The sequence below is a fragment of the Colias croceus genome, chromosome 2 (assembly GCF_905220415.1).
Source record: "Colias croceus chromosome 2, ilColCroc2.1".
Lineage (NCBI taxonomy): Eukaryota > Metazoa > Arthropoda > Insecta > Lepidoptera > Pieridae > Colias > Colias croceus.
The window spans coordinates 2,911,506-3,155,298 of NC_059538.1; the positions used below are offsets into that span (position 1 = coordinate 2,911,506).

Consider the following 243,793-nt stretch of genomic DNA (forward strand, 5'->3'; position numbering starts at 1 on the left):
ATGTTACAAAGATAGACATAATATATAATTTAATAATTTTTTGTACTTGTTTCGTTACTTTGCAATTACTTTTTAAAAATTTATATAATAATATATAAGTAGCTATTATTATTTAGCGGGTTTTTATAAATTGATACAAATCGAAACAAGATAATAAGATAAATCAAAGTCACAGAACAGAAGTGATGAATAGTGTAGTATTTGTTATTATATTTTATCGCCATTTTGAAGTCGACAAGCGCGCGTCCTTCATCCGTGACTGCACAACACTACTGGCGGCTCAACGCGTACGCATCTGCACAGTGCGGCAACAGGTCGCTACCGGTCACCCACCGAAACAGGCCCGCTCCCGCACTGTGGTAACATTTTTAAAGTCCTGTGCGGCGGAGGTCGAAAACGACCTGTCGCGTAAGTAAACTGCCTATATTACTACATTTTTTGTCACAATTCGAAAACTATATTTGTCTCTATCATGCTCGTAAAAATGCCCAGAAAACCTGTTCCGCACAAGCGAGAAAGACCTGTTTTTTCCGCGCGCACAGTTATTTGGCACAGCACCAGGCCGGTTGTGAGTGACCCAGAGTGTTAAAAGATGTTAATCAACTTGTTATTTTGTGTCTAATTACATTTTCGTCAAATATATATGCGTTATTATCTCATAGTCTCACTTTTTTTTCTGTTCCGCTAATTGTGCCGGTGTGTATATTTCAGTGTGAGTGATTCAAGAGGAGTATATAATTTAATAGGCTTTAGACTATGCGGGCGAAGCCGCGGGCGGTAAGCTAATTATAAATAAGAATGAATCGTCAAATTTGTTGCTATACTCGAGAATGAATAAGGAGTAATAGCCACCTTTTGACCGCGACATTTCATTTATGAGAAAAAATAAATGTAAATAATTCAGGACATTTTTTCACAGACGGCACGTTCCGATCCCACTAAGCTTTTCGCTTGTTTTATGGCAGCCAGATGGCTGATAAACATACATAATATATAATTGTAATTAGATACTTATAATAATAGATAATTAACACCCAGCCAAGCATCCCAGAGCAAACATCGATGTTCATCACACAAATATTTGCCCTGGGTGGGAATCGAACCCTCGACCTTAGGTTTCGAGGATGATATTTTTTTATTGTACAGATTGTAAGACAACAATTACTTTGTACCTGAGTGAGGCGAAATTTACACCTGCGTCTCTCGCTTTATACAATAGAGTATAGACAATAGATATTTTTAACAATTTAACCTTTTTAGATATTATTTTGAATGATAACAATAAAATATACATATGTATTTCAAAAGACTTAATTTCTTCAAAAAATATAATATAAACTATTATGTAGTAGTCAGTAGGTACATATGAAAATATAGAAGTAGGTACATATCTTATGAGTAATTACCGTACCGTAATTGTATACCTACCCAAAAAAATAGTACCTATGACAACGTTCTGATTTATAATTATTAATAGGTAGTTATAAATTGTTGAATAAAATAAAGATTAAAGGATGAAGTTTTAATAAACATAATTAGAATTAATAATTAAGTATCTTATTCATTTGCATAATGTTAATAAAAATTCCAAAATTAATTAAAATACACCGTTTATATAATATATTATTGCCCCGTGATTGCCCCAGACACGAACGTTACAAAAACATTTTTAATAAAATTATACAATAATATAATATAATATATAATATAATTTTTAATAAAATTAGACAATAGTCAATATAATCTTCATTTAAATAATTTCATAATTTTATTATTAATTTATAGCGTAACAACATCAATTCAATGCCGTCTGCATTTAGAAATAGATCACTGCTACTTATGACGAAGATTTATTTAATTCATATGAACAATTATTACTCAATACAATAAAATAACTTATTTAAATTGAATAAATTAACATTTTACACATAAATTAAAAGTTTTTTTCATTCTATATCTATGCAGCGCCTTGAAAATGTAGGGAAAGAGATATTTTTTAGCATTTCTTCCCCATATAAAGTCAACGTGATTCATTTTCTGATACGGTAGCACGACAAACTCTACTACATTTGGCAGCTTACTCCTCAATACTTCCACATCATCCAGTGACGACAGATAATCGTTCCTACCAGCTAACAGTACTATCGGCATTGTAACCTTTGACAAATCGTATACTGGCGGTTCCGGTGATTTATACTTTGCCATGTTTCCTATTCTACCATAATCAAATTTTGCAAACTTCTGACTCGTCCCCACTTGCTCATAATGTACGAAAGACCTACTTGATGCTCCAGCAGGATAATAATAGAAGTGTCTCACGTGATAGCCTTCTTCGAACTCATCAATATCTGCACCGGTTATGAAGGACATTCCGAGGACTATACATATTTCGTACCCTATATTAGGCAGAGAACATATCTTTCGTAATATCCAGACGACCAAACTGTTGTACCCAAAAAATTCATTTATGTTAAACAGTTTCAGAAGCGAGTCTGTTAATGGATAATACTGTAGAAACAACGACATCGGAGACGATGACTTGTGAAAGAAGCACACAGGCGATAGAGCGATGGCTAAATTAACTTTGCCATTATATTCTGGTCTAGTGGAACCTAGGACGTAGAACACTGTATTGCCCTGGGAGTGTCCTATAAGATTTAATTTTTTCACTTGCGTTTTATTCAGAACTGTATCAATTAGAGCAGGCACATCATAGTAACCCATTTCATGGAAACTGAATTCCCAAAAAGAAACGTCCCTATCAGGGTTAAGTCGGAGGTGTTTTCTGGAATAATGATTGCCTCTGCAGTTGGCAAACCATAGGTCGTGGCCCTTTCGCGCCAGAGTGATACCAAGGGAATTTTCGCCTCGAATAACCCAGGTGTCTGCTGAATCTACATATCCATGTATGAGTAGTATCGGTGGTTTAATTGATCCGGGAATGTGGAATAGCTGCAGAATATACGCATCTTCTGTAATGACTTCATAAGTTTCCGCCTTAAATCCATAACTCTGTGTTAATTCGGTGAAATTCTTCCAGGTCTCGGGTAACTTATACGGTTCCTGGGACATCGCTACACAGAATTTTGTACAATAACATAATATAATGAATAACTTCTTCATCGTGTTTCGATTTTGTTTTTTTATATAACACTAATTCTGATGATATTTTTTACATGTTTGCGACTCGAGAAGAGGATTCAAGGACTCAAATCCTCTCAATCAATATTTTCTTTGACAAAATTAATTTAAATTTTCACTGTGCGTTTTAGGATTAATTCTTTAAGTGTAGTTTTCCTAGACAAATCTATTTTTGTCTACTCTATAAAATATTTTTAATTGGTTCACTTTAAATTAAAGTGATTACTATCTTCAAGATTTAACTTCACACATCTGATAAGTTACTTATATAATCGCGTACTGAAATAATTATAACAGATTGTAAACTATTTTTAACTAACAAACGATAGATTAGGATGACTATAAATTTAAATTCTAAGATCCTGCAAAATAATTTTCATTTATCTATACATATAATAAATCTGTAGAAGGGTCAATTCTGTACATTGAAAATATTGAAAAAATAAATAGCAGGGGGTGTTACTGGATCGATACCAAACCCAAATATGTGATTAAAAAAATTTTTGTCTGTCTGTCTGTCTGTCTGTCTGTCTGTCTGTCTGTATGTGAAGGCATCACGTGAAAACTAGCGGTTCGATTTCGATGAAACTTGGTATAATTATACCTTATTATCCTGGGCGTAAAATAGGATACTTTTTATCCTGGAAAAATACGTAGAAAAAAAATAATCTTAATTTTTCAGTTTTATCCATAGACGTTGTTCCGTAGAACCGCGAACACACGTTGCGTATTATTATAGGCCTAGCCGTATTTGGGAATTGGGTCCAATAGATATTTATAAGATGTTATTGTCAGAGGTACTCAAAATGGATAAATAAACCATCCACGCGAAGACCGAAATCCGCGCGGACGGAGTCGCGGGCGGAAGCTAGTATTAAATAAAGTCTTCTAAATAATTTTTCATATTTTTTTTTCATAGATACATAGATTTTTTTGGTACCTTCTATATATCCAGTATGACCGAATCAACGATATAATTTTTAACAATTTGTAAGTTGTTAAAATTTTGTCTCTTTAGAGAGTGAAACACGAAAACAGTACCTAGTCGATAAATTTTAAAAGTAATAATTATTTTTTGATTTTCAACAAGTAAGATGGCTTTGATCAAATTATTTGTAGACAGAATATTTCTGTATTACTAACATAAATAATGGTAATTTAATACCTACTTAACTTCAAAGAAACACAACGCTCAATTTTAAAAAACATACATACTTACATAATTTTTACCACATTCTGTTTTCAGAATTATTGTATTTAATTATTTATTTATTTTATTTATTTATTTATTTAAATTAAATTAAATTTGATTTCCTAAGGACTCTGTTCTTAATTGTCTTATACTTTCCCACCTACGTTTAGCTTTATTTCTTTTTAATTAAGGTGAAATGAGACCCAAAACAGACGTTTTGAGCTCACGAAGAATTAATTTTTTTCTTCAAAAACTACCAATTTGATTTTTTTTATTTATGGATTTATTTAATTGAAGAGTTTGTCTAGTGACGTGCGGGAACCGAAACACGATTGAAAAAATTTGCCTCGATAGAAAAACGTTGTGAAGTTTCCTAAAAATTAAACGGTCAATCAATTTCATTTGGACAATGGTAAAGTAATATCAATGAAACTTTATCCACATCCATTTCCATTCAATTCTTGAGAGACGTGCGGGATTAGATTTTACATTTAATACATCAGTAATTTAAAAAAAATATATTTATAAATTATGAGCACAAAATTGCGCGTAGGCCGGTCGCTTCCGCCGTTCCGCCTCCTGTTAGTCGACGCTAACGCGTCTTAGAGAGCAGTCCTGTACAACTTTTTCGCGCGGTGCCGTTGTCTACTCGCATACGTGATTTAGTGTTAGTGATACTAAAGTTTTTCATAAACATGGTGAATTTTGGTGGCCAAAACATTGATGGTGAGAACATTAGGAAGAAAATGTTGCGAAAGCAGATAAAAAAACTACAGTTATTGAACCCAAATAGGTAAGTTTGATGTTTATCATGCTTATTTATATTTATTATGTCTTTCGGCCGCTACAAGTCTAAAGATTTCAACTTCCAATATATTGATTACTAGGTATATTTACAAGTCTAATTTGAGAAACGCATAAATCAAAATTTGAAAGTTATTTTTACTTGTAATAATTAGTAATAAATATTATTTTAATTTTTTGGAGTATTATATGTTTACTAAGTCTGAATTGAGCAACGCACAAATCAAGATTTTATAATTTTATGCACTCCGTCTTTATTTTTATTTATAACTAGAGGTCCGCCCCGGCTTCGCCCGTGGTACATATTTCGCAATAAAAGGTAGCCTATGTCCTTTCTCGGGTATCAAAATATCTCCATACCAAATTTCATGCAAATTGGTTCAGTAGTTTAGGCGTGATTGAGTAACAGACAGACAGACAGACAGAGTTACTTTCGCATTTATAATATTAGTATGGAAGTATGGATTTTATTATTGGTATAGAATAGATAAGTAATGTTTTAGTTTTTTTTTGAGATTTCATCTTCCAATAAATATACTACTGATTTGTGTATGTATGTTTATTTCTAACAGCGAAGCGCGACCACGAAAAATCCGATGAGCAGCCTGCAAGCCAGGACGCAATAAAAGACAAACCATGATTACCAGAAACTGATGTGGATCTTCAGACAGTTTCATATAGTACTTTTTTGTGTAAGTTTATCTTATGTTATTTGTTTATAAGTCATAAGATTGAAGATAGTAAAATATTTCAGACTAGTGTAAGTTATCACTGACTGGTTACCACTTACCAAAATTTGTTTTTATGCATATTATGCATAAGCATAATTACTTGTAAATTTTATATAAAAAAAATATTTGAAAAATTTGTATGACGATGCCGACAGTCGACTTTTTTTACGAGCTCGGACAATAGAGCGATAAATGAACGGACACAGCTGCGAAATTTTACTAATTTTTATAAAAGCACTTGTTATACTAATTGCGGTCAACCGTAAAATTTTGCAAACAAAAGAACGATTTTCTCAGAAAGTTTGCTGTGTATGACGCCGACAATCGAGTTTATTACGGGCTAGGATAATAAAGCGACAAAGGAACGTACACAGCTGCGTAATTTTTTCTAGTTTTGTGATGAAAGTATCTTTATAATAATCGTGGTATTATAATTGGTTTATCAATGAATTTTTCTATAAATCTTTTTTTGTTATACAGAATTTTCGTTTCATTCATTCTCTCCTATTATAACTTATTGTGGTTGTTTCAGCAGCACAATGTACAAGGACAGCTCAAAATGACGAGCAAGAAACATATTTATTTTCGGAACAAGGTGAAGAAGAAAAAATGAAAGTCTTATCAAGAAGATAAACATTGGAACAATAAAATAGTACCAAAACCATCATTCGAAAATATCTGTTATGTTATGTTATATTATATATCAAATGTCAAAATTCTATCTTATTATCTATACTAATATTATAAATCTAAAGAGTTTGTTTGTTTGTTTGAACGCGCTAATCTCGGGAACTACTGGTCCGATTTGAAAAATTCTTTCGGTGTTAGATAGCCCATTTATCGAGGAAGGCTATAGGCTATATATCATCACGCTAAGACCAACAGGAACGGAGCAATGCGGGTGAAACCGCGGGGAACAGCTAGTATATCATATGTCTGATATTAAATATATCAAAATGTCGGATATATTTATTAAAAAAAAATCAAAATTGTAAATAATATTTTTTTGTTATTGATTTTTTCAATAAATATGATATATATTATGTAAAAAAAAACCAAACGTAAATAGCATAAGTCTATTATGTATTTTTATTATCATATTGTACGTAAAGTCCCCATGACGAAAAACTATAAAATATTTTGTTTACAAAGATGTTCAAATAACTTATATAGGTAGCGACAATTCTAACAATAACAAATCATTTCATCATAAAATAAATTAGTCGCAAGCTCACTTTTTGTAACCAGTCTTGTACCAATTAAAAATCGACCTTCGTGCAAAGGAACAAAGGTCGTTTTTCTAGTCCGATGGGTCCGGCAACGAAAAGACGTTGCCGGATCGCTTTACTCGGCTTTAACCGCGCGAATATAAGAATTTAAGTAAAGTTCATTGAACCTCCGTTAGTTCCGTATGTTTCCGTCATCTATTCAGTTGTGTGGCATGGCGAGGGGATTTTCGTGAAGCGTCCCGCGCGCTCTTATGCTCCACCCAGGGGGCGTAGCCCAAAAGGTGCACAAACACGATTGTATTTCGTCTTAAGGCGCGGAATAGAGTAAAACCCAGCTCTAGCCGTTTTTTGTACTGTTTTCTGGAGCTATCTCCTTCTTATCCAAAAGATATATCAACTAAATAAAAATACATTAAATTTCTACATATTCTTGGCTCAAAAATGGTAAAAGTATTTTGTTATTTTATTGACTTAAAGTTTAATTAATCTCCTCCCAAAGAAATCCCAGAAATTAGAAATAATTATGTTTACCGTGTATCTCCTCTTAAACTAATGATTCTTTTGATTTGGTATTTACACTATTGGATAGGCAATTTCATTACGAAAATTATGGTAAAAATTTTTTTTTGATAAGACCTATACTAGATTTTATAAACATTTTATTCAAAATTTTGGGCGTATTCGCAACTATATCTCTTGCGCTTGTATGGGAGGTTCAGTCGGCCGCTAGGTCTCGAGGGTGAAGCTTGTGTCGTTTGTCGCCGTGAGCGTCACATGACAATCACGTGACCCATGTTTATTCGAATAGTACGAATATCAAACAATGAGCGAGGAATTATAGACGCTACTACTATTAATTTATAGTGAGATTTTAGAAATCATCAATAATATAATAACTGGTCAATGAGCTTTAGTTATTTATATTAAAGTGAAACTTTTATTACATCGTCTCAAACTTTTTGGTCTGTGTAGCGCATGTCGCGTGACGCACGATATGTACGATAATTATCGTACAAATACGATAATTTTTAGTTAAATGTCTATAGTGTGAAAAAAGTTTCACTTTTACCGTGGTTTCATAAAACCACACAACATTTTTTTTTATATAATTATGATATTTAGTTTTTAAAACATTCAAATGCTTTATAAATATAATTTTTTTAATAATCGAAAATATTTTATAAAAATTATTATAAATTTATTAATTTATGCAATAAATCACATTTTACTTTTTAAGTTTTTAGTGAATAAGTATTAGGATTAGACAAACAACATTTGAAGTTTTAAGTATGTATACTACTTTTTGTCATGGGTGTCATTTTCATGGTTTTTGCGGTAGCTAAATTACCCAATATGAGGTCAAAACTAAAATCCAAGATGGCGCCGAGAAAATTTTTACATCTTTTTGTCATGGGTGTTATTTCCATGGTTTTTGGGGTACCTATTAACCAATATGAGGTCAACATTAAAATTCAAGATGGCGCCGATGATAATTTTACATCTCTTTGTCATGGGTGTCATTTTCATGGTTTTTGGGGTAGGTATAAACCAATATGAGGTCAAAACTAAAATTCAAGATGGCGCCGACGAAAATTTTACATATTTTTGTCATGGGTGTCATTTTCATGGTTTTTGGGGTACCTATTAACCAATATGAGGTCAAAACTAAAATCCAAGATGGCGCCGAGAAAAATTTTACATCTTTTTGTCATGGGTGTCATTTTCATGGTTTTTGGGGTACCTATTAACCAATATGAGGTCAAAATTAAAATTCAAGCTGGCGCCGACGAAAATTTAACATCTTTTTGTCATGGGTGTCATTTTCATGGTTTTCGGGGTAGGTATAAACCAATATGATGTCAAAACTAAAATTCAAGATGGCGCCGATGAAAATTTTACATATTTTTGTCATGGGTATCATTTTCATGGTTTTTGGGTTAGCTATTAAGTTATTAACCAATATGAGGTCAAAACTAAAATCCAACGACGAAAATTTTACATCTTTTTGGTATGGGTGTCATTTTCATTGTTTTTGTGGTAGCTTATATGAGGTCAAATCTAAAAAAATCAAAAATCGCGCTGACAAAATTTTGATATTTTTTCGAAATGGATGTCATTTATGTGGTTTTTCTTACAATCGTTTACATATTAATCGAACAGAATTCAAATTCTGTAGTTTAGGTGTAGCTTTTTGAAGTGAAAGTTCTATAGGCGCGTTGAGAGTAAAATTACAAGGTCGCGTAATGGTAAAACCGTCACGTCATTGAGTAAGGCGGCGATTTTCGTATCTATAAATCTTACCAAAGAAGTTTCACTTCTGACATGTGTTCTCGGCTCACGCGCTCTTTTTTATTTTATTCTCTTCGTTTTAGTATATTAGATGAACTCTATTTTAAACAATTAACAAAGTTGAGCGAATACAGTGAAAAAGCGAATATCTGTCGGAATATTGACACAGAGTTTCGTTTTACATTACATTTCTAAATATGTATTTCAATAATCAATGCTCTTTTAAATTGATTTCTCCCGTAATATATAGGATTCGACTAGATAGCAAATTTGAGTATTTACGCCGTGGCTCAAATAATATCACAAAATTCGCTTTCGTGATAGATCTTGTTTTTGATACATAAAACAAGGCCTTTGAAGCGAAATTTTCTCCTTTAAAGTAAACTAAAACAAAATAACAAATACAAGCTATATAGTCGAATTCTTGAAAATGACACCCATGACGAAAAGATGTAAAATTTTCATCGGCGCTATCTTACATTTTAATTTTGACCTCATATTGGTAAATAGCTACCCCAAAAACCATGAAAATGACACCCATGACAAAAAGATGTAAAATTTTCGTCGGCGCCATCTTGAATTTTAATTTTGACCTCATATTGGTTTATACCTACCCCCAAAACCATGAAAATGACACCCATGACAAAAGGATGTAAAATTTTCGTCGGCGCCATCTTGAATTTTAATTTTGACCTCATATTGGTTAATAGGTACCCCAAAAACCATGAAAATGACACCCATGACGAAAAGATGTAAAATTTTCATCGGCGCTATCTTACATTTTAATTTTGACCTCATATTGGTTAATAGCTACCCCAAAAACCATGAAAATGACACCCATGACAAAAAGATGTAAAATTTTCGTCGGCGCCATCTTGAATTTTAATTTTGACCTCATATTGGTTTATACCTACCCCCAAAACCATGAAAATGACACCCATGACAAAAGGATGTAAAATTTTCGTCGGCGCCATCTTGAATTTTAATTTTGACCTCATATTGGTTAATAGGTACTTACCCCAAAAACCATGAAAATGACACCCATGACGAAAAGATGTAAAATTTTCATCGCCGCTATCTTACATTTTAATATTGACCTCATATTGGTTAATAGCTATTAGCTACCCCAAAAACCATGAAAATGACACCCATGACAAAAAGATGTAAAATTTTCGTCGACGCCATCTTGAATTTTAGTTTTGACCTCATATTGGTTAAAACCTATCTCAAAAACCATGAAAATGACACCCATGACAAAAAGGTGTAAATTATCGTCGGCGCAATCTTGAATTTTAATTTTGACCTCATATTGGTTAATAGGTACCCCAAAAACCATGAAAATGACACCAATGACAAAAAGTTATTTCAACTAGAAACCATTTGGCGACAGTTTTTGGATAACATTTGAATGGGATTATCTAGTTTAAAAGAAATATAAAAATATCACCGAATGATGATCATTACAGAGTACCATCAATTTTGATTCATTTTAAAAATTTAATATAAAATTCATCCATATATGACTATAATTTAACTCTGAATTGGTAAAGACCAAAATTATGTGTTAGCACCAATATAATGTTTTTCTATAAAAAATATTTTAAATGCCATGTCTGTTACTTCTGAGCTCTGTGAATTTTACTTGTATTTGAAACAGTTCACGCGGATGCGCGTTAGGTGGCGCAAGAATTATTTGCGAAGTATTTTAGAAGCGGCGGATAGCTGTGGTTCGGGAAAGAAGTGTGAATGCTCAAGGTCACTCGCTCAGGGAACGACCTGGTTGCCTGGTAGAGATCGTTACCAAGCGATAAGGCCGCTTTTTTATTTTAATTTTAACTGTAATAAAAATATTCATTTCATTAACTTTGTTTCATAAAAACGTGTAATTAATCCCATGAATAAATTTAATTTATGTCCCAAATTAAATTAAAACGTAGACACCGAATAAAAATGAATCAAAATTAAAATATATATAATATATTCCAATTTTCATAATGTTCTATCGTTCTCAAGGTTGCTTTATGAGGAAGGAATTTTTTATTTATTACAGCTATGCAAAAAATATTAATCGAACGATATTCGTAATAAAAAGTACGCAAATTGTTAAATAAGACAACTAAAAAAATAACTTTGAATAAAATATCGTCTATTCATGAAAATATGAAGTAAGGGTTTTATATAGATTATAGAAGGTCAAAATTCAGCGGATTGCTTAATTTTAAGAATGAATAACTATGCCCTGCAGTTCTACCCGCATTACATGATAGGTATAACTAGTATATAGCCTTCCTCGATAAAAGGACTATCTAACAATGATATATGAAATATTTTTTCAAATCGGACCCGTCAAATGTGTGTTTACGAGAAGTAAAGTACCCTGTAGATTTTGATTCCCTTTCCGAACGTAGAAATTTGCAGCATAAACGACTAAATCCTTTGATTGCGTTGGCTTATAAGTTTGATTTTAACGCAGCTTCTAGGGGCGGTTGACAATTGAAATTTCACCTTGATACCTTTTGATACGCGTTCCTGAGAAAATGGGTCTTGACAAACAGATGGACGGACAGACGGACAACAAAGTGATCCTATAAGGGTTTTGTTTTTTTCCTTTTAAGATTCAGAACCCTAAAAAATATAAAAAACACTTCATTTAAATTCTAATGGTCTTACTCTTAACATACCCACCTACCTACTCATAATATAAGGGTCAAAATATGTATGAATGTATGGATGTTCGTTATAATTTCATGCAAAAAAAGCTGAATCTATATGAAATTTCGTATAGAGATAGATTATAGTCGGGACTAGCACCGAAAATCATGCACGTGAATCCGCGGGCTCAAAATAGTACTGTCATTAGTATTGTCATTATTTAGGTAACTAGCTGCTCCGCGCGGTTTCACCCCCGTGGCTCCACTCCTGTTGGTCGTAGCGTGATGATACATAGCCTATAGCCTTCCTCGATAAATGAGCTATCTAACACCGAAAGAATTTTTCAAATCGGACCAGTAGTTCCCGAGATTAGCACGTTCAAACAAACAAACAAACAAACTCTTCAGCTTTATAATATTAGTATAGATAAGTATTTAATTAAGTAGGTAATAAGTTGTAAACTTGTAATGACGTCTGCTTTTCGTATAAAATGAACAAGGAAAAACAATAAAGCACGATGTTTCTCATATTTTGCCGGTAGTGGGTATTCGAGCCCAAGTAGCGGAATAGTCATGGTCAGCAGCCACGAAGATAATGAACTTGTCGAAATTATTTCACTACATAAAATAATTCATCTGTTCATTACGTAACTATAATAGCAAAAAAAATTGTACAACTGAAGTAAGTATTACTATACGTAGTATATTATTATTAGTCTGTGGTATTACTCAATTAAATAATTAACAAGAATAAAAAACACGTTATAAAAGATGTTTTAAAACCAAAATGAAATATATAACTAGTCTGGCTCACGCCTAATCACGGGTGTGATGCATCGTACTTCCTTTTTTTTCTTAAAAGCACCATTATATTAGATAATATTATGAGTCTAAAACAGACACTTCACATACCTACCTATACGAAGCCTATACGTATACGTTAAGTATTTCATGAACTTTCCAATATACTGAATGTACACAAAATGTTCAGATGAAAATAGTTTAGGCGATCTAGGTTATGTATCAACGCGAGAGCTAAAAAGGATAATTATTTATTCTTATTTTCATACATTACAAAATAGGTTTTCAATAAAAAAGTGATGCGTTATAAATTAATGTAGGTACAACATGATAACAGAATTCGTTTTCTATGTTCGTGTGTTTACAGCTGCAGTCGTGTTAGTTGCCGTGTTAGTTCGACATCATTAGACAACACGGATAAATGCTATTTTGGAATATGTACATATACCGTATAGCGAGTCTTCATCGATATGCATATATTAGTTAGCATTTAGTGAATAGTTTTTTTTATATATTTTAACTTTTAAGCAGATACTCTCAATGTAATAAGTTATAAGTCTATGTGGTTTTATTGATATTCAGCATAGTACACCCACTCAGTGAAGGTCTGTTTTCGATAGATATGTTACAGTCAAAACCCTGAACCAGTCAATAACGTTATTGACCGGTAAAATCAGTTAATAAGGATATTGACTAAGGGCGTCGGTTAATATCCTTATTAACTGATTTTATCTGATTAAACCAGTTAATAACGTTATTGACTAAGGGCATCGGTCAATATCCTTATTAACTGATTTTAAGTCGAGACATCTAGTCAATATAGGTTTTAACCGACGTGCCCAGTCAAAACTCATAAAAAGTTAAGGACGTTAGTGAAATTATACTAGAAAATCATTTAAAAAGGTTCATAAAACTTTTTAAAGTGCAATATTTAAGAGTTTTAGGTATGTTTTATTAATTAATTCGGGGTATTGTTTGTAAACTGCAACCACGCGAGAATACGTGCCCCAAAATATTTTTGAAGATGGCAATTGTGTTTTGATAACAACTAGGTTTCCACCCGCAGCTTCGCCCGCGCAGTCAAAGACAAACCGCATAGTTCCCGTTCCCGTGGGATTTCCGGGATTGCGTTAGTTTCTGACTTGATGGAGTGACCTGCAGGTGTACTTCGAAGACTGCTACTGGAACTAATAGACGAGTAGAGCTAGGTGTGCCGAGTTTGGGCTCGTTTTGTTAGTTACGTTGAGACCTTACCTCCTGACTTGATGGAGTGACCTGCAGGTGTACTTCGAAGACTGCTACTGGAACTAATAGACGAGTAGAGCAAGGTGTGCCGAGTTTGGGCTCGTTTTGTTAGTTACGTTGAGACCTTACCTCCGGACTTGTTGGAGTGACCTGCAGGTTTACTTCGAAGACTGTAACTGGAACTAATAGACGAGTAGAGCTATGTGTGCTGAGTTTGGGCTCGTTTTGTTAGTTACGTTGAGACCTTACCTCTGGAATTGATGGAATGACCTGCAGGTGTACTTCGAAGACTGCTACTGGAACTATTATACGAGTAAAGCTAGGTGTGCCGAGTTTGGGCTCGTTTTGTTAGTTATGTTGAGACCTTACCTCCGGACTTGATGGAGTGACCAGCAGGTACTAACAAAACGAGCCTAAACTCGGCACACCTAGCTCTACTCGTATAATAGTTCCAGTAGCAGTCTTCGAAGTACACCTGCAGGTCACTCCATCAAGTCTAGTAAGGTCTCAACATTACTAACAAAACGAGCCCAAACTCGGCACACCTTTCTCTACTCGTCTATTTGTCCCAGTAGCAGTCTTCGAAGTACACCTGCAAGTCACTCCATCAAGTCAGGAGGTAAGGTTTCAACGTAACTAACAAAACAAGCCCAAACTCGGCACACCTAGCTCTACTCGTCTATTAGTTCCAGTAGCAGTCTTCGAAGTACACCTGCAGGTCATTCCATCAAGTCCGGAGGTAAGGACTCGACATAACTAACAAAACGAGCCCAAACTCGGCACACCTAGCTCTACTCGTCTATTAGTTCCAGTAGCAGTCTTCGAAGTACACCTGCAGGTCACTCCATCAAGTCCGGAGGTAAGGTCTCAACATAACTAACAAAACGAGCCCAAACTCGTCACACCTAGCTCTACTCATATAATAGTTCCAGTAGCAGTCTTCGAAGTACACCTGCAGGTCACTCCATCAAGTCCGGAGGTAAGGTCTCGACATAACTAACAAAACGAGCCCAAACTCGGCATTTCTAGCTCTACTCGTCTATTAGATCCAGTAGCAGTCTTCGAAGTACACCTGCAGGTCACTCCATCAAATCAGAAACTAACGCAATCCCGGAAATCCCACGGGAACGGGAACTATGCGGTTTTTCTTTGACTGCGCGGGCGAAGCTGCGGGCGGAAACCTAGTTGTTATTAAAACACAATTGCCATCTTCAAAAATATTTTGGGGCACGTATTCTCGCGCGGTTGCAGTTTACAAACAATACCCCGAATTTATAATAAAACATAAAACTCTTAAATATTGCACTTTAAAAAGTTTTATGAACCTTTTTAAATGATTTTCTAGTATAATTTCACTAACGTCCTTAACTTTTTATGAGTTTTGACTGGGCACGTCGGTTAAAACCTATATTGACTAGATGTCTCGACTTAAAATCAGTTAATAAGGATATTGACCGATGCTCTTAGTCAATAACGTTATTAACTGGTTTAATGAAATAAAATCAGTTAATAAGGATATTAACCGACGCCCTTAGTCAATATCCTTATTAACTGATTTTACCGGTCAATAACGTTATTGACTGGTTCAGGGTTTTGACTGTAACAGATATATTATAATCACAGAACAGTATAGAACATAATAGAAGTGCGATGTGGGCGTGGCCCACGTGTCAGTAAGGTAAGATCACCTAACTCGCTCTCAGTTGTGCGCAGAAAAATATTCGAGTCGGTTGTCAGCTGTCAAACCTTATTTCCATATTTATTCATTATTTAGAGCGTGTTGTTCGGTATTAGAGTGGAAAAATGATAGCAGACGAAATAATTTCAGCAATCGAGGCATTTCATACCATCGGCAAGTCTTATTTTAATTTATTTTAAGTAATATATTTTATGTTACAACTTCGCTTGTCGTAATTTGTCAAAAAATTATAAAAATATTAAGTCAAAATGAACCTTAAGCAATAAGAAATAAGTACTAATATAGATTGAACAGCAAACAAGACTTTCTGGAATATTATTGCAATAAACAAACGAATGTCGGATTAGTGATGCATGTGGCGCATATCGACAGTATCGATACTTTAGAAAAGACAAACATTATAAATATTAAATTTTATTCTATTTTTCCTTAGCTTTCATTTGCCCCTTTTTCTTTATAGATTCGAAAGAGCCTAATTTAAAAGAGAAATGGATAATAAATGCAACGTGACGAGTTAACTGGATGCCGAACAGCAATAAGCAGTCTAACAAAGGCCACCGATACATCAAACCTACGGCAGTTCCAAGATTTAAAATAATGCATATTTTCTGTTTGTTTTGTAAATATAGATTTATACTATTCTATTCCGTTTTTTATTTAAATATAATAATATGAAAAGACGTACTTAGTAGTAATAAACATACTCCAAAATGTGACACATTATCCTATACTCATATAATAGAAAGAAAAAAAAATGCACAAAAATATATTTATTTGTGAATTATCGATAACAAGGCTGACATCCCTTAGAGCATAGCATCAGGTTAATGTCAAGTTAATGTCATTAATTTAGAGTGACACAAATTTCAACCTTATCTTTATGTGTAGAGGTTCAAAGTTATATGTATTGAAAACCAACGCCCTCTGTTGTGGAATAGCTGAATGTTTTCGAATTTGGAATTTCTGAGCAAAGAGAAACAAAACAGCTAATATACCTAGGGATGTTTTACTAAAATAAACCGTAACTTGGTTCGTTAAGGTACATATTAAATGCTGAATTTATAACCTAAGTCAGTTTTTACTCAAATTAAGCTGTCCAATCAAAGGCATAGTTTACTTGTAGTGTACTGTATAACTATCGGTTTAAATGTGTGGGTTTGGCGACACTGGTTTTCATACTAATTATGACATTATAGCACTTCTATTATGTTCTTACTGTTCTGTGATTATTATAATATTGTATTGTACAAACCTTAGCTGTTTTGGTAATGTATCTTCTGAAAGTATAAATTTTTAGTTCCTGAACGAAAATCACAAATGACATTTAAAATGGCATTTGAGTTTTGACATATTTTGTCAATTTCCTGTCGGCTGTCACCGTTGATACACTAGAAAATAGAAATTATAGACTATCGCACATGTTCATATTTTTATTTATAAAGCTAATGTAGTTTTTACAACGTTGTACGTAAATATTTAGGACAAGGCATAATGGATTTTATTGTGGATACCGTGGGCGATGAAGACCTTCAAGACAAATCGGAGTTACTGAAAAAAGATGAAATACTTTTCATAGGTTACATATTTTTATTTACTTTGAAATTACTATCTTTTGCGGGATTATTTAACAAAATCAATATATTTCAGATAAAGAAAAGAAGACTGAAGCCATTTTAGATTTATTTGATAAGAAGAAAGCAGAATTAGACGAGCAAGTTGCAAGAGAAGAAGCTATCGAAATAAAGCTTAAAAATTTGAAAATTGATCAATTATTTGATGATTTCTTCAATGACATGATGTGGACAAATTCTCTACTAGCGGTAAAAAAGACAAAACCGGTTTTATTTCAATTCGATCAATTGGACAAAGAGACAGGAAAGCTTAAGTCAAAAATTGGTTCTGTAGATGTTGAAAAAGAGATGAAGAAGTCGGTTCTTCAGCCTGGTATTGAAAAAGAACATTCACTACCAAAGTATAATGTTAGTGAAAAGAAGTTGAGGTCACTTAGGAAGGTATGTAAAATAATCTATCAAATCCATACTAATATTATAAATGCGAAAGTAACTCTGTCTGTCTGTCTGTTACTGAATCACGCCTAAACTACTGAACGAATTTGCATGAAATTTGGTATGGAGATATTTTGATACCCGAGAAAGGACATAGGCTACCTTTTATTGCGAAATATGTACAACGGGCGAAGCCGGGGCGGACCACTAGTTCAATATAAATATTCCAATGTATATAGCATTATTATCCAGGCTCTTAGACTTTCCCAAATTTGAATATGTAATCCTATATAATAAGTAAATAAAAATTGTATACTAACTTGTTTGTAACATCCTTCTGAAATCAACTTCATCATTGTTAGTTTTAGCTTATATTCTGTTCATAGCAATAAGTATGTGTTTTTAATTTAACAGCAAGAAAGATTGAAGACCAAGGGTCCAGGCTGGTTTAACATGCCCGCTCCTGAGATAACAACAGAACTGAAGAATGACCTCAGATTATTGAAGATGAGGTCTGCGTTGGATCCAAAACGTTTCTACAAGAAGAATGATATGGAAGTCCTGCCTAAATACTTCCAGGTGAGATATGTAGACTCTTTGGTCATATTTTTCACAATTGACTTTCTTTTATAAATAAATTAATAAAGCTTTTTATACTAGAGACATAATAAAAGTCTGGTTATTTTATACTAGCTGTGCATGTGTGGTTTTACCCGCATTGCTTCGCTCCTGTTGGTCTTAGCGTGATGATATAGCCTTCCTCGATAAATGGGCTATTTAACGCCAAAATAATTATTTAAAATTGGACCAGTAGTTCCTGAGATTAGTGCGTTCAAACAAACAAACTCTTCAGCTTTATAACATTAATATAGATTGTACAATTTGTTATTAGTTTAATATTTAAGTATCAACTGAATAAATTTTTGACTAAGAAAAACTAAAACAAAAAAAATAACAATGTGACAAGCCACATACCAAGATACTGAATGTCTAAAAAATACAAATTTAATAATTAAAAACAAAACAGCATGATTATTTACATTTTTAATTTTTTAGGTTGGTCGTATCATGGACTCACCTTTAGATCACGTCAATGAAAGGTTAACCAGAAAAGAAAGGAAGAGAACAATGGTCGACGAGCTTCTAGCAGACGCACAGATTCAGAAGTATAATAAGAAGAAATATAAAGAAATAATAGACGAAAAGAGAAAGACACAATACAAGACATTCATGAAGGATAAGAGAAAGAAGAATAAAGCGGAACTTAAAAAGAGTAAAGCTAAAGTTAAGAAGAGTAAATAAATTGTGTTGATGTATTTGTTTGTTTTATTTATTTATTCTAGTAGTTGACATAATATGGATTTATTTAAACGTTTTGAAATTTGTCATGTAAAGAACCCAGTAACTATTATTTTCAGAAAATAATTTAGTCTTATTTATATGTCTCATCGTCACATGATGGTGTTATAGCATATAATAAAATATTGTTTTTTGGTAATGTATAAAAAAACATCTTTAATGCCTCAGCCCCCGGAATCATAGACAAAATAGAAAATCTATTGTGTCGTGGTCTCATTAGGCCGCTCGGTGGTCAATGGGTTAATTTAAGGATTGGCTAATACTTACCTTAAAGTAGAGATTTAGCTGAAAAGTTCAACTTTCTGTGATTATCTTATAATAATTGAAATAAAAAATATATTTGTAACAAAACAAGTTTAATATAATTTCATACAAAATAAATAAAAAATATCCATAAAAAATATCCATTTATGAAACTAGCACCATTTACAAGTTACCCAAATATTCATTAAACATTTCAATTATGTTTCTATTACACCATTTCCTGTGATTTCCGTGATTTCCTTATTTTAGAATAATTATAAATAATTTAATATCCCCCAGTGACGTCAATGGAAGCACCAGTTACAAACGAACTTTTATCCGAACTTAAAAACATTATAACTTCGGCAATTTCTGAAACAAAAAGTAACATTCAAAAAATCATTTTTTTCAAAAGTTTGCGGACATTTTTTTTTCTTATCAATCAGATAAAAAGTATTTTAAAGAATCACGGGTGGCCTAGTGAACAGGCGTCGCGTCCCGGTAAGGAGGAAGATTCGGGTTCGAATTCCGCCTCGTGATCTAATTTTTTCTATTCTTTAAAATTTTATATTTAAAAGCATATGAATGCTTTATAACTCAAATATCAAATTCAATTGCATAGTGCCTAGTTTGCACTATAAATAATAAACTATAAACTTACCTTTTTTTTTTTTGTAAGGTGTTTCTCAATGTTAGCCAGAAGGGCTTCTACATTTTAACGCGGACGCGGGGGTGAACTGAAGGTTCACCCTGGTAGCGACATGCACAAGGGCGTCCCCCCTTGACGGGGATCTCGAACCTCGGCTTGGGCTGTCGCTTGAGTGGAGGAGGCCAGGAGGGCCCTAATCGGACGGGAAACTTACCTTCTGGTTGTCCCAATCTTCCCAAAGGCATCATTTTCAATAATGATTCCTTTACTTTATCTGGTACAGAATCTATTATTGGAGTGTTCACAAAGCCGGGCAGTATAACATTGACTCTGGGAATTATGAATTAAAAATATTATTTCATGTATAAAATTAAATGCAAAATGAAAAATTTATGAAGATAAGTACATTGAATTTTCTAAGTAGGTATTCATGTATCTTAAAAAATTATAAGTATTATATAATATTAATCACAAACTCTACACCTTAGTCAAAATAATATGTGGCTTGGCCGTTCGTTTCTACAAGAACTATTGTATAACACAAAAGTAATGAACAGTGAATTAATTTTTCACCTTACGCCGATGTGAATGTAGCGAAATGGCCAAGCCACATATTTTGACTAAGGTGTAGAGTTTGTGAAGTTAGGCCTTGTAGAGTTAGGGCGTGTAGTGTTAGAAGCTTGGCTCTACATGAGATCTGATAACTTTTTGACAGTGCGAGTCATATGGGCTCGTCTTAGCAACATTTTACATGAAAATGTTTTTCGTGGGATTATGCTTTCACAGCTAAATTACAGTACCAATTTTAATTTATTAGGAATAAATCAATTGACAATCAAAGGTCAAAAAATCAATATTTTTTGTTGAAAAAAGTTTATAATATAATAAATTTTAATAAATAAATTGTTTATTGTTCTTCATAAACCTACCTTATATTAAATTTGCCTAATTCCTTAGAAGCAGTCTTTGTCATCCCAATCAGACCAGATTTGCTGGCTGAATAATTTGCTTGACCTAAAAAATAAGCTCTTGATTACTAACTATTACTAATTATAATTTATTATACATCCCAAAAGAAAGGAAAAAATTATATTTTTGAATTGACGATAATTGAATATTATAACAAAGCAAAATCTATTTTTTTCACAGATTTTTTTTAATTTATTTTTTTTTTTCGCTTCCCTTATTCTTCTCACATTCCTTTCCTACCAGATTGCCTGGCAGAAATTGCTGTGTAGCAATAAGGCCGCCTATTGTGCACAATTTTTGTACCTTATTAGATTGTACTACATTTCCTACATTGTTTTTTACAATTAAGTATTATAAATAAACAAATAATATCCAAAAGAAATCTAAAATAATTATAATGTAATCATTTTGTAATGTAACAAAAAAGAAAATTAATTTTGACAGAGGTAAATATTAAAACAACAATTCTAAAAGGAAAACATTCTTAATTAAGTAAAAATCCTTACCCATATTACCATATTTTCCCACTATACTAGAGATATTAACTATAGACCCTGGCAGTGAAGCATCTATCATTAGCTTTGCAAATTCCTGCATTATTAGAAAAGACCCCTGAAATAAAATAGATATTTATGTTACAACTAGATTTCCGCCCGCGGCTTCGCCCGCGTTTGCAAAGGAAAACCCGCATAGTTCCCGTTCCCGTGGGATTTTCGGGATAAAAACTATCCTATGTGTTAATCCAAGTTACCCTCTATATGTGTGCAAAATTTCATTGTAATCGGTTCAGTAGTTTTTACGTGAAAGGGTAACAAACATCCATACATCCATACATCCATACTTACAAACTTTCGCCTTTATAATATATATTGAGATATTAAGATAATATATTAAGATAAATTACTGTAGGTACAGTACGCGTCACGTAAAAAGAACGCTGGATGAAAGTGATGGGGTGTGTTTGCGCATGGATCGAGTTTTACACGTAAGCTATGTGCCGATTATTTTATTTTTGATCTAGGCTCGCGAATCGTGGCTTCGCAACTACCTATTTGTTATTCTTATACCACTTCATAACACCAAATAGACCGATAAATCGCCAATGCAGCTTAACCATCAGCGTTCCTTTTACTTGACGTGACCAATAGTAAATATTTAATTAAGTCATAACCATTACATAACTACCTATAATGAACTGATAATAATCTGTAGGGGCATTTAAGAAGATTAATAAACAAATACCTAATACATTATTTAAAGTCCTTAAAAGTATACTGAAAACTCAAAATCACTACATAGTATAAAACAAAGTCGCTGTAGCTGTCTGTCCGTTCCTATGTATGTTTAAATATTTAAACCCATGCACAATTTTTATTATTTTCTGATGAGGTTTTTTGTATCTAGATAAAGTGGCTCTTGAGGAAGGTTGTAGTATATAATTTGTTAAGTTTATGAAAGGGGGCAAATCTGCGCCAGAAAGCTATTAAAAAAAACAAAATTTGTCATACCTTCAGATTAACATTAAGTACGCTATCATAGTCCTCTTCTGACAGTTTGAGCATCCAATTATCCCTAGTGATGCCTGCCGAGTTAACAACTATACTCGGTGGCACTTTGAATTGCTTTGAAAGTGTTTGGACTAGATTTTTTACAGATTTCGAGTCTGATACATCAACTTCTGCCGCACAGTGGTCACCAATAGCTGTAATGATATTTTAACATTTAATTTTGCACGCCTCATAAGCGAAGCGTTGAGGTGGGTACTACTGTCACTTCGCGCAAAACATCTGATTTTTCAAATTTAAAATGTCTTTATGTATCATACATTGCACTTGTAAGATAATACATACACACACATATTAAGAAAAAACACTATTTTTAACATTCATGATATTTTTGATGTCATTTTTGTTATTTAAACTAGTTAAAAAACAGTTTAAAAAAGTTCTGTCTTGGACGTCCGTGTGTCTGTATGTGCGGAGGATTTTCTTGTTAACACGATAGCGACCGAAATACTTAACTAATCGAGTCTTTTTTTTTCTCTTACGCTTGAGTATGCTCAGGAATAGAACCCTTTCATTTTTCAGGGTCTGATTCGATGTGGTTTAATTGTTATTAAATAAACAAAAAAAATATCGACTGTTCTCCATAATTTTAGTATATCTATATATATTCTTTATTTACACCATATACATAAATATCTACATACTTATATTATATACACCTTTATAAATAATCAATTTTATTGTAAAGGATGAGATTATGAGGCGTGCACTTTTGGATTTTCCAAACTTTTGATGAATTGTTTTCATTTACACAAATGTTTATAGGCCTACTTGTCATAAACATCATTTTTTTTGTTCTCTGCTCATTTCTTTCGGAAATTGGATGGATAAAATATTTGAAAATAGTATTGTTTAGAAAACTTTGCACTCATGAATGACTGATTCTTGAATCTTATTGATTCTTAGTAACATTACAGTATAGCTATTCATTAGGTACATTACCTTATAGTTTTTTTTTTTTATTCAAGTTATCAGCATATGTCTGTCACTTTTGTAACTGCATGTTAAATTTTTGTATATTATCATTTTAAATACCATGTTTACAAAAAAAGGGTTTATTATTTATGAAAAACTCACCACTAGAACCAGATGCAAGAGCTGTATGGGCTTTAATAGTTTCCAATGCTGCATCATAATTCCTATCTGCAGCTATCACTGTAGCCCCTTCCCTGGCTAAAACTTGACATGCCGCTCTGCCAATTCCTGAACCCGCACCTGAAATTAAAAAAGTTTTAAAAATAAAAAATTTAACCCAAGTTTAACACTACTCATGCTTTGACTTTCAAGACTCAGTAATAATGTCAGTTATATAAACTCAATAACAAATAAATTCCTTGACTGATAAATAGGTATTAAAACAGCAAAACTAATAATCAGGAAAATATATAACTAAAATCTTATCTTCGTCATCTAATTTATTATTTAAAAATAAAGAAATCAGCATGACAACATGATTTTTTAAATTTAGAATTTTTATTTAATTTAACAACTATTTTTTTTTTATTAATAATTGAAAAAGGCTGCTTACCTGTGACAAGTGCAAGTCTTCCTGCTACTAAACCAGACACCATAGTTATTATTAAAATATTATTTTGTTTCACGATCGAATAATATGTAACATAGAACTTTGACTTTGATATCTGTTATCACCCAAGCTCATAACTTGACACAAGACGATTACAGCTGATATAAATCTTGATAAGACTCAAACACTTGCTCTGCGGACTCAAAGACTGTTTAGTTTAATATTAATATGAGTTTTATGACAAAAAAATAATCAAATTCACAAATTATTGTGAAAATATGTGATAAAGTTGATGAATTGAAGACACAGAGTAGGTAGGTACTTTTTTATTTAAGATTGAAGAGACCGTTCACGGTTCAGCTTTAAATTTGGAACAATTGGAATGACAGTTGACACTGACATTAGAATAAACGCGTTCAGAATTTTCGTTAACGAATGCTTTATTTTAATATTTTAAGTATGGTTTTCAAAATTAAATGTATGGATAAATGTATAAATGTATGGATATGTATGGATAAATAATTTATACAGTTTAAAAAAAAAAAAATTATACTCATTATTAACGCGAATATTTATAGATCATGCATGAGTGGGTGAACGGTTAAATTAATCTGGATTATCAAAATGTAGAAAATTTTTGTTAGAATCTTAGTGCCCTTACGCACTAGCGGTTAACCGCGGGTTAGCCGCTTTCCCATTTTAATATGCAACCGCTTTAGGGTGATGCTATACGAGCGGTTTTCCCGCCGCGGGAATCCGCTTCTGAACCGCACTAGTCACAATTTAATATGAAAGTAATTGTATGCTGCATACTTGGCGTATTCAGAAAGAAAGCTTGAAACTTATAAGCGCTTATCGACACTTGTCAGCGCTGGTAACCCGCGCAGGAAAATATATGAACATGACAAGTGCCGATAAGCGCTTATAAGTTTCAAGCTTTCTTTCTGAATACGCCCTATGGCTGCATACTACACTGCGCGGTTTCCCGTCGCGGTTCACAGGCGGGACAAATTCGACCGCCGCATTCAGTGTCAAACCGCCGCTGATAACCGGCGCTTTAAACTACACGGGTGGTTTCCCGCTACGTACATCATTCGGCGCGGGATCTTGGCGCTCGCTCGTGATGTTCAAATGAACAGAAAACAGCGATAAACCGCGTCCCGTGTGGTTTGATGGGCTGCGGCAGCATTGGCGAGCGGTTTCCCCCGGGCGGGAAAACCGCTCGTATAGTATCACCCTATAGTGCGTGCAATCATTAGCGGTTGCATATTAATGGGAAAGCGGCTAACCGCGCGGTTAACCGCTAGTGCGTAAGGGCACTTAGTACTATGTATTCTTATAATAATATTATGTACCATAGTCCATAATCTCAATCAACTAAAAAGGTAAATGCAAAAAGTAGATTCGTTTTTTATTACACACGAAAATTTAAATTAAATTACTCTCTGCGTTCATCTTACGGTATACCTATATTATTTACTAACGGTGCCCCGCGGTTTGGCCCGCATTGCAAAGTCCTATTGGACTAACTGTGATTAGCCTATAATTTATGTTGACCCACCCTGTTAGTAATATTGATACAAAGTTTTAAAAGTAAGTACCTAAATCCATGCAGTACTTTTTGAGTTTACATAAAGACTAAAATTCGAAAGCTATATCAAAGGCGAATTAATATTTCGAAGGCTTTGATATCGATTTTTAATGATGCACCAAGTAGTCTTTAAAAAAATATGTAATATATACTTTCCTACAATTTTATTATAATATAATAATAAATTACATTAATAAATTAGTTTAGTGTTTACCATATTATTATGTATGTAAATATGTAATTGATTTTGTACAACAAAATTCAAAGGAATCAATTAAAAACTAAAGTTATAAAAAGCAATAAAGTTTTATTAAACAATCTCAGAAATATGTTTATATTTATTAGAACTACAGTTTTAAACATTTTTTTCTTAGATCTTTTATTAATCTCAATTTCAATGTAATTAACAATTTTTTTAATTGTTATATCACAATTCATATTGCTTATTAATTATTAACAAAAAAAATTTAGAATTTAGAGAAAAGTTTTACATATTTAAATTATTATTTTTTTACACACAAAACCAAATATGGATAAGCAATTTTATAGATGCAATTTGCCTTTTATTACAAGATCAAAAATAAAAACTGATAAAATATCTTAAAAATCAATAATTTGTGTCTCTATTTATCTAATATTTTACTTATCATTAATCACTTAAGTATGATAATAAGACAATTGTGCACATACTTATAGATAAGTGCAATACTATTTTCCAATCCTAACGATTGGCCTGAATTCCTGCCAGAGCCTCTCAAATTCTTTACTATATTGCTCCACAATGTCTCTCTGTGACGTGATCAACAGATTTTCCCAATTCCTGTATAGCGCTTGTGTAGTCCAATTTAAAGAACCTGTCATTACAAATGGAGTAAGTTCCTCGCCTCCAAGAGCATCAATAATACAGAATTTATTGTGCATTATATCTGTTGATTTCATCCAGCGCACGGGTACACCTTGCTTCTCTAGCCGCTTCACTGTAGATCCAGATGTAAAGGCCATATCAGGATCGACAATAACACGAACTTTAACGCCTCTATAATGTTGCTTTAGCACTGCATTGGTAATATCTGTATTAGTCAACACATACATGCAAATATCCAAGCTCTGCCTAGGCTGGTTCAAGTAGTGAAGTAATCTCTCTATGTTTTCGGTTGTTTGATGTTTAAGATACTTACTAGGCTTGAGATCGCTACATTTATTAGAGAACATTATAACGTCATTGATTTCCTTTCGTTTCTTTGGTTTCCTTTTATATAAATATTTAAAGACAGCGTGAGAGGCGAGTACGAGAGATAATGTTATTATCAATGTTTTGGTTACACTCATTGTATTGTTTTATTATTAAAATTGTAATATTTTAAACTAAAATTCTACCGCTACGGATGTATTTACATAATATGAGAAAATTACTTCATTTTAGTTTATATTCCACTCACACATTCTATGTTTTCACATGTTATGAAGTTATCAACAGCTCTTCGTCTTAAACATTACTTTTCTTTAACTGTTTGTGTTATGAATTTAATTTTATTTATCAATACCTCCACTGATACCACACATTTTTATATCAGCGAGTTCAGTGACAGACAGTCTGACACTTGACAGATCACAGACCTTTCACTTTTTTTTTTTTTTTTTTTTTTTTTCATGGCAAGAAGATGTGACTATTTGCCAGTGGACCTTTCACTTCGCGGACTTTGATGTTTGACACTTGACATTGACACTAAAACTTTTTTTTTACTTTTTCATTATTGTTGACCACGGAAATAATTTGCGAAAGGACGTTCGAACCAAGTTCGAACAGAAAATTATAAAAACAGAAGATTTTATTTACTGTGGGAAAAGTAGCGGAAAACTATATTATGCAGATACAACTGAAAAAAGAAACTGGGTGAAAGATTAGAAAAAAGGATCGTGTGTGCCGATCACACGTGTCAGAAGTGAAACTTCTTTGGCAGGATACTAAAATTATTATCGCTTTACTCCATTACGTGACGGTAATGCCATGACGCAACCTTGTGCCTAAAGAATTTTCAAAAACTAAGTTCAAAAACGTTACCTAACGTATTTTTAAGAAATTATATTCCGTTGGAGTTGCAAGGTACAATAAAAAAAAACTAAATTGGTCTCTAGAGCATTTAATGTAAAACTTCTCTACAAACTATAAAGTTATGTTATTTATACTAAAATCGTGCGGACGAAGCCGTAAGTTTAGATTATATGAACTATGATGCGGCTGAAGTGATCCACCATAGCCCATAAGCGCACAAGACCCATAATTATTTTCCGTCGCATTACCATAATTACTCATACTCTGACCCATAAGCGTGTTATTAGGCACATATTGTCTGTTATTAACATTTTGCATCATCAATGAATAGTCGTTCTGGTATATCCCAGAGTTTGTTATAGGGAGACCTAAATTAAAATTAAGATTGTTTGTTTGAAAGTGGTGCAGCCAAGGTTCTTTTGTACGAGTGATGCTATCCTGCCTGTTATCGGATTGAGGTATTCCAATGGGTACAGGTAGAGGCTCGGGGGAACTCTGACTTGTTGAACTCCTGTGGGTTGAAAGAGCCGATCTTTCGTTGCGCCTGAACTTTGCTCGTCTATTTTGAAACCAAACCTGTGGATAAATATTGTAAATTTAATACGGATGTTAATTAAGCGACTTTAATACATCTCCAATCATAGGAGAAACCTTTTGAAAAATTATCTACAAAAAAAAATTAAAACAATAACGGATACTTGAAATAAGCTTGGAATAGTCCCGGCACATATACCGTTAAGTAATAATAATAATTTATCACGAAATTTATTTTTAAGAGAAGTGAATGCAACAAACCTGCACTCTAGCTTCAGTTAAATTGACCCTAGACGCCAAGTCCTCCCGCACAAAAGCATCAGGATAGTGAGTCTTCTCAAACACCTTTTCAAGGGCTGCCAATTGCTGGCTTGTAAACGTAGTTCTGTTCCTTCTGGGCTTCTTTCTCTCATCTTTCGAGTCTTTTTCTTCTTCCGATTCTTTATGTTCTTTTGTGTTCTTGGCTTCATCGAACTTTCTCCTCATATCCTCGTAGGTCACGTAATCCATTGGCTTTATGTATTGACGTTGTAAATCTTTCTGGTACCATGATAAATCGTATTGATTTGGTGCTTCGTAGTTATTTAACTGTCTGCCCGCTGTAAGGTGGTGAAGGCGCAGTAAGCTATCCTCATGACATTTTATCATATGTAGCAAATTGTTGTTTTCTGGATGTGTGTTTGTGTTATAGTTTATCTGTGTAATTTTTGGTTCGCAGTGCTTTGCGGGTAAGTTTTGGCGGCTACCATGGTGCGTGTCTGAAAAGATAATGTTTTATCAATTTAATGTTGGTAATTTAAATTTTCTTGTCATCAATCGATCGTTTCAGCGTTATCTACATAGTTATCTGGATTATTTTTCGCCTATATATTATTTTCATTATTGCGCGACGATGATAACTAGGTATGCCCGTAATGTTTTATTTTTTATAAAAAAAGATAACCCAATTTTTCTTAGTTTCTATCAATCGACCGTCGACGGTATAATTCATGAAAATAAGTAAATCCTGCGTAGTGCGTAGTAAGCTCCGTATCTTGTTATACATATTAATTATTATAATAATAGGGATGTGACGACCCCATCGCCCACGGTTGGAATATCTATTGTCTATGTGACAATAGATATTCCACCCGTGCAATCAGTCAACCCGCAGGACACCTTGTGGCGGGGTGTCGGGGAGTAGCGACCCCGCGGGAACCGAGTGCTCCCGGGGGAGGCCCCTGTCTTCATCTCCGACTTGCCTTCACCGGCCGGTCGGAGTGAAGTCTGACGAGGACAGGACCCCCACCTCTGGCTTGCCTTAACCGGCCGGCCAGAGTGGAGTCGCGAGAGCTTTTAGCTCGAAGGGTGGATGCGAAGCGTAAGTGGCGAGTGGGCACGTGATGCTGGACCCTCAGGGAGCGCGTGATCGTAGTTTAAAGTCCAGGGACGCCTCTCCACCTTTAGCTGCTCACAATATGTTGCCCCCTTGTCGCACTATTGCAGCGACTTATTTCGGGGGCCCATACAGTGAGAGGGCGAGTCACCACCTGCCAACAATTTTTTTGCTATATTTTAGTAGAAAGGCAGGTGCCATAGTCTTCCATAGTCCTTAATTCCGGTCCATTAACATCCCTTTCCATAGCCCAGTTTATTTTGTTTCCTTATCTTGCAATAGTCCTACATCGGCCGCGGACTGCCCAGGGCTGTATCTCTATAGTGCAGCCATGGGCAGGCTGCGGCTGGTGTCCCACAACACAGTAAAGTTCTCGAAAGGGCCTCTGCGTGTTGGATCCGTGTCCCCACGTAAGCCTTCCAAAGGACCGGGCACCTTCCTTATGATGGTACCCGTGTATTATGGAATAAAGGCGTAGGGATGTGACGACCCCATCGCCCACGGTTGGGATATCTATTGTTTACGTGATAATAGATATTCCACCCGTGCAATCAGTCACCCGCAGGACACCTTGTGGCGGGGTGTCGGGGAGTAGCGACCCCGCGGGAACCGAGTGCTCCCGGGGGAGGCCCCTGTCTTCATCTCCGGCTTGCCTTCACCGGCCGGTCGGAGTGAAGCCTGACGAGGACAGGACCCCCACCTCTGGCTTGCCTTAACCGGCCGGCCAGAGTGGAGTCGCGAGAGCTTTTAGCTCGAAGGGTGGATGCGAAGCGTAAGTGGCGAGTGGGCACGTGATGCTGGACCCTCAGGGAGCGCGTGATCGTCGTTTAAAGTCCAGGGACGCCTCTCCACCCTTAGCTGCTCACAATATGTTGCCCCCTTGTCGCACTATTGCAGCGGCTTATTTCGGGGGCCCATACAGTGAGAGGGCGAGTCACCACCTGCCAACATATTTTTACTTTCTTTTAGTAGAAAGGCAGGTGCCATAGTTTCCAATAGTCCCCAAATACCGGCCCATTTAACATCCCTCTCCATAGCCCAGTTTATTTTGTTTTCCATATCTCGAAATAGTCCTACATCGGCCGCGGACTGCCTAGGATTGTATCTCTATAGTGCAGTCATGGGCAGGCTGCGGCTGGTGTCCCACAACACAGTAAAGTTCTCTAAAGGGCCTCTGCGTGTTGGATCCGTGTCCCCACGTAAGCCTTCCAAAGGACCGGGTACCTTCCTTATGATGGTACCCGAGTATTATGGAATGAGATACACATAATAATAAGGGCGTAGGGATGTGACGACCCCATCGCCCACGGTTGAAATATCTATGGTCTACGTGACAATAGATATTTCACCCGTGCAGTCAGTCAACCCGCAGGACACCTTGTGGCGGGGTGTCGGGGAGTAGCGACCCCGCGGGAACCGAGCGCTCCCGGGGGAGGCCCCTGTCTTCATCTCCGGCTTGCCTTCACCGGCCGGTCGGAGTGAAGCCTGACGAGGACAGGACCCCCACCTCTGGCTTGCCTTAACCGGCCGGCCAGAGTGGAGTCGCGAGAGCTTTTAGCTCGAAGGGTGGATGCGAAGCGTAAGTGGCGAGTGGGCACGTGATGCTGGACCCTCAGGGAGCGCGTGATCGTAGTTTAAAGTCCAGGGACGCCTCTCCACCCTTAGCTGCTCACAATATGTTGCCCCCTTGTCGCACTATTGCAGCGACTTATTTCGGGGGCCCATACAGTGAGAGGGCGAGTCACCACCTGCCAACAATTTTTTGCTATATCTTAGTAGAAAGGCAGGTGCCATAGTCTTCCATAGTCCTTAATTCCGGTCCATTAACATCCCATTCCATAGCCCAGTTTATTTTGTTTCCTTATCTTGCAATAGTCCTACATCGGCCGCGGACTGCCCAGGGCTGTATCTCTATAGTGCAGTCATGGGCAGGCTGCGGCTGGTGTCCCACAACACAGTAAAGTTCTCGAAAGGGCCTCTGCGTGTTGGATCCGTGTCCCCACGTAAGCCTTCCAAAGGACCGGGTACTTTCCTTATGATGGTACCCGTGTATTATGGAACTGAGATACATAATAATAATAATAATAATTTATTTCAGATTCATCCTAAGATTACATCCATATAGTGTTAGTACAATTGCGAGCTTACATACTAGTGTTAGTAATAAAGAATGTTTTTTTTTTTTTTTTTTAACCTAAAATAAACATAAAGTGGCAGGTCCGGGTGGGCTTCCCGATGATGGCGGCAAATCACTAAACGACTGCGTGCAGCCGTATCCAGCGCGCCAGCATCGGAGAGTCCCACCGGTCCGCCAGCGCGCGCAGGATGGTGTTGGGACTGTCGCGCGTGCGGCGCATGATAGATGCGCACCGTTTACGCATGATGGCCGCAAAGCCGTCTGAGTCAGCCGCCGCGAACATCGCGGAGGCGCTGCAGTGGCGCGGCAGCCCCATCAGCACCCGGAACGCGTTATTGTATTGAACGCGCAGATCGCTGTATGTCCGCTGTGTATAGTTAACCCACAGGCTGCAGGTGTAAAAGGACTGACAGTACGCTTTAAAAAGTGCAACTTTGACAGTCCCCGTGCACCGTGAAAACCTGCGGGCCAACATGTTGCATCGGACAGACAGCGCTCTGCGCTCCCTTTCAATGTCCACACTATCCTTAAGGTCTTCGGTGACCCAGTGGCCCAAATACTTAAATTGCTCGACTTTGTTTAGAGCTGTACCACTCAGAGTGAAATTCGGAACAAATGTGTATCGCTTGTTGTCCGGCCTGAAAATCATTATTTCACTCTTTTTCGCGTTGTATTTGAGCCCATGAGCCACTGCGTAGGATTCACAAATTTTTAAGAGCCTTCGTAAGGCACCAATCGACGGGCTCAGCAGCACCATATCGTCTGCGTAGCTGATGTTATTCATGCAGACTCCATCTATATCGATGCTTTACAGCCAATAAAGGATAACCGCCACCTATAAAATTGTTCATGAGAGTGGTTTAAAGTGAAAAATATTAAAAAAAAATTCATAAAAAAAATTGTATAGACCCCAAAAAGCTGGAGATGTATACAATATAGCATTGAATTTAGAACTTATTAAATGACGTTTTTATTTTTCCATTATATAGCGCAAAATACAATTTACTGTCGCTTATCCTCAAATGGTTTTTATTTTGTAAGCAGGAAAAATGGCATAAGTGTAAATACTTGAATTTTTTGCTTGAGCATAAATGACGTAATTCTAATTTAAATGTTATATACATCGAAGAAAAATGTCACAAGCAAAAGTTTTAGGGAAAAAATATAGGTAAATACTGTGTAAGGAGCTACCGAATAAAAATTAACAGTATGCAAAACTGTATAAAGTTAAATTTTTTAACGGAAATATTTTGCATAAGATACTGAAACTTGCTTTGCCCCAAATTTTGCTTTAGGGATGTAAATAATTAGAAGACATCAATATTTATCAAATCAGTCTTTATTTGACGTATTAATAGCACATAACATAAGCATCACAAAATCAAAAACAAAATAAAAAAGCATCTCCGACGAATGGCTCTTACATTTTTTTTTTATGTCAGAGCAAGCAAAGGAGCAGGTGGGCCACCTGATGTTAAGTGGTCACCACCGCCCATAAACACTTGTAACACAAGGAGTGTTACAGGTGCTTTGCCGGCCTTTAATGTACAAATAAGCTCTTTTCTTGAAGGCCCCAATGTCGTAGTTGTTCGGGAACACCGCAGGTGGCAGATCGTTCCACAGTTTCACCGTACGCGGAAGGAAGTTACGGGTAAAGCGGACAGTGGTGGAGCGCCAACCATCCAGATGGTGCGGATGGAACTGGTTTTTACGGCGTGTGGTCCGGTGGTGGAACTGTGCGGCTGGTATGAGGTGGAACAATTCCTCAGAGCACTCCCCGTAGTAGATTCTGTACAGTATACAGAGAGACGCAACGTCTCTCCCCACTGACAGTGGATCGAGCCTATCGGAAAGCCTACGGTCATCGACAATTCGAGCTGCTCGACGTTGGATGCGGTCAAGTGGAAGGAGTTGATACTGTGGGGCTCCGGCCCAGAGAGGAGAACAGTACTCCATATGCGGTCGCACCTGAGCCTTGTACAGCTGAAGTCGGTGGGCCGGCTTGAAGTACTGTCTTTAGTTTTTTCGAGGCTAATTTAGCTTTCGCTTCCAAATGACTGCGGAATTGAACGTCACTCGAGATTTCAACTCCGAGGATTCCGATTTTCGGCGATATACTAAGGGGAGTACTCTTAAACCGAGGTTCTACGACAAATGGGGGTCTTTTTAGCGGTAAACGCGCAAACCTGTGTCTTTAGGGGATTGAACTCGACAAGATTAAGTTCGCCCCACTCCGAGACTTCTTGGAGAGAAGACTCGACTTCAGACACAAGTTTGTTTCGACTCTCATTGAGGCTTTCCTTTGAGGTGTTTGCACGGCCGGGATAAAGAGCATCCCCCGTACTGTCGTCTGCATAGCAATGAATGTTACTGATTTGTAACAAATCATTGATATGCAGAAGGAACAGACGCAGCCTTGTGGGACACCAGCGTTCACATGAAGAGGCTTAGAGCAAGAATCGTCGATAACGACCTTAATGCTCCTCTCTTCCAGGAAGCTGGCAACCCAATCGCATAACCTTGCAGGAAGTCCGAAAGATGGTAATTTCGCTAGAAGTGCCTTGTGCCAGACCCGATCGAAGGCTTTCGCTACATCCAAACTTACAGCCAATGCCTCCCCTTTACTCTCAACCGCCTCCGCCCATCTGTGAGTGAGATACACCACAAGATCACCAGTCGAGCGACCACTACGGAAACCGTATTGCCGGTCGCTTAACAACTGGTTCTCTTAACAGCTGGCAGTTAATAATGGATTCCATTATTTTGGAGAGTAAAGAAGTGATGGCGATCGGTCTGTAGTTAGATGGATTTGAGCGATCGCCTTTTTTAGGGATTGGGTGGACAAGAGCAGTCTTCCACGAATTCGGGATAATGCCTTTGGCGTAAGAGAGCCGAAAAAGACGCGTTACAACCGGTGCCAACTCAGGAGCACATGTCCTAAGCACAATAGGGGAGACTCCATCCGGCCCAGTCGACTTATGGATGTCAAGGGAAAAGAGAGCGTTTCGAACGGCACGTTGTGCGAAGCGTATATCCGCCATTGAATGGTTGCACTGCGGGATGGTCGGCGGTGTCATTCCCCTGTCATCAAGAGTCGAGTTCCTAGCAAAGAGAGCGCCCAAGAGTTTGGCTTTCTCTTTAGCGGAATGGGCCAGAGAGTCTTTGTCCTTGTGCAAAGGTGGAAAGGATGAACGACAAAAGTTACCTTGGATGGCCTTGGCGAGGGACCAAAACGCCCTTGTTCCCGAAGGAAGTCGCGCTAGTCTATCGCCAAGTGCACCAATATAACTAGATTTTTTAAATAGAATTCAACGTTTTGTAATTTTTATGTGTATTAAATTTTGTTCTGTGTAGGTATTTCTCATAGAAAACATTACAAAAATTTAAAAAAAAGAACTGCAACTTTAACAAACAAAGTGTTCTTAACATTAATTAAGATTAATGAAATCAGTCTTCTCATCGCGAAGCCGCTTGGGCTCGTAGGTTTGGGGAAACGATACCGATAACCACCATTCCAAACTGTTTTAGACAGATAACGACAAATAGGATGAAAACAAATTAGCATAAACGTATTTTTCATTTCTGCTATTTTATCCTAAGCGTCAAAATTTCTTCTGTTTCGGGAGGGAAAAAAAGTATAAGCGACAAACTATTATTAAATATTTATAGGGACAAATGTAGTATCCGCCATTTAAGTGTTTAAAGACTAACCGGAAAAAAACTGCTAAACACCAAATTAATTCTCAAAAATGTTGCCTTTCTATATCAAACGACAATTTTGTTTTTTGAAGGCACGAGCGTAAAGTACTAAATGAAATTTAACAAAAAATTACAGCGAAGCAAATTATCTTAAACGCATATTTTTTTATACTTGCCTTCAGGCAAAATGGTTTAACGTTAAAATATTAAAAATTTACAGAAAGCCCAAAAAGTATAAAGGTTGTTTGTATTGAAATATTTTTGATTAACTACCAAAATGCATTCCACACAAAAAAATCTGTCGTTTAAGACGAAGAAATTTGGCCTTAGTCTTTGATTTTACTACCGCCTAACCGACTTAAAGTTTAACCTAGAGATGTGTGAACTAGACCAAACGACGCAGAAAAAAAAGAGCAATTCAGCGGTATATATAAGTCCGTTCTCCAAAAAATGGCGCTTATCCCTTTTTGGCTGTAAGTCATCGATATGACACCCTATGCCGGTGCTGCTGAGCTCATCGATCAGTCGGTTGACGTACAGGCTGAAAAGCATGGGGGAGGTCAACCCCCCCTGCCTCACCCCGCATTCCAGCCCATACTCCCCCGAAAGAGAGCCTGCCCATCTTACAAAATTCTTTTGATTGTTATACCAATGCATAAACAATTTCACAATTTCCCTAGGTAGACAAGTTTCATTCCTTAATTTACCCCAAAGAATATCGTACGATACAAGATCGAATGCTTTGGATAAATCGAGGTAACATGCATAGACTGGAGTCTTTCTACTCGTGTAATACTGTACAGTCTGCTTGAGACACAGGATAGCACTCTCGGTGGAAAGCCCGGGCCTGAAACCAAACTGAGCGTCGTTTAACGAGACGTGTTTATCCAGGTGCTGACCAAGCAGACTGTCCAGTACTTTGGCGACCACTGTAGCTAGTGAGATCGGTCTATAGTTGTTTACATCCGATGTATCACCAGTTTTATTTTTGATGATTGGTACAACTATAGTACGCATTAGATTATCGGGCAGATGGGAGTGGCCTAAACACATGGTAAAAAACATAGCAAGCACTCTGGGTAGGTGTACACCTGCGTGCTGCAGGTGCTCGATGCTAAGGCTGTCGTGACCCGGGGATTTACCCCTCACCATGCCTTTGATCACCGCACGCACTTCCTTCGTAGTAAAATAAACACTACGCTCACCACCTTCCTCAGCATCGGGCCCCTGCCGCGCTGGCCCCAGAGGCGAGTCCACCCTGAAATGGTGGGAGAACAAGGTGGCGATCTCACTTGGCTCGTGCACTCCCGCCACGCTGACGGGGAGGCCCGGCTTATGATTCATTTTATTGGTGTTTTTCCAGAACTGACCAAATTTCTTGTTTGAGTGAAGTTCAGCAATAATATCCATTTTTATTTGTTGTTGGTTATTCTGACACCACTTTAATTTTGATTTAAAAGTGCGCCTTGTTTCACACATATCATCATAAAGACGGCCGGCCCCGGGCTTACCCCCATACAACCAAGCCTGAAAACATAGCCGAGCCTTCTCGTGAGCGCCGCGGACGTGCCTATTCCACCCGGTAATGTATTTACATCTACGCTTTTCGGTAACATTATAACTACTAATAGCGGCCTCCGACAGAATAGAAATAATCTCGTCATACATGTTATCTAATAGGATTTTATGATTTTGGTTACGACACATATCATCTGAGCAGCTTCTTAATTCTGAAGGAAAATTAATCTCACGAAGTCTAGAGTGACATACAGTTTTAAATTTCGTTATCTGAGTTGAGTCACGTTCGCCCCAGACTACCCTATTTATACAAGTAGTAGGTATAGAAATCTTAGGTTTAAGCAAATTAAAGTTACATCGTATAGATACAGGGTAATGATCAGACCAATAAGTATTATACAACACACAGGCCGCGGACACGGATTGCCGCGCGGCACTTGTCACAAGACAGTGGTCGAGCCAGCGCCGACAGCCGTGCGCATCACTTACAAATGTATGACTGTCCGCCGGCATAAGTTCCAGGTCTACACAGGACCACGATTGTTCCGCACAAAAAGTTAAAAGTTCGGTAGCAAAAGACTCACCGGGGTGCGCATTGTAGTCCCCTAACATAAACACTGACTGCACATTGTGACTGTCAATTATGGCTGTCATTTCACTGAGACACTCTGTGAATTCCACTAAGTTTTCATTGGATTCAGTAGGCATATACACAGAAAATATCAAGATGGAACGATCACTGAGCTCGATTTTTATCGCGGCGAGCCGCACACTATTGCACTTCACTACGGTCACCGTCGGAAACGCAACCTTTCTCCACAGTAGGGCAACTCCGCCGTAGGGCCTACCGCGTAAGACCCCTGCCGAGGTATCCACTGCAGAGGTACCCGTGCAGGCGAAGTCGTCGTCAATCGCGGCCAGGAAACCGAGGTCGTGCGGCATTAGCCACGTCCCCTGCAGCGCCACAACATCCGCCGAGCGACAAAGCTGCCGCACACATTCCACTGATCTCGTCACGTTTTTGCAGTTAAAACTTATCAAGTTGATGTTATTCATAAATTAGACTTGTCAATATTCTCGCTCGTCACACGGACATTTCCCTTATCACGTCTGATAATGTTGATAAATCGACGATAGGCTACCCCCTTTGGCCAGAAGTCATCATTCAGGAAAATTATTAACGAATGTTTAGGTACGAATATTTTGTATGATTCGTAATCCTTCGCTAACTTCATGCCCATTTTTTCAATTGTAACATCAATGTTAGTCTTCTTCCTTATGTAGGTATGGATGTCACACACGGACACGCCCTTCGCCACATTATAAATGTACATGGGAACCTTAGTTTCCGCTGCCTTAAAATTACTTCCAGGCTCAGACTCCGCTTTTCCTCGCTTCCCAACGAAACGGTTTCGTGATCTTTTGTTTTGGACACGAACCCACTGGTCACTCGGGGCCTGTGTCTTCCATTGGCCTTCTCGAACAATCTCCGCCAGCGATTTAGGAGCGACAGGGCCGGATCCAATTTTTTCGACTGGTGGTGGTAGCGGCTCAGTACATGCGGCCGGACTAGGTAGCATCAGCAGCGGGGCGGGGGACAGGGGAACGCGGCCACCGGCCTGCGCGGGGGACAGCGGCGGCGGCGGCGGCGAAGCTCCGTCGGCCACACCGTGCACCGGCGGGGGAACGGGTGCGGACTGCGCGTGAGGAGTCGCAAGCGACTCGATCAGCTGACCCGCGATGTGCGTCATCGTAGCCGTTTCTCGAAGTTCGACGGTCGAATCGTATTGCATACCTTGCGGCAAAGCTTCACTGCTACCCTCCGCTATTTGATTATTAATAACGGATTTTAGAGGAGATTCTAACGCAGATTTTTGTTGAAAATATTCACTACTGCGTTCATTGCACTCTAACGGCAATCCCATGGGACCACTATCGCACTCATAACTTGTGAGTCTTGCGACATATGCACCTCTTTTGGTGTTTACATTGCGCCATCCTGATGAAAGATATTGCACCTCACTTCTCAACTGGTCCATCTGCTTAACTGTAGCATAGTCTTCTTTCATCATGTCGAGATCCTGCCGTAGCTTAACAATGTCTTTCAGTAGCCTCGTCACGTCGACATGATCGAACAGAACCGGGGGTAACTTCTCAAGATCGCGGGCCACGAAGACTGGGATATCCTCGGAGTCGGTATCGCGAATAAGACAGATGATGTCGTCTATATCACGAATATTTTTCCCCGCCTTCTTCCTCGTTATCTTACGTTTCGTTGTCGACAAGGATTCGAACAACAACTTCTTCGCCGCTACAATTTCACTTTCAGAGAAAGCGCTTGCACAGATTCTGCTAATACTTTCATCGTCCATTACAGATATTTTATTATGGACGAAGGCCAGCACTTCGTTGATCACTACATTGCAATTTGCACATTTTACCACGGAGGACATTTTCAAATCCCGAATACCACACCGTCACGCACAATAACCAACCGTTCGCATGCGCGCGCGCGGCGTGACTCAGGCTTTACTCTCGGCGTGATTATAGCTTATAATAATTATATTATACTTTTTAGAGTTCCTATCCGAACCACACGATAAAAAAACGTAACCCCTATACGATAACTGTGTTGTCCGTAAGTTGTCCGTTTAAGTTTCATAAATGTTAATTATTTAATTTTTTTTTGTTTGAAATAACCGGACCGAATAAGAAAAGTTTCTTAATAATAGCTGAAGACCTTGGTACAATAGACATTCGAGCTGAAACTGCAGCGAAAATTCAGCTATTCGCTCCATAAGTGTGGGGTGAGGGGGTCCACGTTTAGTATGGAATCAACGTGCTTGAAACTAAAAATCGTAAGCGCCATTCACATTTTTATCAAAAAGTGAATGAAAATATTTAGTACTAGCTTTCCGCCCGCGGCTTCGCTCGCCTTTTTAAAGAAAAACCCGTTCCCGTAGGATTTCCGGGATAAAACCTATTCTATGTCCTTTCTCGGGTATCAAAATATCTCTATACCAAATTTCATGCAAATTGGTTCAGTAGATATGGCGTGATTGAGTAACAGACAGACAGGCAGAGTTACTTTCGCATTTATAATATTATAGTGTGGATTTTCTAAATCTAAAACAGTCACGAAATCGAAAGGTATGTATTTGTGATTTTATACGAGTTATTAGGCTCCATGCAGACAGAGAGCGTTCTGCGTTCCGCGTTCTGCGTTCTGCGTTTCGCGTTCTTTGTGATGCGAAGGATCTATAGCGCTGGCGCACACAGAACGCTGTCGCTGAAGCTCTGTCTGCACGGAGCCTTATCGTAAAATACGGTTGTAATGATCATTTATATTTTAGAGGTAACTTCAGGATTTTTATATCGCGCAAAATTTTTCCAATCGTGTTTTGGAAACAGCTTTCCCATCACATACGTTCTGTAATACATATTAGAAATTTCAGTTCGAAAAACCTTCAATATTTTCAATTATACTTAGCTCATAGATAACAGGCCATTTTGCCATTTTCACCTAATAAGGGTAAGGGCCCTTAAGTATTTTTTTTTTCATTAAATAGGAAATAGGGATACCTATAGGTACGTTGTAACTTAGTGCATCATAATTGCACATCAATACCAAAAATAAAACACCTAGATCTTTTAAAAACAAATAACACAAAGCTCCATTAAAAGTTGTTTATGGTCCGTCTGCGATACTCTGTGGTTCATTGTTGCGGCCCGCGCAGGCCTATCAGTTTCACAACACATGCGATTGATTTTAGCGATCTTTGATACTTTAAGATATCTGCGGTTTGCTGAAAGAGTAGGTATTTTTAACCGACTTAAAAAAAGAGGAGTTTATTTTGGCCGGTATATATAATATTATTATATATTTATTTTTTATTTTATAGTGATCCTGTATAAATTTGAATGCAGAAGTATTATGCTGCAATTTTTTTGTTATTATGGAAGTGCTCTGCGCTTGACTACGATCTCGCCATATAGAAGAGGGCTTTGTAGAGCGCAATAATTGGTAGAGTTATAACAAAGTTGCGCCTGATTAGAGTTTACATTATAACGATAAATTTGTATTTTTTTACCATTAGTTAATCATGATAGTATAGTTACATAAAAAAATAAGAGAATAGAGATGAACGGAACACAAAATATAAGTATCTTCGAGGTTTAATTTCCATTAAAAATAATTTACCTAAATATTTTTTTTTTTTTTTATAATCAATAGGCAGACCACCTGATGGATGGGAAGCGGCGATTTACTATTATTATTTCTACTTGAAGCACGCCTGCCTAGGAGCTTTGAAGAGACCCAGGAGAGAGATCCATTCTTTAGCCGTTTTTAGTTAAAAATTGAAATTAGTTATGTGAATATTTAGACATACTTATGTTTTAATAATATTGACAACGACATAATGGTACGAAGATAAAATATGTACTTTACTACGCTTTTGTTTATTTTAATTTAATTACCTGAATAAAGTCAAAAATAAAAATTATTACCCATTGGTTATTTCACGTGTTATATTTTTCTTCTCTCTTTCACTCAAAAACAGAGATAGAATAGAATCTAGCTTAGCACATAGGTACTGGTTGAGCTTCTTTTTATTTTTTTACCAAGTAAAAAGAAGCTCCACCAAAGTAGGCCACGAGCTATTGTGGCCTACTTTTGTAACAATAAAAGAAAATTGGTAATTCCTACTAAATTGATAACTACTGTGGATTACCTACGTCTTATGATACCTAATGATGTCGAAAGAAAATACCTACTAGGCTTGTAACAAAAGTCTCGCTAGAAGATCATTTCCATAATATATTATATAATATTATGCTCATTACAATGCTGAAATATTATGGTAATATTTAGAAGAAATTTTTATCGACTTGAGTTAATTTTATTATATTACCGATGTAAAAATAGAATAAATAAAATATCTACGGAAACGAACGAAAATTTTGTATATAAATGTACCAAGTACATAGGTAGGTAAATACCTAAGTATAAACCTTCTCTTTATGTCCTACAGAATTAAATCTTTTGGCTATTTAAGTACCCTATGCAATTTCTAGGGTTCTTAACTTTAAAAGGCATAAACGGAACCCTTATAGGATTACTTCGTTCTGTCTGTCCTTCTGTCTGTCTGTCTTCCCTTTTTCTCAAGAACGCGTCGAGATATCAAGCTGCAATTATATTGAATACTCAAGTCTAGGTATACGCGGCCTGAAGCTGTGGAAAATGAAACTTATAAGCAAACACAATCAAAAGATAGGTTAAAATAAGTACCTAGGTACCTAACCTATACAGCCGTCTATGCTGCAAATTTTCGCAATCAACATTCGCAAAGGAATCAAACCCGCCCGCCGTGCAAATAGCGTAACCATATTTAATAAGATAAGTATAGATCAATTATTATAAGATATGGAGCAATAACTGATATAGAAATGGAGGATCCAAATTTTATAAAATATATAAGAAAGAGTTTTTGTTTTTCTATCATCTCATCATGTCTCATCACAGTAAAGCATGATTTTTTTATGCCGAAATAGGCTGCACGCTGCAGTTTGCCACGGTAAAACATCACATATTATTTTATGTGACGGGGGCGTAGCCTGTTCTTAAAAATTTAAACGTAAATTCCGTAGTAAATTCATTTAAATCAATCTAGTACCTATCAAATTACAGATTTTTTTTATTTATTTTTCATTAAAACTTATTTCATAACGTAAAGAGGATGGTTGAGGCAATCTCATTTTTTTAACTAGATGCGTGGGTCACCCAATTATCTAAATTTAAGCACAGATTTTATATTATTACTACCTATCTAGGTACTATATACTATTAGCGAGGACAAGTTGGTTCAATAAGTAAAAAAATCTATCATAGAATAAAATATCAAGTGAATCACATAGGTACCTACTAGGTAAAACCGTAGGTAAATTCCTATTTTTCTCTTTCTAAATCCATTGGATTGGTCAAACAATAAGTATAATATATTACTCACCTTTATTTTCGTCCATTGTAGTGTAAAAATATTACACCCACTCAAAACTCAAATATCACAAAATCAAATGAAAAGTGTTTTTCGTTTTTCCAATCAACGTCTAGTACAATTTGGATAAATGTTAACGTCCAGTTCAACTTCGATTGAATCTAATCATTGTTATTAATTCACCAACTTATTGAATTACCATAATTAAATAATTCGACTAACTCATTCTAATGTGCGAACTAATGAAGTTTGTGCCGAGATCTGGCTTGCACGATACGCAATCCTCAAGACAACATGTGTGTTTTAAAAAATAACGTTTTAATTTTTTGAAAACGCCCACTTCGTCTCTGATTTACTAATCCTTATTTCTAGAACACTAGAAGTCATTTTAACAGCATTTAAATCAAACTGGTTGAAGAAAAATAAACTCTAACAAGCATGGAGGTTGGATATGTTTTAGAACGAAAGCCCCAATGTGGGTGTTGCTGTATGTTAATTTGAAATTGAATTCAGGCGTGGTTTTCCTGCGCCCGCCTTCGAATAAAAGAAAATTAAAAAAGCGGGAAAAAATTTGGAGACGCAAACAATATGTCGCGTCATCTTTTATTATTTATAACCGTCAGTAGTAAATTAAAATAAAGTTTCTTCGTAATTGGTTCTGATTGCTTTATATTGAAAATGTCGGAAGTAGAAAGATTTTTTTAACTTAAAAAATATGAAATCTGTCAACGGAATAATTGGCGGCAAATTGTATTTATGAATTATTGTATGTTATTCAAGCTTCTGTTCAAAAAATCTAAAAAAAATGTAATATAAAAATTATTTATGGGATCACATCTTTTCTTTGGTAAGTTCATATCATAATTTTCATAAATTTTCATATAAAATTGATTTTACATTTTAGGGCTTAGGTATATGTTAACATAACATTGAAATAGAATATTATCTTACTAAGTACCTACCTATAGATCTTTATCTTAATTAATTACCACACACCTATGTAGGTTTTTGCAAGAAAAGTTTATCGACAACAGTAATTATTATAAAGTATATCTATTATCTACGTTTGCAACGAGGTATGGCATTTTCTTGCATAAGTAGACTAAAGACAGACAGTAAAAGATTTTTTTCGCGAAGAGTCTACTCTTGTAAACTGTAATTAGTAATTACCTAACCTGCGTATGTTTATTTAGTAGATAGCATTTTATACTTATGTACATAATTAACTATAACATTCGCTTATATTAACCCTTTATTTTTAGTTTTCATATCCTTTTTTAATTTGTATTTTTTATACAAATTTCGTCTCATTTCACATCCTTTCTCATAATATAACATTATGTTAAAATACTTCATACAGCAAAACAAACAAGTGAATAAATATTTATTTAAAATAATCGATAGATAGTAAAGATATTCTCGAAGTTACAACGCATGCCCGTTCCAAGCCGGGAATAGAACGGAGACCCGTCGGTTTGAATTAGTGTAAAACCGTGAAAAACGTTTGTACATGCCAGACACCGTACTAACATTTAACTATACGAATAAATTATTTAATAATTGCCATCTTATGCGATATAATATTTTGAGTAAGTATTCGTATTTTTTTTGTGTATTAAAATAATGTTATGATGTTCGTTGTGTGTATTTTCAAAACCTTTAGTATCTTTCAGATATTGGAAAGGTATTGTGTTAGTAAATAGGACATAAAAATGATATTTAAATCATGTAGTAGATAGAGGTATACCTTCTGCATTAGTAAGTAGGTAATATTACTGTGGTAATATTATGTAGGTACCTACCTAATTATTAATAACATAGTATGGATTTTATCCTATAGATTATAGAGAGAATATGCACTTTGCACTTTATTTCATGTCATATCGGTTGCACTGATCAATAATTACATATTATGTTTTTGTAAAGTATCTGAAATATTCATCTATCTGAAATACCTATATTTTATCAAATTCATATCTCATCAAACGTCCCAATTAACAATTTAAGCTTTCTCCATTTAAAGCCCCTTAAAAAAATTGGAATTGAAATTACAATGTTTCTTAACCAGCTATTCACATTAGGTATATTATCTGTTTAAATTCAAAGATAGAAATGCAACGAAATTTAAATGTTCTCGGATTCCGAAGCAAGCGCGCAATAGTGTCATGGCGGCCATAATTGAGTTTGACAGTTGTTGGCGGCGTCCGGGCGCGCGCTTTTCAGTCGTTTGCGCTTGTGCGTTACAAACTACGGATTTCATTTTATTTTTTGTATGTATAGATAGAATTTGGTGCTGGATATACGTTTTGGTATAGATAGGTAAGAATTAATCAATGTTTAAATATTTTAATTTTTAGGAGCTTTAGGTTGACTTATTTGGTGATGTGAGTACAATTTTTTGGTGTTTTATTGGTAATTTTTGTACTACTAATTTTAACTATATTGATAATTTACGTCTTCGCCGGATAAGTTACGTCGTCTTCGTCAACTTAGTGACAGAATAAGAAGTCTTCTCATTAATATTACCTACCTAATTGAGATTCATTGTATGATTTTTGCAAGTTTAGACAACATACACAGCCAAAGATTAAAATATGTATTCTCTACTTAATTTCAAATCATACATCTATTATTAAATTAATGAGTAATAATAAATAATTTTAATAATATATATCGAAGCAATTCGTTAACATTGTACCTATTATTATTTATCGAGGGAACCGCAATAGCAAAATTATATTTCAATAGTCTAATTTGAAAGGGTTTAATTTCCTTAATAACCATAATATTATGTAGTAAGTACCTACCTACCTTATAAATTAAGCAAAAAGAAATGTTACTCCAATAAATCAAAAGCGATGCGATTTTGCTACAAATGGAGCATGTGAGGTATTCGCCGTGTGGTCCGTGTTGGCGTGGTACGTGTTCATTCTTAGGATGTAGCAATAATCCGTGAACATATTCATTTGTCAAAATTTCGTCCGGTATTGTGTCCACAATTTTGAATTTTTTTGGATTTACTATTTCTGATAAAATTATAGCAATGAAGCTAAATTTTACAAAACAACAAAATATACGATATGCTTTTAATTATCGAACTTTTTCTACCGTAAGGTAATTTTTTGGACTTAATATGTAGTATCAAAGTATTGTTGAAATTTGACCTTCTTTTTAAGGATTTAATACAACTCTCAGTGATACATCGTGGCACTAAAATAATATAATATTCGCGGTATGACTTAAGCCAACCAAAATAAAAATAACTTCAACAAAATTGTTTTATATTTGTCTCTCAAAACCCCCAAAACATGTGCAATACAACCGCGCCCTACAATTACCTCCACTCAATACAGCCATAAGTCACGTCACATTCACGCATCGCTTCCTACTGACGATTAATTAACTTTTATTTTGGCGAAGGAAAATCTTAAAATATAACAATTGGGTCTTATAATCGGGTGAGCTTTAATCAGTGTTAAAAGGTGTTTTTTTAAGGGTGTCTTAGTGTCTTAGGTGTATTTAATTATCGTATCTATGTGTTGTGATATCTTGGGAAGCTTGATAATTATCTTACTACTTATAATAACTTTTATTAGGTACATTGCACTATTGTTGACGATATTACGAAAACTTTTATTTCAATAAATAGTAAATAATTGGCTTAAAATCCCAGCCATAAAAAAGCATTTAAAAGATTTTACAAGGGATTATTCCTCTTAAATCATCTTGAAAAAAATATCAAAATAGTCGTTAATTTGTGAATATATAATTTAAAAAAATAAGTATTTGAAATTAAAAATATGACACGTAAAAAAGCACAAAAATAATACCAAACGATATGCATCTGTATAATGCTAGGTAGTGCATTTAAATCAATCAACTTTTCAAATAAACCACCAGGACCTCAAACCAACCAAAATTAATTTAACTGCCCAATTAAACCGACCTCCATGTTAAGCGTAGCAAAAACGTCAATTATGCTAAATATTTATCATACTATCGTTACGGCACATTGGCTAGCACTTCAGTGATGACATTCGGTTAATTAATGGCTTTTGTTCGCGATGGGTCGTGCGAATATTGGATCGTGTATCCGGAGCTTAATGTTGGGGTGCCTTGGCGCCACTTAAATAAAAAAAAATAGTATGCACGGTTAGAATCCACAATCCCAGTTACAGAAAAGCCCAGTTAAATGGGCTTTTAACGAAGTGAAAGTACTAAATGCTATAATAATAGTTATGAAAATATTATCTAGTTTTAATAAAAGTATAAATGGCAAAAAAAACCTGAGTATGCGCAATGTGCATATAGGTTTCAGTAAAGGCAACATATTCACCAACAATAAAAAAAATACACTTACAAAATTCTCAAATGCTTTTTTATTTATTTCTTAAACTCGTAACCTAAAAAAGTCATATTATACGCATCCGTTGATCCTTCTAATAAATAAAATCTTATCTCACCAACTTATTTGTAAGACTAATAATTCATTAGCTAATTTTCTAATCAGATATTTCCTGAGGAAACCTATAACTAGTGAGTGCTGTGAAAATAATTGAAAACACACCACTTGAAAGGCGGTCGGTAGCAGAAATAGATTTAAATTTTTTATGAGCTAATGTGTTACTTCGACGCTTTATGATCTTTATCTATAAGCGGTTTTAGGTTAAGTGCGTGTCAATGTTGAACTGTGAGGGTTTTTTTGTTTTTTTACTGTGTTTTGTCAATAGCTGATGTCTCTTGGGAGCTGACTGGTGAGGTTTAGAAGTGACATGTCCTTTGACACTAAAAAAATCCATCCCGTTAATAGGTGCAATGATGAGACGATTTTTTCAACATTTTTTTTTTGTAAAACGAAATCTTAAAGAATTATGTTTAAATTCTTCAATGAATAGGTAGTAGCTGTAATAGTAAAAAAACTCACTAGTTTAGAAGTTAAAGTAAAAACGTAAGAAAATAACATAAATATTATGTAGGTACTAACAAACAATACTTAGTGAATTAATACGAGTGAAATAAATAATTCAAATAATCCTTACTAAAACTCATTTTTAAGAAAAAAAATTAGCCTAATTTTGATCCTGTTTACTAATCAAATTCATTTCTAATTTAGAAACAAACTATACAAATCGATGACTGAAATATTAATAAAAAAGTTCAAAACTCTACATTAAAACAAAAATATGAACCAATACCTAACCGTATTGATCGTTCATACATCGAATCTGAATAACTGTATAAAATATAAATATTACACCATTCCTGGAATTCAATACTCCAAAGGCCCAGTTCCCGGAATTCCCGACCACCCTCAATTGAAGTATGTATTAATTTCACTGTCGGTAGTTGTCAAGCACCTTAAATGTCGTTAGACCATGAGCTGTCAGTCAAACATCTTGATAGACTACTGTTCTATTAGTGTGTATCATTTTGTGTGTTTGATCTTTAATATTATTATGATTATCAAGTTACTTCGATTTAGTGTGTGGATTAGAAGTAATTATTTCATTCTTTAGAGTTGCAGCGTAGCATTCTCTTTGTTTATTCCTACTGCACTTTTCCAATACTTGTTTTAATTCTCTCTCCAAAATTTATCTTTACCAATGCATAAAGTTTTTAAAACGATGAGACTTAAATGTTAATTGATATTTAAATTCAGTCAGCAGTAGTTATCATATCACCAATCAATAATATATAAACATACAAAATAAAGCATATCTAGTTAAAAACATTATAATTTAAACATTCAGATGAAACTATAAAAATAACCACCACGCTGCTAATTCATCGTACTTGTACAGCTGTAAATCTGATTAAATTGCCGCCTCATCGCATATAGGTAGTTCAGTAATTTCAAAGAGTCGAAATTTGTCCTGACAATATTTATGGCGACAGAGCCGGGCTGCGCAAGCGCATGATACGTCGAGATCAAAGGCGCGTAGTGTTCGTAATTTTGATATTTTTCGGATAAACTGAATTAGTAGGTACGAAATTTTGCATGATGTTTAATAGGTATATTTTTGATTTGATATGCCGATCTGTAGCAAAAATTATGAGTTTTATGGCTTTTTCTTTTTATAAGCTGTGCGCCGTGCCATCATCGATTATTTTATTATTAAAAGCAAATTGTATTAAATACTTCTAATAGGCAACATCCGTATAAAGATGTTCAGTCTACCCATGATCATGTGCCTACTCATTTAAAAGTCATAAACCTCTAATTGCATCATTCATCTTTACATTAAACCTCAAAAATATTATTTTTACAACTATAATTTTTCGGACATTTTTTTATATATTTATTTTATAAATTTAAAAATGGTCACCCTACTCGTCATCACGTGTGCACCCAACACGAAGGTCGCATTGCTCCTTTGGGACATCTTAAAAAACATCTACATGTATGTTTTGTAAATAATATCTTAATATACTTTCGCTTTTAAATGCCGACTGCAAAAACTTGTAAAAATCCCAAATTACTTAGATAAGATATCGATACAAAAACGTTTAGGAACAAATTGCGAAATTAGCTTGTCAATCTATGAAACTAAATAATATTTGTCTGTTTGTGGTGTCGAAATATTTTTTTTTAAGCTATTGCATAGCTTCTATCGCGGGTCTTGAGCGCGGGGACCGAATCCAGAAATTCCGTAACGGAAAAACCTCACGCTTCCCACTCTGACGGGCACGGAGGTGTGGCTTGAAGGCATGCTATGCAATAGTTTTACCGCGGCAGTCCCCGAGTGCCACACGTCTTTTTTTTAACTTCATATAAATAGTACCTCGATAATTCGATAGTACGAAATATCTTTTATACCAATAAGATATAAAGCTAGGCATAAGAAAAATATTATCATTTGTCAGAATAAAAATGTTTGTTTTTGCCGTTTATAACATAATTTATTGTATGTAATTTTATCATTATTTCCTAAGTTATAATTATTTTAATCATTGAATTAGTATCATTTAACTTCTTTATTAATTTAGCTCACATAAAAAGAAAACATTATCTTAATATTATTTTAATTTTCACATGCGCGATATCTGAGAGAAAAAAAAACATGTACTTCAAAATGAGTATATTATTTAATAAATTACATAGGTATTAAAATAAATATCAGTATTCAGTGGTTCAATCCCATGCGCCTTCACAGTCGTAGTGCCTGTTGATTCTCAGCCAGTCCTTCTCTGTGATGAATTCACGCTGACCCATGACACCTTCGAATTCCTGTAAAAATGAAAATGAATTCCGGTAAATGTGAGTCTGATTGTAAATAATAAACAAACGGGACGAAGATATTAAAATGGAATAACGTAAATATTATAAAAAGTAAGTTTCGTCTAACCATCCCGATCATCCAAGTAGGTAAGGGAATACTCGAAAAAGTCTCCCTATTGAAACAGATGTGAACTGCATCTTATTAGATAAGATTGACATTTGACATTTTACTAGGGTAGGCTGGCACTCAATGGTGATGAGATGGATAATCATGATACTTAGATGTTTCGACCAACGCCAAAACGAAAAGCTATATTATGGAGTTGAGAGATTTATATTATATCTATAGGTTTAGAACTTTAGAGACATTTATTTCAAAGAATTTTACAATTCTATATTATACATTTTATAATTACTTTGGTCTTGTTTCAAAAAACAAAAAACATACAAACTTTGTTTTTGTAATTATGTAGAGAATTTTAGTTTGCACTGTAGAACATACTTACACATTAATGTTATTGTAATAATATTTCTTTTATATGCATTCTAAACAATTTATATTAAAAAATGAAACTTGAATAAGTACAAAAGATCGTCTGTGCCGAGCACACGTGTCAGAAGTGAAACTTTGAATATCATCATACCAAAATCGTCGCCTTTCTCCATGACGAGACATTGAAATTTTACGTACTCTCAATGCGTTGAAAGAAGTTTCACTTTAAAACAAAACTTGCATACAAAAATATATTGCTAATGTATAATGATTTACTCACTTTGAGTGGGACAATAGTAGCTTCTCCATTAGAAGAGAAGGCATATGGACCATAGTGCAAGCAGCTCACGTAGTCATATTCTACACCAAGGTTGCTCACTAGGTCGGGACCGTAAATGTCGAAATTATGTTCAGTGCCTGGAATAAAAAGAATAAGTATGTAATTGCTATGCAGCTATAGCATTCAAATGATTTATAAATAATATTTTTAAAGATAAAAACACAGTACATAACTAATCAGCAGTAGGTATTAATTCTAATAAAATAGAAATAAAAAGTTCTAAATCTGCAGTTTGTGTAAGCAATTTGTAATTATTTTTCTTGAATTAAAGTCTACAAAGCAATATAACACGAGATAAGCTATACAGTGAAGAGGTTAGTTTTGTTTCTGAAGAGCTATTAATATCTATAACGAAACAATTTAATTGACCTAAATTAAATATCTATCGGTAACTAGTAACTACTAACTCATCTATGATATATATACTACTTGGTTTCCGCCCGCGGCTTCTCCCGCGCAGTGAAAGAAAAACCCACATAGTTCCCGTTCCCGTGGGATTTCCGCGATTGCGTCATTTTCTCGAGATAAAAAGTAGCCTATGTCCTTTCTCGGGTATCAAAATATCTCCATACCAAATTTCATGAAAATTGGTTCAGTATTTAAGGCGTGATTGAGTAACAGACAGACAGACAGACAGAGTTACTTTCGCATTTATAATATTAGTATGGATAATAATATATATTCATAAAGTATCATGGGCGTAGCCACGGTGGGGCAGGGTGGGGCGCTTGCCCCACTCTAGCTTTGACCTGGAAGGTAGATAGATACCTAACCAAATCTATATAAAAATCGAAGTACCTACTAACTACTAATATCCGTAAGAAATTTCACACTCGATTCTCGAAAGTCGACAGGCGACACAGAAAATGCGACCTTTATAATTAGTATTATTTACCTCTAAATTGACTGACTAACAACTAACAAGTGTCATACGCCCAGCGACCAAACGGCTGAAGATTTTTGGATCTATTTCGTGGTGTGGTAGGTGAACAATAAGGTGGTTTTGAATAAGAATAATTCGAATAACGAATTACACACGAAAAAAGAAAATAGCTGAGGCTTCTATGTTACATGAAATGTAAGAAAAATGAGTATAGTACCCCAATTAGTTACCCCACTAACTTACAATTTCACTTTTGTTGTGTTACACGTTCTACAACTCACTGATACTTTTTACTTTACACTTTTTTTTTCTAGTGCCTACACTAGAAAAAATGCATTCGCGAATGCCTTCGCAAATGCCTTCGCGAATGCCATCGCGAATGTCTTCGCAAATGCCTTCGCGAATGCCTTCGCAAATGCCTTCGCGAATGCCTTCGCGAATGCCTTCGCAAATGCCTTCGCAAATGCCTTCGCAAATACCTTCGCGAGTGCCTTCGCGAATGCCTTCGCGAATGCCATCGCGAATGCCTTCACAAATGCCTTCGCACGTACGGCCGTACCGCCGCCACCTGGATATAACTTTGGGTACATACTTGGTACATACAGTTGCTAGTTACATATTATTTTTTATTGTTGCCCCACCTTGAGCCCATGGCTAGCTACGCCCATGTAAAGTATGGCTTTGGAAGATGTATTTACTCTTGACATAGTATGAAAATACTTTCTTCAATTTACTCTTTATATAGTAGGACAATAATTTTTTCAGACTCATGTTTACTTGCAAATATACATTATAACCAATTTCAGACCTTCACAATGACAAAAACTTTCAACTCTCACCAGATATCAAGTTCTCTTCAACAATCTTAACATAATCGTCTCTATTGTAAGTGGACTGCATGTGCAGGAAGCCGAGGATGTGCATCCACTCGTGGACGATGGTGGCGTGGCGGAAACAGCCGACTCCTGGGAAGTTCCTGGCAAGGTTGAGGGTGTGGACACCGCGTTCTTCCCAGTAGCCTACGTGCGCATAGCAACCGCCGTCACCTCCCTATTTATTGAATATTTATATCAATTTTATGTAATTTTCTGGTTTCTGCATCTCTATATGTGATGATAGGTTTTGCTCAGCTTTGAAGTCGATTTTTTATTTATTATTTATTCAAATGGGAAATTAAATTAAATTTATTATATAATATAGTATCTACTATCTATATTGAAGGAATTTATTATTTGCCATCGGAGCGGAAATTGATGGGATCGAATGCTGTTTCATCCATGTTGTATAATGTCTAACTTAAAATGTAGAGTCAAGGTAGAGTCCATATAGCGTCCAATAGCTATGCATAAAACAATTTCGCTTTCCGCCGTCTGTGTTTCTGTATATGCATAGATATTTTTAAATACCGCAACGAATTTAGAAGCGGTATTTTTAATAGATAGAGTAATTCTCGAGAAAAAGTTTTAAACAAAGCGGGCAAAGTTGCGGACGGAAAGCTAGTAATACATTGAATGCGAGTTTACCTAAGTACACGGAAGAAATTACAGACGGCAACTTTTCTTTCAAAAACTAGTTATACATATATATAATAAATAAATAAGATAATGCTTACGGTAACTTTAACGTAGACTTCGTCTTCGGGTTCACGGTAGCGGAACTTAACGCATGTGTTGTTTTCGATGTCTTGGATGGCATCCTTAATAGCTGCTTGCTGCAGGGGACCTAGAAAGCAAATTCTAGATAGAAGTAACATACTTATTATGGTTTTGGGAAAAACTCCTTTATTTAATATACGTATATTTTTTGATTGACTTTCCGGTTGGCTTGGTTGGTAGTGACCCTGCCTTCCTAGCCACTGGTCGATTCCCACCCGGGGCAAATATTTGTGTAATGAACATAGATGTTTGGATATCTGGGTGTTAATTGTCTATGTAAGTATTTGTTTAAAATATTAATTACTTACTTATGTATGTTTATCAGCCATTTGGTTTCCATAACACAAGCGAAAGCTTAGTATGGGATCAAATCGTGCCGTGTGTGAAAATTATCTCGAAAATACTATTTATATTTATATATTTTATATATTATGCTTACTGCATAAAGATTTACGTATATTCTATATCTCTACACAACAATTCATAAAGAGCTGTACAATTTATTTAACATTATTTATTTTTAACATAATGTTTAATTTTATTTGTATTTAAATTACAGATATGATTGCATCGTAGATTATTTTTACTGTGTTATAAGTACCTGATTCAGCTTTTCAAATTTGTGTTTTTTAATCATCGTTGGGAAATACCACAAATCCCTCTTGTTTCAATTTAATTCGTTTAACTAATTATTATTATCGTTATAAACAAATAAATGATATAATCTCAATACATGATTGATGACTTAAAATAATAATGAGTAGGTATTTACTATTTATCATGAATTTGGAAAAAATATTTGAAATATCTAATTAATTGTGATAAAATAGTTAATTAAACTTGGCCTATTTACAATTATTTTCTTATCATTTCATTATGCCATAATATTATTACACGCACCTACACTAAGAATTTCATTAGCCATTATCTAAACAAACGTGTCTTAATCTGTACTAATCCATACTAATAAATAATAATATGTAAATGCGATAGTATGGCCTATGTATTATAGAGTCTTTTACAAATTTTATGTAACTAGTAATAGATAAATTATAGGTTACGTTAAAGAAACTAATTTAATGAAATGGATCTGGTAAATTAAATTATATATATAAAGTACTAGATGCGCTCTGCGGTTTCACCCGCGTGGCTCCGCTCCTGTTGGTCTTCCGAGACGGGCCGCGGACCGCAAACTGCAACAGCAAACTGCAAGCGACAACACTTGTTTCTATGAACATCTATGAATCGCTGCGCGTCGCGTCTGCAGGCAGCAGTGTCGCTGCGCTTAGAATCAATTTCATACATGTTCATAGAAACAAGTGGTGTCGCTTGCAGTTTGCTGTTGCAGTTTGCGGTCTGCGGCCCGTCTCGGACTTGTACCTTTAGCGTGATGATATTATATAGCCTATAACTATAGAAAGGAAGGAGGCTATAGGCTCTATAGCCTTCCTCGCTGAATGGGCTATGTAACACCGAAAAAAATTTTCAAATCGAACCAGTAGTTCCTGCGATTAGCGTGTTCAAACAAACAAACTTTTCTGCCTTATAATCTTAATATTTATAAATCTCGTGTCACAATGTTTGTCTTCAATGGACTCCTAAACCACATAACCGATTATAATAAAATTCGCACACCATGTGCAGTTCGATCCAACTTGAGAGATAGGATAGTTTAAATTTCATATCGTTTTAGAGAAAGCGGGCGAAGCCACGGGCGGTAAGCTAGTATTAGTATAGATGATAAATTTATAATGTACAGGAAGTCTATGAGTTTTTATGTTTGTAAGGGGATAGTCCCTTATAAGTATATTTTCTTCCTAAAATTATTTTTCTTTTCACTATACTTACTACTAATAAAAAAGCTCACCAAACTCATCCTCTCCAAATTCCCATACAACGGTGTTTTCAGGCCACTTAGTGTCAGGCCAGATATAAGCATTACGACCGGTAGCATAGTCCTGCAGCATGGCTTCAATCATGAAGTCATCCAGGATAATATCACCCTGGAACTTTCCATTCTCCTCTGGGTTGGCAGATATTCTGTTGCGTGACAGAATCCTGGCTCCATCGTCTAGGAAAGGAAAGCAATGGTTTAAGAAATAAGTAAACTATACTAAAAAGTAAAACTGTATCTAAAGAATAACGTATCAGACTGTTTTGTTATTGAAAAAAATTCGGAATCAAAAATAGTTCACAAGTTGTTTTGCATAAGACATAGGTCAATCCGTGTGCCAATTAAGCTAAGCTTAGTGGGCCAACGTTACGAATTGCCAGACGAAACAGGTCATCCAATTACATATAATTTTAGGATGTATAAGCATGGAAACTAATAACTTATTTTAATAGGAAGTCACTCATATTGTACTCATTTGTAATCACACATCACATCTACATTTTCTAAAAGAAATCTTTTGGAACATGAATCTAATAAGTTCTACCTCTACATGTACAATTTCAATTGTTGGTTCAATTGTTGGATCTCTATAGGTACTACAAACTCAATACTTACTGGTCTTTGTGCTTTCCAAGAAATGCCTAAAGGCTTCGATCTCCTCTCGACTCCTAGCAAGTGACGGGGACGCCACTGCCAGCCCCAAGATACACAAAAGCACAGCTGCACGCAACATTTTGATGTGTAATTAATCATACAAATCAACTATTTTTATATCAATAATTATCTATTGATAATACAAGTGCCAGGCGTTAGACTCTTGTACAACGTTATGTTGAAACTCAATTGGTTCTTCTGTTTGTCAACACATAGTCATGTGTTTAAAATTTCAGATTTTATCGTGTTGTGGCGCATAAGGAATAAAATATATATGGAAAATATTTGAATGAATCACGTAAGTATATTAATTTGTATTGAAGATATAATAAATACAAAGAAGATAGAGTATAGTGTCATATATTTTAATTGTGTTTGATAAAAATTAATGAATGTGAGTGAAATCGCATTCCCTTACTAGTTGACCATGTTTCATTTAGTTGTTGTGTGTGTGATAACATTAATTCTGTCATGAGGTAAACGTAAGGACGCTTATAGCGCTAATCCTTTGAAAATTTGCAATATTGCTGATATTGATAATTTTGACTTATTTATTGAGGCAATTATTACAAACCGCGAATAGTCACGATTATTGATATAATATAGTGAGTTATCAAGGGATTTAGATCTTTTAACGGTTAAGAAATGAAAATATAGGTATGTGGTGGGTCACGCCTCACCAGGATGGGAATTTAAGACGTAATCTACGAATATGTATTATAAAGCTGAAGAGTTTGTTTGTTTGTTTATTTGAACGCGCTAATCTCAAGAAGTAGGTCCGATTGAAAAATTCTTTCAGTGTTGGATAGCCCATTTATCGACGAAGGCTAGGCTATATATCATCATACTAAGACCAACAGAAGCGGAGCCACGCGGCTGAAACCGCGGGGCACAGCTAGTGTATTATAAAGCTGAAGAGTTTGTTTATTTGAACGCGCTAATCTCAAGAAGTAGGTCCGATTGAAAAACTCTTTCGGTGCTGGATAGCCCATTTATCGAGGAAGTCTATAGGCTATAATATTATATATCATCATGCTAACTACTAAGACCAACAGAAGCGGAACCATGCGGGTGAAACCGCGGAGCACGGCTAGTTTAAGATAATAGGTACTATGTAATATCATTATTTAGTAAAACAGAAGCTTTGTGTGAACACTGATTATAAGATTAAGTATTGTTGATCGCATATCCAACACTCGTGTTTTAATTGCTGATTTGATACACGAATTTTCTTAATGTACCGTGATAATTCTGAATGCGTTTATAATTATAAGATTTGTATATTGCTACTAGTATTAAGTATAGAAGATATTGTCCATTTTTTGCGTTGATCTCTGAATATCTTGATGTTATGTTTTAACCGGCGTCCAAAGTATGGACGTCTTTTATAAATTTTTGTGAAAATTATTTTTACGTTATAAAAATTATATTTTGATCGATGATACTTTTAGCATGAACAATGATACCCGTAGTATCATTTGCTCTAGAATGTTCGTATTTTATAGCTAGGAACAAAATATAAATAGCAATATTAGAGATGTAAATCCATAAATGCGAAAGTAACTCTGTCTGTCTGTCTGTTACTCAATCACGCCTTAACTACTGAACCAATTTGCATGAAATTTGGTATTGAGTTATTTTGATACCCGAGAAAGGACATAGGCTACTTTTTACCCCGGAAATAGGATAGGTTTTATCGTGGAAATCCCACGGTAACTATGCGGGTTTTTCTTCGACTGCGCGGGCGAAGCTGCGGGTGGAAAGCTAGTTTTAAAATATAACAAATATTCAACTGGATTGTTCGAGGTTAGTCTGTATACTTAATTGGTGAATTATAGAGCAATAGAACACAATGTGGGAATTTTATCGAATACTACGGTTCCGCCAAGTACCAGCTGGAGGCGCTTGAGGCGATAGAGAGGCGTGCCAAGAGGCTCATAAACGACGATGACCTAGTAGGCAAAAAGCTCCAGAGCCTCGGTCACCGCCGCAGAGTGGCCAGCTTATCGGTTTTCTATCGGATACACTTTGGAGAGTGCGCTGCGGAACTGCACGATCTTGTTCCGCCATCCCCGTTCTTCCATCGATCGTCGAGGCGCACAGATTCTAGGCATCGCCATATGGTGGACGTTCCATGTACCCGGACTAAGCGGTTCGGTTCCACATTCTTTATCCGAACCGCGAGGGACTGGAACATGCTTCCTGAGTCTGTGTTCCCCGACGAGTACAATATGGGGGTCTTCAAGCGTAGAGTGAACAGGTACCTTCTAGGGAAGCGCGCTCCATCTTAGACCACATCTCAGCTTAACATCAGGCGAGATTGTGGTCAAGCGCTTCCCTATAACCAATAAAAAAAAAAATACTAGCGGTCCGCCCCGGGCTCGCCCGTGGTACATATTTACGTTTTCTCTACATAAGGAGCATCCTCGTACTTCAAGGAATATAATTAAAAAAAATTATCGAAATCGGTACAGCCGTTCACACGTGATGCCGTTACAATGCTAAACGGGTTTCATTTTTATATATATAGATTTGCTCTCATCACAAATTTTCATGCAAATAATACTTACATTTCTAAAATTATTATAAATGAAAACACCAAAAGTCAATTGATTTAACGATATTTTAATTTCAATAAATAATTACATAAATAAAATTTTTCATACAAAAAATTGTAGTGTTAAGAGTTTTCAATATAAATCAGTTGACAATAAATAGCTTTCAGTCAATTTTCTCCATATTGTCTTGATCTTGAGTTTGCTCTTGAGTTGGATTTTGCTGTTCCATCAATGCCTTGGTCTTCTCAACCTCCTGTTGCAGGTAGTCGATGTGGTCCGCGCTCCAGGCTCCAGGGCAGTTGTAGTGGCGGCTGAGACGCACCCAATCCCAGTGGGTCACGAAGTTCTGTTGTCCCATTATGCCTTCGTAGCTCTGTGGAATGATAATCATCATCAGGTATTGGGTACTCAATTACAATAGTACTATAGTATTATCATTTAGACACCTAATTAAGTAGCTCATGAAAAAGTTTCCTTTACTTTATAGAACAGTTAAAGATGAATATGGAAGAAATCGCTTTTAAGCGATGAGGCCGCCAAATTGTACATTTATTTTAAGTTAGATAATATCGTTTATGTAAATTTTGTTTTTGTGTGCATTACACACTTAGATTATACAATATAGTGTTTTCTATTATATTCTATTCTATGAATATTCTCCATAAGATTCTCCAGATATAAGGTATCAAGTTATCAACTCATCTCTGCAGAATCAATTTTCGAAACGGTGATTAATAATTTCTATGTACTATGACCACTAGGCACTATAACGATATTACTTACTTGAACAAATATGTATATGTTTTAGTTTGGTTTGACATTTTATTAAATAGCAAAAAAGCAAGAGGAATACAGTTTATAATAAAAGCTCCATTTCTATTTATTTTATTATATGTACAAATGATTATAATCTATACTTTAATATTATAAAGCTGAAGAGTTTGTTTGTTTGTTTGAACGCGCTAATCTCAGCAACTACTAGTCCGATTTGAAAATTTCTTTCAGTGTTAGATAGCCCATTTATCGAGGAAGGCTATAGAATATATATCATCACGCTAAGACCAACAGGAGCGGAGCAACGCGGGTGAAACCGCGGGGCACACCTAGTGATATCATATACTTACTCTCAAAGCGACGATGGTGGGTCTACCAGTGACGGAGAAAGCGTGGGTGCTGTAGTGCATACAACTCTGGAATTCATACGGAAGCCCTAAGTTGCTCACAAGGTTCGACTCGTATTTGTCAAAGTTGTACTCCATACCTAAAATTAAAAACAGGTCATAGTTATGTTAAATAAGGCATAATATTATTTTATCAACAAATGTTCGTAGTGATTTTAATAGCAACAGAACAAATTCACCCATTCAACACAAAATGTTGGCACTTCAGCGAAAATAATCAACTAAAATTCACATTAGTTTATACAATGGTTTCATTAAAAGGCATTATTTAACATTCTATATCATTTTAGTAAAGAGCAAAAATATATGAGTGAATAGTGTTCGTTATGTCCACAGGTTATGTCCTAGTACAAATCTTTGCGTCTGCGATCTATTTCTGATTAAATAATGTCTGTCATTACTTACCACGCTGAATATTCTCCCACGCGATCCTGACATAGTTGTCCCTAGTGTAAGTGGACTGCATGTGGAAGAAGCCGAGCACGTGCAGCCACTCGTGGATGATGGTCACGACGTTGAAGCAGCCGTGGCCAGGGGTAGCGGGGGTCAGGTTCATGGTGTGGATGCCACGGTCGTGCCAGAACCCGACGCTGGCATAGCAACCGTTGTTGTACCCCTGGAAATATTTAATTCTAAATTAGAGTAGAGTAGAGTAGTGTAGAGAGTCCCTAGATTCGCCCATGTACATACATAGCCATTAATTATGATACATTACAACGTTGAAATATTTCTTTATTCGAGTCTGTAGTAGCATCAGGCTCTAAATATTATAACTTATAGCGAAGTATAATTAATGTTATAGAAAAGTTTAAAAAGGCTCTCTATTATAGTTAACTATGTATGCTACAGCACTAATATTATATTGATTGAGTTCATACAAGGCAGACTTGAAGAAAAGTAAAATTTTCATCGCGATGTAGTTAATCCGATAAAAGATGTAAGAATCGGTCGAATCGTCCAGCAATTCCATATACAGCCAGAAAAATATCTGAACAATATAAATGATTAAATTTTTACCGTAAGAAGAACGTAGTTCCTGTCGGATGCGGTTCTCCTTCGGAATCTGACGCAGGTGAAGTGCTCGATCCATCCAATTGATAGAAGAATGTGGTCAATTTGTGCTTGATCTAAAAGAATTTATTAATTTTGTTAGAACCCACATCAATTACGAACTCAAAAGCAACAATTTATAATTTTTATACGAGTAAGGACGTATCATTCAAAGTTCTTAAATTTTGACCTGCAAATTAAGATTCAGTCCCTTATTATCATTTTTTTATATTCTCGCTGTATAAAATTACAACAATAGCTGCACTTACGCTTTTATACCAAGCAGAATACGGGACAGTTGGCCTCTTTAGTCAATACTATCTTATTTAAAAAGAACTCCTACACAAAGGAGAACTTACTAAAGTGTCCACCCGCGAAGTCATACACAACAACGTTGCTAGGCCACTTGGTATTAGGCCATATGTAAGCAGCCCGACCAGCTGCATAGTCTGTCACCAGGGCTTCAATCTGCCAGTCGTCCAGTACGATGTCCCCCTCGAATTTACCGCTCTGCTCCCATATGTTGCTCAAGGGGTTGATCGCGCTTGAAGAGACGAGGTAGCCGTTACCTGGAAGAGAGAATATAACCAATCGATTGGAAAAGAATCACCAAATATTGCTAACCGTAACTTGAATAAGGCTCGACCAATTCGACTTAAACGAGTAGACCGACTGCAGGGGCAGCTATTTATATGTATTTATTAAAATTATTAAAATTGTTGTTTGAAATTACTAATATTTTGAAGTGAAACTTCTTTATCGGGGTTGGAAAAAAATTTAGTGTAACATTTTTTCGTTACGCGCGACATTTTTCCGTTACGCGCCATCTTTTTCTAATGACGCCTACCACGCGTGATTCGACGTATTTCTGTAAAGTTGCATATAGTAAATTATTTTTTGAAAAATTAAGGTCCTAAAGAAGTTTCACTTCTTACGTGTGTACACTAGTACTCGAACACATTTTTATATTTACAGCGCTATAGCTTGTGATATAGAAATTTATGAAAGGCGCAAGAATTCTGGATTACAGGACAAATGCTAAAATCTAAAATGAGCTGAGCTTCGAGAAACTATTTACTAAAATATGCTTGTATTATTACTTGATGTTTCTCTTTCATTAACTTGGGTATGAATTTAATGCACGTCTTTATTTTAAGACTTATTATATCTAATTATTATACCTTCTCATATACATATTGAGATTAACTTCTGTGTTGTCTTTATCTATTTTCTTTTCTTAATTAATTTTCTTTTCTGTTCTCCTTATCGGATATTTGCATGCATTTTAATATCTGCATTTCAGTAGTCAATTGCATTGTTATAACAATTCTATGTATACTTCAATCGATTGAAAAGATATAATAAAATGTAAACTAATCAAGCGATAACGTTCTGAAATTGTATTTATCAGATAATTAATCATTCTATCGATAATCTAATAATAATCGTCACGCTATGAAATACATAATCTATACATCTATACATAGGTACATAATTATATATCTATATACATATAATATATCTGTAGAAGGGTCAATTCTGTACATTGAAAATATTGAAAAAATAAATAGCAGGGGGTGTTACTGGATCGGTACCAAGCCCAAATATGTGATTAAAAAAATTTTTGTCTGTCTGTCTGTCTGTCTGTCTGTCTGTATGTTCAGGCATCACGTGAAAACTAATGGTTCGATTTCGATGAAACATGGTATAATTATACCTTATTATCCTGGGCATAAAATAGGATACTTTTTATCCCAGAAAAATACGTAGAAAAAAATAAATCTTAATTTTTCTTAATTTTCCGCGCGGACGGAGTCGCGGGCGGAAGCTAGTGTATAATAAATCTGTAGAAGGGTAAATTCTGTACATTGAAAATATTGATAAAATAAATAGCAGGGGGTGTTACTGGATCGATACCAAGCCCAAATATGTGATTAAAAAAAATTTTGTCTGTCTGTCTGTATGTTCAGGCATCACGTGAAAACTAAAGGTTCGATTTCGATGAAACTTGGTATAATTATACCTTATTATCCTGGGCATAAAATAGGATATTTTTTATCCCGGAAAAATACGTAGAAAAAAAATAAATCGTAATTTTTCTTAGTTTTTCCGCGCGGACGGAGTCGCGGGCGGAAGCTAGTAATAATATAAAACTGAAGAGTTTGTTTGTTTGTTTGAACGCGCTGTACTCAGGAACTACTGGTCCGATTTGCAAAATTCTTTCGTTGTTAGATAGCCCATTTATCGAGGACTAGCTTTCCGCCTGCGGCTTCGCCCGCGTTTTCAAAGAAAAACCCGCAAAGTTCCCGTTCCCGTGGGATTTCCGGGATAAAACCTAGCTTATGACTCGTAGATAATGTAGCTTTCGAATGGTGAAAGAATTTTTAAAATCGGTCCAGTAGTTTATGAGCCTATTCATTACAATCAAACAAACAAACAAAGTTTACCTCTTTATAATATTAGTGTAGATAGGAGGCTATAGGCTATAAATATCATTACGCTAAGACCAACAGGAGCGGAGCCATACGGGTGAAACCGCGAAGCGCAGCTTGTTAAATATATTTTTATTATCATACTAGCTTCCGCCCTCGACTCCGTCCGCGCGGAAAAATTGAAATTTATTTTTTTCTACGTATTTTTCCGGGATAAAAAGTATCCTATTTTATGCCCAGGATAATAAGGTATATATACCAAGTTTCATCGAAATCGAACCATTAGTGATGCCTGAACATACAGAACAGACAGACAGACAGACAAAATTTTTTTTAATCACATATTTGGGTTTGGTATCGATCCAGTAACACCCCCTGCTATTTATTTTTTCAATATTTTCAATGTACAGAATTGACCCTTCTACAGATTTATTATATGTATAGATACTATAGATGAAATGAAATGAAATGAAATGAATGAATGAAATGAATGCTCTGTCCCCGATTTCTTCGTCCCTATTTAAGAACGGACATTATTTTTACATACTAATTAATATCGATGTAAGGAAAAACAAACGAAAACTATCTCACAGGGAGCCTGGAGAAACTGAAAACATATTTTTAATGTTACAACTAACAGTTCCAAAAGTGACCAGAATGACGCTAGTATCGGAAAAGTATCTTCCATAGGAAGTTTAAAATTGACATATGGCACTATCTTAATTTGGCTCTTTTTGAAATACACTATAAAACTAAGCTGGTTACGTTATTGACTAGTTACGTCAGTTATTTATTTCTAGCTAATTCCCCTTTTTCCCCCTTAAAAAGTTACTAGTTACAACCTACCATTTTTGGTGCTTTGCAGAAATTTCCTGTATTCCTCTACATCCTCTTTACTCTTCAGTGGCGAAGGTACTGCTACCACTAGCCCTATAACACACAACAACACACCAAGTTTCAACATTTTAATGTTTACCAAGCGCGTTGCATCACAAGCTTATATACCATCGTTTGGCTGATTGCAATCAAAGTCTTTAATTATCGAAAATATTTAACATCTAATAGGATTATCTAGATATGATGGCTGTATCGGTGGACTTCAAGCAATGCCGACGAGTATTTTTCCTTTAGGGAGTGCATTTTCAAAATTATTTTTTGTAACTGTTACTGTTTAGAAACCAATTTATAGTTAGTCTCCTAATTTTTGTCAAAATCGCCCGCTTTGACAAAAATCTAATAAATTATATACCTACTAAAACCATTCTCGAGAATCACTCTATCTATTAAAAAAAACCGCATCAAAATCCGTTGCGTAGTTGTCAAGATTAAACATACATAGGTATATAGGGACAGAGGAAGCGACTTCGTTTTATATACTACTAGCTTACCGCCCGCGGCTTCGCCCGCTTTGTCTAAAACCTAATAAATTATATACTAAAACCTTCCTCTTGAATCACTCTATCTTTTAAAAAAAACCGCATCAAAAACCCGTTGCGTAGTTTTAAGGATTTAAGCATACAAAGGGACATAGGGACCGAGAAAGCGACTTTGTTTTATACTATGTAGTGATGATGGTCCATCCGTGGCATTTCCAGGGTTGTTAAACCCTGGAAATGAATATAATGGAACTACATATGGAATTAAATATGATTTTATATGCTTTGTTTTTTGCTGTGCCAATTTTAAATTTAAAGTTAAGGCTTTTTCGTTCAATCTTCGTTTACAAGATGACCCTGGTCAACGAAAACACGTTTATTTGAAACGATCTAAGATATACTGATCATACTTTCTCAATTCCTTTATTTCTAGCACGCTTTTATTAGCTTCATTTTCAAGTCGTAGACATATCCGTGCATCATGTATGTTTGTCTACAACCAACTGTTAGACTTGATTTACCATTTTAAACATCGAGATTGAATTTAAACTTTGTACAATACAATAATACATTCCTTGACTCAAAAGCGTGTATTCTTTTTTTATATAGGTATATTTTATTTATTACAATCATAACGAGGTTTTAATAATAAATCAATCACAATGAGACATAATGAGTAATGTAATTTAATATGATATGTATGCCTGATATTAAATATCGCAAAAGATTGACATATTTTTAAATCGATAATTTTCAAAGATAATTTCCAGACTAGGGCCTTGTAAAATTATGAATATACTTATATGTATAGAATATTAGCTGCTCCGCGCGGTTTCACCCCTGTGACGTAGTATATTATTATTAGTCTGTGCTTATAGCCTTCCTCGATAAATGAGCTATCTAACACCGAAAGATTTTTTTATTAGCGCGTTCAAACAAACAAACAAACAAACTCTTCAGCTTTATAATATTAGTAAGTATAGCTTAGTAGTATAGATTTTAAGTCCTTTTATAATAGAAATACATTTATCTCTATTAGTCTTTAGTTATTTTTTTGGATAAAAAGAATTTAGTCGGACTTGTTATTCTGTATTAACATTATAAAGAGGCACAGTTTATAAGTTTGTGATATTGTACCTGGATCTGCATCTACTGGACCGATTTTACGACGATTGGCTAGTGTATTTATTTAAAACTACTTTTCCATGCTAGAAGTAGGCCGTAGAAGTCGAAAATAATAATCAATATCGCCGTCGGGCCTCGGGGGAGGTTTTTATAAGGCTTAGACACAGAACATATAAAAGAGGTTTTTTATATGCTCTGTGGGCTTAGAATTACTTTGAAGTGATACAAAGAAGAAAAAAAATGTGTGCGTGTACTTTTCGAAAAATAATTAAATAAATGCAACTTTACAGAAATACGTCGAACCACGCGTGGTAGGACGTCATATGAAAAAGATGGCGCGTAACGGAAAAATGTCACGCGTAACGAAAAAATGTTACACTAATTTTTTTTCAACCCCGATAAAGTAGTTTCACTTCAATAACAGAACATATGATTCAGTTTTAAAATTTAAAGATAACAAACACTGAATAGCTATCTAGTAGGTAATACCACAGACTAATAATAATATACTACGTATACAAGTAATACTGTCTAATTTTAACTAGCTTTCGACCGAGTCAGAGGAAAAACCACACAGCACTGTGCGTAAAGAAGAGACAGACAGACAGCGATACTTTCGCATTCATAATAAATTGGGATTATATCTAGATTATAATTAAGCAGGGGATAATTATTTAATCCGGCTTATCTAATCCATGCAGTTTTTGACTTGAAATCAATGAGATTTAACTCAATTATTTTCAATCAATCACTCGTATAAATTAAGATTTCTATCTTTTTGTACGTCATTATGTTTACTTTTAACCTATAGCATAATAATGTCATTGAGTTACTATGTACTACTGTGGTACTACCTACGTACTAGAGAGGACATCGCTATTACACTATTTGTAAGACGAGTTAGAGTCAATCGTCTCTTCTCAATTGAAATTCATATTATTATCTATTTATTTTAACTGTAACTAACTCTGATGTAGGATAATAATTGATTGAAACATAATAAGTGTTGTGTACGTAGTATTTGACCGATAATATGTTTAAATGAAACCTATAGTTGGGAAGTCCCCTTTACCTAACACTAATTTCATTCATTTCTTTTAAACAATATCGATACGACGATAACTACATTTCACAACATTGCGATTACAACGCAACGTGGTCGGAAGAATGTGAGACCACAACGTATATGTTAACGGCTCTTCCCTTTCTTCTTAATTTTTTTTACATAAAGCAGTAGGAATCGAAAATGACAGTTCTTAAAAATTTGGAAATTTAAAGATACTTGTTGAAGTATCAGCAATTGAAAAAAAAACAGAGAATATGTCATAGTGTCCTAACTCCTAACTAATAAATTTATACTTTGTAAATTAAATTCTACTTACAACAACATATCCCCATCCTGATACAATTCCTTTTTCTCTGCCGTTAACATAACTACTATCTACTTCTATTGGCCATATTCTATCTCTTCTTGAAGTTTCAATAAACTAATATGATCAGTAAGTAAAGTCGCGTTATAGTCCTTGTGAATAATGACTGATTCTACTTTAAACCTCGTCCCACAGGACAGTTTATTTGATCCAACAACAAATTCATAAGAATCGAGGTTGCGGCTAAAAAATAATTTGAGGGAAATCAGGGATTATTAATAAGACTTTCTTCAAATTGTTATTAATATAAAATTAGGTCAGGGCCTGTAAAAACTTCAATCAAAGCTAAATTTTTATAAGGAAAATGCCAAATTCGAGAACGGCTGAATCGATTTCATTAGTTATTTTTATAATATTCCTTGTAGTACCTACGAAAATGGATCTTATTGAGAGAAAACGTAAACATGTTCCAAGGGCGAAACCAGGGCGGACCGTAAATATTTAATATCTATAAATTAGGTTGGATATTAAAATCAGAAGAGAAAAAGTGATTATTTAAAAAAATGCAATTACTTTGACGAAATGTCTGGTATAGAAATTTGGATCTTATATTACCTACGCTACGTAAACATGTTCCACGGGCGGAGCCGGGGCGGACCGTTAATATTTAATACAAATTAGGTTGGATAATAGACCCCCCCATCGTTCCAAGCCTTGTCGTGGCGGGGGGGCTCAGTACCTGTGTTGCAATCCAGCATCTTGGGGAAGCTAATATGGAATAAACACGTGCCACTCCCGATTCGTTTTTAATTTAAACCATACGGGAAGTGGCCCTGGAGTAGGCATATAAAACAGGTGGGTGGAGGTGTATCGCCGTATCCGCCCCTGTGTAAATATGCGAGAAGAAAGCACACGGTGCACCTTGGGAGAGGGTCTCGAGAAGACCAGTGGCTGCAATGCAGCGGTGGATGGCGGTCAGCGAACCGCGGCGCGACGGACTTAGCGTGAGGATATCTCTAGCTGGGTTACGGGGCTTTGGCCCCCCTTCGGGCAAACTGTTACCTCTAGCGTGTGACGTTGTCATGTCTAGCGGCACGTTAGAGACCAGGGGGCTTGCCTTAACCGGCCGGCCTGAGAGGAAGGTGACCTCAATAAAAAACCCCTCTATTTCGGCGTTGGGGCGCCCCACAGGGCCTAAGCGCGACGTCGGATTCCTGCTTTCTCATAGGAGGTAGGTGGCTTGGCGAGAGGACCAAGTCGGAGCGGCCAACCCCCGGATACCGCCCGCCCTCCGGGGTGTAATAGGGTTACCCGGGTACAGGGGGCACCACCCGGATGGACCATATATTTCCCCCATACTCGTGGGACTAAAAACACAGTCAAAATGAAACCCCAATTCGAAGAAAGAGGAGATTTGCCGAGAGAATCGGCAACTGGAAAATGCAGTGTGGTATTGGAGCGTATGTCAGGCGCTACCCCTACACCAACTGAAGTTGGAGGAATTGTCAATCGTTCGTATATGACGACGGACGTAGCCGCGGAGTCAGACTCGTCTATGGCGAGTATAAACTCACGGGTTACTATGAGCCCCCTTGCCTGCCGAGAGGCTCTGTGTACCCCGAGCAAGGAATCGCGTTTCTGGCGCACCCGTAAGCGCTCGCGATTGGAAGATGGAAGTTCGAGCGATACCACCATCCCATCTTCCTCTGGAAGACCTCGCACTGGCCTTCGCAAGGCACACAGAATGGAGAAAGCGGCCCAAGCTGAAACGGAAACCGGAGCAGCCGCATCCGCTTCGGCAGAACCAAAAACAAAAGCTATGCGGTCGCCATCGATAGCAATTGGTGCCAACACAGCGACAGAAGAGGCGAGAAAGAGAATCGAGGCAAATCTCGCAATTGTCGAAAAGATTGCCAAAGCTTCCAACCATCTCAAGACCACGTTTGTAGCTGACTTGAGAAGTGCCGCCAGGGCGATTAGGGAGGACGCTGATTCCCTCGCCTTGAGAACTTTATCTGAGGAAACAAACACGCTCCGCGCCGAGAATGAACGTCTGCGTATAAGGCTGGATGTTATTCAAAGCGAAATGCGGGAGCTGCGGCTGCTTATACATCGGGGCTCTGTTGGCTCTGTGCAACCGGCCGAGATGCCACAGGATTTCGAGGCTAGGATGATGCGCCAGTTAGGAAAGCTCATTGATACGCGGCTAAGGAACTTGGAGCCACGACCGACTCCGCAGCAGCGACGCCTCTCCAATGCTACGGATGGAGGAAGAAGCCGGGCCGTCGACCTCCGACAGGACAGTTGTCCTGAGGTCTTAAAGGATACGGGACCAAGGCCAAAGAAAACCAAGGCGCTGTCCATGCCGGCGCAGAACGTGGCGCAGGACAGGCAGGAGACTAATATAAAGGAGGGAGGCAAAAAGAAGAAGAAGAAGGGGAAAGGATCTGGGAGTGAAAACCGAGCGATGGAATTACGAGGTGGGGGATCTACTCCTGCCTTATCTCCCGCAACGGTGGCTCCTTTATGTAACGACGCGGAAACCCCAACGGTGCCTACAGCCGATCCTTCTGACGAAGGCTGGTCAGTTGTGACTAAGAAAGGCAGATCAGGTGCGAATAAGGCAGAACACGCTGGATCCGGAAAAACCGCGGTTGATAAACGGAAGATATCCCACCAACCCAAGCTATCCCAACCTTCGCTGAAGGCCCCACGATCTGCTGCAATCGTCCTAACAATTTCATCGGATGCACAGGCTAACGGCGTAACTTACGCCACAGCTATCAAGGAGGCGAAAGCTAAAGTTGACCTCAAGGAGGCCGGAATAGACTGCGTAAAGTTTCGCCAGGCGATCACAGGAGCCACAATTATCCAGATTCCTGGGCCCGGTAGCGGAGAAAAGGCTGACTTATTAGCAAGTAAATTGAAGACAATATTTAAAGACAAGAACATCAAAGTCTCAAGACCAGTGAAAATGGCGGACCTACGCGTTTCAGGCCTAGACGCGTCCGTTACTGCGGACGATTTAAAGGACGCCATAGTAACAAGGGGAGAATGCCTAGTTGACCAAATACGTGTCAGCCAAATACGCCAAGATAGAACTGGGCTTTATGGAGCGTGGGTAAACTGCCCTGTAACAGTGGCCAAAAAACTTACCGAGACACGCTTTCTCGTCGGATGGGTGGTGGCAAGAGTAAGAGTACAGGAGCCACGAGAGTTGCGTTGCTTTCGATGCCTGGAACTGGGGCACGTGGCCAACCGATGCGCTGTGGAGTGCGATCGCAGTCATTTGTGTTACCGCTGCGGGCAGCCAGACCACAAAGCTGCCAACTGTACCGCCAAGCCTAACTGTGCAGTATGCATAGCAGCAGGCAGAAAAGCAGACCATCGCTTGGGCGGTAATGGCTGCGCTGCTCCTAACGTTAAAGCGCCAAAAGCACGGCCTAAGAGACACGTTGGAGACTCCCAGGCTGACGGAGCGACTATGGAGGTAGTAGAAACCACCGCAGCATAGGATGGCGCTACGGATTCTGCAATCCAACCTGAACCACTGTGCCAGGGCTCAGGATCTACTGATGCAGAGCCTGGCACAGTGGTCCATACACATCGGAATCCTATCGGAACCTTATGTAGTTCCATCTCAGCGGGACAACTGGGTCGGGGATATCGACGAGGTTGCTGCCCTTATCATAATGCAATCGGAAGGATCACCTCAAATCTGTGCATACAAGAAGGGTCATGGATGTGTAGCCGCGAAACTGACCGATATGGTTGTAATTGGAGTTTACTTCTCACCAAACAAAACGCTCGCTGAGTTCGAAGCTTTCTTGGGGGAAGTAAACTCTATGATTCAATGGGGTCGCCCTCACCAAATTGTCATTGCAGGGGACCTTAACGCCAAATCTGCCTTGTGGGGTTCCGCTACCACGGATGCTCGCGGAGACATTCTTGTCGAATGGCTCGCAGCTCAGAATCTGGTCCCACTCAACCAGGGCACCGAGAATACTTGTGTGCGCATGCGGGGAGGGTCAGTCGTGGATGTTACGTTTGCGAGCCCCACCCTTGCTTATCGGGTTCGTGGTTGGAAGGTTTTGTCGGAGGTGGAAACTTTGTCGGACCACAAATACATCCGATTTGATGTTGTGCAAACTACATCAAATCTATATGGGCACAGGTCTGCGCCTGTCGAATCTGGCCCGAGATGGTCCCTCAAAACCCTGGACAGACAACTACTTGAACTGGCGTCTATAGTTGGTGCGTGGTGTCCGAAACCGGACTCCATAAACGTGGACACAGAGGCGGAATGGTTTGCGGTAACAATGACCCACATATCAGACGCCGCAATGTCTAGAGTTAAACCATCTCCGCCACATAATAAAGTTTATTGGTGGTCACCTGAACTTGCGCGGCTTCGCTCAGCCTGCGTTACCGCCAGACGCCGTTACACTAAATACAGACGAAAGAGGAGGCGGGCAGACTACTCCATTGTTGAGGAATCTGAGCGGTATGCCGTATACCAAGATGCTAAAAAGGCCCTTAGAGAGTCCATAGCGACCGCGAAGGAGAGGGCATGGGCCGAATTGCTGGAGACACTGAGCCTTGACCCCTGGGGGCGCCCCTATAGGCTGGTTATGAATAAATTAAGACCTTTTGCTCCACCAATAACAACTAGGTTGGAACCAGCACTTCTTAAAAAGGTTGTGTCTTCCCTCTTCCCAGGTCGAAATGCAGCGGAGCACTTGGACCGAGGCATTGATCAAGGAGATCTAGCCTGCACGAGACCTATCCCGGACGTAACCCTTACCGAATTGGATGCGGCGGTGCAACGCCTGAAAAGGAAAACTACCGCCCCGGGGCCCGATGGCGTGCATGGAAGAGTGTGGTCACTTGCCCTCTCACATGGACTGGCCCAACGATTCTGCCAACTAATGACAGAATGTTTTAAGAACGGGAGGTTCCCAGAACGATGGAAGGTGGGTCGCCTTGTTCTACTTAAAAAGAGTGGCAAACCGGCCGATTCGCCATCAGCCTATAGGCCAATTGTCCTGTTAGACGAAGCTGGCAAGCTCTTCGAGCGCATCATTTCCAGTCGTATACAAAAGCATCTTGCGCTAACAGGACCGGACCTCGATGAAGCCCAATATGGCTTTAGGCGTAGGAGGAGCACAGTAGACGCCATAGCCCGTTTACGAGATATTAGTGAAGAGTGTGTTTCCCAGGGCGGGGTCGCATTGGCAGTATCTTTGGATATTTCCAATGCGTTTAACACCTTGCCTTGGGACAAAATTTTAGACGGCCTTGCTCAACACCATCTTCCATTCTATCTCCGACGCATTATTCGTTCGTATCTTGGTGGACGCAAAATTATCTTTCCAGAGCGATGTGGCTGGGGTAGCCATAGGGTTGCATGCGGTGTTCCACAGGGTTCTGTTCTGGGACCTCTCCTGTGGAACATCGGATACAACCATGTGCTACGAGGCGTGTTGCCGCTAGGCGTTAGCGCCATCTGTTACGCCGATGACACTTTGGTCGTGTCTACTGGGCGTGACTTCAGAGAGGCACGACTCCGGGCTACGGCCGGGGTGGCACAGGTGGTTGCTAAAATAAAAAGTCTGGGGCTTAAAGTAGCACTTGAGAAGTCGGAAGCCATATGGTTCCACGGCCATCGGAGGGCTCCACCAACTGGGGAAGAGATTGTGGTGAGCGGAGTGCCCATCCGAATTGGGCCCAGGCTGAAATATCTCGGCCTGGTGCTTGATCCGAGATGGACATTCCAAGCTCACTTCGCGGCACTGGCTACAAAGCTCAACAACACGGCAGCGGCTCTCTGCCGCATCATGCCGAATATTGGAGGGCCGAGAGGAGCATGTCGCCGACTCTTTGCTGGAGTTGTTCGCTCACAGGCGTTGTACGGATGCCCAATATGGGCTGACAAGCTTTTAACGCGCAACACTATTGTGCTGAGGCGGTCGCAGCGAGTGATAGCCATAAGGGTTGCAAGGGCGTACCGCACCGTTTTCGTACGATGCGGTGTGCGTTATAGCCGGGACTGCACCCTGGCACCTCGAAGCGGCCGCCTTGGCGGAAGTCTACTGGCGCAGAGCGGAGGCAAGAGGGAGAGACTTAGATCTGCCTCCTGAAACACTCGAAGGCTGGAAGCGGGAAGCTCGAGACGCGGTGTTCAGAAAATGGGCTCACGAACTCAGTTCATCATGCGTGGGGGCCTGGACCCTTAGCGCGATTAGTCCAGTGCTTAAAGAGTGGGTAGAAAGAGGATGGGGGTCACTCAGCTACCGACTGGTGCAGGTGCTGTCGGGGCATGGATGCTTTGGCAGCTACCTGCATAGGATAGGGCGTGAACCGGCCCCCTCCTGCCACCACTGCAGCAGCCAACTTGACACGGCTCAACACACGTTGGTCGAGTGTCCAGCATGGACAGCCGAAAGGAGGCCTCTCGAGGGCTTGCTGGGTACAAACAACGAGTTGAACCTGCAAACCCTCGTGAACATGATGGTCGCTGATGACGCGAAATGGAGTATTGTCGCAGCCTTCTGCGAAACAATAATGAAGGCGAAGGAAGACGCAGAGAGGGCCCGGGAAAATGACCCAGCGGCGGATCCTCTGCGTCGGCATAGACCGGGCAGACGCAAACGTTTGTACGTCCAGCGTCAGCCCTGATACAAGAGCCAAACAAGCACAGGGGGGAGGTTTACGTAGAGACGAGCATACTATAGTTATGCTCGCTGCAAGTAAACCGGCCCCCCCCTGCGACAGAAGGCGGATAGCCCGATAATAGGGCGACGTTATCGTTAAACGATACCGTTGCCTATTGTCATGTATGGGCCTGAACGAGTCGCCAAGTTGCGGCAATCACCATGTAGGCGGTGGGGGTACAAGGCCTAGCTGTTAACCCCTGCCGCCGAAGGCGAACGGTGGCCACCGTTGGGTTTTAGTGGGTATGGCTTTTGCGAGTCCCACATACCCCCTCACACAGAAAAACTGTAGAGGGGGATGCGTAAGTGCATTTCCCAACGTAAAAAAAAAAAAAAAAAAAAAAAAAAAAAGGTTGGATAATAGAAAAAGTGATTATTTAAAAAAATGCAATTACTTTGACGAAATGCCTGGTAGGTATAGAAATTTGAATAAAAGATTAAAATTACGTGCTGTTTTATCTGCATCGATAATCTGTTTGTAAAAATTCGTATATAAATATTTAATATACTTACTCTTGTACACAATGTGCGGCTGTCAATATCCACGTTTTACCAATGATATAACCGCCACAGAAATGATAATATAATGATTGATCTGTGCCTTCAATATTCCTCATAGAAACCTGCCAGGGTATTGACGCTTCAGGTGCCTCCTTGCCGCCTACTATATACCTACGATTGCCAGGCTCTGATGCCCTAGTTTCTGTAAGGTTATTTTTGTCGAAATAAGGTAAAGCAAAGCACTTAATATCTTTTTGGATATATGCATTTATTGTATAGGTTTAAACCGGTGCAGTATTATAGCAGGGTACAAATAAATGCAATGAAGTTAGATAAATACATAAGTATAAGAAAACAATCTTAGCAATACTCTGTCAAAATTTGAGTCAACGGTTGCAAAACTTTTTTACATCTTAAATTTATTTTTGTCATTGATTGAAAACATGATTTATTTCAGACTAGATTTCCGCCCGCGGCTTCGCCCGCGTTTGCAAAAGAAAACCCGCATAATTCCCGTTCCCGTGGGATTTCCGGGATAAAAACTATCCTATGTGTTAATCCATCTATATGTGTGCTAAATTTCATTGTAATCGGTTCAGTAGTTTTTACGTGAAAGAGTAACAAACATCCATACATCCATACAAACTTTCGCCTTTATAATATAATATTAGATTAGATAGATAATAATACTTATAATAATTACTTAATAATTACTAATTATTAAGTAATTAATAATTACTATAAATAATTACTTACGGTTAAGAAACCATACTAGAAGAAAAAGCAAACGCACCGTCATATTTGTTTCTTTCTTAGAGGAAATAAGTTTCAATGATGTTGAATACGTAATACGTTACGTATAAGTTCCTAGTTATATAGAAGTTAAAATAAAATTTATTACAATATTCATAGGTAAAACAATCCATACTTAGTTACCTATATTATAAATGCGAAAGTAACTGTGTCTGTCTGTCTGTTACTCAATCACGCCTTAACTACTGAACCAATTTGCATTAAATTTGGTAAAGAGATATTTTGATACCCGAGAAAGGACATAGACATATTTTTACCCCGGGAAATAGGATAGGTTTTATCCCGGAAATCCCACGGGAACGGGAATTATGCGGGTTTTTCTTTAACTGCGCGGGCGAAGCTGCGGGTGGAAAGCTAGTATTTTATATGCTGTAGCAAGATCAGAGAAATAGCCGCATCGCGATAAGTCTGATTATTTCGTTAAACAGTCATTGAGATCAATATCTTTGTGTCCTGCTACCTGATAATTTAATTACTGATCAAGCACACAAAACGGAAAAATAATTATATCTAATCTCTTTAGATTATCAATTTCGTCAAATAATCAAGATAAAACTTCTACGCAAAAATTTAAAAAGTCACCGTTGTGACTCTCCAATACATACTTAAAACGATACAATTTTCACAAATATTAATAACTCAGCCCCCGGAATCACAGACACAATAGAGTATTGTGTCGTGGTCTGATCGGGCCGCTCGGGGCTCAATGGGGTAAATCATTGTTGAATCCGCAATAAAATATTTTTGCTATAAACTGAGATGTAACCGGTATCTTTTAAGCTAGATAAAACTGCAAACTAGGTGAAAATAAAATTAAAAATCAGTTCAGTAGTTTTGGACAAATAATATGTGACGCGTACTTTTTAGGTATGTTAACGGACATGTATGTAATCCGTCATTGAATAAAATTCCTAGGAAATGTAGTTATGTAATTCCTAAAATCGCACGGAAATGTGTGTATTAAATTATTTTATACTTATACATTTCCTAGGAAATCTATACATTTCCTAAATAGCAATCGGAAATGTAAAACATTTAAGATATGATAATGGATAAGAAGTACCTTTGCAAGAAAAACTATGCTACAGCAAGATGAATGTGTTTCAATTTTACCTATGTATTAATAATAGGTCTACCAGAATCTGATGGCATATTTATATTTAAGAAATATAAGATTTTCATGTGGCAACTTATTTGACAACTATCAAATTGGTTGTCAAATTATTTGTCTTTTTTCCAGTTGATGAATAATTTTTAGGATTTTGTCTAAAAAATCTTCGAAAATGTTGAAAAAGCCGCTGCGATCACAAGCAAGAGGTGTTGTTTAAAATGTGTATAGAAAAACATTCGATGAAGAAGGGTCAAACACATCACAATTTTCAATTTTGAAGATTTTATTGGTAAATTGGACTTACCCGTTTTAATACTTTAAATAATTAAAAAATGTTTTATGTAGGTAATTATAATATTGTTTGTTGATTAGTATATAATTTTATGAAAACTTATTTACAGGAGTTTCCAATACGGCTATTCGTCAAGTCCAAGCTGTCCAAGTCAATTTTATAATGTGTGTATCTGATAATACTTACGAAAATAAATATAGTTAAAAATAGACGGTTGCCTGGAAGAAATGGCTTATGGCCATAAGGCCGCCCACTGTATGCCGATTGTATCTTTTATTTTGTGTCGTCTTCATTTTGTATTTCCTATACAGTGAAGAATAAAAAAATAGTTTGATTTTATTTTATAAAAAATTATAAGCAGTTTTGATCTACATTATCATTATATTGATATTTTCAGATGGCATACTGGTAATGAATATACAAATATAGGTATGTGTAAATAATAATATGTATTACCTGTATAAAAGTAATATTATGTATAATTGTATATTATACATGTAAGTATGTAGGTACCTACATAATATTAAGTGGATATATCATTATTAAGAACAGTATTGTCCACTTATGTAATTTGACTAATGATATTGAGATCAAAATAAAAAATAAGCAGTATCAAATTCGTTCAGTCCATTTTCCCCAGGGTTGCACACTCTAAATTTTGATTTCCCTAATTGCCATCAGATTCTGGTTTACCTAAATAAAAAGCTATATGAACTGACAAAGACGTATTACTTAATTATCAGACTGATTACTTGCCAAATGAAAATTTGATTTTATACGAATAAAATATATAAGTCGATTTTGTGATAATTACGTTAAAAATGAATAGATAGTTGATCTTAGAAATGCTAATTGGTAAGATAATAATAAAATAATTAATATGTTCATATGAACATATTATTATTTTACTGTATGACTGTAACCCGATCGTCACAATAAGTGTTATCTTTAAAAGAAATAACGGCGTGTTTTATTACAGAAAGCATTTACTTTATACATTTCCTTATGCGATATTGGAATTACCTATATACAATTCCGAGGAAAATTATACATTTCCTAGGATATCTATGCATTTAATAGTTTTTTAAACATTATTTTATACCTACATTTCCTAAATAGTTACTTAGTATCGGCATTGTACACATTCCCTAGGATTTGTATACACTTCCCTGATTTGATACATTTCCTGCTTATACATTGTAAACAACGTAAAGATTATAATATTCTTATTATATTATATCTACTAGGTGTGTCTAATTTGTATACTAATTCTACTAAATCTGTTGAGTAGTCTAATTAGAGTAATGATCGGGTTACACCGGGCTACTTTTTTCTGGTGTTAGTTACAAGCTTACCTCTATCTATTTTCGTATATAGACAGAACTAATTTTTTTTATAAAAATAATACAAGCAGAGAAGTCACCAAGAAATCATTCACCCGCTGGCAACTTTAATGCCAGGGGTATGACGAGTGTTTCTTTTTCTAAGCCGTAAGCTAGATTACAAATCGGGATAGTTGTAATCTGTAAGTTGAAGTTCATCAGACGTTTGTTCACCAGTCACTTTACGACGAGTGTTTCTTTAGATAGTGATATACTGTTGACATATACGTGTAGACAGAACTATTTATTTTGTAAAAATAAAGCAAGCAGACGAGTCACCAAGAAATCATTCACCCGCTGGCAACTTTAATGCCAGGGGTATGACGAGTGTTTCTTTTTCTAAGCCGTAAGCTAGATTACAAATCGGGATAGTTGTAATCTGTAAGTTGGAGTTCATCAGACGTTTGTTCACCAGTCACTTTAAAATATACTAACAGAACTACTTTAAAATATACTAACTTCGCGTAAACAGTAGAAGCAACTAGCCTAGCTTCAAAATGCCTAATGTATCCCGGGCATAATACTTGGACGACATTAGCTTCTGCGTCATTTCTACGTGACAATAATATTATCATTTGCGAATTACCATCACAATAAACCAATAACGCATAAAGATTATCGTGCGTTACCAATATTATTACAATCTATGGTCGTTTCAGCCTTGGGACGTCTAATATAAAGAGACGGCCACGAACGTTAGTTCAAATCCTTGAAAATGTGTTCGTTTATTTATTTTCGTTTAACATAGAGCTAGAGCAAGAGGCAAGAGCAATCTTTCGTGATCTTTTAATGTAAACGAAAACTCGTATTCAGTGTTGTTCAGTATTATAACATTGCACAAAATTAAAGCAACGAAAGTATGCTCTACGCCTATTTACACTTAAAGAATTTGACATAGTGGCGAGAATGAGCATTCGCTTGTTTGTTTGCACCGGTTCACGTCGTAACGTAGGTAGCAATTTTATAATATGATTATTTGACCATTTGTATCATGATGATCATCACTCAAAGTATGATGTGCGTTTGAACTCGAAATAAAGCCTGATAGGTTGCTCTATATTACGAGATTGCGAAGAAATAAAGGTTCTAAGGCAAGGAGACAATAAAAACGACAAACATCAAAAAAATTGCATTTATTATTTTCTTCTATATATAAAAATATTTCCATAGTTTTATAAAATAAAGAATATAATACTTATATTTATAGAATATAACAAACGTAAAGTTACAAAATATTGGACGTTATACCACTCTCGCGTTCCTTCTAATTTTTAATATAAAAATTATACGGACTCTGTCACTCCTGATCCGTTTCGTTCACACAGCTTTACTCGATACAAAAATATAATTACACCTAATTACTTACAATATTATCAGTTCAATATAACGCTTGCCGATTGGTTAAAGCGACATCTATTGGCTTTTGGATGCGAACCTCCATCACATAACAAATCTCAAATAAATTTTACGTTCTCGTGGCACATTGTTTTTAACATAATTAAAATAAAAACTTAACCTAGGTGAGCTCCATCACTATAATAATTATAAGAAGTACTTGTGCCCTTATCTTATAATATATTTATAAATAACCTACAAATTTTAGAATTAAGCTGCTACATGGAGGCTTTATGATCGTTACTTCATACAAGGAACGTATAGATTTTGCAAGAAATAAATAAATAAAAATTGTATAAACATGACATTTAATTCATAAATAATTCGCATCTTTGAGCTAATTGTCCAGAAAAAAAAAACAGCATAATGTTTTTAATCCAAATATTGTATAAGTCATTTTTCAGTTTCTAAAAACAAATCACAGAAATACATAACTATTTTCAAATTGAACTAAGACGTAATTATGTAGCGAATATAATTTGTATTGTATAAATTAATCTTACTATGTGTACTATACGGATTGCATTGAAATTATAATATTCTAGATTTACAAAAATATAACTAAACAACATCTACTTATGTAAGTATAACAAAAACTATATAAAGGCATACACTGGTCTTCTTTTAAAAGTACCAAAAAAGATGAAAACTTTCCTTGTACGTTTAACACGTATTAAATATGAAAAAATATAAATATGTTTGTATTGCAACAATACACAGGCGTTGCTTGAAGCAACTATTTTCTTATTTTACACTCGGCAGTGAAGACTGGTTGACAGCTCTTGAATAGAGCGATATTATACATACATACAAACTAATTTAAAATGAGTATAACTATACAATATTCTATAAATGGGACACAAAATGTATGAGTAAGTGTTGCTAATAAAAATATTGAGGTTTGATAAAATATTTTTATAATCTGTGTTTTTGAATTTATAGTCTGTATGTACTCTATTTATAGTATATCTCTGCTTTGTAAATATATAAGTATTTATTGCCCATATATAGAATACTATACAAGTAAGGTGCCCCGGGGCTAAAGCAACTACGGGGCTATTGTAACTAAATTAAATATCTCCGCTAATTATTGGATTTTAAATATAACGGCATCTATAAGATTTTTGAGCAAACCAAATTGTTACATGAAAATAATAGGTGGCAGCGCTGCAGCTAAAAATGATGGTAAAACAGGTTGATCTGTCAAACCACTATTTTGAAGCAATTTTTAACGAACGCACGTGGTGACACTAATTTATTAAAAAAATGTTTTAGAGTGTTTTATTGCTGGTGTTTCATGTGGAGTACATTGTTGACAACCGTAAGTAGCTATTAATATATTTTGCATAAGGATTCGTTAAAGCTACAACAAGATATGTGTTTAGTTACATTTTCCCTGATAATAACACAAACTGGGGTAATTGTAACTTTGAGATTAGTTGCATTTCCCCCGTGTCGGTTTGTATGAAACCATGAAACAATAGTGATGTGCCATGTCGATGTTTTATTTCTGCGAAAATTTTTTTTATTGATATTGTGTACATTTACTTTCGTTTTGTTTATTTTTATTTTGTATGTTTTATTAGTATTTTTAGTTTGTCATATTCCTGTGCGAGTCCTAATTTACTTTCTATAACTTTTACTTTCTTTCTGGTTCTTTTATCTTCAATATTTTTAAAGGTGTATTTTTAACTGTATGTTAAGTACCTATGCTTTCACAACTTAACTGCTGCACTGATCTTTGTTTTAGATGGTCCGGAATTATAAACGAAAAACTGAAATAAAATATTCTCAGGACAATTTGTTAAAAGCATTGGAAGATGTTAGAAACAATAAATTAAACACCTATCAAGCGGCTGACGTCTACGGAATTCCGAGATCTACTTTAGTTCACCGATTACGCGGATCACGAGGAGTGAAAAAATCATGTCGCGGTAGGCCTACTGTTTTCACCAAAGACACGGAAACAAAAATAGCCGGCTATATCCACGTAATGGAAAAAACTGGTTTTCCTTTAACGGTGCAAGAAGTCAAAGTTTTGATATCCGAATTGACATCAAAAGAAATGGTTTTATTACGCCGTTTAAAAATGACATCCCTGGTGATGATATTTATAAGATGTCATTGTCAGAGTTACTCAAAAATATACCATCAACGCGAAGACCGACATCCGCGCGGACGGAGTCGCGGGCGGAAGCTAGTACTTAATATTAACTAAAATGTTACTTAATTTTCTAGGAACAAGAAATTCTTATGTTATGTGTGATTTTTTACTTTGATCTTTCCTATTAAAACACTGTGCCATATATTCTGCTTTTATTTTATTTTCCTCGTATCAAACATTCAATAAAATTCGTTATCGACTAAATTTAAAGTAAATTCACAACACTAACTATTAACGAAATAGTTGCAATTGCCCCTGAAGTGAGGAAATATTTATTTCACTCCGAACTGAGCTTAGATACGTGAACTTAAGTTTCAAATTCGCCTACGTTATCACATTGCGTTGAAAAACTCGGTTTTATAATAATTTTTAGACCTACAGATACAATGCGAATTGTCATTAGTTGCATTTGCCCCTTGTCGGGGGTAAATGCAACTTTTTCTATCACTAGTAGAAAATCGTTTCATTATTTCGATTCCTTAAGAACTTTCTTTTTAGAACTAGGTTCTATGTATTATTAATGAAATTGTTAATCGTGTAGATAAATCAAATTAAGAAAATTTACAGTAAAAATTAAACTGTGCAAAATCAAAGTTGGAATCTTATTTTTTCTAGTTACATTTGCCCCGGGGCACCTTATAATATTAATATATCGTTATAAAATTTTAAACTAAAATTATAAAACTACTAAGAATCTACGTTCTCATATATAAAGAAAACTTAAAATATGAAGAAACATATGATAATATGTCGTTTGGAATATGTATGGAATTGTTCCATGGAACAGTGTAAATAACTATGCATTTTATATTACAAATTATACAACAATAAATCTGAAAGTTTTACCTTCAGACACTAACCTATGCACAACTATAAACAATATCATTAAGTAAATTATCATGGCAAATTATACAGAGCGAATTGGCGCCAAACGCCATTTTTTAAGTATAAATGTCAGTGACAAACTATGACAGCTTGCCAAGGAATTCCGCGCAGCGGGAAATATTCGTTCTGAAATTCTGTGCTTAAAAATCATTCGTTTGAAAAAACTCGATGTAATGATAAATTGTCTATGAAGTATATCCAGTCGTTATTATTATTAAGTTGTTTATTAAGTAAAATATATATTTTCTTAGTACTATTAAGTCATTGAATAAGCTTTAATAGTATCACTTTCATAGTCATTTACGCTTAGATTACAAAATAAAGTACAGATGGAGCATGACAACCGCCCGTCGCCCTTGTCAAAGAAAATACGAAATCAAAAACAAATACGTCGCTGCACCAGTGCTATAGCGCATATAGTGTCATGAAATACGTCAAAAAGGGTTTGCAATTTTAGTAAAAAAATGCTGTCTTGTGATAATAAAACGCTGTAAAATTTGTTCCCGAAAACAAAAAAAAAGATGAAACATCGTTTCACAGGTTTTCTGTAGATTATTTGGCTGATTTATTTCTATAAGCGAATAATAATTTTACAGATATGAAGGAATACAAAACTTCAACGTATGTTGCCAGTATTTTGAAAATGAATTTGCCATTTTTATTGGTAAAACGGTAAAATGGTTAAAAGATCTTCAGGGTAATGCTGTTGGATTTTTCGATCGTGAATGTGATTATTTGTATAGTGCACTAAAGGTTCATGATCATTATTAGATTATTTTAATAAGCATAATACATTATTTTGTTACTTTTATAAAGCTTAAAAACGTCATAGTCATTTTCGCTAGCGATTTAATTTATGTGAACTCCATGATGAAAATAAAATGTCCCGTATTCTCGACTAAAAACTACCGCTATTCGCATTCATATATTTGAAAAATAAAAAATAATTTAATTATTATAGTTAATATTGAAACTTTTTTTTATGTGATTTATTTAATTAAAAATTGAATATAATTATTTTGTCCATATAATATAACTTTAGTAGGCAGGTACTTTATATAATAAAAGAATTTTTACAATATTATAAAAAAAAATATCATAAACCCGAAATTATATTAAAATAAAAATTAAAACTTGACTGCTAATTTATGTGTATAGCCTACGTCAATATCGCCACTAACATAATAATTCAGATGATTGCAATGAAACCTCACATCTCAAAATCGGTCCAACGGTTTATACTGCAGTGCGTGTCAAAGAAATATCATACATACATACATAAACTCGAAAAACATAACCCTCTTTTTTCCGTAGTCGGGGAAAAATTTGGGAAATTTTTCAATATCCAGTAACATTACACGCACACAGAAGCACCGTGTATGTACAGTGCAGCGGCGAAATGACAGCACACATAGCTTTATTGAAAATGACGATAAATCATTCGGTTTAGTTCGGCAACGCTCCATCTGTCTTTTATTTTGTAATCTAAGCATTTACGTAAAAAAATTAAGAGAGCGATGGCAAGACTGGATTTAAATTATTGTCTATTATTGATTTTTTTTAAATTGATTATCTGTTTTATCTATAGCTAACTGTTTGTAAGTTATATGTATAAAAATATTAGCGTCGTTTTGTACAATGTATAGCAAAATATTATGTAATAAAATTCGACATGTTATTGTTTAAATTACAATCAAGTACGGGAACTATTTTATATAATAGCTTTAGCTTAATACATTTTGGTTTGCATTTTCATCGCAATCGATCTTATTTTTATATCAAGGCATTAAGGATTTTAAATATTCTTATACATACGCATATAATTATTGTTCCCTTTGCCTATATACTATTTACTATGGTGTATAAAAGCGCATGGCAGTGTAAGTTCTATTTATTTAGATAATGTCACGGTAATCCGTATGCAAAACTATAATTGAAAATAATTACAAAAAATAAAAAAAATCATTTATTTTAAATACCTTTAAATATTAAGGAAATCATCCTTAAAATTTTTATCAAAATAAAAGTTAATTGAACATTTTACCTATTGTAAAACGGAAAAAAGATTCGGGTAGAATATGACTAAAAAACCTAGACACCTTTTGTACGAACTTGTCCGTGACATAAAAAAAATAAAAATAAGTGACATTAAGAGCATCGTAAGCTGTTATAAATACATCGATTAATCTAGAGCAGAACCTATACAATATATTCATATTATTGCGAATTCATACATTCCATAAAAATACAAAACTATTGGCACCGTAACCTTTAGGCTTGCAGTCTTATTATCAAGGCGAGAAGCTACAACGGCAGTTATCACTCGATGAAATTCCAAATTATCCATAACTATATACACATTTCATACTTGAGCAATATCTTTTTAATTTGGGACTGTCCCAATTCGTACTAGAATTCGAAATTAATGGTCACCTCTCAGAAGTTCCATTAGCAGGTTGAAACTCGGCGACTCACCGTCTTTCTTGTTCGTTGGATTCATCATTTCTTTGCCGACTTGCATGAAGAACTGGAAATAAGAATATTCATTATTATGTATAATGAAGCATAGCGCGTAACGAAAAGAGAATTGATATTTAGTTGAAATTACAATGTCTCGTTTATAAAATGCAACTTTTTTCATGTCAAAGTCTAGTTCAGTGGCACTTGACGCTGCTCGCCAAACTTATGACGTTTTCCTCTAGAGCGGTAGAGCTGCTGTTAACTTAAATTCAATCTTATTCCTACATCATAAAGATGACGATGCTTTGCACCGACGGTATGCATAGCCACTGCAATTAGACAACTTTCTCCTTTAGACTTAATTAAACAAAATAAACCTTATCACTATAACATAAAGTACACATTCACTTAGCGGTCGTGTCGGGCGAGTTTGTCGAGGTGTATGTAGGCCGCCCTCTCACACTCGCAGGCAACAAGTGACCCTATCCCCACAGTATAGAGACCACATTCACCTGGCAGGTCCGCTACAGCTTTCCGAACTGTTGTCTACACTCGCAGGCAACAAGCGACCCTATCTCAACAACATAGAGCGCACATTCACCTGGCAGGTCCTCAGCGTAGGCCGCAGTGTAAGCCGCTCTCTCACACTCGCAGGCCATAAGCGACCCTATCTCGATACTATAGAGTGCACATTCATTTGGCAGGCGTGTCAAGCGAGTGCATTGCAGTGTATCCTGCAGCGCTGTTTCACACTCGCATGCGAAAAGCGACCCTATCTCTATACCATAGAGTGCACATTCACCTGGCATGTCCACTGCAGCTTTCCGAACTTGGCGCTCTCTACACTCACAGGCAACAAGCGACCCTATCACCATGATAATATAAAGTACATATTCACCTGGCAGGTCCTCAGCGTATGCCGCAGTGTAAGCCGCTCTCTCACCGCAGGCCAGAAGCAACCCTATCCCCACACTTTAGAGTGCACATTCACTTGGCAGGCGTGTCAAGCGAGTGCATTGCAGTGTATCGTGCAGCACTGTTTCACACTCACAAGCGAAAAGCGACCCTATCCCAATACTATAGAGTGCACATTCACTTGGCAGGTCCACTGCAGCTTTCCGAACTTGGCGCTCTCTACACTCGCAGACAACAAGCGACCCTATCTCCATACTATAGAGTACATATTCACCTGGCAGGTCCTTTGCAGCTCAGGAATGCGCAGCAGCAGCTCGCCGAACTTAGCAGGCGTGTCGGGCGAGTGTGTTGCTGTGTAGGCTTGTAGCGCAGCTAAAGCTTTCTCTTGGGATGCTCGCACTTTCTCCGCTTCACGCAGTTCTGGCGCATCTAGAAGGGAAATATTAATTTAAACATAATTATAAATCATTCAATAAATAATACATGAGATATCTGTTGGCCATGAAAATCATAAAGCCCAACGCAATCAAATTTTAGTGGAAAAATTGTAGCATGAGAATATTTTCTCAAACACTATTGTATTAGATGGGAAAATAAATTATTGAAATGCTGTCAGTTAAAATTTATTTACAAAATTAAGTTGTATTAAATTTACCTGAAGTGAGTAGTACGATGACTTTAAGCGCGACATATTCGTATCGATCTACCCGCAATCTTCTCAAGTGGTCGGTGAAACTGAGCATTCGTTCGATACATGGCGTTAAACCGTACCTGAAATAATACAAATTAAATCTGAAATGTGTTTCAGATAATAAACATTAGCCATACTTAAGCACTTTTTTTTTATCAGAAAAAAATGTTAATTAATACATTGCGTTAAACCGTACCTGAAATAATACAAATTAAATCTGAAATGTGTTTCAGATAATAAACATTAGCCATACTTAAGCACTTTTTTTTTATCAGAAAAAAATGTTAATTAAAGTGAAAAGTAGTACTTGGGTAAAAAGTGTATTTTTTTGATCAGAGGTAGTCTTTGTGACAAGTATTTATTTAGTGCTTTAATTCATATTCTTCTAAAGTAATAAGTACACACTCCTCAACACCAAGTAGTATAACTTCTAAAATTGGAATTATTTATTTATTTATTTATTACACTTTATTGTAATACAATCATGAAATAACAAGAAACAATAGAAATAAAATATGGTACTAGAAAGATGTAGTACAATAATTGGCGGCCTTATCACTAAGCAGTGATCTCTGCCAGACAAAAAAAGCGAAATATTTGGTAATATTTTTTTAATTGAGCTGAAATTAGAAAAATAACATAAAAAAAACGACGTGTCTCACTCGGGGACTGCCGCGGTAAAGCTATTGCATGCTATAACTTCAAGCCACACCTCCGCCCGTCGGAGTGGGGAGCGTGAGGTTTTTTCGTTACGGAATTTCTCGATTCGGTCCCCGCGCTCAAGGCCCGCGATAGAAGCTTTGCAATAGCTTAAAAAAACCGCATCAAAATCCGTTGCGTAGTTTTAAAAATTTAAGCATACAAAAGGGACATAGGGACAGAGAAAGCGACTTTGTTATAATATGTACTATGTACAGTGTACACCGCTTCCTAATTCACGGTTAGCTCCACCTTTCTCCATATGACCGTTTTTATCCCATTCCATTTCCCTCTATAGGCAACACCCACAACGTATGTTGTGGACGTCTATGGGCAACGCACTCTGCCTACAACATCCGCCATTGCGTCTGCTCGTTTGCCTTCCAATTCTATAAAAAAAAGACGGGTTGCACTCCGGGAGTGCCGGCAGAAGTGAAAACGAGCGTAGTAGAGAGGAGATAGCTGTCTACTCTCCATCCGTCTTACACTTTTTCGATCAGGTCACGTGTCCTGACGCGAGTTTAAGATTTTATACCCATTACAGAAAAAGGTGTTCAACGCCGATAAAGAAGTTTTCACTTCAAAAAAAAATGTATTGACAGTGAAGCTATCACAAAGCAAGTGAGCACACTAACTTGGCGCTCTGTTGCAGCGTGATCCCACGGCCGCCGCCCACGCGCACCTCGCCCGGCGTGCTCACCCCGCGGTAGCAGCACGACAGCACCAGTAGTTCGCACCAGCTGTTGATCAGCAGGCAGATCTGGTCGTCGATCTGTGGGGAAAACACATCTTTTAATATGGTCGTTGGGATGTGGAATTAGGGCATAGAAGAAGTGAATAATTTTCCGAAAAAATCATCCAGGAAAAAAAGCAGGCAAAACATTTGAATGGAGAAAATTCAGACCGCGTTTTCTCTTGCATTCAAGGTAGTGTTTAAAAAGGGGAAAAAATGGTTGTTTGTAAAGTAGGTTTACGATCGAGATGTTTACGTGATAACATAATGCAGTGGCAGCGCTCGAGATGAGACGGGAGATCGGTCCGTCTCTCTCTCGTTATACTTGTGATCGCGCTCGTGAGGTGTGTGAAACACAAGTTTCTGAATATGTCACCCGACTAAAACGATTTTAAAGAGGTTATCACGTCAAAAATATTATCATAAAAGAACATGCAAAACTATAATCAATCAACATACTTAAATCTGCTTATTCCATCAAATTGACAGCCAAAAACAACTCACCGAAATATTCTTAAACAGCGGCAAGCTCTTGCACCACTTTACAATCTTGTACAGTCTATGGTCCGCTATATTACACAGGTCAGCTAGGAAATCTGCACTAGAGTTCTGTGCAGTGATACCGCTGGCCGTTTATTAATGTTAACATTGGAGATTCAAATAACCTGTCAATTCCTTAAAAAAAATCAAAAACTCACCGAAATATTCTTAAACAGCGGCAAGCTCTTGCACCACTTTACAATCTTGTACAGTCTATGGTCCGCTATATTACACAGGTCAGCTAGGAAATCTGCACTAGAGTTCTGTGCAGTGATACCGCTGGCCGCTAGCAGCGGGTTGGCGGACGGACTGCCGCTCGACTTGCCGAGACGGTTCAGTTCTGACTCGTTGTACTGCCAGAGGTGTTCGACGTCCATTATTTCCTGGAAATGATAAGAGATTATTGCTTTTGTTCCTCAATTGTTCACTAAACAAATTATCACTTCTTCTGTAGGTCTTTGATGTACATTATTTGGACTGGCAAACTGGAATTGTTTGGTTTTACGAGATGCTTATAATATGCCATAATAATTGACAGATGTGTTCTACGTCCATTATTGCCTAAAAGTTTTAATTTTGTGCCTCTATCATTATTGATTCAATAAAGATAGAGGAGAAAGATAAAGTATCTACAAAAATATATTACAATAAAATAATTGCTGTAGTTCCCTGGAAATTTTGATTTTTGGAAATGCTTAGTTCCAAAAATCGGGACACTTATAAGGACACTGAGGAATATGCAAGACTAATTAACAGAGCTGTTCTACGTCCATTTTATCCCTGAATGGTTTGATTATTAAAATAAGAGCCAATTTTGCAGACGTACTGACTAGACTAATAATTTCTGTAATTTATTTCGGTCTTACTATAGAATAACTGCAAAATCTCCAAGGCTATTTTTTCTACAATGGTTCGTTTTTTAATTAGGTACTATAAAAGAGAAGCTTACGATTATCCTTTTTTCTGTTCACTTGGTGACAAAAAGATGTAAAAATTTGCCTACAAACATGATAATTATACTAACTGGTCAGTGATTATGTTAAAGAATATCTTACCTGTAATAATGGCGGTATATCAGGCGTGAGTCGACTGCTACTGGACTCCCCTCGACTGCTGTATGATGCTGGACCATTTACCTGTATTGCGAAATAGATGCATTATTATACATTATTATAATTATAGCATTGTATCAATAATCAACCGATGGGTAAGTAAACTCTTAGGGTCAACTCACACCAAAAGAGCGTCGAAGCGCAGCGAAGCGGAGCACAGTTTCCGTGTCATATGAATTTTAACTTTATTGTCATTACTATAAAACTTATTATCGCCTGAGAAACTCGAGCCCGCGGCGCCGCTGGAATTCCGCGGAATTCCAGCGGCGCCGCGGGCATCCGCGCGACTCGTTCGAGTTTCTCATGCGATAATAAGTATTATAGTAATGAAAATAAAGTTAAAATTCATATGGCACTGAAACTGCGCTCCGCTTCGCTGCGCTTCGACGCTCTTTTGGTGTGAGTTCACCCTTATAATAACTATTTTTGTAACTATTATTTCCTTGCGAATATTTTCATGAGTCTGTTCGTTCAAAAGGAACAAAATTATCATTTGTAAAATGTCAGATATTAGTAAGCCATAGTGAGTCGAAGAATAATTACTGTACGTGCGGTGAATGCGTGTGTGCGTAAGTTTGTGTGCGTATAGGTGAATGCGTGCGTGAGCGTGTGTTAAATATGTGCATGCGTATGTATGTGTGCGTGTGCATGTACTTATATGTATGTAATTGTAACATACACAATGTGTGTTTGTACTCACGCAAGTGAGGCTAGACGCGTGACGCAGTGTAGCTGGCGCGTGCGCAGAGAGCAGCGAGCCGGTAGACGCGGCACCGGATAGAGAGTATGAACACTGGTATGTAGAGCGGCCACCACGAGTTCGGTCTTCGCGGATCGCTATAAATAAAATCACATTTGATATAACATAATTACTGCGATAATACACTTGAGGACTACGAATAATTTCGTACAATGAACTAGTAACTTAGCGACTACTGTAGTCACAAACATTTAAAAAAAGCTAAGTTTGAAATTCTCCTTGTAATTTTTCAGCAGATTAATTTTTATTTTTTTAGTATTTGCTTTCATTTTGTTTAATTTCATTTAATAATCTAATTAATTAATCTTTACACGTGCAATACGAGTTTTTTTTCAATCTAGTATTTTATATAATGATTTATATTTTTCTTTTTTGAAGTACTAACCTTCCAATTTCATTCCACATCCGAGGCACTTATCAAACCGGCAGGCTGGGCACTTCTTCCTCGTGGCCACAGTGACGGGGCAGTTGCCCCCGCGCAGGCACATGTAGTTCTTGCGGTTCTGTACCGTGCGCTTGAAGAAACCCTTGCACGATTCGCACGAGAAGATCCCGTAGTGGAACCCGCTGATCTTGTCCCCGCATATTGGACAGGGGCTGGAAAAATATTTTTTTTTTTATTTATAAGATGTGTAATACTTGATTTTGTAGATCGATTTTTTTTAACTATTACTCACAGTAAACGATTAGGTTTGTCATTTTATTCATAGATATGTAATTAGAATAATGTGCAGTCTAACTGATTCTCCCTATTCTTTGACATAAGATGGAAATTAAACAGATAACAAATAAATAGGTAGCCACTAACATAGAGCTTTCCAATTACGATCCCTTACCACGACTCATCACCATTCCCCATTTGAATTCGAATTATCTTCTATACTTTTAATAATAAAACGCTGACGCACTAATCTCCGGAACTTTTGGGGTGCTTTCTAAAATTCTTTCACCGTTGGATTTGTATGTGATTTCGCAGTGCTATAAGCTGTGTATGTACCACGGACGACGACGGTGCGGATCGCTGGTCTACAATAAGAACTTACCTGTTAATCAGCTGCTGCCTGCTGATCCCCTGGTGGTGATGCAGTCGCTCATCAGTCTGCTCCGTGTCTTCATCGTGTGCTGGTGAAGCTGGGTACACTGCTGCTTCGCGGTATACCACGTGTGGGTGACGGCTCTGGAAGAAAAAGTATTTTAGGAAAGAGTAAGAGTGGAAAGTTCTAGAAAAATATTTGGAGAAGACAAGATTTAACTTTATTTTTGAATGCTTTTTAAAAGTTTTGCAGTATCTTTGTAACACATATTTCAGAACCGACAACATGTAAAAAGGAACAGTTACAAACATCTGGGGCCGTATTATGACCTCTTATTTCCAGACAGTTTACGTCCTGAATTGAACTGACTGGCAAATTCGTATTATGATCGCAATAGCCAGTCATGATTAATAGGTAATGGTATAATAAGAATTTGCCAGTCAGTTCAATTCACGGCGTAAACTGCCAGTGAATAAGAGGTCATAATACGGTCCCTGAACATTTAATTACTTATAACTTTTCCGCGGTAAGTATCCTTTTTCGATAGAAAATTGCCTCTTATGGAAAAAGAAGAGACGATGAAGTCACTTACAAAACTCTTAAATTTAATAAATGTAGTTAATTTCACTGTATCTGTCAATTTATATAAAAAATAGTACCTGTACTGGCGAATGTGTAGGCGAAAACTCCGAGCTATAAGAGTAGCAGGAGGAATGTGACGCGTCACTATTGTTGCGAGAAAGGGACGGCGTGTAGTGACGGGACGGACGCGGGCTCGCTGACGGACTGCTGTATACACTGTAATTATATTTGTTTTAGGATTTTCGACCTTAATGTTAGGTACGAGAGTCGAGGTTTGAATTGTAACAATGTTTGGAGGTTGTTATAGGATTTACAGTCTTATTGAAATAAAGTATAAGGTGGAATTTTGAACGCGAAACGTGACGGAAAATAATTTGATGCATAATATATAACATTTCGCGTCGCATACAATTTCATACAACTTCTCATTATTAGCAGTATTTATAGCTTAAATTCGTAAATTATGAAATAAAGATTTTTGTACTTAAATGTAATTTTTTAAGTCATCAAAATAAATATATTTGCAAATTTCAGACACATTCATCATAATAAATTATTAAAATAAAAACTCCATAAATCCACAATACTAAAACTCGACCAAAGTACCAGGAGCGCATCAAACGCAAGAGCCATACCTATGCGTGTACATGGAATGTACGGCGGAGTCAGTACTGGCGCTGGACTGCACTCTCGGCAGGCGGCCGAGCAGCGGCGACCCGTGAGCTCCTAGCAGCTTCTCCATGCCTAGTGGCTCGCATTTTAATTCTGTAAAAAATACATTAAAAATAATATATTTATGGGGAAATTACAAGGAATACGTTAGTTAAACGGACCTAAATTTGTGTAACAAACATTGAGATAATATTAATATGGAGCAGACACCACGAACAAAATCTGTGCGCCAAGCGCTGCGGCGCGGGGCGCGCGAATGACGGCTAGACAGTCATAGATTATGCGATGTCACTGACTCACCGCTATAGAGGCGACACTTTGTTTTATTCTGTCTATTTTATTGGGTGCCACTCCTTACATGCACGTTGACTTGAAATTTTCTTTGTACTTACTTAATATTTATTTTAGGTATACTTAGGACTTTACTACGCGGGGCTAACAATATCTGGCATATAATATAGGATGATGTAAATAGTGACGTTTTAGGTTCAGTCAGGGCTATGGGAAGTTTTATTCCTTACAAATTGAGCCTTTTTTAGAAAAAAAATAATTTTTCCCTTTCTTCACGGCCCAGACATGGAAACCTTGAATAGAAAAAATATTAATTACTTATCTCTGAACTAGCGGTCCGCCCCGGCTTCGCCCGTGGCACATATTTCGCAATAAAAAGTAGCCTATGTTCTTTCTCAGGGTCTTAAGATTGTCTGTGCCAAAGAAGAATGCCCATGAAAGTATGGACCACAGTACAGTGTTGCGTCAATGCCAGAGTGGTTTTGGAGGGTTCTTCGATATTCAAAAGATTTTTACCAATTGATTTTTTTGTGATAAAAACAGGGGTTTTCAAGATATTGAGAAAAATGTGAAATAACCTCAAAACTTAAATAACCCCGATTTAGTTAGGTTTATGTGTGATTTAGGTAACATTTTATCGTCCAAAGGTTATTTTTCGATTAACATATATTTTAATCTATGCGTAGAGCTTATGCTTTCAGACAAAGTCTATCTGTTCATCGGCTAGTGTAGGTAGGCACCAGAAATCTTCCGGGACGGATTTCAAGAAAACCTAAATATATACTTAAAAAATGCCAATTGAGTTTTTATTCGGTTTACATGTTGTTGTTGTTGTTTGAATCATTTTTTCACTACATATTCGAAGAAAGAAACAAATAAGAAATAACTGGTTACCTACCAAGCTATGTCATAATAATATTTTTTTTTATATATACATATTTATATTATTTTACTTCACTATCTTTGTTAAAACAACCTACAGTGTATAAACAATACCTTAAAGAGTGATTTTATGTTAATTGTTTTTTTTTGTAATTCAATGAAAACAATAATCGATATTAATACATTTAGCTATTTACCATAGTAAATGTAATAAGTTACCGCTTGGTTACCGTGGTAACCGGTAATGGACACTAAATCTATAATAACGGATCTAAACAATTACATCATGTCTTATTAGATTTTACAAAACATTCCCTGTTCAAAATATATTTTCCGATGGTAAGAAGGCCTCTAAATTGCCGAGATTTTTTTTAATAGTATTTTTGTCTTGATGCATGAGAAAAACCAGTACCAAAAATGGGCATTCTCCTTTCATCAAAATCGGTCCAGTAGTTTATGAGCCTATTAATTACAATCAAACAAACAAACAAAGTTTTCCTCTTTATAATATTAGTGCAGATAAATAAATAATAATTCAATTATACGTTCAAGTCAGTAGCTTATACAATATCAATTAAAAACTTGATTAAAATCAATTAACAATGAAAAATTGGTGATTGAGTAATTGATTTTCATATTTCATGATTTCACCTGTTTTCAATTAACAACCAGTCTATGCTTTTCTAAATATGTAAAATTATTATTTTATACTATAAAAATATACGCCAGCAATTATTACTAACAACACTTATTTCATGCCCAATGTCATATCTTAAATTTTTAATCTATGACAAAATTTCGCCCGCCAAAAATTTTGCTCTAACTAAGTTTTAAAAATTATTATCTAGTTACTAAACTGATGAAAAGTTATTCCTTTGCACTTTTCCGTATTCTTTGTATTATTTGTGCAATATCGTAACACACACGTAGGCATATTTGATGCGTTTCACTTTAAAACAAATAAAAAATGAGCGTGACGTTCGCGCCAATGAGCGAGCAAGCGACTGAGTGCAGTTACGCCACATGACGTATGTTGAGTGGAACATAAGTGATGTAGGCGGTATCGTCTCCATATTAATATTATCTCAATGGTAACAAATTAAAAAAAAAAATTCGTTCACTGCGTAATGTTACCAATCCTGTTTAACATAGGATAAGATATATGCATACTTAACAGCATTAATACAGGACTACTTTTGGTAACATCCTTCTCCTAAAGATAAATATAGGTCTTTTCGCAATCACGCCTTAACTACTGAACCAATTTGCATGAAATTTGGTGTAGAGATTAGAGATATTTTGATACCCGAGAAAGGACATAGGATAGGTATTAGGTTTTATCCCGGAAATCCCACGGGAACGGGAACTATGCGGATTTTTCTTTGGCTGCGCGGGTGATGCCGCGGGTGGAAAGCTAGTATCCCATAAAAGTGAGCCCACCTTATTTATAGAAACTTCTTTTAAGCTTATGTCTATTTCCTTACTCACCATTCAATTGAGTTTCCTTCTTTATAGTCAAGTTCTGGACCTCAGTCATTCCACTGGCCATGTGCGACATGTGTTCATACTGGTCGGACAGGGCCAGGGACTTTGCACTGCTCGTCGGTGAAGATGGCCGCCGGGCAAGGGATAGAGATGTACTGTCTGTTAGGACTGATATCTGTGGAATAATAGTGGTAAATAAAGCCATAGAATAAATAGCTCTATATTTGTATGGGAATTTAATTTTATGACAGGGACTGTTATAATTTTTGATATGATTGACAATTAACCTCCATGTGTTTAGTATTGTAACTCTGTAGGTTATTTAATAACGCATTCTAGCTGGTAAAGCCATAAGTTTCTGGAACTTGTACACGATACAGAATTTTGGAAACAAAATAGGGGATAAAAATGTATAAAATATTATGAAAAATCCGATGTCTTTAAAAAACTGCAACTTTAGTAATTCTATAAAATGGTATTTTTACATGATACCTAATTAATACATTGAACGATTTTTCGAATAAAAATATATAATTAAGAAGTTTTAAAAAGTAATACGAAATTAGTCAAATTGCAATAAAAAATTTACAGAAACTCATTTATTTTATATCTTATTTCATTCAATTTTATCGAAAACCGTTAAGTGCTACAAAAAACACGCATAATTTTGAGTTCAATTTATTTTTATTAAAAAAAATAATTCTCTTTATTGCGCTTATGTATTTTACAATTTTGCCTTGTGAAACATTTTTCGATACTATCAATACTCATTGATATTAAGATATCTTTTTAAACAAACTAATTTCAAATAAACCAATAGTTATCTTTATATAAAATGGTACTCTTGAACATAAATCAGAAAATAATAAGTATTTTTCAATTATACTTCCACAATAAGCTAGAAAAATAAACCTTGTTTAGCTTGCAGTAACGCATCGCACTTTATGCTAATGCTAATTTCTAAGCTCAAACGAGTTTAAAACTAGTTCCCTTTAACGATCTATAAAATCAACGACTAGATCTAGCCGTATATAGGTATTATATTGACTTTCTACAACCTAAGCACGCTAGCCTTATCTATGACATAGGATAAATTATTGTAAATCGATTTTGTACTAAATTAACGATTGCGATACAAATTGCGATATTGTTTATCTATTTTACTGTATAAATAATATTTAACACAAAGAGATAGTTTGTTAGTAACCCTGAACGTAACTCTTTGGGCAATAGAAAGTTGCATTGCATTTATTTACGTAGGCGTGTAATGGCGCCAAAAATATTATCTCTGCAAAACACGGAAATAGGAATAGGGAATAGGATGGGTTCAATGGACTTGTGTGTAGTATTCATACAATATATTACTTGCAAAAATATTATATTTGTTTTAGAGTTGTATAATTTTAATTACCATACAAGTTTAACTTATATGATACAAGATGGCGCTACGTGTACTATCAAGATATATGTACGTAGTAGCGATGCCCCGCGGTTTCACACAAAAAAAATTAAAAATTTTGTGCATTCCAAATTTTATTCAAATCAGTGTTTTTTGAGCCATAAAAATGGATAAAATCGTAACATTAATTTGTATGAATCTTTGAAGCTCGTCGCTTGTCGCTTAAATAATAGACCTTAATTACAAGATAGTTTTTGATAGTACATATTTATATTCAAAACTATCGTATATAAAAAGTTTTAACTTATAAAACTCACTCTATTCATACTGAGGCTTCTCTGATGCGGTTGCAATGGCGCATACTTCAGGTCCAGCACTCGATCATCATCCAGACTTTGGAACGGTTCGGTCTTGACCGTTTCCGATTTTATCGTCACATTGCGCAGTGTGTCTATGGAATCTCGAGAGGACTGGAGGTCTAAGTTGCTTGTCTCGTCTGAAAAAAAATATAGTAAAAAATAAATGTATAGATACAGATTTTTGTAGTCACCCTTATAATATGAACGATAAATGCAAACAAATATACATTAACAAAATTATACTACTTATCAAAGAAGCATATAAAGAGGAAAAATATAGTGATCAAATTTAGGAATTAGATTATTCTTTAAATTGAGTTTAAAAACCGTTAAAATTTATTATTTTCTAAAAACATAATGCTACCAGCGACATATTTGCTTCGACAATGATCTTAAAAAGTACCTAACAAGAGTACATTTACAGTTGATCAAATTAAAACAAAGTAAAAAATGAAACTGGGAAAGTAACTAACCATTATTAACACTGGTGTCTATGACCATTTCATGGTCAGAAAGCTCGCCCTCCCAGGACATCGGTCTCTCCTGCTCAAGGGGACCATCGCAACCTGACGATCGCTTTTTCTTGTTACGCATGTTCACCTGAAATTATAAGCCAAGTTTTATAACTAATATACAATGTGGCCCTGGACTACTGGAGATAGCAAATTTTGCTGAAAGGAAACATTCCTTTATTTTTTAAAAGAAATAGAACTGCATTCAAAGATTTTCGAAAATTCGCTTGATTCGACCGGGAATAGAACGAACTAAAATTGAAATGTGAAAGATATTCCTTTGAGTAAATTTCGACCAATAGGCCTAATCTATTGTTCTTTATTACTAGCTGCGCTCCGCGGTTTCACCCGCGTAGCTCCGCTTCTGTTGGTCTTAGCGTGATGATATTATATAGCCTATACTCTATAGCCTTCCTCGATATGCTATGCAACACTAAAATATTTTTCAAATCGGACAAGTAGTTCTTGAGATTAGCGCGTTCAAACAAACAAACTCTTCCGCTTTATATTATTAGTATAGATAACTTACGTTTATAGATACTAATTCTTCTTTTGCCTAAGGCCCTGACACTGCAAGGTAGATTTAAAACAACAATATTATATTATACATGAATTACCTCAGATGGATGTTGCGTGAAGTCAATTTTGGAGATCTCAGCATCAGTCGAGTCTTCATCGTGAGGGTCTGAAGACACGCTGATCCGGATCCCGCTCGAACTGTACGAGAATTGGCCTGCAAAATATTATATTTTAATATATTTGTAGTATGTGGGATGGAGTTTCTATGTAATCTTATTTCTGATGCGGTGTTGACTTACTGGAAAATATCTTGATAGATTTCGAATGTTCGTTATGGTTTGTAAATTGAAATATTAGAATGAATTGAAAACAGAGCTTTAACATTTAAGGTAGGTTCCTACCACAGGTTCCTACTTATATTCCTTTTATATATTATCACAAGGCTAGAAAATGTCATGAGCTCAAGGATCAACCGCAAAAAATAAGCAAAAAGTTACTAAAAATACATTTAAGTAATATATTTTTAGTTAGTAACTAGTAATGGTTAAAATAGAGTTTATTAAACTTCACCGTACCAAAAATATAACAAGTTCACAGTTATATAAGTTCAGGGGTCAAGGTGTAGTATGACGTGCTGTTACCAGTCAATTGAAGATATATTTGGACTATGCCAGAAATAGAATTATTATTATATAATGTGTATCCTTTTATATGACGTAAAAAAAAGTGTAGGAAGAAATATGCAATAACTTAACCTATACATTTATTATAATTTTATATTATTTGAATTTTCAGTATTGATTTTTGATAGGAAATGCGTATTTAGAGCGTTGTTTTTTACAGCATATACGCGTACTCTCACGTAAATCCCAACAAAGTCGGTTCAGACGTTTCGAAGATTGATTAGAGCAGAGAGACAGACTGAATAAAATTGTAGGTATGTCCTTTTAGCTGTTATTTCGTACTTCCAAACAAATACCAAAACCGATCACAACATATACGATAAGGAAATATCTTTGTAAAATAATACATATCAAAATATTTATATCGAAGGCAGTTCTAATCTGAATGACCTTGATAACGATAAAAACAATAATAATAATTTATACAATGATCTCGTCAAATTTCAAATTTTTTTTAATTAGAATAAGGAAGAAATACGAGATAAGCCTTTGCACGAGTTTTCCATTGAATTAATTTGAACTTTAAACCTATTTATGAATATACATTATATACAAATATAAAAGATTAGGGGAGAATATTGAATTTTACAATAATCCCCAATGAAAGTGACGTAGAAGTCATTAAATCTACACCAATTAGTCTAGAAAACATTATTCCTTGAAAGATAAAAAGGATGCTCACCACTACTCGTATTTGGTCCAGGCATGCTGATAGTTGTCACGGAAATGCGACCTCCTTCCACCTTCACCGCCTCACCCTCGCTGTTCATTGCGTTCATCGTACAACTACTGACATCACCCACTTATCGATAGTTCACTGCACTACACTAGCACTGCATTAATATATATGCTATAAAATAACATCCAAAAATATCGATATATCTCCCAAAAAGTCGCTACAAAAATATTGAAACGATCATCTTGCGTCTCTAGTCGATAAGGCATCCGAGTGAATCAGTCTTTTTGTAGCCCAGTGGAACACGGTGTATTCACATGTTCTCAAACCCGCCGCGGTTCCAAGGTGCCTTGCTATGTTACCTGACGCACGCGGGAAACTCGAAATCATCTTGTTTATCTGGAAAAAAAGAAAAAATATGTTATTGTTGTGTTCTTTCGCAAGTATATCATAAATACCTACTATTATTTTTATATTGTTTGTATGCATTAAAAACTGGTTGATCACCTTTAAAATTTAAATTCCATTCTTTGTTATGAAAAGAAATAAAAACAAAATTCTAATTTAAAAAACCGCGTGGAAAAGTTCACGCGCCCGTTTTCAAAATTGGAATAAAGCTGTCGTTCGGAAACGGTGTTTGTGTACACACGACGACACGCGTAGGGCGTCGCGGCGCGGCCTTGCCGGCCGCGGCGTACCCAGTGTTGTGCGATAGCGCTGCGCATTATCGATACCGCGACGCCGCGACCTCCATGTCATTGGCATTATGTTTATAATGCACGGGCGACGCACTGACGCGATAATGTGAATGAGTCGTATTAATTGTAATTGAAATAATGTTAATTGCGTCTTGAATTAACCGTATAACGTTGAATTACAATTTAAAATAAATAATTATTTTCATTGTTTTTACTTACTGTAATAAATGTTTAGCAATGTATTATTTGAAGAAAGCGATTACCTCAAGCACTTGGAATTTACATTTGATAAGATAATGGTAACTTATCGACAGCAAAACAATCACTAGCTGTACAAAATGTAGGAGTGGGGGGAGTAAAGCGGCCTTCACAGAGCCGGTTGTAGCGGCCGGTCGGTCGCGATCATTTCGCCTTTCGCGTAGACTGGTCCGCCGCTCCCAATATACCATTTGCTTATTTTATATTAGCTATTGAGTTTACATTTTAGTATCGAAACAAATCTAACAGTTTAAAAATATATTGAAAGCGTGATAGGAACGACATTTAATTACAGAGATATGAAAAAGCTGAGATCGTCTGGCAAACCAATTAATGTCCAATGGTCCTTTGCTCCCCAGACATTTCTTGGCTATCGCTAACAGACTGCCGCGGCCGTTGCCTTGGCAACTCCAGTAATTGCCAATTACACAATGCATCGCTTACATTACACGTTGCAGGAGCTTGCTATTAGGAAATCTTGGCAGTGCTTGTACTCCTAAAATCGCAATGTAACAAAACAATATTGTTAAATAAACATTTTGGAACATTTTGTGAATTACAAATTGCATTCCAAGAATGCAAGATCAAACGCTATTGTTTTCCTTGTTTTATTTGTTACCGGTTGTCGTATGTTAGTATATCGTATATTATGAGAATATGTATATTATGAGAATCGAAAAGCCGGAGTCTTGATAAAAGGAGCAAAACTACACGCAAGATGGCGTCATCGTGGCCTAGACAAGGCCGAGCGGTCATTTGAACGATACGTCAGACTAGCGCCTTTGTCTGCAAATTGTTGATAAACAGTTTTAAAACCCTCTTTCACACATATTATACGAATAAAATATGTTGAATTTTAACACATTATTCAATACAGTTTATTGTATGCAAATAATAATTTGTTGATTAATGATCCGAGGTCAATAAATGAATTGTGCCACATAAAATACATAATTAATAATACGTAATGCAATACCTATGTTTAAATTGTTATCAGGTATAAAGAACAAGCGTAGGAATTGTATTCGTTTTTATATTTTGTTTAAAACCTTCATATGTTTAATCCACAAGGATATAATATACCTATTTCAATTGCAGGGAATTGAAAAAAAATGCGCAATCATAGGTTGTAAAATATTACCACGTATTTAATGTGTACTTAAATCTTGTGTATGCTCAACTCAGTACTGCCCATTTATCGTTGATTCATTGATCGAGACGAGGCGACGACCGATTATTATCTTAAGGTCGCAGTACTATCTCTACGTGACGTAAGCATCATACCATGTACTGTGATAATGAATTCGTTACGGCAGGTGCTCTGCAAAAATACATTAATTAAAACGAGTATCTTTAATTCTTTGCAAAAAATTGTAATCCTCGATTGCACCATTCATTAATTCACCAATCTTGTAATAATTTTCCAGATTACTACAAGTCAATAAACTTCGATAACTATTGTATATAAATTAAAAATAGTCGGACACTGTGAAAACTACCAATCATTAGTGACAATTTATGTCGCAATTACGATCATTGACTTCTGTACGTCACGACCAGTGCTTTCGGTAATTGGCGTTGTTGACGTGTCTAACACTTAAAATTTTCCCATGTCCTTGACCCTGATGATTAGAGGCCGTTCAAGAGTACAACGCACCCTATCACCCACGCACTAACTAAAATAGATGAGGTGAACACTCGCCACTAGCCATTTCACTCCTGTAATTTACGGGACAAAGAACTTCATTCCATTCAACTCTTATCAACGTATTGCACAAAGTACCTACGCGATAAAAGTCACGGCTTGCGGTATAAAAGCTAATCATTGAGAGTTTAAATGAAAATACTCACAGCATTAGAACCACAAGGTTTAAAAGAACCAAGAGGTGAACGACATTTCTAATGAAAGTATTGCTAACTAACTCATATCTCATAGGTGCATCCACGGTCATGCACCTCTCATAAATAAATTACTGGATATAGCGTCGGGATTAGCTTTCCGATATAACAGTTATTTGTAATTCCAATTCAATATAATCCAATGTCCATTACTTTCATAAAAAATAACACAATGATAAATGGTTTTATTTTTGCCTTTTAACAATGTGCGATTTTTAATACGATTAACTTAACTAAGAAGCCTTTGAATCAAAAACTACATACTGTAATATAATATCTGTTAATTTTATTTTTCAATTAAACACCCAGACGACAGCTGTCCAAATGTTCCGAGCAAATAAAGTGAAACTGAAACGCTAAATGTAATGTTGAACATTTACTTTAAGCTGGCATTTATTTGTTTAAATGTCGCATGAGGACTAAGGTCGTAAGTACCTAACTGTGTCTTATGTCGACAAGGTTTTACGATAAAATCTACGATTCGATTATCGATGTTGTAATTAACCCCGTCACCGCACTAGTTACACCTAGACCGGTAATTTTGAATTTGCAGTGAGTTTCTTTGAATTTTAGCTGAGTTATAGAATGGTGATTCGAATAGCGTAGCCAAGGTTGATAAAGTTTGGATTTTCCACGAGTAGTTGAATGTGTGCCTTTCCATATGTATTTAATTTATTACAAAATAAAACTAATTATATTTCCTTTCAGCGAACATTTTGAAGGACTTTAAAAAAGATTGCGTAAGCGTCGATACATTCATTTTTGTAATAGAAATAATATTCGAGACAAAAAGGAGCTTACTTGAAAAATCTTACGATTTTGATGATAAAGAATTGACATTGATTTTGAAAAGAATAAACAAATCGTTCATTAAAATTATAAACAGTACTAAAATTAAAAACAAACAATTTTTGATAACCCTTGTATTTATTTCTGTATACAGGGTGTCCCACTATCGGTATACTAAGCGCGAAGGAACTTGTAGTCTTGCATACACTGATCACAAAAAAAATACTTAAACAACAAAATTACGTCAACAAATTTTTGCTAAATTTTTCATGAAAATCCATGTTTTCTTCTCAAGCTTCGCGCAGCCGCATATACCGCTTCTCTAATGTGAGCTTTTTTCTATGAATACATAATCTTAAACGATAGCTCACGTCACACGTGCTGGTGGCAAAGTTGGGCGGGTTGCTTGTTTTGGGTGTACACATAGTTTTAAGAATTCATCTATTAAAAAAAAAAATGGAATTTTATAAGTATTTTTTGCGTAGGTACTCAGCGTATGCAAAACTATAACCTCCTTTGAGCTTAGTATACCAACAGTGGGACACCCTGTATATACAGTAAAGTATGGACACACTTTTTTACAATAAAATCGTTTTAAATTCAAGTTAATTGAAAACATTTAGTTTTTGGTTACTAATTTTCTACCCACAACTTTACAAGACACACTCCGTGCCCGTACTTGTTCCCAAAATTCCCTTGGCCCTTACCCCAGTCAAACATCACCCATAAATCAAGCGCATATAGCCTATAATTGAATAGCTAATACGTATATAATGTCCCCAAGTAAATGTTGAACACCTTGATCACAGTAACTGCAACGGAACGGTTGCCCAACGCTGACCCGTTGGAACTCATCGTAATTCGCATTAATTACATCGAGCGAATGGATATTGTAATTTTCCTTGAACGTGTCTATTATAATTTATAGAAATGTGTCGAAATTGTAAGAGAATTTTGTTAGAACATTTTTTGGGAAGGTATATATAGCGTGATAGATTAAGTATCTGCTCAAAACGCTGGCTATAAAGTGTCATATTATATAAACATCATATTGAAACCTTAAGCCCATTAATAAAAAATCTGTTAAAGGCAGTTTATTATTCAATGACCTTCGAATGAAAATTTAACTGAAACATTGAAGGAAGAATCATAACACCCATATTTCAATATGGGTAATGGGTATGCTTTATCCAATAAGAGAGAGGTATTAGGTTTTTCAAGGGTGTTGTAGTGTGGTTATACTAAAGTAGATGATACTTGTATACGTAGTATATTATTATTAGTCTGTGATGATACAGTTATTTCCTAATACTGCTAAAAATTACAGACTATACGTAAAAAATATGAGGTAGTATAATAAAGCTCCCATTCACTGCTCGAAACACGGAACACCATTAAAATTATTGCTATTTGGCCTCGATTCTGTAACGCAAAAATTGTACAATATTCTACTATTATTTTAAAACCTCTTACTTTTATTACTCACTCACAATCGGTTTCTATATCCGTAGGCTAATTATTAATACTGTATTAAAAAAAATAATTTCTTCACATCCTACCTATCTATACTTCTATACTAATATTAAAAAAAGGAAAGGTTTGTAATTATGTATGTATGCATGGTTTTCACGCATAAACTACTGGACCGATTTTAATGAACTTTGGCACAGACAATCTTTAGACCCTGAGAAAGAACATACGCTACCTTTTATTGCGAAATATGTACCACGGGCGAAGCCGGGGCGGACCGCTAGTTATTCATAAAAACAATGGTATATTTTACACTTGTTGTATCTATCCTAATACTAACGTTTGTTTGTAATGAATATTTCAATAGATAGTGGTGCCAAAACTCTTTCGCCAACAGAAAACAACTCGACCAATGTATTGACCCTACTACCTCGGCCATAATATCCATAATTCCAAAATCTATCTTACGTACTATCCATCTATTCATATCCATATTTTTGCGTACAAACTATGCAAAATCCTACTTACCTAATCTATACTAATATTATAAAGAGGAAAAGTTTGTAATTATGTATGTATGTATGTATGGTTTTCATGCATAAACCTCTCAACCGATTTTGATGAAATTAGGCACAGACAATCTTTAGACCCTGGGAAAGAACATAGGCTACCTTTTATTGCGAAATATGTACCACGGGCGAAGCCGGGGCGAGCCGCTAGTCTGCTATAAACCAGCATCTGTATCATACATCGCTACAACTAAATTCTGCCAACTGTAACATGATATTACGACCTCGACATTCTGTAACGTGATCCAAATATTGCTCTGTCATTTGGCAAAATGTTTTGATTAGATCGTGAATGTTACAGGTGTACAACGCCTTGAGGTTTGTACGGTTGATACGAATTGGTACTCTCTGTTACGTACGTACATGTACGTATATGTACGTACTGTTTTTTACCATACATAACATGTAATTGTTGATTTTTAAAGGTTATATGAATTTTACTAAAGATTTTGTGAGTGAGTTTAAAAAGTATTGAATTAAAAGGATTCGTTTCCATAAACCTGTACCTATATGTATGTTGTATGGTCAAAATTTTATAATTATTATTACCTACAAAATCGGTAGATATTGACCGTTAAAAAATTTAATTTTGTACAACAAAATAAAAACCAAACTACCAGCGCATAAAAAGTAAAACAAACATTACATAATTAAGAACCACTTACATGTGACATTTCAACATATTATAAACGAATATTTTTTTCCTCAATTCCAATGATATTGAATTAATATAATTAAAGACAAGTGGAATGTGATTTCGATTATATCCGTTTGATTGCATCACGACATGTTTAATTAAATGCAATATGCGTTTATCTCTGTCAATGATTCACGTGTAGCCGTTTTGTACCTACAAAAACTCCTACATCGTAATTTCAGTAAGCTTGTTACCTTTTGCTCAGGTTGCCTGGAAGAGATCACTTCTAAGTGATAAGGCCGCCTAATAAACTATACTGTTTTTTTTTTGTTTTGTATAAATTAGCAATAAGTTTCCCATGTATAATTTTACTAAAGAGTAATAAATAAAATAAAAACTGGGGAAAGGAAATTCCTCAGCATCTATGAGAATAATATTGCAGACTATCTAATCTATTATCATCTGAGGCCCGACAGCCAAAAGCTTTCTTTAAGCAATACATATCTTTACTAACACTAGCTGTTCCCGGCAAACGTTGTTCTAACGTACTCGACGACTTATCACTTATATGTAAAATTTATTTATTTATTTATTTATTGTTATGTATAAAATATATGTTGGCCGATTCTCAGATCCACCCAACGGGTACATAATATTTCATGATTACAAAATTTCATGAGAATCGTTCCAGCCATTTCAGAGGAGTATCGTTACTAAAATTTTGTCACGAGAATTTTATAATTATAATATAGAGATTACTAATAGCCACTTAAGTGTGAATCAGCCGAATTGACCGATATTGGCTAGGGTCAATACATTTAGATATCTTAGTCAAAACTAATCGGTTGTTATTAATAATGCTAATGTACGTGACATTAAATACGTACGTAAATTGGCTATAAAGTATTTACAAAAATATTTTATTGATAATAAAGTATTTTTAATAATTATCATCGTAATAAAATAAGATCTTATTTAAAAGGAACAATTCTTTAGTTTTTATGTTCTCTTTACAATGCCATCATTGTCTTAGGTCAAGTCACAGTTCCAAATTGGAAAGTAAATATTCCACAGAAGTAATTTAAACAGGATTCTAACTGACCCGAGCTTAACTAATTAATTCAAACCAAACCAAAGACCAAATATTCCATATTTTCCTGCCCAAATACCAAAATCATCAAGGAAACCTTTATTTTCTTATCAAAAACTTACTATAAGTACTTTTTCTTTACATCGTAATTAGTCAAAACATTTAGCAACACGGAAACACAGCAGGCCCAAGTGCACTAAGCGGGAGTGCGAGGGGGAGGGGGAGCAGAAAAGTGGGGGGACGGTAAATGGGTCGAAACAACCGCATTCCGCGGAGCCGACACTTCAAGGTATGCAACTTAGCTGAGCTTGATATAAAAACATTACTAAGTTATGAAAATACCAGAGGCGAACAAAAAATGTGTGGATTGGAGATCCTTGTTTAAGCTTATGTGATGAACGGAACGCACCTTTGAAACTGGTTTGTACCACAGATAAATTTAAACAAAATACCAAATACCCAAATGAATAAATGAATGAATAATAGCACTTTATTTAGACCAATATAAAGGGAACAATATTAAAGGACACAGCAAAAAATAACTTCGATCACCATATAAAGATCAAAATTCATCATAAATCTATAGTCCCAAGACTATAATTATGAAGGTATTGTGTAAATTATATTTATTTCTTACACAATGCTTAACATCATCAATTGCAGCTATATGACTAATAGCAATCATCATCTCAGTTGCATAACACTCACTATTATCCTTCAAAACATAATATGCAATATGCCAGTATAATATATTCATTGTAAGAGAAAGGTCGTGCAAGCGTGACCAAACAAAATTTAAAGTTTAAAATCAGAAACAGAAAGCTTAATACAATCCAATTGCAGATTGCTTCTGTCCTGAAAACAACTTTAAGTGCAAACAAAACTTAACAAAACTGTGGCAAGAAATAACCCAAACAAAAAATCAACGCATGCTAAGAAGACTATGATAAAAACTATTTTGATAAAAACATGGGAGCAGAAATTGGAAAAGCGTCACGGACACTTGGACCTTCCAATATTCAAATATATATGTATTATATTCCCTTCACTGTTCATAAAATATAATAGTTATTCACAGACTAAAAATAGGCGCGGACCTATCCTTGTTAACATTCCTCAATGAGTCAGTGAAAAGAATGTCTTTGCAAATTTGATCCGCTCTCCAGACCCTCTCAATAATAATTAATGTTGTTGATCCCGTGTATCTTCAGTTAATATAAAATTGTATTAAATATACCAACCATCTACTGATAATAATTTTCTAAAGTGCGTGATCTTAACTTTTCGGATATCTACCCCAGTTAAACCTTGATTACCTTGATATCGATGTTTTGTTTCCTTTTCTTTCTTTTCTCAAATACTTCAAAAAGGAATTGGACAATGTTGCCATGCAGTCTACCGCAAAAATGTATTACATATTTGTATGATACAAATTAAATTGTATAGAAAATCATTGCAGGAAAGATCAGAAGAACAGAACATCCAAGAACATTATAATCAAAATTATTTTGAGGTTCACTCAATTCTAACGAAAGAACGAGCCGAAACTATCTACCCCTCCAATAATCTTCTTATTAATATTATTATACACATACATTATGACGAATAAAACTTTTTGATTTAATTCCAAATATAGGACAGTAACAGATTATCACATTAATGTCCATCTGTGGTCCCGCCCGTCTTGCTTTATAATTATAATTTGTATGATGACGAATCGGAAATTCTTATCCAGTTAATCACAATACTACGAAATTGTATGTTAAATTTGTATGAAATTTATATACAGTACAGACGAAGATAAAAATTGCACGAAATACAGACGAAGCTAAATAAGCATGAAATAGTAGGTAGGTACCTACTCTATGAAATAAATAATGATTAAGTGTTGCCTACATCTCAAAGGCTACTACAAAGGAACCTACATGAAATGTAATTATGGAACATTTTAAAATTTCATAAGTATAAAAAAGTTATTGGCGCCTGATGAAGGCCAGTATCCTATCCTGTACCTACCAGTACTAGTACCTACAGTACCTACCAGTATCCTATCCTATAAAAAAGAAACACAAAATCTAACTAACAAACGAAACATGGCTCGCTCCCTTATTGTGATTTGTCAATAATTTTATTACTTTTACACTATGTGCTTTTACGACTACTATTGATCGACTTCTATTAAACACGCAGTTTCAAAATCTACACAATGATTAATAAATAAAATCCGAATTCGGTGACTCAAAACGAGTACCTAATACCTATTGTAAAGGTCTCTTCATAACGGACAACTACCGGGTATTAATTTCGTGTATCTAATAAACCTGTCAACGGGCCTGTCATGTCAATCTCGTTCAGTTAATTAATATAACCAACAAGTGTATAAAAAGTTGTATTGAATTATTAACATTCGTGTGTAATTATATAGCTAATTATAGTTATATAGGGGCTTAGTTTGTTGTTATATTTTCGCTACCGATATGCTTGCAAAGCTTAACTTGCTTTCTAAACACATGTGTACTGAAAAAGCCTACTATATGTTTTTTCAATCCATTATCTTACCTATTGATGTGTTAAATTCTTGTGTAACCTATTTATGTAATTCATAGGAGAATTCTTTTAGCATAAGCCACTTTAATTTTAGGTATAGACGTAGTTCTTGATAATAGCGCGTTCTAACTTTTCAGCTTTATATTACAGTAAAAGATCCATATTCGTGCTTCCTTCATTCACGGTTTATCTATTCGGGGCACATTTACGAAACCTATTACCCGTGAATAAATAGCTTTTACTGTACTAGTACACATCTTCTACGTTATGTTACCCGGGTAAGCCAACCCGGTCAATCCGGATACCATTAGGAACGGGCCCTTACCGGCGCCACTGTCAAGACCAGTTTCCGACTGACTCACTGAATGTTTTCGCGGAATTACGCTCCGACACCGTTGTAAAACCTTCGGAGACTGTCTTGCCCAATTCCCAGCCTCCCGATACAATTATTGTGTTAAATTTAGCTTGTATTGGTTAATAATGTGAGGAATAAGGTTTTTATTACAAGAAGAACCTGACTGTGTGGAAGCTTTATAGATATAATTTGGCCCGGATTTTTTTTTATATTTTAAAACAGGTACGTACACCTTTTATGCAATATTTTTCGCACAGTGAAAGCATAATAAAGGAGTAGCGTTTCAGCGTCAACCTAAAAATGCCTAATTAATAAATAAATTGTATCTTAGGTATTTATTATAATGGTAGGTACCTAATATAGGTATAATCTATATTGAATCTCTTACTAACTTTAAGATACAATTTCAGTGAACATGGATTTAATATGCACTTCAACTGTAAATTATATGCTTAAATTAAAAAGCTTGTCGCAAAAATACTTTTTCCCACGATATAAACAAATACTTAAAAAAGCTCCATCAAGTGACGTCTTCAATAAATCCAGAAAAGAGAATATATTACTATGTGATAATTGAAACAGGTTTATATTAATTATTCATTTATCAGCTATAAATAAGATATACATAGTACTGTAATGATTTTAAATTATGTCTTCCTCTTGAGTTTTCAAAGCGGATCTGAAACTTGTTATAGGTAGATGCTATAAATATAATATTAATTTAGCGACGATAAACTTAATATTTACCAATAAAATGCAGTTTTGCATTTAAAATTTACATGTAAACATTGGCCTAAAAGCTACATAAACATTCGAACAAGACTTAAATTTATTAACACAATTTTGATTTACACCCACAAAAGTTTTAAAGGTATTTCTCACAGAACATATACGTAAATTCTGTAACGAAAAATCTTTCCAAAACTTCCATTATTCTATCACACTTTCAAACCAACATGCCAAAAACCCACCAAACCTTTTCGCAGTTGGTAAAAACTAAAAACACACGCTAATGACTTATGGGCACATAGGCTTTGGACATCAATTTCCACATTGCAACACTAAGGAACAAAAGAGTGCTTCGATGCGGTCTGCGAGACGGTGCATTTTGTAACGCGTTACGTAATCATGCAGTTTGAGCTTCGAGTTTTTATGGACGCAAGTATGGTTTTTATGGGATGTGAAGAAGTGCTGTTTAATTAGGGTGAATGCTGGAAATACTCGTGATGCTGCTGCAATATGTTTCGGGCATTTAATTGTTAGTCGAAAGACTAGATCATTTTTATATTTCAAAATAGTAGAGAGGTATTTGACGTATTTTTTTTTTTTTGGTATGTCGGTATCCATACAACATCCATACATCTAGCTTCAGGATCTAGAATATTCATCGTTAACGGCTATATATCCGCAACAAATTCGTTATATAATAAATTCCCTTACAATTTACAAGACTGTAGTACACATGTATTAAACTACTATATATTTTATACATAAGCATAATCGATCCATAAATCCCCTAATTGGCTGATCGTTATTAGCTCAGATTACCATAATATATCGCGTAACGGTACACGACAGATCGTGTCGTATCTGTGCCGTCGGAGAACTGTGTCGCCGACTACCGCTAGGGTCACTGCAAGGAAATGTCAATTTACGTATTAGCTTTGTTTTTAATTAACATCACACGACACGATGTGTGTGCACATTTGGAGTACCTATATCACGATAAATAGAGAAAGATTATAAAATGTTATAAAAGTAAATTGAATACGAATAAAAACGTTAGGATTAGATTAATTGTATTATCAATATTATCCTCGTCCTAGAATACATCTTAGAGCATGCGCAATTACTTTCAAGTTTCCTTCAAGTTTTCAGAGTGCCTTTGTTCCTTGTAGTATCTACAGGCAGCAAACCTTTGTATTTGGTATTATGGATTGTCAATTCAAATCGTACAAATGATCGAATTCTAAACTAATAACTGAAATATATAGAAATAAGATATCTTTGACTACAAAATTAATGCAATCTTATAAATTGGTAAAAATTGCTAGAATATAATATCTTAGAGGTAGACCTATGGTATCGCAAAGACTAAACCACATTAAAGATTTACAGACGTTCTTATGGTTGACGTACCGTTATGTTAGTCTCTAAGTAATCCATAATAACTACATAAAACAATTATATTATAAAGGTAGCTAAGTTTGTTACAAAAACACAAAGGAACAAAAAAAATTTAAAGTATTTTCAACAGTTAAGTATTAAATTGCCAGTTTGCGATAGCGAAAGACTATCGCACTACAGGTTGTTTGTTGAATACAAATTTGATTTGCATAATATGATAATATATTCTAAAAATGCGTGCATTACGTACTAATAGAAAATAAGACAAAGCACATTCGACATGGCTATATAATATATATATCATTTACTTCCTACTATTAGATATTATAAAACATGATTATAAGAATATGAATGTAACGTGGTTATGTGTTAATGGTTTTTATGAAAAACACATACAGAATATGTATTGTAAATGTAAGTTCTCTACAGACCGCGATATAATATAAAATAATAATACATATACCACATTGGACTCATTAATTCATCACTGACCGGTTGGCTTGGTTGGTAGTGAACTAGGTAGTGCCCTGCCTTCCAGAGATCGTGGGTTCGATTCCCACCCGGGGCAAATATTTGTGTGATGCACATAGATATTTGCTCTGTTTCTGGGTGTTGATTATCTATTATCTATATAAGTATTTATTTAAAATTATATATGTATGTTTATCAGCCATCTGGTTTCCATAACACAAGCGAAAGCTTAGTATGGGATCAGATCGTGCCGTGTGTGAAAATGTCCTGAAATATTTATTTATATTTATATTTAATATTTATTAATTACTATCTATATTATATACTATATATATTACATAAGTATGTACAGCAGCTGTTGTATTAGTGTTTAAAATTATTTCAAGCCTAGAACATGACTCAACATTTCAAGGATATTTCGCTAACGCACCTTTAATTCTTTGAACGTCCCTCACCTTTTCCTCTAATGTATTAAAAAAAGAGTTTATATACCTATTTATATTACCTATACACGTTTAAAAATCCACGATAATTTGGCACAAAGCTTCATTTCCATAACACGTCACGCTTCCTGCCGTTGAAGGTCAAATTAAAAAGTTAACCGTCGAACAATCGAAATCCTTTGTACAATTAAAAAAAACACGGCCTCGATGACGTCATCATACTTCATGAAGAGAAAACGGGGCGTTTGGGAGCTTTATCAGTTTTTAAAGGTTTTTAACTTAGAGCATTAGTTTTTAATGTACTTACTTCGAAATTTTAATAAGGAATATTAAAGTGCGTGATGTAATTATATAATATGATTACCAATATTTTGGCTACTATTACCAGCTCGGTATAAACTATAAATCATAAAACATAAACAAATAAACAGTGTAGGTACCTAACACTTTATGAAATATTTTTGTGATCTCAAACTTTAAATATTACGAGCATTTTACGACCGTGAGATTTGAACTTTTGTGTGTCATAAGCATATATGTACATAAATTATACATTATTAATATAAATTATAATTATTTCGTCATGAGAAAATTGTGTCAGAATATTTTAGTAATTCAAAACCTAAGTTCAAAACTTTTGAGTGAGCAACAATGAACGTGCAGTTTTTTACATTTTCACAGAAAAAAGATACTGAAAGTGTTATTTTGTATGTAACTACGAAGAATTTAATTCCACAATCACAATATTAACAACTAAATATGAATTAAATTGAGACCCCTAATCTTATCTATCAGAACAACTTTAGAGAACATAACCCAATCGAATGGACTTTGAACTACCATTGTATACTCTATAGTCTATTATAGTACACTATGGTTTGGGAATTTAAAAATGGAACAAACATGAGAATAGACAATATGAAGGTCCCTGCTCCCTCCGTACTAAGCAGACGCGGTCTGAGTCACGCGGCCGCGCGCTTCCGCCTGATAGCAAGGTCACCGGCCGAGACGCACACACACAAACAAACGCACACCGGCATACGTGAAAGCAGTGAGAGTACACTCGTGCACACAAGCTCTTACGCCCTATAACGTTTTTGCAGGGCAGACCGCAGCCTTTTATTGCTAATGGATGTACTTGTGTTTTACAAGGTATATATCGATGCGAATTTTATTAAAAGGGTAAGATATAAAAATTGTAGGGATGTTTTTATTGTGTTACAACTTACAACGTTGTGTTGCATGTGTGCTAAATTAATTAATGTTTTATGTATATTTAGTTTGATGTAAAACGAATGAATGCGAAAGTAATCAATTTTGTCCGTTTGTCTGTTCATAACGTCCTTTCGTTGTCGATAAATAAAACTTGAAATAACGACAGTTGAAGCAATTGTCAATTTTTAAACCGATATGCAACATAAATAAAAAAAATTGTTGCTAACAAAAACACAAAGAAAAGATTTACACAAGCGAGTGAAGACGCGGGCGACACACTAGTTTTATTATAACAGCATCACTGCTCATATCCGCATAAATAGCATAGCGACAAAATGCCAAGAGACTGTCAAAACAAGTCTATTTCTGTTGAAATAAAATTCGAGGTCGTGAACGCAATCTACAATTAAACAGCTCTAAATTTTAATACCACCTATTCTTTATTCGTGTGCAACTTTGCTAGAAGCATTTCACATGAAGAGCATTACATTTTATCAAAGTATCAAACACTATATTATCAACACAAGAAATAATCAATCAAAGGATATTTTCACGCTCGATAAGATAAAGTACAATTATTGCAATGTAATAAAGATTTCACCGTAAACAAAATTAAAATTATCACACATTGATAGAATTTTTTTGCTTTATCTTCATTTCAAGTTCAACAAATTCAATTTTTACCTCGTAATACGCAAACGTCATAACTGCATGCAAAACCTGATTATTTTATTAGCTTTGTCAATGCTAAAAGTTATCAACACATTAAAAAAACACCTAATCATCGCTTCTGCATTAAAAAACTGAACGACATTGTGGAAAACCCACGACACTGAAACAAACACCAACAACCAACCAGACGCACCCATACTGTCATTTGCATGGCGCTTCCGCTACTCAAATTTTACAGTTATTATGTGAATATCTAATTATTACAGTTGTTCAGCAGTTAATCAATCTCATCCGGCGGTAAACAATGAGCCCAGATCCTATTTCAACATTCATTTTGCAATTAAACCGCTTGCCGGAGAACGGTTCGAGATACATGCGCGATAACGAATGTTGCTTCCCCTGCTTGGATTTTGTGTAAATTACGTGTAATACATACTTGTTTATGACACATTGCAAATCGGGCTGAAACTATACCTTTCCCGTATTACGAACTAAACGCTATTGAACTAATTTCAAGCGTGAAATCTGATACGCATTAGATGTTGTCTTGAAAGAACATAATATAGGATTAGGGTAAAGCGCCCGGCAAACTTCTTGGACAAAAAGTGGTGAAGTTTTAGTACGCGCAAGCTTCCACCACTATAAGCTAAAAAAAAAGTAGCCAAGTTATATGCCGGCAACTATATTAATCTGGATACTAAAATATGAGCAAAGCAAAATTACTAGTGGAATCTAATAAGTGATATATTGGAATAATCGTATCATTAGAAGTTAAATAAGTTAGACGCAATTGTCGTAGCTAAAGGTCACTATTTAACACTCCACAACAATTAACAGCATAATTAGTTTCGCGACTGTTCTATTTATAACTTCCAGATTAACGCAAAAAAACATTCGTAAAACGCCTATGCGTTTTAAGTAGGTATAAGACACTGCAAATTTTATTCTTAATTAGTCTATAGTCTATACTAATTAAGAATAAAATTTGCAGTGTCTTATTGTAATTTTAACTATTATTGAAACAGAATAGAATGACGCTCCTAGTCACTATAACCACAGACATAGCACTAAGCATTCCAAGTGCAACAATGCTTCCTTATTTTGCATATATGCAAAATCTTGGCTGATTGAATGAAAACCGTTAGAATTTATATACATGTGTGTATGTATGTGTATAGAACGTGACAGGCCGTTTTATTATATTCGTTTCTGCAATACTATCACTGCCTACACTAGATTTGTCTGTCGAAACCATTAGCATATGCGAGGGAGTGTCTGTACTCGCTCGTGGACTAACATGGTTCAATATTTGAACTATTAGAACGCACACATTAGTCATTATAGACTAAATACAATGGCTGAGAATTTGAATTATTTTATAGACAGATCTAGGATCTTAGATTAATATGTATAAAAGCGAAAGGACACTCATTAACTGACTAATCGAAAGCGAAGGAAACCTCGAAAACTACTGGACCTATGAATATAAGATTTGTAGATAGGGAGGCGAGGTAGCTAAATGGCGTAATTAAACGGCGCCGTCGAGACTTATCAAAATCGATAGATAAAATAATTTCGAAAAGAAAAGCTTCTATGGTAAAAACCATTTTAGCGGTGGGTTTGGCGTGTACGGATTTACAAAAATGTAAAAAAAAATAGTTACTTGGGCATTCTCGAGCGCGTCAGATATTCATACTACGTATGCCCCAAGTGCCTCTGATAACAACGGTATACTAATCTGCCGGTTTGCGTGGTGGGGCTAGGCATATTAATTCGTCAAAAATGCACAAAAAAAAATTTACTCGAGCGCGTCAGATTTTCGGATGGGGTGTTAAGTAGGCCCCAAGGAAGCTCCCCTTAAAAAAACTGACGATTTCGGCGTGACGATAAGTTACGATGAATTTTTGAAAATGCAGAAAAAAAAAGTCCTTTTGAAATACTCGAGCGCGTCAGATTTTCATAGGGGAGGTTTATCTCGGTCTCCTGAAAGCATATTTTCTTAATCTGACAAAAATGTTGGTGGGTTCTCTTAATCTGACCGAAAAAGGTTTGAGAGTTTCTTTTTTTTAATCATCGTTATTTCATATCAATTTTTCATAACACCCTCAGTTTTCGAGATATACTCAAAAAACCGGGAGTTTGAGTTTTTATGATGCTTCAAGTCAAAAAGTTTTAACTTTGGACAAAAATTTAAAGAGACCTTTTTTGTGTAAAATAAAATTACCTTTTTTGTTTATTCAAACTTTTTTTTTGTAAAATGTATCGTTCGCGACTTATATACTGCAACGCGTTTTTCGGAAGACGAAATGGCTCCTCCAGACTTCCGGTCACGCGGAAACCGGCAGATTTTGTATTTTTAGTAAGTTTTAGATTATATTCTTCAAAATAAAAATAAAAACAATCGCGCTCGAGAATGCCGGATTAACGTTTTTTTTTTACAAGTTCGCGACCCTATAACTTGGCGGCGTCAAGGACTTATCGTCAGATTAGTTAAATTTAGTCTTAAAACACTAAAATCAACCCCCAATATCTTAATCTGACGCGCTCGAGTATTTCAGACTATCGATTTTTTTTTACTAATCTGATCGTCTATCCTGGGCGCGCGTCACTACTTAAAGAGCTAAATAGTTAACAAGGTTGTTCTATTAGGTCTAAGGTATCTCTCATATCTTAAACTGCCACGCTCGAGTATTGCAGAAAATTCCCCTCTTCGCCTCCCTATCTATTGACAATGAGGTTGAGTGTGGGAGATGATAGCTAAGCTAAGAGGAGATTAAAAGTGATCTTTGAAGGGGGCTGATATTCGCATGTTTTAAACAATTAACTGGAGTGAAGGCGAATTTGAGGTTTGAAGTTTAGAAACGGTTTTTTTTAATATTTGGCAGATTGTTTTTCACGTAAAACTTATAAATCGACAGAAATCTGGAATGTAGATAAACTACAGCGTGCAAAACCACGCCCTAAAGCTTGTAGGTATATTATGTATTATATTTTATCTGTATTTATAGTCTCAATTCTTGTAAGACTTGTCCTTTATAACAACAAAAAAAAAGTAACAGATAAGTTAAGAGAAAAAACATGAGCGGATCTCTACCTTAGTAGTTTTTATCAAGGTACCTACCTATAACATTTATTAATATTCAAATCCAATCAATACGCAGTATATAATTGATAAATCAAAAGGAGAAGACCTTGATATGCAACTTTTTATTAAGAACGTGTCTGGTTGAGCTTGCGAGGCCCGCTTTGGCGATATCATATTTTGTTTATAAATTATATCTAAAGCTTGTTTCATACGTGATGTTTTGTGTTTATTAACCGACTTCAAAAAAAGGAGGAGGTTATCAATTCGACCGGTATGTTTTTTTTATGTATGTACACCGATTACTCCGAGGTTTCTGAACCGATTTACGTGATTTTTTTTTGTTCGATGCGGTATGGTGTCGAATTGGTCCCATAAAAATTTTATTCGGATAGGCCCAGTAGTTTTTATTTTATAATCATTTTTGTCTGTATTTGTAAATGTTGCAAGTGCAAGTTTGAAGTCGGTTGTTTTTAACGCAGTTTTCACTTGTTTCTATTATTTTTGAAGGACTTTCATATAATATAAATAACCTATAAGGTACTTGATGTATTTATCCAATTGGAACTGAAAATTGTATGTACATAGTCACAAATAATAAATATGTGTATAAGTAGTTATATTTCTCCTATAATAATAATTTATCTAATTTCTAATCGATACTTATTACTTACTATAAGTCCATAGCAAAAAATTTAGCATATTATAAAAATACAATCCAATACGATTATTGTTTGTTCAATTTGTTTACATACACAAACGTAACTGTTTTACCAAACAAAAGTATAAGAAAATCAACGAACAAAACTAAAGAAAAATTAAATTAAATTATTTATTCGATCCTCGACACTTTAGTGCGCGAATGTCACTCGGCACGGCTGAAGGACGCGACTGACATGGGGCGGGCGGGGGTGAGCACCCTCCGCGTCACGTGACGAGCGACCTTCAGGCGGCGCACCGACCTTGAGTGCCGTTCGCCCCGCGCGGGTCAGAGGTGAATGCACGCACCCCGCCCCGCGCGCGCTCCCGCCGACCCGTTGCCTTGCCGCGGCCCCGAAGAACGAACGCCTGTCGCCTAATTCCACTCACCTCACTTCTACCATCGCACCACGCTCAGGCGCCGACCGCCTCCGCCAATGCTCCGACCTCATGCACCCTGTCGCCGCGAACAGGTATTAGCGACGCGGCACACCTTTCCCATAAAATATCACCGACAAGTTTATTGACATCGAATCGCTTAAACAATTGCGCAAATGTTTCTATTTTTCAATTACTGAACACGTGCACTGATTTTGTTCCAATTATAAAACACTTGTTTAGTTTAATTTATTGTCAATTCACTCACGAAATGCTATCAACAAGAAAAACATTGAAAACAATGATCGCAAACTATATCGACACTATGTCCTCTCACCTCCGCAAAACAAAGCGGAATAAACCACACTCCACAGAGACAGATATCCAGTGCAATAGCAAATATACTTTTTGTATAAAGTGCCATCTAGAGGATGACATTGAAATAAACAGTTGATTAAAGAGACATCTACCTACCGGTTAACTATAACATAAATGTCACTCGTATTTAAAATGTATATAATTATCAATCTTTCACAGATGTCACTACTGAGAGTATTAAAAATTAATATAACATTATTTGTTTTAATTTAAAGGCTTTTTTATAACTACCTATATATTGCAAAGTAAACACGATAAATTTTACATTCTGGGATTTTACAAAATTATGTTGAATATCAATATTTAAATTAAACTGTCACAAAATGACATCATTGTCAATTTTGCTGTCTGTAAATTGCTCCTATTTGTCATGTTTGTCATCTAACAGCTGTGTTTGCTTGTGAACGTGTATTTTGTTGTAGTTTCTGTGAATTGTGAAGTTGTAGTTTATAAGTAATACTCCAACTAAACCTGGTTTTCGCAAGGAAACATCCCGTTTTACATAAAAGTTCGAATATATTCCAAAACAAAATTATTTAGAACCAGTGTAAAAATATATCCTTGAGAAGGCGACTTGATTAATTAAACAAACATATTTTACTGTAACACTCAAGGCTGTAGTAATAAAAGCAAAGTTTGTGACTATTATGACAATAACAAAGGCATAATGGGTGAGGAAAATGACCACTTCGGCAGAACGGCTAATAAAAATGTACTCTTGAAGATTGTTATACTGGGTGATGGAGGAGTAGGGAAATCATGTTTAATGAGCAGATTCATATCGAATCACTTCGACGATCACAACTTTCACACGATAGGAGTTGAATTTATGAATAAAGTTGTGGAAGTCAATGGCAAACCATACACATTGCAGGTAATTGTTGTATTTATTTCATAGTTTCATATTGTATTGTTATAATTGACTCAGAATTTGTTTAGATAACTGTTTTTTATATTATTAAATGCATTGTACGCACTATCATTGTAGTAATGAATATACGTCATTAGATTTATGTAACAGTCATGTAGTAAAATATTATAATTATTTCAGAATTAATTGTATAGTTTTATAAAAATTTTGTTCTGCTTCTTGACATTTACTTTTTGTCCTTGAATTTATGTTATATGTCAGATTATGTTGTGCTAAATAATGATGATACAAGTTTTTCAAACAAAACCAAGGTTCTATAATCAAGTTTTATCTTAAATACTCAAATATTTGTGTTGTAAGTTTTAACAAAAACTCATATAATAAAAAGAAGTTTAACTGCCAAGCATCATTGCGAACAAAATTGTGATAAGTTTATTTTAAGTTATAGTGCGTTTAAAGGAAATTTAGTTACTTCAATTAATAAATGTTCATTTTGAAATAATGTCAAATAATATTTACATGAATTTCAAAATTATCAATGTTAACAGCATTAATTAACAATTTGGTGAATATTAAGTTTAGTTGCCATGATAAAATTCAATGATACACATAATTTATTGGTTACCTATGAGAACAAGGTCTAATGCCGGGTCCAGACTGGTGAAACGTAACATGCAATGTAACATGCAATGAAAGAATTCACCGTCCACATTGCTGCAATGTATCATGAAAGGTAACACACTTTGTAACAATTTCTCATAGTTTGGACGTCTTGCGCGCGCGAATTGTGCATTACACGCGCATGCTACGAGCATTACAAGCCGCGCGCGGAGCGATCCGAAATTTGTCGGTTTTTCGACGAACACAAAGGGGCGCGTAGTGTGCGCAGAGCAGCCAATGTGGACGGTCGTTTGAGAACGCAACGAACATGGAGGACGAGACTGCGTGGAATTTTTGTTTGGTATATTTTGGTTGGTTAATTTATGTTTGGTATTATTAATAATGAAGTACTGATAATCGTCATAGCAAGAACGTGGTCTTCGGACTCCATGCTTCGTGTGATCTACCGGTTTGACGCGCACGAAAAAAACGTGTATGTTCGCGGCAGAATGGCGGAAACAGACGAACGCGGGATGTTCGTAGTGAATGCGCGTTATGAGCGCGCTATGCGTCCACACCAGCAGCGAACATGCAATGAAAGGCAGAATGTTACATTGCATGTTACGTTTCACCAGTCTGGACCCGGCATAATGATCAATTAATTAGTTATCATTTTGTGGTTTTCTTGCAAATATGCCATTTATTTTAAGTATACAAGGTGAAAGGTAAGACGTTTGACAAATTTTTACAGTCCAATTTTTTTTATACGAATTCAGCAAAGTTGTAGAACAAAAGTTGTTCAGTTTCATGAGTAGAAGCTCGTGTCTAAATTTGTCAAACGTCTTACCTTTCACCTTGTATATCAAATTACTTTTTAATAATGATAATAAACTGGATACATAAATAATTTATTTTAGTGAATGTGGTATTTGTATTACTTATCCTGGGCTCCTTGCATGATCTCTGTGTAATAGAAATATCTATAATATATTATATCTAACATAAAGGTACTTTAAGATTCTGTCCTATAAACATTACAATATTACTAATAGCTTGATCAAATTCCATGATGCATTGTGAAGATATCTATACTTAATATTATAAAGCTGAAGAGTTTGTTTGTATGTTTGAACGCGCTAATCTCGGGAACTACTTGTCGATTTGAAACAATTCTTTCGGTGTTAGATAGCCCATTTATCGAGGAAGGCTATAGGCTATACATCATCTCACTAGGGCAAACAGAAGTGGAGCACTGCGGGTAAAACCGTGGAGCACAGCTAGTGTTGAATATAGACGAAAAGTAGGGCGATTGCTGGGCGATGGCTAGTTGGTTAAAAGTCTTGTCCTGCTAACCTTAAATATTTTATTAGTCTTAAGCGAAAGTCATATACCTTGCAGATATATGAACTTATGATATAAACTGAGTAGCTAGTAACAAAGATAGTTTAAATGAAGCCTTATTCTGTACCTTTTTAAAACACGGTTTTGGAATATTCCTTTATAGTTTATAAGCTCAGAAATACAATATAAGGATACGAAGTATGAACCCTTGTGTTACCAACTTGAATTTGTATTAAATTGCTAAAGTAGAATAATAACAACAGACGACCTTTCATGGTAGTTAGGTTGCTTTGTAAAATGTCTTTTTCATATGTATAGTTACAAGGTTTTTCCTCATGCACAGCCAGATTAAAATTGCATTGCCCTGGGCACTTTTAAAAAACGCAACCTTGATCTTGGATTTCTTTTTCTTTTTATTTACTTTCAAATAATATTTTGTATATTTTTCCTCTTCATCCAAATTCCGCTGTCCTGAATCAAAAAGCAGTCAGATCCATATGTATGTACCTGTAAACTTTTTTAGTTCAACTAATTTTAAAAACTGTTTAGGTTTCAAGTTCAAATCATTAATTGACAGTAGGTACATTAACTTTAAGGAAGTACTAAATTATAGCTTTCAATTAATTAACAATGGCCTTTCAACAAATGGTATAGTTAATTGAGAAATTTTCCTTTCTATATAGATATAATCATTTAATATTAATATGTACAGTAATTTAAATTCTAGGTAAAAAGTACAAACTTGTTTTATTGACATTTTACATTGAATACCTTACAGGTTATTTTACTCAAATTGCATTGATATTCATGATACATATTATCATATATAAGTCTGTAATTCTTTAAATTCCATTCATTTTTTATGTAGTTTTATCAATATGTTTTCATCCTGAATATATTTATGCACCAGCTGTTCCCCGCGGTTTTACCCGCATTGCTCCGCTCCTATTGGTCTTAGCGTGATGATAGCCTATACTAAGCCTATAGGCTTCCTCGATAAGTGGGCTATCTAACACCCAAAGAATATTTTAAATCGGACCAGTAGTTCCCGAGATTAGCGCATTCAAACAAACAAACTTTTCGGCTTTATAATATTAGTATAGATTAGTATAGAATTATAGATTGTAAGAAATATGAGAATGTAAATAAAAAGTATATTATGTGAACTTGCCTCCACCGCAGAAAACTTAATAGTATATTATTTATTATCTGTGGACTGTGGTAGTATTAACACATATCTACTTACTCATCACTAACACATAATGGTGGAATTACATCAAACGAACATTATTTCATGATCTTTTAGTGTAAACTGTAAACAAAAACTCGTCAACTTTTTCGAAAAATAAAGGTTTTATTACTTTATACGACTTTTTTGGTTAATATTAAATTGCATGGTCAGATATCATTTACAAACTTAATGATATATCTTTTACAGATCTGGGATACAGCTGGCCAAGAAAGATTCAAGTCCCTCAGGACACCTTTCTACAGGGGCACAGATATATGCATATTGGCATATGCAATAGATGATAGAAGTTCGTTTAACAATATAAAAACTTGGTTGAACGAATTCTTGCACTATGCTGGAGTTAAGAATGGCATTGAGAAATTCCCTTTTGTTGTGGTTGGTAATAAGGTAAGCCATTTGATTTTTGATATAACATAATTCATGCAAAATTTAACCCACATAGAAGTGATAGTTTTCAGTTAGTAACAGTCCTTTAAACCTTGTTTTTTTTTTAATTCATATTCACTGACTTTTTTGTTCTTTAATTTGGATTAAACAATTGGCTAAGTGTGAGTTGACAGTTTTTTTTTAAGTTATACTTCTTTTGGCGCGATGGAGAAAAATGATGAGAGTGAATTTTTACGATGCGCACGCACACCGAAACCTAAATTTAACAGCATGAAGTTAGTTCTAGGTGGTATGAAAATTTATAACTATGTTCAAGTTGTATATTCTAGTATTTTTTCCATACGTCAAAGAAGTATAACTTCTAACGCGTGTACAAATTAAAAAAAAGAGTGTGTGTACTCATGTAACACACTCTTTACACTGTACTGTACACACACTCCTTTTATTAACTTTTTGTTTATTGTTGCCTTGCCAGTTATGATGTTTTGTTTCACCAAATAATCATATTTTATAATAATTACAGTCAGATGTATCGTCAAAAGACAGGGAGGTATCGTACGAACAGTTGAAGCAGTGGTGTGAACAAAACAAAATTGGAACCTACATAGAGACTTCGGCGAAAACTGACAATAATGTTGTGGAAGCATTCTCTTTGGCTGTTCAAAGGTAAATAGTGCTTTAAGTTATTCATATGCGGTACTCATAGTATATTTAGTAGGTATGCTGCTGTATTCATAAAAATGTGTTCAAATTTAACTTATGTACAATTATACAATAACAAATATTTAATATAATATTTCATAAATTTTTCAGAAAATCAAGTCTTGCAGTTGCAGTATCAAAATTATATCAGACTCCAAGCGCTTAATTCAATAAAAAACATATTTTTTACATCTTATTACTTATACTAAAATAAGTAGGTAATAGCTGTGGTAATAGTCAACATCTTTTAATATTTCAGATGGGCTAATTTAGAAGAGAAAGCGGAGAAAGAACTACGCATGTTACACCATCCCGATACGGTGACACTACACGGTTCGAACACGAACAGCGGCTTCCGAGCGACTTGCTGCTCTCGGTTCATGGACGTATGAACCATTTTCCCATAGCACATATTGTACCATAAAGTTGAAACAGATTACATATCATGAGGTATTGACGTACAACCATAGAGAAACCATAGTTTTGTAATATGTCAAAGTGACATTGACAGCTTTTGCAAAAAAAACAATAAGAAAAACAAAAAAATGTAATGCAATAATATTCTTAATTTTAATTTAAACTTTAAAGTATTGAGATTTTCAGTGACGTCTAAAATTTCGAAATTACTAAAACATGTATGTTGGCGAAATGAAATGGTAAGTTAAAAAAATCTGTTCAAATATAAATTTTCTGTGCATATGAAATAATGGAGACAACAGCATCAGCATTTCAGCTGATAAGATAAGAAAATTATCACTGGAATATTTTTATTCATTTAATCTCTTAGCAAATGCATTTACTGCAATGAAAATCTAAGTCTTATGAATATCTTTGTATTGCAAATATAACTTGTAGTGTTCACAGATTACTTCATTTTATTGTATTTTATTGTTATTTACGTTTGCAAAGGTTTTATAGGTAGGTATTTTACGTCGCACATTCCAGAATGTATTTCTATAGTTTATGAAATTACTTATAAAGTAAATTGAAACTCTTATTTCTATGTATTGTAATTATGGATTTCTCCAATTATATCGGAGTCAAAGGGTTTTAAATCTTTTTAGTATTTATTTTCACATTGTAACAAATATTTTAAAACATTTTAAACGTCGTATATTTGATCACATCTTGTAATGGTTAGTGGTAATGAAAAATTGTAAATTTAAACTAAGTGCCTAGTTTCATCTTTTTTTGTATGTTTGTTTGGACGCGATTAACAAAATCATTTCACTGTTGGATATGTAATATGTATGTGATCCCTAAGTGATATATATGTATGTAACACCGGGGAAAGCCGGGACGAACCTGCTAGTATTAAATAAATAGTTACCACAAGAAATGAGGTGTGCAACAGTGCACAAAAATATATAATTTGCACAAATGAATGCAGGATTTGTTAATGGCCTTATACTTGCTTCAAATCTACCTCTGTGATGTGGTATATTGCTCAATTTTTAGCACGCATCATATTTTTTACATAAAATAATAAAAACAGGATATGCTGGTCGAAGTAAGTAAGGTTTTATAAAATTGAGAACGGTAAGAAAGGAAATTTTTGTAAGAAAGTGTCTAAGTGTATAGTTTTGTTAAAGTTATAGGCATTTAAATTTCATTTTAAATTATATTTTATTTTATTGTATTTTTTTTAACTTCCTTTGTATGATTTAAATGGCTGTATTCTTGAATTTTTGTTTCATTGAATAATCGATGTGTACTAAAAATTAAGTAATAAGTTTATTTTAATATTCAATTACATACTAATTAACTAAATGTTTTTACTTATTGCAATGTAGTTGATAGTTATTTGCGATCTGTATATAATGGTATTATAACTTTGTACCGGTTATTCTATTGTTTTGGTACTTAGTCTCGAAATATATGCATTTATATGTGTATACCAAGAAGGTGTATACGAAAATAATTTTACAGTACTGAATAAGTTTTTGTATATCTATCTCTTTCTAACGCATAAATGACTTTTAGAGTGAGCAGGATATTATATGTGTGCGCACTATTTTGTTAGTTCTATGGCAGTACGGATAAATAAGAATGCTATCTTTCTCGCTCGAATGTAAGGTATTTGACTTGGTAGAAAGAGACAGACTGCTTTTAATCTCTTTCTAACGCATAAATGGCCTTTAGAGTAAACAGGATAGTATACTATGTGCACGTACAAGCAGTTTTGTTAGTTCGATGGCAGAACGGAAAAATAAGAATGCTATCTTTCTCGCTCGAATGGAAGGTATTTTAACGTGGTAGAAAGAGACAGACTCCTTTTTTATGAATATGAAGAATTGATTGAAATTATCTTGAAATAATTGACTAATCGTGTAACTTCCGAGAGAAAATTATTGGATAATTGAGTCTACACCATAATTATTAACGTAATAATCTCCCTTTCATATAAGATCAGAATAAAATTAATTCTTGAAAATTTGGTTGTTATAATGATAAAAACTAGAATTTAAGGAAATTATTGTAATCTTGCACATGGGCTTTAATGTAATGTAGTACATCACTCAGTATTTATAATGAATTCATGTTTAGTAAAATTATATTTGCTTATTATTTGTTGGCAACTGCTTAAATTTTATCGCATAATATATTTATGATAGCGTATGTTTGTAGTTTATTATTGACTTAATTTTTTACTTGTGTGTTATTTCGCATTTTAGTCGCACCTTTATAGTGCATTTACATCAAGAGTAACATAGTACATCATTTCGTGATCTTTCAGTCGAAACGAAAACTCGTATGCAGTATTAGTAAATTGCATAGAATCTTTTTGAACGCACTTAGAACAAGAATGCTCTACGCCCGCGCCTGTTTACAATAAAGAATTTGACATAGTGGGGTTAGAATGGACATTCGCTCGCTTGATGTAAATGCACCTTTAGATTTTACGAAGTTGTTGAAAATTTATATAATTGTTTTAATGTTAAATATGTTTGATTTGTTCGAAGGTTAGTGTTGCACATGTTTAGGCTATAATTATTCTTTAAATTGGTTGTGGCAGTTTCTTAATTGTAAGAGAAAATCATGTATTGTTCATTAAAAGGAAATTTTTGTTTGTTTACTTAATACTAGTGCACTGTAGGTTTACGTGGAAAAAAAGTCATTCCATGTAATACAAGTATATAATATGGACCAAACATATAGGAAAATAATATTCCAATTATTATAAACCCATAAATCAATTATTCCAAAAATAATACATTTTTAGAACTGTGTACAGGTAGAACCAATCTTTAAGGCAGTTCAGAAGTTAGAAGAATAAGTTTGTGCAATGTGACACATTATAGTTTACGGCTCTATAAAGGTCGGTGCTATCTGTATTCTGTACCTAGATTTTTTAAGGTTCAAAAACGTGTATTTCTGTCCATCCCAAACATCTAGCTCTCATAATCTCACGCACAATATTCTGTTTTTATTGTATGTACAGTTTTCATACTCTTGTCGTAACTTCCTGCCAATTTCCTACCGTCATCACGCGTGATTGACATACGTCCACTGACCTCTATAACTATACTACCCGTATATATTATATTACTCTATGAACTATACGCTGGACTGGCTATCCCATACAAAATGACAGCTATTTGCTGTGCCGATTCAAAGCGCCCCCGGTGAAAGTTCTGAGAACTAATAAGATTACAAATTTCGTCGCTTCATTTTGTTTACACAGGTTTAACCTCTGGATAATCTGAGTCTGAATCAAAAATAGTGTCGGTAATATTTCTATCATTGTAGTCGATATCAGAAAAGTTTTTATCGATAATAAACCATTTGTTTTACATCACAAGTATTAGTTCCATTCCCCTTCACTGGCCTCACTGTTGCCGTCAGCGCCAAAATGGCGATTTTCAAATAGGCACAAAAAATGACAGCAGTAGCCTGTCCAGCTTAGCTGTCCAGCGTATAGTTATAGAGGTCAGTGCATACGTCACACATAAACCGGCTACTCACCTACCTGCAGCAGGGGCAATTTTAGAATTGGACCCTTAATTGACTCCTTAATAATTGTGATGTGTATAGGCAAGCAGGGGCAATTAAGAGAACGTGAGTAGCCGGCCATACATCATATAGCCGAACTTATTATAAACACTGTTGTAGGTATAATTTTTATGTTTTATCACTTCTAGCGAACATGTAGAATATAAAATATATTTATTTGGCCGCGTAGCAGCACATAATGCACTTATCTCTTAAGTTTGAAGTTTAAGCTGTGATGTTTATAACCTGTAATGAGGATCAGAATAAAAAATATTTAATTTATTTTTGTTTTGTTCATTGCCCCCTTGATAGTCGTGTGAGGGCATTTTCGCCAAAATGTCTACAATCCAATTCACGGGATGTCCCACACATAAAAATTGCAATAAACTCAGGATTTTATGATTTAGAAGTGTTGAATTAATTTTAAATTGTTTAGGATGACTTAAGATTTCTTGTTTTAATTTTACTATATGAGAAAATTAAACCAAAGTTCCAAAATTTAATCCTGAAAACTGACATCTTAAGGATTGCAGTACTGTCCCCTTTTCGAAATGTGATCTTTATTTAACAATTTCTCAGCAATTTCGCTATTTATTACTTACTGCAAACGTTTAAATTATTGTAATTTTGTTGTAGTTTTCAAGTGTAATAAACTCATAATACATTTTAATACAATTATATTATTTTAAATTAGTTTTAATCGTGTCCCCTTGGTATCTGTTAACTGGACATGTCCTGCACCGTTACCGTAAATGCTCAATAATTTCGTTCAGTTTTTGTTCTACCTTCCACAATTTTTTTATACAAATAGCAACACCAAATCGAACACGAGCTATGTCATAAGCAATTTGAAGTGTCAGACATTTTAGCGTTCATTTATGACAGTGTTGTGAGCGGTAACGGTCATTTTGCAAAGTTTTCACCTCATACTGAGGGGTAAATGTTTCACGATTCTAGAACGATTTTGTAATGTTAATGTTAAAACAAAGGTAGTTTCACATGGTGACATTATTTGTGGTTTTATATAGATTAAAGATATTCAATTATCTTAACATATATTCAGTTAATGATTAAAAATCTAAGAAAAGATGTGCGACCGTTACGTCCTTTTCGTTACCAAATGGCTGGTAACGTATTAGCTGGACCAAAAAAGTAACGAATAGGACAGCGTAAACATATGGATACACTGAGAGAATTTTTAGTACTATAAAATTGCTCTGCTTATTAGCCACCTGCCAAATTTAACTTGAGGTTTATAAATTTGCTTTTGTTCTGAATTTAAATTTAAAACAAATTGCATGTCAACTTTGAGATAAATATGCTAGCTACAAAACTACATCAAGTAAGAGCTTTAAGTAGTCATTCTTAATTAGTCCCAGTATGTCCTCAACTTTACTATGTCAGGACCGTTACTGATTGGTCAGATATACGTGACTGTCCCCTGAAATATTGAAGAGTTTTGATAGTTTTTCTTTATTTTGTGAAAAAAAAATAATATTTTTTTATATAATTTAGAAACAAATGCACTCTCAAGTACTGATTGGTATTGTAATTCTAGATTTGCCCCTAGTTATTTCATTAATAAAATAAAAGTTAAGTATTGCAATTTCGTAAAAGTAACGGTCATGACAATTTGTTACAAGTTACAATAAGTAATTATTTCGTTTTTAACTAGAGTTTATGTTCATTTGCTAGACAAGACAATTATTAAGCTACTACATGCCAAAAAAACCCAATTCTAACTTTAGTTTTATTTCAAAAGCAAAATATTCTTAGGTAACATTCTGGACCAAAAAACGTGCCTAAGTTACTATTTTTCACTATTTCATATAAAATCGGGGTTTAAAATAAAATTCAAAAACATTCTTAGTAAAATTTAATAAATCTATTACTCTAATAAACCAACAATTACCCAAAATACTTAAAACAATATTCTGTAGCATATTTTGAGAGGTGGTACCAATTGAAAAAAAAATGCCCGTGAACGATAAATTACATGAAAATTATTTTGAAAATTATAGCTATAAAGGTTATAAAACCTGCGTGACTCATTCGTAAGCTATTACACAAGTGCTACCTGCGTTAAAAACAACCGACTTCAAACTTGCACTTGCAACATTTAGGGTCAACTCACACCAAAAGAGCGGCGAAGCGCGGCGAAGCGGAGCGCAGTTTCCGTGTCATATGAATTTTAACTTTATTTTCATTACTATAATACTTATTATCGCACTAGCTTCCGCCCGCGACTCCGTCCGCGCAGATGTCGGTCTTCGCGTGGATGGTTTATTTCTCCATTTTGAGTAACTCTGACAATGATATCTTATAAATATCTATTGGACGCAAATACGGCTAGGCCTATATTAATACGCAACGTGTGTTCGCGGTTCTACAGAACAACGTCTATGGATAAAACTGAAAAATTAAGATTAATTTTTTTCTACGTATTTTTTCAGGATAAAAAGTATCCTATTTTACGCCCAGGATAATAAGGTATAATTATACCAAGTTTCATCGAAATCGAACCGTTAGTTTTAACGTGATGCCTGAACATACAGACAGACAGACAGACAAAAATTTTTTTAAACACATATTTGGGTTTGGTATCGATCCAGTAACACCCACTGGTATTTATTTTTTCAATATTTTCAATGTACAGAATTGACCCTTCTACAGATTTATTATATGTATAGATGAGAAGCTCGAACGAGTCGCGCTGATGCCCGCGGCGTTTTGGTGTGAGTTGACCCTTACAAATACAGATAAAAATGCTCATAAAATAAAAACTACTGGGCCTATCCGAATAAAATTTTTATGGGACCAATTCGACACCTTCCCGCATCGAACAAAAAAAGAATCACGTAAATCGGTTCAGAAACCTCGGGGTAATCGGTGTACATACATAAAAAAAACATACCGGCCGAATTGATAACCTCCTCCTTTTTTTTGAAGTCGGTTAATAATAATATGCTCGAGAAATTGCTCTAGTCCTAGAGTACACCCACCCTTTAAAAAAAACCTTATAAAATGGTTGGTTTATCAACAGTTATTTATAACGGCGTAGTTGCGCTTCGCAGTTTCACCCGCGTAGCTCCGCTCCTGTTGGTCTTAGCGTAATGATATAATATAGCCTATAGCCTTCCTCGACAGATTAATGGGCTATCTAACACCGAAAGAATTTTTCAAATCGGACCAGTAGATATTGAGATTAGCGCGTTCAAACAAACAAACTCTTCAGCTTTATAATATGAGTATAGACTATCGTCTATCTATAGATTCGTACTTCGTTTGTAAATCAATTGTAAATCAACTATGCCCATTCTGAATCATTTTAATACTTATATTATGAGAGAATTATTAGTGCGGTGAATCTAAGTTATATTCAAGTATCTAATAATATTCTGACCATGAAGTAAGTAGAAACCACATGAGTGTCACGGATAAATTCGATACCTCTACAAGATTTTCATCTGGAATAGGTTACTAGTCTAAAGAAAATATAGACTGGGTCTTCGCATAGCTATTGTTCCCAGATTCCTGCGATAAAAACTATATAATACGACCTATATTTACGGGTCTTAGAGCCGGCGCAGATAAGGCGAAGCGCAGCGCGACACATTTTTCATTGTTAAACTATTATCGACAGACGACATTGTCCTCATTGAAATAACATTAAAAAAAACGACAGCGCGCTACTTTTCGCGTGTGACGCTTCGATGCTCCCCGAAATAAATTGTTGTTATTTTATTCTAATGAGATCAATTTCGATAATAGTTTAACAATGAAAAATGCGCCGCGCTGTTCTTCGCCTTATCTGCGCCGGCCCTCATACTATTTTTGTACCTTTATCCAAATCGATTTAGTAAATAAAGTACACGAAGAGACAGACAGCGTTACTTTCGCATTTATAATGTAAGTAGTTCTCCTACTGGTAGTTTCAGTATAAAAAATAAAACAAAATAATTACCCAGAACAATTTTTAATAAATATAATATTTACTTACAATACGCATACATCTTTGGAATTTATCACTATAATGAATTTTAATACAAGATAGGTTACATTTTTCTTTACAATCTTGTTACAAATTACAATCATAAACACTAAAAATATAATAAACATTTAACTGACGTTTAAACCAATCCACTGTTTTTTTACAACAAATAAGTTACAGAAATATAATAACTACTAAAATTATGTAAACTCTTACAGAATTCTTGGAATATTGGTCTCGTATTGCTTTTTAAATGTACAACATCAAAAGTTTTATTTTGTTATTAAGTTAAGTATTGAATAAAAAACAGGAACAGAATTACTGAGCGTATTGCTTTACCATGTAAACTAATATAATATTTCGATGATTCACCTAAAACTAATGATTAAAGATATGTCAGTACCTATTTATAACTAAAAGTGTCTTCAGAAATTAAAAACCTTGGGCCTGCATTACCTTTATTTTATAGAAAATAGAAATATGAACAAATATAAAATATACCATCAAAACACTATTTTAAATGGGTGCTAATTAAACAGGCTTCTTTTAAATATCATTATTCGCCCCCAAAAATGTATGTTGCCTTCTAAATTACTAAGTCAGCCACAATTAACGAGCATCTAAATAATATTATCTTAGCCACTAGTTATCTTCTATGTAAACCACTCTAAATACAACTCAGCATAATGATTATTTTTTAGCATCTAAATTTGGAGCATGCATTCTAACAGTAAACTTCTAAAATACTATTAAATGACATCGAAAATTATATTTATTTAGCTTCTAACTTTTTAACTCAGTACGTTTAAAATGTAACTCATCCCTTATTAATTGATCGTCAAAATTTTGCTAAAAATGTCATCAAATAGTCGGTATATTGGCCACTAATATTATCTGAAGCTATTGGGGAAGAGACAAAATAAAAGACTTTATTTTTGAAAAATCAATTGTTTATTGAAAAACCATCATTTTACTTATAGTAAATAATAGAAACATATTATGAAAAGAATGTAGATAGGTAAACAAAAACCATTATTGGATAATTAACGCAGCTCGCGCTTTAGTTGGCCTTCCACGCTTTCGTTTTAATCCAAGTGGTTGTGACTTTGCCTCTAGTGGTGGCGTCACATATTTCAGTCTGATTGCAAGGCCTATTAGATGTTTGCAGCTGTACTTGCGATAAAAGTCTGGACAATCACAGCAACCAGTAATCCACTCGGTCTGATTGTTTGGTAGTACTACGTTCCAAGATGAAAAAAACACTTTTTTGTATTCGTCAAAACACCTGAATTTCTTCTCAGCTTGATTAATTTTGAATGAGTTGTTGCCTGGAATTAAATATGTGGTGCTGTCCGGTGTAGAATGTACAACTCTAATTTTGGTATCAGTTTTAGCCCATTGATATCCTGTTGTCCAATCTGATAACTGCAATTCAGGTTGTGTCGCAATTTTTTCTTCTGTTGCTTGTAGTGACCAGCTATTAACCATTTCCTCTGCTACCACGAGAAAACGGGCCAACGGTATACGCTCGCGGAGGGTGTTGTGGTCTTTTATAACTCTATTAAAGGACTCGAGTGCGTTGTTCGTCGCTGGTGATATTGGTGCTGCACCTAAATACCAATTTGGGTTTTTTATTAGCCATTCTTTTTTAAAATATTTTACGAATGCTTTTTGGTCTTTCCATTTCTTCAAGAACAACTTCGAAGCAGCAGAAAATACTTCAACAGATGTAGCTGATTGCAATGCATCAATGTCTTCCAATAAATATTTTCGAAAATTCTTCTCTGTCGTTTGGTCCAATTTAGTACAAATCTTCTTCTTAGCGTGGGCCCAACACATTTTCACAATGGCTTCTTTTCCAAACACATCACGAAATGCATTCTGTATATTTTTTGCCGCGTCGCAAACTAGGATCTTCGGTTCAAAGGTATGAGAAAAAATTGACAAAAGATTGCTCTTTACTCCTTGAAACATTGTTTTAAAATCAGCTTTACATTCATTTGTAGATACTGTCAAGCAAATGGGGTGAAATTTTCTGTTTTTATCGGTTGTTCCTACTATCAATACAGGATACCCTTGCCAAATCAATTTATATGTTGCATCTGCATGCAGAATGTCCGCAGAAATACATTGTTTCAACAAATTCTTAGTAGATAATACGATACGAAAACTAGGTGGATCACTTTCTAAAATATAATAGGCTATCACAAAGACTTCGTTCTCGTTGTCAGGGACATTTGTATGATTAAAAATCCATTTTTCTAGCTCTCCTAAAGAAATTGTGGATGGTCCATATTTGATACGCCGGCGATCTGCTAAATAGTTATAAAGCTGCCGTTTTGTAGGTATTTTAAGTTCAGGATTTTTCTTCAAATTCTCCAAGATAGATTTCGGCTTTAGGTGGAGGTCATACAGTTTATTAATTTCAGATTTTGTTTCATCGCAAATACCATAACGGTAGCTATTCTTAACAAAATCGTGATTATGCTCGCGATCTGTGCTATAAAGTAACACTGCCTCTGTATCCGCCTCAAATAGCAAATATATTTCTGCAGCACACTGTACTCCTTTACGTGGTACTTTGTTGCATCTATAAAAACGTTTTTTTCCTTCTATGGAATAATGTGTAGTGCGTACTGCCCACGTCTTTTCTGCACTGACGGTTTCTTCGGCAAAACTTACACACGAAAATTTGTTTACAAATATCCAGTTCTTAGATTCACCTCGCTTTTTTTTCGACAGCTGACCTTCTTCTTGTGATTCCTCGTCAGAACAGTACAGTGGTACTTCATTTTCACTTTTAGACGTCATAACTAATTAATACTCATCGAAAACTTTAATTTAACTTCAGCGAAAACAATTGCAATACGAACGCACGAGCCACGAACGACAATAAACAATAATTACACGTGAAAAACTCAACTCGTCGTCACATGAATCGAATGGCGCTCTCTGATTGGTGCAAATGGCCGGTCGCAGTCGTTTCGCGTACTCGCGCCAAATCATGCAGTGGCTATTTTCACGATAAAAGAATATGATGTATTATTTTACATGCTAAGTTATAATAAATGATGCTTTCTGTAGAAGCTTGAATTATATTTTTTTGAGGACATTGTGTTGAAGCTGTAAAACGTAAAATGGTGACGAGATGTAAAATCCGTGGCCGAGTTAGTAAATTAGGTGGCAATGCATAAATAAGAAGGACAGTCACAATAATTGATGATCTTTACTTGACGCTTTCTATAGAATATTTAGTGGGCGTTGTAAAAAAGACGAATTAGTTTATTAGAGGCAATGTCATTATCCCGTTGCTTAGTTATAAAATTAGAAGTTTAATCACGTGTGCGATAAATAATTTTGTGGCTAGACTTATAATTTCCCATTTTAAATTATTATGCACTTTTATAAGACCCTTCCCAAACACCACTTTCCAAGTTCCAAATGAAACAAAAAAAAAAACACTTGAATTATTGTCATTCAAACCATTCCAAATCTAAATTTCCCGCTAATATATTTTGTTCTGTCACTTTTTTTTTGTTCCATCTCACAAAACCAAAAAAACACTGCTTATGATTAAAATGGCACATGCAGACCACAAAGTAAATTATGCTTAATATTTTATAAAATATTTTAATGATGAACAATTATTAATAAGAAAACATGAGCGTACACACAAGTGGAGACTATTGGAATTAGATTATTTTTTCTAAATATCCCTTATACTTAGATAGCTATATACGCCCATGTATGAAACTCTCCAATCTTTTTGACCCGGCTGAAGTTAGGCGCGATTCGATGTGGCAACGTAAAATATCCACTACCCCCTTAGATTATACACCTATTTAGGTGTATAATCTAAGACTACCCCATAGTAACAAGAACTACCAACATGAGCAAGATGACAGTACTGCCAACATTCAGCCCGGCCAAACTTCTGTATAAACTATATCTTCTACAGAGGTCTCCTTGCTTTAACCATCTCTTCGCTGACTTCCCATAGCTTTTCTTCTTCCTCTTTCGTGAAGGGATACTTGGAGGTAAATTCAGCGCAGTCGCGGAAGAATTTACCAGTTTGTCCCTCAATGCTGTAGTCGGACGCCGCGTATACTACCGTTTCTGAACCCTGGAATATTTATGAATGAATAAATAGGTTGGTTATGTTACCGTAAAACTGTGAACATCGTTAGATTATTTATTTAGTTAGATTATATTATAATCTTAACAAACAAATTATAATCCCGAGAGTAATTTTAAATTATTATAATCGAACGGTTTTTATAATCTTATGTAGTCAGTTTATAATCAATAAATATGATATTATTTGTATTAATATAATTGATAGAAATGCCCATTGTATTATTTCATTATATTAATGACATTTTTAAATTATTGAAACCGTGGGGTGCCGGTTTAAGAATAGCACTCCCCCATCTCCTCCCGTGGGTGTCGTAAGAGGCGACTAAGGGATACCTGATACCGGAACGGGCAGCAGCGTTCCGTGACTTACATGCACATCTACTGCGCTCGCCAACCCGCCTGCCAAGCGTGGCGAGTATTGGCATTAAATCCCCTCATGGATCGTACACCTTTAACCAGGCCCCTAGTACCCGGCAGCCCCGCTATTCCTGGCTACGGTAGCGGCTATGGTAACGGCGGGGCAAGGGGTGCTAAGAATCACCGGATGCGATCCGGCTACCACTCCCGACGACCCCTGGCCCTGGTAACATACAATGCACGCACATTGAGGACGGATGAAAAGATTGTTGAGCTGGAAGAAGAATTGAGCAAATTACGCTGGGATGTCATAGGGTTATCAGAAGTCCGAAGAGAGGGGGAGGACATGGTAACGTTGACGTCCGGTAATTTGTTCTTCTACCGGGAGGGCGACCAACAGTCCCAAGGTGGAATCGGGTTTATCGTCCACAAATCTCTCGTCAACAACATCGTAAGCATTGAGAGTGTGTCGAGCAGGGTTGCGTGCCTTATACTCAGAATATCTCAAAGATATTCGCTGAAGGTCATACAGGTTTACGCACCGACCTCGGCTCACTCCGATGAAGAAGTGGAGGTTATGTATGAGGACATAAGTAAGGCCATACATACCTCGAAAACACACTTCAATGTTGTGATGGGAGATTTCAACGCAAAGTTGGGCAAGAGAGGCGATGATGAGTTGAGAGTGGGACAATTTGGATTTGGACAACGCAATCCGAGGGGCCAGAGACTAGCAGACTTTCTGGAGAAGGAGGGTCTTTTTATGATGAATTCCTTCTTCCAGAAACCGATCCACAGGAAGTGGACCTGGCTCAGCCCCGACGGGAAGACAAAAAATGAGATAGACTTCATTATGACCACGAAAAGACAAATATTCAAAGATGTCTCCGTGATCCACAGGGTGAAAACCGGAAGCGATCACCGAATGGTACGAGGCATCTTGAATATCGATGTCAAACGTGAGAGATCTCGTCTGATGAAGTCTACGCTCCGTCCTTGCCATGAACAAATCCAAAATCCCGAAAGCTTTCAACTGGAACTGCAAAATCGCTTCGATTGCCTCGACAGTAGCGTTTCAGTGGACGATCTAAATAACAGGCTGGTAGAAACTATCCGCGCGGTTGGGTCCCACTTTAAAACCCGTAAAGTAAACCCGCAAAAACTCTCTGACCTCACTCTGAAACTTATGGCAGACCGGCGCTCTATGCCACTGCGCACATCTGAAGATGCTAAGTCATATAGGCAGCTCAATAGACGGATATCTAAATCTCTGCGACACGACATTCGCTCCTTTAATGCTTCAAGCATTGAGGAAGCGATTAAGCGAAACCAAGGCTCGAAAGTGTTTGCAAGAGATATGTCTATTGGGCAGAGCCAGCTGACGAAGCTGAAGACAGACCGTGGCATAGTAGTGTCGGCCAAGTCAGAGGTATTAGGAGAGGTCGAGAGGTTCTACCGGCAGCTTTACACCTCAGTTGCCAAGCCTGTTAATAGTCCGGCGAAAGACCCAAGAGCCCGACTAACCCGACATTTCACCGAAGATATCCCGGACATCAGCCTGTACGAGATTAGGATAGCTCTGAAACAGCTTAAGAACAACAAGGCGCCGGGTGAGGACGGAATTACCTCTGAGCTACTGAGAGCGGGTGGAAAACCAATCCTCAGAATGCTCCAGAGGCTATTTAGTTCCGCCTTGCTCGAGGGCACAACGCCTGAAGCATGGAGCAGGAGTGTGGTTGTTCTGTTCTTCAAAAAGGGAGATAAGACCCTATTGAAGAACTACAGACCGATATCACTCTTGAGTCATGTTTATAAGCTGTTTTCAAGGGTTATCACGAATCGTCTCGAACGCAGGTTAGATGACTTCCAGCCTCCCGAACAAGCCGGTTTCCGTAAAGGCTTTAGCACCATAGACCACATCCACACGCTGCGGCAAATTATACAGAAAACCGAGGAGTATAATTTGCCACTATGCTTAGCGTTCGTGGACTATGAAAAAGCCTTCGATTCGATCGAGACCTGGGCCGTATTAAGGTCTCTCCAGCGGTGCCGTATTGACTATCGGTACATCGAAGTATTGAGAAGCTTGTACGAACACGCCACAATGTCAGTCCGAGTACAAGATCAGTGCACAAAGGCAATCCCATTGCAGCGCGGTGTTAGGCAAGGCGACGTGATCTCGCCCAAACTTTTTACCGCTGCTTTGGAAGATGCCTTCAAACTGTTGGAATGGAAAGGACTTGGCATCAATATTAACGGCGAGTACATATCTCATCTTCGTTTTGCCGATGATATCGTAGTCATGGCAGAATCCCTGGAAGACCTTAATGCAATGCTCGATGACCTCTACAGAGTTTCACAACAAGTGGGCCTTAGCATGAACATGGACAAGACGAAAATCATGTCGAATGTCCATGTTGTGCCCTCTCCAGTCTCTGTTGGAAACTCTACTCTCGAAGTTGTTGACGAATATGTCTACCTAGGACAAACCGTCCAATTAGGCAGGTCCAATTTCGGGAAAGAGGTCAATCGTCGAATCCGACTCGGATGGGCAGCGTTCGGGAAGTTACATAACATCTTTTCATCCAAAATCCCTCAGTGCCTGAAGACAAAAGTCTTCGAGCAATGTGTGTTGCCAGTGATGACATACGGTACAGAAACGTGGTCTCTAACCCAGGGCCTTGTGCACAAGCTCAGCGTCGCTCAACGTGCTATGGAAAGGGCTATGCTCGGAGTTTCCCTACGTGATCGAATCAGAAATGAGGAGATCCGTAGGAGAACCGGTGTCACCGACATAGCTCGCCGGATTAGCACGCTGAAGTGGCAATGGGCTGGGCACATAGCCCGCAGAACCGATGGCCGTTGGGGCAGAAAGGTTCTCGAATGGAGACCACGTACTGGGCGACGAAGCGTGGGACGACCACCCACAAGATGGACAGACGACCTGGTCCGAGTGGCAGGGAGCCGCTGGATGCAGGCCGCCGGTGACCGGTCGTGGTGGAAAACCCTGAGGGAGGCCTTTGTCCAGCAGTGGACGTCCCACGGCTGAAACGACGACGACGACGACGATTAATGACATTTTTAATATTATAAAACATAAATGTATACTATTTGCAGATGACATCTCAATTATTGTGACATCTAATAAAATTAATTGCACTATGAAATTGACATTAATTCCACAATTGACAAAATGATACGATGGCTTGAAAATAAAAATTTATTTATTAACCTTAAAAAATCAAAATTCATACAATTTAATAAATCTTCCAATAAAAAATTTAACATTGCTTTAGACATAAACAAAATTGACGCATTACAAAATATTAAATATTTAGGTATTACAATAGATGATAATTTGGACTGGAAGGCTCATGTAGGTGATATAAGTAATAAAATTAATAGATTCGTTTACGCGCTTAGACGGGTTAAAGTTACCACAAATTTAGAGACTGCCGTGACAGCATACCGTGCCTACGTAGAATCACACCTTCGCTATGGATTAGTATTATGGGGTAACAGTACTGCTAGGGATAGGGCATTCATTGCGCAAAAACGATGCATGAGAGCCATCTGTGGAATAGCACCCACTGAATCATGTCGACCCTTATTTAAAAAGCTTGGTTTATTACCCCTACCTTGTTTATATATTTTTGAACTGTGTATGTTTGTTTTTAGAAATAGCAGTTTGTTTAAAACATCCTCTCAACTAAACTCGAGATCACGAAGGGATCCGAATAAATTAATTTTACGAGAGAACCCTCGTATCGTCAAATACAGGGATAGTTGCGTGGGGATGGCCGTTAAAATATTCAATCATCTGCCAAATAACTTAAAGACGTGTAATGATTATAAATTTAGAAAACATCTTCTTAATTGGCTTAATGAAAAAAACTTCTATACCATAAAGGAGTTCATGGAAAGTTCAACCCGAACAGACCATTAACTCCTTTATGGTACCTAATTATTTTTGCATGCTTGTATTGGCTGAACATGTTTGTGCTTTATTAATATAATTGTATCACCATTGAATACCATGTTTAAAGCAAAATAAAGATTTTATTTATTTATTTATTTATAATACAAATGTAATTAATAAATTTTAGTTAACTTTATCAATTATTAATTTAGTTTACACTAATCATCCATGTAAACAGGAAGTCATTTATCAATGTTTTCATCTTTATTGACCGATAATAATTAAAACAATTAATCAGAAAGGATTTAGTTCTCTACAAATTATAAGCCTTTTTTATTTCAATTGCCTACTAAGCTTAATAAATACGTACAATCTTATCAGAATTACAAATCTTTAGAGATACGTATTATTATTATTGCTTTATTGGGCATTATAAATCTATTTATATTAAAGGACGAAATGTAATCGAATGATATATTAAAACTTTAACTACTTATTTTACTCAATTCCAAGAAATATTTTTTCTGGATATTATTTTAACTGCCAAACTTGTCTTGGAGATTAACTGGGCAAAGTACACATTACACCTACAACTTTAATAAATAAATATCTGACTGAGACCACGTATTTTTTTTAAATTAAAACTAAAATAAATGTTCAAAAGTGTGAAAAGTTTTATCAAATATAGCTCACCTGTTTCGCTGACCTCATAAACAGCAGCGCCACTGGAGCCATCAGTATGTAATGGTACCATCTAACGAAGTTTCTGTAAAGGAAGTAAGTATTTAGCGTATTGTTAATTCGTACGGTAGCTTTGGTTACAATGATTTCTTGTGTACGTAGTTAGTATGTAAATGTGTTGTTTAACTAGGTTTTTCATTGATTTTGTATTATCTCCATAAACGTATTTTATTGTATCTGTGTGTATGCGGGTTCTTCTATTCTTTATTTTTATTTTCTTTATCATTGTATTCTTTTGTCATTAGTCACTAAAATTTATTTTGTTAACTTGCTAAAATATATAATGTAATATGGAATTTGTAAGGGAAGGCACTGCCTTCTGAGATACAGGTAATTATCTAGTTCAGAAGGCAGAGCAATATTGTAATGATTATATTTGAAGTTGCTAATAAATTTTATTTTATTTTTTTATTTTTATTTTTTTTTATACCTATAAGTATATAATGTATATATGTTACCGGAAATGTATATAATTCCTAAAATCGTACGGAAATGTGTGATATAAATTATTTTATACACATTTCCTAGGAAATCTATACATTTCCTAAATAGCTATCGGAAATGTAAAACATTTAAGATATTGATATGTCGCAGGCAAGTTGTATATAATCTGGCCGTTTACAAACGGTCGGCATTTTGTAGTAACTATGCCGATAGTTCGTAATCAGAAATTTTTGGTTTGGATAAGGGGGTGGGTTAGGTTAGGTTCGTGTTATTTAATACTACACAGAAATAGGAGCCCCACGAAGTGGGGCTCCGTCGGCTCGCGACCGTCTTTTTGTAGAATTTTGGAAAAAGACGAATTTTCGGCATATTAAAACAGCTAGCCGTAATGTAATACGGCGGATTGTACAATCCGACTGCGCCAAATATACGCGAGGACAGCGGGACGAGGGGACTGATTACTTGCAAAATGAAAATTTGATTTTATAAGAATAAGCGAACGGGCGAAGCGGACCTTCTTTATAAATTTACTTAAACTTTTTTTTTTAAACGTCCTTCAGAAACTCTAAATTCGTATCGTAATTTTTTACGTCCTCATGTCATACCTACATAATTTCAATACAAAAATAATACTTTTAATTCACACATTACAATAATTACAACTCATCATACGAACATAACATTGTTTCATTTATTTCTCATTGTTAAAGACGTAGCTATAATACGGAAGCCAAAACTATACAATGTTTTGCCAACACGAGATCATAGCGTTACAAATATGTTCATTCAAATGTATTTTTAGTACAGCAGTCATCTTTAATATGGTTAAATATAAACTAAAAACTTATCAATCTGTACAAAGTCTATGATAGTATTTTTTATAGCGCAGATGGTCGACGGATGCGTGAATTTATGATTTCGGGCTTGTAGGCAAGCTTACATAAAGTGAACAATTTTTGCGACTTACGGATATTATTACCTATATTATCTACTTTTGTGTTATGTATTAGGTACATATTTGTTAAAGTTATATTTTTAAATATGTAATTAAAAGGTAAAAAGAAGAATTTTTTTTTGAGAATAAAATATGATATTTGAAGAATTTTTGTCATATCGAATAGTTTTTAATCTGTATTGATAATATAATATAATATAATAATTATATTAATCCATATTAATTATAATAAATACCTGAATAAATTAGTGTAACAGAATCCAGGACAACAGGCATTAACATCTACACCACTATCCTTCAATTTCAGAGCCAAAGCTCTTGTGAAATAAACATTCATGAGTTTAGAGTTACAATAGCCAGGGTTACGTCTGCCCTTTTTGCCCTTTTTCGCAGCTTCAATTTCCTCCCGTAAGTTCAAGTCTTTAAAGTCTAATTTGCCGCTCTCATGTAGTGACGACGAAACTACGACAACCCTGTTGAAGAAATGAGATAAAAATCAGTAGTAGGAAAAACGATTTTTTTATCAAAATGAAAGATTTTTTGCTATCTAAAGATATATACATCTTAGATATAGATAGGTACATCTTAGATAGAAAATGATTTTGCTTTCGTCATTTACATATTTGATATAAAAAGTAATATTTTAGAAAGAAAAATTGAACAAGAAAATACAGTGTTATCAAAATAAGAAACTTTCTAGGGCATAGTTTAATTTTAAACTTTCAAAAGGTTTGTGTTGAAAAAATCTAATTTTACTATTATTCTTTTACTATCATAATTATTCATGTTATCTCATTACTAAAAGTTGTATTCTAAAAAGATAATATTAATTAGTGAATGACCAAAAGATAATTACTATCTTGCTATAATTTTATCTGTCTGGATCTTTTTGAATGAACAAAATTTATTAATTTGGGTACAAATCTAAAATTAGATATTTGTCAGAGTAACCAGGAAAAAAAAGAAAAATAATTAAGCGAGTGGTATAGTATTAAGAATTCTCTCTCAAAGAAAATTTCATTCTGTAAGGTACCTACTGCTCATATGAAAACTCTGCCCATAAACACATAGGCAGAGTTTTGCATCAGACAACATTTTAAATTTATATTTTTTTTGGTTTTTATGGCATTCAAATGCTTTATAAATATAAATTTATAAAGAATAGAAAAAATTCGATCACGAGGCGGGACTCGAACCCGCATCCTTCGCGCCATTCCGGGGCGGATGCCTAACCAACTCAGCCACTCGTGACCCGCCCGAGTAATCGAATTTATTCTATCCTTTCAGTTTTATGTGTCTTAAGGGACACACCGCGCGCCATCTATTGAGATGATTTAACAACCATCTCAACCAATATGAAGCACTTTTCAGTGAATACAATATTGTAACGATGGAACACGACCTTTTCTTGAATTTATATTTTTTTGGTTTTTATGGCATTCAAATGCTTTATAAATATAAATTTATAAAGAATAGAAAAAATTCGATCACGAGGCGGGACTCGAACCCGCATCCTTCGCGCCATTCCGGGGCGGATGCCTAACCAACTCAGCCACTCGTGACCCGCCCGAGTAATCGAATTTATTCTATCCTTTCAGTTTTATGTGTCTTAAGGGACACACCGCGCGCCATCTATTGAGATGATTTAACAACCATCTCAACCAATATGAAGCACTTTTCAGTGAATACAATATTGTAACGATGGAACACGACCTTTTCTTGAATTTATATTTTTTTGGTTTTTATGGCATTCAAATGCTTTATAAATATAAATTTATAAAGAATAGAAAAAATTCGATCACGAGGCGGGACTCGAACCCGCATCCTTCGCGCCATTCCGGGGCGGATGCCTAACCAACTCAGCCACTCGTGACCCGCCCGAGTAATCGAATTTATTCTATCCTTTCAGTTTTATGTGTCTTAAGGGACACACCGCGCGCCATCTATTGAGATGATTTAACAACCATCTCAACCAATATGAAGCACTTTTCAGTGAATACAATATTGTAACGATGGAACACGACCTTTTCTTGAATTTATATTTTTTTGGTTTTTATGGCATTCAAATGCTTTATAAATATAAATTTATAAAGAATAGAAAAAATTCGATCACGAGGCGGGACTCGAACCCGCATCCTTCGCGCCATTCCGGGGCGGATGCCTAACCAACTCAGCCACTCGTGACCCGCCCGAGTAATCGAATTTATTCTATCCTTTCAGTTTTATGTGTCTTAAGGGACACACCGCGCGCCATCTATTGAGATGATTTAACAACCATCTCAACCAATATGAAGCACTTTTCAGTGAATACAATATTGTAACGATGGAACACGACCTTTTCTTGAATTTATATTTTTTTGGTTTTTATGGCATTCAAATGCTTTATAAATATAAATTTATAAAGAATAGAAAAAAAAAAAATTCGATCACGAGGCGGGACTCGAACCCGCATCCTTCGCGCCATTCCGGGGCGGATGCCTAACCAACTCAGCCACTCGTGACCCGCCCGAGTAATCGAATTTATTCTATCCTTTCAGTTTTATGTGTCTTAAGGGACACACCGCGCGCCATCTATTGAGATGATTTAACAACCATCTCAACCAATATGAAGCACTTTTCAGTGAATACAATATTGTAACGATGGAACACGACCTTTTCTTGAATTTATATTTTTTTGGTTTTTATGGCATTCAAATGCTTTATAAATATAAATTTATAAAGAATAGAAAAAATTCGATCACGAGGCGGGACTCGAACCCGCATCCTTCGCGCCATTCCGGGGCGGATGCCTAACCAACTCAGCCACTCGTGACCCGCCCGAGTAATCGAATTTATTCTATCCTTTCAGTTTTATGTGTCTTAAGGGACACACCGCGCGCCATCTATTGAGATGATTTAACAACCATCTCAACCAATATGAAGCACTTTTCAGTGAATACAATATTGTAACGATGGAACACGACCTTTTCTTGAATTTATATTTTTTTGGTTTTTATGGCATTCAAATGCTTTATAAATATAAATTTATAAAGAATAGAAAAAATTCGATCACGAGGCGGGACTCGAACCCGCATCCTTCGCGCCATTCCGGGGCGGATGCCTAACCAACTCAGCCACTCGTGACCCGCCCGAGTAATCGAATTTATTCTATCCTTTCAGTTTTATGTGTCTTAAGGGACACACCGCGCGCCATCTATTGAGATGATTTAACAACCATCTCAACCAATATGAAGCACTTTTCAGTGAATACAATATTGTAACGATGGAACACGACCTTTTCTTGAATTTATATTTTTTTGGTTTTTATGGCATTCAAATGCTTTATAAATATAAATTTATAAAGAATAGAAAAAATTCGATCACGAGGCGGGACTCGAACCCGCATCCTTCGCGCCATTCCGGGGCGGATGCCTAACCAACTCAGCCACTCGTGACCCGCCCGAGTAATCGAATTTATTCTATCCTTTCAGTTTTATGTGTCTTAAGGGACACACCGCGCGCCATCTATTGAGATGATTTAACAACCATCTCAACCAATATGAAGCACTTTTCAGTGAATACAATATTGTAACGATGGAACACGACCTTTTCTTGAATTTATATTTTTTTGGTTTTTATGGCATTCAAATGCTTTATAAATATAAATTTATAAAGAATAGAAAAAATTCGATCACGAGGCGGGACTCGAACCCGCATCCTTCGCGCCATTCCGGGGCGGATGCCTAACCAACTCAGCCACTCGTGACCCGCCCGAGTAATCGAATTTATTCTATCCTTTCAGTTTTATGTGTCTTAAGGGACACACCGCGCGCCATCTATTGAGATGATTTAACAACCATCTCAACCAATATGAAGCACTTTTCAGTGAATACAATATTGTAACGATGGAACACGACCTTTTCTTGAATTTATATTTTTTTGGTTTTTATGGCATTCAAATGCTTTATAAATATAAATTTATAAAGAATAGAAAAAATTCGATCACGAGGCGGGACTCGAACCCGCATCCTTCGCGCCATTCCAAAAATCCAAAAAATATAAATTCAAGAAAAGGTCGTGTTCCATCGTTACAATATTGTATTCACTGAAAAGTGCTTCATATTGGTTGAGATGGTTGTTAAATCATCTCAATAGATGGCGCGCGGTGTGTCCCTTAAGACACATAAAACTGAAAGGATAGAATAAATTCGATTACTCGGGCGGGTCACGAGTGGCTGAGTTGGTTAGGCATCCGCCCCGGAATGGCGCGAAGGATGCGGGTTCGAGTCCCGCCTCGTGATCGAATTTTTTCTATTCTTTATAAATTTATATTTATAAAGCATTTGAATGCCATAAAAACCAAAAAAAATATAAATTCAAGAAAAGGTCGTGTTCCATCGTTACAATATTGTATTCACTGAAAAGTGCTTCATATTGGTTGAGATGGTTGTTAAATCATCTCAATAGATGGCGCGCGGTGTGTCCCTTAAGACACATAAAACTGAAAGGATAGAATAAATTCGATTACTCGGGCGGGTCACGAGTGGCTGAGTTGGTTAGGCATCCGCCCCGGAATGGCGCGAAGGATGCGGGTTCGAGTCCCGCCTCGTGATCGAATTTTTTCTATTCTTTATAAATTTATATTTATAAAGCATTTGAATGCCATAAAAACCAAAAAAATATAAATTCAAGAAAAGGTCGTGTTCCATCGTTACAATATTGTATTCACTGAAAAGTGCTTCATATTGGTTGAGATGGTTGTTAAATCATCTCAATAGATGGCGCGCGGTGTGTCCCTTAAGACACATAAAACTGAAAGGATAGAATAAATTCGATTACTCGGGCGGGTCACGAGTGGCTGAGTTGGTTAGGCATCCGCCCCGGAATGGCGCGAAGGATGCGGGTTCGAGTCCCGCCTCGTGATCGAATTTTTTCTATTCTTTATAAATTTATATTTATAAAGCATTTGAATGCCATAAAAACCAAAAAAATATAAATTCAAGAAAAGGTCGTGTTCCATCGTTACAATATTGTATTCACTGAAAAGTGCTTCATATTGGTTGAGATGGTTGTTAAATCATCTCAATAGATGGCGCGCGGTGTGTCCCTTAAGACACATAAAACTGAAAGGATAGAATAAATTCGATTACTCGGGCGGGTCACGAGTGGCTGAGTTGGTTAGGCATCCGCCCCGGAATGGCGCGAAGGATGCGGGTTCGAGTCCCGCCTCGTGATCGAATTTTTTCTATTCTTTATAAATTTATATTTATAAAGCATTTGAATGCCATAAAAACCAAAAAAATATAAATTCAAGAAAAGGTCGTGTTCCATCGTTACAATATTGTATTCACTGAAAAGTGCTTCATATTGGTTGAGATGGTTGTTAAATCATCTCAATAGATGGCGCGCGGTGTGTCCCTTAAGACACATAAAACTGAAAGGATAGAATAAATTCGATTACTCGGGCGGGTCACGAGTGGCTGAGTTGGTTAGGCATCCGCCCCGGAATGGCGCGAAGGATGCGGGTTCGAGTCCCGCCTCGTGATCGAATTTTTTCTATTCTTTATAAATTTATATTTATAAAGCATTTGAATGCCATAAAAACCAAAAAAATATAAATTCAAGAAAAGGTCGTGTTCCATCGTTACAATATTGTATTCACTGAAAAGTGCTTCATATTGGTTGAGATGGTTGTTAAATCATCTCAATAGATGGCGCGCGGTGTGTCCCTTAAGACACATAAAACTGAAAGGATAGAATAAATTCGATTACTCGGGCGGGTCACGAGTGGCTGAGTTGGTTAGGCATCCGCCCCGGAATGGCGCGAAGGATGCGGGTTCGAGTCCCGCCTCGTGATCGAATTTTTTCTATTCTTTATAAATTTATATTTATAAAGCATTTGAATGCCATAAAAACCAAAAAAATATAAATTCAAGAAAAGGTCGTGTTCCATCGTTACAATATTGTATTCACTGAAAAGTGCTTCATATTGGTTGAGATGGTTGTTAAATCATCTCAATAGATGGCGCGCGGTGTGTCCCTTAAGACACATAAAACTGAAAGGATAGAATAAATTCGATTACTCGGGCGGGTCACGAGTGGCTGAGTTGGTTAGGCATCCGCCCCGGAATGGCGCGAAGGATGCGGGTTCGAGTCCCGCCTCGTGATCGAATTTTTTCTATTCTTTATAAATTTATATTTATAAAGCATTTGAATGCCATAAAAACCAAAAAAATATAAATTCAAGAAAAGGTCGTGTTCCATCGTTACAATATTGTATTCACTGAAAAGTGCTTCATATTGGTTGAGATGGTTGTTAAATCATCTCAATAGATGGCGCGCGGTGTGTCCCTTAAGACACATAAAACTGAAAGGATAGAATAAATTCGATTACTCGGGCGGGTCACGAGTGGCTGAGTTGGTTAGGCATCCGCCCCGGAATGGCGCGAAGGATGCGGGTTCGAGTCCCGCCTCGTGATCGAATTTTTTCTATTCTTTATAAATAAATTTATAACATTTTAAATGTGATTGGGAGTCTTATTGCTTATTTTATATCCTATATTGGTAAATGATTTGAAGTATTTTATTCCTTACCTGCTCGGAGAGGCCTTCTTCAGCAGGTCTACCAATAGATTTGTAAGATAGAAATGACCAAGATGATTAACACCTAGGTGAATTTCGAAACCCTCTTTTGTCTTTTCATCCCTATCCAATGGGACTACCACTCCAGCGTTGTTGATGAGGACATCAATTTTGTTGAATCCCGCTTTTATTACCTCAACAAACTTTTCTATAGATTCAAATGACGCTAGGTCAAGCTGCATGGGAATCTAAAATTATTTTTTAAATATATAATACTAGTTCAATTAATTAAAAACTTACTGAGTAAAGTGAAAATAAAATAAACAGCCAGAAATTTACTTTAAAATCAAAAGGAAAAGTGTTGTAAACAACTTATATGAATTATCTTTAGCACGAGCAATCATAATGATAAGAAGTTCATGGTTCATCTTAAAAATACAGTAAATTAATACTTAGTATGAAAGCTCTTCTTAAAATCATAACTTGGACCAATGATCATGTCCATAAATTATAAAGAATTAATAAAGCATCAAATGAATTAACATTAATATCATATAAATTTTATTGCATTGTTGCAGAGGACAATACACTAGTTCAAGGATGTAAAGTGACTTGCTATATACCTAGCAAAACAATCACTTATACATATAAATATAACACAACCAATAAGCAATCATTATTCATATCATGTTCTTTAATTATAATATTGTTTGTGTAACACAAAGGAATATTTTTGCATTTATTGTTTTTATAGCTAATATTAAGCAAGCTATAGATTAATTGAATATTTTATTATAAAACAGTACGTACAAGTTCTCCGGCGTTTTCCTCTTTCCTCACAATAGAGACCACTTCTTTTGCTTTCGCAAGATCGCGGCAAGCAAATATAACACGGGCTTTTCTTCTCACCAAAGCTCTAGCCGTTTCTAGGCCAATACCGCTATTAGCACCGGTAATAATGAACGTTTTTCCTCTTAAACATGTATTGCTAACACATTTACCCCAATTCCGTGATCTCCATCTTCGTATTAAGCCCAACGCTACAGCAAGGGACACTGGTATTGCAGCGTATAACACCGGTGTAGGCACCTGCATTGTATTGTTTTTTCACGGGGTCAAACACCAATGTCGTAACAAAATTTCCGATATGCACAAGCGTGAAGCGCGTCTGCTGATAGATATTATTACGGTTATGATTACGTCTTGCGTTCCCTGATAATCTGACCAAACTTCAATTTTCAGTAACCTTGCTCTAACTTTTGACTTCTGAATCTGAGTAATTCTGTGATCTGTCAGCTGAGATATGAGTTATGACTTTTAAAACTTCAAATATTGACATGCGTCAAATGTCAGTGTCAAATATTTCTTTTCCGTTTTACGGTGATTCTCTGCTAATATTAATTTATGGAATTAATAAAAAAAAAAATTCAATGCTGTTTATTCGTAAATATGAAAAAAATCCCTAGAGAAACGCACTTCAATAGCATTCAACCATGACTACACGCGCCCGCGGCGGGAACGTCGTGTTGCTCCCACCTGTGCCTACTGTTCCCACTTTGTTGTTCGCACTCTATAGGTAGTATAAATACTCTAAGATCTGAATAGATCTAATGTTCATGAATAAAAAGACATTTTATTAGCTGGGCCATTTATTCTGAATACATTAACGGGACAACTAGATAAAAATTATTATTCAGATCATGAAAAACAACTGATATGGTAACATTATGCATATAAATGTACGAAACATTATTTAAATAGCAATAATATGACGACAAATAAGAATCATTACACATTATCGTATAAGTAGGTACATTTAATACTTTAATTATAGGTAGGTATTTAATACAGGAATGTAAACGTTCTAATAAGTATATTTTGCTATATTTTTTTATCTAAGAGCATAGGTTGACACTTTTTCGTGCCACATTAACAAAAAACAGCTCACTATAAAATTGAATAAAATTTGAACACATTTTATTATTTTTCACCTCGTATTTTTAAAAGCGAACAAATTCATTTATTTCGAAAGTTATAATATTCTAAGTCATAACAAGGGTAGCTCTTTCTTTGGAATGTTTAACAACTTTAACAGTAACATTAAATAATTCATATTAAAATTAACACAATACAAATCATCAATTTTAAAAATAAGACATGTAGATTCGTATATTTATTAAAACATGAATAAATACATAACATTGTTTTAAACTTACCCAAACAATACCTTTATACAATAATTTTTTGAATACAAAACTTCAATAATTTCAGGAGGAATAAGGATTTCAGAATTTCAACAATAATAAATCATACACTTTGAAAGGTACGTACCTACTTCATTGGAAGAAAATAATGAAATTGTATTGCATTTTTCAAGTTAATACACATATGAAATTAAAATAGATTTATTAATTTAAGTTTAATATGCGAGTATCCTTTTTACATCTGGACACAATCAACGACCAAAAACGTCATCACTAAAACTCCACATATAGAAGGAGTTATGCTATTTTTTTGTAAATACATAATTAAATACATAATTAAATCTCTTTTGGTACATTTTGTGAGTACGACACTTTAAATAAATAAATAAATATCTTTATTTAAATGAATGAACTAATACACGTCTATATGTTGCTGAAATCTATGTTTCTTTCGACTAGAATTTTTATCACACTCAATCACAACCAAACACACACACACACACACACACACAGTTTTAATTTCGCTTTAGCATGGGATCGCTTTTCAAGTTGTTTTGTATGATCGAAACAACGTAGTTATCGATGAGAAGTAATTTTAAAATGCACGTGAAAGGTATGTTTGGGCATGTTTAAAAATATACGATACTAAAAATTTTCTTAAAAGCATTGCCTTTTTGGCTCTAGCCAAATGCTTTAAATATAATATTCTCGTTTCTATAAATATTAATGTAAATAAGAAAAACTTACTTGTAAAATATTTAAAAAAACATTGAAAATGATACGGAGCTGAAAAATCATTTACAAAAATTTGTGTATATTTATATGTTTATGAAATTAAGTACTGATTTTTCTAAACTAGCAATAACTAGTAGGTATCTACCTACCTAGTAAACATTATTTAATTTTAATCCGAGGTAAGCACCTAATAAAAATTATTAAATTTTATATTATCGTAAAATACATCGGTATGTACTTATTATTATTTGATCAATTGGCACCATAATTATTTAAAAAGTTATAAAAATGTAATTTATTTTGTGCCAAAGTACAACCACATGGAATATGGTGAATTAACATTTAAATTATTTCACTTGAAGTAATTTTTATTTTCTGTGGCAATTTTAAAATTTAAGTGACTTTTCTGGCAACACAGTTAATAACCCAGTGCGCCTCAAAATACAACAGCTCTGCGATCTTAATACTACGTCATAGAGGAATAAATATTGAAAGGCGAAGAGAAATTACAATGAATAAGCAATTATGTTATTACGACAATTTTCTCACATTTATTATCTACATTGTAATCTCATATATAAAAAAGTACTCTGTGATTGTAATCAAATTAAAGGTACTCTGTGTAAGTATGAGTAGTAATATTTGTAAGTAATTATTGTAATTTTGCTTGCCTCTTTGTAGATTTCAAATATCTTAAATATATTATTTTGCAAGCAATTTAAATAATATTATATTTTAATATAATTAACACTGTTCCCATAAAATAATAAATTTTATTATGGTGTGTATAAAAATACATTAAATTAATCACTTGCATAAGGGCACATTTAACATCAATCTAAATAATAGCGATATTCATTATCTAAATACGAAGGGATAAGAATTATTCATTATTCCACAGACATTATTCAAATAGGTTATCGATAATCTATCATAAGAATAGAAATTTGCGCGCATACAAATTTTATTATTTTTATAAATTTTCCTACCAAAAATTCAATTAGCATCGCTAAGGGCAAGTCCCATCTCACTTATGTACTGCTGAAGCTTTTTACATTGGTGTGGATAATTGGTGTTTCGAACGATCTAAACCGACATCTATAGTCATTACTTTTCCGTCCACTGGTGTTCCACTATCCACATCACTATCTGGCATAATCACACACACGAAAGACTTTCCACTATTCACATCTTTAGGATAAATAGTCATTGGAATGAATCTATCACTCGTCCCATCAACGTACGCCGCTAATCTCGAATACACTTCTGGAAAGTGTTTCTTCAACAATACTCCCCTATTTTCCAACTCACTACATATATTTCTAAAGCAGATTTCCCTAAATTTGTGTGCTGTTGCTGCGTTCTTTTCGCCCGCGTTGCATAATCTTGATGTTAATATTAAAGTTTCTCTGTCCTCAGGTGTGCCTTTACTGTCCCGTCTTTGCCTTCTTCTATTCTGTTCTTGTATTACAGAAGATACTGTTTTACTAAGTCTCAATTTGGCACATCTCGATACCATTTGCCTTTCCCATTTAACGGCGCCTTTCGTCGGTACTTCACTTATAATACACACTGCAACGTATAAAATAACCCTGGTCTCTGGATTATAACTTTTGCATAATTTAACTACTTCTGTGTATAATTCTACACCCATTTCATTAGGTTGGAGCGCAGTCCATTTTACGAATTCAGGTTCACTCAAGTATTGGTACCCGTGAGTTGTAAACTTTTCAGCTGCCTCTGGACTCGTGAAGAATATTTTCACTACACCTCTGCCTTGCGCTTGATATCCTTGATGAGCGATTGTACTCACTCGATGTAAAGAATCTGCATCTTCTTTTGCTGCGGAAATAATCTGTCTGCAAAGAGCACTGGCACGAGAATGTAAGCAGACTTTTCTATGTTTCTCCCAGTGGGCTCTACGGCATTCTTTGGAACAGTACATAGTGGTGCAATTGTGGCATGTCTTGTAATGCCGTTTAGCTTCAGCGAAGGGAGTGCGAGAGGTGCATTTGGGGAATTTACACTTAACGAATGCGTCGTCAGTGCTATTTTCGGTTTGTAAAGAAGCGAGGGAGGTTTTGGATTCGTGACGGGTGAGTTGTTCAGATCGCAGGGCTGTAGAGTCGAGGCTGGTTCGGCGATCCAGGGATATGCTGTGGTGTGTGAAGGGCTCACTTCTCCGCCGCGAGTTGTCCCCCTGTGCTGATCGCGGCCGTCTCGATTCCGACATCGTGGCCGGTGTATCAACTGAATCCTTGCCTGTAAATGACAAATATATAAATAAACAACGAAAAGATGACGTTGACCCAGGACCACTGGTGCGAGTTGAAGAAAAATAAACATAAAACATTGTAACGTCGACACGTGACAAACATGCTGTGGGCATCTAGGCTAGCGGAGACATGCATCGGTGATTATGACGAGTGAAGTATTAAGTATTGCCAAGAAGTTTGTACATTGTGGTTCGATCAGAAAATAATGAATGATATTAACTTTTAATGTTTCAAAAAGAAATTGTTAACAATAAAGTTTGTGATCTAGTAGAATATTAAGGCGAAGAGCGTTAGCATAATAGGTAAATAGAAAAAATTGGAACGGCTCGGACTTACATATCGTTCCTACCTGGTCGGTCCTGTTCCGGGCTGTCCGTGAACGAGCTCGGCGCATCGCTGGGAGTGTTCATAAAACGGGAAGCTGCGGAGGCACTGCTATGCCCACTACTGGCTAACTGTTCATATCGTGGGCTCTAAAGAGAAAATTCGAAGTGGATTGAATCTATCTTGGACTTCAGCCATATATTTATTCAATTACAGAGAGATTCTTAAATATACGAGTATACAAGTCTCTTCTGTAGGACCTTGTGAAAATACTCCTTGTATATTTTTAGTATAATGAACGGCAATTGTAAAGCATGACTTTAAAAAAAAATCAATTCTGTTAATAGACTGATATCAAAAACGCCTTTAAATGCGTTTAAGTTGTGGCTTTTTTGTAGATATCTTGTCATTTATCCCTGTAGGAAATTGTGTAGTTCCTTGGCTTATAGGATAATATGAATGATATGGTAGTAATGACCTCCCAATATAATATAGATACAAATTAGATTGCCTACCTTCCCACCTAGCATGTAGTAGGGACTCGAAGATTTCCTAGGACTTGGTTGAGGTGTAGGTATCCTAGCGGATTGCGAGGGGAGTCCTAAAAGCGAATCCAATACATCCTCCAATGTAGTAGACCCCGGGGAAGGTTTTGTTATACCCACATTCAAAGAACGCTGAGAATCTTGCCAGTCTGAAAAATTGTGGCAATTGTAATAAGTTTTTGTTAAAATTTTCTACTGTAGCCTTTTGAAATTCTTATGTTTTGACATAATTTGAAAATGTATTCAATATAATTTGGATTCAATATATTTTAAGGATTGAGACAGATCATTTTTATATTTTTGATGTGAAAAATTTTCAATTTTGTCTGTATAGTATTAGAATAAGAGAAGTATAGAATGTAGATAAGTATAAACATAGAAGGTCAATTGAGTGAATATAGTGAAGTGAAAAGTGAAAAAGTGTTTGTATTATATTCCGACGAATATATATACTTTCGCAAAGTCAGTTTACTAATTACTCAATCATTCTAATAACTTACCTTACAATTATTAATGTGACAAAATCTAATGAAAATGTTAAAAAACAAAACAAAAAAGACGGCACTTAAATAAAAAATAAAACAAAATATAAAATAAAACTGAATATATTCAATAATAATCATTATAAGTAAAATGAACTAAAAGTACATACAATGATTAAAGTCAAAGACAATTATAATTATAATATGATTTATAACCAACCATCTATAAAAAGGTACCGAGATTCTTTAAAAATACATAATAGCTATATGTATAATAAGATACATCATTTACGTTACATTTTCTTTGTTTCTATTATTACCTATCCGTCAACAACTATAGTATTTCATTAGAGAGCTTCCTCTATTTTAAAATAGTTTCAACAATTTCAACACTGGCAATACAAAAATGTCAACTGTCAGAAGGTAAAATAAAATTTCATTCAGAATTCAAATAATTATCGAAATTTAAAGCGTTAAATTAAATTTTGTACATAATTAGTTTGACTTGGTAGTATTATCGGAAAGTAGATGAATTCGAAGCTTCGACTACGCAGTCGTTGACTAACATCGGGCGCTCTTTCGATTTTAGCTCGGCGGTGCGAAACATCCAACGCAGAACGGGAATTCTAACCTAATCAGAACCTGTATAATTTACTTAGGGGCGGGCCCCAACATAAATTACGAGGTGATTTAAGTAGAAGGAACTTGAATTATGAGACACTAGTCTTTACGTCACTTCTCACCACCACTCTTGTTATGGTTCTGATAACTTTCGCCATGTCTACCTTACTATATAGCCATAACATATTTTTATACTGATTTGTGACCTTTATGGACTAACATACAATAGTTTAGAAATATAAGTAGGTAACAGCAAATAGCACCTAAATTAAATATTATAGCAACGTGATAATATTATGTACAAAACTAATAACTATGTTAACTAGCTTTAATACTAAATCTACAGGTTTGCATAAAATAATAAACACACAAAACAAAATAATTTATATGTACAATGAATGATAAACTGGTTTCATGTCAAATTGTCTCTTGAAATAAAATTATGGCAATAATTCCTCTATAACTTATCTATGACTAATTATATGTATGTTCATACTTGGGTTGTTACAATTAAATCTGATATGTTTAAGACAAAGTGTGTCAAATGCAAATAAAAAAGGAATTTTAATACAAATGCAATAATATTGTGCTTGCAGTATTTTCCGCTGTACTTAAAAAATCTTAGTTTAATAAACAAAAAAATGTAAAAAAAGAAAACAAAGTATTGGCAACACTTAACTCTATATTTTTTATCTGTGAACAATTTTCTGTCAAAATATAGTGATATAGTGAAGCTACATGAAATGACGCCATAAAGCCACTACAAGCCGGTGCTCATAAGCAAAATATCACTTGTACAAAGTATAATAGTTCAATTGTGCATTAACAAACAATAATAACACAGGTGAATGGTCCTGAGTCTTAAAAACAGTTTATATAAAGCTCTATTACATCTCACAAAATAAAATACGAATCACGACTCGAATCCACATAGACTAACACAAAACGGTACATAGACATTGCAGGTTCAAGAAATTGTTCAGGTACTGTATGGGGGTAGTGGTCAAAGTAATACGTTTTGGAGTACATGTCGGTTTTTGCTTAGAATACATAATATATAAACTTAGGTAGAAGCGACATACGCATATCAACACGTTCCGTTTTAAGTCGGCTAATTCAGCCGAGTTGCGTTGCGTAGTTGTTTAAATGTATATTCTATCTCTGTCTGACTTCGGAGTACTTGAATGCGTACGTTACTATGCTTGTGTGCATAAATGTTTATGTAGATTACGCGGAACAAGTTTAACTGCTAGTTTGCATAGACCACTTCTACGTCAGTTTTTACGTATTCTACGTGTTTTGAAGTGAAACTTCGCGTTGAGAGTAAAATTTTCGTCATGGCAATACCGTCACTTCAGTAACGATTTTGGCATTTGCAAAAGTTTCACTTCTGACACGTGTGCTTGACACGCATTTGTATAGGAATGTGTGAAGCCTGCAATGTATAGTGTAGTGGTCACGCTCGCTCACCGGGCGCCGCGCGGTGGTCGAGGCGGAGGGAGGAGGGCGGCCGCGGGTGGGGGGGCGGTAACGCTTCCGTTACCACCAGGGGCGTTTGCGGAGATTCTAGCGGCTTCGTTCCTGGGGATAACATTTAAATATAAACACTTATTTATTAAATTACTGTCCACTTACCTGTTCAAAGTACAAATTTATTTTCGTAAAAACAGTTTTATATATTCTTTTTACTCTTTTAATTTTATATTTTATAACTAGCTGTCCTGAATCATTGTTCTGCCTTATTCTTATCATTTGAGGGATGATAAATAGACGTCCGATTCTCAGCTCATCACAAAATATGCACACAACATCTCATGAGAATTGGTAAACCGTTTCGGAGGAGTTTAACTACAAACACTGCGACACAAGAATTTTATATATTAGATTTTAGAAGTATGTCATACATGCTACAGTCTACCAGAGACATTTACCGAACAGATATACCTGCGCAGGTCAACCGAACATAGGTAGGTTCAATTGCACAGGTCTATTCTCACACATGTTCCGGTATACCTGTACAGGTATACCTACACAGGAATATCTGTACAGGTATACCGTAGCGTATGTGGCAACCATTAGATTTCTAGAAGAACTTTCCAATCGTCATAACATATTTTTACCATTTACCATTATAGTAATACAATTTGCAGGACACTTGTTAATTGGCTTGTGCTAATAGGTTATGCAATAACGCACGGGATTTTAGAATAGTTATGGCTAATGAGATTGCACTAAGAAACGAGAACTATAATTATAGCGAACGTCTTGACATTGATCTTTGACATTGAACAAAAACAACACGAATATAATGACCAAACACTAATGAACATGCGTTCTTAGGATCGATTAAACTAATTGATGTTTTTCCGGCAATTAATTGAAGAACCTACGCTACGTCCTCTAACATCAGATAATATGAAATCAATTAGTGATTGGAAATATTCAATACAATCAATATATTTTGCTTTAAAAAATGTACTTGTATTTATAAGGAGGAACGCTGGCTCTTGAGACACAGAGTTACTATAGTTCAAGAGTCAGCGTACATATTTTTGTAAAGTTAATGTTTTTGGCAAAATAAGGATTTTTTTTATATATATAAATAGCTAGAGGAACATTTTCGAAACCCAACACAATCAAATTAGCACTATACACCTACAGTACGCACAGGTTTAACATAACGTCTTAAATGGTTCCCCTGGTTTGAGGGTAGCTACTGGACTTGTCCTACAAAGCATGGGGGCCACTGAAAATCAGTGCTGTGTTGTTGAAGGCATGATATAGTTGATTCTATTTATGCCAAAATAAACAATGTCATTTTTGCCACACTATTGATTTTCGTACTTATTTTTTGACCAATTTTTTTGAACTTTAAATATCTGAATACTGCTTTATGACATGGCAGTACAGGAGCTATATTGTACACTAACATTATAAAGAAGAAAACTTTCGTTTGTTTGTTTGATTGTAATGAATAGGCTAGGAATAATCGGTCCAGTAGTTTATGACTACTGGACCGATTTTAAAAATTCTTTCACCATTCTAAAGCTCCATTATCCACGAGTAATATAGGCTATATATTATCACGCTAAGACCAACTGGACCGGAGCCACGCGGGTGAAACCGCGCGGCACAGCTAGTATTAACTATAGTCGCTTGTACTCTATAGACTATACTCACCAACAAACGAGCTCTCCAACCAGTACAGCTTCTGACTGGAGCGCGGCGAGACATCCGGATCTGCGTCGCCATTGGCCGGCTCCAGACCCGACACGTAGTGAACTATTGCTGACGTCACTTCCTTGATCGATGTTTGGATCTCTTCTGACGCTTTGCTTGACGCGGACTGTTGGAGGAGCGATGATGCTAGCCTGGAATGAAATGGAAGTCATGATTATGGGTAGAGTAGCTTATTTTTACACTGTTTTTGTCTATCTGTAGTCATGAATTTTGATGATAATCCGAAGTTCTCAGGTATTGCATATATTTCGTAGGTCAACGTCTGTTATGACTTATTACTTATCTAATTCATTACATTTGTGATAAATGTTTTCTGCAAAATAATTTTTATTCACACCAACGTAGCATAAATTCATGACCGACGTCATCCTACACATACAATAACATAAAAAGTCCAGTCAAATCTATGGGTTACTATTTTCAAAATAATTCACCTTTCACGCGGCATTTTTTGTCCTGTACTTTGGAATAATTATGCCCACAATAACAATAGTAAATCATCTGGCATTAACTCCTTTACTATTACCATTTAACACTCCTTCAAACACAAATGAATCACACTAAAAACCAACCTTTCCTACAGCATATATACAATAATAACAAACAAATCACCTTTCATGCGGTGTCCTAGGTGTAGAATTCAGTCGCTCCTGGCTCCTCCAGCCCAAGTAGGGCTGTCGCGCGCTGAAGGAAGACCGCGTGGAGGGCGAGCACAGCGGGCTGGTCCCGCGGATGCTGCTACGGGTGGAAGAGCATGGTGACGTCTGGAAGTGGTTATAGATATTACTATATTGTTTTATTTATTTATTCAAACTCTTTATTGTGCTGCCAAAATACAAACAAAACTAATTCTAAAAGAAAAACAGCACATAAAGCGGCCTTATCACTTAAGAGTGTTCACTTCCAGCCAACTTTTTTATGTTACTGGGGTAAGAATTGGATATTTAATAGACTGTAATAAATAAGTTTTGTTTAACATAACTGGGATAAAATACTGCCTGCAAGTGTTAATTATGCTGTTTGCGAAGCAACACTAAAAAACGCAGTTTGAGAAATGCAGTTTGCGAGCAAAAATGTAGGTTTTTCAACGTTATCCTTGTGGTATAAAGTAAAATAAAATATATTACTAAATAGTCATAATATAATACTGAGAAGTTTTATAGACACTACAATACGGATACTAAAACGTATGGGAGAACCAGGGAGACATGATTATATTCTGTTTTGTCACTACCCTAATAGGATAAGAAGAGGCTAGAGACCGACAGAATAAGCCGCTATTTCACTATCATGGAAAAACATTATATATCTTGTGTTTTATTTAAAAATATCACTAAATTTAACTTCAAAATCACTGTTTAATCAGACTGGAATATAAACTAAACTAACCATGACTGTTACTTTTGGCAAAGAAAAGAGAACTGAAACTGTAAGAAGCTACCGTGCATAACAATACATGGTAATAGTTTGTTAATTTGTACATAATTTGTTTTGAATATTCATTATCAAGGCCACTCTTGTTTACGATCTGGTGAAAACATCGTTAATTATGGTTTATAAGCTAATCACTATTCAAAACAGCTGACGATGATTTCTTTCTATATACTTATTATTATAATTGCGCATCGTTATTAATTGTAATATGAAATATTATAGTACATATTGTGAAATTTTTATATAACGTAACAACACGCTATTATTATAGTTAGGTGTTAGACTATTCACAATAATTTACTTGTAATTCCTGCCTACCATATAGCAATTAGCAAGCACGAATAATATCTAAATCACTGTTATAGATACTGTAGTCTGTATCACATGAAAAAAAACATATAAATAAATACATCACAAATAGCTAAAAGTTTTAGGTACCAATACAAACTGGTATAGTACGATTCAAACTTAATGGCGGCTCAGAAGATAGGTGCAAGGGCGATTGCGGGTGCGCACAGGTCCCCCTAAAAATTTTTTCTGCGCATCGGATCGTTCGATGATCCGAGCCATACAGTAAGCTATGTTAGCTTAGCTAGCAATTTAAATCTTACCTGATTGGAGTTAAGCCGACTCGTGGACCACCTCCCAAAGCTGGTAGTATGCGGGGACAGCTGCGGCGGCGGGGGCTGAGCGTTCGCCCCCAGGCTGCCCAGCGAGGTGGTCTTCGAGTTGAGCCCGCTCCACCGCGCTGCTGAGGAGGCGTCAGAGAGCCGCTTGCGCAGGAGGAACCCCTCGCGGGGGGCTGGCGCGTTTTTGTACCTTTAATTGTAAATGGTTCTTTTGTTGGCGAAGTCGTAATAAATCTATTAATTAGTTTAAATAAGTTGTTGATTATTGAAGTAAATATTAAAAAGATGCTGTAAAAACGAAAGTTTAATGTCTACCGAGAGTATTTTAATGAAAAGCTACGTAACTAATATACGTAGTATATTTTGTACAAACGAAGATGAAAGATAGTTGACCAACAGCCTTATCTTTATAATATTTTTTTCAGATTATGGCTGCATATAATATTAAAATTAATACCAACTCTATCTTTCGACCTTTTCAATGTGTTATATAATTGTAATCTCACATAAATAAAGGATATTCGAGGCACGTGTTTAATTTGTTTCGTATCAAAATACTCAACTCCCACTTACTCACCCACGTATTCTAAATAAAATATACGGCCAATTTTATCTGTTCCCACACAGAATATTTATAGAATTCAAAGTAATCCTATAAAGCTACCCTTTTCCGGTGCATATTTCTGATATATTTCTATGATTAAAATAACACCATTGTTATGTAGGAACGCAATGTTAAGTAACTTTCATTGTATAGAATTTGAAGAAACATTGTTTTAGATTGAAAATTTATGAATTACTAGATTTCCGCCCGCGGCTTCGCCCGCGTTTGCAAAGGAAAACCCGCATAGTTCCCGATGCCGTGGGATTTCCGGGATAAAAACTATCCTATGTGTTAATCCAAGTTACCCTCTATATGTGTGCTAAATTTCATTGTAATCGGTTCAGTAGTTTTTACGTGAAAGAGTAACAAATATCCATACATCCATACATCCATACAAACTTTCGCCTTTATAATATACATATATTAGATTGCGGTTAGAGGGTGGTCAACAGGTGCAATAAAATCTATTTTGGTTCGAGTAATGCATTCACATATTGTATGAAAAGCACGTGTTTATTATTGCACTTAAGCACCTTTATGTTTTAAGAAATTTATGAATATCACTTATTTTAAAATAACTCTCAGATATTTCAACGATAATTATAAGGAAAATATATATAGAAAAAAGAGATAAACTCACCATTCTGGAACATTGAGTTTCTGCAACGATCTCTGGACCCTCAACTCGTGCTCTGATAACACACGATCCGAATTCTTTTGCAATTCGTTCTCAGGAGGCTAAAACAAAAATATTGTCATCAGAAAAGCCCAATAATAATTAGATTTATATGGAAAAGGATAACTACTTACTACGAAATCATAGAAGATAGATAAAACAAATATAGATAGAAAGAAACAAAGAAACAAGATAGATTCTTTTAAATTAAAAATTTATTTAGCGTCACATGATTTGTACAGTGAATAAAATGAATTAGACCATCCAATTTCAAGCCGCATTTACCGAATCTTCTTCGTTTGGAGTTAAGCGGTAAAACGTTCCAAATATTAAACCATTTGGCGTGGTTAAAGTAACACAGTTATTGTAATCGTCAAAGTAATCTAAAGGAGAAGAATCAGGCACAGATGCTTTTAGAGTTTTGTTTAATTTATCTATAACAAATTTATCATAAGCAATGTCTTCATTTTCTTGGGATATACTTGAAATGTGATCATTTTCACGTCGATATTGACTTATAAGTTTCTCAGAAATCAGTGATTCTCTACTTATCAACAAATTGTCACTAAATTCACAGATATTGATAACATCAGACCACGACATTCGGTCTGACTCATTAGTTATCGCATGCATGCCATCAGAAGGACCATCTATTATGTCTGACACGCCGTATATGCTTTCATACCATGAATCGCAACAATCTGAATTCGTTTTTAATGAATTCGTGCTACTCATAAAGTTCACGTTGTGACTGGATCTTTTAATTGTAGATGTGAAAGGTCCTTGTGTTGAATTGTTATTCATTCGAGTCATATTGTCGTCGACAAATTCACTGTAGTCTGGTAATTCAAAATCATTCAATTCACTATCTGTAACTGGAGGTTTTAAAATTGATTTGTCAACTTCACTTGTATCTTCTAAAGGTGGAGGCGGAATGCTTTCAATCAATCGATTGAAGAAATCGCGGATCCTATCTTCACTATTCGTTGAAATGTTTGCAGAAATTTTAACATCATTTGCATATACCAGTGACGTAACTCTCCTAGAAACATCGACAGCTGAAGAATTCCTTGATTTCATGCAATACATGGATTGGCTAGAAAATCTTCTCGAATCTATTTTACGAATTCGTATTTTGGATTTCCATTCGTGATGTTTTCTTTTAAAACCATTAACACTTAATGAGTTTTCGTCTTCAGATTCGCTTCTCGGTATATCAGGATACTTTGCATAGTACACGTCTCTCGGAAGTGGCTTTGAGAAAACGAATTCCGGCTTAACTTCTTCAAACGGTTCCAAGTCTTCAGTTATCCACACTGTGTCCAAACATAACCAAAATCTATTACTTTGTAAGACTTCTTCTGTGGTCAGCAACACTATCGATACCATCTTGGTTCGATCAAGAACTCAACTGAACTGATATGAAAACAATACCCCTATTAATATATCATTAGGGAATGCAAATATTTACGCGATATTTGTTTAATGGAACTTGGGTCATTCATTAAGAATAATAATTGACGTGTTTTGAAAACATTCATTGTCTCTTTGGGTATTTAAATAATATCTTAACACGGAAGTAATTATTTAAAACATCGTTAAAAGGACACAAAATTAATCTTTAATTATCAACGATGGAATGATGTGTATAAAAAAGCTCGATAGTTTAATCACGCAATGCTTAGTGTAAAGCGCCCTTAACGGAATAGTACGAATATATTTTATCGTAACGTGAACGCGACCTTGAACTTAGTTATGTACTTATCAAAACTCACCCTGATAGTAGATGACGCGAGAAGCGCGCAAGGACCTAGAAATCCTACACTTTCCCAACACGTCATTATCACTATTTCCGATTGTCTTTTAATTCATAAGCCCACACTGTACTAGGACGATGCAACAACCATTTCATAATGTATTACGTAAGAAGATCATTTTTTTTTTGGAAACATTAAAAGCATCTACACAAAGCGAAACTTTGATAAGCAAGCGATATCGAAGCGAAAAGCGCTCGCCAATCAAATCAGCACAGTTAACGTTAGCTTATTGAACGTCAAAATCCAATTACAAGGCTGAATCGCAGCGCCCGTGGGGCTTCCGTGCTTAGGGTCGCTCTGCGGCCTGGTGCTGCGGTCGACGGACCTGGCATGCGGTCCTCGGGTCGGTCTTACGAGTCGATCTATGCGGCACTCCGCATCGTAATCCATGGAGAGTATGGATTAGTGACCAGGCATCCGCGGCGATGCCTCCCGACCGACTGAGCCACTGTCAGTGTCCTTGGACTGCGCGCATGCGTCCACACACCCTCACGACCAGCTCTCGTGCCTCCGACAATACTAACGTAGAAATGTCCTATCGCAATGTGTACATCTATCAAAAGTCTTTCAGTCGCAAATAAAGACTGGCTCATAGTAAATATTCCTCCTGTCATTGTTCCTTTGTGCTGCGTCGTTCACTGAGCAAAACTCGCAACAGAAAGCACAAAGCTAAAAGCTTTGCATATAACGTTTTATATGTCGAAGGTGAGATCAGGAAAAGTGATCGAAGTTGACATTTACAATAGGACCTTTGTAGAGGGCGTGGCTAAGTTTCGAACAGATTCTAAATATAAATACTTTATTTATCACCCACTTTCTTAATACAAATAATCGATTTTATGAAATCCACCTTTGATTATCACGCTAAACGAAATATGATAACATGGCCCAAGTTAAATTTTCGTATAATAGAATGTTAGGTAACGCCTGGAGTGCTTATTTTCAGTAAAATGTTGAGCGTATAGAGCGCTGTCTCATGACAACAATACCGACCTAATTTGAGCCTGCGAGGAGGGCGAGCTAATTAGATGTTACAACAACGCTTCTAAGACGTGTGGGACTCTAATTGCCATCATTAGCATGGTCTCCGTAATATGCGTTATATAACTTTTTGGATACGCGTGCGGTTTTAATGGTTTTCTTCCGTGAAGAACTAAATGAACCAGAATAAGGGTCAAATGATACTTTTAAGAATTTCTCGGTTGAATTTTTTGTATGTGTATAATTCAAAATTCGTTGCTATTAGACGATTGTTTAACGTTGGTTCTGATGTTTATTTTTCAATGCATTTAGTTTACTTTCCACCGACGATAACAGACATAAAGGTTATACAACACAAATATAATCAGAAATGCATGGACTTTTTCTTGTTTATGTTTTTATGACTAAAATAAATATTTATTCGATCATAGATATAAAGCATTTGGACATTGGATTCGATTTAATTGGCATGAGCCCAAATCGACCTGCACTTTTCTACAGTTTTACATATAATAAATCGTGAATTCTTACGTGATATTTGTTTGATTCATAGATTTACGAATTTATTTATCGCCAGTAACATAATACAATAACAAGTTAGTACGAAAGCGGAAATCAATTAATTTCATTTAAAAATAATTGTGCCATTTATCATGCATACAACATGATGATATAAGTATAACTCAATTATTTCATCATATTAATTAAATAAAATTTGTAGAACATCAATTAGTATGCTCTTATTATATAGAGCTCTCCAAATTCACGAAGGTCGTGATAGTGATTATTTTTGTTCCGATAGATACTTATAAAAAATGTTATAGGTTTTGAAAATATGTATTTTGATCACAAATAAACTATTAATTTTGTTGATGTATATTTGAATAAAGTTTTATTTATTTTTTTGCCTAAATCATATGATGTCTTGTTTTTTAGAGTACATTTTTGGTAACAATGTGAGGCATTATTGTCATAACGTACTATAGTCTCTATGGTGCTTTCATCTAATAATAAAGGTTTCTTTCTGTTTCTCTTCCAATAGCTTGCATGGCAACATTATGGGATGAATTCTAAAAGAGGATGAGTCAGGGCTTCTAAAAGACTAGCTGTGCCCCGCGGTTTAAGGTCTTAGCGTGATGATCTACAGCCTATATATATATAGCCTGAACAAATGGGCTATCTAACACCGAAAAATTTTTCCTTCGGTGAATTCCTGAGATTAGCGCGTTCAAACAAACAAATTCTTCAGCATTACAATATTAGTATAGATACCTAATGTAATGAAGTTTGAACTATTTTCAGTACAAAATCTAGTGCATTTCATTTCCGTGTATTTCTCAATATATTAGTGTTTAATTCTGGCTGTGCCGTAAATATCCTGTAACCCACATACAGCTAGATAACTAACACGCGTTGTAACTTTCCTTATCTAGCCACATTTCCCTAGGAAATAACTCCTGAAGTTTACTTTTAGGGCCGCGTGTTCAATATTATTAAAATATGAATAAATTAAAAAAAAATATATAACATTGTATGGCGAACCTTGAAGTAATTTATTCCCGAACGTATAATCATACTAGCTTTGCGCCCGCGGCTTCGCCCGCTTTCTCTAAAACAATTTGAGATTTAAACTATCCTATCTCTCAAGTTGGATCGAATTGCACATGGTGTGCGAATTTTATTATAAGTAATCGGTTAAGTGGTTTAAGAGTCCATTGAGGACAAACATTGTGACACGAGATTTATATATATTAAGATTTTAAAGTAATGCTTCTTCATCGTTGTGAAATGTTATTGCAAGCGAAATTTATTATGACACAACGCACAAAATTCGTAGTTGCAAATATCAATGAAAAATAAAACCAACAAATGTCGGAATTTAATTCGGCATTAACATAAACGCGTAACTGCTTATACAAAAGTTTATCAAAAAAGAGTAGGCTCTCTAAAAGTGGCAACCCTAATATTACAGTACATTGCCTCTTATCGTACGGTTACCAGTTACCACAAAAGGACGGCAAGGAATTCATTAAGTCAAGTACACCGTGTATTGTATAGGGGCAAAATAGGGCTGAGTGCAAACGTTCCCATGGTTTAAATACCTTTTATACGGTTGAACTCGTTGTATCTTAAAAGGATTAAGTGTTTACAGCTTTATTGCAATACAGATATGGAATTTGTGTGTGGCAGCCCTACGCCCCATGGAACTTAGGGTGAATTTATTTGTGCGTTTGTTTCATTGTATTGTGCTCTATGAGGCCTATTTTTAGCTCGAGCATTAAGTTTATTTTAGGAAAATTTGTCACATTCTTACACCATTTCCGAGGAATAATAATTATAAACAGCAATAGGTACATTTTTAAATAAATGTACATTGTTAACTGCTTGTTTTTTTTTTGTAATATTTCGAATTTATTTTATTATTTACTATAATTAAGGGGCATCATATTATTATAAGTCATAAGTAAATTAAAATTAAAGGTAAATTTATTGTACTCATCTTCTAATGATTGTGTACCTACTCATCTTCTAATTATTAAAAAATTTGGAAAATCCAAAAGTGCACGACTCATAATGCTCATTTAATTATGAAATATAAAAAAAAATATATAGATATACAGTCTTGTAGTTTTCGTTTTTTATTAATTGCAATTAAACGACACTGAATTAATTAATCATTCGCATTCAGTGACCTACAATCGTCGATTAGAATATTTAAAAAAAAAATTAACTCAAATGATGGATTTTTTCACAAGTTATAGTGTTTTCAGGTTTCACACATGACGGACAGGAAAATTTTTTGACCTATTTCGGTGTTTTTTTCCAATTCTATTGAAGTAAATCAATTTTTAAAAAGTATGGGATTAATCTCCATTAAATTATCTCGACAATAGTATGCAAAATATCTTGATTCCGTGAACTAACAAGGCTATAATAATAAGAATAGCTGCAAAAATGAGGCGAAAAAAATTTTTCGATCGTAAAGCACTCTCTGATGCTTCGCATCGTCGTGCAATTATTTTCACTGTCATTAATGTAGTAGGTAATTTCGTCCATACGACCCTATATTTCAATTTATTCAACTCCAAACACCCTACAGTATAGTAGAAGTATAACTTTATTAAAATCTATTGTTCACCGAGATGGAGATACCAACTGAAGCGTAGTTGGCCGCAATCGCTGATATTATAATAAAATAACGTAAATAGGCCACTTTTCATTGTTATGTATTATTTATAAGAAATAAGATGCTGTATTATCGCAACATACCATAAAACAAAGTCATTCGTTGCATCTTTTTTTTGTGATAAACTCAAAAACTACTGATTCGAGTTTCATTCTGTTTTCTCTCATAGATAGCGTGGCTCTCGAGGAAGGTTTAGTATATAATTAGTATTATTTTAGAACACGCGGGCGCAGCTGCGGGCGGTAAGCTAGTTTATTTTTTAGTGTATGTTGCTGCTGTTGTTTCTAGAGATTTATGTCATGCCTTGTATTACGTCTCGCATATCATAATCTCATCTAAATCCCATTTTATGTTGGTTAAACGTGTTGTGATTTGGTCATAGGGAAGCATAAAATATAACGTTTTCATATTATTTCGTTTAAATATATAATGTGTATTCCAATATCCACGATTAAAAGAGAATCAAACAAGATTTATACCTATGTCATTTTTAGTTTATACTTTATACCTAATTGTTTTTGATTATTCACGCGATGTTAATACAAAAATAATATAATAAGTAGATATATGTAGGTACTTGTGTTTCTTCTTGCTATTATGATAATATATTTTAAAAGTACTAGGTTATTATCGCCTTTCTTTTAACCACTTGTTTTATCTATTGCCTCAGGTAGTTTGTTGTTCCATTATGCATGACCTATATTTGTATTGTTTTTATTTTAATTCCGTATAAAATATGTGCTACACATTTATATATCTTAAGTAGCTTTTCTAAGTCAAGATTACCTAACCCACTATTAAAGAGAATAAATAAGCAAGAGAAACGTTTATTACAAAAAAAAAAACATACCGGCCGAATTGATAACCTCCTCCTTTTTTTGAAGTTGGTTAAAAAGACCTTCCAATTAAATAATGATCAGTCAACCGTTTTCCACTAATTGTTAAGTAATTAACAACCTTGGATTTAAACAATTAACTAAATAGGTACAATACTAAATATTATTTACAATTAGAGACTTAGACGATAAATTGAAAGAAATTCTGCAACAATAAGTACGTACATGCTACGATAAAATAACTTGGCGAACTTAATAATAATTCAAGCAATACCTACAATGAAAAACATTAACAACGTCAAGCAATGAATGTAAAATCTTACTAATTTATGAATAACATAATTTATTTTGTAATATCATAAGAAATATATTATAAGAATGTCAAGATCTTAAAATATAAAATAAATAAAGTTTACGTCACATCGTGTGAATTTTCAAGTGCCCTTAATGTAAGGTTAAAGTGACCCCAAGCAAATATTGGGTAACACTTATGTGAACTCGATGTATGTATTGTTTTTTGTTTGCGAGTTTGTATTTCTATTTATTTGGTTTCTATTTGTTTTTGCATTCGCGTGATATCGCGCACGGTTTTTGTATAGTGTTTACATATAAAATTACTTATATGTGTAAGCACAGAATACTTAATACATAGTAGGTAACGCTATAGTCTTAGTGTGTGTAAACAATTGAAATGTAAAAACGTATCTAAATCTAAAACATAGCTCAAGGCATTATTATTACTTGGATGGGACCATCAAATTATTACCTGCCACATTCGAATTATAGAGCAGATCAGAGAAAGTAGGTACCTAAGACATGTATGTTCATATTTGATGATCATAAGAATTGTTTTAACTTCACAATACATTACTAATTTCTCTCGTTTCAAACCACGAAAGCATAACTATTCAAGTGTAGATAACAACACAATATTAATTTTAAAAGAACTCAATCGATTCAACAATTAGGAGGTCACCTTTCGTCTAGTGACACCTAACCCATATCCTGTCGGCTATATAAAGTGGTGGAATAGCCAATTGGATAAATTGACCGCTTACGACTATCCGGTTAATAGTCCCGTATGAGCTAACGATGAATGATGTTTATTGGCCACGAATGGACAAGGAATGACAAATTGTATGGATGTGGGAACTGCACGCGTGTTGAGTTGTTATGATCTTTTTTTCTTCTAGAATAATCCATCTAGATTGTATTGTTAATAAAGCTATCATACAACTATCATATCTGCTTATGGAAGAAATAACGCTTATGAAGCTAGGCGCGCGCTGTTTTGATAATAGACAAGTTTCTAGACCGTAATCTCAATACACATAAAATTATGATATTTGAAATTTTTGGACCAATACCTAGTCCTACTAACTCTATTTTTTTTCTTGCTTATATCATATTAGTGAGTTTAAAGTAAAGTCTTGAAAATGTTATTAGAATATTTAGTGAAATTTTCATGAATATCGACACGCAAGCTTTAATTTTAATATTTACTAAGTGTTAAAGACATCTCAATGTCTTAGAACGAGTACCAAGACTTAAAGAGTCCTTTCATAACATGAATGAAAGCCGAAATGAGTGCTTCTGAATACCTAATACCTCCTGAATGGAGCGTGAAGCGCAGGATTACTGGCCGCTTTACAATTTTACGCATCTCTCTGCTCATGACAGCCTGGTACTTTTGGATTCATATTTTTTAATTTGTTTAATTAAATTATGATGTGTCTATGGAATTTTATCTATTCAAACTAGAAGTGTATTTTTGCAGTATTAAGGTCTCAGCACACATATGGGATCGGAAAGGGATCGTAACCGTAACGCCTTTCGCCTCGCTGTCAACCAGGCGTCAACCTACCGTATGCACGTGACGAAAGCGTATCAGCAGCGCCTGCACGTCAACTCGGCTACGGCTAGGCGACACCGGCGTTACGCCTAAAAACGGTAAGTACGGCAAGTCGTAGCAGGCAGACACGTAAGCGCGTGGACGGAGAGACGTAAGAGCGGGGACGGAGAGACGTAAGCGCGGGGACGATGAGCCGTTAGCGTTGGAATTGCAAGTTCGGAGCCTGTTCCGAGGGGAGGCGATTACGTTACTATTCCGATTAGTGTGCGTTGCAGTAGGGAGTTTAATACAAACCATTCTGAACGGCTCGAGGCGATACGGTTACGATCCCTTTCCGATCCCATATGTGTGCTGAGACCCTTATTTAATTTTTTAGGTAGCTCTACAATCTACATGTCCTATTATAGTGACTTCGAAACGATATTATCATTATAACGGTTGTTATAATGATAGCCAAAAATAATAAAAATGTAATCGTAAGCTCTACTAAAATAATAATCTTGATTTTAATTATGTCTGTTTCTAGTCTATCAATTCATAAAACTTACTCACTTCTTTCGGCTATGCCCATATCATCCTTTTGATAATAGTTAAAAGTATAAATTTCGATTAAGCAATAAAGATCATCAAATAAAGTGGGCTATCAAATGCCGGGCAACTCATCGAAAAGTTCACGCGTAGGGCATGTTGGGTTCATGGGCTCATGGCACTTACGAAAATCTGAGGTCTGATAAAAATGTAGGTTTACCTGTAACAAAAGAATTTATCATGAAAATAGAGTGAATAAAATATAAATTTGTTGTTATTATTTGAATAGTTCATAATTAAAATATTCAGACATAGGTAGGTACCTAATGAAAATAAAATAATGTTAAACCTAAAAAAATTATGCTCGTAATGAAGACTTTCTTCGGCGACTTATTTCAGCATTAAAGTATTACGGATTTGTAAACAAAATTGTTAAATGAATGAATATAATTATATTCATCAATTATTAGGATATGAGGGTAATGCTCTACAAACTTTTATTAACGTTTCACCAAATAATGAAACTTTATAGTGTAATTACTATTATTTCTACCAGTACCTTCCGGTAGTTTCTAGCCATAAACCTTGCCTAACCTCGGCCTAACTTTCTTTGCGAGCCCATAAAATAATAAATATACGTTTCTTTATGTTAATACGTGTAACGATTTAATAACGAGCATAACTTTTAATTGCTATTAAAATTATTTGTACATGTACATGTACATGCACATAAGTCCTGAATATTTTTTATGAAGATTTTTAGGAGGTCCTACTATGAAATGCCATCGGTGGTAAATATAGTCCTTCTAGATTAAATTACCAAATTGAATCGGGGACTATAACAAAAATGGCGCCGAGAAAACAATAACAGTAACAAAAACTTTGTAGTTACAGAACTGTTCGTAGGTTTTGTGCCATATGGCGTTGCAAGTTATAATGAAATCTATACTAAATAATCCAGTCTAGGGGAAAATGAACTTTATTTTAGATACATAAAGTCCAAATCCATAAGGAATAGGTCATAAAATTTTGCAATAATTGCGCCTACATGTGCTAAACAATTACGCCTCTATGAATTTATCTATGGGAAACAGATAGGTATTTCTTAAATTTAATTGCTACAATAAATCCAATTAATAAGTTATTTCAATCGTTTAGAATTAAACTCCAGTTCCAGGTAATGACATCTTAAATCTTCACTAGAAAGCCTTGCATAGTTTGAACCTCCCAAAGTCCAAATATAAATGCCTTTGCCTAACTATCAAGTAACGTCAAAGTTATGCAATCTATGTTCGTTATCTGTGACGAAACAGGGACTTTATTGCTAAAGGCGCGATAATCTGTGGTGCATGATGCATTCCTCCCGCCACCCACGATATCAACGCATTCCAAAGGATTAAACTCCGTGCGGTGACGTCACAAAATGGCTGCTTCCTCCCGCCTTTTTGAACTATTTTAGAATTCGAGAGGAAGAAATACGAATTTTAAATGTTTATAAAATTTGCAATTGCAATACATTTTTAAACTACATATTTCTACTAAGTATATTTATTGTTAAATGTTATGATAATATCAATTCTTGTAATTGTTTTGTTTTTGTCACACACTGGACAGGTTAGTCATTAAATTAGTCATAATTGTATTAATTGACCCTACTTACTCTATCATATTCATGAAATACAATACTCTGAGCTTTAAGTGTCATAGAAATTGGCTAATTCCTGTCCATAAATTCATGAAACTAGGATCGCTGTATGAGTTCTTATTTTCTCGCAAATTGTCTTGATAATGGAATACTGTATGGGTTTACAAATTATAATACTGTATGGGTTCACGATTTTGGCATCGATCGAATATGGAGTTTGATCATAGCTTGTGTACAAATTCTTTCTAAAAATAGCATCAATGAAAGCAACACAAAGCGGCCACATTTTTAATCATTCGCCGTTTGCAAAACAAAGCGATCTAATTAAAATTTGAAATGAAATCGCTTTGTTTACAAAATACCGTACTGGTGTTTGGATTTGAAAATGATTTATGACTTTTTTAGTACTTTTATCAAATATTTACATTATATATTTTGGTATTAAATAAATTATGAAAAGTACCTATTTTTCTTAGTGTTTATAACTATCTGCTTACTCCTGTTTCGCTCAGGTCGACTTGAGAAATAAATAGCCTATGTTTCTTGATAAACTCAAATATAACACATATTTATGCTTAGATTACAAAATAAAGTACAGATGGAGCATGACAACCGCCCGTCGCCCTTGTCAAAGAAAATACGAAATCAAAAACAAATACGTCGCTCAAGAAGCTTATATCTAATACACGATATAAGCTTCTTGACGTCGCTGCACCATTGCTATAGCGCATATAATGTCATGCAATACGTCAAAAAGGGTTTGCAATTTTAGTAAAAAAATGCCGTCTTGTGATAATAAAACGCTGTAAAATTTGTTCCCGAAAACAAAAAAAAAGATAAAACATCGTTTCACAGGTTTTCTGTAGATTATTTGGCTGATTTATTTCTTTAATACGAATAATAATTTTACAGATATGAAGGAATACAAAACTTCAACGTATGTTGCCAGTATTTTGAAAATGAATTTGCCATTTTTATTGGTAAAACGGTAAAATGGTTAAAAGATCTTCATGGTAATGCTGTTGGATTTTTCGATCGTGAATGTGATTATTTGTATAGTGCACTAAAGGTTCATGATCATTATTAGATTATTTTAATACTTGCATAATACATTATTTTGTTACTTTTATAAAGCTTAAAAACGTCATAGTCGTTTTCGCTAGCGATTTAATTTATGTGAACTCCATGATGGATATGATGAAAATAAAATGTCCGGTATTCTCGACTAAAAACTACCGCTATTCGTATTTCGTATTCATATATTATGAAAAATAAAAAATAATATAATTATTATAGTTAATATTGAAACTTTTTTTATGTAATTTATTTAATAAAAAATTGAATACAATTATTTTGTCCATATATAACTTTAGTAGGCAGGTACTTTATGTAATAAAAGAATTTAAATAAAAATTAAAACTTGACTTCTCATTTATGTATATAGCCTACGTCACTACCGCCACTAACATAATAATTCAGATCATTGCAATGAAACCTCACCACTCAAAATCGGTCCAACGGTTTATACTGCAGGGCGTGTCAAAGAAATATTATACATACATACATAAACTCGAAAAACATAACCCTCTTTTTTCCGTAGTCGGGGAAAAAATTGGGAAATTTTTCAATATCTGGCAACATTACACGCACACAGAAGCACCGTGTACGTACAGTGCAGCGGTGAAATGACAGCACACATAGCTTTATTGAAAATGACGATAAATTATTCGGTTTAGTTCGGCAACGCTCCATCTGTCTTTTATTATGTAATCTAAGTATTTATGTATATTATTAGTGTTGATAAACGATCTTTAACGATGCTCTTATGTTTACGTATGTGGCAAATGACTGAACTTTTTTTTATTTTTTTATTAATGACAGCTCTAGGCAAAGGAAGCCACAAATGAGCGGTGTCGCCAGCATCTATAAATAATATGCAGTGCGCACATGTGAGCTTGTAAAACTTTACAGTTTTATCCTATAAGAACTTACCGAACCAAGTTTTAGACTAAGGAAAATTTGTCGTGAAATTTAATACAGTATTAAGGCGTAAAGCGCTTCTTGGCAATTCTAATTCTTTATACAATATTTTATGTATGAGTAAACGTAATAGAAAAAATAAAACTTAAATTTAGTGTACGCTTTGATGTTCTTATGTACACCAGGTGGTGTTATGAAAAAAAAAATCAACTAGGTAAAAAAAAGCTAATGCTATTTTTCAAGTGGGTATTTTTATTCTTTCTTGTTCATTCTTTCGCCAATATCAAACTCGCAATTGAATCAATTTTCTCTTAGACCATATTTTGTACATACGTATTTTGTATTATTTAGTATCAGTCAAGCGAATACCACTAAACGATAAAAAATTTAAGTAGTGACTAATACCGTAATTTGTATAGGGAGTTTTATATGCTAAATTTTTCGATATCGACTTCTGTGCGCTCTTGATTTTTGGTATGAGTAAGACTGATTTAAATGTTATTAAATGTTATATAAAATTACATTCGGAGAAATTAAAAGCGGAAATTGGGTAAAAGCTGTGTTTGTCTTGTAACTTAATAATTTATTCATGTCTTAAATTTTAATGATAATAAAATATGCCGCCAACTTCAAGTGAAAGCGGTAACAGATAACACAAATTATGTATAGCGACTGGCGACACTAAACAATGAAATATTATCAACACAATACCCTCTTTATTATCAGACCATAAACATAGCAAGTTATTATATAAGGATAATCAACCAGCATAGGTAATTATTAAACAGTGTTATTAAAGCTAAACCAGCTTGATTACTATAACAAATGAATAAGTTTTTCAGGTCATTACGTAATAAGATGATCAGACGATGACGCTATAAAATGTAAACATTAATTTACTTTGTTTTTGTTACTGGCTGCACAGATTAAGTTATGCTGGCTGTTTGTACGTCTCGCATAAAAAAAAATGAAACTGGCGGTATAACACGAGCATTCCATTTTTACCCGACTACGGCAAAGCAAAAGGAGGGTTATGATTTTGACAGGCTATGTATGTATGTATGTATGTATGTATGTATGTATGTATGTATGTTCATCTGTTCCCTCGTAACGTCTAAACTACTTATCAGAATTTGACAAATGACATATCATTAGAAGCGTCTTAATTGTCCGCTGGTTATAGGCTATATGGGGTTTCACAAAATCTAATGTGGCGTCCTCTATTGGACAAAACATACAGAGTAAAAAAATAAAGTTAAGATAAATATCCCGTGTTTGGTATCATTTGAAAGCGCTTTCCTTGTACATTTTGAATATATATATATTACTAGCATTTGCTCGTGACTTTACCTGTATTCATGGGCTGATTGCATATAATTCACATCTTTTCGTCCATAGCTTCTTTATTAGTTCATCAGTTTAACTTTTGTTAATATTATGCCCCACAAATACACTTTAACACCAAAATAGTACAAATAATATAAAGTGAAAAAACTAAAACCCAACTACGACAATAACCGGCGCTGAAAAAGTATAAAACAAGATTTCAGAATACTGAACTGAACAAAGTTGCTAATGTAGTTGCAAGTAAATGGACACAGTAGACTCTACCAAGATGCCTTCGTTGTAAATTGACAATAATGTCATACAATACTATTCTGAAGTATGCAATATTCCACTATGTAAAGATAAATTTTCATGTTTGGAAAGGCGTAGTCACACGTTACATAATATGTACCTATCTACCGTAGCACTTCAACAACGTGTGACTACGCCTTTCCAAACATGAAATTTTATCTTTACATAGTGGAATATTGCATACTTCAGAATAGTATTGTATGACATTATTGTCAATTTACAACGAAGGCATCTTGGTAGAGTCTACTGTGTCCATTTACTTGCAACTACATTAGCAACTTTGTTCAGTTCAGTATTCTGAAATCTTGTTTTATACTTTTTCAGCGCCGGTTATTGTCGTAGTTGGGTTTTAGTTTTTTCACTTTATATTATTAAGATTTGAAATTGATGTTGTCATTGAAAAATTGATGGCGGGAATTTGTAAATTATTATTTTGTATCATAATGATAACTGCACATCTGTAAAAGATAAATGAAATGTATAATGAAAATATCGTTGTTCTCAGACTCCGTGTGAAATATCGAAACATCGATGATGAATATGAGATGCGATGTTTGTGTGGGTGTTCATGAAAGGTGTATTTACAAAATGCATATTTGTAAATTATAATCAAGAATAAGTATATTTCATAATAATATGATTCTTTTTCGTATCACCGTACATTTCAGAACGTAATTTTTAAACTTTAAAAATTATTAGGTCATGGTACCTGACCTCAAATAAACGAAAAAACTCAATCAATACGCACTCCACGACTCAACTGAAACTTGATTTTCGCTCGTCTCAACAAAACCTTGATTTACAAACAAATGTCGAGTTTTGCAATAATATGCAATGATGACAGTTCACCTTGAATTACAGTCTTTGTAGTGACTTATATAAACACTGTGATAGATTTCACACATAGTATTTTGAACGCACGACAAGAATATTAATTTGTTTATTTTATGTCGTTTTTCCTTGTTTCCATTGATACTTAGCTGCATTGTAACATCACTTGCATATTGTGTATTGAAATTATATTATGATCAACAAGAGGCCGCGGATTCATAATATTTCATTCATAGTATATCCTATGTGATAATTAATACTATAATCGATCTTTATAGTTACCAAATGTGAAAGAAAACCAACCGATAAAGAAAAGCATCTTCACAAACTCTATTTCAAAAGAGTAAAAAATGTATTTGTTTATTAAATTGGGATGTTTATCTCATATATTTACCTAAAAAAGTATGTTAATTAAATGTAACCGTGTTTACATATGGCAGACATAGGTTATATAATATCTGACCTACTGTTCCATGGAACTTAACCGGCTTACGAGAATTTATCTTATAGTGAATTTTTATAGTTATTCTGCTTATCAGGGCGGAATGGAATCCAACAAATCGAAGATCATAAAGTTTACTCTAAACGTAGAACGAATAAAATATTTTATTCGTAGTTCCATAGTTATAAATGGCACATTATATGGACTTAACTTAATCTATACTAATATTATAAAGCTGAAGAGTTTGTTTCTTTGTTTGAACGCGCTAATCTCAGGAACTACTGGTCCGATTTGAAAAAAAATTTCGGTGTTAGATAGCCTATTTATCGAGGAAGGCTATATAATATAATCACGATAAGACCAACCGTGAAACCACGCGGCATAGCTGTTAATAATAAGCTTTAACCCATTGAGCCCCCATAGCGGCCCGATCGGTCCACGACACAATAGATTTTCTATTGTGTCTGTGATTCCGGGGGCTGAGTTATTAAATAATCGTTTGTTATAGAAAACATCTAGTATAAAAACTGAAAGTATTTCATTTTCATAGATGGATTAGAATCTAGTAATATATGCATAGGACTAAACACGAATAGTAAGATATTATTAAATGTAAAGTTATACATCGTCCAATAAATAAACTTCGATACTGTATAATCGTATCCGTCATAAATTAACAAATAATTTTCCAGCAAGTTATCGGATGCAATAATTCAATTTCCCATAAAATAAATAGCTTCGTTCTGATTTAATCGAGAAATAAATTAGATAGTTACTGCCATTAGGCTCAAGGTTGTATAATAATGGAGATTTTGGCATCTTAAATAAACAAACGTGGGTTTGGAGTCATACACAATATTGTAGAAATGTTAACTAAGAGAACGTTTTATGATTAGTAAAATATGCAGGTGAAGATAAAACAATGGTAATGTCAGGAAATTGGCAACATTAAGTCAACATAAATCTTCTTTACATTACCGGCCTAAAATATTATTTTACATTTACAGCTTCCAGTCTGTCAGCAGAATTTTCTAATAAACAAGAATAAAATTTTCATAAATAACAGTATGATATCTTACTCCTTACAACAGTAGTTATCTAGAAGACTACAAAAAGTATTGCTCACGTAGTCTACGTCACATTATAGTACAAGAGTTGCTTTCCATACAGGCTTACATAACCTATTTAATTTCCTTCCCGTTTAGCATCGTAAGAAGTAGCCCATCAACTTCCCATCTATTTCCATACCAATGCTGACGACAATACAAAGGTTAAGACAAAGGAGGATATTTAAAATTGTAAACTTCCTTTGCTACATTTACAATTTTGTTACTGGAGTTATTTTTTATTAGCCTATTTGCTTCATTATAATGCAAATGTGAACATCATTAAAATAACTGTAAGAAATCTGCAATAAATAGGTTACTTCGGCATGTCTATTTGACTTCTTTTTCTATTTTTAATGCAAGCTTTGCAAAGAACAAAGGTACAAACACAAAGACCATAAACCTCAATAAAGGCACAATAAAGGCAACTGTAAACAGACAATTTAGTAATTCGATGCGATCGGCCATTTTCCGCTAAGTATGTAGTACAAAGCTGCCGCCAAACGCGGTAAAGCGGTGGCCGCTTTCTATCATCGCAAATGCAAAGATAAACAAATACCTACTGGAATAAACGTATGTATTTGTATTTTCTCTACTGTACACAACTTGCGATGAAGGATATCATATTTCAAATCATTTTATTAAATTAGATAAAGATAGTTCTTTTTGTCGTTTTTATAATTTATCGTGATAATATTCTTATGTCTTGTTTTTCATAATTATGAAAACTGTTCTTAAAGAATTAATTGTTATAGGTATTGCGAGTTGAATACAATGTAGACTTCTAGATAGCATTTAAAGTTACGTTGCAATCAACCAAAAAACATACTAACACTACCCTATACAAGTTGCATCTCTCTCAATAAAACGCAAAAATATATTTCAAAATAAATTATCCTTGATTATACGCAAAATAAAAGCGCTTTGGGTGATCCAGTTATCTATATCCGCGTAACATCAAAGGGTTCACGCATCTACGAGTATCTGCTACGAAGTGCAGCGAACTGCTCACTGAGAAGCCGTAAGTTATTTTTAATTAAATCACAGGGCGGACATTGTCTCCATTGATATATAGTATCATGTGACACGATGGTGCAAATAGGATTGAGAGGATTTTGATTAATCTGTGTTGCATTTTTTATTCCTTTTCCGGTAAAGTTATTGGAATAAGTATTCGCCTTTTCCTGAGTTTAATTGCCATTGTATAGATGCAAAAAATGAATCAAAAGTCTAATCTCCCCTACAATATAATAAACAGAATATTTGTTAATCCAAATGTTATATGAACAGAAGTACGTACATATCTACAAAACCTTAATATTAAAATGTTTAACAACAAAAAACAAATCGATGATGAATTTGATAGAAAAATTTCACGACATTATCAACACAAAGAATAGAAACCCAACTCTCAAACTAATAAAACGCTTGACTAAAAAGTCAACAGCAATTTTCGCGTTATTTATTTTGCTTTCACCGATAGAATACCTTTGGAGCTCTCTCTTGCGTCATATTTGATGGCCATCTTGCCTCTTGAGACAGTCGAATCGCGGATTATAGCATATAGCCGATATCGTTACGTCATGTATGACGTCATAGCTCTATTATCTAGATTAATGTAGGCTTATCGTCTGATGTAGTAAGTGATCCTCTAATACCTACATCGGTATATGAATATCATGTAAAACATCTGATATTGTTTTTATGTTTTTCTACCAGAAATTCAGTTTGTGATATAGGATTACTCACCTGTATAATATGTACTAGTTACTTAAAAAAATGTTTTTCGAATCAACTCATTCAAAATTTTTATTCAATATTTTAGAAGAAACAATGTTTGAACACTTCAACGATCATTGCTCATGTCCAGACCAAATATTAAAACACCAAAATCATGTAAATGCAAACACAAAAAAAAAATGATTTCATCATTTATTGTCAGTACACGGCATATTTCACGAATCAATCAGAAACCACCGATTTAAATTTCCGAACGCTATCCGCAATTCGGCTAATCTCATTGAAATGCCGGAACGTGCGGCGAGCGGAATGCGCTGGAACTATTTGTGGAACACGGAACTAAAACGCATTCCAACGCACCGCTCTTGGGATTATTCCTTTTTGTTAGTGGAATACGCGCCCAAACATAGCGCGGCACGTACGTTTTACAGTATTGTCACAGATATGTGTGATATGTATTGTTTAGCTGTGATCGCTTGTGTGTAGAAGGTTCTTCGTTATACAAACCCTAGGGAATACATCAAGGCCTAAGTAATTCATTAGGTTATAAGGACATCGATTTTAATAGGTCGTAAGACTGATTGTAACTATCCACTTATGTTCTTTTAAAATATGTACCATATTTATACACGATATAAGCGTACGCAATGAATTATGAAATAAGCTGTAAAGTATTTACAAATTCAATGCATTTGACCAATCATTTGTATTTCTCTGTCTGTTTTTTTTTTGTATTTGCTTTCTGTTAATGTATCTTTTTTGTGTTCTTCAAATAAACTTTTTATCTATCTTTCAATATTTCCGCATAAACCAAAAGCACATTGCGAATCAGTAATACGATATAAATAAACAAAAAGGTCGCATAACATCTGAGTGATCCTTTTGCGAGTAGCGAAGTGTATCGATATCTCCATCATTCAAAATATTCATTGGCTTCGTTCCAACCAGATAAATAACCAACTCAAATAAATATTGAAAGTATTTAATGTTGTGATTGACCAAGTACGGTGATTATGTGAAATATAAAATGAGCATAAAATGTATTCCTACAAGAAAATTCTGTAGCTGTAACTTTCATATTCAATGCAACCAATTAAATAATTAGTATAGTCAGTAATCTGTATCTCACCAAATTTTAAACATGAATAGATCGCATTTATAGGTAAAGAGGTATTAATGTCGAAAGTTTCTATGATAACTTTTAAGATCTTATCATATACTAAATAAAAATCGAATAATGCCCCTTATTTACTAATTTATTACCTAATTATATACGGTCTCCTATAAGGTAGTTCCCTGATATCCAAAAAATGACAAAATCAAACTTAGCAACTGCATAAAATATGTTAAAAAATCACAGCCGCAAATACGAACATGTTAATTAGGTTCGTTATTCCACAACCTTTTAAACATATTATATTTAAATGCTACCATATAAAATTGAAATAATTTTAAAGCGGCAGTGCACTGGGAGGGAAATCCTCTGAAGCGTTTTGCTTGACATCTGGTGATGTGCCAAGCGCCTTTCATCATAACTTATTTAAATTGCTTCTTATAATTTTGTGAGTATTATTATTATACTCTTTGGATTATTGAGTAACTTTAACTGTATCAAAGTTTCTATTGAATGTAAACCGAACCGAATTAAAAAAAAATTTGCTATTGAATTAAAGAGATAATTTGAAAATATAATAATATATAATTTTGTTATAATTTGATTTGCCTTTCATAAATATAGATTGAAAATGAAAGAGAGAAAGCGATTCAAAGGCAAACGGTAAGATGCACTGTTTATTATTAAGGTTTATAACACTTCATTGAGTTTACTGGATGAACATTTTTATGAATAATGCATGTCATATGCTCTGACATTTACGTAACCTAATCCTAGTTTAAACAAAATACTAGGAATATCCTGAAATACGTGTAACCTTTAATATTCCCGTTGGGCGTTTGGCAAACGGCCAGAATGTATCCCGTAGGCACTTGCATGTTTTACAGTCAATTTTATACCTGCATGTTCCTGACGCAGACTGTAAAATTTAATGAGCTGTCTATATTTGCCAAGCTCTACTTGAAAAATTGTTATGTAAAACATAGTTTTAGGTAAATATAAATGTAAACACAGAGGACTTTAGTAATGGAGGTGGAAGACGCATTTTTAATTTTTTAGGCAAGAGTAGTTGAGAGTTTAATCTGTTCCTGATATGATGAGATATAAATTGGTTAAATATTGTAATTAGATATCTATACATTATCAGCGAATTATTATAATATACTGAAGATATATGAATAGGGAGGTTGAAAGAAAGAAAGAAAGATTCTAACAATATAATACGTAAAATACTACAGATTGTTATTATTTTCCTAAATTTCAATCTAAAGCATTTCTATTTACTATAGTTTAAGTTATAATAAATAAAAATAGAATGTAATATTCCTACTGGAAAAGGAAGCGAGAAATGCGGGTCGAGATTGCAACGTGTATCATAAATCTTATTTTATCGGTTTTCATCAGACTCGATTGACTTTAGAAAAGCAATATCAAGTCGATATCAAAATAATGTAGATCACTAGCTTAAGGTGTGATTTCACTATCTGGAATGTGTTTCTAGATAGATTTTAACTATTTTTCTGGAAATATGTAGGTATATTGGAAAAAAAAAACTTACCCGCTCTTTTGTAAAAAAACTAATCGTAGGTTATCTTTTCATTCATTAGTTTAGAACCTTTTTTTTATAGTGGGGAAATCTTTCAAAGATACCCACGGCCCCCGGGGAAGGAGCAATGGGTTATGTCGGATTCTTACCGACTAAAAGCCCACTATGTTCCGTCGAGCCGCTTTAATGACGCGGGTATTGGTTGGAATTCTTCCGCGACATTAGTTTAGAACCTAGTTAAAACCAATATCAATAAGTTTTAAAACCACTTGGGGTCACAAAGATCACGAAGTCACGACAAAGGTCATGTTAAATTCCATTGTGACAAAGCTCAAACAAAGATTTTTCTAAAACAAAAAGTTATCCAGTTAAAGTTTCACACTGAAGCCGCGAGGTGACCTAAAACATTTTATCTTTCTAACTTAGAACAGTGCTTCTCAAAGTGGACGATAGCACCCCCTTATAAACCCTGCACACAACACACGCAAGGACTCAAAAGAAAAAGGTTTTAAAGGAGTGTATATTTTTGATGTTTGTATTTTTATAAATGTATTTCTTGTACTTTTATTTAGCTTAAAATAAAACCTGATATATTTCAATTCTATATTGATTTTCAACCTTTCTTTAAGTCACATTTGAACAAAAATAACCACAAAATTTCAGTGTGGCAGCGTTTAGAATTTTCCAAGAGGGACGACCGAGAAAAAGGTTTGAAAATCTCTAGTGTACAGTATAAATAACATAGATATACTCTGAAATAGATAGCTCGAAGCGCCTTTGTTATATAATACTATTCACTTTTCCAAGCCGGAGTAGACGTTTGTTCGAAAAAAGATCGGGTTACACGGGTGAATTATCCCGTCATAGAGCTGCATTATATCAAATACTGTTGCGTGTGTTAATACTTTGGATGACAATATAATTATAGCTGTTGCTTTTAAGCTTATTTTGTATTGGGAAATGCAGTTCTATGAGATATTTTTATATACCTACTCTCTGATATGTTTATTTTTTGGTTTGTCAGATTTTTTCGTAGTTTCATTTCCGTTATGTAGCAAAAATAATCTTTTTGCTATTAGCAAAAACAATGTATGAATTCGAATACTGTTATTTATTTATAAAACACGAAATGTATTATTATATTTACAAATATAACAAACAAAAGTTGAATCATCTATATCTTTAATCAGTCTGGTTAATAAAAAATTGATCCAATTCTATTCATATAAATTCCAATACGCAAAGAATGGCAAAGATAAGACAACTCGGTCAACCCGATATATCCAATTACCCTGAAAGCATTTCTTCGTATTCCTTTCAGCATAAACATTGGGATTTCTTGGTAAACGCAATACGGCTTAATAAACGTAATACGATACTCTTGCAATGTGTTGAACTTTAGAATGACCAGCATTTCTGAACGCAGCGGATCGTCTGATGGACGGATGATTATGCTGCCCGAGGGCAATATAAGCAATCTCTCGTAAACTGATTTAAAAATATGTACATTTTAATAATTGAACAGGGTTAATATTTATCTAAGACGCGGTACTGATATTTACATTTGATTATTACATTCCGGTAGAATAGGTAGAATACGGTAGACGTTTTCCTTCTTAATTGAGTTTCTATATCTTGATATTTGATCAGCTATCCATTGTTGAATGAGGACGCTTTATATTTTGAATTGAATAATGATACTTCATTCTATTTAAGACATACATTCGATATATTTTGACCGAAGCTGTTTGCTTAGTTTCATCAATATCTGTAATAGAGTTTACTGAGTGATCTACATAAACATCCGAACATGTTAGATTAAATATTTCCATACGATAAGCGTTGATTTGTTATTGGCATCTGTTTTACCACGAGTAAAAGCGTGTTTACATTTGAAAGTTTTTTTAGCATTTATACGCAAAATGAAAAGATTTTCCATAAATTTTCAAATTATGGTAAATTATCATGTTACATCACTTCATTATCTGTAATTAAGTACTTATACCTTGACTTACTTACCTATTGACACCTATTGACATAAACTTTTTATTTAATCGTTAGTCGTAAATGTTAGGGAATTGGTCATAAAAATTATTGACTAACCAAAATGTCAATTAAATAAACATAAGAATAAACTATAGCCACTACTATGATCTATGTTATTCGTTCAAGTTACTCTCAAATGGTTACATAATTTATCAAATCGGTAACAGATAAACACAAAATCTTTATTAAGACAGATTAAAAAAAAGTCACAGATAACATAATTCCCATACAAAGTCTAGCAAGCGTTTAACATTCCTACACAGTGAACTAAGCTAGTCACCCGAGTAGTTGTAAATTGGATAATAGATACAGAGACATGTGCTAGCATATTATTTAAGCCGCAATGCGGACGTTCCCGTTCAAATGAGTACAGCGGGTTTACGAGACTGTTTATTTTACATTTTTAAATTTAGTTAGCGCCTGCCAGTAGGTACTAGAGTGTAGAAGAGGCATATGATTTCAATGCATGTATCTTAATTCTTATTGATGAATTATCGAAAGACGAAGGTTCGTTCTTTAACAAATGCATAGAGGTTACTTTTAAACTTTTGGTTCCTAAATAAGTTTTTCTAGGTTTTAAAATGTATGAGAATTGAATCTAATTTCAAACTTCGGGGTTACTTCATTCACTAATTTAGTAGGTCAATGAAAACCGAAATGGATATACTCTAACCTAATCTGTGGTAATATAATATTAAGTTTCTAGACACAATTATGGACACCGAGAACTCAATTACTAATATGCAAGAAAAATATTAATTAGCTTTAAGATACTGTATTTTGGAGCTATATTATGATTTCACATTATTACATGGCTATGTTACGTAACGAAAAATAAACAATTGAACATCGTCTCTATTGCCGTGTGAATTTACTTTGTACATAACCTCTATGTCAATTCTGATCACGTAATATTTTTTACAGTAGCTAAATTTCCGTTCCAACATATATGGGTAGTTCCGTTATGTTTTGAATATTAAATAGGTATATAAACGACTCGCTTTCCGCGCGGGTTCGCTCGATTTGTAGAAAACTTATCAAATTATATACTAACTAGATTTCCGCCCGCGGCTTCGCCCGCGTTTGCATAGGAAAACCCACATAGTTCCCGTTCCCGTGGGATTTCCGGGATAAAAACTATCCTATGTGTTAATCCAAGTTACCCTCTATATGTGTGCTAAATTTCATTGTAATCGGTTCAGTAGTTTTTACGTGAAAGAGTAACAAACATCCATACATCCATACATCCATACAAACTTTCGCCTTTATAATATATATACTAATATACTAAATAAACCTTTTTTAAGAACCGCTCTATCATTACAAAAAAATAATCAAAATACGTTGCGTAGTTTAAGAGATTTAAGCATACAAAGGGACGGACAGACAACGAAAGTTACTATGTAATATTGATAAGGAATCAATCGTTATTTAACCATAGAAGAAAGTTATAAAAATATAGGGAAGGATATCTTTGAACTTATAGCTTCCGAGTTTTGAAGTTAATGAGGAATTTCCGATACTTTCCTCCCTCGTATCTGCTTTAAAGGCTTGGCTTCAAAAGATATTCTTCATAACTTTACTGTAATCTTATAAAGTTCAAATAAACTGGATATCGTATGAAAATTGACTACGAGTGTATTAAAAAAATGAAAGGTCCTTTTTAAATAATAACAGAATAAATTACCAATATTTACGCTAAAGACTTAAGACTTGTGATAGACAAATCTACACAGGCGCAAATGCGAAAGAAATATAGAGCAATCTCTTCCAGAGAAATCTCTTTATTAAAAAAGCTTCTTACAATAGAAAACTAATGAAAAATATACGTTTGAAATCAGTGAGAATGAAATTTTCCAACACCCAAAATGTATAGATATTCATACTCCATCCAAATAATAACCAGATGAAGTGCAAATTTCCAATATGTTTATTTATTGTACTTTAGAAATAGCGTGGTGTACGATACCGACCTTGACACAGAATTGTTGAGCAAATAAAAATGGTTTCTATCTTTCTTATTGATGCTGATGGCGTGCGAACCGCTATATTGTCAATATTGGTAAATAATTTACTGCAAATGTTTTGAAATCAGGTCTATCTAGGTCGATTTTTGTTAGATTGAAATAGATGAAGCAGACGTGTTCGTGTTCGTGTGTGTGTTGTTCCTTTTTGCTTTTAATACTAATCGTTTGTCGTTTTACATTAATTGCGGATTTAAATTTTACTATATTATCTTTATATCCCTTTACAAAGACTTAATTAAAAGAGTGATGGAGCGATAAAACAAATAAATTTTTGGTGTTTTCTTTGGATCCTCAAAGCTTACTAACGCAATCTATATTATGAATACTTATATTAGTTTTAAATTATACCTACCTGCATGCTAAGCAAAAACAACAAGCCACTATGGAGACTTGCCATGAAAGGATTGTATAGTATTATTAGGTTTAATCATTATCTATATATAAATATATATATTTAATTTGCTAAAAAAATATATCAACCCGATCTTAAAATTTCATGTCAATATTTATCTGAAGAAAAAATCATCCCTATTTTCCTCTTAAAATAAAGCTTAATTCAAAAGATTAAACATTCTACAATGTTGCCTTATCCTTTTCAAAGAAAGATTGTAAGAAAAATCTTTTATAAATTTTCTATAAAATTCTCCCGACTAAAAAACACAAATAAGGTAACATATAATTGGACAAGACCCTTTGTAAGTTAATTAGGAAAGGTAGCTTTTATGTGTTAAATGAATTAGAACACGAGTAACAATGGAATTACAATAAAAGGATAAAAACTGTCAGGGAAGCCGGATAGGATCCATGTCCAGTCGACAAGTGGGTCGACGGCAGTGACGTCACTCGGTTGACGTGGGCTTCCTTTCAAAAACTAGAATTTATTCTCCTACTATTATTAAAAATTAAACTTAAGTTTACCTTTTTTATGTCAGAGCAAGCAAAGGAGCAGGTGCAGGGCCGTACCTGATGGTAAGTGGTCACCACCGCCCATAAACACTAGTAACACTAGGAGTGATACGGGTGCTTTGCCGGCCTTTTATGGACAAATAAGCTCCTTAGCCATGTACCAACTTAAATTTTGGTTTAAACTTTGTTCGTAGTATCTTGTCTTAAAGAAAAAGACATCTTTAAATGTTGCAATAGTTTAAGTGTATACATCAGAGACGAGTTAATCCACGGTAACAGTTTTATATAGATATCGCAGTTTAAACTACAATAAATATTATATGACGGACTTATTCCAATTTATGTTAAGAATTTATTATATTTGCCTTTTTAATCTTCTACAAAACTAAATTATTCAAAGGACGGTAGAAAACAAAACACATAATATGTAGAGCTAATTATTTCAACTAAGGGCTGATGCATTTAACAAAATATTATGTCCATATTCCTAAATATTAAGAAAATTAACAATATTAATCACACTAATGACGTTACAAACCACAACATAAATAACACTTGATTAATAGTAAAGTTTAATTTACTGGGTTAATACTGAACAGTAAAATAATAATAGCGCCATGAATTTCGTAAGCAGTGGTATATTGTGCTCCAATTTATTAGTTATTCTCGTAAACATAACATGCGAAGACACGTGTTTGTAGTGGAGAACAAATATACAAGCTGATGGTACATTTATAGTGAATTTTAGTGATATTAACGGAAGGTTTAATAATTTTCCCTAAACATTATTTTTAGGTAATTAAACAATGAATGTGTTTTGCATTTTTGTTCAAAATGTGATTTGGACTTAGATCAAGGATTTCGAATTTAACTAAATTGTAATTATCCAGCTTCTTTTAAGCTGGCTATAATAACAATTTAATTTGACTCAGATATTATGCATTAATAATTATTATTTATACATTTTTATATCATCATTAGTTATTTTAATACTGTGAATAGATAATGATTTTATGAGCATTTGTTTGCGTAGAAGATAAATTTTAAATTCTTTTCACGTGTTATGCTCGCATTATAAGATTGTACTTCTTTATTTTATTGTTTGCTTTTAAGAAAATCTGGTTCTTTGTTTATAAATAAACGGAAAAAATGTATCTTGACAATTACTTGCCACTTATCGCTTTACAGTAATCTCTTCCAGACTCTCAGGTAAAAGTTATGTAACAATAACTGTTACGCTTTTTACAAAAATGTGACTAATTACGATGTTGTTTCGATTCAGAAACTAATACTACTGCAAATAGAGTGAAAACAATATTATTCCAACGCCTCATCTTTAATTCTGCCGGTTAGAGATAATTTTTCGTAAATTCTAAAAAACAACATACCTACTCAAAAGGTTTAAAAGAACATGACTGTATGTAATTCAAGAACACATTTAAATTTTAAATTGATTTCCATGATCGTTAATTTGACTCTTAAAATCCCTGAATTAAAGAAAATAAAACATAAGTAGAAATTGGCAGTAGTTAAGTTAGCTAAAGTTAGTAACTGTTACATACAAACTATAAACTAATATATCTGGTATATAAGATTCACTACGGAAGATGCCTCAAACCGGGTACGACGGACACCCGGATATCCTATTTCGCCCGGCTTCCTGTTACTCTACGTTACCTATGTAGGTATAATTTGATTAAAATGGACTGTCAAATACTTATAGCTATAATAGTATACACATACTGGAACCCTTAAGAAAGTGTGGTAACAAAGGCTTATTTGTTTTTAAATGGCAACTAACTGAAAAAATACCGAACCAAAATTGTAGACAGACTTTACTGAAAAACTTCTATATGGATTTGAGATTTGTCATGTAGATAGATTATATTCTCGATAACGATATAGATTTTTTTTCAGAAAGCTTCGCTTTGCATCTATACAATGTTGTTGTTTGAACGCGCTAATCTCGGAAACTACTGGTCCGATTTGAAAAATTATTTCTGTGTTAGATAGCCCATCTATCGAAGAAGGCTATAACATCACGCTAAGACCAACAGGAGCTGAGCAATGCGGGTGAAACCGCGCGGCACAGCTAGTTAAACATATTTTCAAACAAAACATCGACATCATGCGACATTGTTTACACGCGAAGTGATTTTAGATTCTATTTACGCAGCAGTGTTCAAACTTCAAGGTGCAAATGGTAATAATTGTATTTATTATTCACAGACTGGTTCGACACATTACGGTGACGATGCAGGGACAATAATAGTCATATTTTAACATGACAAAGCGCTCTTTTGTATATTCCTTACCCCTCAAAGGCAGGTGATAATGGAGTTAGCTTACTGGAATTATGCAACTTTATACATGCATGTTGAATGAAGCTGGATAATTAACATTTATGTCTTATTTATGTACTTTTCTAGAGAGAGGCCAATGAAAATCAATAATAAATCATATTATTGAGGCTGTTGGTTGATGAATAAATAATATTGTAGATTGTAAAGGCATGTGAGTCATGAAGGTGTAATATGTTTATATTTATTGTTATTTAATCTTTTGAGTGATGATATTTTCTAGACGTTTTAGTTTTTTACTGAAGCTTATACGCTTTAGAGAACATTCTATTACTTATGAATTCTTCTATGGTCAGTCAGCGCAAATATTTATTTAGATTTGACTAGCCATCTGTTTCACCGGAGGATAAGGAGATAAAAGTACCACGTGTGTTAATAAATAAACCATATTTTATTTAATTCACATATTTTTTCTGTTTGTACAACAAACAAGTAAAATATACGTAATGTGATATTACAAGGAAGAATGTATATTTAAAGCACAGCTAATATCTTCGATTTATTTGCTTTAACGTTAAACTACAGATTACCTGCAGTTACTACGTTTTAACTAACAATCAATTTAACAATTTTAGGATATATATTTTATGTTCTTAAGGGTCTATTACCTGATCGGATTTGCAGGTCCCTTTCTTATCTTTATATTCTCAGAAAGCTTAGTTTTAACTATAGCTTTAATATTAGATTGAGTCGAGTTACACATCTGATACAACAATACCGCCTACCTTTTGTTATGTATAATATGTTATGTAGTGCGTTGTTTGATGCGCACTTTCTCTATGTTGCAATATTGATTATAATTAAATGTCACTGTGGCTGATGGGTAATGTGTAGTGGAATTTAAATAGTTTATTTTCAATTTACGTGATATAGAACATTTACTAACTATTAACGATTTTATATCAGCAATGTATATCTATTAAGACATCATATTGTTTTGTCTCTATATTGATGTAGAGCAGATTATTTAGTTTTACATACGACCATTGCATGTTTTTGTTTTTATTTATAGTTATTGCATGACAAATAAAGTTTGCTATCTTAAATTACTTTATGTGTTATGTGATGTTTTAACAATTCTTTTCGTAGCAAAGGTAAATGTTGGGTTGGATTCGTAATTACGCGGACGTCAAGATGGCAAATGGCCTAATGTCATCGCGAGGTCATCGCCCTCCATTGATCGGTCTGTTTGTAAACATTGCGAGATATTTTAATTTTGTGAATAGTATTTGCAAGCGCGTCAAAGGCTACAAGAGATGCAGTTACATATATCTTGAGTTAATGTTGCTTACAGCTATAAAATGTCGATTTGCAGTTATTAGGTAGGTACATATTATAGCAGTTTCTTACATTGTCTTAGAGCGAATTTTATGTTTAGTTTTTCATTATGACTATGATATTGTTTGCCGATTTCCTTGCAGATGCAGATGCACTATTCGTAAAAAAATACTTGCAGACGCTAAGTACTTTTTTACGAATAGTGAATAAGTTTGTGTACGAATGTGGGGCTTACCTGTACGATCTGGGCGCTGTCCTTGTCGAGCAGGAACTCCATGGACTTGTGCGGGCGGGGCGCGCGCTGGTCGGGCGGCGCCAGGGCCAGCAGCGAGCGCGCGTGCAGCACCGTGCGCTGCGTGTCCACGTCCGTCTCCAGCACGCCGGGCGCGGGTGCGGGCGGCGGGCGCGGCCGCGGCGGCTTGTGCGCCACGCCGCCCGGGACGACCGCCGGCGGCCGCGACACACCTTCGTCCTTCAGTGGGATGCGCACATACTGCGGCCCGCCAGCCGGCCGCGCTGCCTGCGCCGCGTCTGCCGCGCTCGCCGTCGCGCCGCCCGCCCGCCCGTTCGCGCCTGCGCGCTTCTTGCGCGCCGAGAAACGGAAGTTCGCGAACCGCGAGAGGAAGCCCGCGATGCGGCTGCGCGGTGCGCGCGCGCCCGCTTCCGACATCGCCGCGGGAAGGTCTGCGGCCGGCGCGCACTCCCCGCTCCCCACCACCACGACCTCCGCGTCGGCCGCGTCGTCGCTCGCGCTCGAGCTCTCGCTCGGCGTGCTCTCCGCGCTCTCTGTGCTCGCGCTCGTTTCGCGCCAACTCACTTCAGCCACGATCGGCGAGAACGTCACTCCTTTGGAGCCCGTCGACACGGACCGCATCGGCGGGACGCTGTCTGGCGGCGCGACCGTTTGCAAGGATGCGCGTAATTCCTCAGGTGTTTCGCGATTTGGAGTAGGCCGTGATCTTAATTCAGGCGTTGAACGAACTCGGCCATCGCCGGATCGCAAAGGTGTCGAGGTAAATGCTGGTTCACGTATAGGTTCCGGCGACGGCGAACGCGGCGGGGAGGGGGTCGGGGAGGAAGGTTCTATTCGCCGGCGTAATTCGTCTAACACATCATCCCAAGCCCCCCACGAGTCTCTGAGTCGTTTTGCGGTTAACACTGATATCTCACGATCGTAATTTCCGGCGTCGGCTAAAGCTCTTTTTGCATTTTCGTCCAGTCTGCGGGCTGTCGCTTCCATTTCACGCGTGAAAGCTCTTTCTGATTCTGTAGTGGAGTCGCTGCCGGCACTCGGTTCCCTTGCAGGGGTCGAGCGGACGGGACTCGCTACCACTTCAACGGGAGGCGGGGGCGGAGGTGGGGGATGGTGCGCGGGGCGCGGGGGAGGCGGCGGCGGCAGGCGCGGCCGCCGGGGCCCGCCGCGGTAATCCAGGGCTGTGAGGTCGGCCACACTGACTGTAAAGCTATCACACACTTCGAAAGTTTGACGGAACCGCGCGTTGTGAGTCGCGTGGCGGCGCGGTTCGGCGCACACGTCCAGCTCGGCGGGCAGGGACAGCGCGCGCGCAGCTCGCGGCGGCCGGCGGCCTGCACTAGGCGAGGCGAGGCACGGCACGCTGCCGCTCGGCCCGTGCGCTATTTCGGGCTCGCGCCGCGCCGGCGGGGGCGGCCGCCGCGCGCGTTCGCTGTAGCCGCTGTCTTCGCTGAGGTTCTCGGCGGAGAGGTGTGCGCGAGGAGCGGGCCGGGACGGTGGCGGCGATGACGGCGGTGACTCCAGAGAGTCTGGAGACAGGCTGGGAGACGCGGGCGCAGCACAGGACCGTTCGAGCGATTCGAACTGGGCCAGGCTGGAGGAACGGGACAGGGAGCCGGTGCTGGTGGGCGAGGTGGCGCGCTCCCGTCTGCGCCGCTTCGCCGGACAGGCCCACTCGCGCTCCGACTCGCTGTCGCACTCTGATCCTAGAGGACAAAATGAACCACTGAAAAACGTGCGTTTCAGAATAGAAATAAAGTTGGACGACACGCGTCGTAACGAACTGGGACCGGTAATGACAATGACACCAAATTGTGATACGAGAATGAACGATCCTTGGAAGTACGCCAAAAAAGCAAAAGCGTTTTGATATTATCTATCCTTGAGAAAAAAATATACAATTGTCTCATTGTTTCTAATGAGTAATTTACATACAAATTCTCCCATAGATCATGTGTTTAAAAAAAACCTACGTTAATACCACGTTCTAAAATTTAATAAACGCGCCATCTACATTTTATTCTCATAACTACGTGACTTACCTCGAATATCACTTCGGTATGAAAATGCTATTCGACGATAGATGGCGCTTTTATCAAAACTTGTTTTATACAGTCTGTCTTACCTCCATTTCCACGGACGTGTATAACCGAGTCCGCATCAGAATCGGATAGCCATGTGGCCGCTGAGGAGCGTTCGGAACGTAAGTCATCGCTTGTCTCCTCTACTATCGTTTCGAGATATAGAGCGTGAGTGCTGCCATTGTCTCCTGCGGACAAAGAAATTTCAATGTTATTAATTTTAATGTTATTTCAATGTCAATCATTTGCTATTCACCACTAGGTGGCGCTACATACTATAAAGTAAAAAACTATCGGACTTGTAGCACATAAAACATAATAATATTGCATAGATATTTTTGGTTATTCTTATTTCTTACTATCAATGATGTAGGTAAATTGTTTGAATAACGCATGCAAAAATAATAAATTAATTAATCAACTTAAATAATAAATAACCTATGTTTTAGTAGGTATAATAGAAATGTGTGATTATAACAACATTCTTATGCAAATTTTTGTTACAGATATTACATAATTTACATTAAAACAAAAAAATACGATCTATATTTTACTTTTTAAGCTTACTCCCACTCATGATTTCTAAATTATGTAACGATAATGTTATTCTTGTTCGTCGCAAAATAATTCATTGTTTTATTAAAAAATGCACCTTGTAAGAGAAAATACAGAGTGTATAATTGAATGATAATGAAAAACCTCGAGTTCACTGACATTCTGGATTTATGCGACAAGAATAATTTATTAAAACATCGTCGTCAAAGTAATCGAATGTACATTAAAACGTATTTATTCTAAATACATATTAAATTATTTGTAACACATGGTTTTACATCAGTCATCGTATTATCCAAAAAAGGGCTATTTCCTCTGATGTTTTTCTTCAATAACAAATTTAAAATTATACAAAATACCTATTTATTTATCTAATAGTGTGTTAAGGTTATGAATAATTTTGAAAAGTACAATAGAAATTTAAAAATGAATAAATGAATTGGCAAAAAAATACAAATCATACATTCTAAAGAGCATATATTTAATGTGATAATATATCGATATCCTAACAGAATTTACAGTTAAATTTGCGCAAACAGTTTGTACAAGCTTGTGCGTGTGCATGTCTAATCGCTAATCCACTTATGCCAAGTTGATGCCAAGTAGATCATATTGCCAAGTAAATGCGGTAAATGTTTCAAAGAGAGTAGGGCAGTGATAAAAATTCATTCCATTACAAGGTCAAACGTGATACGGACCTTATGCCCGATTTCACCAGTAACCCCTAAACAGTCTCCTAAGTAAGGGTTCCTTATTTTAAGGGACCCTTCAAATCACTACCTAACCTAAATTCTGTTTCACCATCCTAAGGGTCACCTAAATAAGAGAACCCTAGTTAAGTGACGTTTAGTGTGGGGATGCTACGCAATGTTAGTCGAAAAGTGTATCGACTATAGGATTCTATTGATATTTAGTTGAAAAATGACTTGATTTTACTTAGTTTATGTGTAAATATTGAGTTTGTTACCTTAAAAATATATAAAACCATAAAAAAACACAACTTTTTATATTTTGTCTAAAATCAAACTTCACAGTGACATTTTTAATGACAAATGACAATGTCATCGCGTGACTCAAGTTGCTTCGTGAAATTATTTAGGTTTTTTGATTTTGTTGCCGGTTGCATTCATTGTTTGATTCGTGTTATTTTTCTTTGGTGTTTGTAATTATATTAGGTATAAAGAATAATGGCAGAAAAGAGAAAACGTGTACAAAATTTATCTGTCATCATATTTTTTTTAATCCTTTTGATCTTTCGCAGTAAATTCGCGTTCGCCTCAACAAAACTCGGTTATTTTATAATTCTATAACTTCAATTGCTTCTAAATATTTGTATCGTCGTCGCTATCCATTTTTAATACGTTAAATAGGATAAATATCTGTCACTTAAACGTTAGGGGATCGAATATTCACCCCCTAAATTTTAAGGGCTACCTAACGATATAAGTGACACTTATCCGTCGGTGAAAGCAAATTTTACGTTAGGTATCCCCTAAAGTGACTTAGGTGACACTTAAATTTTACGGGTTGTTGGTGAAAACGGGCATTAGTCCGTTATGGTCATTCGTAATTCAGATTTCGTTGTAGGTATTCTATTTAGATTCCATTGTAAATTGTAATGTTATAGGGTTGAATGTAAGAAACAATACCCTACGTTTTAATTGAGTCATTGTTCAGTCAATTGTTCAATGCTTATTTCATAGACGTAACGAGATGTTATTCACGTTCTGTAAACTTATTGAAAAAGGTAATTGCACTTTTCATTTCAAACTTTCAACCTATAAATTGTTCCTCCAAAAATAACGATTTAAAATTTATCATTTCTTATTTTAATCATAAAACATTCATGTTAATTTCTAATCAATAATTCTAATTAAAATATTTCATTTCACGATTGTACCAGACTACAAGGCACGTATAAAAACTTCTTTCTTTCTTTTCTGTATTATTCAATAATGCAAGTATAGTATCAAGATTGCATAATGAGTCGGAATGTTCTAATGAGTATTTTAATAAGTGTATTGACCTCTGGTGGTATAGAGGTATCTATTTCCTCTTAATTAAGAAATGGTATAGATTGCTTTGACAGATTATATATGTGTACGACCCCAATAAAATGATGAATGCAATTGCATCATAAAAATTTATATACATTTATTTAGGTATCTACAAGCATCAATCAATCATCTTTTTATTAAAGCTGGTTTTCGACATTTTTAAGCACTATTTCGATTTGCGAAGTTTTAAAAACCCTGATATTGTTAAATCATTTTATATAAAAATATTTATGCTTCAAGATGTCTGTATATTATGGCTTCTGAGTCAAAACCAACGAATGCTCATAAACAACGTCTTGATAAGGCTTCTTATTGATACAATAAGGTTGGCAATCGGGTTGCGAAATATTTTTTTAGCACAAAAAAAAATTTTCATTAGAAGTATACCTATAGGTATTAGGTATAAACTATGAATTTCAGGAAAAAAAATACATGCAAAGACTTTTTCAAAATCTGTTGAGTTTTTTGGACATTTTACCATATCAACTGACAACGAGGTAGCGCGACTACCTTATACCCTATTTAGATATCTATAGTGACCACCTTCTTTAAATTAATATGACCGGTACGTTTCTATGAAAGTATTATTTTTCTTTGTCTATGCATAAATTGTGTGTGCTACTTTTTTTACAATCACACAGTCACGGTGTACGAGCTTACGGTCGTAACGTCGCGTCGGTGAGAGGCGATCAACTCGGTGATATTTAGAAATGTCGCCATATTTTACTGCTTTCCGCTAAAACGTGATACGATCTACATGTCCGTGAATCGTTTATTGTTCGGAAAACGAAAGTTTTTAGAAATTCTCGTTTTGTTCTATTTTAAATGCAATAAAATGGCGACTCTGTTTATTCAAAGCTCTATGCCCATTCTTGAGAATGTTTACAAACAGTAAACCAATAAGGAGTTCAATTTTCCTTACACGACATACACAGACGAATTTAAAAGTATCTACAGTGCTCACTTAATTAGATATCTAATTTTTAAAAATCCGACTTAAAAATTAAACTAAAAATATTTACTTATCTGATAACGAAATATATTATATTCTTAAACACATTCAAGTACCACCGATCCTGCACTTATAGTATCAGACTTTTCTATTCCAACACTTCTATAGGCCGCATCTTTGTCAGAAAAGAGTCAAATGTTATGCCATTATAAAATATCTAATTGTGTATGTTCCTAGCCCTAATCCCACGCTAGTAATAATATTATGTAGATAGTATCATACTGTTTATCATTGTCACTTTCATATTATACTTAAGTTTATAATAATTATCTTAGTTTTTATTAATCGCTTTTCTAATTGGTGTTTACATAAATGCAATTAACTGGTACATAAATTATGCTTTACAAGAAATCGTAATCGCTGGCCATAAATATCTAGTAATGATTAAAAAATGTGTATCGATGCTCATTACTTACATTTACAAAATAACTTGTGTTCATCTTCTACGTATTTCTTTTAAATTAAACGATATGTATGACGTTATTAAAAAGATAGATTTATACTTTTTAAAAGGCAACCTTACAATTCTTAAGGAGGTAACTTTGCCTTTTGGAATTACTGCAAAATAACAAAAAATAATTATGGAAAGTCTTCCAGTATTATCATGGTATTATACAATACAGTCTTCCATATACAGCTTACCACATGCAAATGTCCCTTTAGATCAATGTTGTTTTGCCCGATTTAAGAAATTTTCCTTCTATCTTTCATATATTTTCCCATCAAATTTACTAATTTTACCACTTCCAGTATTTGTATTTTTTTCTGTTATTTAGACAAATAACGGACAATGTTGTTAATTTAAAACTTTTTCTTACAAAGCGGTGGGAGGAGTCAGCCACCGTACCGCAGACAGGCACCTACCGTGACAGAATACCGGTATAAAGGTAAGGTTTAACGAGATAAAAAAAAATAACAGGAAATTGGCGCGAAAAAGTTTATTGCATAAAAAGTTCATTTCAATATGAATTTGCATCTTGCTTGTTTTGAGACAGTAAAGAAGATTTGCCATTTATTTGACTATTTATGGATGTTTGGTATTTAAATGGATTTTTTTTTGTAGTTTGGTTTAGTTCCGTTGGATAATTTTATGGATCAAACATATCCTTTATATTTCGGCAAAATTATATTAACTATAAGACGTCGATGTAACATCAGTTCATATGTTATTACATCGACTTGTCTCGTTGCGTTATTTTTTGATTGAAGTTTTTAGAACTTTAGCAGCCTGCATTAATTTTTAATTACTAATAAATAATGTAATATTATTTAATTTACATGGTACCATGGTACATTTAAATAATACATATTATTTAAATGTATACGTACAACAGACATATAATTTATGTATATCTTATGAGATAAGAAACGTAATAAAAACTTTCTCTTGTGATAATATTACAAGTGGAATAATACCTTTTAAACAAAAGTACACTTTTAATAATACATGCGCGCGATTATTGTGATTTATGCTAATTTTATAGATAAAATAAATAAATACATGGGTTTATATGTTAATTTTATAAATACGAGCTGATAAGAATGAATCTGAACTATAACTTCTTATTAAAGAAGATACGCGCTAAGAATTCATTTGATTACAAAATGCAATGTGTGAAAACTATTCTTGGAATGCAGTTTCATCTGAGCCTTTATAGTGATGGGCTGCATTCCGTAGAGAGAGATGGCAAAGATATTTGATAAAATTTGGAGTTTTGTTTTTTTATGTTGGCAATGTTTGTACTTATACATATTTGCATTGAAAGTGATTTCTGTTTGTTGAACATTTTTTAATCATTATAAACTAGGGAACGATAAAAATTGTGCAAAAATTATAATTTTATCGTTATTTAAATTTTTTGGCGTGGCTTGGTACACTACACTCACTGGAGAGAATGTATGAAATAAAAATGAATGGCACAAAATATATTCCATAGTGCCCTCTTAACTGTGTCTATATTGAACAAGCTATATTGGAAACAGGATATAATTAATGATAACACGAATAATTGTAAAATCTTTTTATTGTTTTTATAACAATTTGAATCATACTTACGTACGTTACTTACAATTGCAATATAGTAAGTAAAGTGTCGTTTTAACGTTTTAACGGTACAATTAATTTCGAGAAAGTGCTATGAAATTTCTCATGATGCTGTTGATTACGTAAACAAATATAATACGTGGAGTCTTATATTTTAATTGTTATCATAAAGTGGTTATTGCTGAAATCGTGTTATTTACACATTAAGGAAATAATTTGCTTCGTGGAAATACTACACTACAACCGGTATATCATTTTAAGAAATTATACAAGAAAAGACTGTGATTTTTGGTACAATTAGTTTAAAATAATCGCTATGTTATCAGCAAATTATTCATCTTGATGACTAGGCCTATTTGAAATTTAATTGGTATTGAGTGACAGAGATAGATAATATTTTAATTCAATTTCTTCGACCGACTAGTTTATTGCAAAAGTAACTACTTGACAATTCCGAACATCTGTTAACATTATGAAAATAAACATACTAAGTAAATATCGCTTAAGAAATATAAAAAATATCGCTGTCCCAATTTAATTGTTAAATATAGGAGCGGATATTTTGTAAGAAATCTCAAATGAATTCGCGATTTTGGCTTGAGTAAACATGTTATAAAGCTTTCTGTAACCTCTTAAGTGGTATTAGTTATTTATAAGAAACTAGTTGTGCCGCGCGGTTTCACCCGCGAACGAACCCGAAGTAAAAATCACCTAGCTCATATTGTGATAAAGCTTTATCACTGCTAATTATTAATAATAAAATCCGTATTATGGTATTCCCGTGAAAGAGAAATACATACGTACATCCATCCATCGTTATAGAAGAAAAAGAAATGAATATCTTGTTTGTTGACTTAATACTCTTCGTTTGTGTAGTTGGAATTTTTTTATTTATCTATAGATACATATAATAAATCTGTAGAAGGGTCAATTCTGTACATTGAAAATATTGAAAAAATAACTAGCAGGGTGTTACTGGATCGATACCAAACCCAAATATGTGATTAAAAAAATTTTTGTCTGTCTGTCTGTCTGCCTGTCTGTCTGTCTGTCTGTCTGTCTGTATGTGAAGACATCACGTGAAACTGCCGGTTCGATTTCGATGAAACTTGGTATAATTATACCTTATTATCCTGGGCGTAAAATAGGATACTTTTTATCCTGGAAAAATACGTAGAAAAAAAATTAATCTCAATTTTTCAGTTATCCATAGACGTTGTTCTGTAGTAGGTACCGCGAACACACGTTGCGTATTATTATAGACCTAGCCGTATTTGGGTCCAATAGATATTTATAAGATGTCATTGTCCGAGTTACTCAAAATGGAGAAATAAACCATCCACGCAAAGACCGACATCCGCGCGGACGGAGTCGCGGGCGGAAGCTAGTCACAAATAAGATAATAGAAAATACCTGTGGCTTAAGAGATTCTAAAGACGGTCTATTTATTAACCGACTTCAAAAAAAGGTTATCAATTCGGCCGGTATGTTTTTCTTTTATGTATGTACACCGAATACCGATTACTCCGAGGTTTCTGAACCGATTTACGCGATTCTTTTTTTGTTCGATGCGGGATGGTGTCGAATTGGTCCCATAAAAATTATTTTCGGATAGGCCCAGTAGTTTTTATTTTATGAGCATTATCGTCTAATCTATTATCTCTAATTAATCTTAGAGTATATATTACAGTAATCAATAATATCAAATCATTTTTATTTTTTACTTTTCCGTTTTTGAAGTCGGTTGTTTTTAACACATTTTTATGAATATTTCACACAGCTAGTATGTATGTATCTAGTTTTGGTCAGCAAAGCTTTTACTAGGTATAGAATCAATTCGTGTAGAACATAGCTTTCTAAAATAGAAAGATATTTCGACTTCTGAAGATTTTCGAATTAATTGAATTCCCATATCAATCTTTTAAATATGTTTTTTAAAGCAAAACGACCAATTTAGATATAAATAACTATATATTCAATTCGTGTAGAACATAGCTTTCTAAAATAGAAAGATATTTCGACTTCTGAAGATTTTCGAATTAATTGAATTCCTATATCAATCTTTTAAATATGTTTTTTAAAGCAAAACGACCAATTTAGATATAAATAACTATATATCAAAGAGCTGCATAAGATTTGATGAAAGTATTAAAGAACTGCACGCGTCTCTCTTTCTTATTCCACTCATTTTTGGAATAACCAGTAAATACTTTTTCATCCTAAAAATCTATACTCTATACCTAGTTGTGGGTAGTAATAATTGTTTAATTAAAGGTATAAATAACTGATAAAAACAATAAAAATTACTTCGTAATTTTTTGTATTTTACTTTTTTCGCTAACATAATTGCATCCGTGCGAAGCCGGGTTACATTTATAGTCAATCATTCCCAAATCACAATGCATCCACGTGAAGGAATCAGACCGGCCTTGAACCAATAAAGTGACAATATTGTTTGCGTCACCACTCAATTGACATGTCACACCACATTTGAGATAAATGGTACTATACCACATCTCACCAAAACTAACGTTCTGGGATTTCAGGAATACACGTTATAATTTTCTTCGTGCAATAATTGGGAAGATATAGATATAGTATACATATATTTCTAGTTTATACTTAGTATATCGGCACGTACTAGGAATACAAATTGAAAATAATAAAAAATAAATATTCAATAACAAATTTTTTCCGGATAATCGTGTTTTGGTGCTTGTAGTAAAAAGTGTAATAAATAATTTATCAATTAGCGATAATAAAAAAAATCACGATCATACTACTTTACAAGGTTCACTAATTCCTTTGTGTAAAAATAATTTGGCTAAACATATAACACGCACAGATAAGAAATACCTATTATAATATTTAGTCTGTGCTTGAATACTACGAAGCAACACGCATGCGTACGCACAAACTCGTTTTCATAACACGGAAGTTTATTGTTGTCTAGAATAGCGGTTGTGTTCCCACATCGGTACTGCTTTGTAATTAAGGTTTTGAGAATCAAATTACATTAATTTATAAATCACAATTTGTATTTGTAGAAGCTGTGTGGACACTGGACAATTAAATTTGAAAGAACTGAACTGTGATGTTTGTATATATTATAATAATTAAGTACGGTGTACTTAAATCCATCCAAAGACAAAAAGTAGTTACCAATAATTGACAGAAATTGCGTATTTCCCATGAACTATCATTGAATATACTAGGTTTAAAATTAATTTAAATTGCTACGTTTTAATGATGAGTAACAGATGATAATTTATAATATCAAGGATCGTTTGAGGAAAAAGTTCAAAGCTACTGACCAAAGGAACGTACCAACATCAAAAAAATGTTTTTTAACCGTAAAGCGCTTCGATAGTTCAAGCAGCCATGACAGCAGAGACAATTTAAAAATCGAACGCGCCCAATGAAGGATGACGGCTGCAGCTGCGTTCAGGAATCCGTTGAGAAATCAGTTGAATAATTTATTATACGTCAACGTTCGCGCCGCAATGGGTTCGTTCTGACACGGTTTATTAGATGCAGATTGAATTGTAATTGACAACATTACATCTGTGGTAGGTACATTTTTTTTGTTATATATTAAAATTTGAAATAAGTAGGTCGTGCATTTTAATTTCAAATAATAAACGAAACAAATCGATCGTATTGGTATAACCAAACTTATGAATAATTTATAATCGGTTTCATACAGAAATGGTGCATATTTCGTTAACGCAGTTTTACGTTGACGTGCAAGAACTTATTGTTTGTAATATGTCAATGAAATTGACTGTGTGAAATATAGAAATCGAATGCTCGTAGTCACGAATGCAAAGGATAAGGAACCGGTTTCAATGTAATTGTAGCAACAAATCCGTGATAAATATACAACGGTATGCTTGGAATGTGGCGTTGCAAGTAGTTAGTAGTTAGCTGAGATAGTATGGAGTGCGGACAATGATGTCTGTATATTGTTTTAGTTTAGTTTTAGATAATTTACATTAAAAGGAATAATTTTTAGCACGTCTAAAGATTAAGATGAAAGCATGCGTTCTTCTATTAACTACATATATGTGTTAAATTTAATAGAGCGAATGTAAATGGAGTAGGTACGTACATATTTGTTATTTGTAACAAATGCCTTACAGGCTTTTATTAATAACACAATTTAATATTTATGACAGGTTATATCCGCTACTTTATCTAGAATAACATTAATATTATATTGATTGAGAACGCGTTGAATATTTACTGTTTATTTTATAATTTAAGTTTTTACTGTTATTTTACATGAGCTTTCGGTGATTTTCCAATGCTACAACATGTGTAAGTAAGGATTAAATACCAGGTACAATTATTATTAATTACTTTAGCCCTTTGTTTTAAGGAAGCTGAAGATTAAAGGAATGAACTATTGAATAATATAATATAGACGTCATATACCTCTGCCACTTTGTTATAGTTTAAGTAACGAAGGATTGAAAGGTTAATGCCCTTTTGACGTCATCATTGTCCCAAAAGAAGTACACAGACCATTGAGATAATATTAATATGGAGACGATACCGCCTACATCACTTATGTTCCACTCAACATACGTCATGTGGCGTAACTGCACTCAGTCGCTTGCTCGCTCATTGGCGCGAACGTCACGCTCATTTTTTATTTGTTTTAAAGTGAAACGCATCAAATATGCCTACGTGTGTGTTACGATATTGCACAAATAATACAAAGAATACGGAAAAGTGCAAAGGAATAACTTTTCATCAGTAAGTAACTAGATAATAATTTTTAAAACTTAGTTAGAGCAAAATTTTTGGCGGGCGACATTTTGTCATAGATTAAAAATTTAAGATATGACATTGGGCATGAAATAAGTGTTGTTAGTAATATTTGCTGGCGTATATTTTTATAGTATAAAATAATAATTTTACATATTTAGAAAAGCATAGACTGGTTGTTAATTGAAAAAAGGTGAAATCATGAAATATGAAAATCAATTACTCAATCACCAATTTTTATTTGTTAATTGATTTTAATCAAGTTTTTAATTGATATTGTATAAGCTACTGACTTGAACGTATAATTGAATTATTATTTATTTATCTGCACTAATATTATAAAGAGGAAAACTTTGTTTGTTTGTTTGATTGTAATTAATAGGCTCATAAACTACTGGACCGATTTTGATGAAAGGAGAATGCCCATTTTTGGTACTGGTTTTTCTCATGCATCAAGACAACAATACTATTAAAAAAAATCTCGGCAATTTAGAGGCCTTCTTACCATCGGAAAATATATTTTGAACAGGGAATGTTTTGTAAAATCTAATAAGACATGTAATTGTTTAGATCCGTTATTATAGATTTAATGTCCATTACCGGTTACCACGGTAACCAAGCGGTAACTTATTACATTTACTATGGTAAATAGCTAAATGTATTAATATCGATTATTGTTTTCATTGAATTACAAAAAAAATCAATTAACATAAAATCACTCTTTAAGGTATTGTTTATACACTGTAGGTTGTTTTAACAAAGATAGTGAAGTAAAATAATATAAATATGTATATATAAAAAAAAATATTATTATGACATAGCTTGGTAGGTAACCAGTTATTTCTTATTTGTTTCTTTCTTCGAATATGTAGTGAAAAAATGATTCAAACAACAACAACAACAACAACATGTAAACCGAATAAAAACTCAATTGGCATTTTTAAAATATCTATTCAGGTTTTCTTGAAATCCGTCCCGGAAGATTTCTGGTGCCTACCTACACTAGCCGATGAACAGATAGACTTTGTCTGAAAGCATAAGCTCTACGCATAGATTAAATATGTTAATCGAAAAATAACCTTTGGACGATAAAATGTTACCTAAATCACACATAAACCTAACTAAATCGGGGTTATTTAAGTTTTGAGGTTATTTCACATTTTTCTCAATATCTTGAAAACCCCTGTTTTTATCACAAAAAAATCAATTGGTAAAAATCTTTTGAATATTGAAGAACCCTCCAAAACCACTCTGGCATTGACGCAACACTGTACTGTGGTCCATACTTTCATGGGCATTCTCCTTTGGCACAGACAATCTTAAGACCCTGAGAAAGAACATAGGCTACTTTTTATTGCGAAATATGTGCCAAGGGCGAAGCCTTGTGTTTCAGAGATAAGTAATTAATATTTTTTCTATTCAAGGTTTCCATGTCTGGGCCGTGAAGAAAGGGAAAAATTATTTTTTTTCTAAAAAAGGCTCAATTTGTAAGGAATAAAACTTCCCATAGCCCTGACTGAACCTAAAACACGAAAAAAATTAAATTATTCCATATGACGTCACTATTTACATCATCCTATATTATATGCCAGATATTGTTAGCCCCACGTAGTAAAGTCAGTTTATACCTAAAATAAATATTAAGTAAGTACAAAGAAAATTTCAAGTCAACGTGCATGTAAGGAGTGGCACCCAATAAAATAGACAGAATGAAACAAAGTGTCGCCTCTATAGCGGTGAGTCAGTGACATCGCATAATCTATGACTGTCTAGCCGTCATTCGCGCGCGCCGCGCCGCCGCGCTTGGCGCACAGATTTTGTTCGTGGTGTCTGCTCCATATTAATATTATCTCAATGACACAGACACCATTTTTTTGGATTTAGAACAAAATTTGAATAGCGGAAATGGCGAATTATTCTTATAATAAATTAATTAATATGAGTTGCAAATTAAATAACTAAATTGATATATTTTAGAAGTCAGTCGCTGTATCAGCGAGCCGTGTGAACTTTGATATTATGTTTCTTCTTGTTCCTTGAAGCATTGAGCCGTGTCAGAAGCAAACAATCTTATTATATCTATTGTATCTAATATATTAAAATTGCTTTATTACTGACAAGGATTTCAATATCCGGATATATTTTTGTGCAATGGAAATCATTTTTACATTTTGCTTGGGGCAAGATTTGGTCTTTACCGAATTGAACCTTTGTTATTTACCTCACACTATACATTATAATTATCTTCCTGATAAATCTCTATAATTAGATTTAAGATATAAAATTCTATAAGGTTTTTGATAGTCTAAACTTCAACCTATTGGCTATTATGATATAATTCCTGCTAAGCAATGTAAGGACAGTAAAGGAAGCGTTCTATCTGACAGAATATCAATTAGTTTGCGCGGCAACAGGTTAGAAACAGCGGGTGCAGGATTATAAATATCCTGCTACTACATATTATAAATAAGTGTTCATAGCCTTTGTTTTAATATCTGCAAATATTATCAAACTATTATACTGTTATATTCTATATTCATAAACAGGTTTCAACTTTGAAGCATGTGTTTGAAACATAAAATAAACAAAATGTGAACGCAGCTTACCTAGCCGATGCCGCCTGTTCGACATTTAAAACATTTAACGCACACTAGCACAATTCCGCCATCACACAACACATTTTCGTTTTCAAAAGTCTTACGTTTATAAAACGTAATTTCGATTTATCGTATACGCGAGCGTTCGTAGACATATCGCGCGTTCAACTCACAAAAGTTACTCTAGAGCTGATTCATTTGAATCTATTATTATGCGTGGCAAGTGACCGCATGTCAAGAGCAAGACCAAGGATGGACTTGTGTGTGTGCGGGCCTATACGCGTATCGTTCATAACTTCTACGGTAACTAATCAAGCGCGAGATATGCCGCGATTTTATTTCTTATACCCAAGTGTTAAGGTCGCAGTTTCGGTGAGCATAAAATGTGGATTAGACTTAATTTTTGTTTTAGTCAGGAATTAAGAGTCAATTAAATATGTGGTGGTCAAGTTATGGTCATGCGCAATTGATTTAAATTGTAATTGACAGAGTATTTTGTAGTTTCAATTGACTGCCGAACTGATTAATTAAATTTTTATGCTGAGAGCAGAACTGCATTAAAAACCTATTTAATAAAAATTTGATAATTAAAGAAAACTATCTTCACATTTCACTATTTAAAGATGCACATCTTTTGTCCAGTCCCGTAAACAACTACTTGAAAAAGGGACATAAAATCATTCATTTCATACGGTTAATATTTTTTTACAGACAACCAGGTGATACTGCAGCTTGCAAAACCGAATGTATGTATTTATTTCGCCACTACAAAACGAATATTCATGAATAAGGTACACTTACAACCACACTCAAGTAACGTTCCAGGATTACTATTAAAATCGTTTCAAACAATTACCAGTGTAAGTAATTATTACTTTATTGTAATATTTTTTTTATTTAGTATAAAAACGTAGCTTATAATAAATTTTATATGAAACTAACAATCTAAACACGCACATCACATTAAAAATATAACCTAGCCATACAAATCGGTTATAACCCATATTACCTATAAAACTACTAACGTTTCGTGACTTATAAGCGATTAATCCCTTAATCTTGTTTCAAAGAAATAGAACGACCCTTATTTTATACGGTTTAACCCATTAAAATTGGAACCAAGTAAGGATGTTGTAACTTGTAAGGTTTCTATAGGAGCTCTAATTGTGAACAAATAATTTTTGAATTTACTTCAGCTGAAGTAAAAGTTATAATTCAATTAAAACCTTCGTATTCTATAAGTACCTAGAATATATTAAACAAATAATAGATCATAGATGTTTACCAAGAAAGCGGCTGAAAGAAAAGAAGTGACATAAAATAAAATGGGTACGTATTATAAAACATTTCTCATAAATTGCTCGTCATATCTTTTTTTGACGTCGCCGTAAAAACATTTCATACTATATATATCTTATTTTTAATAAATATATGAGTTCATCATAAGAAAAATGCCAGGTATGACTGAATGCAGGAAGTACGTCAATTTTCCGTCAACACTATTTACACGCAATTTAGTTATTTCGCAATTTAATAACTCAAGTAATTAACATTTACTGGATACTGATTTAATTCATTGGACTTCTGAGAATGCAAATTGGTGAAATTATAAACCAAATATTTAGGTAGCAAAAATGTCCGCTATAGAAAAGTCCAGTGGGGAAGTGTGGGAAAGAGATGGCGCTAGACGACCGATAGCGCTGTCGTTTTTCCACACTTGAAATAATACTGCTTTAAGATATCATGGTACGGGGGCGGATTGTAAGTTTGAATAGAAATAATTGTGGTCATTGTTATAATATGTATGTGGGTAGGTACTTAGGTACATTTTTTCTACGTCTCAAGATTTTCGCTCCAGATTTTTTTATAAAGTTTGTTAGATGTTTTTTAATTGTTTAGTACCTACTTGAAGCGAAATTATATAGAGCGACAGCGATGTTTACCAATTTTTTTGTACCTACTATTCACTATTAATATCTAAGTTTTATCGTAGCTGCTAACAAATCAGGAAAAAAGGAACAACTGACCTCTTTAATAAAGGACCTTCTACATATATCACTCTCACTTTCGTTATGGAACTCCAAACTCATGGCATAACTGGCATTAACATTATCCATCTAAGAGCAATTAACCTATAGAGAAAAAATACATATTTTCTAATCTACTTACTCTTAGTCAATAACAGCATAAGCCAGATTGAGATAGCGATAGAGTATCTGCACTGTCTTCAAACGTAGCGCGCCGGCAGTCAGTTTGTTTTCCAACCAGCTGGTGGGCTCAGTGCGTCAAGTGTTTTTAACGAAATATTTAGAAAATATAAAGTGTACAGTGTTTCTTTTTATTTGTCAGTGTGCTAAAATAACTATTGTATGTTTAGCAACCAGCTATCACTAGTCGAATGGGAGTTTTGGATAAAAACAATGTAAAAATATCTTTCCATCGGTAAGTGATTTTCAGCAAATTGATAAATATTTATGTTTTAAACCTATTTGAAGGTTTTATCAAGCACTTTTTTGTAATTTTATGTTGTAACTGTAACATTTACCCACTTTATGGAGTTGTGGAATATAAAATAATGAAATAATTTTTAAAAAACGTCACAATAATATCACGTTTGGCATTTTGTTTACCACCGTAGTGTTGTAACACATCTAGCGTATATTATCGATTTATGACAAAAAATCTATTTCATATTAACGTTGATTTATTTATTTTGTTTCATAAATCAGATTTATATGTAGTTGTTGTTGCAAATAATAGATGTAAATTTTTTACCGCAGGAAAATAAAACATACCACGTGGTTGTTTTATTTGCCCTATGTGTTTTAGTTTTCGTTTGTTGTTTATTAATTTCTCTTTCAGATTATTAATAAATTCATTTTGTTTTAGATTTCCAGAGCTAAATAAAAATGGGTATAAAACGTGAGACATGAGTTGATTGGACGCCGCCACAATTTGCAATATTGTGTTCACTGCATTTCGAGCCTACGTGTTATCAAGATGGATACTCTAGAAGAATTGTGCAATCTTACGCTTACGTTTTTTTTTTGTTCCTGTAGATAATAAATACATTTGATTAAAGAGAGTGAATTTTTATTTTGAAATTTTTTACACATAAGTTACCTACTTTAAATGTGTAACTATGTGAAAATTAAACGGTTGATTAAATGACAGTTCTCATAGATGAGAAACTACTATTGAAATACATACTTAATATACATGCGTTTTCAAAGAAAAACCCGCATAGTTCCCATTCCTGTTGGATTTACGGGATCAAAAGTAATTTTTCCAAATTTCATTGTAATCGGTTTAGTAGTATTCGCGTGAAGGAGTAACAAACATCCATCCTCACAAACTTTCGATTTATTAGTAGGATGTTAGGAAAATGTTTTCCTTGTTAAAATGCTGCATGATTCCTTCATGCTGACTGTGCCTTTCTCCTCACTCCTTTAACTTTATCATCATTTCCTTCTTTATTTTAAATTACATTTCAAGTTTTAAAATTTCTTTTATAATGTACTAACTTTCCGCCCGCGTTTTTAAAGAAAATCCTGCACAGTTCCCGTTCACGTGGGATTTCCGGGATAAAACCTAACCTATGTGTGTATGTACAAAATTTCATTGTAATCGGTTCCGCAGTGAAAGAGTAACATCCCTTCTCACATAATTTCGCATTTATTATATACGTAGGATTAAACAATTAATGTATTCAACTGAAATTAATTATAAGTTTTGTTTTTTTATTATTTATTATTTCACGAAACCGTAAATGCAAAATACATTCACGATTTTATCGATTGAAGCACATCCCATCACTATCACCTTCTATCTATCTAAATACGTACCTATAGTAAAAATGGTGCCATGACTATGTTGAAACGTAGCTTGTTGTCTATAGCTGTCTCATTCTTTCATACGACGTTTTCTTTAGATAGAGAGAAACAAATATATGTAAATTGTATACGCTCGATACAAGTACTCTATAGGTTAATTGCTCTTAGTTATCCATAAACAATCAGTATTATATAAACTTCCGTATCATAACATATTGACGTTAGCCTTTCCGTCTATTGAATAATGAGAGCATAATATTATGTAAATCAAGATGTTACGAGTACATTGTAACAATCGGGTAAGTGCTCAATACCTTGATTACATCTCTATAGACCATGTGAATCTGCTTCCTATAAATATTTGTGAACGTTATTTCATTATAATATAAGTACAAATACAAAATAATGCATCGGACATTATTCTTATCAAAGTTTTTTTAAAGTGAATTAGGCTAAGCGCGCACCACGATTTTAATTTTTGCGACACGATTTCAAAACCGCGCTGTAGAAAATCGCAGAGAGTACGGTACGCGCACAGCGATAATTTAATAGTGATCCTTACTCACTTTCATCATGGATTTCATACAAGTTGCTTGTCTTTATTTACTACTTCGGAGGATAAGAAGAAAAAAAAAATAAATTCGTCTATATTGGACTCATTCTTTTACAGCAGATAGAATTGTCAAAAGTTTCTTTTATCCATACTAATATTATAAATGCGAAAGTAACTCTGTCTGTCTGTAAATTTGGTATAGAGATATTTTGATACCCGAGAAAGGATATAGGATCGGTTTTATCCCGGAAATCGGGAACTATGCGGTTTTTTCTTTGACTGCGCGGGCGATGCCGCGAGTGGAAAGCTAGTCAGAAATACAATAAACTTCGGATGTATCCCAAAAAATTCTTTAGCTATTATAGAATGAAAATTCCGCCAAAAGGCCGCCCTTTGTGCTTTTTTATTTTTTTTATTATTGTAACCTTTATGTATATTTTGTTTCTTGTACAATAAAGTGTTAAATAAATAAATAAATTCAAACCTTTGACAGATTACTGAATTTATGTTTACGAAACAGTACCTACCTATACCACTACGATGTTTACTGTTGGACAGACGAAACACAAGTGAAGTGCCGGCCGGGCCCGAGTGTGCGATTTTATTATCACAGTGCGCGCGGTACCATACAATTTCATATTCTGCATTTCATTTTCGCGACAATCGCGTCGCGAGCAGTCGCAGCAAAATGTGACAAATCACAATTTTAAAATCGCTGCGATTATTTAATCGCATGTGCGCGCATTGTCATAGTAACTCATATGTTGTATTTCTGCGATAAAATAATCACGCTGCATAAAGTCGTGGTGCGCGCTTAGCCTAAACGAAGAAATTATCGCGATCATATTCAAACTAGGTACAATGTTCTAAATTCAAATTTGACCCAAAAAAAAAACAAACCGAAATAAGGAGTCATTTTGAATTTGGAATCCTCACCATAAAATATAATACTCAAACCTTAACTCAAACATTGTTAAAGAATTTATTAAAATATCTCACAGCAAATAAGTATGCACTGTGTATTTTATGTATCTCCATAGACGAAAATAAAATAAAATTACTAATGCATTTCTAATATATATATCGTATTATAATTTTAATATAAGATTGGTAAAATTGCTGGTGCATCTAATAAAAGTGTAATTTAATTTTAATAAGATATAGGATTTCCTGTACACATTCAGGGCATGTTGCGTGTGACCAGGCCACTCACAGTCTATAAACTCGTAAGCTTTGACATTATAAACTGGTTCAGCAGTTCGCATCTTGCAACAGGAACACATACGTTCTTATTCTTTGCGTAAACCCGACCTAATGTGATATTTGCAATAGAACTGTTGATTTTAAAGTGGATCAGAGAATTATTAACAATTTTTATTAAAGCTTAAGATCGTACATTAAATGTTCTTTAAATAATATGTATCTCCATCGGATGTTTGCTCACAAAAAGCAATGTAAACATAAGCCTTTTTACAATTCTGATCCTAGATAGCTTTTCTTTTATAAATTACAGATAAAGTATATAACAACTACCTACGCGAAGACTGAAGGTGCTTATTAAATGTGTGTCATGTAAAAATCTCCAATGAAATTAGTGTTCACCATAAAAAAGCACATTCATTTTACGTACTTTAAAGTGCTATAAGCTGTAACGTGATATTCACAACTGTCAAGAAAGAATAACGAAAGACACTTGCAATTCTAATCGCGTAACACATGCCTCTCGCCAAAAAATGTACAACTAGTTTGAAAGTAACTAATTGAAAAAAATACTTTTATATTATGTCGGTCACAGCCAAAATCACAAATTTAAAATTATATAACGGTACTGCCTCTGTTTCGTTACGCTAGCTATCCGTTAATCCAAAAACAGATGTTAAAATTGTAATTGCGCATACAATTCTGCAAAAAGAAAGAATGAAATAATAAAAATAGGGCCAGTAAAGTTAAGAAAAGAAACAGTAAACATTTATGAATAAACAAAATAGGGCCAGTAAATGTAAGACGACTCTGAAACACGTTGGGTGGTCTAATGATGGTTTTTACAACTCATCGTTCTTTGAATCCGTTTCCCATTTACAGCACTATAGCTATAATGAATTTGATGTACTTGATCAACAATTTAAAAGTAATTTGCAAAACATGATTTAGGATGCGCACATAGATTTGATTTAAATAGCGCAAATTCAAAAGCATATTTTTGATTTTCAGCAAAGATTTGCAATTGAAGATGAGTTATTCCTCAAATCTTTAGTTGTTACTGTAGACAAATATGTTTAAACTGAAATGCAGTGTAAACCTACCTCTTTCTATACTCAATTATAATTTTGTACATAAAATTAAATGACCCAGGATATATTAAAAGCCAATTTTCTGGTTGACTTGCACAATAGAGCGGCCATATGTCTTCATGCATCTGCATACAATGACGAAGCGACGTGAGAGAATTTCCTATCTGATCGTATATGGACAGAGAAGGGTGAAATTATGATGCTTTGTTCGTATAACGTTATAAATTAATGTGAAGCTACGTGTGTAAATCAAATAAATCTAGATGATCGAAAAAGTTGTAGTGATATAGAGGCGCAGGTGAAACCGGGGTAGTGCTATTACAAACATACTGTAACAGCTTTACTCGGTTTCACCAGCGGACAAATCACAAAACCACAATCTAGCCTTTATTTATATTTATATAACGTATGATTCTCTGATACATAAGCTACACCACTGCCAAGTTTCATCAAAATCCATTTTGTAGTAATAGCTTGAGTTCTTTCAAAACTGAATTTTCGTATACGTATCTTATTATATCATTCATTCATTTTTTTTATTATTATTAGTACTTGATTAGTACCTATAGAATATTATAGATGTTATTTAGTAATACGGACCTCGAAAGCTGTAGATATAAAATGAATACATCTTCCGTGTTCAGCTTTACAAATTAGGTTTCCAAACAACCACAAATACTAATTGTTTCCTAGGAATAAAAGGTACTAGGCAAACATAATCGAAAGAAATCAGAAGTCATTGACATTTCACACAAATTGCTCTATCGATCTGACCACAGCGACAAATTGCATGTAACAAATTGTGTTTTCACAATATTTCATACAGTGAAAGCTTATAAAATTGCACATAAACGTCTATGCAACGTACTTTCTCAATGCACCGGACACAGCATGACGATGGTTTCCTTCATTGACCATAGATAATAATTAATAGTCTATTGCTAGTTAGCATTCACAATTACGTCTTGATAATAACACCTATGGTTGAAGACGGTGTATATCACAGTATTACAATATTATTGTATACTGTGGCGTAAATTCTTAACAAAGGACTGCTAATCACTAATTACTGACGTCATGAAGCATATTGCCCATTAATCAGCACAAATTTTACGTTATCTTTACATGCCAGAATATCCTTTATTCCTCAGTCATAAAATATAAATATTTATCTTTTATACGATATTCAATTAATTGCCCTGATAGGTATATTGTAACTTTTAACAGACAGACAGCAAGACTGATAGACAAGCAGTTCCGTTGTTAGCTCAATTTATTATATTTACTAATTAATAAAAAAACAATTTTTCTAGTCTTATACTACTTTCAAATACAATAGCTGGCCGGAAGGTATAAATATAATGGTTTAACATAAACCGGCTCTCCCACGTATTTTTATAAGTAGTCATTTATTGGCGTACAAAATTTTATGCTTTGTGAAATATACAGAGTAACATCGACCACCACCAAAAAAGGAAGAGGTCAATTATTCGATACATATTTTTAGAAATTACTCATTTTCAAAACGAAACCTTTTTTTTTTCATATTATATTCGTACATGGCAACATAGAAATACAATGTTAAAGACAAGAACTTCGGAATGTGGATTTCGAAAATGTTTTTTTAAGAATGTTAAGATACGAGCATAGATAAAATAGAACATTTAGTACGCGATGCGGGCGATAAGGCGCAGCTTTGTCGCAATGCAAATTACTTGCGACATTGTGACGTATTTCTTTACGAACAAAATTTTCACATCCAGATAAAGTTACTAATTTTTTTCTCTCTTCCCACTGGTACACCACTAACCGCACATCCGTGATTTTCTTTGTGAGTATCAATTTCCAGTAATATATAAAGTTTGTTATGCTTGCTTGGATTTTACTTTGGAATTTTTATATGAACAAGGAACTGTGTATAACTAGTGTTTTTATTTTAGTTCCGGCAGACAGTTTTAACGTAGGAAAATGGACTAAATGCTAATGAATAAATACAAATTACATAAATACTTTTCTTCGAAATGAAGAAGGAAATCTAAACAAAGATAGATATACAAAATAAAAATAAAAAAGACGTGAGGTTTTTTCGTTACGGAATTTCTCGATTCGGTCCCCGCGCTCAAGGCCCGCAATAGAAGCTATGCAATAGCTTAATTAACTAAGCAATATTATATTACATCTATACCTGACATACATGCATGTTGCTATTAAAATAATCCACTTCGTAATATTTCAAAAAACTTTGTGATTACTCAAATAGGTGCGAAACTCATTTCCCCATTTTCGACAATCGATTAAACCAAGGTTATATCTGATTTTAGAAGTATGTACCTATGTATATATCTTATAAGCGAATTTGTTCCGCATTTTTATCGTAAACAATGTACTTGTATGTATCGTAACACGCAATACACCGGCTAAAATAAAGAGTTGCTCAATGTTGCTCAGTTGCGACAGTCATGTTGCCTTGTTCCGGTTTTTTCACAGATATTATCAAAGGGTTGCCGCGGCGAATACTTGCACGTCTTTTTTTTACACTAAACTTGGAGGATCGATCTGAGGATTATAGATAAACTAGCTTACCGCTCGCGGCTTCGCCCGCTTTTTCTAAAACCTAATAAATTACATACTAAAACCTTCCTCTTAAATCACTATCTATTAAAAAAAACCACATCAAAATCCGTTGCGTAGTTTTAAAGATTTAAGCATATAAAGGGACATAGGGACAGAGAAAGCGCCTTTTTTATACTATGTAGTGAGTAGAAGTAATACCTAGTGAAAAACAAAGAAAAAACCAATACTTATGTGAAAAAATATTCAAAAACAATATTCATCTTGCTGGATTTCTGTAATAGGTAAGTAAGCACGTACTCGTTTTCGTTTACATTTTTTTTGCATAAATAAATATGTCACATAAACAATATTTGTAACCATCGGTCAAGAATTATTGAAACTATACTTAAAATGGAGAATAATATAAAATAGAGATAAAGGCTGAAACCATTCACATATTATTTTTCATTAAAAAGTGAGACAAAGATCTAAATATGATTAAAATACTGAATGCCATTGTCACACTAATTATGCACAATTGAACAAAAGACGATTAGTTCTAACTTCTAAACACAGAGCGGTAATTTCGCGGTAAAAATCAGTGTCAGAATTATGCTAAAATTTTATCAAAATCTGTTATAATACTTATTTTTCTGTACCAAAGTTCTGTACATTACAAATCATGAATCAAGTTTATTTTCTGCTATTTAATTTCAGTTTCATAAAATAATGTTGATTTTAATTTATCGATACCTATAAATATGATACATCGTGTTTATTGGCGTCATTGACTAAAAAATATATGCTCATAGTTTGTCGGATAAACGGTAAATCAGTATAACAACTTACTTCAGCTCTACCTACCATCTTCCAGGTAATCAAATCTTGGTAGTAGCACAGATAATATAATACTATACTAGATAGTAGCATGCTTTATCTATAACTCGTCTAAAAGATTACTCTTCTCAAGATTACATGAACTTATGACTCACTATATTTCGTAATGATACAGTGATCTCTTGGTGACTAACTGCTGTATATAATTATAAAAAGGCGTAACCAGTTACGTATGTTACGGTAAGTACTGTAAATGGCAGATTTCCTAATTGACTTTAGCAGTTGAACTTCATAATACGTAAGTAGATTAATGTGACACTTACCATTCATAGGTTTGAGGACATCTTGAATTTTTCCTGGAATTAAATTAAGTCGGGTCAAATGTTTCCATATCAGTGTGTGAATAAAGCAATTTTTTGTTTGATTTTGTTTTAAATATTTAATAATTTATCTGAATTTTAGATATTTCTCCTGATAACTTGAGAGACTATAAGCATGACCTTTGGCCGGCTAATTATAATAATTATTAATTAGTAACTCATCCTAACCAATTAGATGAAAAGTACCTATAACGGAGCATTTTAAAGCCATTTAATATACTTTTTTTTTATTGGAACAAAATAAAATTACAACTGATAACGTGAATGTAACGATGACAAAGCAGGCTTAACATTTACATACAATTTTAATGGACCATTAAAATAACTGCTTATAAATATTATAGGTGTTTTACCTTATAAGAAAGTAATAAAAATAATACAAGTTTTGGCTAACCAAACTTTTGAGTAGGCAGAACAACACAGAAGATGCGTTCGCGTTGCGATGTTCAGCTATTTGATATTTCCAATCTTTGAATTTTACGTTCGTGAGCACATCACCGGTCATGTACTCGTTTGTTGCACACGCAAAACAATACGTTTTTTTATTTTTTTTCAATCACACGCAATAACACCGGTGTCAATGATACTCGTATCTTTTACGGTTAAGTAAACATAGGTAAAATTAGATGTTTATTTCATAACTTTCATAGATGTTATTGACTTTTTGTAAGATTTGATGCAATTGATTGCAATCAATTCAAATTATTTCGTGCGTATTGTAAGGTTGTATTTGTTGGTTTCATTGTTTACAAACAAAGAGTGCAATTATGATTACCTACTTAAGCAATTCAAGAGAAGGATAACTCGAATAAAACTATTTATTTCAAAGACTTTAATAAATTAGGGATAGACTAGGTTTCTACCACCTATAGGTATAAATTTGATGTTTACAAATACTAGATAGCCTTTATATACATACTAGCTAACCGCCCGCGACTTCGCCCGCTTTGTCTAAAACCTAATAAATTATATACTAAAACCTTCTTCTTGAATCACTCTATCTATTAAAAAAAACCGCATAAAAATCCGTTGCGTAGTTTTAAAGATTTAAGCATACAAAAGGGACATAGGGACAGAGAAAGCGACTTTGTTTCATACTATGTAGTGATGAATGAATAATGATGATAATACTATGTCGGTCGCGTTTGTGGCAACTAAAACAACGAAAACTGTTTTATATCGTCTTATTTTATATTCAGCACAGTCGTTTCCAAACAACTGTTACCTACATCTAATGCAGTAATAAACCGAATATATTGCAAAAATAACAAAAAACATCCAATTTAATTATATACATATATCGTATACCGGATAAATCATAAAAATTCATGTTCATTACCACTGCCCTATATTCAAGTCACGAAAATATCTTGCATGTTGAACAAAATGAATTTCGAGGCGAACTAGATTTTAATTGCTATCATTTTACACCGTATTCTGTGCTCAATAATACTTTAAAATGGATACAGGTACGGATTTTAATGTCACGTTTGATACACTGAAACGAATTTTAGCTCTTTCTAAATGGAAACCGACGCATCTGCATCTTTAGAAAGCTTTATAAAATTACCTTTATATTTACATACACAGTGATTTTAAAAACTTGGTACATAACACAATACTTATGTTAAATGTTACTTAATACCATTGAGATAATAGCTACTAAATAATAGCTTAATATTATGGAGATTTTTTTATACTGCATTGCAAAAATTACAATTTACCCATTCGTATATTTGATTTTAATTTGTCGATAAACTTCTTCGAAGTCTTTATCAGAAGTTTCTTTATAATTGTGACGAAATAATTAAAATTAATTGCTTAAATATAAGTATGTGTATTACCTACCTATGTGAGAAGAATATTATATTATTATTTATTATTCATATTACAGTCACAAAGGCTAGAGCTACAGTACAAGCACGAAGGTTATTGCGAACTACATAGGTATTTGTAATGTAAAGGTTGCTCACTGCATATGGCATATCAAAATAATAATTTTATCAATATATGTACGCAAAATTTGCTATTAAAATTATAGCTTTAAAAGAACACTTTATTCAATGCCCTTTAAATTATGAACATTCTTCGATCATTAATATAACAACGCATTCATATAACTAAGTAGGCTTTTATCTTCACAGTTCACAGACGAGCGAAAAAAAGGCGCCAATTTGTCAATTCCAATTTTGAAAAGTTACACAGAGCTCTTAATTTTTTTTTTCAGTAAAAGCGCCGGGCGAAGGAGGCGCAGGGCAGGTATGGTCGCCCACAGATAACGAATGACCTTACACAGGACTGGTCTGACAGCATGCTTCCCTACAACCACTAAGCGGAATTTATAAAGATGGATACCCGCGCCGTCTGGACGTAAGTATGCTAGTTTCATTAAGATTAATTTTCTTTACTATCGCTACAGTTATCTCTATTCCATTAGTAAAATATTTAACATTATAGAAAAAAAAATACAAAAAATACATATTTCCGAAACAGAGGATATTAAAATTTTTGAAACTTTCGTTGTATCTTAATACTTATTAAGTACCTATCTATAATTAATTCTGAGATTTTGAAGTTGTTTATAAAATGTTTATCTCGATGACGTTTGTTTGTGCAAATATTTACATTACAGAGATAACATTTGGCGACCACCTAGATCAAGGTGAACTTTATCTCGAATCCCCACTATTAAGTCCGCAATATTTTTATTACAGAACCATAAGGCATAAAATTATTGTCTATGAAATTTCTCTAGACTCTATATCTTTGGAACCTCTTTGATAATTGACACAATGATTGACACATGGTTCTATTTTTGGATACCTAATCAATAATAAAATCTGTGAATAAAATTAAATTAAAAAAATCTGGCGTTTATGGTGAAGAGATCATCATAAATAAATAAAATAATTAATGTGAGTAAATTTTTTTATTTGTTTAATAATTATCAAAAATCAAAATGTACCAAAGTTAATAATAAATAATAATTAACTATGAAGAGAACACAAGCTCTTTGTATTTATCGTGGCAATTTATGTGAAAACAATGACGTAATCCGAAGATAAGTACATACATTCAAAATATTGCACTTAGATAACTTTATCGTCTGTATTTTAGCACTAATGCAAAAATAATTATATACATATAGGGCATGCTATAATTATCTATTATATGAACTTAAAAACACAAATATTGTTCTTTTGCTTTTTCCATAGTTATTATCCATTAAAGTAAGACCTGCGTCGTGCAATTTGATAAAAAAATGGTAAAACAAACGAGCAAAAATCGTAACAAAAGATATCATATTCAAAGATATATGATAGCAATAAAAGAACAATTCGGCAAGTACTTATTTAACGTGAAAGGCATTTTATTTGCCATGAATTTGAATCTTTTGGAATATGATATAATTACATACACACTTTCTCTGAGGCAGTTTTCACTATAGTGGTACTTTATTAAAATGAGTGACTATTTCCGTACGCCTACACTTGAGATGGCACTGTTTACTGTTACTTCTTATTTCTTAATGTTTTTGTAGGGCTGTCGACAATATGATAATTCAAATATATCTGATAAATTATCATGATGATAAGTTATAATTGATACTTCTGGTAAATAAGCTATCTGATATTATTATAGCAAGTTTATCAATACTTAATTATTGCTGGTTTTTATATGCAAATGATGGTTGTAGACCAATACTGTTCCACTTTCTTTACTTGACGGTAACTTAATTTGTGTTCAATTAAAGTGTAAACTGTCCACTAAAATATTTTATAGGTTGGCAATAAAAATATTTTAACGTGTGTTCAATGTTCATATCTAATTGTTAGGTGGTAACCCTATTATTTAGGTGAATTGCACGAGTACAGTGATGAAACAATAGCCGTGTGGGCAGATAAAGGTGCTCTATTGAATTGTTTTGCAATATCCCAGTTATCTTTAACCTTCAGTTTTAAAATAGTTCAGTTTTTTCCAGATTCCGGTGATTTGCTCTGCGACGATATCGTGACTGTACAATCGTAGGTACTACGATATCAATTGAAGGAAACAAGAATGATCAGCTGTTTAGCGCACTAATTTATATTTAGTACGGTACATATACCTAGTTAATTATTATTATTAAGTAGATACCTACCTATGTGTATTTTGAAAGAATGTTCCTTCTTATCGGTGAGGGTTGACACCGGAGTTAACCGTGAACGGTGAAGAAGGTCGTATGTACTCATTAAGTACCCAATACCCATATGTAGACGTAAATAATAAGTGATAGTAATAATTATTCTTGTACGATAACACTTAACAATATTTAAACCGTAACATTAAGTATATAGGTAGGTACATAGTTTAAACTTTAAATTATTCCTGTGAGTTTTCTCACATAGGTAGTAGGTAATATTGCAATCGCTCTATTTACTACCTACCTAGGTATGTACCTACATACCTATTTCTATTTAACTACATTTGAAACAATACCTACAAAGGAATATAATAAATCGTTTCGTTACGACTACATTTATTAAGGTACGTATAAAATCGTATAAACATGTGAATCTATTATTTCCACACGAATTCAGAACAATAAACATAGCAGGTACCTAGCGAGTAATTAGTTAAAACAATGCATATCAGTATTTAATCGGGCTGGGTGAGTAACAAAAACGTTGCAAAACCATGCGAAGTACATTCGGCACGAAGAGTTTTTCATGCTTTAGGGATTTTTTTAAGTGCATTGAACGCTCACAAAGACAAATTGCATTCCACAGCCTGTCGCAGTTAGGGTATTGAACGGCCTTCTTTGCTTGACTAAGCGCCACTCACCGTTGGTAAAATAGTCGTCTTTTTCCAATAATTCATGCTGGAAGCCGTAAGCGGGCAGCCATGCATGAGAGCCAGGAGGTTCGGGCCAATCCGATATCCGAACCTCTTCCATGTCGGCATGAACACAACACTGCACTCCACAGACCACAAGCTAGTTCACACAGAGAACACGGGCATGCATGGACTACCTCGTCCGTCCATTAGCTCGTCATTTAGGACGATAACGGTGATTGGATTCGATCTGGTCAGGTGCACTTTCGCGACGCACACACATCTACCTGCGGCGGCTTGCGATAGCTGACTGGCGAGTGGCGACTGCCGACTTGGCGAATGGGCAATGGCGGCGGCCGGCGACTGGCGCCCGCGCAGCGATCTCTCCGCATTCGACAAAATATGAAAAAACTTTTTAACCTGTTCGTAATTTTATTGCAGACTGGCTTTTGGTCTGGTTTGGAGTAGATTTAGAAAACATAATTTGCATCCAAACATAAATATAACAAAAAAGTATCAACAAACGATTCGATTTAATAAACTCGTGAACCTACATTTATACACCTAGGTAGGTCTAGGTACCTAGGTACGTACATTGATTTAGATGTATCATAACATCACAGACCACAGTATTTAGAAAACCCGGATACATATCTTGGCATTGTATATTGGGCTGCAAAAAATAAATATTTTCTAAAAGGTAGAGCTGTAGAGTTGTACCTATAGCTCCGCTTATGAGACTTTACGCTCTATCTTGTGGAATTTGCTTTATTATTTTATTATAATACCTACCTACCGTGTGGTACAAAACGCATTTGAAGGGACGCTCAACCCACAAGGCTTTATGCTATAGAATTACGAGGTTAAAACCAGTAATTGTAATCGTGAACCAAAGTTGTAAGTGTCTCGTTACGAACAGTTTCACTGGCAGAGTTGACCCGCGGCACATTTTAATTCATGCTCGTTTTCAAGGCCGCAGCTAGAGGACATTTACCTCGGTTCAGATATAATGAAATTTAGGAAAATAGTAATTGAATATTGAAATTGATATTGCTTATTATTTATTTGTTAAAAAATACAGCTCATTAGGTAAGTTTTGCTTGGTATTTTGTTTGTTACTTAAATTTTATCTGTTCAATTGTCTTTCAGGCAAGATGCATTAAATTACGGTAACACAGAAGTTGTGTCCTTTCGCTTGAAAGTGAGAATGCCTATATACAACATATTCATTCAAGAAGATAAGGAAAATAATAACAAAAATAAATTAAACGAAAGCTAGAAATGCTCAATGTAATAAGAAAATCAATTGGTTGTACTTGTACTCAAAAAAAAAAAAACATTCAAATCGGTCATGGTTTTTGCATTGCCTGCATAACTATTCTAACAATTAACAATGTAGTTAAAAGTTATGATATAATGAAAATTAAAACCCATCCCTAATTCATACAGTTTCCACGTAACATGTTATGTAATAGGTATAGACCATAAACATATTATCTTTTCATTGTGCTAATAAACGTTTACGACTTTTGTTTTCTCATATTGCGATATAAAATATTTTTTTATAACTTTAGTCGATTACAGTTTTTTTTTGTAACTTCCATCTGTGATATTATGTTTCCGGATTAATTTTATTTTAAAGGGTGTCTATGTATTTTGTCGTCCAGATTTATTTACTTACTAGCTGTGCCCGCGACTTCGTCCGCGTGGAATAGTGACTGCATAGTAGTTACTACTTAATACACAATTATTGAGTAAACACGTCTTGAAACACGTACTACCATAAACAACTAAATTATAAGTACTTACAGATAATTTTACAATTAAGAAATAAAATAAATAATAACACAAAATAACTGTTAGTAAATTTATTACTAAACTGAGCTAAAAAACTTAGGTACAAAAGAGTTCAAAATTTCCAGGGTATGGCTATCCTCCCGCTCCCATATCCTTCTACTTTCACAGACTTTCAACTTTTCCCTTTCACCCCTAGTAAATGGCAGAACCGATTTTGATGTAAACCATGTCTAATTGTACCTATATGTAAACATCATAACCTTTCGTTTGGTGCTCCATTTGGATTATTTATCCCCACTATATCACCCATAGGGTGCCCTATATTTAATAAACAGATGAACCGTATAATTGTAATTCAGACGTCAATTGATATGCCGCTTGAGTATATTATTTGACCACATTCGATTATTCATTCCCACTTTTACCGGTATATTTGACAAAAATTTTTTTTTATTCCCACTTTTATACCTATATCCAATAAATGGATGAACCAATTTTGATAAAATATGTCTTATTGTACTTTACACGTCATGTCTTTCATTAGATACGTCACTTGAGTATATTTGATAAAATTCATTTATTTATTCCTACTTTTACTACCCCTATATATGAAATAAATGGATGAACCGATTTTGATAAAATTTGACTAATTGTTTCTTACAGGTCGTCGTCTATTTTCATTTGATATATATCACTTGGGTATAACTGACAACATTCATTTTTTCCATTCCCACTTTTACCCCTATATATTATAATAAATGGATGAACCGATTTTGATACACTAAGTAGGTAGGTATATCTAAGAACAACTAATGTAACAAACTATATATATGCATCTCATTCGTTTAACCCGTTAGCGAGCTACGGTTGCACAGACGAACACGCAAACATACATAGCGGACGTAACACCCCTCTTTTTGCGTTGGGGGTTAAAAATATAATACCTACGACATAATTTAAAAGACATTTTATGTAGAAAATTTACCTAGAAGTAACCATAATGCTATTTGTGCAGGTTCTAGACTTATGAGCAAAAATCTAAATAAAGGTCCTTTGATCCCCCTACTACCCCCTCAGCTAAACCCCCCCCCCCCCCACGGTACTTTCGATATGATCATCTGGACATGTCAAGGAATAACTTTAGCGTATAATTTACGTAATAAAGTTATTCATGTATAGAATGCCTTAGCAAATGTTCGCCGTGATTACTTAAATGGTCATAACTTTTTTATTTATAAACCGATTGACATGAAATAAACACTAAATGTTAAGTGAAGCTTACCACTGTATATTAGTGAAAACCGCATATAAATTGGATAAGCCGTTTCTGAGATTAGCGTGCACGAACATACAGACAAACCGACAAACAGACAAAAAATTTTTTAACTACAGTTTTGGGTTCAGGATCGATTTAATAATAACACCTGCTAAGTTTTTTTTAATATTTTCATTGTACAGACATCACTTTTCTACAATTTTATTATATGTATTGATGATGATGATGATGACTAGCTTAGTAGCTTTCCGCCTGCGGCTTCGCCCGCTTTGTCTATAACATAATAAATGATATAAACAAAACTTCCTCTTTAATCACTCTATCTATTTAAAACAAACCGCATCAAAATCCCTTGCGTAGTTTTAAAGATTTAAGCATACATAGGAACATAGGGTCAGAGAAAGCGTTTTTGTTCTATACTTCCTAGTACCTACCTATGTAGGTAATGACTAATGATGCTTACTTTATAAGTGTACATAATATTTTTTTCTTCCCATAATAAAATTATATCCGCTTTGGATGAAGTAATATAATGCAATAAATAACAATAATATGTATATTGTATATTATTATGAGAGCCAACATTACCATCTCGGGTCATCTCAATTCCCAACCTTCGTAATCATATTAATTTAATCAGTTTATCTCACGCGAGGTTCAGTTCTGTTTACTAACTTTCTCCTAATTTTTCTTTGAAAGTTTAACGTGATGTTTACAATTAACGACGAGCATAATCCCATATATGGTGAGCTCAATGTATTTTTAAATTACAATGTTCAACACGCAAGAGATGTATAAGGTTAGTATCGTGACTGTTACAGTTGTTTCTATCAATTAGTATTATATAAATATGCCAGACGAATGACCTACGTATATAATAGGTGTATTCAATAATTTAAAGTTTAACTCATGTGAAGACGCCAAGTGTAAAATATGACTGGATAAAATTCTAGGGTTATACACTTACCTATACCTAGAGCCTACAGTTTTAACGAGTGTAAATATATATTACGTTGTAATTGCAAAAAAGGCAATAGAAATTAAAAGAATATTTACAGAAAGGTAAACTTGAATATTTTCGTTTTATTATGATATCATTTTTCAACTCGTAATTCCATCTTATATTCTAGACACGGATTTGTAGATTTATCATTAATTAGGTTTAAAATGTTCAGTTGCTTTATTTTTGTTTTCAACACAAATGTACGACACAGACACAGACTAATAATAATATACTACGTATGTAGTACTTTTCTAAAATATAGATTATATAGATAATTAATCTTTATCGACTTAATAATAATTGAAAGTACTATTTTGTGATGCATTTACATGAGTCCATTGAATGGATATAAACTAAAATTTGACTTAAATACGACATAGTTATGAGGCGTCGTTCATAGTATTACGTGCGTAAATACTAGTAAACAAGTCGTTAGTTACAAGCCTGGATAATCGCCAAACTATCAGCTGTATTTGATATTAATATATATGTACCTTATACTCCTTACATTCTCTTTAGTCTGCTAAACTGAATACATTCCCACTCAGTCTGTTCAAACCTTAGAGTATATATTACAATAGGTTCAAACTATCTGATTAAATTGCCAAATAATGACTTAATAAAAAGATTATATACTTGGGTATAAAAGCTGATAAGAAAAAACACGCAACCGGCAACGTTAACATTTCATAGAAAGTTGAATATATTATTTGGATTTTTAGCATCTTTTGATGCTATTGCACTTTAAAGTAGCCATATTTACACTGCTACTATCAAAGTAAGTATGGACATCTGAATTTCCGGAATTCCTGTATAGGTAACATAGTTCCTCAACCCTTGTCTATAACAGCCAACAGGCCAAAATCTGCCGCAAGATATTATTTTCAAGCCATTATAGTCCCTGCTCTTTCTCTTCAAGTATGTATGCCCTTTACTTTTATTTGAATATTACTAGAAATTCAACAAACATAATACGAGAGAAACGTACGACATTTGACTCCTATCAAGTAATGTCTGACTTCTGCCCTTTTATTGCAAAACCATCGATTTAATCACAACTTGTTGTACAATTTAATTATTTATTGATGTACAACTATATTTTAGTAATATACAAGAACAATATGTAAATGCAGTATACCCTCCAAGTCCTAGTCCTATTAAATACCCTTTTCTAGAAGTTCAAACAGGGTTCAAATATCTACGTTAAACTTCCTGTAAGTTATTACATTTACATATTATGCACAATTTTTATGTTTACTGTGCTTATTGATATTTATGTATGTATCAATGATGAAGATGACGATTACATATTATATTGTTTTTCAACTTAATAAGTCACGACTGAAATGTGTACGTCAATTCAGTATTATCACGTGAAATAATAATTTTATATACATTACATTTACGAGGTTGCACGCTCTCTGCAATCTTATAACATTTCTCGGATCATTAATTCAAAGTTCTGTACAAGTTTTTGTAATTGCATCCGTCAGCATACATAATTCATTACAAATCCCTTGCACATAATTATATATACATATGTATTATTATATTTTTATCGCTTATCAACGATAAAGTCAGGTGTGAAGAGAAAACATATTACGTACGGCGTGCAGAAATGACGTGATTATGATATTGTAGATTGTACAAAAGATTGGCGATGTGCCAGTGTGTATATGACGGTATGAATAATATATGATTTTTAAACGAATAATATGACTATGTTTTAAGAATATTTTACATGGTTGGGCACAGCAGGTGGAGATGTAAATGCAGGTGCAAGTCTGAGATCAGAAGGTCGTAAACAAACATATAAGGGTCAACTGAATCAGTAAAACTTCAAAAGCTTTCGTAAGAAAATGTGATTGAAATGCTGCAAATAATAAGAAATGGAGATGCACGAGCTGTCAAAATATATAGAAGGTATAAAGAAGAAACAGTACCACACTTTTTCAGCAGTGCACTTCTAAGTACATATGTAGTTACTTTGTTTTAGTACCAAGTGTATCTGTCGTGGTCATATCGTAGATTTGATCATTTTATGATATGAGTGGCCATTTCACGAAATGGTCTTTGGAAAATTTCACGAAATTCTTATGTTTATTATTTTCATGAAAAAAAAAACTCTACAATCTGCATTATACATGTAAGAATGCATAAAAATTTTATCTTGCCGCCTCTTGTCTGAAGAAGTTGTCTTTCCAAACGATTTCCAATTATAATATGGCAATTCAAAAGCACTTCTAAAATAATGTAGCATTTCATCTTCTTTCTTATATATAAAAATGAATCGCAAAATGTGTTGGTAAGCGCATAACTCGAGAACGGCTGAACCGATTTCGATAATTCTTTTTTTATTATATTTCTTGAAGTACGAGTATGGATCTTATGTAGAGAAAACGACCGCTAGTATTTGAATATAAATTTAAATATTTACCTAACATCACCGGATCAATTTAACGTTTGGTCACACTACATACAAGAAATACGTTGAGGTTTCTACAGAGAGCAAGAGTTAATGTCTAATGGCATTTTAATAACGAACGTGAACGGATGTTCACCAGAAATATTATTATCTATGCTGTACCGTGTACAGACCACAGATAATATAATTCTATACTAGCAGTACCTAGTCATGTTTCTCAAAGAGTAATGCAGGTATCTTTATTATTATTCGTAGTTGAGTAAGGATATACAATACTTTGATGTAACTTTGTCCAATATTGATTTGATTTACGGTCTTCTAGCTTCAGGCAGCTTTCTTATATTTACAAAATATTAGATAGGTACTTACTCGTTTCTTTTTCTTTCAAATTTATACCATATAAAAGTTTAACATTTTTTAAGGATTTTACTAACATAAATAAATAAATATTACTTACATTTGCTAAAATAGCACACGCATTAAAATAAAAAAAGGTAAGCAAGCCGCAAGGTACATTTTTTGTTCCAAAAAAATTGATTAAAAATGATATCATTGTGGCATTATTTTCCTTTTACCCCTGTTATTGCTGGAGACACACACGAGACACAAAAGTATTTTTATTGTCCGGCAGATTTATAAACGTCAAGCCTAAATTCGCAACAAAGTGTACAGATAATAATAAATTTTCGCAATTTTTGAACGTCTACACTCGACGGTCGTGTGTTTCCGCACCAATATATTACATAGTTTTTCGTAGTACATGGCTTCGCGCCAAAAAAATCTCGTGCGTGTGATGTAATGGCAACTAAATGTATCTTATTTAAGATTTGTTTACATTTATTGGGGTTCATTGAAAAGTTTACGTAACAAATTAAAAACCGATTTTTATTCTTTCAGTAAGCGAAGTTTTTGCAGAAATTTACAGATATTTTTAAAATTAAAATTAATTCTATATTATATTTTTAAAATTAATTACTTAGTTGCACAACTTCATTAAACATTATTTAAGTAATCACATTTTTCACATAAGTGCGATGAAAAGTCTATTAATACAGGATGTAGCAAGACTGGAAACCAAATAAAAATCAAGATAGTTGAATAAGATAGGTTTCACTTTCATTAGAATAATGTCGTCAATCTGGATCAATACTTTTTTTACAAGATAAGTATAAAAATACTGTATTAGGTACATTATAAACATTTCTATTTTTGAAAAACAATCAATGCATCAAGAAGTAGCTAAGCGTAGCATTTATTTCTCTTTATAATCAAGTTAGATTGCAAATTGGAATGTACAAGTTTTAGTTTCAAATTAATCTATATACTAATATTATAAAGCTGAAGAGTTTGTTTGTTTGTTTGTTTGAACGCGCTAATCTCAGGAAGTACTGCTCCGATTTGAAAAATTATTTCGGTGTTAGATAGCCCATTTATCGAGGAAAGCTTATAGGCTATATTATAGTATATATCATCACGCTAAGACCAACAGGAGCGGAGCAATGCGGGTGAAACCGCGGATCACAGCCAGATGAAAATAAAAGTACAAAATTGTGTCACTGCTGTTCTTATTTTTAAGAGATCAAGGGCCATTTTGTAGCGGTATATTCATGAGAATTAAAGAAACCCATTCACGCATACAAAGCCGCGAGTATGTGCTAGTAATAAATAAACATAGAACGTAATAACTTACTGCATCATTAATCAGAACTATTAGAGAGCCAGTGCACAAAGAAATTGGTTCGTCATGTTATTATGATTTGCTGATAATTCTGTGTTGATAGAAAGTGGATGCTTCAAGCTGTGAATAAAGATAATAACAATATAATTACGTAATTAAATATTATTTTGAATGATTTATTGTAATCATTTCATCTATTGAAATATTTCAATCATTCTTCATTACTCTACATTCTGAAAAATTTCAAATCAGTTCAAATAGGTAAACTTTATGATTACAATAGGTTGGTAAGTACATATTATATTTTCGGTACTTATTTTATTTTTTCCATTCATTTCACTTTACTAGTGAGTCTGTTTCAACTTTCAAGAAATGCAGAAAGGATATTCCAAATTAAGGTACCTACTACTTCCTATGAATAAAAATATAATATACCTACATAATATTATTATGCTGTATGAAATATGAATAGAACACCAAAGTGTATTTGAACTGATTACTTATAATAAAAAAAACTGTATTATTAGAGCAGATTTGTTAATGTTACAGTCATATCGATCAAATCATTGAAGTAGATCATTATATCGGAAGTCATTAATATTTAGAGTTATTTTATTCACGTTCAAACAAAAGCGAAAGCGAAATTTCCGCATCGATTTTCAATACTTTTGATAAATTATTAATGTTGCAAGAAGTTAATACATATTAAACTACATGCAATACCATTAAAGAAATTCGTAATGCTTTAATATAAGAAATATAGTTCAATAAATACATAATATTAGATATTTTTAAAGCAAATATTCATTTTTCAAAATTTGACTCAGACGAAGCCGGGGCAGGTCATTCTAGTAACGACAATATAATTTATGTAACTTCTATGCCGCAAAAATAAATATTTCAAATTATAAGTAATAGAAAGTTATCAGACTTCTTTAAACATTCAACACGAAAGTAATGTCCAACTTCGTCACTGCATTATCGGATCAGTGGCTTATTTTAATCCGGTGAAAGAACTTGTTGAAATAAATAAATAAAAAATACATTTTACTCATTGATTTTACTATCTTATCTGTGACACTGACAGCTGTCAGATAATGCCGCGAACAATAGGCGCGGGTTTTATCTCGATGAATATAAACTTCTGTGGCGTATTGCGAAAGTATTTATCTATCCCAAGATTTAGAACACGGTTTTCTTAAAATAGTGATTTTTCTATTGATTAATGAGATAATAAGTAAAAAAATAACAAACGTAACAATAGTTCTTTTTCTAAAACTAAACTAACCCTGTATATTATACTTAACTGTCAAGGGTAGGAAATGAAATCAATTTCATGTACTTATGCTTTACAAGATTGTTAGATTTTTTTTCCGTATTTTCTTAGACGTAAGTACTTATATTAGTGATAGCAAATATTCAGCATTCATGTTAGTTTTTTCTGTCTCGACAGGAACAAGCTCAATACAAGACATTTTCTATCACCATCTAGAGTAAAAGTTTTATTTCCTGCGCTAGTAAAAGTGGAAATACCATTCCAGATGCTACAAATTAAAATTATTGAATTTGCTGTTTATCTCAAAACCCCATTGATACCTACTTGTATGTATGTTGAAGACGTAGATATTTTACAACTATCTTGTGATTAAGTCACATAATATGATTCTAATTTCTAATTATTTGTCTTCACCGAGGTTCAAAAACCCATGAATAATAAAATATTTTTTTTATCATTATATTTACGATATTTTTCGTCATTCGCTACAGATATACAATCGAATCATTATTTTACGTGTATCTCATGATAAAATATCTTGCACCGTGAGTGCATCCGAACAGTCCGACGGTTCATTGTTATTTATATCGATGCTCTCATAATCCAGACAGTATTATTTGTATTCATAATGTATTATATAAATAAATTAACGTTTTTAAGGTAGATGTTCTCATGAGATTAGGCTATTACCTAGCCTAGGGTAACATGCCCTGTAAAATATACTCGTAATTACTAATTACGCCGTTATTGCTCGTAAAAACGTTTCAGAATTATTTTAATAGTAGTATTAGGAAAATTTTCTTACGACTTCAGCGCGCATTAATATTTTAATTTAACCTTGCTGTATGCCCTATATTTTGACCTCACGTCTTTATTTGGTACAAAAACTCCGTTCACACCCGATGCAGTTGACTCTTCAGTAGTCCAATACCAGACAGTGAAGACACATTGCATGTAAAATGCAAAAACTTCTAACAGAAGGGTTAACTGGAACCGTAACTGACCGTTATAAAAGTACGCTAATTGGCTTAACAAGCTGTATTTGATCTTCGATTAGCAGATCAACTAGATAACGTTCTGGGAACCCGCTCGGATAATATTTTTTGCGATGCACGTTAAATGGCAATAGATAAAATGAAATATCGATATTTAGCGATACGTAGTCAAGGAATAGGGCTCATAAAAGAATACATTAAAAAAGGTTACGAATTTCATAAAGATTGTAGATACACTTGGTAGATACCACAGTAGATACACATCAAATGACAATTATATACATGACAATTATAATACCTAGTGCACACTAAAAGTTTTGCGTTTCTAGCCACCCATAAATGTTTGAATTTTGAATGTTATATTTTTTTAACCTATGAAGTCTCATAAGTTGAGGAAAAAAAAATTTGGCTGGAAGCTCGTGTCAATTTTTTTTTATCTCAAGTTGAAGTCCGTTGTCCGTAGCAAAAACGGAACTAACACGAAACAATTTTAGGGCGATGATTTTTGATGATTTTAAAAGTTCGCTTTCTCCGAAAGCTTGCACTGCTCGCCTTCAAAATACTTTTGGGAGGGAAGCACCTCCATTGAGCACTGTAAGGCATTGATATGCTGAATTTCATCGCGGCCGTGTTTCTCTTCATGATGAAATTCGTGAAGGTCGACCCTCAACTGCGATCACGGAGGAAAATATGGCTACCATCAGACGACTAATTTAAGAAAATTGCCATATCACTTATTAGGAGATTCGAGGACATTTGGGGATTGGTATGAGACAAATTCAGAAAATTTTACATTAACATTTCAAAGTTAGGAAGCTTGGTTGCCGGTGAATTGCTCCCAAACTCACTCCAGAACAAAAACGACATCGAGTAGATTGGTGTTAAGAAATGCTATTAAAGTACAATTACGGACATTCTAATGCCGTGTATAATATCGTGACAGGACATGAAATATGTGTATATGGTTATATTCCAGAAAGAAAACACCAATATTCTTTGTGGGTGTTTGAAAGTGACAGTAAACCAACCAAATTGAGGAAGGCGAGAAGGGTTGGCAAACAAATGATTGCATTATTTTTCTCTTAGACGAATCCTGTCTGCACTATCCCACTTGAGTAACAAAAGACTGTTAATGCCGAGTGGTACACCACTATTTTTTGCCCAATGTCTTAGAAAAAATAAGAGAAAAGCGACCTAGAAGTCGCATCTTGTTGCACCATGACAGTGCTTCGGCGCACACCGCGAACAAAACAAAGTCATTTTTGGCTACTGAAAACATAGAGCACGTGACTCATGCCGCACGCAGTCCTAACCTAGAACCTTGCGATTTCTTCCTTTTCCCAAAAATCTATGATTCAATGCGTGGTTCGACATTTACGAGGCCAGAAGAGGCCGTGGTTGCTTTCAAACAGCACGCAGAAAACATACCCTCAGACCAATGGTCCTCATGTTTCCAGAAATGTTTTGAACGGATGAAAAAGTGTTTTAAATGTAACGGAGAATACTTTAAAAAGTAGTAAATATAATATTGGACAAATAAATTGTTTTGTTTATTAGTTACGCAAAACTTTCAGTGTGGCCCACGTACTACAACATCAAATGACAATTATATGCAGAAATAAAATGTAGGTACTCTTTTGCCATAAAACTAATGCTTTGTCTTTCTTTACAGTGAATCTTCATGAAGAAACGGCTGATTGGATCCATGCATTATATTATTAAGTATTGGAGCAAACGACAATCTCCGTGACTCCTGCCAAAATTAAACATGAACCTGTCATTCATTTATCAACAATTGTTTCACCCAATGTACCATTCCGTCCTAATGTTTCTTACTCGGTTGGATTTCTACTTCCTACTCCTTTCTCTACAATAAACAGCAGCACGCAATTTGTCAATAACACTATTATTAAGATTACGAGTTTGTTGGTGTTGCTTCAGTATAATTTAAAAGCAAATTGGGCCGATTGAACACAATATTCTCCACGGGTCACCTGCGCACTACAATGGTTACGACAGAAGGCGCAAATACTAAACCGCAAGCCATAGAGACTGATGTAAAGGTATTTTTGCAAGAAATGCCTATTAGTTTCTTGGAATTTTAGTGAACAATTTGTACTGAGCCTGCCTCAATATCCGTTCATCGTATTTTTACATGGGAGAGAATTTTGGTTGACTTTACTAGAAATTAAACTTTAATTTGTTTTATGCTACAAAGGAGTCTGGAACAAAATGAGGCTGGTCGATACTTCCTAAAATAATGTGAGAAGAATCATGCTACAGCTGAATCTATAGAATTACTTACCTACTATACTAGTTAATATTGTTCCATACTAAGACAATGATATTTTATATTCTAGTTATATTGAAGCAAACCGCTAAATTGGAAGTCACCATTTTCATATTATTCTTTTCATAATGCACTATAAATATTGTCATTTACAATACAATACTGGTGATATTGAATGCAGAAAATATCTTTTGTAATCATGTGAATGTTCATTGTTTTAAATCTCAACGTTCATCCATATTTGTTTTTACCATAGTTATGAGATAAATTACAAAGACGATTAACGAAACTTTCCCGCGCAAAATGTTAATTGTCAAGAGATTCACACTGCTCTGATTTACCAGGGAAACATATACCGCGAGAGTTCGCTAATGAGATAGCTAACGAACAAAGTGCATTGTTTGCTGAATTCTGTTGTTATGCGCTCTTGGTAACAGGAATGAGGATGAAAGAAAAGTAAATGAAATAATTTACTAGAAGTATGATTATTTTTTCTGTTTACCGCCTTCTTGGCATAGTGAAAGCGTTCCTGCGCTATGAAATGAAAATGCCGCTCCTGGGTTTGATTGTCTTCGGTTACAGAAAACATTTTAGTCTGGCAGGACACAGCATTATACACTTATAAGTAAGACGAGTGAACCTGATGAGAAATTAAATTTATGTAGCATTTTTTTATCATGTTAAAGTACATATAAATAATTATAAGCATAATAAGAGTTAGCCCAATGTTCAACACGGGGCACGTTAGTAACAAAAGAATTATAAGTAAAAGATTGGTTAAACTTTCAATACAAACATCCGTGTGATCGGTAGCTCACGTAATTGCTGGTGAAATGGTGCAGCGGTCGCTACAATGGGCATTGTTTCGTCCAGGAAGGAGTGTGGCCACCGCCGCTATTGTCTGTGCGCCTGGTACTTGATTTTCGTCATCATAATGTAAAATATCGTAAAAAAATGGTTTCGTTTGCATTTCATTTATTTTTTGTTTGAATTTTATTGATTAAAATTTAAAATTTAAAATATGTTTTCGTTATTCTTACTAGCCGCGCGTCCCGGCTATGCCTGGGTTCAACCCCGGGATAAAAATAGAGCCTATTTCCTCTCAAAAATAAGTAAAGTGGTCGTCAATTGGTAAAATAATTTTCCGTTACCTCTTTTTACAGTTAAAAATTAAAATAATACAATAGCCTCTACGAAAGTTTTTAACATACCACGTTTTGGACGTTATACAAAATATTATATTAATTATACCTAAATAAGATATGCCCTATATTGCTTACGTTTTGCAATCAAATTCCAATACCATAGTTATTGTTCTTTGAAAAGCGAGGTCACGCTGATGCCTGATGCATTCCACGAACTGATGGGTCGCGTAATACGAAATATCGGATCGTGATGCGATATCGATGCTTTGGTAAACAGTTATGATTTAACGTCGAATTAGATTACCTATGTAAACAATGTATTGATTTGGGTAAGTAATACGTGTATAAAAGACATATAATATAATATGACATAGATTTTGGCTTTGTTTCTCCATATTTTGTGAGTTCCCCTTTAAATTGGCTTAATCGACTACCTATAGATAATAAAATATGATAAGTAGCTTAAGAGATTCCGAACAGTGTTCTATAGGAATCTGGTATACATAGTTGAGATGATAATATAGTGATGAAAGAAGAAAAGCTGGCGATACTTACCTGCCTCTATCTAGCATATGGGTTTATCTGTCTCCAGAAATAAGCTTTTTTGTACTGTAATTTATTATTATTCCAAAGAAATATAGAAAACGTTTGTAATTTATCTGAGTGGGTATCTACTAAAGGAGGCCAGTGTGGTTATTTAATTCCATATAATTGTATATTGTAACATTTGACTACAAACGACACGTTGCACGTTCGTTGCGCACGCGCATAGCTAATCGTTAATTTAGACAGATCAAAGGTAAGATGGTATCTTATAGAACTGACCGTTCATAGCCGTCATAACTAAATTTAAGATCTTGTTTAATGAGATTTGACTGAGAAATCAAGAAATTTATGTGTTTTAAATTAGCTGTCAGCTGAAGTGACTATTCACAACGAATCTAGGTACCTAAGCTGAAATGTGAAACGATTTTGTAGTTTGTACTTAACATATTACTAATTTATTGGTACAATTTAGGATTAGGATAAAAGTGTCGTATGCTACAGTCACAGCGCATGGATTTCCTTATTTTTATTACTTACACAAATCACAATAGATGTTGAAATTATAGAGCTTTTTTAATAAAATTTAAATTTCGAAGTTAAATCTAAAAATTTTGATTTGATCTCCGCCATACATATACATTATATTATGTACCACATAATGTGCATATGCATCCGTCATACACAGACTTCTTCAATGAACCGTAAGTAATTTGTTTATCCCAGGATGTCAGTGAATGTGTTTGTGAAGTCAAGTGGACAGGGCTGCCACAATTATAAAATAATATTTGATTTTATAGTATCATTGTGAACTGCCACAAATTTTCCGTATGCAGGGAAATCTGTTGCATACCTACATCTATTGTCTTTCTCATATTTAATTTGTACACTCTACTACTCTAGTATAGTCTCTACAGTATACATGTGTTATACAGGAGATAAAATATTATATTATGTGAGGTAAGTACGCCAAAAATATATTGTTTTAGTAGTTTGATAAAGTATAATAACAAACAATTCATATATTCCATAGGCCACCCTAAGGCATCTAAACAATTAAACATGATTTTTTTTGTAATAAAAATAAGAGTTTACGAACCGTGATACTTAGCTTACACTCTGTTACCTATCAGTTTTTTCTTTCAATCCCTGCAGGTGCAAGGTTTGTATATAAAAAGGAAAATACTCATATTCTGCAGGTAATACATTTTGGACAAGTCTAAAGATTAACTGCTACATATAGGTAGGATTAGGAATTGTACCTATATTTAATTTTAATTAAAAAATAGAGTTGATAACCCTAATATGGATCACGACAATTATTGTCGAAATATCTCATGGCGATGACGACAGATCATTAGAGTATCAAAGGCACATAAAGGTTTCATCCTACAAGGATGTTTATGCCTTTGTCATCGCCACAGCTATAGATACTTAATATTGTGATGCTGAAGATGCTTTGTTTGTTTGAACGCGCTAATATAAATTTATAATGAATGCCATAAAAACTGTAGGGGTCACCAATTTAGGAGTCACCAATGTAAGGTCTTGTTATGTGCGGGTGTAATAAAAGATGATTAACTACGCAAAGGTTATATTTCGTTAACTACATATATTTATCCGTATGTAATTAATATTCAACCTAATGCGACCCACCCGCGTCCCGACAAGCCCGTGACTGTCTGTGCATAGCGCACGAACTGTTTATACTATATGAGTTACCGTGTGAACTTTCTTAGCGTTACACTTGAAATTCGATATCTCATAAATTGGCTTGTCGACGCTACAAAACCAAAAAATATAAACTGAACGCGCTAATCTCAGGAACTACTGGTCTGATTTGAAAAAATTATTTCGGTGATAGATAGCCCATTTATCGAGGGTTAAATTTATCATTACGCTAAGACCAACAGGAGCGGAGCCACACGGGTAAAACCTCGAAGTGCAGCTAGTTATGAATACTGATGCTGTATTCTATATGTATCCGAGTGTGAAATATATATGGGTCTATCTATATTCTATGCGGTAAATAAAATATAATGTTATTGATAGGTGTTATTTATAGGATTTATTACCCAATAAAAAATTATTACAGATATTAAAAAGATATATCTGTATGTTTGCGCAAAACGCATAGACGATATTCTTCCTATATCATAAATTAAAAAAATATATCGTGCTTTTAACTTTTTAAGTTTTTATAGAATGGATCAAAGGAATGCGAGCTAAAATTGATTCAATCAATAAAAATCAAAGTTACACACAAGTAGCTAAAGCATGAAGAATTTTAATTACAACCACGAAGTATTTAGGTATTAAACCCAGCAGGTGTGCAATATACAACAATGCACAAAAACAATTCTATGAATAATTAAACATATCTGTAATTGTGTGAAGCAATAATTTGAAGAATTAGCAATTGTAATTTATATCTATTATTTTAAAAGAGTATTGCATTTTTTTAGTTCTGTCCAATAAAATAGGTACTCTACACATAAAAATCCTATCCTATCTTACTAATATTATAAATGCGAAAGTTTGTGAGGATGGGTGTAGGTATGTGTATGTACGCAGTACGTTTGCTACTCTTTCGCGCAAATTACAATAAAAAAAAATACAATGAAATTTATCACACATAGAAGATAACTTCGATTAACACATAGGGTAGGTCCCGGAAATCCCACAGGAACGGGAACTATGCGGGGTTTTCTTTGAAAACGCGGACGATGCCGCGGGCGGAAATATTGTTTTTGATGTCGATTTATTTTTGATGCTTTTGAATTCTCAATTCGGGCCGAGCGACTTTACAACCATAAGCCACCATTTTCCTAAACGTTCTATATAGAGAAATTGATTCAAGGCAACAGAACTAGCTTGGAAAGCTGTTATAAGAACAATAGATCGTTACGAGCGAGATTATTTCATTGAGACCACTTAGTTCATTGTAATTGCGATGCCTATCGCCTACTATCGGTTCTTACCAATACTGTTCCGCTCTCATTTTGTTATAGTACTTTTACTATGTTTTCTTTTCGTGTTTGCTATAATAACCGTCTTGATTGAATAGCATGTTGAAAACAGATTACAAGTTATGTCGGCTCTACCTTTTCTTACTGATATTTATGTTGCAATATTGGTAGTTTAATATGTTTTTTATAGTAACTAATAGGTAGCTACCTAATTCTCTAATATATTTCTTTTTGAAGTGAAACTTCTTTATCGGGGTTGGAAAAAAAATGTAAGTAGTGTAATATTTTTGCGTTACGCGCCATCCTTTTCTTATCTCTACAGTCTACTACGCGTGATTCGACGTATTTCTGTAAAGTTGCATAGGTATAGTAAATTATTTTTTAAAAAATAAGGTCATAAAGAAGTTTCACTTCTTACGTGTGTACACTAACAAGCACACATTTTTTTTTCATGAGTATTTTCTTCAAATATTATCTGTAATATTTTAAGTTTTAGACTAAGTAAGTATATAAATTTATTGCAAACCCTAATTTCCAAATGCCCACATATACAAAATTGAATGAATTCAGTGAAGTTGTCTCAAAAATGTTTGATGAAATTAAAGCTCTGCGTTCTTATAGTCCTCTTTACATCATTCCAGCCCTCACAAGTTAGACTTCTATGTTGTTTTCTATAGTTTGCTCTATAATGACACATTTTAACAATATTTAATTATCTGTGCGTGTATGCAATGACATGTGTGTGATTTCTACAATGTTCATGTCCGTGTGAAATCAGCATCAATCTTAAAAACTTAATTACCAATGTTTTGGCTCATTAGGTACAGGAAGCAAACAACTAAATCTTGATCACATACCTTGTTATTTAGATTTCTATGTCACATACAATGCTCGAATATTTGCATATCACCTGTCCCTTTTATAGATTCATTGAGCCGGTAGAACAAAGAGGGATAGATATATACATATATATGTATTATGGTCGAAGTTTACTGATTAGGTACCTTGCTGGAATTTGGAAATTGAGGTTAATTATCCTTTGTACACAGCTCGAGCTTTTCGTTGAAAAAACTGAGCTAATGTAAAGAAACGTGTACAGTTTGGTGGAATTTCCAAAGACATACTTAAAAAGTTAAAAACGTTTATTTTAGATATTTTGTGGTAGAGCTGTGGCCTAAATACGTTGATAATTTCTATGCGTTTTAATTATAAAGCATGATAAACATCGAGACATCATTGAACAAGTACATATTATGTTATTTATTGAAACCTAATGTAAAGAAGTTAATAATTTCAAAAACACATGGAACAACTTAAAACAATACAAATAAACACAGCAGACGGTGTCTGCCTGTCTGTAGTTATTTGGAGATAATTGCCTAAAGCCAAACCAATAAAATAAAGATCAAAATGGCGCCAATTCTGTTTTATAGCACACAAAGAGATGCTTACGATTTATTTCTGTTGTTGAATAATTTATATCGTTTAAATTTGTGTCGGGAAATGGCTTTTTGTTTAACGACACGAAATATCCACTTACGATGAACGATATATTAGATAATAGCTTTGATCTTATCTTATCATCCTACTAATATTATGATTCATAAAATTAGTAAATTACCTATATAAAATTAGAGGTTTCATCTTCTTTACAACAACAGCATCTGAATCGCTTGTGGTGAAATTTACAATACAGGTAGATTACCTAAGCAATAGGCATTACAAACCAAATTTAAAAACATAATACAATATATTTACCATTTTCTCTTTTATGATCTTTTTGTATCCAGTCTTATATACAATTTTAAATGCCAAAGCATATAAGAATTAAAACTTTCAACGTTTGTCATTATACGTGTTATATAGTATCTACTGTATAGAGCAATTATCGCGTCAAGTATTATGTGAAAGCAACGCTGGTGACATCAGATTTCACTCGTGAGAATCTGAAACAGTACAGTAACATACCAGTGACTGAGATATGATCGAGTTAATTGATACTTTTCAGTTTTAATACCGCTTAATTATATACTGTGGTACTGTCTACATGACTCCTGTCCTGTTACTGATTCTCATAAAATTTCGATAAGGAAATGTTTATTCTTGATAGTAATTAATGTGAATGTATAAGTAGTTAGAGGCTTTTTTGTTATTTATTCTTAAGTGATGAGGATAGATGTACCTTCAGGAATAAAGATAGTCTACGCTGAATTTTTAAGAAATAGAGAAATGAAGTTGTAACTTGTAATAAAGAGCTTTTTGATAAAGATGTGGTTTTTATTCAGTTTTATGTTATTAATCTACTTATTATTATTATAAGTATAACCTGCCTTGTTAAAATAGAATTGTGATTATATGTTATTCTTAGACTAACCTTCCTAAACTGATTTCAATGGGATTCATTCATATTATGCCTATAGCTGTAGTGCTTTTGTCTGCAGTACTTTTGTCAAATGTCATAATATCTTTACAAAAATAACTACATGCTTATTATCTTCACAATATATTATGTTAGATGAGAACAAGCGAATAACACAAGTTCCCACACTTACATATGCCGTGTCCATTATTCTTAAATATAAGATGATTGGTTTCGAAAGTCCTCTTAAGACA

At 34.6% G+C, this 243,793-nt stretch overlaps 12 protein-coding genes and 3 long non-coding RNA genes across 21 annotated transcripts in view; 6 read left to right on the forward strand and 9 right to left on the reverse strand.

Annotated features, from left to right (window-relative positions):
* Window positions 1-3,072, reverse strand: part of LOC123699133 (lipase 3-like) — a 4,271-nt gene extending 1,199 nt beyond the window's left edge. The window contains exon 1 of the mRNA XM_045646012.1: window positions 1,969-3,072. Within this exon, the coding sequence (XP_045501968.1) occupies window positions 1,969-3,072 (1,104 nt within the window). The remainder of the gene's footprint in view (window positions 1-1,968) is intronic.
* A 1,456-nt stretch (window positions 3,073-4,528) lies between these two features.
* LOC123702637 lies at window positions 4,529-6,486 on the forward strand. The gene is made up of 3 exons (XR_006752899.1): window positions 4,529-5,126; window positions 5,710-5,829; window positions 6,404-6,486. It is a non-coding gene; the product is annotated as an uncharacterized LOC123702637 (long non-coding RNA).
* Window positions 6,487-17,154: 10,668 nt separating this feature from the next.
* LOC123702294 (deoxynucleotidyltransferase terminal-interacting protein 2) lies at window positions 17,155-19,104 on the forward strand. Its single transcript, XM_045650010.1, has 4 exons — window positions 17,155-17,358; window positions 17,430-17,794; window positions 18,203-18,367; window positions 18,845-19,104. Exons 1-4 carry the CDS (start codon window positions 17,274-17,276, stop codon window positions 19,088-19,090), a joined length of 861 nt encoding a protein of 286 aa, XP_045505966.1. The 5' UTR covers window positions 17,155-17,273; the 3' UTR covers window positions 19,091-19,104.
* Window positions 19,105-19,574: 470 nt separating this feature from the next.
* On the reverse strand, window positions 19,575-24,321 carry LOC123703650 (estradiol 17-beta-dehydrogenase 8). The gene is made up of 7 exons (XM_045651728.1): window positions 24,102-24,321; window positions 23,651-23,788; window positions 22,517-22,710; window positions 21,515-21,620; window positions 20,969-21,053; window positions 20,254-20,369; window positions 19,575-19,762 (listed from the first exon to the last, which is right to left on the reverse strand). The coding sequence occupies exons 1-7, from the start codon at window positions 24,142-24,144 to the stop codon at window positions 19,677-19,679; spliced, it is 768 nt and encodes a 255-aa protein (XP_045507684.1). The 5' UTR covers window positions 24,145-24,321; the 3' UTR covers window positions 19,575-19,676.
* A 1,887-nt stretch (window positions 24,322-26,208) lies between these two features.
* On the reverse strand, window positions 26,209-27,270 carry LOC123703656 (mitochondrial cardiolipin hydrolase-like). The gene has a single exon (XM_045651736.1). It carries the CDS (start codon window positions 27,016-27,018, stop codon window positions 26,398-26,400), a length of 621 nt encoding a protein of 206 aa, XP_045507692.1. The 5' UTR covers window positions 27,019-27,270; the 3' UTR covers window positions 26,209-26,397.
* A 583-nt stretch (window positions 27,271-27,853) lies between these two features.
* LOC123703070 (paired box protein Pax-6-like) lies at window positions 27,854-43,243 on the reverse strand. Its single transcript, XM_045650952.1, has 3 exons — window positions 43,014-43,243; window positions 28,538-29,034; window positions 27,854-28,318 (listed from the first exon to the last, which is right to left on the reverse strand). The coding sequence occupies exons 1-3, from the start codon at window positions 43,027-43,029 to the stop codon at window positions 27,854-27,856; spliced, it is 978 nt and encodes a 325-aa protein (XP_045506908.1). The 5' UTR covers window positions 43,030-43,243.
* Window positions 43,244-50,065: 6,822 nt separating this feature from the next.
* LOC123702657 (zinc metalloproteinase nas-4-like) lies at window positions 50,066-56,226 on the reverse strand. The gene is made up of 6 exons (XM_045650423.1): window positions 56,101-56,226; window positions 55,459-55,662; window positions 53,549-53,658; window positions 52,776-52,986; window positions 50,994-51,130; window positions 50,066-50,229 (listed from the first exon to the last, which is right to left on the reverse strand). The coding sequence occupies exons 1-6, from the start codon at window positions 56,216-56,218 to the stop codon at window positions 50,134-50,136; spliced, it is 876 nt and encodes a 291-aa protein (XP_045506379.1). The 5' UTR covers window positions 56,219-56,226; the 3' UTR covers window positions 50,066-50,133.
* A 2,634-nt stretch (window positions 56,227-58,860) lies between these two features.
* LOC123699458 (zinc metalloproteinase nas-4-like) lies at window positions 58,861-68,315 on the reverse strand. The gene is made up of 7 exons (XM_045646397.1): window positions 68,153-68,315; window positions 64,207-64,290; window positions 61,288-61,497; window positions 60,896-61,005; window positions 60,284-60,494; window positions 59,822-59,958; window positions 58,861-59,070 (listed from the first exon to the last, which is right to left on the reverse strand). Exons 1-7 carry the CDS (start codon window positions 68,313-68,315, stop codon window positions 58,861-58,863), a joined length of 1,125 nt encoding a protein of 374 aa, XP_045502353.1.
* Window positions 68,316-68,615: 300 nt separating this feature from the next.
* On the forward strand, window positions 68,616-70,745 carry LOC123699740. The gene has a single exon (XM_045646756.1). It carries the CDS (start codon window positions 68,616-68,618, stop codon window positions 70,743-70,745), a length of 2,130 nt encoding a protein of 709 aa, XP_045502712.1.
* Window positions 70,746-80,478: 9,733 nt separating this feature from the next.
* On the forward strand, window positions 80,479-81,744 carry LOC123701976. Its single transcript, XR_006752800.1, has 2 exons — window positions 80,479-80,759; window positions 81,189-81,744. It is a non-coding gene; the product is annotated as an uncharacterized LOC123701976 (long non-coding RNA).
* Window positions 81,745-84,255: 2,511 nt separating this feature from the next.
* Window positions 84,256-119,233, reverse strand: LOC123701943 (nuclear hormone receptor FTZ-F1 beta). 2 transcript variants are annotated; one of them, XM_045649578.1, is made up of 18 exons: window positions 118,903-119,233; window positions 99,498-99,890; window positions 98,231-98,346; window positions 97,575-97,701; window positions 97,060-97,238; window positions 95,347-95,518; window positions 92,649-92,778; window positions 92,091-92,229; window positions 91,441-91,574; window positions 90,783-90,994; window positions 90,338-90,474; window positions 89,581-89,661; window positions 88,776-88,908; window positions 88,490-88,581; window positions 87,888-88,024; window positions 86,518-86,633; window positions 86,137-86,291; window positions 84,256-85,014 (listed from the first exon to the last, which is right to left on the reverse strand). In XM_045649578.1, exons 2-18 carry the CDS (start codon window positions 99,592-99,594, stop codon window positions 84,910-84,912), a joined length of 2,262 nt encoding a protein of 753 aa, XP_045505534.1. In that variant the 5' UTR covers window positions 99,595-99,890; window positions 118,903-119,233; the 3' UTR covers window positions 84,256-84,909. The 2 variants fall into 2 exon arrangements, with proteins under 2 accessions (XP_045505534.1, XP_045505538.1); XM_045649582.1 differs by lacking the exon at window positions 118,903-119,233 and adding an exon at window positions 99,999-100,135.
* A 419-nt stretch (window positions 119,234-119,652) lies between these two features.
* LOC123701967 (ras-related protein Rab-9B) lies at window positions 119,653-125,605 on the forward strand. Its single transcript, XM_045649604.1, has 4 exons — window positions 119,653-120,142; window positions 123,519-123,719; window positions 124,243-124,385; window positions 124,681-125,605. The coding sequence occupies exons 1-4, from the start codon at window positions 119,936-119,938 to the stop codon at window positions 124,811-124,813; spliced, it is 684 nt and encodes a 227-aa protein (XP_045505560.1). The 5' UTR covers window positions 119,653-119,935; the 3' UTR covers window positions 124,814-125,605.
* A 10,184-nt stretch (window positions 125,606-135,789) lies between these two features.
* On the reverse strand, window positions 135,790-150,795 carry LOC123701952 (retinol dehydrogenase 14-like). 3 transcript variants are annotated; one of them, XR_006752799.1, is made up of 6 exons: window positions 150,330-150,795; window positions 149,532-149,767; window positions 143,195-143,431; window positions 141,512-141,584; window positions 136,271-136,528; window positions 135,790-136,220 (listed from the first exon to the last, which is right to left on the reverse strand). XR_006752799.1 is itself a non-coding variant. In XM_045649590.1 (5 exons), exons 1-5 carry the CDS (start codon window positions 150,612-150,614, stop codon window positions 136,358-136,360), a joined length of 1,002 nt encoding a protein of 333 aa, XP_045505546.1. In that variant the 5' UTR covers window positions 150,615-150,795; the 3' UTR covers window positions 135,790-136,357. The 3 variants fall into 3 exon arrangements, 1 of the variants encoding a protein (XP_045505546.1); XR_006752798.1 differs by having other exon boundaries at window positions 135,790-136,226; XM_045649590.1 differs by having other exon boundaries at window positions 135,790-136,528.
* Window positions 150,796-151,150: 355 nt separating this feature from the next.
* On the reverse strand, window positions 151,151-224,107 carry LOC123701923 (serine/arginine repetitive matrix protein 2). 4 transcript variants are annotated; one of them, XM_045649545.1, is made up of 12 exons: window positions 223,793-224,107; window positions 218,912-218,944; window positions 195,528-195,671; window positions 193,385-195,108; window positions 163,254-163,351; window positions 161,992-162,199; window positions 160,559-160,710; window positions 159,887-160,077; window positions 158,177-158,287; window positions 155,574-155,752; window positions 155,084-155,207; window positions 151,151-154,720 (listed from the first exon to the last, which is right to left on the reverse strand). In XM_045649545.1, the coding sequence occupies exons 1-12, from the start codon at window positions 223,902-223,904 to the stop codon at window positions 153,510-153,512; spliced, it is 4,287 nt and encodes a 1,428-aa protein (XP_045505501.1). In that variant the 5' UTR covers window positions 223,905-224,107; the 3' UTR covers window positions 151,151-153,509. The 4 variants fall into 4 exon arrangements, with proteins under 4 accessions (XP_045505501.1, XP_045505510.1, XP_045505519.1 ...); XM_045649554.1 differs by lacking the exon at window positions 218,912-218,944; XM_045649563.1 differs by lacking the exons at window positions 218,912-218,944; window positions 223,793-224,107 and adding an exon at window positions 208,531-208,784.
* On the forward strand, window positions 208,882-221,815 carry LOC123701982. The gene is made up of 3 exons (XR_006752801.1): window positions 208,882-208,893; window positions 209,233-209,267; window positions 221,196-221,815. It is a non-coding gene; the product is annotated as an uncharacterized LOC123701982 (long non-coding RNA).
* Window positions 224,108-243,793: the final 19,686 nt, after the last annotated feature.

Excerpts from the sequence above, each read along its gene's own strand:
- LOC123701952 (XM_045649590.1), bottom strand. The coding sequence starts at position 150,614 with ATGCAGGTGCCTACACCGGTGTTATACGCTGCAATACCAGTGTCCCTT. Across the intron at positions 141,585-143,194 it reads TGTTACACTAATTTATTCAG|AAACTTCGTTAGATGGTACC; the intron begins GTATTTATTATA and ends CTTCCTTTACAG. Across the intron at positions 136,529-141,511 it reads TTATGAGGTCAGCGAAACAG|GGTTCAGAAACGGTAGTATA; the intron begins GTGAGCTATATT and ends TAAATATTCCAG.
- LOC123701943 (XM_045649578.1), bottom strand. The coding sequence starts at position 99,594 with ATGAACGCAATGAACAGCGAGGGTGAGGCGGTGAAGGTGGAAGGAGGT. Across the intron at positions 97,239-97,574 it reads AGACACCAGTGTTAATAATG|ACGAGACAAGCAACTTAGAC; the intron begins GTTAGTTACTTT and ends ATTTTTTTTCAG. Across the intron at positions 85,015-86,136 it reads AGCTGCAAAGGACCTGCCAG|TTCTTCATGCAAGTCGGCAA; the intron begins GTGAATATGTAC and ends TCTTATTTCCAG.
- LOC123701967 (XM_045649604.1), top strand. The coding sequence starts at position 119,936 with ATGGGTGAGGAAAATGACCACTTCGGCAGAACGGCTAATAAAAATGTA. Across the intron at positions 120,143-123,518 it reads GCAAACCATACACATTGCAG|ATCTGGGATACAGCTGGCCA; the intron begins GTAATTGTTGTA and ends TATCTTTTACAG. Across the intron at positions 124,386-124,680 it reads TTCTCTTTGGCTGTTCAAAG|ATGGGCTAATTTAGAAGAGA; the intron begins GTAAATAGTGCT and ends TTAATATTTCAG.
- LOC123703650 (XM_045651728.1), bottom strand. The coding sequence starts at position 24,144 with ATGGTGTCTGGTTTAGTAGCAGGAAGACTTGCACTTGTCACAG. Across the intron at positions 22,711-23,650 it reads TCTTGCATCTGGTTCTAGTG|CTATTGGTGACCACTGTGCG; the intron begins GTGAGTTTTTCA and ends ATATCATTACAG. Across the intron at positions 21,054-21,514 it reads GGGAAAATATGGTAATATGG|GTCAAGCAAATTATTCAGCC; the intron begins GTAAGGATTTTT and ends CTTATTTTTTAG.
- LOC123702294 (XM_045650010.1), top strand. The coding sequence starts at position 17,274 with ATGGATTTTATTGTGGATACCGTGGGCGATGAAGACCTTCAAGACAAA. Across the intron at positions 17,795-18,202 it reads AGTTGAGGTCACTTAGGAAG|CAAGAAAGATTGAAGACCAA; the intron begins GTATGTAAAATA and ends TTAATTTAACAG. Across the intron at positions 18,368-18,844 it reads TCCTGCCTAAATACTTCCAG|GTTGGTCGTATCATGGACTC; the intron begins GTGAGATATGTA and ends TTAATTTTTTAG.
- LOC123702657 (XM_045650423.1), bottom strand. The coding sequence starts at position 56,218 with ATGTTGCGTGCAGCTGTGCTTTTGTGTATCTTGGGGCTGGCAGTGGCG. Across the intron at positions 55,663-56,100 it reads CTTGGAAAGCACAAAGACCA|ACGATGGAGCCAGGATTCTG; the intron begins GTAAGTATTGAG and ends TTCCTTTCCTAG. Across the intron at positions 53,659-55,458 it reads ATTTGGAGAGGATGAGTTTG|GTCCCCTGCAGCAAGCAGCT; the intron begins GTGAGCTTTTTT and ends TTTGCTTTCTAG.
- LOC123703070 (XM_045650952.1), bottom strand. Across the intron at positions 28,319-28,537 it reads TAACTGAAGCTAGAGTGCAG|GTTTGGTTTCAAAATAGACG; the intron begins GTTTGTTGCATT and ends ATTTATCCACAG.
- LOC123699740 (XM_045646756.1), top strand. The coding sequence starts at position 68,616 with ATGAAACCCCAATTCGAAGAAAGAGGAGATTTGCCGAGAGAATCGGCA.
- LOC123699458 (XM_045646397.1), bottom strand. The coding sequence starts at position 68,315 with ATGACAACGTCACACGCTAGAGGTAACAGTTTGCCCGAAGGGGGGCCA. Across the intron at positions 61,006-61,287 it reads CTTCGCGGGTGGACACTTTA|ATCAAGCACAAATTGACCAC; the intron begins GTAAGTTCTCCT and ends AAATTCTTTTAG. Across the intron at positions 60,495-60,895 it reads GGAACTACGTTCTTCTTACG|GGGTACAACAACGGTTGCTA; the intron begins GTAAAAATTTAA and ends AAATATTTCCAG.
- LOC123701923 (XM_045649545.1), bottom strand. The coding sequence starts at position 223,904 with ATGGAAGAGGTTCGGATATCGGATTGGCCCGAACCTCCTGGCTCTCAT. Across the intron at positions 195,672-218,911 it reads TGTCCTCAAACCTATGAATG|GAGACAATGGCAGCACTCAC; the intron begins GTAAGTGTCACA and ends CTTTGTCCGCAG. Across the intron at positions 195,109-195,527 it reads ACACGTCCGTGGAAATGGAG|GATCAGAGTGCGACAGCGAG; the intron begins GTAAGACAGACT and ends TTTGTCCTCTAG.
- LOC123703656 (XM_045651736.1), bottom strand. The coding sequence starts at position 27,018 with ATGAGTGTAACCAAAACATTGATAATAACATTATCTCTCGTACTCGCC.